The 263,235-nt window shown below is 39.9% G+C and overlaps 10 protein-coding genes across 20 annotated transcripts; 5 read left to right on the top strand and 5 right to left on the bottom strand.

Annotated features, from left to right (window-relative positions):
• Nucleotides 1-4,368: 4,368 nt before the first annotated feature.
• LOC121525338 (calcium-binding mitochondrial carrier protein SCaMC-2-B-like) lies at nt 4,369-43,664 on the top strand. 2 transcript variants are annotated; one of them, XM_041811272.1, is made up of 10 exons: nt 4,369-5,220; nt 32,928-33,054; nt 33,860-33,947; nt 34,572-34,683; nt 34,865-35,023; nt 35,126-35,278; nt 38,817-38,924; nt 39,256-39,423; nt 40,041-40,191; nt 40,523-43,664. In XM_041811272.1, the coding sequence occupies exons 1-10, from the start codon at nt 4,882-4,884 to the stop codon at nt 40,705-40,707; spliced, it is 1,590 nt and encodes a 529-aa protein (XP_041667206.1). In that variant the 5' UTR covers nt 4,369-4,881; the 3' UTR covers nt 40,708-43,664. The 2 variants fall into 2 exon arrangements, with proteins under 2 accessions (XP_041667206.1, XP_041667208.1); XM_041811274.1 differs by lacking the exon at nt 4,369-5,220 and adding an exon at nt 18,730-19,262.
• Nucleotides 43,665-49,513: 5,849 nt separating this feature from the next.
• On the top strand, nt 49,514-59,069 carry uap1l1 (UDP-N-acetylglucosamine pyrophosphorylase 1, like 1). 2 transcript variants are annotated; one of them, XM_041810253.1, is made up of 10 exons: nt 49,514-49,577; nt 49,950-50,286; nt 53,581-53,785; nt 55,415-55,590; nt 55,671-55,843; nt 56,064-56,257; nt 56,457-56,597; nt 57,757-57,942; nt 58,312-58,378; nt 58,537-59,069. In XM_041810253.1, exons 2-10 carry the CDS (start codon nt 50,007-50,009, stop codon nt 58,621-58,623), a joined length of 1,509 nt encoding a protein of 502 aa, XP_041666187.1. In that variant the 5' UTR covers nt 49,514-49,577; nt 49,950-50,006; the 3' UTR covers nt 58,624-59,069. The 2 variants fall into 2 exon arrangements, with proteins under 2 accessions (XP_041666187.1, XP_041666186.1); XM_041810252.1 differs by having other exon boundaries at nt 49,525-50,286.
• Nucleotides 59,070-60,793: 1,724 nt separating this feature from the next.
• On the top strand, nt 60,794-73,030 carry zdhhc12b (zinc finger DHHC-type palmitoyltransferase 12b). Its single transcript, XM_041811686.1, has 5 exons — nt 60,794-61,398; nt 63,348-63,487; nt 64,383-64,475; nt 68,627-68,793; nt 68,878-73,030. The coding sequence occupies exons 1-5, from the start codon at nt 61,302-61,304 to the stop codon at nt 69,191-69,193; spliced, it is 813 nt and encodes a 270-aa protein (XP_041667620.1). The 5' UTR covers nt 60,794-61,301; the 3' UTR covers nt 69,194-73,030.
• Nucleotides 73,031-74,237: 1,207 nt separating this feature from the next.
• Nucleotides 74,238-105,782, bottom strand: pkn3 (protein kinase N3). Its single transcript, XM_041811653.1, has 22 exons — nt 105,492-105,782; nt 97,538-97,814; nt 94,008-94,177; nt 93,679-93,802; nt 92,166-92,317; nt 91,547-91,769; nt 91,262-91,438; nt 90,942-91,051; nt 86,629-86,772; nt 83,982-84,057; nt 83,673-83,835; nt 82,962-83,046; nt 82,759-82,814; nt 82,016-82,085; nt 79,921-80,012; nt 78,823-78,999; nt 78,678-78,740; nt 78,521-78,597; nt 78,069-78,211; nt 76,468-76,575; nt 75,129-75,209; nt 74,238-75,007 (listed from the first exon to the last, which is right to left on the bottom strand). The coding sequence occupies exons 1-22, from the start codon at nt 105,510-105,512 to the stop codon at nt 74,807-74,809; spliced, it is 2,790 nt and encodes a 929-aa protein (XP_041667587.1). The 5' UTR covers nt 105,513-105,782; the 3' UTR covers nt 74,238-74,806.
• A 902-nt stretch (nt 105,783-106,684) lies between these two features.
• Nucleotides 106,685-114,606, top strand: LOC121525598 (protein SET-like). The gene is made up of 8 exons (XM_041811659.1): nt 106,685-106,905; nt 109,106-109,163; nt 109,245-109,387; nt 109,474-109,577; nt 109,755-109,868; nt 109,954-110,124; nt 111,028-111,162; nt 113,293-114,606. Exons 1-8 carry the CDS (start codon nt 106,836-106,838, stop codon nt 113,311-113,313), a joined length of 816 nt encoding a protein of 271 aa, XP_041667593.1. The 5' UTR covers nt 106,685-106,835; the 3' UTR covers nt 113,314-114,606.
• A 3,128-nt stretch (nt 114,607-117,734) lies between these two features.
• On the top strand, nt 117,735-127,971 carry dync2i2 (dynein 2 intermediate chain 2). Of its 3 annotated transcripts, none has more exons than XM_041810486.1 (9): nt 117,735-118,758; nt 120,144-120,407; nt 120,485-120,594; nt 121,133-121,290; nt 122,656-122,765; nt 122,889-123,053; nt 123,907-124,145; nt 124,213-124,370; nt 127,684-127,971. In XM_041810486.1, exons 1-9 carry the CDS (start codon nt 118,681-118,683, stop codon nt 127,920-127,922), a joined length of 1,521 nt encoding a protein of 506 aa, XP_041666420.1. In that variant the 5' UTR covers nt 117,735-118,680; the 3' UTR covers nt 127,923-127,971. The 3 variants fall into 3 exon arrangements, with proteins under 3 accessions (XP_041666420.1, XP_041666421.1, XP_041666422.1); XM_041810487.1 differs by having other exon boundaries at nt 123,910-124,145; XM_041810488.1 differs by lacking the exon at nt 127,684-127,971 and adding an exon at nt 127,328-127,439.
• A 7-nt stretch (nt 127,972-127,978) lies between these two features.
• Nucleotides 127,979-180,535, bottom strand: sptan1 (spectrin alpha, non-erythrocytic 1). 6 transcript variants are annotated; one of them, XM_041810483.1, is made up of 54 exons: nt 180,423-180,535; nt 163,858-164,097; nt 163,619-163,744; nt 163,026-163,166; nt 162,494-162,774; nt 162,254-162,398; nt 161,892-162,046; nt 161,589-161,724; nt 161,370-161,471; nt 161,030-161,167; nt 160,823-160,933; nt 160,643-160,720; nt 160,375-160,530; nt 159,859-160,063; nt 159,559-159,740; nt 159,226-159,469; nt 158,617-158,739; nt 158,315-158,532; nt 158,138-158,230; nt 156,445-156,579; nt 155,917-156,065; nt 153,110-153,308; nt 152,910-153,014; nt 152,790-152,822; nt 152,647-152,682; nt 149,171-149,218; nt 147,045-147,136; nt 146,802-146,946; nt 146,486-146,667; nt 146,304-146,403; nt 146,017-146,214; nt 145,686-145,936; nt 145,207-145,369; nt 144,660-144,674; nt 141,107-141,238; nt 140,577-140,714; nt 140,392-140,496; nt 138,832-139,040; nt 138,627-138,747; nt 137,892-138,013; nt 137,684-137,816; nt 137,505-137,603; nt 137,256-137,415; nt 136,799-136,875; nt 136,503-136,712; nt 136,120-136,416; nt 135,621-135,733; nt 135,221-135,238; nt 133,990-134,044; nt 132,111-132,307; nt 131,973-132,026; nt 128,724-128,870; nt 128,501-128,648; nt 127,979-128,410 (listed from the first exon to the last, which is right to left on the bottom strand). In XM_041810483.1, the coding sequence occupies exons 2-54, from the start codon at nt 164,092-164,094 to the stop codon at nt 128,285-128,287; spliced, it is 7,383 nt and encodes a 2,460-aa protein (XP_041666417.1). In that variant the 5' UTR covers nt 164,095-164,097; nt 180,423-180,535; the 3' UTR covers nt 127,979-128,284. The 6 variants fall into 6 exon arrangements, with proteins under 6 accessions (XP_041666417.1, XP_041666418.1, XP_041666414.1 ...); XM_041810484.1 differs by lacking the exon at nt 180,423-180,535 and adding an exon at nt 173,718-173,867; XM_041810480.1 differs by lacking the exon at nt 180,423-180,535 and adding an exon at nt 173,615-173,659.
• A 4,327-nt stretch (nt 180,536-184,862) lies between these two features.
• Nucleotides 184,863-203,711, bottom strand: odf2a (outer dense fiber of sperm tails 2a). 2 transcript variants are annotated; one of them, XM_041810193.1, is made up of 19 exons: nt 203,569-203,711; nt 201,756-201,872; nt 201,000-201,113; nt 200,678-200,860; nt 200,407-200,594; nt 200,048-200,189; nt 198,885-199,013; nt 198,433-198,507; nt 198,194-198,265; nt 197,466-197,582; nt 197,180-197,365; nt 196,872-196,981; nt 195,868-196,003; nt 192,849-192,959; nt 190,971-191,234; nt 189,381-189,481; nt 188,939-189,101; nt 187,537-187,662; nt 184,863-187,172 (listed from the first exon to the last, which is right to left on the bottom strand). In XM_041810193.1, exons 1-19 carry the CDS (start codon nt 203,662-203,664, stop codon nt 187,002-187,004), a joined length of 2,601 nt encoding a protein of 866 aa, XP_041666127.1. In that variant the 5' UTR covers nt 203,665-203,711; the 3' UTR covers nt 184,863-187,001. The 2 variants fall into 2 exon arrangements, with proteins under 2 accessions (XP_041666127.1, XP_041666126.1); XM_041810192.1 differs by having other exon boundaries at nt 198,885-199,016.
• A 12,280-nt stretch (nt 203,712-215,991) lies between these two features.
• On the bottom strand, nt 215,992-245,965 carry scai (suppressor of cancer cell invasion). The gene is made up of 17 exons (XM_041810199.1): nt 245,695-245,965; nt 239,366-239,490; nt 231,020-231,115; nt 230,667-230,753; nt 229,672-229,770; nt 226,445-226,541; nt 226,268-226,366; nt 226,037-226,189; nt 224,702-224,803; nt 223,024-223,125; nt 222,147-222,225; nt 221,518-221,617; nt 221,106-221,187; nt 219,893-219,965; nt 219,601-219,774; nt 218,083-218,183; nt 215,992-216,453 (listed from the first exon to the last, which is right to left on the bottom strand). The coding sequence occupies exons 2-17, from the start codon at nt 239,470-239,472 to the stop codon at nt 216,307-216,309; spliced, it is 1,698 nt and encodes a 565-aa protein (XP_041666133.1). The 5' UTR covers nt 239,473-239,490; nt 245,695-245,965; the 3' UTR covers nt 215,992-216,306.
• Nucleotides 245,966-248,216: 2,251 nt separating this feature from the next.
• Nucleotides 248,217-257,470, bottom strand: ppp6c (protein phosphatase 6, catalytic subunit). The gene is made up of 7 exons (XM_041811607.1): nt 257,332-257,470; nt 254,094-254,189; nt 251,124-251,189; nt 250,828-250,969; nt 250,651-250,730; nt 250,299-250,508; nt 248,217-249,168 (listed from the first exon to the last, which is right to left on the bottom strand). Exons 1-7 carry the CDS (start codon nt 257,404-257,406, stop codon nt 248,920-248,922), a joined length of 918 nt encoding a protein of 305 aa, XP_041667541.1. The 5' UTR covers nt 257,407-257,470; the 3' UTR covers nt 248,217-248,919.
• Between the last annotated feature and the right edge of the window lie 5,765 nt (nt 257,471-263,235).

Consider the following 263,235-nt stretch of genomic DNA (forward strand, 5'->3'; position numbering starts at 1 on the left):
AAAAGATAGTCTTAAAACCACAACATCTTCTTTTCCTGCTTTTCTGAATTTTATGATCTTCTGGGGGGCAGATAGGAAGCTTCAGGCCCCCAGTTGATGATCAGTGGTCTAGTGAATAGTACCCAGGCCCTCATACTACCCCCACAGACTCTCACTGAACCCCAGACCCAGCTGACAGAGTCATGCATGTTTATACAGACTTATGTGTTACATGAATGCACACTGCACTTTCTGTCTTCTGTTTATTTACACACACAGTGTGTGCTACAGTCCTTTAGAAAACTGCACTAGAACCTAATCACCAGTAAACCTGCACATCTGTACAGTTTCTCTTTTTTGCACCTTTGTACTCACATCTGTGATGTTTATATTTTATTTTATTTTGCTGCTATATATTTCTATAAAAACTTATTTAGGTTTCTTGCCTCTTCATATTTCATTAGCTTCTTATTTTTTATTCTGCTTTTAGTTATCTGTTTAGCCAGAGAGCTTACTTTCAAAGATATGTTTTAGAAGTTGTTGTTTCTTTAGATCGTATTTGATGTGAACAGGGGAATTATTTTTTATATGTTAAAATTGTTTTTGTATTTGGTAACTGTTCACTTTATTATGTAAGCTTTTATATCTATTCGTTGAATGTTATTATTAAATCTAAATGTTTTAATGTAGAAAGGAAGTTTCACAGGAGTCAAACTCTTTAAATGCTTGGACATATCTGCTCAGTAAAGTTAATTTCAATTTCATACATGTAAAGCTGGCAGGAGAAATCCTGGCTGATGTACTGAAACATTTCTTATTACAGAGAGATCTGCATTTTTTTGCCTTTTCTTCAAAAATGTCAAATAAAAAATGTGTAAAAAAAAATCAGCCACTGACTGTTTTTGAATAATAAATACTGACAGCGCTTAAATCATTTTAGTGACTAGGTTTATAAATGAAAAAATAATCTTGAAATTCATGCACTTGCCACTGGAAAAAGTCTAGTTTGTATTGATTTATCTGCCGTCACGTTTCATAGAGGCTCATTCATTTGAATGGATTGCAGTTCTGACTTCAAGCACGTGATGGCGTTTGTGTGCTGAGCAAACTCAATCTAAGGCGGCACCGCCAGACTGAACAGGCCAATGAGAGCAGGGATTCAGAGACAGGGACCCACTCTCCCTAGAAGTGGTTAAAGCATAAATGTGCATCAAATTTACATTTAAAGGATTTTTGACACATTACTCACATTTCAGTAAATTTTACGCAGTGACTATGGCGTTATCCTGCAACCCCCACTTTGGGAACCACTAAACCTGAGACACTGGTCAGAGTTGGTGATGGAAGTGGTAAAATCAGATTCAGAGGGATTTCACATAATATAAATGTTTTAAAATAGAAAAATGGTCTACAGATCAGTATGAACTGAACGCTGATTTGATTCTATTTGACTTGAAAGTTTTAATCACAACTGTGAAACAAAAACAGAAATATAAATACAACTAAAACAGTGTTTCTCAACTGGTTTGGGTTTCAGGGTCAGGGGACTAAAGTAGAATCCATTTTTCTGTCAGAACCAATAAACGAGGGGCACAGGTGGCCGAGTGGTTAAGGCGCGCCCCATGTACGCGGACGGCCCGGGCTCGAATCCGGCCCAAGGCTCTTCACCGCAAGTCTTTCCCCGCTCTCGTCCCTGTTTCTGACTCTATCCACTGTCCTCCTCTGTCAAATAAAGGCACAAAAACACCCAAAATACACCTTTAAAAATGAAAAATGGTGCCCTTTATCCTTTTTTCGTTTTCAACCAAAAATGAAAAACATTTTTTTTTCTTTCTCAACAAAAAACGAACAAACCAAAATCAAATAATGGCTTGACATTGTTTTTTGGACTTTCCCTTTTTCGTTTTGCCGTTTTAGGTCTGGAAACGAAGAAACAGAAGCACGTGACCGTGAGGTAAACGGACTCCCTACCAAAATAAAATCCAGACTTATAAATTAATAATAATAAAAAGATAAGTTACGTTAAATAGTGCTTTTATTTTTGAACAATGTTACAGTGTTTATATACACCATTAGGCTCATTATGACAATTTCAGGAAATAGAAATGAAAAAATATTTATTGAAAAAATAATATTGCGTGGCCACGAGATATTTAATGTGTGGACAAGAGATAATTAATGCGTGGCTACGAGTTAATTCAACTTTGCGATCAGGGTGGTGTGGCACTCCACCACACTGATCGCAAAGGTGAATTAGATGAATTAACTCGTAGCCACGCATTAATTATCTCTTGTCCACACATTAAATATCTCGTGGCCATGCAATTTTTTTTTAAAGATTTATTTTTGGGCCTTTCGTGTCTTTATTAGATAGAGGAGGACAGTGGAGAGATTCAGAAACAGGGAGGAGAGCAGGGAGAGAAATGTGGGAAATGGTGCCACAGGCCAGACTTGAACCTGGACTGCCTGCGTGGATGGTGCACGCCTTAACCACCCGACTACCAGCGCGCCCCATAAAAGCGCTATTTATTTATTTTTAAGAGACAGGGGCAAAACAACATGTTTAAAAGCACATTAATCCTGAAGAATGTACATGCAAAAGTCTTATTCACTCAGTTTTCCTGAGACAGCATAGAAATGTGGCACTTTTTCAAGGACTGACCTATTAACCTAGAAAAACCAGCTTTGTTAGAGTAGAAATATTGAGACGAATACAGAAATCTACTTGTCAGCTTAGGAAACCTTAAAAAATGTATTAATGCACTTTAAAACCTTCCACAGAGACTTTTTTGACACATTTTATTTCCTGTCACTCATTTGTGATCCACTGGAAGAGCTTCATGACCCACTTTTGGGTCCTGACCCATCAGTTGAGAACCACCGGTGAAGATACTGTCAGACACTGGCCTAAATTTGGTTATTGTGTCTGAAAAAGTATTTATTCACATTTATTAATGTTAACGTAAATGCACAATTGTTAATATTTAAAGCACAGGTGTCAAACTCAAGGCCCAGGGGCCAAATCTGGCCCATGGAACCATTATATCCAGCCCACAAGATCTTATCATATTTGTATTATTACTGGTCCACCAGTATGAGGTCTGCAGATTTCCTCCAGTATAATAATGTAAATTTTACCTTGATTATTTAAAATATCCTTGGAGATAATATTAGAGAAATATTTCATAAAAAGTCAAGAATGGGGGGGGGGGGGGTAATTTGTGTTTTATTTCATATTTTCAAATTTGCATCTCAAGATTACGACTCAAACTTAGGAATTTGACTTTTCATTTCATACTTTGACCTTTTCATCTCATAATTTGGACTTTATATGTCACATTTTTACCTTTTAGATTCCCAATTTTAAATTTTAAGTCATATTGTCATGTTTTCAACTCCTTGCTTTGGCTTTTTTCCCATATTTTGACTTTTAAACGTATGATTTCAATTTTTCTCATAATTTGACATTTAAATGAATAATTTTTACTTTTTATGTCATATTTTGACCTTTTACACTCCCAATTTTGAATTCAAGAAATATCTTTAACTTTTTAAGTCATCATTTTGAATTCTAGCTCATACTTTGACATTTTTAACTCCTAATTTTGGCTTTTTTTTTTTCATCCCATATTTGGACCTATCAGACTCGAAATTTAAAATTCTAAGTCATATTTTGACTTTTAAACTCATGATTTCAAATTTGATCTCATATTTTGACCTTTCAAACTTAAGATTTAAACTTTCTCCTAGCATATTTGCTCTTTAAAAACATTATTTTTCTGTTTTTAATATCGTGTTCGGATCTCTTGAACTAATAAATTATAATTTTTATCTCAGATTTGAGCCTTTAAACTTATCATTTTTACTTTTTGAATTTCAAACTGATTTACCATCAGTGCTGTTTTATTTTTTTCATGTTTTATTCCTGGTCAAAATGAGGTTGACAGTTCTGGTTAAATGTTGACCCTGTTAGGCTCTCAGGTTAGACCTGAATCCAGAATCCAGCCCCTGCTGTGACTGAGTTTGACACCCCTGAGTTAAAGGGGTGTTGTTAATTAAATTCTACTCTGCTATTAGTCATAGAGATTACGTTTTTTGGAAGGTTTTTATGAAGTTGCGGTATGCATTGTTATGAGCTGCTCTGTATTAGAATCAAAACTTAAAAATGTCAAAATTCTAATTTTGTTTTTCCTTCATGGTGTTTTAGTAATGAGGACCTACCTACGTTTTGTTTGCTAAATTTCCCTTTTATTCACTTCCATTCATAGCCTACTAAATCCCTGATACTAATGAATTCTACATGCGTCAAAGAAGCTCGGGTTAAATACCACAGCATGATGAGTTCACGCTGCAATCTCGCGAGGTAAAGCGAGACTTTCGACTCACCCGGGTCCGGTGACAAATACCTTTCTCTTGTCAACGGTCGGCGAGTTAACGGCGCTTAAATGCCGAAAGAGAAACCTTAAAAAAATTGGCGGTCTTTTATTCGGCGACCTTTGTTCGTGTGGTACGGTACATTACCGCCGTTTTGAGGCTTCCGTCGGAGCTGTGGAGGTATTTTAACGGACGGTGGAGCGGCTGACAGCTCAGGATACACATCCTAGCACCACGTCTCCTTTTACCGGCATCTCGCTCTAACATCAATTTACCGCTGTGAATGCTAGCTAACGGGACCGGGCCGGGGTTACATCGCCGCTAAGTGGATTTACCGAGAAGAATTTGGTTGGTCTGGTGAGAACTCGAGGAGAAAGGGAGGTTTGTGCTTTAACCGGCAGCCGGCTGAAATAGAGGGGCATGTGACGTGGTAACGTCCGTCAGAGCTCGAGAGGTTAACGGTGGCCTCGAGCGCTCTGTGACGTCTTTTCCTACCAGGTGGACCGTCCGTAGGTAACCGGGACCCCCATGATGCATCAGCAGGGCTCGTTGATGCCTCCCCTGCTCGGTGGCGTGTTCTGCCAGTGTCGCTCCGCAGAGACCCACCCCGGCGTGGACCCGGGCGGTGGAGGCGGAGGCGGGCATCCACCAGCCGGGGACCCCTCCTCACCTTCCCCTCCATTTGAAGCAGCCTCCCCCGGACAGACGGAGCATCCGTGCGACATCTGCGGAGGACCGGAGCAGGAGCACCGGCTGAAGGTGCTGTTCCAAGTCCTGGATGTGAACGGGGATGGAGGGATCTGTGTCAACGATCTGACCATCGGGCTGAAGAAGTTAGGAGTCCACCGGACGGAGCACGAGCTCATGGTAAGAGGACAGAACCACAGGTCTATGAGCTGAACACCCTAACAGACAGGTCTGAGGGTCCTGAGGAGGAGGCTGATTTAGGGGGATAGGGGTGGGAATCATGAGTCAAAACAATACGTGATAAATGACCAACAACAGGTTAATACAGGGGTTCTCAGCCCAGGACCCCAAAAATAAAGGTTCCAGAGACCGGGGACCCCCACTGGACCTGAAGGTGGTTGAACACAGCCATGAACATACTAGAATCACGTGCAGACAAGGCCGTCCATAAGGGGGGGTTAGGGGAGAGCTTTACCAGGAAAAATAACCACTCTTACCAAAGAACCAAGTATATTTTTAATTCATTTGTGTGGTAGATAGCCTTCTTTAAAATGGGTTCAAATCCTTTTTGTTAAAAACAGAAATAAAATCGTTAAAAAATGGCTAAAACAGGGTTAGAATGGCAAAAATGGTGGAAAAGGTGGTGAAATTGGATTTTAGAAGTAGCAGAAATTGGTTAGAAGTGGCAAAAAATAAGCAAAAAGTGGCAAAAAATGGTCAACGTGGCAAAAACGGGTATAGTTAGGGGTAAGGGGAAAAACAAAGTGGCTGAAATGACTTTAAATTGGCAACAATTGGAGGAAAATGTGGTGAAATGGGATGAAAAATTGAAATAAACTGACAAAAAAGGCTAACTAAGAAAATGGGAGAAGTGGGTTAAACTGACAAAAATGAGCATATCAAATAGTGAAATGTTGTTGAAATGGGCGTTAAAGATGGTAAAAAGTGGTTTAAAGAGACAGTAATGGCAACAATAGGTGTTAAGTGGCAAGACTTGGTTTAGAAGTGGTGAAAACCAGCAGACGTGTTTCAATCTTTATATGTATTTAGATGGTACTCCTTTATTTATTGTTATAAAGACCCAGCGTAAATCTCCATCAGCTCAGCAGTGTTAATTTCGTTGACAAAAATCTGACTAAAAATGTTTGTTGACAGCCTTTTATTCCATGACTAAAACTAGACTAGGACTGACAAAAATAGATCTGTGATGACTAAAACTAGACTAGGACTAACAAAAATAGATCTGCAATGACTAAAACTAGACTAGGACTAACAAAAATAGATCTGTAATGACTAAAACTAGACTAGGACTAACAAAAATAGATCTGCAATGACTAAAACTAGACTAGGACTAACAAAAATAGATCTGTAATGACTAAAACTAGACTAGGACTGACAAAAATAGATCTGTGATGACTAAAACTAGACTAGGACTAACAAAAATAGATCTGTGATGACTAAAACTAGACTAGGACTAACAAAAATAGATCAGTGACGACTAAAACTAGAGTAAGACTAACAAAAATAGATCTGTGATGACTAAAACTAGACTAGGACTAACAAAAATAGATCTGTGATGACTAAAACTAGACTAGACTAACAAAAATAGATCTGTGATGACTAAAACTAGACTGAGACTAACAAAAATAGATCTGTGATGACTAAAACTAGAGTGAGACTAACAAAAATAGATCTGTGATGACTAAAACTAGACTAACAAAAATAGATCTGTGATGACTAAAACTAGACTAACAAAAAATAGATCTGTGATGACTAAAACTAGACTGAGACTAACAAAAATAGATCTGTGATGACTAAAACTAGACTGAGACTAACAAAAATAGATCTGTGATGACTAAAACTAGAGTAAGACTAACAAAAATAGATCTGTGATGACTAAAACTAGAGTAAGACTAACAAAACTAGATCTGTGATGACTAAAACTAGAGTAAGACTAACAAAAATAGATCTGTGATGACTAAAACTAGACTAAGACTAACAAAAATAGATCTGTTATGACTAAAACTAGACTAACAAAAATAGATCTGTGATGACTAAAACTAGACTGAGACTAACAAAAATAGATCTGTGATGACTAAAACTAGACTGAGACTAACAAAAATAGATCTGTGATGACTAAAACTAGAGTAAGACTAACAAAACTAGATCTGTGATGACTAAAACTAGAGTAAGACTAACAAAACTAGATCTGTGATGACTAAAACTAGAGTAAGACTAACAAAAATAGATCTGTGATGACTAAAACTAGAGTAAGACTAACAAAACTAGATCTGTGATGACTAAAACTAGACTAGGACTAACAAAAATAGATCTGTGATGACTAAAACTAGACTAGGACTAACAAAAATAGATCTGTGATGACTAAAACTAGAGTAAGACTAACAAAAATAGATCTGTGATGACTAAAACTAGACTAGGACTAACAAAAATAGATCTGTGATGACTAAAACTAGACTAGGACTAACAAAAATAGATCAGTGACGACTAAAACAAGAGTAAGACTAACAAAACTAGATCTGTGATGACTAAAACTAGAGTAAGACTAACAAAACTAGATCTGTGATGACTAAAACTAGAGTAAGACTAACAAAAATAGATCTGTGATGACTAAAACTAGAGTAAGACTAACAAAACTAGATCTGTGATGACTAAAACTAGAGTAAGACTAACAAAAATAGATCTGTGATGACTAAAACTAGACTAGGACTAACAAAAATAGATCTGTGATGACTAAAACTAGACTAACAAAAATAGATCTGTGATGACTAAAACTAGACTAACAAAAATAGATCTGTGATGACTAAAACTAGAGTAAGACTAACAAAACTAGATCTGTGATGACTAAAACTAGAGTAAGACTAACAAAAATAGATCTGTGATGACTAAAACTAGAGTAAGACTAACAAAACTAGATCTGTGATGACTAAAACTAGAGTAAGACTAACAAAACTAGATCTGTGATGACTAAAACTAGACTAGGACTAACAAAAATAGATCTGTGATGACTAAAACTAGACTAGGACTAACAAAAATAGATCAGTGACGACTAAAACTAGAGTAAGACTAACAAAAATAGATCTGTGATGACTAAAACTAGAGTAAGACTAACAAAACTAGATCTGTGATGACTAAAACTAGACTGAGACTAACAAAAATAGATCTGTGATGACTAAAACTAGACTGAGACTAACAAAACTAGATCTGTGATGACTAAAACTAGACTAGGACTAACAAAAATAGATCAGTGACGACTAAAACTAGAGTAAGACTAACAAAAATAGATCTGTGATGACTAAAACTAGAGTAAGACTAACAAAACTAGATCTGTGATGACTAAAACTAGAGTAAGACTAACAAAAATAGATCTGTGATGACTAAAACTAGAGTAAGACTAACAAAACTAGATCTGTGATGACTAAAACTAGAGTAAGACTAACAAAAATAGATCTGTGATGACTAAAACTAGAGTAAGACTAACAAAACTAGATCTGTGATGACTAAAACTAGACTAGGACTAACAAAAATAGATCTGTGATGACTAAAACTAGACTAGGACTAACAAAAATAGATCAGTGACGACTAAAACTAGAGTAAGACTAACAAAACTAGATCTGTGATGACTAAAACTAGAGTAAGACTAACAAAACTAGATCTGTGATGACTAAAACTAGAGTAAGACTAACAAAACTAGATCTGTGATGACTAAAACTAGACTGAGACTAACAAAAATAGATCTGTGATGACTAAAACTAGACTGAGACTAACAAAACTAGATCTGTGATGACTAAAACTAGACTAGGACTAACAAAAATAGATCTGTGATGACTAAAACTAGACTGAGACTAACAAAAATAGATCTGTGATGACTAAAACTAGACTAGGACTAACAAAAATAGATCTGTGATGACTAAAACTAGACTGAGACTAACAAAACTAGATCTGTGATGACTAAAACTAGACTAGGACTAACAAAAATAGATCTGTGATGACTAAAACTAGACTGAGACTAACAAAAATAGATCTGTGATGACTAAAAGTGACAAAAAATAAGTCTAGTATTTGTCAAGATGACTAAAACTAGACTAAAACTAAAAAGGGTAAAAATGACTAAAATGTGACCAAAACTCAAAGACATTTCTTTTAAAGACAAAGACTAAGACTACAATTAAAAATAGCTGCCAAAATTAACACTGAAGCTTAGCACTAGCAGTATGTAGCTTTTTTACAGTGGCGAGGAAAACCTTCCCTCTAACGGACAGGAACCTGAGAAGGAGTAATGTTAGTTCTGTGACCTCTGTAAAAAATTGCTACTCAGTTTGTCTCACTCATCACATATGAGTGAATGGTTAGATTGGAGAAATGTTAGAATGAAAACTTTAATGAATCAAATAATTGGTCAACTAGTGGTATATTCTTAAATATAAGTGAACTTTTTTAGTTGATATATTCTGATGTCCACAGGCTACCACTGGAGATAAAACTCAGACTTATGGGAAACTCTGATCTGGTATATCTCTAACTTCTGGATCAAATAAGAGAGTTTTTACAGGGCAGAAGAAGTGACCAGTAAGAAAAACTCTGATCTGTTTTTATGGTCAAACATGACAGAATATACGGAAGTCTTACACTAAAAGAGGTGATGATAAAAACATCAGATTGTGATGTTATTAACGGTTTCACAGTGAGTGTGCATCTTTAGTACTGGGTATGAGGCGTGGTATCAGCACCAGTAATGATTATGAAATCAGCATCATTACATACCTTTATACAGATCGCAGCTTGTAAAGTTAAATACTGTATCTACAGTCATGAAAATGTCTACTGATATATATCTACATTCTGATAAAATAACATTATGATGCAAATTTGTAAAGAACCAAGGTTATAATAGTTTTAGGATTTTTCATTAGTTATTCTGTTTTCACTTTCTGTGTTCAATTTCAGTTTAGTTTTTGTTGGTTTTGACTGCTGGTTTGTTAGTTTAGTTTTTATGTTGCAAAAACGCTTTGTTTTATTTAGTTTTTGTTAGTTTTTCTTAGTTTTAGTTTTTTACAGATAGATGTTGGGGCTGAGTAAGTGTGACACATTTTTAAAAACATATTCTAACAGGCTACTCTTCACTTATCATTTATTTATTTAATGATGGTATACAACCCCAGAAATAAAACTACCACTGTGTGAAGTCTTAACCAATCAGATCAGGCCATTTTACTCCCCAGTCTGGTTGTGTCAAAGACTAAAACTAAGGAGATTTTCCTTTCCATTTTTGTTTTATTTTAGTTATCTCCGCCTAGGAGGTTGTGTGATCGGGTGGGTTTGTTAGTTTGTTAGTTAGTTTGTTTGTTAGCAACATAACTCAAAAAGTCATGGATGGATTTTGATGAAATTTTTAGGAAATGTCAGAAATGGCATAAGGAAGAACTGATTAGATTTTGGGACTGATCTGGATCACCGTCTGGATCCAGGAATTTTTTAAAAGGATGCTGTACTATTGGGAGATAGGACTAATGGCGGAGGTCTGCGCTGTTACCACTTTACACCAGGAGATGGCGGACATGAGTAACTTCAATTCCAGCAGCATTTTTTGGGGTGTTTCTATTCAAAGTTTTGGAGTTTATAGAGTTTGAAAGACGCACGCCCGGTCGAGGAGACGAGTCGGAGCGTAACAGAGAAAGACAGCGAACTGTAGTGAGAACACTCACAATGCTGGGAGGAACAGAGGAACATTCACCCTCTGCCATGACTTCCAGTCGTCCAGTGAGACCATGGGTGAGACTGTCAGTGCATCTGTGGACACCGGCAGGCAATGCTTCCACAATGACAGTCCACCCGTAGTGAAGCCAATGCTTTGCCTCACTGTGTTTCCACCCCACCAGGGAAGGAGTAATTGGCGAATGCTGTGGTGGGGGCACATGGGGACAGATCCAGGAATTTTTTAAATGATTCTTCACTATTGGGAGTTAGGGCTAATGGCAGAGGTCTGTGCTCTCTGAGTGCTTTTCTAGTTCTTTTTGTAAGTGCACTATCCAGTTTTAGTTAGTTTTTGTTTTTTGGTAAGCTTGTTTTTTTTTATTTCATTTCATTTCTTTTTTTTTTTAGTCTGACTAAAACTGGATTTATAGTACATGTCAACCTGTAAATCCAGCTGAAATCATACTCAGTAGAATTTCTCAAAGTCAGGGGGCACAGGAAGCAGGACGAGGCTTTTAGAGACAGAGAGACCTGGAAGTGACACATGAAACAACAGAGCCTTCTGTAGATCCTATCATGAGAGTATTTGCCTTTTTTAGCTGCTGCATGTAGTTTGACATGTTCACAGGATGAATAATGTGATGAAGAAAATCTCATGAAGTAGTTTTACTGTAATAACAATAATATTAACTTTATTTGTGTAGCACTTTTAAAATGAAGGGTTTACAAAGTGCTCTGAAATGTGCAGAAGCAAACAGAAGAACAAATGAAAACCCAACAACATGAGCAGAACCCAAGCAGTTAAATAACCTAAGCAAAACCTGATCAAGATTATCCAACAGCATAAGACATCAAGAACCTTGATGTGATGATATGCCATGCGAACAAAGACGGCATAGATATCATGAAAGCGCAGGCATCACGTTGACATCATAGGTACCATAAGAACCACTAAACTAAAAGAGAAGCACAGAAATAGAAACTACAAGAGAGATAAAAACAATAAAAAGAAGTAAAAATGTGCCAAGAGAAGTAGAACCAGAGCCAGTAAAAACAGTACAATTTAAAGGGGAAGAAATCAAGATGAAATAAGCTCTATGAAGATAAAGCAGTAAAATTAATAAGTATAACAGCAAAGGTATAGAGAAGAAAAGCAATTAAAGAAACAAGCATTAAAGAGAGGATGGGAACAATGATTAAAAATAGCAAAAAGGGTGAGGTTGATAGGGAATAAAGGGGAGCAAAACATTAGGAGGAACTGGAATGTGAAAAATAACCAAACAGTTGGTAAAAATTTGTGATTTTAAAGAGCCGACTGATTGTGCATGCCTTATTTTCTCAGACAGGTCATTCCAAAGTTGAGGGGCTCTCATGTAGACTGCTCAGTCACCTTTGGATTTAAGCCTCGACTTTGGAATGAACAGGAGGCCCCGCCTAAGGATCTGAGTCTCGGGTTCATAATTCTGATATATAGCCTGGAACAAGACCCTGAAGTGCTTTAAAGGTGAATAAAATCTTTAGATCAGTTCTATAATCAACAGGAAGCTACAAATTTTAGCTTCACTACATCGATATAATCTTAATCTTTTACCACAACAGTATAATGGATCAAATAGGCAAATGAAGAATCCGAACAACGTTAAAGGAGCCACTATTGTAATGTTTTTATTTCATATTTATTTACCAGATTCTGGTTTTATTTAGCTACCACTTTAATAGGGGTGGGTAAAAATATCGATTAATCAATGCATTGCAATATTTCCTCCCCCAGTTCAATATCGATTCAGCAAATCCTCTGAATCGATTCACCTCCTGGCCAGTGGGTGTCGCTGTACGTGTGATTCGCGTTGTATGGAGGGAGGCCGCACTCGACGAAACAACAACTAACCATAACCATGTTATGTGAGGTTTATCACAATTTCCAAGAGGACAGAATTATTATTTAAGTCGACATGTACTTTACTTTTCATGTTTTTTACTTTTGTACTCCATATGCACAAATAACTTATTATTGTGCAAATTTTTATTTTCAGATGTTTTATTGCTCAAAAATGTGAGGTGACTTACCAAATATGTTCACATGGGCATGAAAATTATTTTAAAATTGTCAACAGGTTATTTGTGTATTTCTACTTCTTACTGAATCGACATTGAAGCATTTAAATCATTATCGAATCAAATCGATATCGAATCGAATCACAACCTAAAGAATCGAAATCAAATTGAATCGTGAGGTTCTTAACAATACCCAGCCCTACACTTTAAGGGGCTTTCTCTGTCTCGACACAGGACTGACTTCAAACACATCAGAATGAAGAAGTTGTAGTTATCTAAGAGAAAATGAAACCACGTTCGGGAGTCTCCTTGACCTCATTTGACAGTCTGGACTGGAAGCAGATCAGAGCTGTGGAAATCCCAGCTCCCCTGGAAATGTCTCTTTGTTTGTTGAGGGTATTCTCATAATCCAGGATAATGGTCCTTTCCATGCTGTTTAACATTGTGGCAATCATCCAGGACGGCAGCGGTCACAGGATTAAGCCTTGATAACTGTTTATTATTCAAACTGGTGAAAACAGAGAGGCTCACAATAATCATTTTTCCCATCATCTGGCTGTTAAATTAAGTGTTAAGACACATTTCACCAATACTTTTCACTTCCTTTCAAACTTCCTCTAAGTCTTACTGGGTCTGGTCTGGGTACTGGAGTCTTATCTAATGTGTTAAATGTGATGCTAAGGCAGACATGGTGTCACTTTCCAACCTGGTGTTTAACAGAGAGTAATGCTAGAGTACAGACAGGTAGAAATGAGCAGCTTTCTGGAGCCGTAGTGAAGAAGTAAACCTTCAAAAGCAAACACACATTTAAAACTCAAAGTAGAGTTGTGTACAAAAACATCAAACTTTGATATGACACTCGCAATACCAGTGTTGTTTGGTTCCTTATTAAATAGATCAATTATTTAGTTGTGATACTTCTGAGTATCTTTAATTGAAATGAAGATTGTATCATTCTAAAAAGCATGGTTTTGAACCATTAGAAATAGGGCTGGGCGATATGGCTTAAAATTGATATCCCAATATATTTTTGCTATATCCTGATACACGATATATATCACGATATTTTGAAATGGCCTCTCAGCAGCTGTCTTTAATTCAGCCCCAAATGACACTAGTTTGGTGATAAAAAGCAACTGTTCTATTGGATTTTTAATAAAATTGTTTGCAGAAAGTAAAAATCAATATAAAGTCAAATTTAGCAGTTTTACCTGTAAAGGACTTCATTCAATCTTTTACTAATAAATCCAAAATACATAAATCTTTAAATACTCTGTCTTTTACAGTGTATGGAAAGTCCTGAAGTGTTTTCTTGGTTATGTTTACTATTGCTGATTATTAAATGATTATTTTCCTCATTAAGGGTGAGGCAAACCTACACAGAACTCACCAATCATGGATGCAGTAAATGGCCAAAACCCTGCAGTCTAGTCCTCCATTCAGGCTCACAGCTGTGATTATATTAGTCCGTTAGCCGTGCTGATGAACGCTGGACCAGTTTCTGACAAGTTTGCAACATGAGAGCGTCTTTAGACCTTATTCAATAAACTCTCCTGTGTGGTCATGGTCGAAAAAGCTTGTCTGGAGGCAGGAACATTTAAACTATTCGTTGTCTGTGTTTTGAACTGTTAGGCTGAGGAGGCTCCGTAGTTGAGGAGAAATGGATCACATTTGTCCGTTGCTGAGCCATTTTCTCTCTAACATGTACGACTCTGGCAGGGAGTTTTCCGCAAAATGCTCACGCCCAGGCAAATCTCATATTCTGGGTCAAGTGTCTTTTCAACAACACCGGGCTCATGTCTTTAGCGACGTGTTGTGTTACTGCCACCGTTATCTCGGAGACATCTTGCGTCGTATTTTAATGAATACCTCTTCCTTGTCAAAGTTGAACGGCTGCTCAACGCTCCAGCATTGTTTCTTGCTGTCTCAAAAGTCAGCTAACTCCTCGCTAAATAGCCACGCTGCTGTGTTTACCTTCCTCTTTCCTTGCTTCTCGCCGCTGATGCGCATGTGCGGAGGAGTTTTCTGGATGGGCGAAGGAGAGAGAGTGAGCGCTCTGCTGTGAGAGATGCGTTCAGGGACAACAGGAGAAGTGAAACTCCAGCGAGAAATGCATGCTGACAGCTCAAAACTTCCACATAATTTATACTCGGATATTCGCGATATAGTAATTTTATACATCGTGGGTGGCAAAAGCCGGGATACATCGAGTATACTCGATATATCGCCCAGCCCTAATTTGAAATGTCTCGACAGCCTTTACAGATACAGAAGGGTTTTTCTATCCTGGTCTTTGTCAAAAGTTTAACAGGGTATATGTGCATTTGAGACAGTCACATACAGTTAGAAGTAGTAGATTTATTGTGCAAGTTAGACTAAAACTAGACTTCTAAAATGAATGTACACATGTGAAGTGTTATTATCACATGCTATTTAAGTCAAAACAAGCAGAATTGTTGGTTGCATGTTGAGTTTTGTATTGTTTGTGAGAGCAGTGAGACTGTTGTTGACTTGTAATGTGGATGCAGGGTTGGGTGTATCCCCAGGCTGTGTAACAAAGGTTTACTGTGAGTTAAAGTATAAACTGGTCTGTTCTGCTTACACATGTGCATGTATACACACATGCTTCATTAACATGCACCGCCAAAGGAGGCCCACGGATGGCTGACAGCTGACTGATTGTGTATCAGACTTCTTCTGCAGGTCACAGTCCAAGGTCACGGCTGTTCATTCACACACAGGTGAATCCAGCAGGTTAGAACCATACAGTCCTACTATGGTGCAACCAGAGGATCCTACATGAGGAATTCTACCTTACTGTCCTGATAAAATGCAGATAAATTAACCTCAGCAGTCTTTAAACAAGAATTTAAAATGAATGATGGTTGACCCTCTTAATCTCTGACATTATGACTGCTAATAAAGAGGTTTTAAGTCCAGATGTCAGCAGTAGCTTTATCAAGGCACCATAATGACCCAAGAAGAGATTAGGATTTATAAGCCATTTATTTCCATTTAATAAGCCTTATAATTAATCATTAGGGCGCCATATTGGATTTTTGTCCATTTCTGATACGAGGATATTCCTAAATTAACTTTAGCAAATGGTTACTGATATATAAATCTAGTTTAGACCTAAAACTTTAGTCCTGAAAACACTCTAGATTTTAAGGATGGACAAAGTAACAAACTTAAGTCCATAAAAACTTTTTAAGCTTAAAGAATAAGAATGAAGAAAGGAAATGACTTCAGCTGCTGTAGGTCTGTTGGTCCTTCCTAACACTTCACTAACATGAGTACATTCTACTGATATTTACAGACCACAGGCTGATAAATGCAGCAGATATATGGTGATAAAAAGATACCAATAATGAATTTTTTCAGCTAATATCTGCTGATACTTGAATGTTGTGTTTGTTGCAGCTGTACTCTCAGATATACCAGGCTGCGTTTTATCCCCGTATAACCCCGTTACCTTGTTTACCCCTCGGCTCTTTCCCATATGCTTTAACTCTTCAGCTGGCCTTTTTTTTGCATATAACCTTAGATGAAGCTATTCTGTTGAACTTATCTAATATTTAGTGCACATGGACCATGGCTGACCTTTTTCACTCTCTTGATTTCATGTTGTTGATGGCTCGTTGCAGCCACTTCATGCTGTCTCTGGCTGTTCACACAAAGCTGCTCTTTCATTAAAAACGAACACTGTCTAACAGGGCTAGTCTGATTCTACTGCAGAGATTAGTGCATAAACATAACAGCACATACCTCAACATTTAAAGCTTTTATCTGCAGAGGCACAAACACACTTAGACCTTTTCAAACCTTACAGAGCTTTAGTCTGTCTGCTTTTAACTATAAGATTGGTATTTTTATTCATGTGGATCCTTTTCTTTTGGAACAGGCTTCTTTATAACTAATAAAGACATTTTTTTATAAATAAATTACCTAACCGTCATGTTAAATAGCAGTCCTGCCAATGGAAATGACAGGATTGCCTACATGAATCTATCAACTGTCACTCAAGGTCATGAACTTCTGGTTGTGACTGATAGAATGAGCTCTGGGCTCAGATATGAAGGGAAGAGTTTGGCAAAGAAGAGCTGCTGCTCCTTTGCACCGAAAGTAGGGCTGAACGATTTGCCAAAATAATCTAATTGCAATTCAATATGCAGTTATTCTTGGGTTAATCTTATGTATTATTTTTTACAAAATCAAGCATTAAATAATTCCATAGATAAGACCATGTGTATAGAAAACAATGAAATTATTTCAAAAGCACTTAACCCATAGTAGCATGAATCTGAATATGGGCATGCAACTAGCTCTAAGCTATAGAGGCTGGGGTGGAGGAGGTGAAGCATTAGTCTATAAAGGAGGAGGCTGGGGTGGAGGAGGTGAAGCATTAGTCTATAAAGGAGGAGGCTGGGGTGGAGGAGGTGAAGCTTTAGTCCATAAAGGAGGAGGAGGCTGGGGTGGAGGAGGTGAAGCTTTAGTCTGTAAAGGAGGAGGCTGGGGTGGAGGAGGTGAAGCTGTAAGCTATAAAGGAGGAGGCTGGGGTGGAGGAGGTGAAGCTGTAAGCTATAAAGGAGGAGGCTGGGGTGGAGGAGGTGAAGCTTGGTGCTATAAAGGAGGGGGCTGGGGTGGAGGGAAAAAAAAGATTTATTAAACTGGTATTTTGAAACATTTCACGTTAAAGAAATATTTCATCTTCTGCAGTGTGTAAATTGCAGCAGGCCATATCAGGATTCCATCTAATTTGTGAGTAATTGCCCAGCCATAATAGAAAGGAAGATGTGAGGTGGTTCAGGGATCAGCTTCAGATCCTCATAGCGGTCTTCTTTCGGAGGTCTACCCTGCATGGATGCACAGACAGACGGACAGTCAATGTGGCCACGAAAGCAATACAACTACCACGTTAAAATAACATTGAACATTTTTAAGGCACAGCTGCAGTTGAACTGCACAATTAGGGTTAAAATGATCTGGACAATAGTGCCATTAGAAATTGTGATTATGGAATAATCCATACTAGGGCTGGGAAATGAATCTAAAATTAAATAAATTTTCAAATTGCGGAAAGTGCAATATTTCTTTGACCTGAAATTTGAGTCAATTCACTAATTTTAAAGGTTTTTTTTGCAGCAGAGATATTATGCGTGACATGTCATGCAATCATTTTTTCAGAATAGTCTACAAAAAATCCTATCTTCTTCATTGTTGTACTTTTTTCTTATTAAAACCTCTTAAAGCCTGTTGTATCATTTTTGATAAATACTTTTATGATACCTCTATCTAATCAATATGATCATAAATTATTAACACAGCATATGTTATGTGTTTTATCGCTCTGATTTGCCTGTAATGTGACAGACACAACATTCAGCCATAGACTGATAATGTCCTGAGAGGTTGTGCCCTTCCCAAACATCGTCTATGGGGTGTTGTCCAGATGGATGCTGAATAGATCCTGTCATGAATGTGTGGTAAAGCAGCGTTGTTAATGTAGAGATATTTTGCTGCGTCACAGTGAAGCGGGAGGAACCCCGTACATGTTGAGAATGAAAATGAAGTGTAGCTCAGTTGTTGGGTGGGTGAGTTCACCTGCTGTTTGCTGACTGCGTGCTGGCTCTGACTGAGAGAGAGAGAGGAGGGAGGAGGCATCACTCAGCAGATTTTCTGCCAGGAGGGAGGTGCATCTGAAGGGAAACCCTGTGTTTTACCCTCCCCCCTCCTTCTACGATGAACTCATAAATTAATTTCAACATTGCAATCCTGTCCTCGATTGGCTGAGGGGCTCGTTCCACAGCCCCATGTGCCAATAAGGGCTGTTGTGATTGGTCGTAGCTCGGCTGCAGTGAGGATGCAGGTTTCTAGAGACTCTCTTTGCTGCATTTCTCCGGCTGCTCTTACTGAAGCAAGCTAAGAGCAAACCCATCTCTGTGTAGCTGGCATCGAATTTATCATGAGATGAAAAAGCTGTGCTGTGAGAGTCAACTTGAGTAATTTCATGTCTTTTTGATGCGTATGGACATGAGCCTGGATGTCTATCAGTGGAGTCTTTAATGAGATAAAGATCCCATAGAAAAGATGAGTTTCTGAGCCGGAGCAGCAGATGAGAGTGGAGGAGCACTTCTCTGCAGTCCCATCTTGTCCTCGTTTGACCTTTCCTCATTTGTTCAACTCTTTGTGTTTATCCTGGACCGGACTCAGCGGGACCCTGCTTAAGGATGCTGCAGGACATGCTGAGTTCACTGTGGCGGAGACTTTTTGGCAGGACACAGTGCGATCCTGCGGAGGAAAAAGAGACTGCTGAGGAGTGCAGCAAGCAGAAAACTGGTCTGAATGAAAAGGCTGCGAACTCCTGTGATAGTCAGGAAAACAGCCGGAGTGATGCTACTCCTAAGAAGACCACCGTACTAATCATGGTGGCTCCACCCGCTGATTTTCAACAGGTAGGATAGAGCTAGTGGTTGAACAAACTTTGAATCCAGGCCTGGTGTCTGGATTTGTGTGAAGGGCGACAACTATCTCTCAGCCTCTTCATCTCATATGCAAGAATCCCTCTGTGGTTTGATTTACTTTCTAAACAGGATGTCAGCACTCTTCTCCAGGATAATTTAAGGTGTTATGATGCACTACTACATCTGTTTCATAAGAGGGGTGCTTTGGAGAAGAAATGAACCATAGGAAACTGCATGTGAACTTCTCTGCACTGTCTAAATCACACAGACACGTCTCTGTAAATAGTTCTGATATGATTTAATCTACTTTTATCTTTTACTGGTGTCACGGAAATCTTATGCTCCATTAAGTCTGTATGAGTTAACTGAGTACTAGCATCATGTTATAATAATATAATAATAACTTTATTGTATGGCACCAGGAGTTGTTTATATGTGCTTTGGCAGACATTGCAAAGGCAGAAGATCATGAAAATAACAGAAACGCATCAACAGGCGGGTCAAACAGAGCTTACTCTATAACAGTGATGCTCTTTGGTGGTGATTTGTGGCTCTTTATGACTTAATTTCAAATAAAACTCCCACAGAAAACCTAAAAAAGTGAAACTTTGACCTCAGAAATGATCCATCCCAAGTCACATTAATCAGTTTGCCCTTATTTGCAGTTTTTTGGCTGTTTTCCATTGTTTTGCCACTTTTATCCATTTTTGCTGCTTTTAGGAGGTTTTTGTTTCTTCTTTTTGGCACTTTTTGGTACTTTTATCCTGTTTTTGTCCTTTTCCACCAGCCCTGAGTCTTTTATATTTTTATTTTTTGCTATTCCCAGTTTTCCCCCTTCTTTTTAATTGTTTTGCCATTAAATGTAAGTTTTTCCCCATTTTTGTCACTCTTTGCTACTTTTTGCACCTTTCCCACCTTTTTGCTGCTTTTTGCTCATGTTAGTCACTTTTCAGACTTTTTTTGCCACTTTTTTAGCAATCTGTAACTCATTTTTTTTTTTATTTCTCACCCATTTTGGTCACTTTTCACCAGTTACTGTCTCTTTCATTCTGCTTTTTGCCATTTTTCCCCTTTTTTGCCCATTTTGCTGTTTTTTTGCCATTAAATGCCACTTTTTCCCATTTTTGTCACTTTTTGCTGCTTTTTGCCCATGTTAGTCACTTTTCACACGTTTTTTTGCCACCTTTTTACCATTTTTCCACTCATAACTCATTTTGTTGTCACTTCTCACCTATTTTTGTTATTTTATGCCTATTTACCCATTTTGCCGCTTTCACTTATTTTCATTGCCACTTTAGCATAGGGCTGGGCGATTATGGCAAAAATCAAAATTACGATTAGGCTAATTGAACTTTTTACCTTGATTACGATTAATGAACGATTATTTCACCCCCAACTTCTGACTCTGTTTGTTCTGTAAGTATTTGTATAATTTAAAACAAACAACTGAAAGGAACAGGCACAGATTATCAATTTATGGTTATTTATTGAAACATTTGAAAACAAAACACACATGAAAATGGTTTTTCATGAAAAGTTGACATGGCAGGTTTACGTAGGTTAGTGGCTCTAAATGTCGATTTCAATTATTTTTTGATGAATTGCCCAGCTCTACTTTAGCACCATTTTTTTCACCACTTTTTCCCAACTTAGATTGTGGCTCATGCAAAGGTATTTTCATGAACTTGGCTCTTTGGTTGAGTAAAACTGCTCTATAAGGTTCAACAGAAAGGTAAGAAAAAGCACCAGTGCAGAAGTTCTTCATAACAAACCTCACATTTAGACTGCATGCTAGCCTAAGAAGGATTTCAAATCAGACATTTCACACAAACTATCTGTGCTCTGATTGCATTTGTCACGCAGATCCCAGTCTCTCTGCAGTAGGAACAACAGTTTCATTAATTGTGGAAACTAGTGGCCCAACTTTTCAATCAGCCTATTCCTTTGTCAGTTGCTGTCTGATAAATTATGTAAAAAAAAAAACCAAACATTTTATTTTAGTTTTTAAACCAAAATAAAGCATTCATTCATTCATTTATTCATTCAAATGTCAAACGGAAACAGCAAAATAATCCCGTGGTCAAACCTCAACACTGCACTTAAGCACAGGGCTGTGCTGTGTTGTCCTTCCTGTGGCTCTGCTAGCAGCGAAGACACGGCTCAGCTCTTCTGCAGCTGTCTGGTAAATCTACCTGCTGCACTGGTATCATGCTCTGAGAGTCCCAGGACTCCTAAGAATACAGAATCAGAGGGGCTGAACAGTACATCATTTCACAATATCCATTGTGATGGTCTAGTTAACTTAAGTCACATTACAGGATGTGTGATGTTAGTCACATGACCTGAAGCAGGCTATGCTCACACTTCTGTGTTGGTTGATGCAATACAAAACTGGAAAATAAAGGCTTCACTCATTTTAAATACATTTTCTAGACTGTAATTTTAAAATGAAAGCGTGAATCTTTGTTGTCCAAACTTTCCCCACATATATATTTATATATGCCTGTATGTATATTCCTCGCCTTAAAGACCCAATCTAAGTTAATGCCTGCCTAGTGATTGAATTCACCTAAATGACTAGTTAAAGGCTGACAAGGCAAACAGTCATTTTCAGGATTTTGGAGAGCCAATCAGGTTTCAGGGGGCCCTGTTTGGACCTGGCTCCACCCCTGAAATGTAAATGGTACTGAGATATTCAGTCAGGATGTTATATAATCAAGGTTTCTTCTTCTGTTTACAGAATTAACATGGTAGCACTGCCTAGGGCTAAAAACTAAATACAGTAGAGATGAGCACAAGCTTCATGATGTAATGTGGGACATATGTGACCAAAGCCGGTAAAAACTCCTGCAAGTCGTCCGAGGTCATTTTTGAGTTATTAACACATTATGAAAGTGTAGATTCCAAGCTTTCTAACGGTGTATCATACACCTTAATCTGAGCATATTTTACAAAGATATGCTCATTTGAATGTTAACTTCTAGTTCCTGCTTCTTCTGAGAAAACCAGGCTCAAAGTTTCAGGACTTCTCCTACCTTCAGGCAGGCCAGGTAATTGGTGTGAACAACAGGGCCACATTTACATAAAGTCCACCCAAACCAAGCTTCTGAATCAGACTGGTGACGCTCATCAAAATATTCCCACAGGAAATCCGCCTTCATCAAACTTTCACTGTCGAGTGATCTTGAAGTTGTCCGAAGTCTGTTGATAATTCTTGCTGCTTCCTCATCATCTCTTCTACTTTTCCTCGCTGCAGGGTGCATCTTGAGTCTTGTTGTTAAAGGTGATAACTAGAAACAGCTGTATACGTGCCGAGAGGGGTGGCGTTTGAGCCATGCAGTGCTTGTTATTGTCCATCTCAATGGGCCAAACTGGGAACAATGGCAGACTGAGCGGCCGATTATCACCCCGCAGTTTCGCTTTCCCCTCCCCTCAATATCCTTGCAGCAACTGCGAGAATAGGGCATTTTTAAACACAAAATTAGTGCTTTTAAATATCACATTTGTGTTACTTTTTCATCGAATGAGTAGTTTAAATGTTGGACTTGCATAAAATGAGAAAAAACGAAAAATGATCATTTTGAAGAAAACGACTTTGTATCAATTTTTCTCCACCGCCGGAATGCCGACTTGCAGGAACTTTATCTGGCTTCGGTCACATATTTTATTGAATTTTTAGAATTTGCTGCAGGTCTATCAAAAATGGACCACATTTGGCCCCTAAGCCGTAGTTTGGGCACTCCTGCTTTAGATGAATTTTCAATATAAAAACCCTACAACCAACAGTTCAAATAAGTTAAATTTGCCCGTAGGAGCAGAACTGTTGTTAAAGAACCTGCCTCCCTGTGGAGCTTGTTCACATCCAGTAACCAGGAGGAGTCAGGCACCAGGAAGTGTTCTAGTTTACTGTGAATTAGTCTGGCAGTCAGACAACTGAGGCCCTGCATGCAGTTTGTGTGTCCCTGTGTGTATGACTCTGCTGCCATCACAGACACACACTGGCATGACAACCAAAGTAGATGCTATGTAAAGTAAGGCCAGTCTTTAGTGAGTGTATTCCTGCTGTCAGCAGCACCTTCTCCAATGCTCATTGAAGCTGTTTTCACATGCACAGTCCTTTAACCGCATGGATGTGCATGCTACAGCTGCAGTGAAATAATCACAGCGGGCAGTGATGAATTAGAAGTTAAACTCATGATCAATCCATCGAAACAGAACTTTTTACCCTTTTAGAAATGGCTGATGATGCTGAAGTGATAGAAACACAAGCAACATCTTTATTTTTTAGGTTCTGTTCCTGCCGGAGGGCAGGACCACGTGTGATGGAAACGCGAGAAGCCCAAAAATGACTTAAAGACCTAAATTAAAAAAATACAATTGTTTAGAAATGAATTAATGTCCACCAGATCTATCTGCTGTTTTTTATTTTGTAGGGAGGATGGAGAGACCATTGCCCTGTCCACATGGAGATGAATTCAGGCATACACACAAAAGTTTTTAGTCGTATTGGCGTTTCATCCACACGGAAATGGCGTTTTGGGTGACTGTAAACGATACTTTTTGAAAACGGGTCCCAGAGTGCATAAATCCGTCGTCCTACCGTTTCGTCTCCGTGTGGATGGCTAGCCGCATCTTTCTTAAAACGTCTTTACGGAAAACTTTTTCAAAACGAAATGGCAATATATCGTTTTGGTCTCCGTGTGGACAGGGCCTGTGGCTCAGTAGAGTTGGTCTTTTTTAACTGGTCAGGGGTTCGATCCCCAGCTCCTGCAGTCACATGTCATTGTGTCCTTGGGTCAGACATTTAACCCCACTTTGCTCCACAGCTGCATATGGATGCATAATAATAGAATGAGCCATTACTGATGGTCACTCTCAGAGCAGACCACACATTAGTGTGTGTATGGGTGTGAATGTGTGTGAATGGGTGTGAATGGGTGTGAATGGGTAGGTGTGACCTGCAGTGTAAAAGCATTCTGAGTAGTCAGACAACTAGAAAAGTAGTTTACAAGCTCAAGTCCTTTTTAATTGAAGTTTTGCAAGATATATAACAAAAGAAAAGAATCTCAGTGTCAGTTTTTTTCTGTTGGTGCTTTATTGTCCCTGAAGGGAAATCTGTCTCCGTCTTTGTTCTGCAGGTAAAATGTTAACGCTGTTGTTTCTGAAGCATGTTTCAGTCTTTTCTTTTCTTTCGGTTTTTTGCATTTGCTTTTGAATTTGCATTGTGTGCTGACATTGCTGCATATTTTTCCTTATGTAAATCGCTTCAGCTGCAGCTGATTGGCTGCCCTTGTCAGACATCGCACTACTTCTTGGCTCCAATGATGTGAAACTTTTATAGGTGAAGGTCACCTCAGAAAGTCTCTGTTTGGGTGTCATGGCTGCATGTTAACCTCTGTACTGATAGAGATTTCCCTCAGGTACAGAAGGAAAACTTGGTGCATGTGAGGAAGGTAAAAATGTCTCATCTCTAACAATCCGTGACAGAGCTACTTGTTTCCTGTATGATGTATTTAAATGATAACAGCTGCGGATGCACAGTGGATAAAGTGCTCTTTATTTCCTGTTAATGATGACAGACAGGAGGTGCTTTAGCGGGCAGGTGTGCAGCTCTTTATGTGGTTATAATTTGGGTTTCAATGCCACTGTTCTGCAGAGATAATTCACACAAACCTGCCTTTCAGAGTCTAATTACTTCCTGGAACTTTTAAACAGTCGAGGAAACCTGATCCTTCCCAAAGTCCAAAGTAGACCAGCAGGAATATGACTTTGGATCTGATGCATTACTCTGTGATAAAATCAGTGCTTCTGTTATAGCTCCAGTCACAGGATTTTTGCATATTTTCTTTGAAAACATACAAACTAAAGCATGCTTCGGTCTCATTTTCAGATGCTTGTAGGATCACTGTCAGATAGTGAACTTCATGTTCATGCTGTGTGGAATATTTGTCTCAGTCCAGTAATGTTGTGGCCTGACTTTACCAATAACCCTGGTTAAATTATAAACATGCTCTTGCTTTAATGCCTCAGTAGAAGTTAATTTGAATGCCTTCATACAGTAAATTTGCATAAAATACTCTGCTCAAAGGTTTTAAAGATCTGGGGCTGCATTCATTAAGCTTCATCAATCCAAAGAGTTGCTCCTGGTCATGAAACTCTTGGAAAACTGAGGGAAATTCTGAGAAAACTTCATAATTTTTTCCAAAGTTAAGGTCCATGTTAAGACTGAAGTTATTCAGAAAGCACCGTAGTCTTTTGGAGAGTTTTAAAGGTAAAAACAGTAAAGATGAGAATCTGGAAAGTTAAACAGAGAAGAGAACTGAATGTTCTCCAAACTCTAAATGAACATTATTCTTTATTGAGCTCAACAGTGAATTGCAAATTGGATGCTTAATAAAATACAGTGTTTTCCACAGAGTGAGGCAGTAGAGTGGCTGAGGGGTTCATCCCACCCACCACATTAGAGGGATCCTTTAGACGCTCTTCATCAGCAGAACCCTGTAAAAGACAGTCTTCACATCACTCTCCTTTAAAATGTTTGACTTGATATTACATAATAACAGCAGATGTGCTGCATGCATGAAGGCTCATTGTATAGAGCAGTGGTTCTCAACCTGCGGGTCAGGACCCATTGGGGGTCGCGAAACATAAAGACAGGGTCGCCAGATGCCTGAAAGAAATGGACGATACTTTTGAAATGATTTGTTCTCACCCAATTTTTTTTACTATTATTTGCTACTTTTCATTAATTTTGCACAATTTGGACCCATTTTTGCCACTTTAGCCATTTTTTTCCAAGTCTTAACCCATTTTCATCCCTTTCTCCAATAATTTTTGCCGCTTTAAATCATTTTTTTTATCAATTTCAAACCCTTTACACCACTTTCTACTGCCTGTTTTGCCACTTCTAAGCCAATTCTTGCCACTTTTCATATATTGTTGCCTCTGTTGACCCATTATTGCCACTATCAACCCCTTCTTGTTGCATTTTTTGCCCATTTTTGCCCATTTCAACCACATTTCATTGTTTGATATTCCCATTTTGACCAGTTACTCCTTTCTGCCAATTTCAACCTATTTATGTGCCCCAGTTAACCCATTTTTGCCAGTTTAATGAATGTTTTCCCACTTAAAATCCCATTTCACCATTTTTATTTTTTTTCCACTTTAAACTTATTTCTGCCACTTTTCAATCCCCTTTTACCACTTTCTGTTCCTGTTTTTGACACTTCAACCCTTTTTTGCTCCTTTTGTCACTGTTATCAAATTTATTTATTTATTTACTTCTAAAATCTCATTTAACCACCTGTCCCACCACCTTTTTTGGACTTTTTAAAAAAATATTTTAATTCTTTTTTTTTTTTTTTTTTTTTTTTAAGAAAAATGGATTTACATTTTTAAGATGACTATCCACTAGCCTCCTTAAATAAGAGGCATTAAGGCTGAGCCATTGTGATATTTTTCCCCAACATTGCAATTGCAATTTAATATGCAATTATATTTAGGTTCCTCGTCTTATATATTTTTCAATAAAGACAAGATATACATTAAACTTTAGTATAACCTAAACAACATCTGATAGAATACACATAAAATGACTTAAAACTAAAATCCCATTGCAATTATTTTGCTCGGATTGCAAATTTGATATCAGTTGCTGTATTGAAGAGGATGATCAAGTTTATGTTAGTCTCGTTTTAAATAAGAAAAACATATTCATTAGTAAAAACTTTAACGTTTGCATGATGTGCATAAAATCTCTGCTGCAAAAAAAAGTATGAAACCAGAATCACAGCACATTTCAAAATGTTGCAACTATTCTGATTCGTAAATTGCAGCAGGTCATATTGCAATTTAATCTAATTTGCGATTAATTTCCCAGCCCTAAGAGGCACAGAAAACCCAAATATAAGTCTTACATTAAAATGTAGCAGCTTTCTCTGCAGACTCTTGACTGTTTGTGAATGCAGGCCCTGATGCTCTGCTGCTGACTATGAATAATGCAATCATTGTGTTAATAAATAACAAAGAGTAAGAGGAAGCTAGATCATTGAGAAACACTACAGTTATTTATAAGGGAGTGGTCTTTAACCTGTTTTTATCTTGGCCTAATTCAAGAGGTTATTTATTTTTACTTCATTTTATTGGTTAGTTTTCAGTGTCTTTATGTTTTGATCATTTTTATCACTCTTGGTGGGGTAAATTCATGTTTTAGTACATTATAAATAGCTTTCTTTCTCTCTGGTGTGTTATTTTCATGTTCAGCTCTGTAAATTTTGTGCTATAATAGAAGTTAGAGTTTCACTGGCAGCAAAACAAATCTACCTACAGGTAAAAAAAGGTAAACTGAACCTGATGCTAGTGATGCAGGACTGGGCTTTAAAGGCTCTATAAAATGGACTTAATGGTTTTGTGTTGTGCTAAAATTCTTCACATTATTAGTTATTAATCTACAGTAGAAACCTTTAGGAGCTAAGTTCCTTTAGTCCTCCTGCTGGACTTTGAACTCTGAGAAACCAAACGATCGCTGTTTTGATTATTGATTAATCTGCAGATTAGTCAGTTTCCTGAATGAAATCCAAACCCAAATATATTCAGTTCTGCATTTTAAAACCCATCCAGTCCAACCAAAAAGTAGTTTATTCTGTTTATGTTTCAACCTACAGATATTTGCTCCTGTAGATATGTCAGCCAAAGCAAACATCATCTTTAGGATCCTGACATTCTTATAGGAGCTCACAGCTCTTTCAGTTTCCTTCTCCATGATCAATAACCGAGTCAGGATGGGATTTCCTTCTCCAGACACGTGTTTGTTCAAGTTTCCTGCTAAAACCTGCATCTTTATTCACTTGATGCCATATTTGAACATTTTAGTACCTGTGCCTTACTGTCGATCGTTCTGTTGACCCAGCCTTACAGACATTATAATACTGCCTTATTTATAATTGATGTTAAATGTGCTAATTAGCTGTATCCTGCCAGTGTTAATGCAGATTTCATCAGGTGTTACACTTTTACTAGAAGGATCTGCTAGACACTGAAGGAGCAGCTTTAAAGAGCTGCTATTAGCATCAAGGTGATACCAGGTCAGTGAACGTCCCTCAGATGTTTTTAGTGCTCCAGGTCAGTGAACGTCCCTCAGATGTTTTTAGTGCTCCAGGTCAGTGAACGTCCCTCAGATGTTTTTAGTGCTCCAGGTCAGTGAACGTCCCACAGATGTTTTTAGTGCTCCAGGTCAGTGAACGTCCCTCAGATGTTTTTAGTGCTCCAGGTCAGTGAATGTCCCACAGATGTTTTTGAGTGCACCAGGTCAGTGAACGTCCCTCAGATGTTTTTAGTGCTCCAGGTCAGTGAACGTCCCACAGATGTTTTTAGTGCTCCAGGTCAGTGAACGTCCCTCAGATGTTTTTGAGTGTACCAGGTCAGTGAACGTCCCTCAGATGTTTTTAGTGCTCCAGGTCAGTGAACGTCCCTCAGATGTTTTTAGTGCTCCAGGTCAGTGAACGTCCCACAGATGTTTTTAGTGCTCCAGGTCAGTGAACGTCCCTCAGATGTTTTTGAGTGCACCAGGTCAGGGAACGTCCCTCAGATGTTTTTGAGTGTACCAGGTCAGGGAACGTCCCTCAGATGTTTTTAGTGCACCAGGTCAGTGAACGTCCCTCAGATGTTTTTAGTGCTCCAGGTCAGTGAACGTCCCTCAGATGTTTTTAGTGCTCCAGGTCAGTGAACGTCCCTCAGATGTTTTTAGTGCTCCAGGTCAGTGAACGTCCCTCAGATGTTTTTGAGTGCACCAGGTCAGGGAACGTCCCTCAGATGTTTTTGAGTGTACCAGGTCAGGGAACGTCCCTCAGATGTTTTTAGTGCACCAGGTCAGTGAACGTCCCACAGATGTTTTTAGTGTACCAGGTCAGGGAACGTCCCTCAGATGTTTTTTAGTGTACCAGGTCAGTGAACGTCCCTCAGATGTTTTTAGTGCACCAGGTCAGTGAACGTCCCTCAGATGTTTTTAGTGCACCAGGTCAGGGAACGTCCCTCAGATGTTTTTAGTGCTCCAGGTCAGTGAACGTCCGGCTGAGGTTTTTAGTGCTCAAGGTAAGTGAAGCGTCCCTCAGATGTTTTTAGTGCTCCAGGTCAGTGAACGTCCCACAGATGTTTTTAGTGCTCCAGGTCAGTGAACGTCCCTCAGATGTTTTTAGTGCTCCAGGTCAGTGAACGTCCCTCAGATGTTTTTAGTGCACCAGGTCAGTGAACGTCCCTCAGATGTTTTTAGTGCTCCAGGTCAGTGAACGTCCCTCAGATGTTTTTAGTGCACCAGGTCAGTGAACGTCCCTCAGATGTTTTTAGTGCTCCAGGTCAGTGAACGTCCCTCAGATGTTTTTAGTGCTCCAGGTCAGTGAACGTCCCTCAGATGTTTTTAGTGCACCAGGTCAGTGAACGTCCCACAGATGTTTTTAGTGTACCAGGTCAGTGAACGTCCCTTAGATGTTTTTAGTGTACCAGGTCAGGGAACGTCCCTCAGATGTTTTTAGTGCACCAGGTCAGTGAACGTCCATCAGATGTTTTTAGTGCACCAGGTCAGTGAACGTCCATCAGATGTTTTTAGTGTACCAGGTCAGGGAACGTCCCTCAGATGTTTTTGAGTGTACCAGGTCAGTGAATGTCCCTCAGATGTTTTTAGTGCTCCAGGCCAGTGAACGTCCCACAGATGTTTTTAGTGTACCAGGTCAGGGAACGTCCCTCAGATGTTTTTGAGTGTACCAGGTCAGTGAACGTCCCTCAGATGTTTTTGAGTGTACCAGGTCAGTGAATGTCCCTTAGATGTTTTTAGTGCACCAGGTCAGTGAACGTCCCTCAGATGTTTTTAGTGCTCCAGGTCAGGGAACGTCCCTCAGATGTTTTTAGTGCTCCAGGTCAGTGAACGTCCCTCAGATGTTTTTAGTGCTCCAGGTCAGTGAACGTCCCACAGATGTTTTTAGTGCTCCAGGTCAGTGAACGTCCCACAGATGTTTTTAGTGCTCCAGGTCAGTGAACGTCCCTCAGATGTTTTTAGTGTACCAGGTCAGTGAACGTCCCTCAGATGTTTTTAGTGCTCCAGGTCAGTGAACGTCCCACAGATGTTTTTAGTGTACCAGGTCAGTGAACGTCCCACAGATGTTTTTAGTGCTCCAGGTCAGTGAACGTCCCACAGATGTTTTTTAGTGTACCAGGTCAGTGAACGTCCCTCAGATGTTTTTAGTGTACCAGGTCAGTGAACGTCCCTCAGATGTTTTTAGTGCACCAGGTCAGTGAACGTCCCACAGATGTTTTTAGTGTACCAGGTCAGTGAACGTCCCTTAGATGTTTTTAGTGTACCAGGTCAGGGAACGTCCCTCAGATGTTTTTGAGTGTACCAGGTCAGTGAACGTCCCTCAGATGTTTTTGAGTGTACCAGGTCAGTGAACGTCCCTCAGATGTTTTTGAGTGTACCAGGTCAGTGAACGTCCCTCAGATGTTTTTGAGTGTACCAGGTCAGTGAATGTCCCTTAGATGTTTTTAGTGCACCAGGTCAGTGAACGTCCCTCAGATGTTTTTAGTGCTCCAGGTCAGTGAACGTCCCTCAGATGTTTTTAGTGCACCAGGTCAGTGAACGTCCCTCAGATGTTTTTAGTGCTCCAGGTCAGTGAACGTCCCACAGATGTTTTTAGTGCTCCAGGTCAGTGAACGTCCCTCAGATGTTTTTAGTGCTCCAGGTCAGTGAACGTCCCACAGATGTTTTTAGTGCTCCAGGTCAGTGAACGTCCCTCAGATGTTTTTAGTGCTCCAGGTCAGTGAACGTCCCTCAGATGTTTTTAGTGTACCAGGTCAGTGAACGTCCCTCAGATGTTTTTAGTGCTCCAGGTCAGTGAACGTCCCACAGATGTTTTTAGTGTACCAGGTCAGTGAACGTCCCACAGATGTTTTTAGTGCTCCAGGTCAGTGAACGTCCCACAGATGTTTTTTAGTGTACCAGGTCAGTGAACGTCCCTCAGATGTTTTTGAGTGTACCAGGTCAGTGAACGTCCCTCAGATGTTTTTAGTGTACCAGGTCAGTGAACGTCCCTCAGATGTTTTTAGTGCTCCAGGTCAGTGAACGTCCCTCAGATGTTTTTAGTGCTACCAGGTCAGTGAACGTCCCTCAGATGTTTTTAGTGCTCCAGGTCAGTGAACGTCCACAGATGTTTTTAGTGCTCCAGGTCAGTGAACGTCCCTCAGATGTTTTTGTGTACCAGGTCAGTGAACGTCCCTCAGATGTTTTTAGTGCATACCAGGTCAGTGAACGTCCCTCAGATGTTTTTAGTGCTCCAGGTCAGTGAACGCGTCCCTCAGATGTTTTTAGTGATCCAGGTCAGTGAACGTCCCTCAGATGTTTTTAGTGCTCCAGGTCAGTGAACGTCCCTCAGATGTTTTTAGTGCTCCAGGTCAGTGAACGTCCCTCAGATGTTTTTAGTGCTCCAGGTCAGTGAACGTCCCTCAGATGTTTTTTAGTGCACCAGGTCAGTGAACGTCCCTCAGATGTTTTTTAGTGCACCAGGTCAGTGAACGTCCCTCAGATGTTTTTAGTGCTCCAGGTCAGTGAACGTCCCTCAGATGTTTTTAGTGCTCCAGGTCAGTGAACGTCCCTCAGATGTTTTTAGTGCTCCAGGTCAGTGAACGTTCCTCAGATGTTTTTAGTGCTCCAGGTCAGTGAACGTCCCACAGATGTTTTTTAGTGCACCAGGTCAGTGAACGTCCCTCAGATGTTTTTAGTGCTCCAGGTCAGTGAACGTCCCACAGATGTTTTTTAGTGCACCAGGTCAGTGAACGTCCCTCAGATGTTTTTGAGTGTACCAGGTCAGTGAACGTCCCTCAGATGTTTTTGAGTGTACCAGGTCAGTGAACGTCCCTCAGATGTTTTTAGTGCACCAGGTCAGTGAACGTCCCACAGATGTTTTTTAGTGCACCAGGTCAGTGAACGTCCCTCAGATGTTTTTAGTGCACCAGGTCAGTGAACGTCCCTCAGATGTTTTTAGTGCACCAGGTCAGTGAACGTCCCACAGATGTTTTTTAGTGCATCAGGTCAGTGAACGTCCCTCAGATGTTTTTGAGTGTACCAGGTCAGTGAACGTCCCTCAGATGTTTTTAGTGCACCAGGTCAGTGAACTTTTAGTGCATCAGGTCAGTGAACGTCCTCAGATGTTTTTAGTGCACCAGGTCAGTGAACGCCCTCAGATGTTTAGTGCACCAGGTCAGTGAACGTCACTGGTCTCTAGTAGCACAAATAATTTGGCCAGCTATTACTCAGCTAGGAACCCAATTTAAAGGTTTCCACTCTCTCCTGCTGCTGACCCCCATTTCCTACCTGCTGGTGCGTTCATGTTTCAGCTAACTGTGATTCCTTGTAGGAGTCCTTCCAGGTGACCTGTCAGGCCTGTTGTATGTTTCAGGATGGCTACTACCATGGCTGTAAAGTGTTTAAACTGCAGGCTGAGTCAACAGAGCACAGATGGTGAAAACCTTTCCCTCTCTGACCTCTGCTGCTGTTTGTCACTGAACAGCATCAGTAACAGCTGTGAATGAGTTCACTATAATGTCACTGTAAATACAGCTAATGCAGCATGCTAACTCACTCAGACACATGTTGGTTTTTATCTTCAACAGAAAATAGTGAAAGCTGGAGACAAGGACCTGGACGGGCAGCTGGACTTTGAGGAGTTTGTTCACTATCTCAGAGACCACGAAAAGAAACTACGGCTGGTTTTCAAGAGTCTGGACAAGAAGAATGATGGTGAGGAATCTGGCATACTCAAACTTAATTTTTTTCAAGGATCACACTCAAGGATCATATTCAAGGTTCATGGCCTCTTTATAAGAGAAAGAGGTAAATACATTTTTCAGGCAGGAGCTTAGTGTTAAAAACAACAAACAACAGCAAAACTACCACACAGTTAAAAGCACATCTAGACAAAATACATGCAAAACAGGAGGTACAGCCGGATTGTTTTATGCCCCGGTGTATGTAAGTATATAAAGGTAATAAGCAAGGGCTGACCATAAGGCACAATTTATTTGACCTCCAACCTCCATTTGGACATTTGTGCAAAGTTTGAAGAAACCCCATAATACATAGTTCTCCAGTCCATCATCATCTTGTTGATCTGCAATAAAATAATTTGTTTTCTTAATTCAAGTTAAATCTAGCTCTTGAAACAAGATCATTCATATTTTAGAAATTACATAGCAGCTTCAAAACCTCATGCAATGTCAAAAAAAGCTTATTTCATTTGAGATATGACTGAAAACAAGATATTTTCAAGACAATTTCACCTACCAAGATACTCAAGATGTACTGTCTAAAAACAAGTTCATATAGCTTACTGAAATGTACTATTTAGGTGTTTATTTCTTATTTTATGTGGAATAAGATATTTTGACTAAAATTTAAAAACATAGACTTGTTAAGATTTTGGATTTTTGCAGTGCAGTGTGTCAGACTTCCCTAAACTTTCCCACAGATCCTCACAGAGGACATTATGCAGTGAAAGCTGGGGGTTCAATATTTGATTTGAAATGGATTTATTTATGTGTTGCAGGTCGGATCGACTCACAGGAAATCATGCAGTCTCTGAGAGACCTGGGCGTGAACATCTCTGAGGAGCAGGCAGATAAAATCCTCAGGAGGTGAGAGGGATTCTGTGATTATTTTAGTCACATTTTCATGGATGTGTTCAGAGGAGATGAGGTGAAACTCCTCACTGAAAAGTAAACTGCAGATGTCATCTGTCTGTTAGTGAAAGTTTTATTTAGACTCTCAGTATCAGTAGTATGTAATATTTTAGTACTAAATCAGATATGCCACACTTCTGAACACTTGATGTTTCATCATGTTCCTGCCCAGCTGTGGCGTCCATCAGAGCTCATCTTTAAACTACTTGTTGTTTTGTCCCATGTTGTTTTGGCCCTGTGTGTCTCTTGTCTACTTCTTCTAACCTCCCGTCTGTCCGTCTGTGTCCCTCTCTCTCTGGCTGGTCTCAGAATAAGGAGGGGTCATATCTGGGCCCCTATCCTGTAGTAAGTAGCAGCTTCTATCGTCTGCTTTCTGCTGCACAGTCCGTCTGCTTCACGTACCCGCTGCTCTTTTATTTGCACCGATTTTAAAAACACATATCACCACATACATGCTGTGATAATGTGTTGATGCAGTTTGTGTTCAGTTAAAGCACTTTGCACCTGAACCAACCAGTGCATGTGAGCTGATAGAGTGCTGATTTTATTGTCTAAAGCATTTGTTATTCTCATCTACAGCATGGATAAAAACGGCACGATGACGATCGACTGGAACGAGTGGAGAGATTATCACCTCCTGCATCCAGCAGACAACATTCCTGAGATCATCCTCCACTGGAGACACTCCACGGTACACACTTCTCTGCTTTTACACATATTGATCATAACTTGTCTAGTTTTTCTATTAAATAAAGTTATGAAGGTAAAGAAAATAAGAATAGATTGTGGTGACTGCAAACTCAGTTTCCCCCTACATCTTCTGTGTCTAACTGTAAAAAATCCGATTGAAAGAAAATGCTCCGCTTCCTCAGATTCTAGATGTTGGAGAGAGTTTGTTGGTGCCTGATGAGTTCACAGCAGAGGAGAAGAAAACAGGAATGTGGTGGCGACACCTGGTGGCTGGAGGAGGAGCTGGCGCCGTGTCTCGAACCTGCACGGCTCCTCTGGACAGACTCAAAGTGCTCATGCAGGTAAAAATTAAAGATCAGCGGGTTAGAGAGGTGAAAATTAACATTTCAGATCCACTCTAACATGCATCCAGTTGAATTCATCCTGCATGTTTGTCCTTTTAGGTTCATGCCTCCAAGAGTAACAGCATGCGGATCACTGGAGGGTTCATCCAGATGATCAGAGAGGGCGGCGTCAGGTCGCTGTGGCGAGGAAACGGCATCAACGTCATCAAAATCGCTCCAGAATCTGCGATTAAGTTCATGGCTTATGAACAGGTAGGCTCCAGCAGGAGTGTCTCAGCTATTTCCACATTCCTCACATAGAAATTAGTGTCATTTTTACACTTATTCACCCACTAAGTTTTAATATCTAAATGACACATTTGAGTAAAGCATGCTGCTCCTTTGGCATGAAATATTAGGCTATGGATGGTGTGATGATCAATTTATTGACCATAAAATCTGTGTTTTTTGTTATTCCTATTAAAGTCCAATCTTTAGATGGATTCATATATATATATATATATTTTTTTTTTCTTAATTCTTTATTTTTCAGTTCTGAAAGGCAGACATCAGAGCACAACACATACATGCTGGAGTAACTGAGTTTCCTCTGCAAATCAGTCTTTTCTTTTTCTTGTTTCAATATAAGGAACTAAGTGCAACTTGGGAGAGGTAAAGTGTGTACATAAGATCAACCAAAAAACACCATAAATAGTCTCAAGAGGTAGGAAGTAAAAGAAAAACAAAGTTGTAGTTTGTCAAGATTACATAGCGCCACAGATACCTTAAATCGTCACCTCCACAAAGTCTCTCTGAATGGGTTTGACATATTTGACCCAGTTGGTCCATAGTTTAACAAAAATATCTTTTTGTAGACATAAACAAAAAGTAATTATTTCCATAGCATAAATAACATTTACAATATTAATCCACTCTTGTATTGTGGGGGGTTCAGGAAGCAACCACCGTCTAGTAATAGCCTTTTTACAGGCAGAAGTCAATATGCCAAAGAGATACTTATCACTGCTCCTGATCTGGAAATCAACATTTCCTAAAAATAGGGTAGCAAAATGTAGAGGTATGTCTGTTTCAGTAATGGATTTTAATGTTTTATGAAACTCCAACCAAAATGATTTTATCCCTGGACAATCCCAGAAAATGTGCCAGTGGTTGGCCTCCTGAGACCCGCACTGCCTCCAACATTTGGTGTCCCCTCCTGCAAAATGTGCTTCCTGCTTTGGAGTCACAAAAAAACGAATACAACACTTCCAATTAAATTCACGCCACATATGGGAGTTTGTACATTTCCATACAGAATTCCAAATATTTGACCAGCTTTCACCTGTTATTGAAATATTACCTTCTCTCTCCCATTTCTGTTTGACATATTCTGTTGTATGTAATTTCTTTTTCATAAGGATCTTGTAGAGTTTAGAAATGATTCCCCTGTTTGAACAGTTTTGGTAAGCCCCAATACATAATTTCAGTATTGGATCCTCAAAGTCTGATTCATTTCTTATATTATGGTCGAAATAATTTCTTACCTGAAGATATCTGTAAAAATCCACTTTTTCAAGACAGTGTTCTCTCTTTAAATACTCAAAGTCTCTAAATTGGCCTTTTTCTGTCAAAGACAGAAACGTTGTTATTCCCTTTGTGATCCATGACTTAAATCCATGGTCCATTTTGTTAGGTTTAAAACCTGGATCATAAGCACACCACTGAATTATTTATATTTTGTCATCTAGTTTGAACTCGTCTCTAATTATTCTCCAAATATTTAACTGGGATTTAATCAAGGGATTTTGCACAGTATCTAAAACTCTTCCTAGATTTTTATAAGCCAGCATTGCATGTATTGGAGGATTATTCATATGGGAGAGTTCAATGTCTTTCCACCTAGTTTGAAATGTTGGAGTACAGATATTTATCAGAGGCCTAATCTGCGTTGCATAGAAATAGGATTTAAAATTGGGGGAGGGCCATCCTTCCTTCTTCCTTTTGGAGTTGTAGCGTTTGAATTTTGGCCCTTGGTTTTTTCCCTTGCCAAATAAATCTAGAAATTACTTTATTCAATTCTAGGAGATGTTTTGGGGAATCTCTACAGGAAGTGCTTGAAATAGAAAAAAATAATGAGGAAGGACATTCATTTTTACAGAGTCAATTCTATGACTAAAGCTAAGAAAAGAAACGGGGTTCCACCTTTGTATGTCATCCTTAATTTTTGTTAGGAGGGGGTCATAATTTATCTCAGCAAGTAAGTGAACAGATCTTGTTAGGTTTACTCCCAGATATTTTAGTGAGGTCTGATCCCATTTAAGACAGAACATCTCTTTGATGTTTTTCGAGGGTGAGGAGTTAAAAAGTAAGATTTGTGTTTTCTGTATGTTTAATTTGTATCCAGCATATCTACCAAATGTCTCTAGAAGGTTCATCAGTTGAGGGAAAGAGGTAGAGGGTTGTCTTAAATAAACCAGAATGTCATCAGCATACAACGCCACCTTGTGCTCGTCCCCATTTATGCAGATTCCTTGAATATCTTCCGTCCGTCTTATTAATTGTGCGAGGGGCTCTATATACAGGGCAAAAAGCCGCGGTGACAGAGGACACCCTTGGCGTGTTCCGCGCTCTAATATAATGGAGTCCGAGAGCGAACCATTTATTTTAATACGGGCTGATGGCTTACCGTACAATGCACGGATGATTGTAACAAACTTGTCATTCATACCAAATTTTTTAAGTACATTGTATAGGAAAGGCCAGCTCACTGAGTCAAAGGCTTTCTCAGCGTCTAGGCTGATGAGGAAAGCTTCAGTGTTGTTTTGTTGTATGTGATTTTTTTATGTGAAGTGCCCGTCTTATATTATCATGAGTTTGTCTTTTTGAGATAAACCCAGTTTGGTCATTATGTATGATTTCTGGTAGAATGGTTTCTAGTCTTCTGGCAATAATGGCCGCAAATAATTTATAATCCGTGTTCAACACTGAAATTGGACGATATGATCCGCATTCTAAATGGTTTTTGCCTTCTTTAGGAATGACCGAGATCACTGCCTCATTCCATGACAAGGGCGTTATACCTTTTTCTAGAGTGCTGTTACAAGCTCTAAGCAGGACTGGTATTAACTCACCTCATAAAGATTTGTGCCACTCTGATGGCAGACCGTCAGGTCCAGGGGATTTGTTTGCTTTAAGCCTTGAGATGGCGCTATTTAGCTCTGAGCCCGTCACTGTATCTGTTAGTAATTTTTTCTGCTCCTCTCAGAGTGTTGGAAGTTTAAGAGTACTTAAGACTTTGTTTATTTGATGTTCATCTTCTAATTGTGGTTGTGTGTATAAGAGCTTGTCATAGTTTTTGAAAGTCTGTTGTATTTCTTTCTGCCTGTATTGTATGGTTTTAGAAATAGATTCCTTATTTTGTATATTGTGTTATCAGCTTGTTGTTTTTGCAGCCTTCTTGCCAAAAGCCTAGCTGACTTTGAACTACATTCATAGTATTTCTGTTTTGTGAACATATTTTTCTCAATTTCCTGTAGATGGATTCATATTTAAAGCAGAAGGAGGACCTTTTAGTGACTGTCTCCGTGACCTCTGCTAATGAGAGTAAAGTAGCGTACCTGCATTCCTGGAGTAGGGTTTAACCTCAGATTTTTATGCGTGGTTTATACCATCATGCATCAGTTTTTGTTTACAATTGGAATCAGCTCCTCTGGCATTTCTACATCTCTCTCTCTAAATGAGACTTTTACTTATCTCATGTTTTATTCTGTTGTAAAAAAAACAAAACAAAAACAAATGCCCTCTTTTCCAGATCAAACGATTAATTGGGAGTAACCAGGAGACGCTGGGCATTGCTGAGCGGTTTGTGTCAGGCTCACTGGCAGGAGCGATCGCTCAGAGCAGCATCTACCCCATGGAGGTGAGTTCAACCAACGAAACCCTCAGCTCTAAATCCATCACATTCAGATTTATTTAGCCTGCTGACATATCCTGGGTGCTTCTCTCTGTGCTGTGACTGACCTCCATTTTAACTTTTAGCCTTGAACGCATCATTGACTCTGTTCTGTGACCTCTACGGAGGAAACAGACGCTCGCAGACTCACAGACCTTCACTAGTGCACTCCTGTGAGCAAGTTATTCATGTCCAAGAGGTTTTTACTGTGAAACTTAATGCACGGCATGAAGTGAACAACACAGCGGAGGTTCCTTTCCTCTCTGTAAAGCTCTGACATCACTTCCTGTCTGTCCAGGTCCTGAAGACGCGGTTAGCCCTGAGGAAGACGGGTCAGTTCTCCGGCATCGTGGATTGTGCCAAACATATCTTTAAGAAGGAAGGAGCGGCAGCTTTCTATAAAGGCTACGTACCAAACATGCTGGGCATCATCCCATACGCCGGCATCGACCTCGCCGTCTACGAGGTGTGTGCACGCTTATTACTCCTCTTTGTGTTTTTGTTTTTTAGTTCAGTCTGACTCTCCTCTCCTCTCCTCTCTTCTTCTTTTCCTCTCTCCCCTCCTCTTTTCCTCTCCACTCCTCTCCTCTCCTTCCCTACCCTCCTCTCCTCTCTTCCCCTCTTCTCCTCCTCTCCTGTCCTCTCTTCCTCTCTCCTCTCCTCTCCTCTCCTCTCTTCCTCTCCTTCCCCTCTTCTCCTCCTCTCCTCCTCTCCTCTTCTCTCCTCTTTTCTTCTTTTCCTCTCTCCTCTCCTCTTTCCCTCTCCACTCCTCTCCTCTCCTTCCCCTCTTCTCCTCCTCTCCTGTCCTCTCTTCCTCTCTCCTCTCCTCTCCTCTCCTCTCTTCCTCTCTCCTCTGCTCTCCTCTCCTCCCCTCTCCTCTCCTCTCCTTTCCTTTCTCCTGTCTTCCTCTCTCCTCTCCTCTCCTCTCCTCCCCTCTCCTCTCCTCTCCTTTCCTTTCTCCTGTCTTCCTCTCTCCTCTTCTCTCCTCTCCTCTCCTCTCCTCTCCTCTCTTCCTGTCTCCTCTCCTCTCCTCTCCTCCTCTCTCCTTTTCTCTCCTCTCCTCTCCTTCCTCTCCTCCATCAGACCCTGAAGAACTCATGGCTGCAGCGCTTCGCCACAGACAGCGCTGACCCCGGTGTGTTTGTGCTCTTGGCGTGTGGTACGACCTCGAGCACGTGTGGCCAGCTGGCCAGCTACCCGCTGGCCCTGGTCAGGACACGGATGCAGGCACAAGGTCAGTCTCTGCAGAACCCATATACAAAGGCCAGAGTCCTCAACGCACTAGTTTCAGGATCAATCCCAGCGTTGTTTGGTGCATTTGTTAGGCAGTCTTTATCTGGATTGCATTGGCTGTGTGGATGCAATACATCCTGGCATGCATTAAAGACCAACCCCAGCTACTGAGGGGTTCTGCTAGTAAACAAACAGCCTGGCTTTATTTATATCATCCAGCTTTGCTCAGAGCGATGGGGATCAGCCTCTTTTTACAAATCTGGTTAGTTTAGCTGTTTTATTATTTCCAACCTCTACGTTTGATGGACCTGTCCTCTTCCTGCTCTCCTCAGCGACCCTTGAAAGCGGCCCACAGATGAGCATGACGAGTCTGTTCAAACACATCGTCAGGACCGAGGGGCCGATGGGACTCTACCGGGGCCTCGCTCCAAACTTCATGAAGGTGATTCCCTCCGTTAGCATCAGCTACGTCGTCTACGAGCACCTGAAGATCACGCTGGGCGTCCAGTCAAAGTGAGGAATCAGCGCTCCAAAGGTTCATGTGTTTGCTAAAGTGAAGGCTCACTTTGTTCATCGGAGGAACATGCAGCTGACATTCAACATATTTCAATCAAAAACTTCATTTTTAAGGGTATAGAGGAAAATGTGAATAAGACAAATTTAAAACATCATTTGAAAGAGAGGTCTGCCAATCCTGCAGTGCTTTTCACGCCATTAGAGTCCTTTCAGGGAGACGGACGTTTACGATGAAGCAGTTTACTGATGCATCAGGAAATAAAACTGCTAGTTTAGGGCGCTACAGACCAGATCAGCTGGTCTCTGTGGAGAAGAATCTTTGTCTCAAAGGGCTTTGCTGAGGCACATCATGGAGCATTTCCACACAGACTGGTGGAAACTTTGCACACTTCATAAAGCCCCTTTGTTCATGTTAGCTGCCCTTTCTGTTGATCTGATCAGGATCGATCGCTTAGATCCCTGAAACAAAGAGAGACTAAAGGAGATCATGCCATTTGGTATAAGATAGATTCACGTGCAGCTGTAGGCTTTCCACAATCTTTCCTAGTTCCTCGCTTTATCATTGCACAAAGATTCTGGCAGCATCCCAGGACTGAAAAATAGAAAAACAATCACAACTCAACCATCAGAAATGTTATTGTCTAACATTTTGCACAGATGTGTGCAGATTTACACTCCAGCATCTGGTAGACCAACTTTTCTGATAACATGCATGTTTCTAGAAGAAAAAATCCTTTAAGATGTTATTCAAGCACTGCAGATTATTACAGTTCTTCTTACGCTGTTTATTTACTGTCTGTGATACAGTAAGGAGCATTAATTATGTTTTAAATCAGAGCGTTTATGTTCAGTGGTGCTTCTAAACGCTTCATTTGACATGTGAAGGGTTTTCAAGGGTTTTCAAAATGCACTTTCAAACATGCAGAGCAATCTAAAATTAGTTCAGACTTTGCATTTTTATTACGCTCATCTCTTGGCATTTGCAGGACCATGGGTGGTTCATTTCCCAAACTCAACTTTCATTTATGTTCAGTTTTTAATCAGAAACAGAAAATCAAGACAAAGTCAGAAAAACACTCACCTAAATTTTGTTCCAAATTTTATAAATATGTGAAAACCTTAAAACAGGAAGATGCATTTTTATTCTGTATTTGGGTCAAAGAAAAGACAGAATCACCCTTTTTCACATATTGACCTGGTTTCTGTTGTATTTTCACTTCCATCAGTGGAACTTTTTGAGTTTTGCCTCCTCTTTAATCCTGATTTATGTTTCTGAGTTGAATCATGGCTGTAACATACTCCTGAGGTCTGCATGGCCCTGAAACCTGCACAGGGAGCCGGTGTGAACCTCCTCAAAAATATTAATACACGTCAAAACACCACAGGTGTGAGATAAACGGCTGCAGACAGCGCTAAAACCAGTCGAATCTACCCAGAAATATCAGACGTGCATTTTCTCTGCCTTGGCCGTATTTTTCATCTCTTTTTTAGCAACAATAACTGCACTATAATCAGCTGATGATCAATATTCATCAGCTGCAACTCCAGCAGAGTACGCTCGCTTTCAGTCACCATGGTTTCCACTAACATGCAGGAATGTGACAGCAGGACCAGGAACTGGCGTAAGAATTCCTCTCCTGGACAGCAGTGCAGACGCACCAGTGCTCACATCTGTGCTCCGGTCTCTTCTGGTCTAGACTCGACTCAGACGCATAAATCAGACTTTAACGTGCACAGAAGCTGCAGAGTCTCCTTTGTGTGACCCCAGCGTTGGTCCTCAGTTCATCAGTTCTTACTTTAAGACCGCTTCTCTTTCGCTGGTTTGGCATGATTAGAAAAAAAAACACTGTTGGTCAGATGTCTGCTGAATGTTGTCAGCTGAATATATTTTCTATTCGATGTTAAAAACACTCGCTAAGGTGGGGAAGGCCAATCAGAGGCAGCTCCCTCCTCCTCCTCCTCCTTGTGTCAAATGTCAAACAGTCCCAGATTCCCCCAGAGTGCCTTCGGTGCTGAGCCCGTGGTGTTAAAAACGCAGCTGAACACTAAGAGTCTGTGGGACGTTGAATGCACTTTAAGGTACTCCGCTTTAACTCCTTTTTTATTTATTGTTGTATTTATTTATTTATTTATACTAAAAAAGGATTAAAGACTGACTTAGAAGAAGAAGTTTAGACGGCTTTTTGAGTTCATGTTGGCGGTCTCTGTTGGCCTGAGGGTTTGTGTTTGATGTGTTTTAAAGAGTTAAAAATGTGGAGCTCCAGCGTGTTCAGTACTAAATAAACATATTTAAAGGATTCAGGAATAAAACCTAGATTAAATAAAGGGCTGTCAGCTTTACTACATTAACTACATTAGGGGTGTTTTGAACGCATCTACTTTCACTTTATTCTGCTCTCTCACATAAATGCTCTGTCTGGTACAGTAGATGGTGGAATACACTCAGAATATATTCTATAACAGAATATAGGCTTCTCTTCGCTCCTGTTTATTCTAATTCAATGTTTGAATGCAGCTAAAGGCCTTAAATGTCCAGTATGTGAAGTTTTCTCCCGTTAAATCGGAACTTGCTGCTGCCAAACACTCAACCTAAGGAGAATTTCTACCTGATTTTATTTTATTTTAGTTGGTTTTATGAGCTCAGAATACAGTTTTTAAAGCCTTATTTTTATTCAGTTTGAGTTAATTTAAATGATTTTTACATTTTAGTTTTAGTGATTTAGTTAGCTTTGGTTAACTTTGTTAACTTTGACACAGATAACGCAGTGATGGAAAACTAGAGATGCACGATAATTATTAGTACGGAGAAATGAACGGCCTGTATTACAAATATCAGACATATTTTTATTATTCTAACTAGAAGAGCACACACAGAGTGCAGACCTCCACCATTAGCCCTATCTCCCAATAGTCCAGAATCCTCTAAAAAATTCCTGGATCCAGACGGTGATCCGGATCAGTCCCAAAATCTAATCAGTTCTTCCTTATGCCATTTCTGACATTTCCTGAAAATTTCATCAAAATCTGTCCATAACTTTCTGAGTGATGTTGCTAACAAACTAACAAACAAACTAACTAACCCTCCTGTTCACATAACCTCCTTGGTGGAGGTAATAATACAATATTAACCGTTAAAATCCGCAGATAAGTAAAGGCGTTTGTTTCCTGAATCAGTAGGGGGCGTTGTGGTACTTGATTCGCTCTTAAACTCTATAGAAGAAGAAGACGCAGCACTGGTGGAGTTTTCAGAGAACACAGAAGTGTTTGTGACAAAAACTTCATAACTAACTATTGGATATTGATAAATGTCACTGCCTACATACTGACCTCTCTAACCCCCACATGTGCAGAAATACATCAGATTAACTTTTTTTTTTTTAACCAACAATTGGAAAAATAATCGGTTATCATATCAGTAAAAATACTCTGTACCGTGCATCACTATTAAAACCATAACAGGTGAATTGTCTGACAGCCCGAGTTTGAGTTAAATAAACAAAAGAATAAACAAGTCAAGAAAACTTTTTCTTGGTCTTAAATGTTTCAAAATAAAACAAGAGACAAAGAACTGTTAGTGTTTGCCCAAATGATTTTATTTTGTTAAGTTTGACATCACTTAGAGCTGAAACCGCCTAAACTGCAGAAACTTTTTTATGTAAATGTTTAGATTTTACTTTTTATTCCATATAAATGTGTTTATTTCTCATTGAACACTTTGGGGCTCCTCAGATATTCCTCTGATGAAGGCAGCAGGTTTTTATGGTGATTGGTGGAAACGCTGAGAACTGACCCTTTGTGAAGCCCCGCCTCCTTTGGTTCAGACTCATCCTCAGTGGAAGAATAAAGATGAAGCTGCTGTAGGTCTTATAAACGTGATGTCTGATGTGTTTGATAATCTGACTGGAGCAGCATTAAGCTGTGAGTTCATCTTACAGAACAGAGACGTTCTGCTGACATTAAGAGTTCTAAAGATGATCAGAGCATCATCACTGTTCTAGTGTTTTCTCTCTGAGCAGGCATCAGGATTCTCTGTGACTGTAGAACAGTGAAATCATCAGTGTGGTCGTCCACAGTCAAGTCCAGAGGTGCATTTTTCCGTAATTATTCTTCTGTTAACGTTTTCCAACCCGGCTGAGAGGGTGCTCTCTGATTGGCGGGTCAGTGGACCAATCAGAGAGCCAACAAAGGGTCGGTGCTCAGCTCCATGCACATCTGAGTATCATTAAAAGTAATAGAAGGTCGGATAGAAGAGCGTCATTCTTGGACCGTGTGACCTTCAGGTGACCTTCAGGCTGCCTTAAAGCTGATGGTCTGGCTTTTCCTCACGCTGTGTCTTCTCCTTAAACGCAGCCGCTCCATCTTTGGTATCAGCGCTGTTTCATGTCTGAGTGTCGTACTTGAATTGTACAGATAGACTTTCCTACAGTAAATAAAGTCAGCTGTATATTGGTAAACGGTGGCATAGTTTACAAAGTGTATTCAGCACATATCTATATTTCTATTTTATTTTATTATGCCAGCTGTTTGTGACTGAGATGCAGGAATGAGTCTGTGAGTTCTTGTTTGTGTAAATGCATCCACTGAAAGAATGTTCTGGACTAAATCTAAATATGTATGCTTGTAAATCTGAGATGTTAAATAAAGTAGTTCAACAGTGACGATGTTTGGGTTATTTATGACCACATGATTGTGGAAATCTCCTCCATATTCAGACTCTCTGAGGGCTGCAGGATTCTACCTTCAGCTGACTTCAGGATGTGTTTGATCACAGCGTTGTCAGGATTCTCTACATCAGGGGCGTCAAACCCAAGGCCCGGGGGCCAAATCCGGCCCGTGGTACAGTTACACCTGGCCCACAGGATCATGTGAGTTTTTCATCATAACTGGCCCACCAGATTCACTCCAGTAAAAAAATGAAACATTTTAACCTTGATAGTTTAAAAACATCCTTGTTAAGTCACAAAAAATGAAAAAGTATAAATAATGAGATAAAAAGTCAGGAATGAAGAAAAAAACTTGTGTTTAATTTTGCATCTCACTATTAAGATTCATAATTTTCAATTTTACCTTATATTTTGACCTTTTAAACTCATTATTTTACATTTTATTTCATGTTTTGACCTCATCAACCCCCAACTCTGACTTTTAATCCCATGTTTAGTCACAATTTAAAATTCAAACTCACGATTTAGAATTTTATCTCATATTTCGACCTTCAAAACTCATAATTTCCCTTTTGTTTCTCATATTTTTTGCCTTTTGGACTCATGGTTTCCATTTTATATGCCATATTTTCAACTGTTAAACTCAAAATTTAGACTTTTAATGACTTTTAATCCCATGTTTAGAATTTTAAGAGTCACAATTTTAAATTTATACTCATATTTTTCCCTTTTAAACTCATGATTTTGATTTTTTTCTTATAGTTTGACCTTTAATACTTATTATGTAGAATTTTATCTCGTGACCTTTAACACTCATGATTTCCAATTTCACCTCATTTTTTGACATTTTAAATTCATAATTCTGAATTTTATCTTGTATTTCAACCTTTAAAACTCATAATTTCCTTTTTTTCTTATATTTTTGCCTTTTAGACTCATTTCCAATTTTCTGTCATGTTTTCACCTAATCAACCCACATTTTTGGCTTTCTTTCTTATATTTTGGCCTTTTAAAAACATTATTTTGACTTTTAATTTCATATTTTTCCCTTTTAAACTAATATTTTTGACTTTTTAACGCAGATTTTGAGCCTCTAAACATATCAATTTGACTTTTTGAAAAATCTTGATATCATTTATCATCAGTGTTAGGTTTTTCTTCATCCCTGGTGAAAATGAGGATAATAGTTTATGGGTAAATGTTGACCCTGTTGGGCTCTCAGGTTAGACCTTAGTCCTGATGCTGTGACTGAGTCTGACCGCCCTGCTCTACAGCGTTAGCTGGTATCTGTAGATGTTCACGGAAACATCAGAGGCTGTGTTCGATTTTTAAAGAGCCGTTTTCATTCTTACTCTAACGTCTAAGAGCTCAGATGAGCACAGCCACTGTCTCTGGTGAAACCACCAGATCAGCTGACTAGAACGCCATCCTGCCTGCTGAACGCAAAGGTTAAAAATCACCACATCAGTGATCAGTCACATGCTGGTACGCTTCATCAGAGCAGCAAAACCCGACTGTGATGTGGAAGTGAAAGTAGAGAAGTTTTTAATGCATGAAAAAGAGAGAAGCATCCTTCAGTAGCTGTGGCCGCGTAGACGTTCTGTAATTCTACCAATCAGACGAGGACAATTCCTCATGTTCTTCCTGTTTTACAGACGCTTTCTAATAACGGTGAAACTAAAGTGTCCAGGCTCCATCACCACTCCTCATTTACATCCATGCAGAGCTGCAGTCATTAGTTCTCCTCAGTTCAGGCCATCCTGGAGGGAAGATGATCCAGATTCACTCAGGTCACCCTGTGGAAACTTTCTGACTACAGTCTGCAGCAGGAGGAGAGGTTTTCTTTATCCAGCGTACTGGAACCCTAACAGGGTTGAGCCTGTATGCAGGTAAAAACCTTAAAAGAACCCCACATATCTGGCTTTTCAGAAAAAGAATCTTAAAAAAATTCACCCATCCGTCCAGTTTCAGACAAGTGAGACTTTTCTTTGTTTTGCAAGGAACCAGATTTCTACGTTTCGAAAAATAAAACACCGTCACGTAGGCCAGTGGTTCTCAAACAGTGTGGCGAGGCCCGCTGGTGCGTCTGAGCTGAGTCTTAACAGTTGGTAGAACTACACATTAACCTGAATTCAGTCTGGACCACTTTGTCAGAAACACATGATTCCCAGTCATAACTGGTTTTCCTTTACTGGCAGTTGTAAATCTGCTGTTACTCATATGTGGCTGTTCTGGGAAGGAGGAGCTGGGGTGGAGGAGGGTTGTAAAAGTGGCTGCAGAGGGAGCAGCAGCACAGCCAGGTTAGAGCGGTTTAACTACCGCAGCATGAGTGAGATTAGCCAGTAGCATGATTAAAAGCCAATCAGCTGATCTCAGTTAAACAGCAGGTAAATGCTATACACTCCATTTACTGTCACGTTTGTAGAGGTGTGGGTTTGCTGTGCCTTTACACTGGTGCACTTTTACTAGAAAAAGAACAATCACAGACTGTAGAAAAGCCGTGTGGCTACTGAAGGGGGCTTTTGAGTCCAATTCATGGTGGCTTCCGTTTGAAAACGCTCTCAGACCAACTTTAGACGAGTGGTTTCAGTGGTCAACGGCCGCTGGAGATAAAGCCAGAGCCTCCAGTCACACCAGCATCATATTCAGACAAAAAGCCTCTTTAAAGCACGTTACAGTAACTAGACTTGGTTTGTATAGAAATGTTGTCTCTCACCACACCAGTGGAGAAACTCAGATTTAAATCAGGATAGAAATAGTCAGAGAGGCTCTTATCCTGCTGACAAACATCTACAAACACGCTGTCCCATCAGACCTGACCCTCAGTACTCAGAACTGGTGGCCTTCTTTAGAACTCACAAATAAGATCATTTCTAAATTAGAAAATTATAAATAATACAATTAAATATCAAATAAATTATGAATTACAACCTCAAAATTATTGATAATAATTAATATAAAAAATGATAATAATAAAAACAATGCAATTTTAAAAATAAGAAAAATTATACTAGTATGATAATAATAATATATAATAATAATTTGTGATAACATTAATTATTAATAATTATTGATTCTAAAAAATGATAACATAATAATAATAATACAATTATAAAAAGAAAAAAATTGAAATAGTATAACAATATATAATAATAATTAAAAATAATGTAGAAATTATCAGTAATGATTAATTGAAAAATAGCTAATGAAAATAATAGTAATGGTAAAACTTTAAAAAGAAGAAAAAATATAATAATTATATATAATAATAATAATAACTTAGAAATTGTTAATATGATTTATTGAAAAATAGAAAATAATAATAATATTGATAAAACTTTAAAAAGAAGAAAAATTCAAATAGTATAATAATAATAATAAATTAATTAATTAATAATTAATGACTTATAAATTATTAATAATGATTGAAAAATAGAAAATAATGATAATTATAAAATAAAACTTTAAAACAAAGAAAATTTATAAAAGTATAATAATATTAATAATATATAATATAATAAACAATAATAACTTATAAATTATTAATAATGTTTAATTGGAAAATAATAAGAATAACACAATTTTAAAAAGAAGAAAGATTATAATAGTCTAATAATAATTACATATAATGATAATTAATAATAATTTGTACATTAGAATCTACCAACACAAATATGGTTCCCTCATGCTGACTGCCCTCTGTTTGCAACTTCTGCAAGAAAAAAAAAAAAGGTCCAAAAGTTGCCAACTATTTCCTCTTTCAGAAATGGAGGGAAACAGCCTTGCTTTTAAAGATGACGTCATCCTTTAAAACCTATGAAACAGTGATCATCAACTGGTGGCCCAGGGGCCAAATAAGGCCGCCCAAAGCTCCCAACATGGCCCCAAAAGATGATTGATGAAATGATGTTTTTGGTTTTTACTGGTTATTTATCAAATCAATCCTAACATGATCAATATCGCAACAGTTTTACAGGAAATGACTTCATGCCTGAAGTGTTGTTTCTAAAAAATATATATATTTTTTTCTTCATTAAAATCCTCCTGTTATTCATCAGTTATTGAACGTTTTTACTCCACTTTGAAGAAGTGTGAATTTGTAGACGGTCCCTGGGGGAATGAGTGACCCTGCTGCTGTAACCGTAGAAGAAGAATCCTCGGAAATCTCCGCTGGAGAGGAGTGGAGGCAGACAGACGTTCTGCTGAGGTGAACTTTCTGTTAAAGTCATGATTTTTAGTAGTTTTGCTGGTTGTTACTTTGCGCAGACTTTCTGCGGTGCAGTCAGCTGATTGGAGGAGCTGACTCAGCGCTATTTTTCCCTGAAGTTTGTCTGCAGGCTCAGCGCTGAGCTGCTGACAGGAAGCCCTTCATGTGGCGGCTACCCTGGGTTATTTTTAAGAGTTTTTTCTGACATGTTTGCGCTCCAGTGTAAACCTGCAGCTCCATAAAGACTCCTTTCATTGCTCTGTGGTAGTTTATCCTGTTAGTTTGACTTCTCCACCGCAGGATCAGGATCAGGATCCTGTTTGAGCTGCAGTCACGAGGTTCTTCTTTCACACTTCCTGTAAACACTCTCAGTCCTCCTGCAGCTCTCAGAGACAGCAGAAGAAGAATCTGGATTAAGTCTGGTCCATCATGCTCTCTTATGAAGAAGTCCAGCAGAGTCTGGAGGCTGCAGGCCAGACCCACGTCCTTCACTTCTGGTCAGAGCTCAGCGAAGAGGAGAGGCAGACCTTTCTGCAGGATCTGTCTCAGCTGGACCTGAAGGGGCTGAAGGATCACTGTGAGGGGGCTCAGAGGGCTGCACAGACCCCAGTGGAGAGCCTGGACCAGAACATAGAGCCTGTTCCTGCTGAGAGCATCGGCAGTGTGAGGAAGAGTGGCAGACAGAGGCTGGAGGAGTGGGAGCATGAAGGTCAGTGTGGGATCAGACTTTCAGCTTCAGGAAAAGTTGAAAACAGTGCATGAGTGAGTCGTTTGAGATCTGTGGAAATAGTCTCTGAGCTAACGTGGGGATGAATATTCTGAAATGGTTAAAGTTCCTGACAAACGTTGACCAGACGTGCGTAGAAAAACCACAAGAGACAGGACAGCCTGGAAATAATGAGTTAAAGTCAGGATGCTTGCTGTCATCTGCATAATATCCACTGCTGTCCACTCATAGATGATACTCAGGTCACTTTGGCAGGTTTAAAAAACTTTAAACCATCATGTGCTCACAGAGAGAATCCACTAATCCAGGAGTGTCAGACCCAGTCACAGCAGGGGCCGGATCCTGAACTAAGGCCAAACCTGAGAGTCCAACAGGGTCAACATTTAACCATAAACTATTATCCTCATTTTCACCAGGAATGAAAAAAACCCAACACTGATGATAAATGATGTCGAGATTTTTAAAAAAGTCAAATTGATGTTTAGAGGCTCAAATCTGTGTTCAAGAGTAAAAAATATTAGTTCAAAAGCTCAAAACATGAAATTAGAATTTAAAATAATGTTTTTAAACAGTCAAAATAAGAGAAAAAAAGCCAAAATTGTGAGTTTAGCAGATGAAAATATGACAGAAAATTGGAAACTGTGAGTGTAAAAGGCAAAAATATGAGAAAAAAATAGGAAATTATGAGTTTTAAAGGTTGAAATATGAGATGAAATTCAAAATTATGACTTTAAAATGTCAAAAAATGAGGTGAAACTGGAAACTTTGAGTTTTAAAGGTCAAACTATGAGAAAAAGTCAAAATAACGTGTTTAAAAGGGAAAAAATATGAGATAAAATTAGATGTCATGAGTTTAAAATGTCAAAATATGAGGTAAAATTGAAAATTGTGACTCTTAATTGTGAGATGCAAAATTAAGCACAAGTTTTTTCTTCATTCCTGACTTTTTATTTGATTATTTTTACTCTTTTTTCAATTTTTTGTGTCTTAACAAGGATGTTTTTAAACTATCATAGTTATAATGATTTATTTTTCTACTGGAGTGAATCTGGTGCGCATTTATGATGAAAAACTCAAATGATCTTTTGGGCCAGGTATAACTGTACCACTGGCCGGATTTGGCCCCCGGGCCTTGAGTTTGACACCCCTGCACTAATCCATCCCTCCTCTAAGGTCACAGAATTAGGTGAAGTCCCATGTTAGACTCTGAGCTTCACATGCTGCTGTGTCAGCATTTTCCTGCAGCTTCTCACTGCTGATGTCATCCTGTACTCCTCCATGTCAGGGTGATGGTTGCATGGTGCTGCCTCATCAACAGACTAGGGATGCACAATACAATCTGCATGAATTATCAGTATCTGCACATATTTACAACAGTGTATCAGCTGTTTATATTGGCTGTAGGTACAAATATGTTTTAGACAGGATAGTCTGGCTGCAGACCACCGCTGTCAGGATGCAAAACGTTCAAAATAACTTATCTGAGCATCTTTATACATCCTACTGTTGATGAATGGAAAAAAATTAGCTTCATTACACTGGCTCCCACTGTAGAATCCAGACAACCCTTACAGTGCTTTATGCTATAAAGGAGGAGGCTGGGTGGAGGAGGTGAACATTTAGTCTATAAAGGAGGAGGCTGGGGTGGAGGAGGTGAAGCTTTAGTCTATAAAGGAGGAGGCTGGGGTGGAAGAGGTGAAGCTTTAGTCTATAAAGGAGGAGGCTGGGGTGGAGGAGGTGGAGCTTTAGTCTATAAAGGAGGAGGCTGGGGTGGAGGAGGTGAAGTTTTAGTCTATAAAGGAGGAGGCTGGGTGGAGGAGGTGAAGCTTTAGTCTATAAAGGAGGAGGCTGGGGTGGAAGAGGTGAAGTTTTAGTCTATAAAGGAGGAGGCTGGGTGGAGGAGGTGAAGCTTTAGTCCATAAAGGAGGAGGCTGGGGTGGAGGAGGTGAAGCTTCAGTCTGTAAAGGAGGAGGCTGGGGTGGAGGAGGTGGAGCTTTAGTCTATAAAGGAGGAGGCTGGGGTGGAGGAGGTGGAGCTTTAGTCTATAAAGGAGGAGGCTGGGGTGGAGGAGGTGAACATTTAGTCTATAAAGGAGGAGGCTGGGGTGGAGGAGGTGAAGCTTCAGTCTATAAAGGAGGAGGCTGGGGTGGAGGAGGTCAAGCTTTAGTCTATAAAGGAGGAGGCTGGGGTGGAGGAGGTGAAGCTTTAGTCTATAAAGGAGGAGGCTGGGGTGGAGGAGGTGGAGCTTTACCAGCAGTAGCAGTGTGATGCATCAGCATTAATGAAGCAGGGATTAGTGAGTCATACGTCATGTTTAGATTGACTTCTGTGTTTAGGGAAAGAGCTGTGATTGGCTGTGGGAGCTTGGAGGCACTAATTAGGATCAGCTGAATGTATGACTACCGTGTCCTTCATAATCTAACGCCAGGCTTCATTTTATGCCCGTGTTTCTAGAGATCCGTCCAGCAGCATAAACAGCCTGTGTTAGACTTAGCCCTTCTGTGTTTGTACTTTGACTTCACATAGTCGATAACCCCGTGATCCACCTGACTCTGCCTCTGACTGGCTTACCTTGATGTTCCTGCCAGACCAGCTTACTGTAAAAGCATAGAGGCAAACCAACAGGAGCTGAGGGATGATGGAGGACTGACACCAAAGAGGAAGTCAGGGAAGAATTCAGGACTCAAACCCTGGATGTTTTTTCAAAAGCTCCTCATGATTTGTGTTGAAAAAGTATGAAAACATTGAGATTTTAAAGATGATGTTGACTGTAAAGGATAAAGTTTTGTTATTTTAGATGGAGCAGCATCATTTTTGTTCAAATGATGTGTTGTTTCTGAATTTCAAATCTAAATTTAAATTTAAAATAGCTTGAAAAAAGTGCACATTACTGCCTGATGAGCAAATAATGATGTGAAAGCATGCATGTGGGCATAGCTCCAGATATTTAACTCTTCTGGTTCCACCCTGTACATATTTGTAATGAAGCCAAAATTACAAGTCCATGCAGTTTTTAATGTCTGGTGCAAAGAGTGAATAAAGCAGAGAAACTGAAGGCTTCTTGCTTCTCATACATATATTATATTTGTTTGTGGGATTTCGAACATCAGCTGATCACTAAAACATGCCAGCTGTGAGACTCACATGTTAAAGAAATCAAACATGCAGGCATTTTGTCAGTAATTGCATAAGAATGAATAAAAATAGATATTCATGCAGCCCTTTAATTCCGGTATTTATTTCCTGCTGCTGATGTCTTCACTCTCCCTCCTCCAGGCCTCCTGCAGATCTCGCAGAATAAAGTCGGAGTCCTGCTCCTCGCCGGCGGTCAGGGGACTCGTCTGGGAGTTCAGTACCCCAAAGGGATGTACAACGTTGGACTACCGAGCGGGAAGACCCTGTACCAGATCCAAGCAGAGAGGATTCAGAAAATCCAGCAGCTGGCAGAGAAAAAACACGGCTCCAAGTGTACCGTCCCATGGTGAGAGTGTTTAAAGTACTACTGCCGTCATTCCTCAGCTGTTTAGTAGAGTTTCTGCTGTCAAGGATGTTTTTTATGGAGGACCAAACCTGCCAACATTAAAATAGATTAAAAAAATAAATGAATAAATATAAAAATATATATATATAAAAGGAAATAAATGCAAAAGTAGAAAAATATATGCATAAATAAATAAATAAAAGTAAAGTAGAAGTAGATTAATAACCAGTTACAGAAGAGAATCAACTGTTCTAAGGCTTTTTATTCACAAAACTTCAGCATTAAATTAATTTCTCATCCATCGGGGATAGACCAGGCTCATGTGAGCCTTCAGGCTCTGCTTTGTGTTCTTAAAATCAGGTCCAGATAAACGTCAGGAAACTTGATTTGTGGCCAAATATCCTCACATAGCAGACTCCCGTGAATCATGACAAGTCGATCTTGAAGCTCACATGTCGATCAACCAATAGGCACACAGTTCAACCCAAAACACACTTAGGACCGCCCCCTCATTTAAATAACATTTCCTTCTGCATTTCATGCTAACAGTGTCTGCAGCATGAAATAGATAAATGTGAGAGCAGAACAATTTTATTTATTGATATTTAATTTTTGAGTCTTATTTTTTTATTTTTGTATTTATTTTTACATTTATTTATTTATTTATTTATTTTTCTATTTTTGTATTTATTTCCATTTATATTTGTTTTTGTATTTAGTTTTTGAATTTAGTTTTTGAATTTTTTGTTTTTGTTTTTATTTTTACTTTTATTTATTTATTTATTTTTAATTTTGGCAGGTTTGGTCCTCCGTAGTTTTTCACCTCTTTGAGCAGCAGAAAACGTGGTTTTACATTTACAATGAAAGAAGAACAGAAGATTCATCTATCCAGGAGAGGAGCATTCCCTTTATTTCCTGCAGATTTCAAGCCCAGTATTTCTTTCTTTCTCTGTGTGTAAGATTAAATTTGTGCTCTCTTAACTGCTTTGAGCTAAGATGAGAAATAACAAATGCAAAACTTTTGTGTGCACACAAGAAGCTATCTGAACCATGAGAAGGTTTTGCACCTGCACCAGAAACAAACTATTTCTGCCTCTGTCTTCAGGGGCCCTCATAGAAATGACTGACAGTTGAACAATGATACCATGTGTTGTTCAGGATTTTAGAAATGCTGCAAAAATAATGCAAATGCACCATAGTTCTAAAAGCATCTTTACCAGTATTACCGATAAAAGCATGATGCTTACTGGCTCTGACTGTAAGTCTGGAGAAGCTGAAGAAGAATATGAACATAGATTGCAGGTAAAATATGTTTACATCATTTTTTTAAGTTGAAAAAGAGAGAAATATTCCAGCGCTCAGTGAAAATGGCTTTACATCTTTAGCTTCTTCAGGTTCACCAGCATAACCAGCAGAATCCCGGCTGGGTGAACCTGGAGAAGCTGCAGGTAAATGCATTGTTCTCTCATCATGAAGTCTGAGTAAAGTCATTTTCAGTGTGCAGCAGATTATTTCTCTTTTGTTGACTTTTCTCCTGCAGCCGGCCGGCCCCTGACAACCTGGGCTGTGCACCAGGATCTGTTTAAGATTAATCGTGTTAAATTTGTTTGTTGTGTTAAATCTTTTCAGGTACATCATGACGAGCGAGTTCACTCTGGCTCCTACGGAACAGTTCTTCAAAGAGAACGCCTACTTCGGTCTGAAGCCGTCAGACATCGTCATGTTTGAGCAGAGGATGATTCCCGCCGTCACCTTTGAGGGGAAAGTCATCCTGCAGGACAAAGGGAAGATCGCCATGGCTCCAGGTACGCCCACCTCATCAGGGGTCTAGACAGTAGCGTCTCTTTGGTTTAAGAGTTAGTCCGACTTTTCTCTACTCTATCAGACGGAAACGGCGGTCTGTACCAGGCTCTGGTGGACAACGCCATTCTGGAGGACATGAAGAGGAGGCGGGTGGAGTATCTGCACGTCTACTGTGTGGACAACATCCTGGTCAAGATGGCCGACCCCGTCTTTATCGGCTTCTGTGTGAGCAGAGGAGCCGACTGTGGAGCAAAGGTGAGGAACGTCATCCTGAATACGATTAAAAAAGACCTGATCTGGGACACGAGGACAACAGGAAACTGGAAATAGGATGGAATTATATTTAGAAATCTGACATCATCTTCATCAGGTTCTTATTCATCATTCACCTTCTTTTTGTCCTCTTGTCTTCTCCCTCTTTTCTCTTCCTTTCCTTTCATCTTTTAGTTATTCATTGTTTTTGTTCAATTATCAGGTGGTGGAGAAGGCGTGTCCTGCAGAGCCAGTGGGCGTGGTCTGTAGGGTTCAGGGTGTCACCCAGGTAGTGGAGTACAGCGAGATCCGACCAGAAACATCTGAGCTGAGAGGACCCGGAGGAGAGCTGGTGTTCAGCGCCGGAAACATCTGCAACCACTTCTTCACCAGAGCATTCCTGCAGGACGTGGCAGAGTGAGGACGTCTGATGATTCTAGAAAAATCTAACAACCAGCTTATTTTTATAGCTTAGATAAATTCACCAGTTCAGATCTGCTGTAAGTTTAAGATTTTGGTTAGGTACTTCAGGGGGGAGAGAGGGAGGTTATGAAGTCCTGAAAACTCAGATAAACATGAATGCTTACTGATCAGTGCTTTTATTGACATTTAACAGGAAGTTTAAAGACCAGCTGAAGCAGCACGTCGCCCTGAAGAAGGTTCCCTTCGTGGACTCGTGTGGGAATCACGTCAAACCCGCCAAACCAAATGGCATCAAGATGGAGAAATTTGTCTTTGACGTCTTTCCGTTCTCCAGGTGTTTATTTTTAAGTCTCCAGTATTTCTCAGGTTGCCAGTTCCTTTGTAAAATTTCTGCAAAATGTTGGATTGAACCGATTAGAGCAGTGATACTCAGCGTGTGGCTGTTTTATGTCTGAATTGTAATATTAATCTCCCAGAAAACCTTAAAAAAAGGGGAACTTTTTGCCATTTTCACAATTTTTTCCCACTTTTCATCCATTTAAGCTTCCTTTTGCCATGAAATACCCCTATTTTCCTATTTTTTGACCAGATTTTTGCCTCTTCTTTTTGACACCTTTTCCACATTTTTGCCACTTTTATCCCATTTTTCCCTCATTTTTAACCATTTTTTGCCCCTTTTCTCCAAATAAGCTACCTTTTGCCTTTAAATACCACTTGTGTCCTTGTTCCAAAATTTTTCCTGTTCTTTTTTGCCACTGTTTTAGCCCATTTTTGCCCTTTTTTCTACCATTTTTTGCCACCTTTCATCCAATTAAGCTACCTTTTGCCATTACATACCACTTGTTTATTTTTTGCCAGTCTTGACTGCTTTCTGCCAATTTTAGTCACTTTTCACTCATTTTTTTGTCACTTCTCACCCATTTTTGCTACTTTCTGACCATTTTTCACTTTTTCTCCCCATTTTCAACCATTTTTGCTGCATTTTGACAATTTTTTCCACCTTTGACTTAATTTTATTGCTACTTCAAGCTGTTTTTGCCACTTTTCACCACTTAGATTGTGGCTCTTGCAAATGTATTTTTCAATAATTTGGCTCTTTGGTTGAGCAGGGTTGAGTAACACTGGATTGGAGCATGCAGCAGGAAAACTTCACTGGTGGCAGGTGGAAGAGGGGTAGCATGTGTGATCATCATGCACTTTATCCTCTTCTCAGCTCACATTTTTCTTTTCCAGTTGTTTGTTAGCTCTTTGACTCCATTCAGTTACACGCAGCGTTAAAGCCAAAAACCTTATTCAGTCATGTCAGTCTTTGTCCATCGCATTTCCACCCTCTCTGACAGTCTGGCAGCAAAAACTTCCCGCTTTGAGGCACAAATAAAAAACAAGAAAATCATGACGATTTCAGTGAAATATCACTGAAATTTTCAGGAGTGCATGTGTGGAAACAGTTCACGTCTGAAGCTGACAAAATGATATTGTGATGTCTCTCAAAGGAACTTTGTGGCGTTTGAGGTCGTGAGGGAGGAGGAGTTCTCCCCGCTGAAGAACGCAGACGGAGCGCCATCTGACAGCCCGACCACGGCCAGAAACTCTCTGCTGAAGCAGCACTGTCGCTGGGCGGCGGCTGCAGGAGCCACGCTGACGGATGGACACGAGAATAACGTCTCTACGGCGGACAGGTCAGAGAGAAATGTCATACATGAACGCTGCTGCAGCAGATAAAATCAATTCTAACTGTGATTTGTTCTCCTTAAGAATCAAAATCCAAAATCTGACTGACTGCAGCAGAATGTGGATCAAACATGTCGATGTCCAGGAGAAAATGGAGTGGAGGAACTGAAACACTCTAGCTTACCTTTACCTAGTCTGAACATAATTACTAATGTAGTACAGGTTGACTTTTTACTAACATTTAACCAGCCGTGATAGTTCCAGCATTGGCAGAAGTTCCACCTTAAATCTTACCCTTAGTTTCTCCTGAGTGAGTAGAAAATAAGCAAATGAATAAAAGCTGAAAGGCTAAAATACTTGGTTGTTTTTTCTTCCAGCGTATCTGCCGGTGATGTTCCTCCAGCTCCATGTGAGATTTCCCCGCTGGTCTCTTACTTTGGCGAGGTGAGGACGTGGATTTGATCAAGGATGCTTTTAGACATTCGATAATTTGAGAATCTCTGCTGTATTGTGAGGTTGTTTTAGTTATCAGCCACTGAAATTCACATTACAGAAAACTGGTTCATATTTTAACCCATGGCTCTCCTTTTTTTCTCCTGCAGGGTTTGGAGCCACTGCTGAACGGTAGAACTCTGCAGACTCCATTTATTCTGGATGAAAAGAAGGCCAAAGAGCTGCAGACGCCATGACATTTCTCTGATAAACACTAGAGAAGATTCTGCAGGGTGGAGATCAGGACCAAGACTCAGACTGATGTGTTTGGGGACTCTAAGTCCTGAAACAACTTGTTTACTCGATTTTTTAATCTTAATGGAAACTGTTTACTGTCATTTTACTCATTTCATATTACCAGAGATATTAGTAATGTGAAATACTCCAAAATAAAAAAGGGACTGTACATGAGTTGGGGAATTTATAAAATTCTTTTTTTCTACAAGTGACAAAAAAAATAAACAAATACCTCACCTTGTTTCCTCTCTTGTTATTTTTTAATAAATGCACCTTACTCTTCAGGTTTTTATTTTGAGCGTTAGAAGCCAGGAGTAATTTTACAACAATCTCAGGAGAAGTTTCAAAAATCTTTGTGATGTTTTTGGGTTTTTGGTTTCTGTTAAAGAGCATTTAATTTAAATAAACATGAAATACATTTAAAGAATAGAATTTATTGAAACAAATGTTTTATGTAGATGTTTTTTTCCATATCATTGATCAGATTTTGTTTGCAAGGCATAATGTACAACGAAATAAATGTAAAGAATCAAAACCAAGCTTGAATGTACAAATTAATTATTTAAACCAGTGAAACTCAACGTGTGGCTCTTTTATGTTCTTATTTGGAATATTAATACCCCAGAAAAACTTAAGAAAGAAAATATGACCTCAGAAATTATACGTTGCAAGTAACATTAATGAGTTTGTTTCCCACACTTAAACAGTCGTCTTTTATTGTCAAACTTAGCTGTCAGCCTCTAGCTTTTATCTGTTTTTCCATTGCCCTTATTTGAAATTTTTTGCTACTTAAATTCCATTTTTGCTGCTTTTAGCCCATTTTTGTCACTTCTTTTTGACACTTTTTCTGCTTTTTGCAATTTGTTGCCTCTTCTTTTGCCTTTTTTTGCCACTTTTTTGCCCATTTAAGCTGCCTTTTGCAATAAATGCCATTCCCATTTTACCACTCTTTGATACTTTTGCCCATTTTTCCACCTTTTTGCTGATTTTTGCCCATTTAAGTCAATTTTCACTCATTTTTGCCATGGATTTGCCACCTTATGCCCTTTTTTGCTTCTTTTTCCTCCCTGTTTTTGCCACTTTTCTCTCAGTGTTTGCTGCTTTTAGCCTATTTTTGCCACTTCTTTTTGTCACTTTTCACCAATTTTTGACACATATTCTGCTTTTTGCAGGTAAATGGCACTTTTTGCCAATTTTTCCCACCCTTTATTCTGATTTTTGCCCATTTTAGTCACTTTTCACTCATTTTTTGGCACATTTTTGACCATTTTTCTCTCCTGGAGCTCAATTTTATTGCCACTTCTCATCCTTTTTTGCTACTTTCTGTCCCTTTAATGCCACTTTTTTTCCCCATTTTGCCACTTTTCTTCTAATTTTGCCCCCTTTTTGCCTATTCTTGCCACTTCACACCCAATTAAGCTGCCTTTTGCAACTGAATGCAACTTTTTGCCCATTTTTCCACCTTTTTCTCTGATTTTTGCCCATTTCAGTCACTTTTCACTCTTTTTGGCCATTTTTTGATCATTTGTGCCACCTTTAACTCATTTTTTTTGGCCACTTCTCACCTATTTTTTTTCACTTTCTGCCCTTTTTGCCACTTTTTCTTCCCATTTTTGTCACTTTTGTCCTAGTGTTTGCATTTTTTGCCATGTTTTTAACCATTTTTGCCACTTTCTGCCCTTTTATGCCACTTTTTCTCCTCATTTTTCTCCTAGTGTTTGCTACTTTCTGACTATTTGTGCCACCTTTAACTCATTTTTGGTCACTTCCCACCATCTTTGCCACTTTTCTTCCAGCGTTTGCCGCTTTTAGCCCATTTGTGCTACCTGTAACTTATTTCAATTGTCACTTTTCACCACGTTTCTCAACAATTTGGCTGTTTGGTTGAGCAGGGTTGTGTAACGCTGATTTAGATATATCACAAGTATTTTATTTTATTTTATTTTATTTATTTATTTTGCTATGTAGACTTATTTTTTTACAATTTGTAAAGCTGTTTTTGTTCATGTAGATTGAATGAAGCTTTTTTTTTTAAAGCCCACTCGCTGTAAAAAAAAATGTCATCCAATCCTGTGCCGTCACGTGACTGATACAGACCAATCACGGTTGAGCTTGTTAAAGGGACGACAACAAAACACGAATGCACCGAAGCGAAGAGGACCGTCTGGACCGCGTAGCACCCATCACCGTTACTCAGTCCAGTTACTGAAAATTTGTTTTCACTGCTAAATCAAGATATTAATTTTTGTGTCTATATTTAATTCAATGTTTGGCTCCGTGACGTGAATGAAGAAGCGTAACGCCGCAGGCTAGCGTTAGCTCTGTAACCGTTACTTCTCCGACGTTAGCTTGTTTTCTTCCCTCCCGTCTGGATGTAGGCGTTCATTAGTTAGCTCGATGCTAACACCACAGACAGGCTGTGTAGAGAGTGTGGAGCCTCGGGTCTGACTGGGATGGATGCTCTAAGACTGGGATGGATGCTCTAAGACTGGGATGGATGCTCTAAGACTGGGTTGGATGCTCTAAGACTGGGATGGATGCTCTAAGACTGGGATGGATGCTCTAAGACTGGGATGGAGGCTCTAAGACTGGGTTGGATGCTCTAAGCCTGGGTTGGATGCTCTAACATGCTAGGACCATGTTTAAAAATGTGTTCGGATCAGGCTTCCTGGTGAGAACAGCTCATGTTATTCTGACATGGGTCATCACGCTCATTCTCTTCCTGCATGATACAGGTGAGACTCAGATTCTTATACAGGTAAACACTACCGTGTGTGCAGCTGCAGCCTTTTCCTAAAATTGAATTTTCTGTCGTTTTAAGCTCCTTCTAGTGATGCATCCTGTTAAAACTGCATGTACTCTTATATTTATTCATCTCATGTATTTAAAGCGAGCTGGAGCAGTGTTTGCATAATCATGCTTATCTCTGCTCCATTTGCATTATCATCTCACTTCCAATCAATGTAAAGTTTCATGCTTTGTTCATATTCAAGTTCCTGTTTACTGAATGAATGAGTATTTAAAAAACGAAAAAACATAGTTTTGCACAGGACTTGTAGGTTAATTTCCATCTAAGGTCTCCAGGCTTTTAAACAGTCAGAAAAGTCTTTAATTTCTACCATAAATGGCCAAACAAATAGACACTCATGCAGCCACAAATGCACACATACTTATTAAGACCATCTTCATTTTGATTTTTAGTCTTTGTCAAACACTGCCTCACTTCCTCTGCAGCTTTTATTTTTCTGCAGATAATCAGCACTTAGTTTAACTTGTGGGACTTAAAGCGAGTGTGAAAGAGTATAAAACATACCAGGAAAAGCTTCAGGAGGAGATAAAGGTTGATAAAGCTGCATAATATGGGTTTATTGGGAGAAAATGAACTAAATATTACTTAAAATATTTACTTTTGTATGAACCTATAACAAAGCATCAAGATTTTGACTGCCATGTAGTACAACCCTTTATATCCTGGAGTCAAGTTGGGATTTTAGGTTCAGTTCCTGGTTGGACTAACTCTGGAAACTTGTCTTGATGCTGCCAAGGTGTCGGTTCACTTCCTAAGTACTGTTGAGACACCCTTTAGTAGGACACCAAACCCCAAACCATAATGAGAGGCTCTTTTGTGGGCAGCAGCCCCTCACTGACATCTCTCTGTTAGTGAATGTCCACAGGATTGTGTTTGTGTGTTTCAGCCTGTATCTGTGCATTTTTTAAAATTTATTTATTTAACCTTTATTTAACCAGGTTGGTCCCACTGAGATTAAAAACCTCTTTTTTAAGGGAGACCTGGCCAAGACAGGCAGCAGCAAAAAACATAGTTACAGACAAAAATACAAAGAGAGACAAAGTACAATTTACAAAGCTCAACGTTTTGGATTAAAACCATCTCTGAGTTATATCCGAGAATCAATTGTTCAAACAGCCGAGCTAAAACATCGACATCCTGTAGAATCTGCTTCCATGTCTTTCATTTTAGATTTAAAAATATTTAAGGACACCAGTTCCTTGAGCTTTATCCTACAACTGATTCCAGGCTGAGGGTGCAGAGTACCCAAAAGCCCTTCTCCCAATTTCTGTCTGAGCGTTTGGGACGGAGAGCATCAAAAGGTCCTGAGAACGCAAAGAATACTGTCCGATACTTCTCTGCATGATAAAAACGCATAGACAGAGGGGAGGCAGACCAAGAATCGCCTTATAAATAAAGGTGTACCAGTGAATGAGCCTCCGGGTCGCCAAAGTGGGCCATCCAACCCGAGAGTACAACTCACAATGGGGAGTCAGAGCTTTACAGTTTGTAATGAACCTCAAGGATGCAAGCATGTTCAATAACTGAACTTTAAAATTCTATTTCCCCTCAAAGGGGAATAATTAAGAATATTTCCATCAAAATAAGAACATTTAATGTTCATTCATCATCAAACATCCCAAATAATCTGATTAGTTTGCAGATGTACCATGACAAAATGTGCACAAGGCAAAGCAGCTGACTGGTGGACGTACTCCTGCAGGGTTCTGTTTATGAACACCAAGAAAGCAGCTAAAATGAACTTGATGCTGGTTGTCGTCAGAAGATCTGTATCCACTTTTCATTAAAAGGCCTCAGACTTGGATGAAATGGAGCCTTGTAGCCTCTGGTTGTTGTGTTTCAGACTTAATCCTGTGCCTGTGGTTTTGTTCTTAGAGCTGAGGAAGCAGGAGGAGACGGGTCAGCTGGTCCAGCCCGTGCTCTTTGTCCTGCTGGTGCTCGTGTCCGTGTTGCTTTACTTCGCTGTCTCTCTGATGGATCCAGGATTCATCCTGTCTGATGATAGTGACCTACAGGTGAGTTATGATCACAATCTTTATGGGAATGGTTGATCAGAGGTAATTTATGACGCTGTAGGATCTTTATGTGGTTTAAAAGTTCAGTGATAGCTGGGACATTTATATTTTGGGTAATGGAGTGATAGTGATGTCTTTACTCAGACTGAAGATGCCTGCTAGAACTTGTTTGAAGCATCTTCTTCTCATTTATATTTCAAAGCTCTGACTTGCTGACCTGAGGAATATTTCCTGATTTCAGCTGACTCAGTACTTCTCATCGTTTCACCTTGACCTTGCAGAGATATTTTGTTGCACTGCAGGTGTTTTGAATTCAGTATCAGGGAGGGGACTTTGGGGCGTTTGAAGTTTGTGCTGAGGTTTAATTTCAGTGATGTCATTTATTCACAGCTTAGCTAATACTGAACACACATGTATGATAGCATACATACCATTAAGATTGTCATGATCGCAGAAATGTAAACTGGGGGATGATTTTAGTAAAAATCAAGCCTGTCTGACACTACTGTAACAAAACTAGAAGTCCTTGACGGCCAATATTTGGGAACTTTTGGTTTTCACCGATCTAAAAGTGCAGACAGACTCCTGAATGTAATTGTTTTGTGCAGTTTGGATGGCATGCAGAAGTTTTCCTGCAGTTTCTGATGGATTCATTCCTCTCGTATGCTCTCGCTATGAATTAGATGCAGTTTTTTAACGTTTCAGTGCTTTTCAATACTATCAGCTACATAAACAACATTGCTGTTGTCATTTTTGAAACGTCTTGAAAAGAAAAAGTATTAAAGTATTTGAAATTTGACAGCTTTATGTACCATACACCAGTTTGAATATTAAAAAGAGGAGCAGCAGTATGAGTTGATTGTAAAATCCACATTTTGTCCTGTATCTGTTTCAGTTCACGCTGGGAGTGACAGAGGAGCAGCAGGACATGATACCCCCCACCACCAAGTCTCTACGACAGAGACGCTGTGGCCACTGTCTGCTGCAGGTACACTGCCTACATGTTTTCATGCTTGTGTGAAAGCGTGTCTGAACTGAGCGAGTATTAATGAAAAAAATCAGCTTCATTACACTGGCTCCCACTGTAGAATCCAAACAGCCCTTACAGTGCTTTAGTCTATAAAGGAGGAGGCTGGGGTGGAGGAGGTGAAGCTTTATGCTATAAAGGAGGAGGCTGGGGCGGAGGAGGTGAAGCTTTAGTCTATAAAGGAGGAGGCTGGGGTGGAGGAGGTGAAGCTTTATGCTATAAAGGAGGAGGCTGGGGTGGAGGAGGTGAAGCTTTATGCTATAAAGGAGGAGGCTGGGGCGGAGGAGGTGAAGCTTTAGTCTATAAAGGAGGAGGCTGGGGTGGAGGAGGTGAAGCTTTAGTCTATAAAGGAGGAGGCTGGGGTGGAGGAGGTGAAGCTTTATGCTATAAAGGAGGAGGCTGAGGTGGAGGAGGTGAAGCTTTAGTCTATAAAGGAGGAGGCTGGGGTGGAGGAGGTGAAGCTTTATGCTATAAAGGAGGAGGCTGAGGTGGAGGAGGTGAAGCTTTATGCTATAAAGGAGGAGGCTGGGGTGGAGGAGGTGAAGCTTTATGCTATAAAGGAGGAGGCTGGGGTGGAGGAGGTGAAGCTTTAGTCTATAAAGGAGGAGGCTGGGGTGGAGGAGGTGAAGCTTTATGCTATAAAGGAGGAGGCTGGGGCGGAGGAGGTGAAGCTTTAGTCTATAAAGGAGGAGGCTGGGGTGGAGGAGGTGAAGTTTTATGCTATAAAGGAGGAGGCTGGGGTGGAGGAGGGGCTTTGCCACCAGCAGTGTGGTGCATCAGCACTAATGCAGGCAGGATTAGTGAGACGTATGTCATGCTTAGATAGACTTCTGTGTTTAGGGAAAGAGCTGTGATTGGCTGTGGGAGCTGGGAGACGCTAATTAGGATCAGCATAGTTTTCTCACCTGAGTTGAGCTATGAACGTAAAGTAAACCAGTAATAGATTGTTGAATGTGACTGAGTCCAGTGTCATTAACTTTAGGAGAATGGTCTAGGACAATTCTAGAAATGTTTAAAGATGAGAAATGGAGTTGTTGTTTGAGGATGCAGAAGAGGGAAACATGAAAAAGGTTTGTGTATCTCTGTCAAACTTTTCATGCTAAGGTTAGATATTAATTGATTGATTGGTGATTGATGGGCTCTCTGTTAACATGTTGTGTAGCCCTCAGGCTGAAATGTGACTCTTGAGCTGGTACAGTACATGTAGGATCATTCACAGGTATAGAATAACACATGTGCTGTCAGGTAACCCACTTCTATGTTACACAGCAGCCTGACCTCCTTTCAGCACCAAACATGATTTTTACAGCAGGAAACAGAGTGTGTTAAATGAATGTAGTTAATATCTTTATGATTAAAAAATGGAAATGCCTGTGAGGACTGAAGCAATAGCATCATACTAACCTAATAGTAATCTTTAAGCCGACCTAATACTGCCCTACCTTTCCTGCACCGACTCTGCTGCCCAGGTAAAGCTCACTTCTGTTAGAAACACTCTATGATATCAATGATAGTGCAGCTTTCCCCCCTAAAATAGAACTAAGTACAGATGTTGGTATATTTTTGGTATTTTCCCTGTGGAGCTGTAAATAGAGTAGCAGGCGTCTGCAGCTCCCTGGATGTTTCTCTGTCTCTCTGCGATCAAACACATGCTTCATGTGTTTTTATTCCCAGGATGTGATCCGTGTTTCACTGAGCCTCACACATCTCATTGAAATTCAGTTTTCCAGGCTGATGAGCAACAGCAGCTCTTTTTTTCACACCACTGATCAAAATCAGCTTCACAGAACAGCAAGCAGGACGAGTGTAGCTGTGATCCAGCCCGCATGCTAACCTGGGTCAGGACACGTTTAGTACCGATGCTCACAAAGAATGAAAATATGTTAAAAAGTCAAATCAGCAGCAACATACACATCTAACATTTTCATTCAAATACTTTATCATTCCTATGTTAGTGAGGCTGGACATACATGTAGTTAATTCAAAAAGAGCAGGATGACAAAGACCACAACTCGAAGCTTCCTGCTACAGACGACCAGCTAATGTAGTCTACAATAGTAACTATTAACTGTCAGCCAGACAGTGCTTATCTCACCGTATGCTTAACCCAATTTAGCTGTTTCTGGTTTAAGAGAGCAGAAGAAAACAGTAGCCCAGCTAGGGACCAACAATAGCCCAGCTAATGGCTAACATAGCCCAGCTAATGGCTTACAGTGGCTCAGGTATTGGCTAACAATAGCCCAGCTAAAAGCTAACAATAGCCAGCTAATGGCCAACAATATCCCAGCTAGGGACCAACAAAAGCCAAGCTAATGGCTAACAATTGCCCAGCTAATGGCTAACATTAGCCCAGCTAGGGACCAACAATAGCCCAGCTAATGGCTAACAGTAGCCCAGCTAATGGCTTACAGTGGATCAGGTATTGGCCAACAATATTCCAGCTAGGGACCAACAATAGCCCAGCTAATGGCTAACATAGCCCAGCTAATGGCTAACAGTAGCTCAGGTATTGGCTAACAATAGCCCAGCTAATAGCTAACAATAGCCAGCTAATGGCCAACAATATCCCAGCTAGGGACCAACAATAGCCAGCTAATGGCTAACAATAGCCCAGCTAATGGCTAACAATAGCCCAGCTAATGGCTTACAGTGGCTCAGGTATTGGCCAACAATATCCCAGCTAGGGACCAACAATAGCCCAGCTAATGGCTAACAATAGCCCAGCTAATGGCTAACAGTAGCTCAGGTATTGGCTAACAATAGCCCAGCTAATAGCTAACAATAGCCAGCTAATGGCCAACAATATCCCAGCTAGGGACCAACAATAGCCAGCTAATGGCTAACAATAGCCCAGCTAATGGTTAACATTAGCCCAGCTAGGGACCAACAATAGCCCAGCTAATGGTTAACAATAGCCCAGCTAATGGCTTACAGTAGCTCAGGTATTTGCTAACAATAGTCCAGCTAATGGCTAACAATAGCTAGCTAATGGCTAACATTAGCCCAGCTAGGGACCAACAACAGCCCAGCTAATGGCTAACAGTAGCCCAGCTAGTGGCTTACAATAGCTCAGGTATTGGCTAACAACAGCCCAGCTAATGGCTAACAATAGCCCAGATAATGGCTTACATTAGCCCAGCTAATGGCTAACAGTAGCCTAGGTAGTGGCTAACAATAGCCCAGCTAATTACCAACAATAGCCCAGCTAATGGCTAACAATAGCCCAGCTAATTACCAACAATAGCCCAGCTTATGGCTAACAATATCCCAGCTAGGGACCAACAATAGCCAAGCTAATGGCTAACAATAGCCAAGCTAATGGCTAACAATAGCCCAGCTAATGGCTAACAATAGCCCAGCTAATTACCAACAATAGCCCAGCTAATGGCTAACAGAGTTTCACTCTGGCATCAACTTCTGGTCTAAAAAAGCCAACAAACGATTCATTAGATTTTCACATTGGCCAGCTCTATATATGTTGAACCCTTGTGTTCAGTGTTTGTTTATTTTCAGGAGCCAGAGGCGGCCATGTTTGGATTAGAAGTCTGGATATATGAATAAATCAGTAGTTAGTGTTAGAGAGAGGGTTTGTTTCAAAGTTGGAGATTTCATCATGAGGCTTACTGGAGACTGACTCACTTTTGGAATCAGCCTCAAGTGGACACCTTAGGAACTGCATTTTTTTGCACTTCAGGCCTTTTTCTTGATAGCCCTGGAAGTTTGCTCTTGATCCAGATATTTGAGATGGTTTCACTTTGGGGACCTGGGTTGGATCCTAGCCCTTCAGCCCAAATTCTGGTTCCTTTTGGTCAGTGAGAACGCCGGTCGGCCGTGCAGCACGGGCCGAAACGATCACTGATACAGTTGATAATCAGAAAGTCTACTCTGGCTCCGCTGTGAAGTCTGTCTTCCTCTGTTTTTACTCTCCATGGTCTTATCATATGTCCCGCACATAACAGCCTGATTGGGTACAGGTCACAGGAGCATCAGCCAATCAGCACTCAAGCCTGGGAGCCACTGACACAATGGTCATGATTTCCTGTTTTCCTGCTGTTGCTGTGTTTCTCTGTGCTGTTTCTCATGCACATTTTAATTTGCCTTCTTTTGAGCAGCAGCCAATGAGATCCAAGCACTGTCAGACGTGTCAGCATTGTGTGCGGCGGTACGACCATCACTGCCCGTGGATCGAGAACTGTGTTGGCGAGAAGAACCACCGCTGGTTCGTTCTCTATCTCGCCGTCCAGCTGCTGGTGCTGCTGTGGGGTCTGCACATCGCCTGGTGAGGAAACGCAGCTCTATAAACCTGCTTTAAATCTTGATCCCAGTGTGATGACATCTCTTTGTAATCTCCGTGCCTCCTCAGGACGGGGTTCAGCTTCGCGCCCACCTGGCAGCTGTGGCTGCGGACTAACGGGGTGCTGCTGACGGTGGCCGTCCTGGTGGCTCTGCTCTCACTGATCGTGCTGCTCCTCCTCGGCTCTCACCTGTACCTGGTCTCTCTCAACACCACCACCTGGGAGTTCATGTCTCGCCACCGCATCTCCTACCTCAAACACTGCGGCGCCGACGAGAACCCGTTTGACCGCGGCACCTTCCATAACCTGTGGGGCTTCTTCTGCGTGTGGGGCACAGTGGTGTGGGAGCAGGTGTACTTCAGGGAGGGCAGCGACCAGGTTTAAGAACTAGAGGAGCGTCAGTGGACTGGAACAGAGACGAGTTTATCTCAGGAAGGACTCTGGATGACGGGATCGGCACATTCTTGACCACAACGTTTGGAGAGGAACTTTCTGTGTGTGAGTTTACCTTTAAAAGACGAGAGTTTTAATGAATAACTGAATTATTAACCTCTTTAAAATGAAGATGAGTCAGTCTGGACCAAAATCAACTCTGAACCACAGATAGAATCACTGGTTTTATCATCCACTACTAAAGGAGTCTCACAACCACTATAAACTACTGAAATATTCCTTTATTGTACAGATTTGTATTTATTTAATCAGTATTTAAACTCTTTTCAGAAGTATTTGTGTATAAAGAGATGAAGAGGAGTGCACAGATCAGGATCAAATGAAGGTGTAAGAAAAGTCTGGCACGCTTAAATCTCGTTGTTTTGTAAAGTAAATTTCACTTTTATAGAATATTAACCAGAACAAAAGTATGAAGCACAAATGGCCAGCATATAAAACCAGCAGATCCATAAAGAGTGCAGTAGAGGCCTTGTTAGCAGCATAAAAACAGCCCAGTGTACGCCGTTAGACTCTCTGAGGCTTCAGCAGCGCTGAGTTTTCAACCTCTGTGTCTACAGAAGTTTGAGTCTGACTTTTTTAACATGTCAATTAAAATGACTCTCAAATCTCATCATCAACACCTTTAGTACGGATTATACATCTCAGATGTTTGCTGCATCCTATAAATGTGGGAACTCGTGCACAGGCAGAATAATTGATCATAATTTAGCTAAAGTAGGAATTTTCAGATTGCAGCAGATGCAATATTTAAGACGTGTCAAAATCTGGTTTTATTGCAGAATAAATGTTCTTACCTACACATCACAGATAGAGTCCACTCTCAGGTATCTTTAGTTGTTATAGAACTTAGAAACTTAAATTTTTTGGTACATTTTTCTAAATTAAAATGAGAAAAATGATCATTTTCTCCATTTTAAAAACTAATGTCCATTTCTAAACTATTCAGCCCGAGTGTCTCCAGCAGTGATACTCAACATGTGGCTCTTTTATGTCTTAGTTTAAAAAAATGATTCCCCCAGAAAACCTTAAAAAAGGAAAACTTTGACCTCAGAAATGATCCGCTGCAAGTCACATTAATCAGTTTGTTACAGTAGGCTGTCAACCTTCATTATTTCCATTGCCCTTATTTGCAATTTGTCGCCCCTTTTTCCATTTTTTTGCCACTTTTAATCCATTTTTACTACTTTAAAGACCCTATAAAGTGAAAATAAATCTGTATTTAGGTTTGTTGTATGACAGGTCACTGTGTTATGAACTCCTAAATCAAATTTCAGTCACATAAAACATCTTTAAGTTTATAAAATTAAATTTCAAAATCATGAAAATGAGGCAGTAGAATCCAGGTAGCCCTGACTGCAGTGTGCAGATCGAGGCGGAGCACAATGCCACTTAACGTCGGCATTCCATTGGCTGAGTTGAGTTTGGGGGGTGGAGCTCAACGCCATTCCATTGGCTGAGCTGGAGCTCAATGTCTTTTGCGGTATTTAGAAAGGTATTTACTGATTTGGAGTTCATGTAGATGAGTGGGAGAGAAATTTAGGCATTTTTTTAGCAGACAGGCAGAGGATGGCGACACTTTTTAACTGCTTTTCTCCCTCCAGTCATGACTCTGCTTTTAAAGAAAACAAGGAGTAAACTGCCAAGTTAACAAAAGGCTTATGGAGTTCTGGTTTTACTCTGTCATTAAGAAATGTCCAAAGATAGAAAAACCTTGCAGCTGTTGCAGGCGTACTAACCCTAACATAGAGTGAGGTTTATTTCTAAGAGCATTATCAGGCTGAGGCTGCAGCTCTGAGACGTCTCAGTCAAATATAAGCTCGTCTTTCTTCATGATAACAAATACTGCAGCTGAATTTAGTCCCTGATTGTTCACAACCATCGAAGGATATACAGTCAGACTATTATCCGCCGTGTCTTCAGGCTCTTTTCTGTCCCACTTTGAGGCTCTGAGTGGAGCCGGTCATGACCCTCATTCCTGCGTCCTGCTCTGAATCATTCATGTAGGCGGTCGTTCCACGTGTCACTGTCCTGCAGGACTTCTGCTCTTACAGGAGAATGAAGGCCTGATACTTTATCACCTGGGCCCTGTTTTAGTCCCAGTGAGGGAGGAAAGCCGGAGTATTTATCTCCCTTCCCGCTGCAGGTTGTCGGTTTAAACCTTGAAAGAAGCGGGACTTCCTCACAGGTGGAGTGTTTCTGCTCACACATGAGGAACCATCCCGCCCTGAAACCACCTTCCCAACAAAGCCAGGTCCGAGAGAGCATCACACAGCTTTAACTAGAAGGTCTCTTCCTGTACATTTGCTGTTTTTGTGGCTGCTGGCTGGATTTTTTATCATCATCGATTAGTTTTTAGGATCATTTAGACCCTGAATAAAAACCTGCTGTTGAACTTTTCTATTTAAAGAGACTCTGAGCCCGTTAGCAGACTGTTATAACCCCTGATGTTTACTCTGAATATTATCAGTGCAGTTTAAAATGCTCTACTCGTTTCGGTGCATGCTCTGACTCTGTGGTTTTTAGGATTTTCTATCAGATTTTGACTTTTTCAGCGTAGGAAGGTTTTTATTTTTGTTCTGTGTGTGAATGTTCTGTTAGAGAGGTTGTACAGGGTCCATTTTCTTTATTATTTTATATTCAAGGACATTTTTATTTGAAGTGAACGATGAATTCTTCATGCACCAATTGTGTTTTTGCAGGTATTGAAATTTATAAATCTAATGTTGTATTTATTGTTCCAGCATTTAATCCAATCATGATGTACAGGATGTTTGAACAAACAGCATTTCAAGCTATTTTATATCTCTGTAAATAATTTAATCTGTTTCAAACCAGGAATCGTCTTTAGATTTATTTATATGACTGTTTGATTCAATAACAAAGGATTTAACAAAGTGAGGAAAAAGAGATTTGTACGGTGGCCCTGAAGGTCAGCTGCAAAACCATTTTACTAAACGCGAAAAACTTTTCACCACGTTCAAAAAATGTAGAAACGTTGTACAAATAGTTTAAGTGCAAAAAGAATCCAAGGAAAAGCATTAAAAACACAAAATGCATAAATATTTAATACAGTGCATGAAAACGTCTCCTAATGTGAAAATTATTTTAATACAAAGTGCATAAAATTTCACTGAACTCAAAAATATTTACTACAAGGTGCAGAACATTTCACTGCAGTGTTTATTAAAATGCAAAATTAAACTAAATGAAAAAATATTTCAAACAATGACCAGTACATTTTACAAAACACAAAATGATTCATGCAACACAATCTTTTATGAAATGCAAAATTATTTGCCAAATTGCAAAAATATAGAATATATTTTTCTTGAAATGATTTCTTTTTCTTTTAAATATTTTTTTGTTCAGTGAAATTCTTTTTTTTTCTTTATTTCAAATAACTCTGCATTTTGTTTAATATTTCAGAGATTCGTTTAACATTTCAGCTTTTTATTCATTCCAAATGTTTGCAATTGAACTTTTGGGCCACCGTAGCTCTGAGTGCAATACATTGTTTAGTAATTTTATTCCCCTGGTGCAATAGTAACCCAGCAATAAATGTGGTGATCAAATTAATGTTCGCTCTGTTCCAATGAAGTCATCTTTGATTCATGTTTGTGTGGTTTTGAATTTTATGCAATGCTGTCATGAAATGTTTTTTACTTCTCTGAACTAACTGTAAACACCCATCAATAAAATAGCACCACAAGTGGCTATCTGAGGCCTCCAGTGCTTTAAGTAATCCTCACAGGGTAGAAAACATGGAGCTATTATTGCTGCAAAATCTGCCACAGATCTGAAAATGCATGCAAAGTTTTGCAAATCTGTAAAAGTCTTTCAAAATGATATGAAAACCAAAACAGACTAAGTCCACGATTACAAATTGGTCTATACATCTGCAGGTTTGTGCACACAGGATCTTTTTAACCTGACAGGCCAGATGGATTTGTTTCACACATTCAGCTGGAAAACCTTTGATAGACAGCGTTTGAGAAAGGCCAGAGCATTTTAAAAAAACCTGGAGGGTGATTTTATGAACGTTCCGTCTGTCTCATCTTTACGGGCCAATCAGAGCAACAAAACACGTGACGTTGTCGCTGCTACAGCAAGCCATGGCGACTGTAGACATGTCAGTACACGACTTTTGTGGTTTTTGAAAAGAAAACAACTCACTGCTGTTCTTTGTTCTTCTTTTAACGAAGAAATGTCAAGTTCTGATAAAACTGGCGCTTTAGCAGCATCCACGCTAATCTCTTCCACCATAATTGCACCAGCCTCTCGTTGCTGCTTGCCTACATCATGACTCTGCCATGCCTGAAAGTACTGCCCCTCATCACCGATTGGTCCTGTCATTTTCTAACCAGGCCCAAACTGTTCAGACGGGAGCTTTGAAGATGGATTCACCAGTGAAAAACGAGGAAATGGGCGTATCCATCTGCTTTGCGAGGTTAGGATCTTTCTAGAGTTGCAAAACTTTGCACGCATTTGCACATTTGTGCACACATTTACGGATTTGTGTACAGATCTTTATACGTATTTGCAAATAGTTTTGCAACAATAATAGCTCCATAGAAAAACTTCATTTTCTTTTGATTTAGTTCTGTTTAAAGACTGGGAACAATTAAACATTCACATCATCATCACAGAGCCTGCAGTATTTTAAGTTGTGCTGTTTTTCCTTTCATCAGATCTGAAAAATGTGGCGTACATGTAAAGAAGACGTCTTCAACACTCAGACCGGGTGGTTTTAATAACGCTGTTAATGTTAAATCAGGGCTCTCAGACTTCCTGTGTGAGCGAATCTAGAAGAATCAAGGCTAGCCTATTTCTTCCTCAGGCCATGACCATCTCAGCCAAAATAAACAGCAAACAAGAAGACCGCCATGTTTCTCTCGTTTAAGGAGAACTGAAATGTTTCTGTATTTTTATGCCCTACTCATCAAGGTTTCATGGAGACTCTGGAGGTCACTGAAGGTCCAGCAGATTCATAAATTTATTCATTTTTCCTTCATGTAGTTTACACTTTCCATCCAGACTGGTTGGTCCCATACAAGCATAATCTTCATGGTAGTGTTTTTATGAATTATATTAGAAAACATACAAAAGATCATCAACAGACGGACATACGAAGCTTTTAGTAAACAGATCAATTCTTTTTCTAGATCAGAAATATTTACACTTTGGATCAGGAGGGCAGTGCTGATGTCTCACTAGAAAAATGTACATCTCCTAAAAAACAAGGAAGCAAAAATGCATTATTGCACAAGTATTAACAGTACATTTAGAGCTGTCTGATCTGAGGAGGAATACAGGTTTTTGAATGCACTTGTTTTCAGAACTTTGGCAGACAAAAATATAAAACGATTCAATCAGACGAGGTTTGTGTTGAAAGTGCAGGTAGAGTGTCTGACGGACTCGGCAGTGTTTCCAGTAAACGAGCTGCACACATGAAAAAGGCAGGACTGGTGTTTCATAGGCACTTAATAGGTGATAAAAATGTAGACAGCGGTGATTTGGCGGCAGCGGTGAGGCTGAATCCTCCGGTCATCTCATGTAAGAGAAGTCAAAGTCAGCAAAGATCTCCTGTTGCTCCGCCGTGAGGACGCAGGCGGTGCGGGGGAGGGTCAGGACGGGTTTGAGGCGGGTAAACTCCTCGTCGAAGTTGCTCACGTCTTTAGGCGCTCTTATGACGGGCAGGAACGGAGGCTTCACCTTTTTAGCCAGCAGGGCGTTCCAGTCCATGGCCTGAGAGTGAAAGAACACGAGAGCTGAATACTGAAACTGAAACACAGACAAACGCTGTCAGAAACTCAACCATGTGATCAGAAGCTCCTTCAAAGCCAGCAGGGTGCCGACTGAACCTGACCTGGAAGAATTTGTGCCTTTTGATCTCAGCGGCGTCCTCTTCTCCCGCTCCGAGTCTCATCTCCGGATTCTTCTGCAGCAGCTGAAACAGAGAGAGGAGCAGAAAATAAAACTCTGACCAATCAGAGCAGTCGGACTCATTCACTTCAGATTTTTCTTTAATTTTCTCTCGGCTCATCAGATTCATGAAACCGTCCTGAGTCTGCTGAATTGTTCTCTCCTGTGTAATGAAACTAATGAATCCAGGTGCTTGGAAGCAGGAAGCTCATGCACATTTTTCCAAATAAGAGACACGCCCTTTTATGCCCATATAAGGACATGGGCCTGTTAGAACCTCCTGAGACCCTGCAGGACATTTTTACATTTAACTCTCCTACAACACAGCAATGACTTCTGCTGGTAGAATTTTAGATTAAATTGTTCAGAATTTCCATAAAATTTTAAGCAATTGGCTTGGAATGTCTGGAGAATTTGCTTTGAAATTTTCAGGAAATTTCTTGAATATCAGAATAGTTCGTTTGTTTTTGATTTGTTTTTTTTCTGCAGTGGGTGTTGTGCCTGACACTTGTTTGGTACTTTTTAATGGGAATTTCAAGAACTACCTTGTATATCTTTGGAGATTTGATTGAAATTTTTGAGTGAGGACTTTGGATTTTTTAGGGGGAATGTTTGGAAATTTCCCCTAATTTTCCATTGCATTTGGGGGTATACATATATATATATATATATATATATATTTTTTCCATTCTCTTTTTTTGAAGTTCTTAAGTTCTTACAACAATGGTACATTGTTCACAAAGAATAAACAGAACCCTTTCTTACAATTAGAAAATTAACTAACAGAACATGAGCAGAGCAGGTATGACATGTACTTTACTTCAAAAATAGAATAAAATAATAATAATTATAAAATAAAATAAAAAAACTCCCACAACACCACACTCATTCCTTTATGTTCCAGTGTTACTGGGGGTATATTGTTGTGAATTTCATTACAAATTTCGGGGAGTTTGCTTGAAAATTTTCAGGAATTTTCATGGATTTTTTGGGGAACGTTTAATGTGAATCTTTCGACTTTTTCAGAAAAGCTAACAGATTTTTTTTTGTGTAATTTAAGGGGTATATTTTTATGTTTGGGGAATCTCTTTATTTATTTATTTAAAGGGAATTTTCCAGAATCTCATACCAGAACTTAAATGTTAATCAGTCGTCTCTGGAGGGTTTTTAGATTTTGTTCCAATCAGATCAGAAACTCTGATGTCAGACTCTTCTTAAAAACTTTGAACCTTTATTTTAGGACATTTCCTCAGCTGTCATCCATGTTGAATGAAGAGACCAACCTTCTGGATGAGAGACACCGACTGAGGAGAGAGGAAGCGAGGGTATCGGACGTCATCGTTGACGATGCTGTCGAACACTTCCTCCTCATCATCACCAGGAAAGGGAGACTGAGACGAATGAAGGAGAGAAGAAGAAAGTTAGCACGCCTTAAAGTCGGATATTTAGTAGATGAACTGCAGGCTTTTTAGTTCCTGGATGCTGTTAACAGATGAGGAACTTTAAGAACAACAGTTAGATCAGGTAGAGTGAAGCCTCTGGTTGCAGTCCTACCTCTTTTTTGTCTTTATGACCCTAAAAACATCCCTCTCTTGCTGCAGTTCCTCTTAAAGCTCAGACATCCTACATTCACTCGGTTTCTCTCCCTGACATCTCTCATTGAGCCGTTTGCTCTCGACCAGACTGAGCTGGCTTTAGGGCTTCATTTGAGGCAAGTTGATTCCTGATTAGCATAATAAGAGCAGAAGTATTCAAATGTATTATAATCAGTGGTTTTACAAAGGGAAAAGCCATGAGATGAGGCGCCAATGTGACAGTAGAATATAAAAAAACACCGCCATGATGTGAAAGGAGTCTCTGGTAGTGATAAACCTGCAGATGAAAAGATTCTCCTGTTTAACAGAGAGATGAAGATCAGCATTCAACAGTTTTACCAACAACTTCTCTGTTCCGGCTCATCTGGAGGCAGACTGGTAGATGTCTGACTTTAACTACAGCTGATTTATCCTGTGTATACATCAGCAGAATGGTTATGCAAGGTCTGCAGCGCTCAGCCTGGTCAGGGTTCAGGGTCTGAGGAGGGGTTCTCCCTGCACTGATCAGTCAATCGCAGGGCTGACATACAAAAAACACACAACACACACTCAAACTCACCTACGGCCAATTAAGACCAATTAATCTAACAAGCATGTTTTTGGTGGTGGGAGGAAGCTGGGGTGCCCAGACAGAGGCCATGCATGCATGGGGAGAACATGCAAACTCTGCAGAGAAAGGCCCTGACCAGGCAGACCAGGAACCTTCTAACTGTGAACAACAGCTCTAAAACCTGCACCCCCTGACCCTGAAGATGATAAGCTATATAGAAGATGAACGGTTGTCTTCGTCCTCACCAGTAGATGCTTCATGCAATAAGACTAGTTGCATGAAAAGGTTTTTATTTTCCTCCGATAACTGCGTAATGGCTCAGCCTCTCTGCACGCCCATGCATGTCTGCATGGACTGACAAACACCACAATAACAGCAGCATTAAAGCTGAGCCTTTGACTGTTTCTGTGCATGCATTATTGTGGAGCTTTGATAAAAACATCACATGGTTCAGCTCCACGGAAACAAACACATGTTCAAACACGTTTACGCAGCGCTTTGGCAGAGTGGGCGAGTGTTATACGGGGGAGTGACAATGGAGGCCAGGAGGGGGGGCAAAGGTGCAACCATTTTAGATTTTAAAGAAAATCTGTTCATTTTTATGATTTTCAAAAGCACCAGTTTCAAAGCAGTACAACCAAGAAGTGTTCTGAACGTCAGCATGGACAACTGGAGCAGCGGTGTGGCGTGCAAATCCACACAGACACAGTAGTAAGGCATGGATGATGTTCATACTGACCTCTCCCACCAGCATCTCATAGATGAGCACTCCCAGACCCCACCAGTCCACACAGCGGGTGTAGTTGTTGTCTGTTAGAACCTCTGGGGCCAAAAACTCAGGAGTACCACAGAATGTGGAGGTTCGGTCTCCATGACCCATACCTGCAGACGAAACAGAGTCACTAAGTCATCACTACAAGTTTAATGTTGGGATAAAACCAGAAATAGACACAGGGTGTTAAAGACTCTGAATACTGAGGTACACAGAAACAGGCTTAGTTACAGCATGAATGAGTACAGTGGTGTGCAGGAGTCCGTCTACAATTAATGATCATTAAACAGATTTACTCACTATTGTCTGACTCTGGCTAAATATTCTTGTGCCCATTGCATTACACTTTTTCTAACCTTATATCAAAGTTAAAGTTCAGTTTGTTTTGACAACACTATTATATAAAAGACACAGCTGACCTTCTTTGCAGAGACCAAAGTCGGCGATCCGAACGTATCCGTCAGCATCCATCAGCAGATTATCGAGCTTCAGATCCCTGACAGACAGAAACAAACAAATATCTACACACTGCTCAGACAAAGAGAGAGAGAGGGTGAAGTGAGACTGCTGGATCACCTGTAGACGATTTTGTTCTGGTGGAGGAACTCGAGGCCGAGCAGCACGCAGGAAGAATAAAACCTGAGAAACAAACAGAAACAAACACTAGAATGATAACCCGCTCGGTGTCTGTGTGATGGGTTAGAACGTGCCGTGTCCTCACAGCGTCTGCTTCTCAGTGAAGATGCTCGTGTGGATGTGCGTCATCAGGTCTCCTCCAGGTGAGTACGCCATCACGAAGCAGACGTGGTCGGCGGTCTGGAAGCAGCCGTACAGATTGACCAGGAACGGGTGGCGGGAGGTGTTGATGACCTCGAAGATCCGCTTCTCACACACCAGGCTGAACACACACAACAACACACACGTTTGTTTCTACTCTGTGAGTGCTTTACAACAGCCCATAAACGCTTCATTCAGGAGATCAGCCATCTTTATTTCATAAAAACACCTTCAGCTGTTCAAAGATGAACATTTATTGGTCTAATGGCAGGAAGAAGTCAGCAAATTAAATAAAAGAAGTCAAACAAGTAAAGAATAGAAAGTGTTTTGAATAGTAAGAGCAGCTGATAAAATGAGAATGCTGTGAATTCTTATTTGCTAGCACAACCTAAATAATATGGAAAATAATAATAATAAAAAAATCAATATAATAACAAATAATAATAATAACAATAACAATATTGATAATAAAAAATAATAACAATAAAATAATAATAACAAAATATAAAAAAATAATAAAAAATAACAACATTATAATAATAATAATGCAATAATATAATAATAAAAACATTGATAATAAAGTAATAATAATTACAAAAATATTATTATTAATAATATTAATAATAACAATATTGATAATAAAACAATAATAACAAGAATATAATAATAAAATAATAACAAGATATAAAATTTATGAAATAATAATAATAGTAATATAATAATAAAATAATACCATTTATAACAAAGTAATAATTACAAAAACATAAATTACAATAATAATAATAATAACAACAAAATAATAATTATAAAAATATAATTATAATGATGCTAATAGTAATAACAATATAATAATAATAAAATAATGATAATAGCAATATCATAATTATAAAATAATAATTATAACAATATAATTACTTTATAGCTGACATTTGTACCACACACAGACATGTCCAGTGGTTCAAGGTTAACCTTATTCATGTTTAAGAACCTTTTTTCATCAAAAAATTCTACTTAAAAAATTTAAAACATCGATATTTCTCACCTGTCGACTTCGTCTCGTGTCACAATGTCTCCCTTCTTCAGAGCTTTGATGGCATAAAGTTTTCCAGACTTTTTATACTCTGCTAGCAGCACCTGAACTCAGAAACAAGGTACACCAGGATAAATCCATTCTTATTCTTAAATACTTCATTTTATCCTCAAACACAGATAGGAGGAGACAAGAGACAGAAAAGGAAGCAGAACACCAGAAAACAAGGACAACTTTTCCCTCTTTTTCCCACTAACTTTAGATCTGAGCCTTAGATGAGTTGATCATCCATCCTCAGCTGACATCAGTTACAGCCCAACCCTACTCAGGCTGTTTAAACCTGACAGTTACAGCCCAACCCTACTCAGGCTGTTTAAACCTGACAGTTACAGCCCAACCCTACTCAGGCTGTTAAAACACAATAGTTACAGCCCAACCCTACTCAGGCTGTTTAAACCTGACAGTTACAGCCCAACCCTACTCAGGCTGTTAAAACACAATAGTTACAGCCCAACCCTACTCAGGCTGTTTAAACCTGAGAGTTACAGCCCAACCCTACTCAGGCTGTTTAAACCTGACAGTTACAGCCCAACCCCACTCAGGCTGTTTAAACCTGAGAGTTACAGCCCAACCCTTCTCAGGCTGTTTAAACCTGAGAGTTACAGCCCAACCCTTCTCAGGCTGTTTAAACCTGACAGTTACAGCCCAACCCCACTCAGGCTGTTTAAACCTGACAGTTACAGCCCAACCCCACTCAGGCTGTTAAAATGCAATAGTTACAGCCCAACCCTACTCAGGCTGTTTAAACCTGACAGTTACAGCCCAACCCTACTCAGGCTGTTAAAATGCAATAGTTACAGCCCAACCCTACTCAGGCTGTTTAAACCTGACAGTTACAGCCCAACCCTACTCAGGCTGTTAAAATGCAATAGTTATAGCCCAACCCTACTCAGGCTGTTTAAACCTGACAGTTACAGCCCAACCCCACTCAGGCTGCTGAAACCTGATAGCTGGCAGAAAAACTAAAGATTAAACTACTGCCTAGAGGGTTCTTTTCATTGATAAAAAAGATAAATGTGACAGCAAGAACTAGAAAATCTATGCTGCTTGGTCCCCTCATGACCAACCCATCCTGGTCATGAGGGACAGGGAGGGGGTCCAGTCTCAGTCATGGATCACGTCAGGCTGGTCTCAAGCTTGGACAGAGAATCTATCCTCTAATCCTGCATTTCCCAGACTTTTTACAAAGCAGGAGCCTTTGACCTAACAACAGTGTTCTCTGTACGTTATCACTTCTCAAGCCTGAACCGCCCACAGCTGGTTGGTTGAGCTGATGGCTGGTGCTCAGCCTGGTGCTCAGGTAGACTCAGCCTCGTCCTGAGCGGGTGTTTTCTGCTTTACAAGCCTGGAAGAAGCCACTTAAACTCCATCACATCAGCATAGGAAGCATCAATAACATGACTTTATCTCTTTGGCATGCAGAGCCTTGTTGTGTTTTCAGAGAGGAAGAGTGTTTTAGGGTGGAGGTGGCTATAATGTGTACTGCTGACATATGTTAAGTGTCCCATTAAATACGGTAGAAGAGAAATATTTTAAATTCATTTAGCAACCAAAAAGGAATCTCCAGCCATCCAACGTGGATACCAACTGGACTTAAAGGTCACATATTTGACCCTTTAAGACAAGTTTATATTGGTCTCAGAGGTCCCCAAATCATGCCTGTGAAGTTTGTTGCTGTAAAAACACTCCAGTATTGGATTTCCGCATGTCTAAAAACCCCTCTGTTTCAGCCCTGCTCAGAACAAGCTGTTTCTGTGTCTGACTCCGCCCCTTCAGGAAATGGATGTAGCTTAATGGATGTGGCCATTTCCTGATCCTCTTCTCAGCTGATCAGGAGAGGAGGATGGAACTTTCTTCCAAGTGGGGAGGGCCAACTGAACCTGGGGGCGGGGCTAACTCCCTACATGACATCATGAGAGGAAAATCTGAGAACGGCTTGTTTCAGTACACATTTTCTGAAATATGGGGGGGTTTCTGATTGTTGGGGGGATTGTGAACAGCGGTCTAGTCCAGAGAGCAGTCTGAGCAGGTAGGATCAGGTCTGTACCTTTCCAAAGTGACCCCGTCCCAGCACTGAGATACAGTTAAAGTCATCCATCTGTAGTCCTCCGTCTTTTCTGCAGGAGAACAAAAGAGCAGAAACAATCATCAGACGGTTAAAGGTGAAGGTCTGCACTCAGAGGTTTTTCTTTCATATCCATCAGGGTGGAAAATAGAGGCAAAATCATAAAAATAGGCATAAAGACATATATTTCACTTTCACTGTTCTAAACGTGAACTAGGAGGCAGAAATAAGCATTTTTAAAGAGAGGAAGACGGTCTAACCAGTTCATCCAGGATTACAGCCTCTGCTGCAGCTAAACCAGCGCCTACATCAGGATTAGTCACGAAACAAAAGGGCTGATTTAGATTTTTTTAGCTACAGAGAACAGATGAGGGTGAGGACAGTATGTGTTTGTAGCAATCCCAGTTTTCCCAGTATTCCTCTCCACAGTCCTTTTAAAGCTGCAGTGTTAAAACTAATTTCTCCATGCTGGGAACAGAGTCGGTAATATTTATAAAAAGTTTCATGGAGGGAGGATTTGGTGCTCCTTTTTTTACCTGCACCATGACTATCTTCTTCAATCTAGTTTCAGGTTCTGGGTCACAAAACTATATCTGATTCTTCATGCAAGAAAAAGACGATATACTTATTGTTCTAGCCTCTTGTGTGGTAAATATACTGGATAGATGGATCATGACACCTTGAAAAGTAAAAACCCGACCGTCTTTGCTTGAAGTCTGACTCACCGTGGCGTCGACTGAATTGAAGGTTGTCTCTTTGGGCTCTTGTTCTCAGGAGGAGACTGAATTTAAACACAAAGACATGAGCTAGATCACTCAAATAATGCAGGAAATATTGTCTAACACTAACCCAGGTGCCAAACAAACCCCTGCATTATTTTAATCATCATTAAAGCATTTATGACTGGAGATATCAGCGTCTGACTCACTGGAGAGTCTTTGTTCTTCCTCGATCTCTGAGGAGATCTGCTGGGCTGTTCCTCAGTGAAGTTTAGATTCACTACAGCAGGCTCCCTGAAACAGTGGACATTCAAGCTCAGGATTTCAGCAGCGATTCTTCCAAACAGACAGATATTTTGAGCAAGATTCCATAAGAAAAAACGAGATTAACTGTCTAAATATCATTCAAATATGGCAACAGTTTCAAACACAACTCATAGTTTTCTCTTTCACTGCTCATGTCTGGATCTTTGACTCTGATCATTTTGATGGTTTTATAAAGACTTAAACAAGGACGGAGAAATGGAGGAAAAAAGCTGGAGTTTCCAGCTGCACTTTAATGCTTGGGCGAGTATTTAGGACAAGGATGGTGTGGATGTGAGTTTGGTTCATTGATCAGAGTTTTGGACCATAATGGAGCTCCATGGCACAGAGGAAGAAGTATATAAAGATGGGGATTCTTGACGGTGAGAAAAATACAAATAATCACCAGATTTATCATTTATAACGCTCCTCTCTATCACTGCTGTTACCACGCGGCTGTGTCAGCGTGCAGGTCACATCTCTGCAGTCTCACATTTCATGACTGAACAGAGAAATCGCCCGGAGTCACAGCGAGCCATGGAGCGAACATCTCTCCTCTCTTATATTCAACGTGACACGGAGAACTTTCTGGGTCAAACACAGAGAATCTTCGTTACCTCGGAGGAGATGTGATGGAGGACGCGGAGCCAGAGTTGGTCACGGCTAACGGAGGGCTCATGGGCTCCAGAGAGCTGCAGGGAGGAGGAAGGATGCTCATCATCAGACGGCCCCAAGTCGCAAAATTCATGTTCATCTGAGCGGCGCGCAGGAAGTCCTTCCCTGAGGGAGAAACATCAAATCTTAACTTTGACCTTCCAAGGGAAACTGTTGGGTGGTCCTTTAACTTGCCCCTGCTTTTAAAACAACCATTTAAAAGGTGTTATTAAATATAAAATATCTCAGTGATGCATTATGGAAGCTGTTACCTTTCTCTTTGGGGAAGATTCTCCTCTGTCTCTGGAGTTTAGAGGGACGCTCAATGACAGGATTGATGAACGTCACCTAAAAACAAACATGACTGACTATTATCCATGCAAAGGACCAGGGCACAGCGTTGGCAGTTTTACCTGTGATTTTGTCTCTATTTAACATGATGAGATATAAAAAAGTCATAGAGAGAAAATTCTGTTAGAAACATATCAGCAGGGTTGCCAGGTCTGCAATTTTCCTGCAAGATTGGGCTACTTTTTACGCACTGCTGCAGGTAAATTTTTTTGTGTTCATTTAATATCAAAAGCAGAATAAAGAACTTTATCTACCTCAAACACAACAAAGCCACCCAGCAGAGAAGCAGGAAAACAGAGAGCATGGCATCTTAATGGCTGATGATGAATTTTATGAATTTTGATTTGTCACCCGACCTGGCAAACCTGCTGATAAGACGCTCGTCTTCACATCTGTGAGACGTACATAAAGTTACAAAAGCCAAATATTAGCAAATCGTTTTCCACTTTCATTCAACTGAACGCAGCACAAAGACAAGCTGCTCAAATTCATAACTTGTATTTTTTTATTTAAAACATTTTGAACTTGCATAGCCTGCATAGTATTTCAAAAAGTTGGGACAGGAGCACATTTCCAGCTGTGTTCCATCCCCTTTTCTTCTGGCAACACTCTACCGGTTTAAGTTTTGAAAGCAGGATTCTGTCCCATTCTTGTTGATTTACATTTCAAGTTGCTCAACAATCTGGGTATCTATTGTCCCTTTTTGTTTTTCATACAAAAAACACGATTAAAAACCAGAGGTGATCAAGCCTTCTCTGCGGTGGCTCCCAGAATGTGGAACGAATTGCAACTAGAACCCCCCCCCCAATTTTTAAATCGCGTCCTAAAACTCATTTTTATTCTTTGGCTTTTAATTCAGCTTAAGAGTTGTGTAATCTCTGTATTTTTATGTCTTTATAGGTCCTAATCCCTGTGTTTTTTATGGCTTTTTTATGTTTTAATGTGTTTTTATTTCATTTTAAATGTTTTTATGGTGATCTTGTCTGCTTTTATTTCTTTTATTTCTTACTTATTTATTTATTTCTTATTTCTCCTCTTAATGTTTTTTACTTCTGCAGTGTTTGTGATTCATTTTTAAACCTATTTTGTAATTCTTTTATTTATTTTTTTGTGATTTTACTGTGCAGCACTTTGGTAAACTTGAATGTTTTTAAAATGTGCTATATAAATAAAGTGGATTGGACTGGATACATTTTAATGGTAGACTTCATGTAGACTTCATGGAGGCCAGTGTTGACCCCGCCCTCTTTCACTGTGAAGCCATGCCGTTGTGACTCGTCAGCATATGTGTTGGCGTTGTCTCGCTGAAATGAACAAGGACATTCCTGAAGAAGATGTTTGGATGGAAGCAGACGGTGATCCAAACCTGAGTGTACCTCTCGGTGTTAAAGGAGCCTCACAGATGTGCTAGTGACCCACAGGCACCAATACACCCACACACCCACACACACCATTACTGAGGCTGGCTCAGTGATAACAACATGGATGGTCCTGTTTCTCTTCAGTCCAGAGAACTCGACGCTCAAAAACAATCTGATATATGGACTGGGAGGTCAGGTGAGAAGTGGGCGGGGCTTCAGGATTTTGATATGTGTCATTGTCTTCCCATGGTAGAGTCTTGATTCAGTTTTCTGAACAGAATGATGACAGTTTTTGATGCAGTGCTGTCTGAGGGGTCAGAGGTCATGGGGATTCAGTGTTCAGCCTTGCCCCTTACATTCAGATTCTCTGAATCTGTTGATGATATTCTGGACTGTAGACGGTCAAATCTCTAAACTCTCTGCAGTTGTACGTTGAGGAACATTGGTCACTAAGTGTTTAAATGTTTGCTGACAGTATAGAACCGTGCTCCATCATTGGCTGTGACTGACTGACCCTTGAACTATCACCTGATGCTAATTAGCCTACTTACCTGTGGAATGTTTCTGAGCGTTCCACAACTTTTCCAGTGTTTGCATGCTTTGCCCCAGCTTTTTTGGAATGTGTTGCAGGGATCAGATTAAGTATTTGTGCATATTAAAAAAAAAAATCAATAAATCTAATCAGTTTTAACATCAAATATCTTTGGCTATGTTCAGCTGAATGCAGAATGAAAAGGATTTTAAATCACTGTTTTAAGAAATTCACATTTTACACAGTGTCCAAACTTTTTTGAAATTTGGGTTTGCATTTGAGTGCAGAAAAAAAACCTTAAAGGAGGAAAGAGACACTAAGGTCTGCCCATCGGTCTCTTAAAGTGGACATTCCTGCTCTACATTATGTTTTTATTTTGTCAGATTAAAATGACAGCGATGACACAGACTGATTGATATAATGTGCTTTTTAAATTCAGAATAACTCTCCTATATTTGACTGAAATTTGCTAAAAATGCTGTATAAAATTAAGATGAAGCCTAGGATTGCTGTTGTGACATTTATTCTCCTTTTTCTGATAAGTTATTGAGATAGAAACTTTTTTTTTTTTTTTACCGTAAAATGAAATGAAATAATCCAAAGTTGATTATTAGATCATAAATCCATGGAGCTTCCCAGCAGTAAATAAACTTTCCCCAGATTAAAGGTGATCACCTCAATGAAGAGGACGCCCTGAGGCTCCAGCTGCAGACACATCCCGTGCCGACGATTATCCAGGAAATCCTCCAGACGCAGAAACTTCACTCCACCCAGTGCTCGCCAGTCCCTCCAGTAGGCGGCGATCTCCAGCTCCCTGGACTAGATCATCACAAACAGGACAAATATTTATAATATTTATGATGTAGAATCTTATTTATTACCTATGCTAGACATGAATGGCTTCATCTGTGTGACTCGGAAAAACAAACATGACAGGAACTTCACTGTAAGGGTGTCTGAGACAAGCACTATTCATGTTGTTTTATTCTAAATTCCTTAGATTGCATTTGGTTTTGTTTTGCATAATAGTTAAAAAAGAAAATTCATAAGTGGTAAAGATAAAAATCTTAGTTCTGATGAAAGTGTTACTTTAGTTACTGTCGCTTTAAGTAGGGCTGGGTATTGTTAAGAACCTCACGATTCAATTCGATTTCGATTCTTTAGGTTGTGATTCGATTCTTTATCAATTCGATTCAATATTGATTTGAATGCTTCAATGTTGATTCAGTAAGGAGTAGAAATACACAAATAACCTGTTGACAATTTTTTTATAATTATTTTCATGCCCATGTGAACATATTTGGTAGGTCACCTCACATTTTTTAGCAAAAAATTATCTGAAAATAAAAATTTGCACAATAATAACTTATTTGTGCATATGGAGTACAAAAGTAAAAAACATGGCAGTTTTGTATAAACACTGAAAAAGTAAAGTGCATGTAAACTTAAATAATATTTCTGTCCTCTTGGAAATTGTGATAAACCTCACATAACATGGTTATGGTTGGTTGTTTGGTCGAGTGAGGCCTCCGTCCATACAATACGAATCACACGTACAGCGACCCCCACTGGCCAGGAGGTGAATCAATTCAGAGAATTTGCTGAATCAATATTGAATTGGGGGAGGAAATATTGCGATGCATGGATTAATCGATATTTTTACCCACCCCTAGCTTTAAGAGAGGACACTGAGGTGCATGTGGCTAACTGCTGCAGTGAGGCTTGATTAGCTGTGGAGTCACACGGTTTTCATACTGTGTCCTTGTCCATGTCTGTACTAATGTATACCAGTTGAGTGAAGTTTTTGGGACACTTTTGGAATTTCTGTGTTTTTTTAAACCTTCAACAACCTTGCTAAGACTTCCAGCCAGCTCAAAGTTTGGCACTTACAAAGGGAAAGATGAAGCCTGGGAGACCAGAGCCGATGGATTGGTCAGACTCCATGTCTGCCAACCAGCATCATTTGGGGAGAAAAAAGGCTTTTTTGCTCTGGCTGTCCCATAATGAAGAGACAGAATGTTCATCTAATCACCCTCATAGCTTTATTGTGAAACACCGTCTACGGCAGGGGCGTCCAAACTTTTTCCTCTGACACATACAGAAATATACAAGCATGTTGGGGCCACTTTAATATCCACAAGGCGAGATGTATGATGTTAAATAGGTCAGAAACAGAATAAAGGAGGAGCTGGGGTGGAGGAGGGTACCAAGAACAGCTTGTAGCATTACAGAGCATGGCCAGGCAAGAGCAGCTTAAAATGAGAGTGATGGGCAAACAGAGTGCATATAGCAAATCAGCTGGCCATCAGTTGATGAGGACTTGTGTTAGATCGGCTGATCTGGGAAGACCTTGACCCCGTGGCCTGCCTGAACTAACACTAAATGCTTGATTTAATGACTGACAAGGAAAACAGACAATCAGATTCAAGTTTTTGGGATGCCAGTTAGATTTCAGGGCGCCCTGTTTGGCCTTAGCTGCCACTGGTTCCACCCCGGAATATTATTGGTACTGGTATTATTTCATCTAGGAGTTAAAAACAAGACATAATTTTGATTGCCAATATTTTTACCATGCACAGAGTTATCCCAGCTCAGTCACAACAACATTTTTAAAAATTCTGAGATGTTTGGTTCTAGAATTTGCTGCGAGCCAATCAAAATTGGCCCCCAGGCCATAGTTTGGACACCCCTGGTCTATGGGGTGTTGCTCAGATGGTTGTGAAATATAGCCCCATGGATGTGAATGTCTATGTGGCATGCCAGGTTAAAGCCTACAGGGTCAAAAGCGTCCATATGTGAAGTGATGTCACGTCCACACCATGGAGAGAGCGTTATTACGATTAAGCTTTAAACTGATTTACTGTTAAAGGGAACGAGAATATAAAATCTCTGAAACCTTTCCTGGTTGTGATTCTGCATCACCTCGTGTTCATGCAGCAAGCTTGACGGCGGATTAACTCTACACCGCCTGTTAATGTCGGCTTTATGTTAAATGTATAATCTCCTGACATGATATGTCCCTGATGACATCATCGTGGTCATCCTCTCTGACTAGATGAACATCTGCTGGAGCTGCAGAGAAAAATACTCCACTTTATCCAGGCTGTGAAACTTCCTGTTCAACCTTCCCTCACAAATAAAGAGAAGAAGAGCCAGCCGGTTAAATGTGACAGCAGAAGTCTCGAGCAGAGATGCTTCTGAGAGTTTTCTGTGTTTAAAACCAGATTAGAGCAAATGTCAGAGGATTAGCAGCAGGATTAGACCAGCCGGACCAGAGTATCAGAGACGGACCTCCATGAGGGACAGCGGTCTGCTTTATTGATCTAAAGCTGTTAGCAGATGTTCTGAATCAGACGCCATTTAGACAGAAAGTAGACACAAAAGAGTGAGAGTGACACCAGAAGAAGCTGTGTGTGGGGGTTAAAGGTCATCATGAAGAGGGAGGAAGTCACTGCAGCTGATTAACTGTCATAATAAGGCTTAAAGAGACATGCTGCTCGGCTTTGACCAACTCCACTGTTTAAAAAACTTCACTCTGTAAGCAATCACCTGAACAGGAAATAAAGTATTAAACCTCAAAATCCTCTGGGAGAGGGCCCCCAACCCCCTCCCAAACCTCCCGTATTTAAAAACTTTAAAGGTTCCAAGTATGCATAAAATAATAACACATGGTCACCTTACAAGGCAAAGTTAAAACCAGCACATTTTAAAAGGAATAAGGTGTATTTACTGAATCAGTAAACTCACGGTTTGGTTTCATGGATGAATTTTCACACAATGAGGGAGAAAAGCTGTTAAAAGTGAGTCAATCCACTGTCCTCCGCTATCTAATAAAGGCACAAAAAGCCTAAAAATAAATCTTTTAAAAAAAGTTTTAAAAGTACTCAAAGGATTCTGGGATTGCTCAGAATGTTAAACAGGAAAGGCCCTTTTCACAGCTTTTCACTCTCATAAGAAATTCATCCATGAAACCAAAACATTAGTTAACTGTTCTGTAAATACTTCTGGGGTGCATTTTACTGAACAGAGTCTTCCATTCAAAATGAAACGTGATGGTTTTTCAGTCTCATGTGTTTTAATACAATAGTTTTTATTTTACTGGTCAGTGGTATAAAAAAGGTGCCAAAACTTTTAACTCATAACTGGAACAAGTGGAAGACAAACAGCCGCTGTGGTTCAATCAGACTTTAAAGGTCACATATTTGACCCCTGTAAGACAAGTTTATATCGGTCTCAGAGGTCCCCAAAACATGCCTGTGAAGTTTGTTGCTGTAAAAACACTCCGGTATTGATTTCTGCATGTCTACAAACTCCTCTGTTTCAGCCCTGCTCAGAACCAGCTGTTTCTGTGTCTGTGGCTTTAAATGTTAATGAGCTGTCTGACTCCGCCCTCCCAGGAAAGGGATGTGGCTCTCCTGATTGGGCAAGTAGGGTGGGACTTTCTTCCAAGTGGGGAGGGCCAACCAAACCAGGGGGTGGGGCTAACTCCACATGACATCATGAGGGGAAAATCTGAGAACGGCTTGTTTCAGCATGTTTTCTGAAAGGTGGTGGTGGTGGTGGTGGTGGTGGTGGTGGTGGTGGGGGGGGGGGGGGGGGGTCTGATTCTTGAGGGGATTGTGGACAGTAAAATATACTTGAAAAAGTGCACTTTGCATAATATGTGACCTTAAAAAAATCCCCCAAATTCTCTTTACATCTCATAAAGATGCAGTGTTCATGTCTCTGACTGACAGACAGCAGAGGAGGGGATCAGAATTTAATTTCACCAATAAACGGGCAATGTTGCAGAGCCCAAACACTGAAATGTATTTGTACAATCTCAGCAACGTGATTGCTCATCTGAAGATGAAACTACCCAAATATTGGGTGCCTTGGACTTAAATGATAGTTGCTGTGATAACGACATGAGTTCCAATATTGTTTTTAATTATTTTAATCAAATACACAGACTGTAGTGCACCTATGACTGGCTGAGAATGACTGACCCGTTCCAGTTCGATGCTGAAGCTCTGATCCCAGGCTTCGTTTCCCAGCGGCCTCCAGTGTGTCCGACCAACAACCCGGTTGTCAACCTTCAACACCACGCTCACCTCGGCTGAAGCACAAATACACACAGATACATCTGATCAATCCTGATCCTCTTCTCCTCATTTTTCATTTTTAAACACTGGGTTATGCTCCCATCAGGCTTCACACTAAACACACATTAACAACAATAAAAGATTAAATAATGAGATATACAGGCGGAGTCGCTGAATGATTCCTGAGCATGGAAATTAAAGGGTTAACTGCAGGGTCGACTTACAGGAGAGCTCGTCAGACTTTGCAGACTTCCCATTGACGCTGCGTCCTGATAGGCCGGATCTCACCTTTAGAGATTTTTCTGAGACGCTCTGAGAGGAGGAGGCGCTCGTCACACGACTGCGGCCTGGAACGGACTCTAACAGGTCCTGACATCCTTTTAGACACACCTCCAATCGACCTGAGGGAGAGCATTTCCTATATCACGTCTCAGGTTTAATGAGAAACATGAATGTGCCTGAAATGCACATTAAAATGAGTTTATTTTCCAGGACCTGAGAGTAGAGACCTGTTATACTGGCTGGTTTGAAGAAGGACGATGAAGAAGAGCACGAAGATGGAGTGCCGGATTGTTTCTTTGGTGTTCCAAACAATGGTGGCGTTCCTGAAGCGAGCTCCTCTTCAATCTCGGCGTGTTTGGGATGGTTCTGAGGAAGTTCATTCAAACGTCTCTCCAGAGAAAGACGCAGCAAATCCACCTTCTGAGAGGACTCCTCCATACGGGCCTGAGCCTGACGGGCAGAGAGTTAAGTTAATTTTTTAGAGCTGCTATCGCAGCACAGCTGAAAGGCTGGGTTTGTACTGTAATCTAAGAATAACATTTTAGCACTTTCAATGTACCGACACCTTAAATATCCAGATTCAGTTACTATTTTTATCATCATTTTTGCAAGATGCAATTAATGCAGCTGCAAAAACAGCTCTTAAATAATTCTGATATGGCATCAACAATCAATGCATATTATCAGTCTGGTATTAAAAAAGCTGCACATCTTCCTTCCTGTGGCTCATCTCCTAACAGAGCTATAACTGTGTATTTATTCAGTCATCATTAACGTGAGTGAGAGGTTCTTCCTTCACTGAATCGTCCCAGGCTAATACCTGGAGTAGAAGGTGCCTGCACCCACCTCTGCCAGGATCCTGCGGTCCTGGATCTTCCTGCTGCTCAGCTGCTTCACCACATTTTTGGCTCCTTCAGCGACGGCCGATTCAATCTTCATGTGATGCATGAGTTCAGCCACACGCAGCTCCAGAGAGCTGACCGTGTCGTCAGGCTGACCTGTGCACACACAGCCAGAAGAAACCTTCATAAATACCCTCTGTGATTTACATGTTCATACTAGGGCTGGGCAATTAATCGCATATTAGATTAAATTGCAATATGGCATGCCGCAATTTTTAAATCACAGACAGTGCAATATTTATTTAACTGGAAATGTTAAAAAATTACAGTTTTATACTCTCTTTTCTTTGTTTATGCTCTAGACATTATGCAAACTTCCAAGTGTAATTTTTATCTTTTTTTTTTTTTTTTACAAAAATCCTACTTTTCTTGCTCATGTTTGTTTTTCATCATCAAAATAAGAATATGAAAGATGATCATCCCTTCAATATAGCAATTAATATCAAATTTGCTATATTAGCCAAAAACGCAATAAGATATTTTTTTTCCCTAAATTGTTTATCTCTAGCTTATTTTATCAAATAATGTGTTTGTTATCATATAAAATGATTTCTTGCTTGTGATTATTGGACAAATAAGATGAGGAACCTAAAAATAATTGCAAATCAAATCGCAATATTGGAAAAAGATCACAATTAGAGTATTTTAGAAAATCGTTTAGCCCTAGTTCATACTAGACTTTTAAAAGTTTGACTGGATACTGGTAAAAATCTAACATTATGCATACCTGTTGAGGCATTAAAACTGAAGTTCTAGACACCCAACGATCGATCATTTTCTTGTTCTTATTACAAAAACTGCAGACAAACTGCACTCAAACTTTATCATGTTTTAGTTGCTGTAAATAATGTTCTTTCTCCCTATTGTGTTACATCTATTTAGGATTTATGTGTAATAACAGATAGCTCTATCTCACTGGTGCCAAAGCGGAGCTACCAACAGGAACAAGGAAGGAATATTAACTTAAATTCTATAAATGCAGTGAACATTGTGGCAGTGAAACGCTGCAAACATATTCATGCAGTTTTCAGCAGTGCTCTCTCTCCTTCTCTTGCAGCAGACTTGTGTTAATAATACGACAAACGATGTGAACTTTTCCAGTTTTTGTACATCGTCAGTCATTGAAATGACCGAGATTGGATCAGTTTTCCAGCAGGGTGTTAATTCAGAGTGCATAGTTCTGTGCAGCTTTCCCTTCACTGGCTTCCTGTCTGTTGCATGATTGATTACATCTGATTGAATATTGAAGCTTTATAGATGAAAACAAGACCAGGATAAGTCTACGGCTGAGGCAGTCATAAAAGTCTGCTTCTCTGTTAGTTTGTCCCTCCTTCTGCACCTCTCTACACCCTCACAGCCCCAGGACGTTCATCGCTTCAGGTTTCTGCCTGTTCAACAGGATATGGAGATGATAAAGGCTGGCTAGGAGCTGTGCATGCATGAGAGGTAGCATTTACCCATTGAGCTGTCCCGCTCTCCTTCTCGGACCTGACTGACTTTGATGATCTGCATTCGCAGCAGCTCGATCTTTGTGCGGCTGTCCTGGAGCATCTGCTGGGCTGTGGACAGCATTTTTCTGTCCTGGAAGATAAAACCAACAGCTTCAGACCTCCACATGCCTCTGACTGTCAATAAGAAACTTCAATCAGCAGGAGAAAGTAATTTGGGGGAGATTTGGGGGAATTCTCTGTGTAGAATAGTACTGCAGCATAACATGAACCCGCTGAGAGATGCCGTCAGCAGATTTGACGGCCAGCCTGGTGCGATACCTGAGCAGGAACCTTACTTTGATGGATCCGTTGGTGTAGGTCTGGATGATGTTCTCTGCTCCCTGTTTGACTTTAGTCTCCATGGTCAGCTGTTTCTTTAAAGTCCGGACTCGATGGGCCAGAGGTGACGTGACTTCTTCCCACTGACACGACTCTGACGACTGATTGTCGACTTCGTCTGATGAACCTGAATAAAAAAATCTACAATCAAGCGTCTGAGCAAAGAGCTGCTGCAGATTAATAACAGTGCATGTTAAGTTTGTTGAACCTGTGGATCAGTCCCACTTTGCGAGGGAAGAGTTTACCTCTACTCCTTGTAACTCTGTCTCAGGGGTACGGAGGCACTCGCCATTTTAACCTCGCTCAGGTCACTTTATTTGTGACTCACCAACTTTGTTTAAAAGTGGTTTACTGAGATGAAGTCAGACTATTTCCTCTCCTGCAACAATCATACAGGAGATGTTTGGATACATTTCCACCACTAAGTAGCAGTTACCTAAACACATACTGCATAGGTCCATATTTTGCATAGTTTCTTTGTTGATAAAGACAGAAGATCAAGACTGAAACATGCAGGGAATTCTCCTCTAAATATTCAAAGCCTGACCACGAACATAAATCTTTAACTGGCATATTTTCATCAGCAGGAGAGAGCCCAGAGAGCCTCCAGAAATTCAATGATGCATTGTCTAGTTCAGTGGTTCTCAAATGGTGTGGCAAGGCACACTAGTGTGCCTTAAGGCATGTCTGGGTGTGCCGTGGAATTTGTACAATACATTAGTACTCAATATTACCCAAGCTGGGATTTACTGATGATATCAGTGTATGATATCATTGATGAGATTCATATTGATGGGATCAGTAGCATTGGTGCTAGCATCCTGGCTAAGAGTTACCTCATTAAGAGCTAAAAAGCATGGTAAGCTATTATTGGGTTAAAATTGGTGTTTAAATTATAAATCCATGCTATTTTTAACTAAGTAAACCTATTTTTCTACCCATTTTTGCCACTTCTTTTGACAACTTAAACCATTTTGCTGCCTTTTTCAGCATCTTATTACTACTTTTGACCCATTTTTGCCACTTTTTAGAACCTTTTTGCCACATTTAACCAATTTTTGCCACTTTTTGCCCAATTTTCTATTGCTTGGCCATGTTTGCCATTTTTCCCCGTCACTTTTAACCCCTTTTTACCACCTTTTAGCAACTTTAACCCTTTTTTGCCACTTTTCTGCCACATGTGATCTATGTCGCCACCTTTTTGACACTTTCAAGCCATTTTTGCCACCTTTTTACCAATTTTTGGCCACTTTGGCCTTTGTTTTACCACTTTTTTGCCCAGTTTTGCCCTTTTTTATCACTTAACCCATTTTAACCACCTTTTTTTAAAAAACATTTAACCCTTGCAGACCACTTGTAACCCAATTTTGCCAATCGTTTGACACTCTCAACAAGTTTTTGCCACTTTCACCCCCTTGTTTGACCACTTTTTTTTTTTTTTACCCATTTTCGCCCATTTCTGACTTTGTTTTGACACCTTTTGCCCACTTTCACCATTTCCATGATCCTCCATTTGGCTGGGCCCAAGAAAGCTCTCCCCTTTATCTCTCCTTATAGTCCACCTTGACTGTAACATTATTTAAAAAGTCTATTTTCTATCGATTTAAATATGGCATGCCTTGAGATTTTGGCTGAACCTTAGGTGTGCCTTGGTCAAAAAAAGTTTGAAAACTACTGGTCCAGTTCAATGAAGGATTTATCCTCTTAATTCCTTGAATATCCACCATATTTTTCATAGCAATAACTGCACATTGCAAAAGCTTCAGTTAAGGGGAGTTGTCATGAAACCAGACTTTAAAATGTATGATTCTAGCAACATTTAAATAAAATTAAAATCTTTTTTTATGCCAGGACGGGAACAGTACTTGTCCTGGGCACCCAATATTTGGTTAATTTTTGTTTTAAAATCAACAAATACAGCAACTGGTTTACTGACTTTGATACAAGAGACTGTGGGTTTGATTCCCAGTCTGGGCACCACTGGAATCCAGTATTGACCCTTGGGCGAGGCCACCATGAACACACGTCTATGTCACTGATGTACGTCTCTTTGGATTAAAGCGTATGCTAAAAAATTTCTTTATAACATTGTGACTAAATACTACAGGTAAATTTTGAATGCACAGAGGTACCAGCGATCTTTCTGCACTCAAATGCTGCAAACATATTTGTGCATTGTTGAAGGTGTGCAGGAGGTTACCTGCAACTTTCATGGAGTCATTCCCCTCTAGATCAGGGGTGTCAAACTCAAGGCCCTGGGCCCAAATCCGGCCTGTGGTACAGTTGTACCCGGCCTGCCAGATCCTGTCATATTTTACTTATAACTGGTCCACTGATCTGCAGATTTCCTCCAGTTTAAACATGTAAACCTAACCCTGATGATTTAAAATACCCTTGTTCTGTCATAAAAATAAGAATAAGTTCAAATAATTTGATAGAAAGTCAGGAATGTGGGAAAATAAACGTCTGTTTTCATTTCATATTCTTGATTTTGTATCTCACAGTTATCACGCAAAGTTATGGTTTAGACTTTTTATTTCATATTTTAACCCTTTCAATTCATATTTTTAACCTTTTTAGCTCCTTACTCTGACTTTTATCTCATAATTTGGCCTTTGTATTCTCAATTTTAAATTTTAAGTAATATTTTGACCTGTGAAACTCAAAATTTATCTATTTTTCTCAGGCTTTGACATTTTTAACCAATGATTTTGAAATTTATCTAATTTTTGACCTTTAAAACTCATGATTTTAAATTTATATCTCATGTTTTGACCCTTTAAATCATGATTTAAACTTTCTTTCTTATATATTTGCCTTTTAAAAACATGATCTTGACTTTAAATGCCTTTTGAGTTAATAAGTTTGAATTCTCATTTCAGGTTTTAAGCCTTTAAACTCACCATTTTTACTTTTTTAAAATCTCAAAATCCTTTAACATCAGTGCTAAGTTTTTCCCCCCAATAATTCATTGCTGGTGAAAATGAGGTTGACAGTTCATGGTTAAATGTTGACCTTGTTTGGCCCTCAATTGGATCCAAATTCAGAATTCAGCCCCCGCTGTGATTCAGTTTGACATCCCTGCTTTAGATCATTAAAATTATTTAAATTGTTCTACTTTGGCATTGATAAATATCAAAATTTCCAATCAGTTTAATTTCATGATCCCTGTGAGTTAACTCCCTCAGGACGATAAATCAGATTCTACACTGATACTTCTCTCAATATGCTGCTTCTGATTTGACCAAACGAGAAGCTCTTGTAGTTTCTAATTTAAAATATTAACTGAAAATACTCCTTTGTCTTGGGGTGATAAAGTGAGGAAGTTTTCTGTAAATACTTAAAGTAAATTTGCTTATATTTGTGACGAGACTATGCAGATGCTTTCATTCCCATGTGATGGAGGCTGCTCTGTTTCTGTCTGCTTCTGCTTCATGTTAATCTCCAGCTGAGCGCTGGCTGCAGTTAGTAAAACACTTTTATCTACCTGTGGTGCTGTCCTTCTCTGTAGCCATGGACCGAGCATTGAGCTCCTGCAGCTCCCAGTGTAACTTCTCCAGCTTGCGGCTTGAGGCCTTCAGCTGACCCTCCACGTTGGCTGCGCTCTTGCGGTTGGTGACGGCTCTACGCAGCCTCTCTGCCGCCTCCTTGATCTTCAGCTCCCTCTGGATTTCCTGCCTGATGAGAGTACGGGCGTCCTCCAGGCGCTGCTGAAACTCTGGATCGAGAATGTCCCCCTCATCCAGCCCCTGCAGGTTCCCGCTCTGCAGAGGAAACACCAAATGAGTCGATCTGTCATCACTGGGGCTGTTTGCTTTTTATTTCATTCATGCATTTTATTCTACTGTGAATTATGTCCACATTAAAATGGGTTTGCACAATTACATGCAAGCTGATATCCCATTAAACTAGGCACAGTAGGCAACAAGACATTATAAAACAAATGCAGATGATGTATTGCAGGGGTCATCAAGTACATCTGCACAAGGGCCAGATTACTCTGGGGGCCAGACTTTCAAATACATAAAAATTAAATAAATATTTTTGTCTGATTGAAATATTATTGTAGCAGTATTTCTAATTTCTTTCAAAACACAGAACAGTTTTAGTCATTACCAGTGAGATCTATCCCTGTTATCTATGGAGACAGGCCTGACAACAGAATCAGCAAGACCCCTGAATTGAACATTTTTGCCACTTTTAAACCCCTTTTCATTGCATTTTTTTCCAACAATTTTTGCAACTTTAAAACCAATTTTTGCCACGTTTAACTCATTGTTGATACTTTTTGCCCCTTTTTGCCCCACTTTTATCAAATTACAGATAATTTCTGCGCCTTTTTGCCTCTTTAACCCAACTTTTGAAAGATTTTAACTCCCTTTAAACCACTTGTCCTGCATGCTTGATCCCCTTTGTCACACTCTTCTATCAATTTTTGCCACATTTCTATTTTTGCCACTTTTTAACTCATCTTCATTACATTTTTTTCATGAATTTTTGCAACTTCAAAACCAATTTTGACACTTTTATCAAATTGCTGATAATTTCTGCGCCTTTTTGCCTCTTTAACCCAACTTTTGAAAGATTTTAACCCCCTTTAAACCATTTCTCCTGCATGTTTTATTCCCTTTGTGCCACTTTTCATCTATTTTTGCCACTTTTTAACCCCTTTTCATTACTTTTCCCACTATTTTTTGTCATTTGTAAACAATTTTTGATACATTTTGGGCCTTTTTTCTGTTTTACCATTTTTGGCCACATTTTAATCTATTTTCCACACTTTATCTGGTCATTTTTGCAGCACTTCTACCAACCTTGTCCCTTTTTTAAATATCGACAAATTATGAAAGTAAATTTCAGTGAAAACAGATCAAATGTTGAGTCTAAAACTATTTCAATATCAATTTTTTGTGAGTTGGATTTAACAGTTGCAGACATTTAAAGCCAAAAGATGCTCTTAAAATCTTCTTTCCCTCTTTTCTCAATTTAATGATCTTTCGGGGCCAGAAAGGAAACTTTAGGGGGCCTGATGTGGCCCTGGGCCGCCAGTTGAGTAACACTGATACATTGTATTAATCATGTATTCAGTGTAACAATAAAAGAAGGGGAAGCACTTTATCAAACAGTTGCTACAGAGGAAGTAAAACCATCACGTCAGCTGATGAGCAGTAATACTCAGCACAAGACTGCCCTCTAGTGGATCAATAAATAAATCCACACTCAGCTCTGACAAAGCACAAGCTACAAAATAAAGCAGTCCAACTTGTGGATATAAACCTTCTAAATATCACGGGTTACAAAATATTAAATCTTCCTTATTTTAATGACTGATGGAATCAAACAGTACTGGAAAAAATATTTTTTAATAAGAGGGGAGTGTAGGAGAGGAATTAGTGGAAAAAATTCTTCACTTCTGCAATAAATTGCACAATAAATATTTGCAATATGTGATTGCATGACTTAATACTGCAATAATGATATGAACACCATAATTTAAATGTTATTTCTATCTCATTTTCTCTCTTTCTGCTGGTTGCCATGCCTAAAGTACCTAAATGTTCTTCCTAAATATTAAATAAATCCAAAACCACCTTCAGGTCCAGAGGGGCCCCCAGGCTCAGACACCTTTATTTGGGGGCCGTCTTAGAGCACTGATATCTGCACTCCATACAGTGATAATAATGCTCAGTCAGAAGTGTTGCAGATTACATAATCCAGCTATTGTTTGACTGTAAGGCACATTCTGTTAAACACCTCCACCCTGACGTAACTTTTTCAGAGTGTAATCTCCCCAGTCTGAGTATGAAAAGACTACGTTCCCTCAGATCTACAGATCTATTTTTAGCATGTCTAAAGTCTAGAAGTCTAAAAGGTAGTCGAGTAATTTTTAAATCAGTCAATGACATTAATGCTGACGTACGCTAAAGCCCTAAAAATGTTTGAGACTTCCACACGTCAAGAACATATGCATTATTTCAACGATGACTACTATCAACAGGAACAACAGGAAGTTTTAGAGGGAACATCTAGGTCCTAACTGCTGTCTGAATCTTTGGTTCTCAACAGGTGGGTTGGCACCCATAAGTGGGACACAAAGCCATTTTCAGTAGTTCACAGATGTGTTTATTTTGAAGGAGATGCTTCAATCCAGTGATCATTTCATCGACTAAAACTATGACTAACAAAAATAGATCTGTGATGACTAGAACTAGACTGAGACTAACAAAAATAGATCTGTGATGACTAGAACTAGACTGAGACTAACAAAAATAGATCTGTGATGTCTAGAACTAGACTGAGACTAACAAAAATAGATCTGTGATGACTAGAACTAGACTGAGACTAACAAAAATAGATCTGTGATGACTAGAACTAGACTGAGACTAACAAAAATAGATCTGTGATGACTAGAACTAGACTGAGACTAACAAAAATAGATCTGTGATGACTAGAACTAGACTGAGACTAACAAAAATAGATCTGTGATGACTAGAACTAGACTGAGACTAACAAAAATAGATCTGTGATGACTAGAACTAGACTGAGACTAACAAAAATAGATCTGTGATGACTAGAACTAGACTGAGACTAACAAAAATAGATCTGTGATGACTAGAACTAGACTGAGACTAACAAAAATAGATCTGTGATGACTAGAACTAGACTGAGACTAACAAAAATAGATCTGTGATGACTAGAACTAGACTGAGACTAACAAAAATAGATCTGTGATGACTAGAACTAGACTGAGACTAACAAAAATAGATCTGTGATGACTAGAACTAGACTGAGACTAACAAAAATAGATCTGTGATGACTAGAACTAGACTGAGACTAACAAAAATAGATCTGTGATGACTAGAACTAGACTGAGACTAACAAAAATAGATCTGTGATGACTAGAACTAGACTGAGACTAACAAAAATAGATCTGTGATGACTAGAACTAGACTGAGACTAACAAAAATAGATCTGTGATGACTAGAACTAGACTAAACTGTAATGTAGTTTTTGTCAGACATTCTAAATCTGTGATATTTCTCCACTGTGGGTAAATCTGTCAAAACCAACACATCTGTATCTGTTCTGCCTCTCAGCTATAGAAAGCAGGGACCCCAGGTTTAGCAGAGAACACACTACCATGATCTGGTACCAGATTCAGGCAAGAGAATAAATGCTTGGACTAAAAGTTCAGACTAAAATATGAAGACTTTTATGGACTAAAGCTAAACTAAAACTCTAACATTTTGTCTAAAGACTAAAATTAAAAATAGCTGCCAAAATTAACACTGCTTCAGTCTCTTTGTTTTATCACATCTTTTATTCCCTCTCAAGCTTTTTGCCTAATTTTTCATTAGAAACTATGACAGTGAATAAGGGACACTGTAAAAAATAAGGAAATAAGGAGGATCTGTCCATTAAAAAAAAACTTTAAATATTTGAGATTATAAACTCAGATAAGGTCATAAATTTTGACGTTATAAACTTGAAAGTGTCAAGCTTATAAAGTTATATTTCTGACATTCTAAAGCCCTAAACTGATGAGAAACCAAACTAAACAACGCTTAGTCTAATCAGCTGCTCAGTTTAAATGCTGATGAATGAGTGGCTCCTTATTGATCAGTCTTAGACAAAAGTGTTATTGGTTGTTTCTAAACTGTAAGAAAACAATGGAATGACTTTCTACCATCTAATCAGCTACTTTCAGCTTTATAATATCAAAAATGTAAGTTATGGTTCTCTTTAATTTATGTTTTACATTCAAATACTTCCTGGAAATTAACCTATTTTCTTTCTATATATTTTTTAGAGAAACCCGAGAACACCGTGGTGAGACACCCCTGGTTATGATGGAAACGCATGAGGATATTTGGGCTGTGAGTCTTAGCTAAGGAGTCAGTAGTGGGTCCTGAGTCTGGATCAGGTGAGAACCATAGGTGTAAATAGTCTCAAATGCGGCCCCCATGTCTGGGACTAACTGAAGAGAACGCTGGTAAACAGGCGTTCTTTTTTCAATTTGAAAATTGCAGCAGGTTTATTGCGATTTAATCTGATTTGTTATTAACTGCTCAGCCCTAAGTGAGATCAGGTTCTGTTTTCTATAAGGGGACTATTAAAAATGTTAGCTCCATATTTCTGGGGTAGTGGTGTCGTCTGGATTTTAGGCTCGTTTGCTGCATCTTCATTCATAATAAACAAGAGCAAGAAGAGGATCTTCTGTTTGGATTCTCAGGGAGGGAAAACTCAAAGATCCTGGAGTGGAAAGTTGACACAGAAAAGTGTAGATTTAATCCGGACTGGACTGATAAGTACGTGTTTCTCATGCATCATATTCATCAATACTGGCTGACGTGGATTTGCATAAAAAATGGATTAAACATTAAGTCATTCCAGATAAAACCGTTTCAGTGTTGATCATTTTGGGGTTGATTTTATAACTTTACTTTATCTTCTGCACATTTTCAGAGTTGAATAATCTTTAAGGGGCCTGATGGGGAGCTTTGGGGGGCCTGATGTGGCCCCTGGGCCTCCGGTTGATGATCACAGGTCTGCTGGCTTGGTTATCAATAAAAATACAGGGAATAATGATAGTCTAGAAGTTTGTATATCTCAGCTGAAAACACAGAAATATTAAGAACCATCAGCATTTTTATATTGCTGCTTTTGTACGTTGGTGAACATACTAGACTACTTTAATACCTTTATGCTATTTGTACATAGTAGGACTTATTTATGGTCCTCTATAATGATCATAATGTATTTTTTGTACTTTGTCTTGTCAGCTGTGGTCTTGTCAGGGGTCTGCCCTTGTTTTTGGGACTTGTATTTGTGTTTTGTGTCAGTTTTATGTGGGACAACAGATGGAAATTAGCCACTTGCTAAATCTGGTGCAACCATGTTTTCATCTGCATGACCATCATTGCACACTGTCCCTTGATAAATAAATAAACCTGGCTAAACTAAACTAAAAAAAAAAACAACCCTGAAGTTTTACAGTACTGCTTTTTAAAATAACAAAAAATAACATTTTCCTTCTGCAGTAGTGGCACTATTGTAATCTTAAAGGCCTTTCTGCAGGCATTCATGCAAACCTGAATACTTCAATATTAAGTCTTTTCTGTGATTATTCAATTTAATTCAAGTATTAACATCAGGATTATGACTGTGTTTAAATTATTCATGCTGCACTAATATTTATCATTTTTTCCTGTTGAGAAATAACAGAATTAGGTCACCTGTATTTGAACAAGTGAAACTGAGGCATCTTTCCTGTGCAATTTACATTTCAATATTAAAAACACAGCAAACTACAGCACGAGCTTTTACAGCGGAATTATGGACAATAAACACTCAAATCTTACAGTTGTAATGCAACTATTTTGGACTTTAAACTTCATTTAAAGTAGCCCTGCACTATAAGGGATTCACCAGTGAGAACCACAGAAACGGGCGGATCCATCTGCTTTGCAAGGTTAGTATCACACAATATTATTTTCCAGTATTGTCATGCTGTTATCCTTTTAATATTCTTACACTATTGTAAACCTAAAGGCCTTTCTGCATGCATTTTTGCAAACCTTTCACTGCAGTCTAAAGTCACTGCAGCCTTTGTGTAATTATTTAACTGCACAGCCTAAAATCATGACTGCAGCTAGATTAAGTGTGCAGCATTTATCACTTTGGTCCAGATATTTTTGTTCCATATCACCCAGCCCTAAATCAGAGCTATGAAGTAATCTACCAGTTAAGAGAAAAAATTGATATATATACATATTTTCAGTTGTAATTCCTGCTGTGAGGCAGTTTTCCACCTTAAACACCAAACGAGTTCCAGTTTCCCTGTTTCAGCTTGAAGTTTTCTTCTATAAATTATATATATGGGCTTTTGGCTTTCAAAACAAACAATTCAAAAGAATGTCAAGCAGCTCTGTATTTAGTTTTTACCACAATACCAAACTAGCAGTCCGCACTTAACTTAAAACCAATCAAATGAAAGAAACAAGGAACACACTCCTGTTCATGGCATGATTCCTGACATGGTAGGTTTGTGGAGCTTTCAGGTCTTAACTAAGACTTAAACACCTTTCCTAACTTACAGTTTCATCATTAATCTTTTCTATTAGTGAGTGGCTTAATTACAGTCTAGGGCAGCGTTACTCATTTAAGTTACAGGTGGCAAATAATGGTCAAACAGTGGCAAAAAAATGGCAAAGTAGACATAAAACGGCAGAAAGTGGGTGAAAAGTGTAAAAAACAAGGAGAAAAAGTGCCAAAAATGGGTGAGAAGTTACCAAAAAATGAGTTACAAGTGGCAAAAAATGGCCAAAAAACAGCAAAAACATGGCAAAAAAGAGTATAAAGGCTACTTAAATGAGCAAAAACGTGGGAAAAATGGTCAAAAAGCACCAAAGAGCAGCAATAAAGCTGAAAACAGTGGCATTTACTGGCAAAATGCAGCTTAAATGGGTGAAAAGTGGCCAAAAAAATGCAAAAAAGGGAAAAAATTTGCAAAAACAGGATAAAAGAGGCAAAAAAAAAAAACCTGGTGGCAACAATGGGATAGGAGTAGTAAAAATGAGCAAAAAGTGGCAAAAAGCAATGGCAAAGGTGGGCTTAAAGCAGTGAAAATAGATTAAAAGTGGCAATAAAATTGCAAATAAGGGCGATGGAAATACACAGACAAAAAACAAAGGTTGACAGTTAAAGCCAAGCCTGTAAATGTGGGGATTCAAACTGATTGTGACTTGTAATGGATGATTTCTACGGTCATAGTTTATCATTTTTGAAGGTTTTCGGGGGGAATAATATTTCAAATGAAGACATAAATGAGTATCACTGGTCTAGGGTGTCTCTGTGTGGGAATCTGTCTTGAAGCAGAGGACACACCTCCTGCCAATCACAACAACAGCACCACCTATAAAACTATTTCACTCCAAACTTTATTTATCTGACTAAACTGTTAAAAATGAACACTTCTGGATAGATGATGATAAATCCTGTGAATCCTGAAATGACTCGGCTAAGGTGAAACGGAACATTGTAGGCCAGAGAACACCAGTGTGTGTTCAGGATTTACATGGCTGCTGAAACAAACTACAGTCAAATTTGATCTAACTTTGATTTGAATAAACCCTTAAAAACACAGACTGGGTGTTCCCAGCTCCTCGCTGCTTGTTCTAGGCTAACTGAGTCATTTTCAGCTACAGTTGTTAAAGGTTTTTGTCTGACCAGCACAAAGACAGAGGAACTATGAGAGGAAGCAAACCTGACGAACAGGAAAATCCAGTGCACCTGTCTGCCAGTGTGACAACTGGAAAGCGTCATTTAACTCCACTAAAATGACACAAACCAGTATAACATGAGCTGGGCAAAACATGGGAACCATTAAAACCAAAGAAATCTTCTAATTTTGACGGATAAGACACCAGCATTAGCCTTACCTGTAGAGCTAAACCTGACATGGTGGCTGTCAGTGTCCGTGAGCGTCAACGTCCGCTCCCCTGGCAGCTCCCAGCGGTCTTCTTCAGTCTCAGGAGTCGGTATAAAAAACAAAAAAAAGAAAACCTCCAAGCTCGGCACGGCTCGGCACGGCTCGGTTAAAAGTAAACTGACAGCTTCATGTGAAATTCAACGTCTGCTAAAGCCGCTCAGAGGCGCGCCACTCGGCAGCACGGCTGTTTTTACACGGGGAGCAAATCTGAAGCTAAACTTTGAGTCGACTTTGGTTTAACTCTGCGTTTGCACGGTGGTGACGTCACGTGACGGCGGCTGGATTGGTTGGCCGACGGTGATGATAAGCCGCTAAAGGGGCCAATCACATTCGAGTTTGCGATGCACCTGTCGAGATAGCGGCTTTGATTAAAAAATAACTTTAAAAAGGGTGAAATTTGGCAAATTAGGCTCCACCGGAAAATAAATGATTTAACGTATTATTATTATTATTATTATTATTACTTGTATTATTATTATTACTGTTACTTATATTATTTGTATTACTATTATTATAATTATTACTTTTTATTATTATTACTTTTTATTATTATTACTGTCATTATTATTATTACTGTTATTATTATTATTATCTTAATTTTAAAAACTTTGCTCAGGATTAATCACTTTGATGCTTCACTAAAAGATGCATTTGCAAAAGTTTGTTCATGGCGGATTCGGTTTTTTTATTCTTCGTCAAAAAGTCTAACAAAAAAGTATGGTTAGGTTGAATAACTAATTAATAATAATTATTATTAAATATAATATATAGTTAAATATATATGAATTAGTATTATTTATTACTCAATTATATAATTAAATAATAATTAATATTCTACTATAAACAGATGAGACTCCAGACAAATGAATTTCCCTTCGGGGATTATTTAAGTTATTATTGTATTGTAAAATATTAAAAGGCCGTTGGGTTTCCTACCTCACCAGCACAATTCTCACTTTACTATTTCCCTGTCCTTTTAATAATAATAATAACAAACAAACAAACAAAAACAGCAGAAACTCCCAAGTAAAGCCAGAAAAGCCCCTTCGTTTCTATTGTTTGTGTTTGTGTTTTGTTACTCCGGCCAGCGGGGGGCGGTAGAGTACAATAAATACATTGACCGACAGAGCGCCACAGATAGAAACAAGCGTGCAAAGCTGCGCTCATTCCTCCTTCTCGTGTGGTTGAAGACACGCACTCTGTGAAAGGTGGAACTAACTTTTACCTCCCAGAGAAGAGTTTAACAACAGCCGGGATATAATTCTGGTCTAAAGAGTCACGAAGATCGATAACCATGTCTGCCTCATCGGCGAAAGTCAGCAGGAAGGAGAATTCAAATCACGACGGAGCGGACGAGACCTCTGGTAGGAATGGCGGTTATTCTCACCAACGCCATTTTCATTTGTTTATCGTCGTTTTGTTAGCTTAAGGCGAGTTTGACTTTTTCCATTAAAGTCAATCAGACAGTGTGTTACTATGGAGACATCTTAATTAGCCTGTACAGCATATAAACACACGAGCTGAGTGCTTGATTGTTTTAGCATGCTAGGCTAACAGTTTAGCCAGCGTGAGCTAGCGATTAGCTTTCTTTAGCTCCTCGTTCACGTGAAGGAGATCGGTATTTACATGGAACAAGCTGCAGTTAGCGTGATAATGTGCAGATATTCTTCATGCTGGTATTTAAGAAAGTTTGTTGTGTTGATAATATCGCGATATTTTCCCCATGCACGAACGCCTGGTGTGTTTGCACACATTATTAGCGACAGTCGCGTTTCCATTAGCCTAAAGAGGGCGAGCACCGTGGATGTTAGCCGCTCTGTTTACCACAGCCACGCGTGTCAGCTTTTGTGTGAGGGTACGATCGGAACAGATGTAAACAAGCCGTTTTAATGCAGCGTAACGGCCAAAATGTGTTAAGTACGTGGAGTTAGAAGTGTTAGTGGGTGTTTCTGTGGCGCAAAGAGGCTTTTTGGAGCGCTTGGTCCGTAAATCTGATCGTGAAGCGGATAGCATGTCCCGTGAAAACGGCGTTAAGCCTCTCATTCAAACCAGGCCGCCTTTAGCTGCAACAGGAAGCTCCGAGCTGCAGGAGGCAGAGGGTCGGTGAGCCGCCGAGACACAGACACACAATGGGGGTGACATTACGGTGCTTCATCCACACCACGTGTTTTTAACCTGCTGGATACCGCATGTTTTAGCGACTGGCAGCATCGAAAATAACGCCAGGCAAGATTTAGAAATATTTAGTGAGAAAGTTGTACGGGAGAGGATTAAATCCATCAATAATGCAGGGAAACTTCCGCACGCTGTAAAACGAGACTGCTCGTTGGCGAATGTGTTTGGGATTTTTCTTGAAATTTTTGATGATGGAAAACTAGGGCTGGGCAGTTAATGGAAAACTAGATAAATCACAATCAGGCTGCTGCAATTTTCAAATCGGAAAAGGTTCAGTATTTCTTTGACCTGAAATTTGTGTTGGAATACCAGATTAAAACGGGTTTTTTGCAGCAGAGATGTGACATATGCAATCATTCAGGTGTCTTTTTTATAGAGTAGTCAACAAAAAGCCTACCTTCTTCAGTTTTGTGCTTATTTTCATATTAAATGTAAGAATGATAAAAAACTTTCAATGCAATAATTCACATCCAATTTACAATACGAGTCACAATCATCAGAATTAGACACTCTCAAAGAATTTTTCAGCCCTTATTGAGGAATAAAATAATGTTAAGGGATAATCAAATATCAAATCACAATTGCAATATTGGGGAAAAAAAACACAATTAGATTATTTTTCAAAATTGTTCAGCCCTAGTCTACATTTTTTTCTAGGGCTGAAGGATTTCGGAAAATAATCGAATTGCATTTTTCCCACAATATTGCAATTGTGGTTTCATATGCGATTGCCTATTCCTTAACTTTCTTTTATATCTAAACAAGGGCTGAACAATTCTTCAGAAGTGTCTAATTCTGATGATTTTGAATTGTATTGCAACTTAGATATGAACTATTTTATTGAAGGTTTTTTGGTCATTCTTATATTTAATAAAAAAAAAAGTACAAAAATGAAGAAGGTAGGATTTTTGTAGACTATTCTAAAAAAATGGCATCTGAATGATTGCATGATATGTCATGCATAACATCTGCTGCTAAAAAAATTAGAATAAGACTGCTATTTTGACAAATTTCAGGTAAAAAAAAATTGCACCTTTTGCGATTTGAAAATTGCAGCAGGCCATATTGCAATTTAATCAATTTCTTAATTAATTGCCCAGCCCTGTTTTTAGTGTATTAAAAAGACACTATAAGTTAAAAGTATTTTGTGTTTTGTCTCCTTTTTATTTTAGGCCTGGACTTTTTTTTTATAATTGAGATTTTATTTGCTTTTATTATAGTAAACAAATACAAAGAATAAACAAAAAAAACAAATCGCAGAAGGTGCAATACTTCAATCTAAAATGTGACTTCTAGTTCATTGAGAGGAGTCGTCTCTGTGGTGGTGGTTAGCAGGGGTAACGTCCGTTCTCCCTAAACGCTGTTAACCGAAGTTTCCTTTGTTTTCAGAAAAAGAGCAACAGGAAGCAATCGAACACATCGATGAAGTACAGAATGAAATTGACAGGTGGGTTTGAGATTCTTTGTGAGCCACGAGATTTTTCTTCATGTAGAGTCTTTTTTAATTTCCTTTTCTTTTCTCCCTCAGACTGAACGAACAGGCAAGTGAAGAAATTTTAAAAGTAGAGCAGAAGTACAACAAATTACGCCAGCCATTCTTTCAGAAGAGATCAGAACTCATCGCCAAAATCCCCAACTTCTGGGTCACAACATTCGTCAACCATCCACAAGGTAAACTGGTGGTTTCACTTTAATGAGTCTAAGAGGGGAATCCAAACATTTATTACAACCCAGTTGTGCTTTTGTTTGACTTCTAGTTTCAGCACTTCTGGGGGAGGAGGATGAAGAAGCTCTTCATTACTTGTCAAGGGTGGAGGTCACTGAGTTTGAGGACATAAAGTCTGGATACAGAATAGATTTTGTGAGTATTTATGTTCTTTTACTTTTGCAATTTAAGTCAACTTAATTCAATTCAAGAAACTCCCTGAATGCCTTAAGGGGCCATCAGTGAACGATTAGGGGGTCGGTTTTTGCAAAGAAAATTGAAAGTTCGTTAAATTTTGCGGTTTTCTGACTCCAGCGTTTGTCTCTTCATTAGTATTTTGACGAGAACCCGTACTTTGAGAACAAAGCCCTCTCCAAAGAGTTCAACGTAAACGAGAGCGGGGATCCTGTCTCCAAATCTTCTGAAATCAAATGGAAAGCCGGAAAGGTTGGTTTGCATTAGTTTTGCGCAATGTGATTGTGATTATTTTAATCCTTAATGCTTTAAAAGCTCATCACACGTATCTACCCAGGACCTGACAAAGCGTACGGGCCAGACGCCGAACAAAGCTGGAAAGAAGCGGCAGCACGAGGAGCCCGAGAGCTTCTTCACCTGGTTCACCGATCACTCTGACGCAGGAGCCGACGAGCTGGGGGAAGTTATCAAAGACGACATCTGGCCCAACCCGCTGCAGTACTACCTGGTAGGCATGACCACGGGCTGGTTCGCACTCCTGTTTATGTCCCAGTGATGTTTCAGCTTCAGTATGGATGTAGCAGAGGCATGGCCATGTTTTGGGATAGTAGTAATGTTAAGGTGGGATCAGCAGATCCATTGGGAGTGTAGGCTGGAGCCATCACTGGGTGAGAGACCGGGTACACCCTGGACTGGTCGCCAGTCAATCACAGGACTGACATGCAGAGACAGACAACCAGTCATGCGCACATTCAAACCTACGGCCAATTTAGAGTCACCAATCAACCTTAAATGCATGTTTGTGGTGGTGTGAGGAAGCCAGAGTACCTGGAAAGAACATTCATGCACGGGGGAGGGTCCTGACCAGGAAGAGAACCAGGAACCTTCTTGCTGTGAGGCAACGGCGCTAACCCCTGCGCCGCTGTTCAAACATTTTTTGTTCTTTTTCTTTGTTCTGTCCCATATTTTCGACAGTCCAACTGCACCGTTTTTTTACTTCTTGAATGTGATTGGTTGAAAAGTATTAGACATTAGAGTCACATTTTCTCACTAAGAAGTTGTTGGTGGCTCCTGAGGTTTGACCAGATGAGATCTGCTATCCTAATGTAAGAAGAAGCATGTAAGAAGCAGTTATAAATGCATCATGGGACACAGCACCATCTGGATAAGATGACCGGGTCTCAGAATTTAATATAAATCTTATTACAAGAGAAATACAGCATTTATTTATTATTTAATTTACACACAGATGATGAACCAGATATGGTTTACGTGGAAAAGTCACAACACAGCTGCAGTGATACTTACCATCAGAGTTCTACCACATGGGTCCTGATGATGGCGGGGTTAAAGCTCTCTGCTCTCATCTCTGGTGCTAACACTGTTACTAACAGATATAACTGCCCCCCAGGTCCCTGACATGGAAGATGAGGAAGGAGATGGCGATGATGATGATGATGAAGAGGAGGGTCTGGAAGACATCGATGAGGGAGAAGAAGAGGAAGGTGAAGATGAAGATGAGGATGGAGACGGAGAAGATGGAGAGGTATGGATGCACATGCATTTTTATCTGTCGCTGCAGCGGGGTGTTTCTGGATAAAACATCACACTTTGTTCCAGTATACAAGCACCAGGGAAAATCAGTTTATCGATGGACATCTGTCAGACTCCACCATGTTAGACGTGGTTGTTGCTGTTACTGTTAGACCTAGACATGAGCAACTGGTGGAATAATGGACAGTGAAAAACAAGAACATCTCTGCACATTTCCACTGCACTACACTTCACTTTTGGTGTTAGACTACAGCACTTCTGCTAAATTAACTATTTATGCCGTTAACCTTCCAGGTCAAAGCATGACGTGGAGGCTATGGAGCATGCTCAGAAAGCCTAGTCTGGGTTAAATAGGGATAGAGATTAAGACTTGGATCTGTACCCACCTCTATGCTTTTCAAAAGCCAAGAATGAAACACATTCCAGCTGATCAATACTGCTAACAGGGTTCTGTGATGTGACGTCATTGCATGCATGACATCACAAGCTCTCAGTGTTAAAATCAGCTGATCAAAAGTTAATTACCAGTCTTAACGAGCTCTCAGTGTTAAAATCAGTTGATCAAAAGTTAATTACCATTCTTAACGAGCTCTTAGTGTTAAAATCAGTTGATCAAAAGTTAATTACCTGTCTTAATGAGATCACATTACGGTGTGTTCAAGGTCAGCTCAGTAGAATGACTATTTGGTGAATGTAAATTAAATCATGAAGTGTTTAAATGTCACATTAAGAAAAAGAAAATTGCGTTTTTGAGGGAAGATTCGAAGCTGTAAAGATGAGATTTTTCTCGTTAATATTAATTAGATAAAATGATGCAATCATAACCTTTAAATATTTTAACTAAAGCTCTACTCTGCTTACTTGTGTCATTATTGATGAAAATTAGGGATGTCCAATATTATCGGCCTGGTATGTCGGTGTTAGTAGTTATTGGCTTAAAGAGGCAATTATGGATATCTCAGATACTAAAATTTCTGCAGATATTTAAGCCCAGTATGTTAGCTGTGAATATGAGCATGAAGTTACGGTAAATTTTGGTCATATGTAAAAATAAATCAGTGGTGATTCAGGCTGGACCAGCAGGCCTGCATCATTTCAGGACTTTTTCCTGTGTCCATTCTAACTCTGAACTTTTAAATCTCTTTAAAAACTAAAGTTTGCTTATTTGTTCATCCTCAATCATTAAAGTTTGTTCAAAGGACTGTAATTTAAGCTCTGAAATACAAGTTTATATATCAATAACTGTATCAGCTAGACGACAGTTAAATATTGATTATATGACATCTTAACAGGCAAGGATGGAATGTGTATAAGCTGCAGAGGATTACAACTTTATATGAAAGGCTGGAACATTTTCTAAGCTTCAAAAGATGACATCTTTATGAGCAAAGCTGGAACATTTTTTAAGCTTTAGAGGATGACATCTTTATAGGCAAGGATGGAATGTTAATACGCTTCAAAAGATGACATCTTTATAGGCAAGGCTGGAACATTTTTTAAGTTTCAGAGGATGACATCTTTATAGGCAAGGATAGAATGTTTGTAGGCTTCAAAGAATGGCATCTGTATAGGAAAGGATGGAATGTTTATAGCTTGAAAGGATTACATCTTTATAGGCAAGGCTGGAACGTTTTATAAGCTCCAAGGATGCCATCTTTGTGGGCAAGGGTGGAATGTTTATACGCTTCAGAGGATGACGTCTTTATAGGCAAGGTTAGAATGTTTATAAGATTCAGAGGATGACTTCTTTATAGGCAAGGGTGGAATGTTTTATAAGCTTTAAAAGAGTACATCTTTATAGGCAAGGGTGGAGTGTTTTATTAGGATGACATCTTTATAGGTAAGGATAGAATGTTTATAAGATTCAGAGGATGACGTCTTTATAGGCAAGGATGGAATGTTTTCTGAGGTTCAGAGGATGACATCCTTATAGGTGTTAGTGGAGAGCTTCTCTAATCCATCCCAGCTCAAAGCTGCCTGTAAACCTGTGGCAGGTGTGTAGGTGTGCTCGGCAGGGACAAAAAGGGGTTTAATTTTTGCGGTCTACGGTAACTAAATCATCGTTAGATCAGCCTGTTTTTATTTGCCTGTCTATAAATGTCTTCCCTTCTCTCTTCTCCAGGATGACGGCGAGGACGACTGATCGTCTCGGCTCACACCCTTTCCCCGTTCTCCCTCCGTGATCATCCTACAAAAAACCTCGGGAGCAAAATATTTTGTTTGTTTTTTTGGGGAGGGGTGGGATTTGTAAAAAACTATTTCCTGTGTGTCGTCAGCATGTCCACCCTTGTCCTCTGCGGCCCCGGCGTCTCCATGACGACCGGCTACAAACACAGCGGGTCACCATCAGGAGCGGCGGGGTCCCAGGATGGCGGGGGTGGCCCTCCGAGTCTCACCTGTCATTGTTTCCCTACATCTCCCAAAGACATGCAAAAGAATAAAAAAAATTTGTAGCATTCTGCACGTCATCCTACGTAGATTTAAAATACGTACAATAGCAATTTCTATGTAAAATATGAATTCTGTTGAAGTTGTGAGTTCAATAAATAAGCCATGGTGCAGTGATAACTTAATCATAGCATCCTTAGCCACTTTTCTATATATAAATGTATATTATATTCTATCAGTGGTGGGGAGACGGCTTATTCTTAGAAGTTGCATTTTCCTTTGTGACTTATTGTACTAATGGAACTGATTGAAAGCACCAGCTCGTTCCTTTCAACCATTGTAAATGTTTTTGGGATTTTCATGTATCTTTGGTGGGACGGTTGTTATTGTACACAGTTTAACGGGGAGGTGCGGCGCAGCGGCGAAGGCGGGGCTTCAACGACAACAACAACTCTGGGCGTCTTGTTTAAGAATTTTTCGTTTTTCAAGCACCCACAACAAACATTTGAATTGTACATTTTTTTATATAAACAACCTAAAATTTTGAGCTTGGCTTAACATTTTGAAGATGATAAGGTTTCTGTGGAGTCCCTCTCCGTGGAGTCTGCAGCGTTTTCTCCTGTTCTGCTGGAAACCTGTTCACATTAAATTAAGTGTACCAGTTGCTTTGTTACAATAAATAAATGTAAACATGATTTTTGGAGTAGTTTGATCACATTTGGGCATTTTACTACGCTGTGTTTTTTCCAAATTCTTAAAGAAGTCAGGCAACGATAATGCACAGTCAGCAATCATGGAGGTTTGAGGTCAAAATGTAAAAATCTGACTCCAAGGTCCCGTTAGGACAGCTGGATGCTGATTGGTCCATGCTCCCTCTAACACCAGCTGCCGTGGGGTCAAATGATCACACTAAGGTTTGTTGTAAAGCGTTTTCTCAGCACTACTGGTTCTCCGATGTGACCGTTGTTCATTCTTACAGTTCCGATTTGTCATGTTAATACTCCAGACTTTGTTGCCAGTGAGTTTTAAAATAAACAGTTTGGGCTTACTCAGGTTTTAAAGGAATACTGTATTGTTTTTATTTATTTGATTTTGGTAAATCTGCAAAAGAAATGAGGGGAATAATGATGGATTATTATTGGTGTTAAACAAATATGGCCGCTTTTTAACTTTTAAACTACAGTGTAAGGTAGAGTTTGTCCATTTAGCATATTTGGCTTTTATTAAAGCTAAAGATAAAAGATAAAATAATGTAGACAAGGAGTGTTAAACTCAAGGCCGGGGGGGCCAAATCGGCCCGTGGTACAGTTATACCTGACCCGCAAGATCATGTATTTTTATTATAACTGGCCCTAAAATATGAGGTCTGCAGATTTCCTTCAGTATGAATATGTAAACTTAACCTTAATGATATCAAATATCCTTAAACATAAAATGTAATTAAATATATATATGACCTTTTACATTTATTATTTGGACTTTTATCTCATATTTTGACATTTTAGGTTCACAATTTTAAATTTCAATTCATATTTTGACCTTAAAAACGTTACTGTGACTTTTTATATATATATATATATTTGCCTTTTAAAAGCATTATCTTATTTTTTGAACCTTTTTCATTCATAACTTTGACTTTTTATCCCAGATTTTGAGCCTTTAACTTATTTTGACTCTTTAAATCTCAAATCATTTATAATCAGTGCTTATTTTTCCCATAATATATTACTGATGAAAATGAGGTTAAAAGTTTGGTTTAATGTTGACCCTGGTAGGCCCTCAGGTTAGACCCAAGTTCAGAATCCGGCCCCTTCTGTGATTGAAGGGAATCAGCTCTGATGGATTAAATTAAACCATTCTTATAATACATGCATATCTGAACCTGTTTAACTGGTCTTTCAAACCTTAAATACACCACAGCTGAAGAATATCTAATCAGCTCTGTCAGCCTGGTGTTCTTCACAATGTGGCCCTCAAAAAAAGCTGTGGACACCCCTGAATTACAACGAAAAACCCTCAAAGTATTCTTATAATCGATTATTGGCAGCCTGGGTGCTTCATTCTTTATAAGAAATCAATAAATAAAAATTTCTGTGAAACTCTTATGAAGAAAAAACGATTGCATCTGAACAGATGCTTAATATTTATGTGAGTTAATTTCTGTTAAACTAGCTTTAATGATGATTTTGTATGAATGTAATCCAGTCCTATTTATTTCTATCGAACATTTTTAAACCACTGATGTTTACCACAGAGCTGCACGCTGACTAAAACTACAACAAAAACCTAAAACCATGGAAGGAGCTGGAAGAGTCAGGCAGTTATGCACAACATTTTCAAGCAATTTAAAAAAGGTTTAGATTTAATAGACCAACAAATCTCTTCATCTGGGCTTAAATGAGGCAGCTTTATCTTTGATGATCAGTACTTTTTACTTCTGCCTCCTAAAAATGGCAGAAACTGAGATTTCTTTTATAGACTTACATGAGTGGGGTAGAAATGTAGTTTTTAGCTACATGTAGAGGTCCAGACAGATTTATTTATGAAAGTCCAAAAAATGTTAAAACTAAGGAAGGTGTCAAAAGCATTTCTAATTCTGCAGTGTAAACTCTGAAAAAAAATAGTAAAATAAAAATGATTCTTTTTCTATTTAGCCACAAGAATAAAAGGTCCATGCTGTGATCAACAGGGTCTGTTTGTCTGTTAGAACAGATTTCTCTTATTTGTTGACCAGAACAGCCAGCAGCATCAGGATTTACCGTCCTAAAAGATCTGGGGCTTTAGAGAAAACATTCAAAATTCAAGATATTATTATTATTATTATTAAAACATTCAGGGTTTGAGCTTTCCTTGATCAACCTACATACAAAGCTCAGCATGAGAAAAATAAAATACTTAAAAGTGAATAAAAACATTTAAAATGTATAATAAAAACAAATATCAAACATAGCATTTAAATATGTAGCTTATCTGTGTACTTATGGTGTAATTATCACTGATTGTATTAAATTAACTAAGATTGATTTTAGTCTCTACAATCTGTGAGAACAGTTTACTAAGCTGAGTATCGAGTTAAAGGAAAAGAAACTGTAATCCACATTTACAGTGAACATTAATGTTGTGAAATCAAATTAACTGCTAACAGGAGAAGGTTAGGGCCTCCGACTTTTTTAATTTTATTTTTTAGATGCATTTTTTTCCTTTCTGAAAAAAAAAAAAAAAAAAAGCGAGTTCTGAGATTAAAATTCTGACTGATCTCAGAATTTAGTTTTTTTTCTTTTTTTTTTAGCTGGAGAAAAGAAATTAGCATTTTATTAATTTATTTATTTTTATTATAATTTTTTTTTTTTTTTTTTTTTGCCAGTGGCCCTAATCCTCTTCTGTAGCAGTGTTAAAATACAGCACAGTAAATCTGATTCCATTTATAGATAGACTGTTGCATTTGCTATGTTAACAAAGACTAAAGAGGTCTAAAGAGCTCAGATTAAAAACATTAATAAATAACTATAAAAACATTAATAAATAACTATAAAAACATTAATAAATAACTATATGAACAATAAATAACCATATAAACATCAAAACATAAGCTAAAAGAATCATGTAGTAAAGTGCACGGTCAGATGCAGAGGTGTTGCACTCAGGTTGTAAAGGTTAAAGTCTGTCTGAGTTCCAGAGTCTTTTAGTGAGGAATAAAACTCTTATTAAACAGAACAGAGCTGTTCTGAACTCAGAGGGAACAGTCCATGATGAGAGTTTGATCAGGATAAAGCAGAACAAAAACTGTTTTAAACATCGTTCTACTTTTTAAAAAACTGTTTCTCTGATACAGACACTGGTACTTGACTTAAACGTGCATTATAATGCATTCTTTATTTCATTTTGTAATCAAAAATAAAATTAAACCTTAAATATTGGCACTTTGACCAGCATAAAAGTGTCTTCGTTAAGGTAGATAATCTTTAATTTCATCAAAACAGGACTGTTGACTTACAGGAGTACAATGGAGAGGGTTTTTAACAATAAATAAATTATTTCGTATATAAACTGGTGTGTCACTTACTCTCCAAATCAATACTTTTAACCTTATTGATCATTTCATGCCCATCTATAGAAACGTATGTATGCTGTATGTCATGCTGTCCTCTTACCAGCAGGTGGCAGACTGACCACGTCTACATATCATAGCACCGCAGAACTATGGAAGCCTGTGACCTTTTCTGAACGTTATGTTTGATTTAAAGGGTAGAAATAATTTAAAGTTCAACTAATGGGTCCGGGGACACAACCCAGGGCTCAAACTTGCTTCAAGTCCCGTTATTTTACCGCTAAGTGCCCGCTTTGGGCCTGTAATTCAACGGAACAGCCGCAGTTTTGTTTCAAACCGAAATTAGGAAATATGGCGACGACGTGTCTTTGCTAAGACCCTGTATTCTGTTTACCATAATTAGTGTCATTGCTGTTGTAGTTATTTTAATCTTATTTGCTCTAGATACGCTAGAGACGAACGTTTGCGTGTTTGGCAGTCAGGACTCGCGGTATCAAAGCTTTATCGTCGTTTTCATGGTTGTAAAGCAGCCATGTTGACAACATGATCGACGATAATCTTTTAAATATTTTCTGAATATTTGTATTTCATGTAATATGTCATTGTGCAGGGAAACTTGGTTTTATTAACAAAAAGATAAATGGGCGGCAAGCGAGAGGCCTAACCGGAAGTGCGCATATATGCTACCTTTTTTAAATGCATCATTTTAACACTGATTCGTTTAGTACTTATACTTTAGTACATAAAAGAAATGTTAATCAAGCGGTCCAGATGATTTAGACAGCGAGAAGTCCTCATAAAATCTCAAAAATAGCATATTTTTCAAATATAGATGGCGGAAGTGACGGCGGGTGAGCTATCTTGACTCGACAGACTCTTCGTAACCAAGGTAACGTCAGCCAGCTTTGAGTGCAGCTAGGAAAACTGCTAGATGTTAGCGCTAGCTAGCTGTTTATGTAGTTTTTATGCGGTTTACAGGCTGATAAACAGGTCTGGGTGTTGTTTTCACATTTTAAGATAGGCATTATTAATTATCTGATGTAAATTTAGCGCCGAGAAACCAAATAAATCAGCATGTTTGCAGACGAAACGCTGGATCCAGTGAATATCGAGTCTCAGTGGAGGAAATCTCATCAGTCTGCTCAGGAGTCTGTAAGTTTGACAAACTTCTCTCAAACAGTGATCGTTAGCATTTACTAAAGTAAACTTATAGCCTGTAGCTGATGGGTATGTAATGTTTTAGTGAAAGGAACGGCGAAGTCTGAGAGGAGGCTATCAGCTAGCTGACAAATGGGATGTTCAAGTGTTGCTCGGAAATCTTAAAATCATGCTGCGCGAAAAAATACAAGATATTGTTTTTTTTCCCCAAAACTTTGAGACTTAAGTCAGAATGTGAATAAAGAATTCTGTTTCCCCTCAGAATTTCCGGGTTCAGCGATTATATTAGCGATTATATATTATTTCCTCTAAATCTGGAACTGATGTTATTCTAATTCTAAGCATTCTAACTTTGGGGGAAAAAATGAGTAAGGAAGTTGTATCTAAAAAAATGCTTTTCCACATAAACGTATGTGGATATGGTTTAATGTATTTACTTTGATCATATCTGCTACAAAAACAGATGTCCTAGGACAGCGTTACTCCACCACAGAGCCAAAGTGTCGAAAAATGCCTTTGCAAGAGCCACAATCCAAATAGTGAAAAGTGACAAAATGGGTTAAAGTTGCAGTAAAAATAACTAAGAGGTGGCAAAATGGTTTAAAAAAAGCAACAAAACAAAACAAAACAAACAAAAAAAAAAAACGGCATAAAAGGGTGAAAAGTGACAAAAACGGGTAGAAAATGTGACCAAAAAAGAGCAAAATTTGGGTGAGAAGTAACAAAAAACAGTTAAAGGTGGCAAAAATGGTCAAAAAGTGCCAAAAACATGACAAAGAAAAGTGAAAAGTGACTTAAATAAGCAAAAGTCAGCAAAAGGTGGCATTAAATGGCAAAAAGCAGCTTCTATGGGTGAAAAGTGGCAAAAAGTTGCAAAAAGAACAATAAAAGAGTAAAAAACTGGGGGAAATGCGGCAAAAGCTGGACAATAGTGGCAAAAAAATGGTCAAAAAATGGCAAAAGGGTAAAATGTAGGCATAAAATGAGAAAAACTGGGTGAAAAGTGACAAAAATGGGGAGAAAATGTGGCAAAAAGGGCAGAGGGCCACGTGTTGAATGTCATTGTCCTAGGATCTCTACACAATTTTTGTTTTCAGTGACCAAAAAGATGCAGACGAACTCCTGTACGTTGTAAAAATGGCATAAAATTGCATAAATGCATCTGTGCAAATTCAGCAGCTTTGTCTCTGGAAATTTTGGTTATAAATAAAACTGAAGATCAACATTTTCTTCAGAGCTTTAGTGGTTTTTGAATCAGTCAGTCATATCTTTAACCAGTCAAACATTTTGATCATTTCTCTTTCCATGCCTCACTACTTTTCAGAACTCAGACTTGCACCAGCAGTCACTAAATGCTTCGTTTTCTTTCCTTTGTTCAGAGAGGATGTCAGACCAGAGCGCTGCACAGCTCTGAAGCTGAGGTACAGACGCTGTCGACCTCTGTTGGCTGGTCTCAGACTGAAGAGCCACAGCAGAAGGACTCAGAGGAACTCCTCCAACAACTCCAGGGCGAAGCAGAGCCACCTGGGCTGAGGGACTTTCTGCAGCGGGTGGAGGAGTCGGTCATTGCAGAGCTGGTCAGAAACGCCCGCAGTCACGCCTTCGACGGCTTCCAGGTGAACTGGGAAGAGCACAACAATCTAGTAAGTGGGACCGATGAAATGTAACTATCTGTGAGCAGGAAAGAGACTGGTTGACGAGCGGTATCTTCCTTTTTTAGGTGTCCTGTCTCCACCGTCTCTACTATCCCAGAGCTCAGGAGGGCGGCCTTCATGTGACCAGCGTCTCCTGGAGCTGTACTGGATCAGTCATCGCCTGTGCTTATGGACGGTAGGGCTGGTACCATATCGTCGCTTTAAACTTTGATGCAAAACCAGTGAAAATCACATAAAATGAAGACAATTTCAGCAATGAAAAAGAAGTCCTAGGTATCCAGTGTTTGGTAGTTCCTTGTTTTTAAGAATAGCAGAAAAACTCCTGAAGCACAGAGGCAGAGGAGTGTGAAGGGCTTGAAAGAACTCCACTCACAGCAAAAGGTCAGACATTTTATCAGAATTAATTTGGCAGTCCTGATGGATGGTTTCTTTGTGTTATGCATGCATACACAGATTGTAATGTACAAACTGGCAGAAAAGGTAAAGGTCTGCTCTCCAGGAGGCTCCCGCTGAAGGATTAAGCAGTGATGTTCTGAGCCAACATGTCTGAGGAAGAGTACAGACATCACCTGTTGCTATAAAAACATTTAATAGAGGCTTCCTGGTGTGTTGACCTTTTTGCTTTTTTACATTCAAGCAAAGCTAAAGCTCCACTAAAGATGCCCCCAGTGTTCCTCGCCTCATTGTTGTGTCGTCTCTTTTTTCATTTTAAGGATTGATGAAGGAGACTGGAGCACTGAGAAGTCCTACGTTTGTACCTGGAACCTGAACCGACAGAGTCTCAACCCAAAGCAGGCTGATCATGTGATCGACGTTCCAACCGTGGTCACCGCTCTGAGCTGTCATCCCGAGCAGCCCGCCCTCATTGCAGGTACACTGATGGATGGATGGATGGATGGATGGATGGATGGATGGATGGATGGATGGATGGGTGGATGGATGGGTGGGTGGATGCATGTATAAATGGATGGATGCATGTATAAATGGATGGATGCATGTATAGATGGATGGATGGATGCATGTATAGATGGATGGATGCATGGTTGGATGGTAGGAGAGGAGTGAATCCATCACAAATGGCACAATCTCAGTCCTCATCATCTAAACCACACAAAGACAACATTTTAAAACCTTTCCATGCTATCAGAACCAAAACATTCCAGCTCGTCAGTTTTAAGGTTTAGTTATGGGGAACTTTTTGGGGACTTGACATGTTGGAAGGAGCCACAGGTCAGGTCTGATCATGGACCAGAGGTTAGGTCTGATCCTGGACCACAGGTCAGGTCTGATCTTGGACCACAGGTCAGGTCTGATCTTGGACCACAGGTCAGGTCTGATCTTGGAGCACAGGTCAGGTCTGATCTTGGAGCACAGGTCAGGTCTGATCTTGGACCGCAGGTTAGGTCTGATCTTGGAGCACAGGTCAGGTCTGATCTTGGAGCACAGGTCAGGTCTGATCTTGGACCACAGGTCAGGTCTGATCTTGGACCACAGGTCAGGTCTGATCTTGGACCGCAGGTCAGGTCTGATCATGGACCACGGGTCAGGTCTGATCTTGGAGCACAGGTCAGGTCTGATCTTGGACCACAGGTTAGGTCTGATCTTGGAGCACAGGTCAGGTCTGATCTTGGACCACAGGTTAGGTCTGATCTTGGAGCACAGGTCAGGTCTGATCTTGGACCACAGGTTAGGTCTGATCTTGGACCACAGGTCAGGTCTGATCATGGACCACAGGTCAGGTCTGATCTTGGACCACAGGTCAGGTCTGATCTTGGAGCACAGGTCAGGCCTGATCCTGGACCACAGGTCAGGTCTGATCCTGGACCACAGGTCAGGTCTGATCTTGGAGCACAAGTCAGGTCTGATCTTGGACCACAGGTCAGGTCTGATCTTGGAGCACAGGTCAGGCCTGATCCTGGACCACCTGCCTTGAGAGCTCTGGTCCTAACATTTGGTGTCTCACTAAAGCTAAATTATCAGTGCCTCATTTTGCCAATGGTGTGTGTGATAAGAAGAGCTTACAGGAGTTTTTCTGCAACTTCTGGTCATTTGAAACAATAAAGCGTCCCATATTTAGAGTCTAGGACTGATTTTTTTGCTGCGGTCTCTAACGTGAATCAGTATAGTTTGATTTAACTTTAATGTTATCATAGTTTAAAATCCTGGTGTCACTGCCTTAAAGAGGCTCTGTGTCTGTCTGTCGTAGAGTAAAAACAGTAAATGTTTGTGTCTGCAGGAGGTCTGTACACTGGAGAGGTGGTGGTCTGGGACACCAGTCAGCCTCAGGATCCTGTACTGGTTCAGACTGGGATGTCAGCAGACAGCCACAGAGAGCCCGTTTACCAGGTACAAACAGTACGACCTCCTGTTTAGAATTAGAGACAGGAAGGAGATGATGACGTTCCCTCATAAAAGACAGAGAGGTCTGTACTACTGCTCCCATCATGCCCTCTGTGTTTGTGCGTGCAGGTTTCCTGGGTGCCGCTGCAGAAGAAAGGAGAGTTTGGCGTCCTGAGTGCGAGCTCCAGAGGTCAGGTTTTTCTATGGACGGTGGACTCTGATCGGAGCAGATTGATCCTGAACGCAGCGTACGCCTTTGTCAGACAGCAGCTTCCTCACAGCAGCAGCTACAAGGTGAGACTGAGGGACGGAGCAGGACGCTGAAAACAAACTCAACGGAAAATTGAAGGATGGGAACGGGTGCAGGAATGACCCAGCATGCAGAAAACAGTCAAGTAATCATCAGTTGTTATTTTTACCTCTTTTAATTAGCAGTCTTATTTCTTATTAGACAATAAAGAGTCAGCTGTCATCATGAAAATCATCACGATTATGTCAGCACAGCCTCTAGAAGTTTCTCTTAATCTTTTTCACCTTCTTCTAGTTACACAAACAGTTTTCCAGATATTTGGTTGACAGATAAATATCTAAAAACTCCACATACTCCATCATTTTCTCTAGGGGTGCACGATCGATCGTCCAAAATTGGAATCGGCGCCGATTTCCTTAATTTTGGGGGATCGGTGATCGGCCAATACTTAGATAAGATCAGTGGATAAGATCGGTTTCATATGTACCTCTACCTACTAAAATGTGAAAAATGAAAGACTAAAGGAACTGCAATAATTTAGTAGTTTGGACAGCAATGCTCTAAACTTTTCATTTATATTTGAGAGAACTACCTCATGTGCAGTTAAAACAACAAGTTTGTATTGTTTCAGGGGTATTGTTCAATGTTTTTCAATAAGGTGTATGCTGTCAGTTATAAAAAAAATCGGTATTGGCCAAAATCGGAATCGGCAGGTCAGGCTTTTTAAAGATCGGCCAGAAAATCGCAATTGGTGCACCCCCAATTTTCTCCTGTAAGACTGACAGAATAAATACATCAGTATTCTTAGAGTGAGTCCCAGTCTGCTCCGACATGCTGCTGTGTGTCTGCAGAAAGGGAAACTTGTATATATTTAATATTTGTGTTTTAAATCTCCAGCAGGCCCGGGGCAGCAGCAGCGCGGTCGGCGTCACGTCTCTTGCTCTGTCTCCGTGGGACTCGGACACGTTCCTGGTCGGCTCGGAGGGCGGCCTGCTGCTCCGCTGCTCCTTCTCCTCTCAGACTCCGGCTGCTGTCCCGTCAGAAGGTCAGAGCGTGGCGCCAAGAGCCCCCGCCTTGTTCTCATTCAGACCTCAGAGCGGACCGGTCCACTCCATACACTACTCACCTTTCCACAGGTGAGCACTGAGCAAACATTTAACCCTTTACTGACGTCCGTTTGTAACTGAAGGATCTCTTCTGCAGGAATCTGTTCATCAGCACGGGGACGGACGGTCTGGCTCACCTCCACTCTCTGCTGCAGGTCGACCCGCTGCTCTCGCTCAGAGTCTCAGACTCGTACGTCTTCCAGGTTCAGTGGTCTCCGACCAGACCGCTGGTGTTCGCTGCAGCCACGGGACAAGGTACGCCACAAGACATCCAATAAGATCTTTGTTTATTTAAAGGTGGCGTATCAGACCCTGACGTCTAAGAACATGGCCTATGATGAGGTTTTAAGGGAAAAAAGCCACGTATATTTGGCACTATTAGGATCTCCATAACCCTTTATTCTGATTTTACAGCATTGATGTGTTGATGATCATTTTACTGTCACAGCTGATCAGACATACCCAACACTGATTTAAGGTGAATTAATTTCAATAATTTGTCTCCATAAGTCTGGGGAGAATTCAGGTCCGATCTGGAACAGTTCCAAAAATCTCTGTGAATAAATCTGAATATAAAAACTAGTCTGCACTCTCTTTAGAGGAATAGACGACAAAAACGACAACATTTAAGACTTTTGGATACTTTTTAAATACCTTCATCTTAACTGAATTTATCTACTTTAATTCTTTTTAAACTCTGTGGACATCCTGTTTCAGTCACATCAGTGCTCCACTCCAGTTTTCTTTAAAACCATGATTGTGACCTAATGAGGGAGAAAAGCGGTTAAAATGCCTGTCTGTGTTATTATATATTCCAGCAAATTCTGAGCAGTGAAGCCTGCAGTACGCGGTAACAGGAACGCTGAATTTTCCAGAGGGACCTGGAAATGACGGAGGACCTCCACGTCACACCGGAGGTCGGACGAGCGCCGCCACATCTCGTCTTACCGGAAGTCATTTGAACTGACTGTCTTCTTTGTTGTTTTCTTCGTGCATCGCCGCCGTGTTCGCCACATAAGGAAATATAAGCAGACGAAAAATATGTGACTTTTCAGCTCAACAAGCACAGCGATTACATAACATTCATTTTAATGAATCGATTGATCCAAATTCAAGTATCACTGGATGTTAATGGATCATTTAATAAATAATCTATATTAAATATTAACTGATAGTGAAATATAAGTATACATTAATAAGTCGTACATCGTTTTTTGTGCAAACGGTCCATTTTGGCCTAAGTGGTCTGGCACAATAAACGCTGAACCAGAAGTACTTAATATACACGTGAAAAAGGCCTTGCTGTGCAAGTTATCAGAATAAAAAGCTCAAATGATCAGATTAACATATAAATAAATAAATATTTATATATATATGTATGTATATATATGTATATACAAATATATATATATATACGTATATATATATATATAGATTAAAAATAAAAAAATCTATACATAGATGAAACTATTATATATAAAATTATTTAATTTTAAATCATGGAGTACATTTTTTCATTTAACTGAGAAAATACAAGAAAGCAGATTCTGCTTTCATGTTTCACTATCAGTTATTGTTTTAATATGGATCATTTGTGAAATGATTCATTAAAATCCATGGAATCTGGTCATTTGAGCTTTTTACTCTGTAAACGTGCACAGTCCTTGTCTACTGAATTGAATGATGTGAATTGTTGCCTCTGACAACATGGCGGTGACGCCGACGTCCGGCCAGCCAGTCGTCCATCACATATTATGTCTGTGCTCAGTGATACGTGAATTAGGATCACAAATCGATTCATTAAAATAAATGCAACGTTATTGCTGTGCTTGTTAACCCGAAAACTCGATAATTTTTCGTCTACTTGTATTTCTTTATGTGGCGGACCTGCCTCTATTAACATGGCGGCAACACACAGAGAAAACAACAAAGAAGACGTTCAGTTCAAGTGAGTTTCTGTATCGGAAGACGAGATATGGCGTTGGTGTCCGACTTCTGGTGTGAAGTGAAGGTCCTCTGATGCATTCAGGTACTCTTGAATTTCACCGCTGCAGCTGCATGCCCCCGCAGTAATGGCGGCACACGTCTGATTTTATTCTGGTATAAAATCAGCCCCTTTTATAAGATTGCAAACACCTTTAAATGAAAAATTAAGTATTGAAAGTGCAACCTGCTCGCCAGAATTACAGAAATATCTGTAAAAATACTAGTTTAATTTTCACGATTTGTCCCCTTTTATATGTCAGATTTGTATCTTTTAGATTTCAAATTTTAAATTTTGAGTCATATTTTGACCTTTTCAACTCCTTAATTTGGATTTTTAAACCCATATTTTGACTTTTAACTCACGATTTCAATTTTTCTTCTCATATTTTGACACTTTAAATTAATATACAGAGCTTAACAAATGTATTAGACCACATTTACCCTAACCAAAGTCAGGTTTATTCCACAGCTGGCCTAAATTAACAGCATTGGTAATTACCAAAATCATTTTTGATGTTTCTGCAATGGTTAATACACCAATATGTAGAAGCTCTTTAATCCAAATGATATTTTTAATGCTAAAATAGAATTATTACTGTTATCCATGAATTTTCAAATTTACTGATTTACAAAAAAACTGAAAAAAATAGTAAAGCACATTAATATTTCTAGATTAATATGTCAGATTATAGTTATTTACTGTCATTCCTGAAGAGAAAAATGAGTTTTAGTGGTTGAATGCTAGGCTTGATTCATTTCTGACTTCTCAGAGAAGCCCAGTGAGCCGGCTCAAATTTGGGTGAATTCAGTTTGAAATTCCTCCTTCCTGTTCAAAATGGTAAAACGTGGAGAGCTGACTGAAAATGAAAGAGTCTGCATTAAAGCACTTCATGATGATGGATGGTTTCTGAGACAGCTATGACAGGTGGTCTAATACATTTGTTAAGCACTGTTTTTTACCTTTTGTCATATTTTGCCCTTTTAAACTCCCAATTTGTCATATTTTTAACTTTTTAAGTCATCATATTGAATTCTAGCTCATATTTTGACATTTTCAACTCCTTATTTTGGCTTTTAATGCCATGTTTTGACCTATCAGACTCACAATTTAAAACATTAAGTCATATTTTGACTTATAGACTCCTGAATTCAAATTTGATCTCATATTTTGACATTTTTAACGTTTGATTTCAAATTTCTCCTTCTCCTTGTCTCTCCTTTTTTAGCAGTGTACTACTACTACAACTACAACGTGCTTTAGATCACTCAGAGTGCTGTGAATCTGTGCTGGCTTGATGCATGAAGTAGTGCCACTTAGATGTGTTGGTAATGGAGGAAGTTTTGTAAAAAAGACAGAAAAGTCTGCAGGCTGATTTCTGGCACTGATTGATGTTGTGAACTGGTGCAATAAGAATAAAGATTTGAACTTCTACTATTTGTAGGATTTTTTAAAAACTCTTGAGTAGAACCACATCCTCGTCCCGGTCCCTCTGCTCGGTATAAACAGCGCTGTGCTCTGTCGTGTTCGTGAAGCCACAACATTTCGGTGTTGTAATCAGGTGTGTTTGTGTTTCTCTCCCAGGTGAGGTTCAGATATTCGACCTGGGCCGCAGGTCTCTGAGACCGGCCGCCACCATCGAGGAGGGACGAGCGGGACACGCTGCCACGTGTCTGTCCTTCAACCATCAGAGCCCTCGCCTGCTGGCGGTGGGAAGGACAGACGGGACGGTCGCCGTGTGGCAGCTGAGCAGCGAGTTGACAGAGCAGGACCCCAGAGAGAGCGGCCAGCTGGAGCAGATAGCCAATCAGGTGGCAGAATGAGAGTACTCATCTGGTTTAAGTGAAGGTGAAATAAAACCACAGAGAGAGAGAGCGGCGATGGTTCCAGTTCTAACCAGTAGCGTTTATTAAAGCACACTCAGCTGTTCAGGTGTTGGTACATGTTTGTTAATAGGGTTGTTAAATTCATCAAAGCACAACTAAACACGCTAAAACGATCACATTCAGATGCAGACACATCCACTATGCTAGGATGAAGCACACAGATTAGGGCGGAGTTAGCGAGATAAATACTACACAGAGTTGTCATAGTGACTAGTGCCACGATCATGCAGTTTCAGCCATGTTTGTGTCCAAGTGTGTGAGGGAAAACGCGTCCCGATTGGTCACTGGGGGGGCGGGGATCAGTTGACAAACAGCGAGCGGGTGAACTCGACAAAGTCGAAGGCCGACGGCAGCTCGCGGCCCTTACTGTCAAGGTACGGCTTCATGTGTGACAGGCAGTAGTCGGCCTGCTCCTTGGTCAGGTTCTGGAACAGAGAGAGAGAGAGAGAGGGGGGCGAGTTAGACCGTGAAGACTCGGCAGACAGAGTCACAGAGCGAGCGTGAACACGTCTGACCTGGTAGAGCTCCTCTTTAGTGACGTAGGGTTTGTTCTCGGTGCTCAGGGCTCTGAAGGCGCTCTCGATCTCCTCGCTCGACTTCACGTTCTCCGTCTCACGGCTGATCATGAACGCCATGTACTCCTGCAGCGACACGTTCCCATCCCTGCGCACAGAGCTCAGTTAGATCCATAATAACCAGCATTTACCACATCCCTACCTGAGGATCTCCTTAACGTACCTGTTGGGATCCACGGTGTCGAGTATGGCCTCAAACTCCGGATCAGGCTCTCCCTCCTCCACCATGGGAAGGTCGTAGCCCAGCGAGCGTAAACACGACTTGAACTCCTGGTGGTTCAGTCGGCCTGACTTCTCCTTGTCAAAGTGCCTGAAAAAGAAGCGAGACTTATGAAGGACTAAAGGATTCCTGATCCTATCGTAGTTCTGGATCATTTAAACCAAAGTCTGAACACGTGAAAATAAAAAAACACACCACATTAAGACGCTCTATCCTGGGTCTCTGTTTACACTTCCTGATGGATTTTTCTCTCACTGAACTAGCTCAGAGTCTGGACTCAGATCAGTCCATCTACTGTAGAAACAGGATGATGGGAATCAGAGCTGTTGAGTCTTAGATTCTCAGAACCGATGATGATAATTCTGGATTGAGGAAGGGATGGAAGATCATGTGCCGTAGAGGGAGAGGAAAAAGACAAACCTCTTTGGGTCTCTGTCCAGATTTAACTCAGTCTACCTTTCACAGGTGTAAAACAACCCTTCAACTATAAATCACTTCCTGCACTCCTGACACCAGTCTTTTTTTTTGACTTGTAGGCATTTTGATAAAGCAGGGGTGTCAAATAGGGGTGTAACGATCCATCGATGTATATCGATTGGATGATTGATGATCCAATCACATCGATGGAAAGTCAAAACATTGATCTAATGGATGCTTCAAGCTACGCTTTTATTTTGAAATTCCCTTGCATGCCTGTTGACAGTTTCCACCCCAGGCAGTGTCCTTATCAAGTTAGCCGCAAGTTAACTAAATAGCAGCAGTGGCCTAAAGTTTGGCGGCTGAGGGAAAGAGGATATCCTCTCCTCTCTCTGCTGTGTGGATATATTTCAGACAGACGCTACTGCAGGACAGATCTCTCCCCTTAGTTTTCCGACTGCATCTACATCTTTATCCACTGTATAACCGCCGTATGAGATCTTTCACGGATAAAAACACTACGGCTTATGGCTGAGGAAGCGAGAGCTGTCTGCAGCAGACCGCAGATACACAGAGAGGGAAAAGTCTGCTGCTGCATGTCTCCTTCATACTTATTTTACATCGCCGTCTCATGTTAGATTTATAATGAAAATATAAGCTGTCCTAACTTAACGTGGTTCAAGCAGGACAGCTGTTCTCTGTATCCCCCCACCCCCTCACTCACTATAAAGCTGCACATCACAGGAACGTCTTTTGTAACAAAACTTTGCTCTAGTATTCTAACCTTGCCATTTATTAAAATCAAGGTTGCAATAAATAAAAAATGATAAAGAATCCTTATACACCATCATATGCCACATATTTTAATTCATCTAAATCTCATAAGGTGAATAAACTACAAAAATGAACTATCTGCCAAATTAACAGGCCCCTGTGTAAAGTATGAAGGGCTGATATAGAGCAGAAATATCTGTTGAAGTCAACATGTGTGTAAATAAGTTTAAGAAAAAAATCTAAAATGGGAACACAGGTCAAACATTTTGATCATTATTATAAAGGTTGCAGAAAAAGTCCATGTTGGTGCTTTAGAGGGATCTGAGGATGTGAGGAAATAAACTGTTTGGTACTGAAAATGTTTGCTGTTTTAAATCAACATGTTTTAACACAAATGTGCATAGTTGTGTTCCTAATTAAAGGTAATCAGAGGTAATCGGGTCTTTGTTGTTTTTGTTAAAGACGTATTTTTATTAAATACAGAAACCTGTCAATAATTTAATTGCAGAAACTGTTTTTTTTTTTTTTTTACTGCAACTGTGTGAAATTTTTGCACAAAATCACCTGACATTGATCCTGGGACCCGTATCGAATCGAATCATAATCGTATCGTGGCAGATTTTGTGATATCAGTAAATATCGTATCGTTGTCCAAAATAACGATATCGTATCAGGATGAAACTGGTGATTTACAACCCTAGAGTCAAACTCAATCACAGCAGGGGCCGAAATCCAAATTTAGGTCTAACCTGAGGGCCTAACAGGGTCAAGATTTAACCAAAAACTGTCAACCGTGTTGTCTCAGGTAATGAATCACAGGGGAAATTAAACAGTGATGATAAATGATTTTAAGATTTCTCCAGTCAAAATGATTAAATATCACAGCATCAATGTTACTGTGTGTCCGTGTCAGATAAATGCTTAATAAATAAATAAATGAGTTTAAAGGCTCAAAATCTGAGATAAAAAGTCAACTTTGTAAGTCCTAAAGGTCAAAATACAGAATTAAAAGTCAAAATGAAGTTTTCAAAAGGCAATAATATGAGATAGAGAGTTAAAACCATGAGTTTAAAGGTCAAAATAGAAGATAAAATTCAAAATTGTGACTCTAAAAGGTCAAAATATGAGATAAAATTCTCGATCAGGAGTTTAAAAAGTGAAAATATGGAATTAAAAGTCAAAGTTAAGCGTTTAAAAAGTCACAATATGAAGAAAAGGTCAAAATTATGAATTTTAAAGGTCAAAATATGACATAAAAGGTCAAAATCCTCAGTTTCAGTCATAATCTTGGGGTGCAAAATAAAAATATGAAATGAAAAATTAATTTCTTTCCCTCATTCTTGACTTTATCTGGTTATTTCTACTTTTTCAGATTTTTATAATTTAACCCCATAAAGGCTGTTGTTTCATATTTGATCAAAACTTCTATGATACTTCTATCTAATCGATATGATCAATAAACTAATAAAAAACATCTGAATACAATCTTATAAATGATAAAAATGCCCTCAAGTGGATTATCAGTTACCAAAAAACACCTCATGAATCAAATGTGATACAAAAAAATGTATACGTTAAATTTTATGGAAATTTGGATTTTTTGGAATTCAGTAGAAAGTGAAATAAATATTTCAGTTCCAAAAAATGAGAATTTTCTGGCTATTATTTGTGTTTTCAGGCTTTAAAGGGTTAACAAAGATTTTTTTGAATCTTCAAGGTTAAATTTACATTTCTATACTGGAGGAAATCTGCAGACCTCATCCAGGGGGCCAGCTCTAATTATTAAGATATTATATGATCTTGTGGGCCAGATAAACTGCACCATGGGCCGCATTTGGCCCCCGGGCCTTGAGTTTGACATCTGTGTGTTAAAGGATTGAATAAACGCCTGTACAGGCTCATTCTCTGCTCGCTGAGTGTGATGTGGTTTTGAACTCCTGGCAGTAATAGTATTCTAAACTAAATACTGGCCAGTCCTCCTGCAGAGCTCCCTGCACTTACTTGAACATCATGCTGAACTCCTTCAGAGCCTCCTCCGTCACTCCGGTGGTGTTCCTGAAAGAGCGAGTGAAGAACATGAGAACCAGCCCAGATTTGTGCAGAGATCAGACCAGACTGATGTGTTGTGATGCCATCTACCTGGCCTGTATCTGCTGCTCCAGGTTGTGCTGCATCCTCATTCCCAGCTGGTCCAGTTGGTCCCACTGCTGGGCCAGGCCCACCGTGCTGTGTTCTGTGTATTTATTGTCAAGAATCAACGCCTCCTCCATCGCCGCTCCCAGGTCTTCAATCTTCTTCAGCTGGCTGCGCATGGCTCGGATCTCTTGGTGTTTACGCTGCAAACAAGACGCACAAAAAATACATCAGGAAAAGCTGGCACGCCGTGGCTGACCTCGACGCAGGACACACGTCTTTGACTGCCTGCCTACATTTAAATCCTCCTAAGATAAACGTGCAGAAATAAAGAGACATTCTGGTGTTTCTGTAGATTCATTGCAAGATTAAAGGCATGAATGAACACTTGATTTTAGAAAGAGCTCCTGCAGGTAACTTCAGCTTGCAGAGGTAAAACCAAAGGCCAGGTAAGACATCATGATCATGATGATATTAGGACAAAATGATATCAATGCTGTGTGTAAATTTATTAGAAACACTCTCTCAGACCTCCAGAAAACACTACAGCAGTGTTACTCAACCCTGTTCAACCAAAGTTGAAAAATACATTTGCAAGAGCCACAATCTAAGTGGTGAAAAGTGGCAAAAACAGCTTGAAGTAGCAATAAAAATAAGTTATAAAGGTGGCAAAATGGTCAAAAAGCAACAAAAATGGGTGGAAATGGGCAAAATGGGGAGGAAAAGGGTCAGAAAGTAGCAAAAGTGGGTAAAAAGTGAAAAAATTTTGAGTTACATGTAGCTAAAAATGGCCCAAAAGTGGCAAAAACGTGGGAAAAGAAGAGTGAAAAGTGACTAAAATAGGCATAAAGCAGTTGAGATTGACAAAATGGGCAAAAACTAGGAAACAAGTGGTATTTAATGGCAAAAGGCAGCTTAAATGGGTTTAAAGTGGTAAATATATGGTGATAAAAGGCAAAAAAATGGGATAAAAATTGGTAAAAAGTTGTACAAAAGTGTCAAAAATGAGAGAAAGTAGGGAAAAAGTGGTATTTAATGGCAAACTGTAGCTTAAGTGGGCAAAAAAATGGGATAGAAGTGGCAAAATTGGAAAAACAATGTTAAAAATTAGGGAAAAAAGTTTTGTTTAATGACAAAAGGTAGCTTAAATGGCAAAAATTGGATAAGTGGCAAAAACTGGGAAAAAGAGTCTTAAAAATGGGCAAAAAAGTAGGAAAAACTGGCATTTAATGGCAAACGGTAGCTTAAATTGGCAAAAATGGAAAAAAGTGTCAAAAATTAGGGCAAAGGGTTTTATTTAATGGCAAAAGGTAGCTAAAATTGGCAAAAATCTAATAAAAGTGGCAACATTTGGGAAAAAAAAAGTGGTAAAAATGGGCAAAAAAGTAGGAAACTAGAAAAGCACTTGGAGAGTGCAGACCTCCACCATTAGCCCTATCTCCCAATAGTGGAGAATCCTTTAAAAAATTCCTAGATCCAGATCACTCCCAAAATCTAATCAGTTCCCCCTTATGCCATTTCTGACATTTCCTGAAAATTTCATCAAAATCTGTCCACAACTTTTTGAGTTATGTTGCTAACAAAGGAGGCAAAAAATGGTGAAAAAGGCAAAAAGTTGTCCTTTTTTTAAGGTTTTCTGGGGGAATAATATTTACGATTAAGACATAAAAGAGCCACAAATAATCACAAAAGGGCCCCATGTGGCTCCAGAGCCACACTTTGAGTATCACTACACTAGAGCTACATGTAGCCAAGTCAAAGAAGGGTAAAAACTCCAAACCTGTGAGGAAATCCCTCAAAATCAGAAGGTTAAAAAGCTACATGACAGAGAGACATGCCTAACTGCATCCTAGCACAGTATCTTGTAAAAGTGGCTCATATTTACCTTTGTGGCCTCCAGCTGGGACTCCAGGGTTCCAGATTCTTCCACCATACATGACCTGACACCGGCACAGAGATGTTAGACAGGAGGAAGTACAGCTGCGTCTACTCAGACACGCTCACATTCTCACAGAAACTTTAACCCTGAATTAAATCATGTTTACAGGTGGACTGGAGTTCATTCCCCCCATTAAAGCCCTCTTTCCCACCACATTCACATCAAAATCCTACTGTAACCCAAACCATGCGAGGTCAGGGCTTCTGCACACAGGCCTGGAAACTGCAGAGCAGCATTAGTGCTTCGTGAAAATGGAGGTTTGTTACTGAGTATGGAGAGTCACTGCACACATTAAGTTTAATATAATGGCACCAAATGGCTTTAAATATTACTGTTGGACTGTTTGTGGAGTTACAGATCTCAGTGTTTTGCAGTTTCCATCCCTGAGGTGAACTATGACCCCATTTAGACCTGCCGTTAACATCCATGCTGGTCATTCAGATACCACGTAGTAATCCTTAAACCTTTATGTGGATGCACACCCAGAAACAGTTTGATAACTGATAGCTCTGCCTGCAAACAGAGGGGGTCTGAGACGCCTTCATCTGGTGGTGAAAGACCACCCTATCAGCTGATGGAGAACACTGAGATGTTTGGAAAAGAGAGCTCTGATTGCAGGTCGTCACAGAAGATGAACTGTTAATGCAAAGTGTGAATGCATGAACTGAACTGCAGTCATCCTGGTATCTGAGTGCACAAGAAGGATGCAAATGTAAGGTATAAACGGGGTCACATCCAGCCCCTTCGTCCCGTGTTTGAGGACGAGAGTGAGAGTTAGTTCTACAGGAGGGTCTACTGTGCACACCACAGCCCAACATGGTGGTTTTAGCCCCAAGTGCATGAAGTCACAAAGCTCTGATGGCTCTGTGAGGGTCAGAGGAAGCAAAAACAGAGCAAGGCTTAAAGAGGTAGACCTTCCAGAAAGATCGTCAGCAACCTGGTACTGATAGACATAGATAACCCGACGATACGCTATGCTATTCAGAGAGGAGGAGGAGAGATTAAACAGACAAGAAAACAAAGAATGAACACAAAGAAATCACCACAGGAAGTCAAGGAGGAAGGACGAGAACATAAAGATCACAGAAGGCAAAAAAGATCAACCAATAATCCAAACATCTCACAAATCCAAACACTCCAATCACTCAGATATCAAAGAGAAAAATGTGATATTAACCCATCCAGCAGATACGTCCTGATTAGCAGATTGATCCAAAGCACCAGCGAGGAAGCAGCAAAGAGAGGGAGAGAGACAAATACACGTTAAGATGGCGACACTGGAATCATAACACACTAGACACACAGTACTGAATGTGTTTGATTCTCTGGCTCATGTGTGGAAAAGAGCAAACACTAGACGTGTGAGCATGCTGAGCTGATGTGGAAGAGAAGCTCCTGCACAGATCCAGCGTCTCTGTTTCTACAGAGACGTACACAGCGGCGTGTTAAATGTGTGAACCTTATCATGCATCAGAGACGTTTTCATCTTTAAAATGTCCACGCTGAGTTTACACTTTTTATTAATGTGAAAGAATCTCCGACGTCTGTGTCGGGCCGTTGAAAGTCTCGCCCTGTACCTGGTCTCCTGCAGCCACTGGTGGAAAGCGTTGGCGTGTTGAGCGAACTCCTGACGCAGCTTGTCGTTCTCCTCCTGCCTCCTCTGCTCCTTCTGCAGCTCCAGCTCTCTCTCCTGAGGTCAGACAGTGACGCAGAAGGAAACGTCAGGAAGGTTAAAGCACCGGCAAACAATCTCCAGCCACTCATAAAATATCCAATATAACCGAGAGATAAAAAAGGACATTTCTGCATTTTACTAACACTGACAGCAGAGTCTCGTTAAAGAAGGATTGATTTAAATATTTTCAACCAAATTCTGGAGTAAAATCCAGACAATGTGAATTCTGTTTTTTTGTTCCTGAAGAAAACAAAGAATAAAACAGACCCAGACACTAAAAACACCTCCGTAAAGAGGTGAAGACTACACTGAGCCTTTTCTTTGCTGTTTTAGTTCAAAGTCGGAAGAATGCATGCAGCTGAGCGGAGAAAGAGAAAGCAGGGCATATGAGAAGATGAGACCTTGATGATCTTCTGCAGGTTCCTCCAGGTCTCCTCCAGGGCCTCCATGGTGAACCAGGTGTACGGGTTAGAAACCACCTGGTAGCTCTTGATCTGCTGGTCCAGCTCGGCCAGCTGGTTGAAGTCGGCCTGAGCCGAGCTCAGTGAGGAGCGGAACGCCTCGTGGGCCTCACGCAGCGCCCGGATCTCCTCCAGAGAGTTACACCTGACCGGGTCTGTGAGATCCTCCTCGGCGTTCTCAAACCAGCTGTTAAAGGCCGACGCCTTCTTAGCGAACGTCAGGAACAAGTCCTCGACCTGGAGAAATGTGATGGTTAAATCATGTACTGGCAGAGGCTTTAAGATGAATTATGTTTAGAGCGTAAGGGTTATTTTATATCGACCTTTCTGAAGTGCTCCTGAGCTTCCAGAAGCTTCTTCTTACGAGCAGCAGAGTTGGACAGCAGCTGGTTCCAGCGCTTCATCAGTGCAGCGTGACGAGCTTCGATGGCCTTTGATTGGACGTGTTTGGCGGCCAGGAGCTGATCTTTGAGAGCGGTGATGTTGGTGATTCCCTCCTGCTGGAAAGCCTGCAGACCGGCATCGAATGTTTCCTGCAGACAGAGAAAAGCAAGAGTGACGAAAGGAAAGGCAAAGGTAGAGAAGTGTAATCAGAGAGCTGACAGAGAGGATGTCATACCTGCTTGGTGAGGAGAGTCTGCACGGAGGAAAGATCTCGGCCGTAATCGTCGGTCTTCAGGCTGTTCTCCTTCTCACCTGAACACAAAAAGCAAAGAGGGGAAAAATCTGAAAATTCAGCTCAAGAACAATCTCAGAGTTTTACTCTAGGGTTAAAACTGAAGCCTATAAACATCTCTAGTTTACAGCTACAGACAGTCAAAGGTTCCACATTTGGCTTTAACTGGCTGCTCAGTGCTGATTTGCTTTGAGCTTTTGTTTCCTCTTAGAAGAACTGATGGATGTTTTTGCACCAGCAATGAGATAAAATCATGTTGCATCATAAAACCCACCAGACTCACTAACAGCATCAATGAGCTAAAACGTTAGTTATTTTACAGGTTTGAAAAATGCAGAACCAGGTTCTGGTCTCCATCCTGCTTCAGTTAAATAACACAGAAGTCTGCATGGTTCCGTACCGATCCAGGACTCGACCACGTCAGCCTTCCAGTTAAACTGCAGGAAGGCGGAGTTCTCATCCAGCTTGGCCTTCCTCTGAGCCGCCGCTCTCTCCAGCTCTGACACTTTTCCTCGCAGAGCCGCCATCTTGGCGCTGATGTTGTCCACATGATGGTTGTTCTGTTGAGAAATACAAACTAACTTCAGAAACTCTTACTTGTGTATTAATAAATCAAAAATCTGCGTTCTTTACGCCATGGTTGGAGCACCTTCTTGATGAGCTCCTCTCCGTTTGCGCACACGTCGTTCACTCGGTCTCTGTGCACGGTGAAGTCCGTCTCAAACGCTTCGTGCTTCTTCAGCAGGCCCTGTTTGACAAAAATGTTCAGTTTGACTCATCCTCACGTATTAAAAGACACTCCTTAAATACCACGGAGTGCTGTCTGACCTGCACAGCAGCCAGTGTGTCTCCGTAATCCTCGCTTCCAACCAGATTCAACTTCTCATTAATCCAAGCTTCTTCTTCTTCCACGTTCGCCACAAACTGCTGGTACTCCAGCGACTCTTCCAGTCTCTTTCCCCTGAGAGCAGACACATCACACTTAGACACTAATTTCAGTCTTCCTCTGTCTGTCCTGACACAGAGATCATCTTACCTCGCTCCAGATAAGTCTTTGAGTTCCTTCCAGTGGTCGACAAACTGGGCGAGCCTCTGCTGGATCTCCTCCTGACCAATGGTGTTGTCATCAGACAGCTTCTTCCCGGTGTCCAGCACCGACTGAAAACACGGCACCAGTGAATTTTTACCCGGCAACCAAGGACAGAAGACTAGATGTAACCTAGCATGCTAATGTAGCTTCGTTTGGTTTAAAGTTGGCTTTAAGATACATTTTTACAATTAATTTACTTTCTGCAAAACGCCGCAGTATGCATTCTCTACTGCAACTCGTTCTTACAATTGCAATTCCTGCAAAAGTCTGCAAACAAGTAGATGCATGGAAAGCTTGGAATTCTCTGTTAGAAAGTCTGCATGACAGCCCTTAGAAACCTGACAGTCCGTCTTTGTCCAGATTTCAGAAATATCACAATCCAACCCAAAGCTGGACTTGAATGTGTCACATCACTTGTTTGAATTCTGCACAATAACATTACAGTTTATTTTGAGCTGTACAATGTATATAAGATGCTGCAGAAGTTCTGCTTTAAATCTGAAAGGAGTAAACATGTTTGCCCTTAAAATTCTATTTATGCTCCATCATTTCAGAGCCAATAGGCGTCAGATTTGTCCTCCAATCAGCAATCGAGGCCTACTTTACGTAACCTCTGTCCCCGTGTAAACCAGCTCAACAATCTCCTCTAATAACTGTGATATAAAAAACTACCACTCTCACCTGGATGGCCGGTTCGTGTGCTCCCAGCTCGGCCTCCAGCCTCTTGTGTTTTTTCCTCAGATTCTGTACTCCTGTCAAATCACGTCCGTAGTCCTCCGAACTCACGAGCAGCTTCTTCTCTCTGTGTCCAACATAAAATGTAAAAAGTCATACATCACTTTCTATAACCATGTGCTATCCTCAACTACACGATCAGATCTCTTACTTGATCCATGACTCTTCATCGTCCAGGTCCCTGAAGAACTGGTGCAGACGGTGCGACTCATTGAGTTTCGCTCGGCGTCCTGCAGCCATGCTCTTGATCTTGGTGAAGCGTCCGTTGACGGCATCACGTTTGTCCTTCACCTGAGAGGTGTCGAAGGCGTTGCTGGCCATCAGGCTGTCGGCCTGACCGTTCAGATCCTTTAGACGGTCCTGAGGAGAAGAGAGAGGCGGTAGGAAGATCTCTTCACGACTCTGGGTTTGTAAGTTTACATGCTTTCCCAGGTCTTCAACGTTTGTCTCAAAACCAGCCCCACTGAAGTATCTGTGATGGACAGCAGCTATTTTTAAATTTGTTGGTCTGATATTAACCAAAGTGTTCACCGGCCTACAGCTAACCCACATGCAAACATATTTGTAATGAAAGTTACTGAAGTCTAAACCTGAAAATGAAAATGCTAATTAGTCACAAACTTTCGTATTAATTCTCAATTTAAAGCATTTTTATCAACGGGTGCACAAAATACTTCTGCAACAGCCAATCAGAGTAAAACATGCACAGTAACAGAGCAGTGTTACTCAACCCTGCTCAACCAAAGAGACAAATTGTTGTGACGGGCGCAGGTGGCAGAGTGGTTAAGGCGCGCCCCATGTACATGGACGGCCCGGGTTTGAATTTGGCCTGAGGCCCTTTACCGCATGTCTCTCCCCTGCTCTTGCCCCTGTTTCCTACTCTATCCACTCTCCTTCTCCAAAAAAAAGTGACAAAAATGGGCTGAAAGTGGCAAAAATTAGGAAAAAAAAGAAGTTTCAAAAATGGGCAAAAAATAAAATTGGACAAAAAAAATATGAAAAAAGGGGTATTTAATGGCAAAACCTGGCTTAAGTGGGCAAAAGTGGCAAAAATATGGTGAAAAAGGGCAAAAATTGGATGAAAATGGAATAAATGGGGAAAAAGTGGCAAGAGAAGTTGCAAAATGGCCCAAAAAAGGTCGTATTTCTGGGGGAATAATATTTAAAATCAAGACATAAAAGGGACACAAATAATCACAAAAGAGCCACATGTGGCTCTGGAGCCACAAGTTGAATATCACTGAGTTAGATTATTAATCCATTTATATGCATGAATTTTCAGTTTAAAGGCAAATTTGCACAGCACTAGTAAAACCAAGTCATTCCAGTCATTCTGCAGAAATCATAATCCTGCATAAATCTGCCCATCTCTGCAAATGAGAAACGAGAGTTTTTTCCTTATTTCATTTTTAATACAAATACATTTCTTTGTGACTTTTTTCTTTTCCTGGTCTCAATAATAAAGGTTGTGCAGGAAATCATAAATAAAAGTTCCTGCAGCTTTTTGGGAACACATGTAGAGGCTTATAAACTTCATAAATCTGAGAAAGTTTCACAGAAGAAGCTCATATTCTGTCAGAGGATCTTGTCCTAACAGGATGCAGGAAACTGCATTACTGAAAACTTGAAGTGAAGATGCTAAATGTTGGGAGAAGTTGTGAACCAGGCTGGACAGAGATGTGGAGCAGCTCTGATTGAGTCGTCTGCTAACCTCGTGTGCAGAGATGTCGGCCTCCAGCAGCTGGTGTTTCTTCAGCAGGTTGTTGACTGAGGCCAGATCTTTGCCATAATCCTCAGAGGCTAGAAGAGCTTCAACCTGGGAAAGATAAAACATGCATCAGATAGAAGATCATCTCTGAGCTTTCACACAGATTTCTGTGTTCTGCAGATTCTCACCTCAGAGAGCCAGAAGTCAAAGTCCTTGATGCCCGTGTTGAAGTTCTGCTGCTTGTTGGCCTCTTTCAGTTTCTGGCTCTTCTCTGCAGATTTGTTGACGAGGAACTGCCACTGTTCGTCCAGAGCGTTCAGACGGGCCTGAGGGAAACAGAACATGCTTGAGAGAGTTTTCATTTCTTTATGTTACTGCTGCAAACATTTAACTGTGCAAGACTGAGTCTACCTGTACGAAATCTACAGACATACTATTTTATTAGTTTGGATTTTTCTTTCTGTTAACATTTTTGGATCTTTTTGTCATCTTAACTGAAGCAAGCCAACAGCTGCTGTTTGGTGATACTTCCTGAAAACGTCAACATCAAACTCAGTTCATAATGTTAAAAATGCAGCAGAACGTATAGACATTTAATCTAAACCTTTGCAGTTTTTACCTTCAGACACATTTTAAATTTCAGACTCGATGAAAAACAGGTAAAATCTGTTAAATAATAAACTTGTCCTTTTTTTAATCGAGCATGAGGATTTCATACCTTGACAGCGTCCTCACTGCCGGCGCAGGCTCCTCTCTGGATCAGGGCGTTGCCGGTATCGATGACGCCTCGGATTCGGTCGGCGTTGGCATGCAGCTCGGCCTCAAATGCCTGATGTTTCTGATGTTTACTCTGAAGCAGGAAGGATGGATGAAGAATGAGAACCACATGGTGGAAATTCACATTTCATGATGAAAAGTGTCCTTTAAATCTAGCCTTTATTCATACTTACAGTCCAAGCAAGAGCTGAAAATAAGTAAGTTTGACCAATAATGTAGGATGTAAAAACTGGAGGGGAATTAAAATATGAACAAAGAATAAAAAGATGACAGAGAGTGTGTCCGACATGGACAAACAAGCAGGACGACACACGGAGAACAAAACATGGCGGTGTGGAGGACAACGTCCTGAACAAACCTGAGGGGAGAATCGCTCCGAAGTTGCTTTGGGATTTCAGATCTTTCTAGAGATTTCCATTAGTGAAGCTGACCTACAGATACTCGACAGTCTTTAAACATCCTGGACTGAGAAAGGTTGTCAACATTTTAGTGCTTTTATACATTTTCAATACCACAAGCTTCTATTATTACTATGACTAGTGACCTGATATAGTCGATTATTAGGAGATTCATCAGAAAGAGCCTCATTTGTTAATGAAACAAGGATCATTCAGTGTTAAAGGTCCAATTCTACATTTATAGGTTTCCTCCAAATAAATAACATAAATCATAGATGATCTGTATAAATATACACTTGCATTTTTAATGCAAGTTTTTAAATGGTTTGCAATATTAGAACCATGCAGGGCTTTGGTTTGAGTTTTCAGCATCCTCATCACATAAATTCTCTAAATGTCAGCTGGTTTTTGTTGCTGTGCTCGCATCGCTCTCAGTAGAGAGGAGCTGGACTTATAAAAGGGACTTCTGATACTGGCTTTGTCTACAGCAGCGTTACTCAACCAGAGGGCCAAACTGTTTAAAAATACCTTTGCAAGTACCACAATCTAAGTGGTGAGAAGTGGCAAAAATGAGTTAAAGTGGCAATGAAAATAAGTTAAAGGGGACAAAATGGTCAAAAATTGGTAAAAACATGACAACGAAATGAGTGGAAAGCAAGGTTATTATAGTTAACTAACACTAACTAAAACTAAAATTCAAAAATCATTTTAGTTAACTGAAACTAAATCAAAACTAAGTTTTACCAAAAAAAAAAAAGAAAACTAACTAAAACTGTATTGTGCGCTTACAAAACTAACTAAAATAAAATAAAAATGGAGACAAAATCTCCTTAGTTTTAGTCTTTGACACAACCAGACTGACTGGCACCTGGGGTGAGTAAAATGACCTGATCTGATTGGTTAAGACTTCACACAGTGGTAGTTTTATGTCTGGAGTTGTATTCAAACATCATTAAATAAATGAATGATAAGTGAAGAGTAGCCTGTTTAATATGTTTTTAAAAATGTATGATGCTCACTCAGCCCTGACATCTATCTGTAAAAAACTAAAACTAACAAAAAAACAAGAAGCAGCAAAGAGTGGCAAAAAATTTGGAAAAAAGTGGCATTTAATGGCAAAAGGCAGCTTAAATGGGTGAAAAGTGAAAAGAATTATAAAAGAGCAAAAAAGTGTCAAAAAGAAGTAACAAAAGTGGGCTTAAAGCAGTAAAAATGGATTAAAGGTGGCAAAAATTTGCAAACAAGGGCAAAGAAAATATACAGACAAATTTAAAAACTGAGAATTGAAGCCTACTGTGTAAGCGTGGGAAACAAACAGATTAATGTGACCTGCAATTAATAATTTCTGAGGTCAAAGTTTCCCTTTATTTAAGGTTTTCTGGGGTAATAATGTTTCAAGTAAGACATAAAAGAGCCCCACGTTGAGTATCACTGGTCTACAGCAATGGCAGAGGAGAAATTTATCTGACTAGTCTTTTCATGGGGAAAATTTCCAGGACAGCAATCCTTCAGTGTTAATTCTGTGGACTAAATTATAGCTAAAAATGTTCGTCAACAGCCTTTTTTCCATGACAAAAACTAGACTAAGACAAATAGATCTGTGATGACTAAAACTAGACTGAAATGTAATGTAGTTTTTGTCAGTCATTCAAAATCTGTGATATTTCTCCATTGTGGGTAAATCTGTCAGAAAACAACACATCTGTATCTGTTCTGCCTCTCAGCTGTAGAAAGCAGGGACCCCAGGTTTGACAGAGAACACACTACCATGATTTGGTACCAGATTTAGGAAGAGAATAAATGCTTGCACTAAAAGTAAAGACTAAAATATGAGGACTTTTATGGACTAAAACTAGACTGAAACTAAAAAGGATAGAAATGATTAAAATGTGACTAAAACGGAAAGACAGTTCTTTTAAAGACAAAGACTAAAATTAAAAATCGCTGCCAAAATTAACACTGCAATCCTTAATAGCATTTTCAGGTTTTTTTTTTAGGTGATATCTCCACAAACAAAGGAAAATATAAAAGCACAGGGAGCCATTTAAAAACATTTCTATGGATAATACTGGTAAAGGGACTTGAGTGTGTATAGCGCTTTTCTAGTCGTCAGACTAATCAAGGTGCGACTGAGGAAAGCAGAAGCTAACTGATGAAACCTAGCTACAGTAGTTCTGGCGAGAAGCGTTCTAAAACCAAGGCTGTGGACCGCGGCCGCCGTCTACGGCGCTAATGAGTAAGAAAAAAGCAGGAACAGAGTCCTCACAGAGAATAAACGGTTATTCCAAGTCTGCAGGACTAACAGTTTGATTACATGGTTTATTTATAATACAGTCAGATTTGACTATGTGAATCTGACCAATCAGATTTGACTATGTAAATCCTTAGTAGAGGACACCCCTATGATGGACCGAAGCAAAAAGCACCCAAACTTTAAAGCATTTCATCTACTTCATGGTGACAGGAGAGGAATGACAGCATCAAAAATGGCAGCAAACTGGTGCATGCTGGTGAAAAGCTTTCATTTTAGAGGGTGTAAGAGTTTGCTCACCATTTTTCACATGAAATTAAAAAAAATATCGAATGAGTAAGCCTTCTATTATTGTTGTTGTGGTATCAAAAAAATGAATGTGACTTTTTCTTCTTTTATGTAAAAATTCATGTATTGTGACAACCTAGACAGGCAGGAAACAAAGACTGCATTTACAGTTTTTATACTAGTCTGGGTTACTTTTAGTTTAATTTAAAGGTTTACTTTTAAAGTTAGAATTCTAAAATCTGAAGCAACTTTAAAGCAAACTTTCCTCAGGAGCTGGACATAAAAATGGAAGCCACAACCAACAACTAATAGCCTTTGATGGAAAAACAAACCTGGAATAAAATAGATAAACATGAACAAAGAAATTAGCCAAATGATTTAAATTAACAAAATTAAACCCAGATGGAAAGAAGCGGACTCTGAATGGTGCTAATGAGGTGACAAACTGGAGATGGAGCGCTTGTTCTACGTCGTGTCTAAACACACAGCACAGACGTGGACACAAACCAGGATAACCTGCTCGGTTGTTAGTGAGCTGACACACTACGCAAACTTACCAGCAGCTTGGACAGCTAAAATCAAAAATAAGACAGTGGGAGAAAAAAATTCAGTCTGGCTTCAGACAGGACAAAGGGAGGGATGTGACACAGTTAAAGAACAGCATCGTCAATAAAACAGGACAAGATTAGACTTTTATTTAGCCAGAGACACTGTACACTTTTAGTCCAACAGCCTGCAGTAGAATCAGAGATAAAGGCTCTAATTTAGTGGTTGAGTTTAAAAATTAAGTTTCTACAGCAGAAGCTTTAATGATGTTTCATGAGTTTGTACAGTCTCCTTTAATAACTTTAGTTTTTTCTATAAAATATCGATAAACCTGAGGAGTCAGGCTTGCAGCAAAGACGGAACTAGACAAGGAAATTAAAAACCAAAGAAGCTGGAATAAAAAAATTCAGATTTGTGTTCTCTAATAAAACTTTATCAAGTATAAAAAAGGTAAACAAACGTCATAGCCTTTAATGATTCCATTAACCCTTTCAACTCTGTCCCCCCTTATATGTGACGTTTCCTTTCCCACTACTTCATTAAAACCAGAATGTGTACCTGGATGTTGGTCGGATCCTTGTAGGATTCGTCGGTTGCGGTCTGCAGTTTCTCGCTGATCCAGGCCTCGATCTCGTCAACGTCTCTGCTGAACTGCTGCAGAGTCTGAGACTCTCCCAGCTTGGAGCGCTTCTCGATCATCTTAGCCTTCAGACGGAGCCATCTAAAAGACACATTTGAAGTGTAGTGATCTTCATTTTTTTTAAAAGGGATGTATTTTGATTTCTAAACAGTTATAACAATGAACATGATGTTCAAATTACTGTTTAGATATTTTCTTCGTTTAAAGCTTAATTTTAACTGTCATTCATTCATTCAACACAAAATCGCTGGATCTCACTCTATGATTATTGCAAAAATCTCTCTTCTCTCCTGATTGGCTAGAAGATTAAGAGCAGGAGCTCGCTCTACCAATCTGGCACAGAGCCAGACTACTTTAAGCCCTGGGCATAAATCTATAACAGTCAGATGTTTCCTACCTGTCCAGGACTTCTTGGCGGCGGTTGAGGATCTCCGGTTTGGCGTAATGATCAGCTCCAATCAGCTGGTCAGCGAAGGACTGCAGAGCAGCGATCTTCTCCTCCTGCACGTTGATAGCCTTGTCGAAGTCTTCGTGTTTCTTGATGAGGGCCTCCACGCTGTCCAGGGAGTCGCCTTTGTCGTCGCTGGCGAGGAAAGCCTCACGAGCCGCCATCCAGTTCTCGGCCTGCTCACAGTCCCTGTTAAAGAGCTGAAGAGGAAGAAAGAGTCGGTGGTGGGTCACAGCGGGATGATTCTGACTGGTGACTCCATGGATGAACTTTTCAGTACCTGCAGCTCGAGGCACTGGTCCAGCATCATACGGCGCTGCACCCAGGCCTTCTCAAGGTCCGCACGCTCACGGTCCAGAGCTTCAAGTTTCTGCTGGATCTCAGGACTGGCATAGTGGCCACGAACCAGGAGCTGCTGACCGAACTGTTCGAAGGCTTGGAAGGTTCCAGCACGAGCGTCAATCTCTGTGCGGTGCTCCTGGACAAGTAGGGAAAGAAAAAGTTTAGATGTGTTGGGAAAGATAGAGAAAGTCTGAAATTTTGAGGGGAAAAGGAGGAGATCAGTACCTGGTGTCTCTCCAGGAGGGCCTCGGCTCCGGTGACGTCTTTGGCCAGCTCCTCCGAGGACACCAGCCCACGGATGCCGTTAATCCAGGACATCAGATCTCTGTGGACACAAGAAGGGATCTTTAACGTTTCTCTTCAGCTGACATCTCTCTTTCTCACACCAACATTTTCACTCTTCTTACCTGAAGTCAGAGAGGAAGCGCTGCAGGTCATGGGAGTTGCCCAGCTTGTCTTTGCGTTGGTCGGCCCGTCCCACCAGGCTGCTCCATGCTGTGTTCAGCTCAGTGCATTTCTCCTGGATGTCGTCCACAGCCTCGGGGTGAGACTGGATCAGACGCTCTGCTGTCTCACCCAGAGAGTTCACCTAGACGGGGAAAATTTCAAGCTCCTTCTTTTAAACTGCATAAGATCCAACAAAATGCTTAAAACTCTAGCGTTCCAGCACAAGTTTGGATGTAGAGAAGCTAGAATCTCTGCATTACTAAAAGCTGATCTGACCTTATCACCAAGGGCAGCCAGGTCTCTCTCGAAGCCTTCGTGTTTGCGCTGCAGAGCCTGAACGCTGGCCAAGTCATGTCCGTAGTTATCGGTGTTAAGAGCCTGGTTCTTCTCCTCGATCCACTCTTTGGTTTCATCAGCATCCCTGAGAAGAAAACGTTCAGTTTTCTTATCATTATAGAATAAAGCACATGTATTGTTGACATTAATAGTTGTTGAGATTTTAAAATGCTTGTACTGTACCTGTGGAATCGCTGCACCTCGTGGGCACTTCCCAGCATGTTGCTTCTCTCCTCAGCGAGCTGCTGCAGAGACCTCCAGCGATTGTTCAGCTCCTATAAATGAAGAAATAAATACTATAAACTATTCTACTCTTCTCAGAGCTGTCCCAGTCCTTCTGCAGCTTGTTTCTGATCTTTTTGGTGTCAGAATTTTCAGTGTGTGAACTAGTCACAGCCTAAATATGAGGTGTAATTAAAACTGTGAGGTCAGATTAAGGTGCATTTCAACCAAGAGTACCAGGAACTTTTAGCTAAAGGAACTTTTAATTCAAGGAGTTAAATTGTCTGCTAGGCTACTGTGGGCTAAAGGCCCTAACCAGACATGGCAGATAGCCTGTTTCACATCTCTATGGCAGTGTTACTCAACCTGCTCAACCAAAGAGCCAAATTGTTGAAAAATACCTTTGCAAGGGCCAGACTCTAAGTGGTGAAAAGTGGCGAAAAAACAGGTTAAAGTAGCAATAAAAATAAGTTAAAGGTGGCAAAAATGGTCCAAAAGTGGCAAAAAAGAGAAAAAAGTGACTAAAATGGGCAAAAAGCAGTCAAGAGTGGCAAAAAATAGGAAACAAGTGGTATTTAATGGCAAAAGGTTGCTTAAATGGGCAAAAAATGGGGAAAAAGGGTTAAAATGGTCAAAAAGTGACAAAAAAGTAAAAGAAAAGTGACTGAAATGGGCAAAAGCAGTCAAGAGTGGCAAAACAGGGCAAAAAAAAAGGAAACAAGTGGTATTTAATGGCAAGTAATGCTTAAATGGGCAAAGATGGTGAAAAGAGGCAAAAATTAGATAAAAGTGGCTATAAGAAGTTACAAAAATGGGCAAAAAAGAGGAAACAAATGGTATTTAATGGCAAAGGTTAGCTTAAAATGGTGAAAAGGGGCAAAATGGTCCAAAAGTGGCAAAAACGTGACAAAAAAAAAAGAGAAAAGTGACTGAAATGGGCAAAAAGCAGTCAAGAGTGGCAAAACAGGGCAAAAAAATAGGAAACGTGTGGTATTTAATTGCAACAGGTATTTTAAATTGGTGAAAAGTGTTGAAAAAATGGTGAAAAGGGGGAAAAGAGGGATAAAAGTGGCAAAAATGGGAAAAAGTGTGAAAAAAGGAGTGGCAAAAGTGGGCAAAGAGATAGGAAAAAAAGGGGTATTTAATGGCAAAAGGCAGCTTAAATGGGCGAAAAATGTAAAAAAAAAAAAAGGTGAAAAGAGCAAAATGGGATAAAAGTGGCAGAAATGGTGAAAAAGTAGTCAAAAGTAGCAAAATAAGGCAAAAACGTTGGAAAAAATCAGTATTTAATGGCAAAGATAGCTTCATTGGGTGATAAGAGGCAAAAAAATTGTGAAAAGGGCAACAATGGGATAAATGTGGCAAAAATGGGTTTGACAGTTAAAGCCTTCTGTATCAGCCTGGGGAACAAACCGATTAAGGAGATTAATTTCTGAGGTCAATGTTCCCTTTTTAAGGTTTTCTGGGGGAATAATTTTTCTAATGAAGACATAAACGAGCCACACGTTGAGTATCACTGCTCTGTGGTATCAGATATATGTCATATCCATAGAGGGTATTTAGAAAGGGTGTAACCTTAAAACACAGCCCCTCACAAGGTTCCTAGGGTAAGTTCCTGTTGTGGAAAAGCACCTTTATAGATCATGATTTTAAGTGTGCTAAGGATTGTTCAGATACAGATATTTAGCTCATAAAATGTGTGATAATTTGTGTGATTGGCGTGCACAGATAGTGATGGACAAACAGATGCAGGTAAATCAATGGGGTGAGATGCACGGGTAGAACAGAACACAGTATGAGGACAAATAAAACAACAGCTACAAGGGGAGGTGGTACATAAAGATGCTGTGGACGTCACTTTGTAGTATGAAAACAATCCGTCATACTACAGCCAACAAAAAGGCTGACAACATGGTGGACAGGACCAAACAACACCACTCCTGGAGGTTAAACTCAGGCTACTGAGGACGGCAGACACGGATCATGTCACATCAAAAAAAAAGAACCACGATGATGGGGTTAGTTTTCTGATCACGATGCAAGACAGGAGAGAGAGGGGGGGGTCGGGGTGGACTAGTTCATCTTACCTTGATAGTATTAAAGTTAGCCGTTGTTTGTACAGCCAAGCGTACATTCTATACACAAAGTGAACAAACATGGCAGACAGAAGGGAGGAGGACAAAAAGAGAGAAACACCACACCAGTCAAGAGTGTTATGGAGACTCCCAGGGCTCGTCTTGGTCCTTAATCCAAGACTCAAAAGATGTAGTAAGCACTGCAACCATTACTAGAGCAGACTCAGAAACTGGATTATGATGAACCAATGACATTTCAGTAAATGATTGAGACACCTGGAGACGTAAATAAAGATGCCAGACTTCCCAGTTGTCTCGGTAATGTCTAATCATGTTCCATTAAACCTCAAAGCTGCATTCAGACCAAAAGGAAAGTTCTGCTCTTCTATTTCATAAGACGGGCATGTCTGAGAGGAAAACATCTAAAACTGAGAGTCAATTCATGCATGCTATGTGTGGCCTGGTGTACAGTCTGCTGCTTTAAACATCACATTTATCGCGGGCTAACAGACTTCCTAACAGAGCTGCGTTTCATCTTTTCTTTCCTCCTGTTCACAGAAATGTTCACATTTGTTTGTGTGCTGCTGTTTTGAATGCTTTAATTCAGGGGTGTCAAACTAAAGGCCCGGGGGCCAAATCCGGCCCTTGGTACAGTTATACCTGGCCTGTAAGATCATGTCATAGTCTTATTAGAACAGGTACGAGGTCTGCAGATTTCCTCCAATATAAAAGTAAATTTATCCATGATGCTTTAAAATAGCCTTGTTAAATCATAAAAAACTGAAAGAGTAAAAATAATTAGATAAAAAGTCAAGAATGTGGAAAAATGAATGTATTTGTGTTTTCATTTGATATTTTCAGATTTGCATTTCAAAGTTATGACTTAAAACTTTTGATTTTTGACTTTCTATTTAACATTTTGACCTTTTCAGTTCATAATTATGACTTTTAAGCTTATATTTTGAAGTTTTAGATTCACAATTTTAAATCTTGAGTCATATTTTGACCTTTTAAACTCATTATATGAATTTTAACTCATATTTCAACCTTTAGGAGACATAATTATGACTTTAGTCTCATATTTTGATCTTTAAAACTCATGATTTTGACTTTTTATCTCATTTCTTTGCCTTTGAAAACATTACTTTGACTTTTAATTTGGGTTTTGACCCTTTAAACTAATAAGTCTGACATTTTATCTCAGATTTTTGCCTTTAAAATGATCATTTTTCCTTATTGAATCCCAAAATCATTTATCATCAGTGCCAAGTTTTTTCCCTCTGTAATTCATTGACCCTGTTAAACTCTCAGGTTAGACCTTAATTCTAAGTTTGACACCCCTGCTTTAACTGATTCCATCAGCGATGCACCGGCTGAATTATGTCCGCACTGATTCTGTCCTGTCCTGGTTTTTGTCCACTGCTGCATTTCACTGGGAAACAAAGTACTCTCAAACAGCAGACGTTTCAGGTGAGTATTTTTTTTTTTTTGCTGCTCCATGTTTGTTTCAAACACGTCCGTACCGTCCTGAGAGGCCAGCACAGAATCAGAATGGTATGAATAGTCATACCTTTACACCCCTAGTCTAAACGACACAAAAACTTCAGAAACATTTGGTAATTTAATTTAGAAATGCTTGAGTTTCCAAATTAAGTTTTGCTTAAACAACATAGCATCAGGCAACTAGAGAAAAATCTAGAACAGGAGTATCAAACTTTGTCACAGCAGGGGCCGGATTCTGAATTAAGGTCTAACCTGAGAGCTTGACAGGGTCAACATTTAACTTTAAAACTCTTCTTTTTTTTGTTTTTAAAGATTTATTTTTGGCCTTTTTGCCTTTATTTGATAGGACTGTGGATAGAGTTGGTAACAGGGAAGAGAGCGGGGAGAGACATGCAGGAAATAGTGCCACGGGCCGGATTCAAACCCCGGTCGCCTGCGTACATGGTGTGTGCCTTAACCACTCGACTACCGGCGCGCCCCAAAGATTTATTTTTTGGGCATTTTTGTGTCTTTATTAGATAGAGGAGGAAAGTGGATAGAGTTGGAAACAGGGTCAAGAGTGGGGGGAGAGACATGCGGTAAGGGGCCTCAGGCCGGGTTTGAACCCTGGCCGCCTGCGTACTTGGGGAGCACCTTTAACCACTAGGCCACCTGCTCCCCCTTAAAACTCATTTTTACCAGGAATGAATTACAGAGGGAAAAAGTTTTTGATAAATGATTTTGGGATACAACAAGGCAAAATGATAAGTTTGAATATGAGGTAAAAAGTCAAACATACTAGTTCAAAGGGTTAAAACCAAAAAATAAAAAGTCAAAATAATGTTTTTAAAAGGCAACATATGAGATAGAAAGTTAAAATCATGAGTTTTAAAGGTCAAAATATGAGATAAAATTCATATAATGAGTTAAAAAGGTCAAAATATGACTTAAAATGTAAAATTGTGACTATTAAAGGTCAAAATGTTAAATAGAAAGTCGAAATCATAAGTTTAAGTCGTAATTTTGAAATGCAATACTAAAAATATCAAATAAAAACAAATACATTTATTTTTCCACATTCTTGACTTTCTAATTATTTTTACTCTTTACTTTTTCACATTTTTATGAATTAAAAAAGTATATTTTAAATCATAATGGATAAATTTGCATTTTTATATTATATACCTGTTCTAGTAAGAATATGACATGACCTCGCGGGCCAGATTTGGCCCCCGGGCCTTGAGTTTGACACCCCTGATCTAGAAAATAAGACTCCATGGCATCTGTTCTTGCAGACTCCTGAAGGCTCCAGTTACCTGCTGTAATACGGTCGTCGACCTAAGCCTGTGGTGATAACAGACAAACTTACAGCCTGCAGGTTACGCTACCCTATGCTTGTCGCTCGTCATGAATTAAGGAGTTTTTTCAATCGTTGGTTACCCTCCACAAGCTTTGTTTACACAGCAGCATAGCCTTTGTTTTTTTACACGCAGGATTAGGACCTAATGAGGGAGAAACAACGTTAAAAAGCGGTGCTAAAACCCACTGGTCTGGTCTGCATCAGCAGGATGTGAGCTGTGAGGTGGACAGTGGAGTTTTCAGTCATGTTAGGATGCATGCAGCTACACTTATGCTCGTGGCGGTGCATGTCTCTGCATTTATACGGCTATATTCTTCTAAAAGTGTGACTTATTTCACAGAAACTCTGTCAGCTGTCTTGACTTTAGTAACGACAGCTTTGCATTGATATTTCATGTAACAACAATGAGCCAAATGTCTCTTTACTTCAGGTCTGAACACACCTTCACCTTCATGATTGCAGTTTATTCCTGAGGTGACAAACCAGTTTCAAACATCAACCCAATGCTGAACAGTCATGCAGAGTTACAGGATCAGATCAAGATCGACATGTTGTCAAATCTTTTCAGTTGATGCATTTTGTTTTAAAATACATAAACAGATGAATGAATGCATTTTCTACAGACAGACTGTGTGATGGAGCTTACCTTCCAGGGAGAAGCCGTCTTGGAATCAGCTTCATCCTGTTAGAGGAAACAAGGAGTGATGCCAGTAAGTTTACTTTTAAATATGTAAATAATAGACTTTAAATATGAAGAAAACGTATTTAAATGATAGAAATGTTTACAACCTTGCCAGGAGCAGCACCCAGCAGCTCTTGTTGCTGCAAATAAGAACAAGATCCTCATTAAGGCCAAGTTAAATCATTAAAGGTTGACTGGTGCAGTAAAGTCAGGGAGGAAAGGCTAACCTGAGCCTGAACCATGGGAGCTTCTTCAGCCATGAGACCTTCAGACTCCAGCTCAGACGCCACCTTGTTGATGTCCCTCAGACGAGACTCGTTGGCCTTCAAGTCCTGGAGAAAAACAAGAGAACTTATCACATTTCTATGATGCACAATAAATGCTGATGTTCTCTCTATGTTTTTAGTCTAGTTCAGGATAACTTTACCTTCTGGAAGTCGTCGAACTTCTTCTGCAGGACCTCGACCTGCTCCAGATCTGATCCGACCTCCTCGTTGGTGAGAGCGCCCTCCTTCTCGTTGATCCACTGCTGCAGCTCGTTGGCCTCGCGGAACAACATGAACTTCTTGCAGCTCTTCTCCAACATGTCTTTGCGTTTCTCTCCCAGCTCCAGCAGAGTGCCGTACCTTTAAAATGAAAATAAAACCTCAGAATATGACCAGATCATTCCTGTTCACTACAGACTTACCATTTCTGTCAGACAGAGGCTCATTTTTAAAGACTTAAAAATGACTGTTGATGATAATGATGATGCGATGGAGAACCATGCACCCTTATAATAAATCTGTTTATACTGATGGCTATTTCTGGTGTCTGCTGGTTGTCACATACTTCACATTTTGTTGATGCTTTCTGCCCCTTCCTTCTCCTGTGCATTAAATAACTAGTTTGTTTTAGAAGTGTGCCTGCAGTTTGACTTGACTTCTTCAAACCCTCTAAATGCTTCGTACAACAAAGAAAAACAAGCCGAGCAACCTCTGTGAGGCACTTCATTCTAGCAGCCTTCTTATTTAGAAAAAAAGGCAGAATAAAGTCTTGAATTTCTACACCTGTGCTGTCTGTCTGTCTGTCCAAACAGAAATGATTTCTAGTACGGAATGAGAAAGAACAGGACTTCAAGGCCTTGTAAAGAGGTGGAGGTCTTTTTCACACTCTGACATTTAAATGTGTGTCATAAATTAACAAGGGTTTGGATTTTTGACTGTGCTGTAAAAGTGAACACCTCTGCCAAAGCCATGTCAGTTTTTAACAGAAAACACCACTTAAGCTAAGAAAAAAACACTTTTTAGGTCTTTACAATTAAACTACAGGTAGTCTACATCAGGAGCCACAAAAAGAATGAGACTATCACAAAAGAATGAAGAATATCAGCTGATTTCTCTTTGGTGCTGCAGAATATTCTGACTGCAATTGCATTAGTGATAACAAACAAACATAAAACAATTATATTTTGAGTCTACTTGCTTGGTTTGGATGAATGTAGAGAATAATGATGAAAACTTTGCAAAAACCAGAAGTCTTTACAGTACTGCTTTGGAAATAACTTATTTTCCAGAATAATAAAAGTTTTTCCTTTTTGAAAATAATGCTTTTATAGGATAACTGCACAGCCTGACATTGCAATTAAAACAGCAACTAGATTAACTGTGCAGCTCTAACACAAAAACAGCACTGAAAACACACAGCATTTGGACAACTCCTTCCAGAGTGCAGATGTTTAGAAATCAGAGTTTTGGGCTTGTAAGTCCACACCGAGTCTTGCTTTGTAAATCCTTCTTATTTTTTCAGGGTTCCTATGTTCTTTTAAAAATCAAATCTAAGACTTTTAAAGACCTGAACTGAGAAAATTAATAATTTTTTTGCACAGTAAACGGCATGAGATTGCTCAGCACACCAGCTGAGTGCTGAATTTTCTGATTTGATGAACTGTTCATGAAATGTCAAAAGGTAGGGGCAAAGGCATTTTTTGGTCATAAAGACCCAAATTAGATGACTTCTTGGCACATCTAATATCTGTATTGATCTTTATGCATTATGGTGATATTCATCATAACTCATTTAGCATGTGTGTTAAGCTGACTCTTAACAATTCAGCTATTAAAAAGCAGAATAATGCTTTAACAGGGAACACTTGTTAAAATAAGGTGGGCTGCACAGATTTTTAAGTGGGTAACCTGGAGGCCCAGATGTTAGAGAAGTAGACTAGTGTTTCTCTACAGTAAAGAGTATATTTAATCACAGATCAGAGAGAGTCTGGCATCCTACCCCAGGACATTTGAAACATCTATAATCTATAATTCTGGAGAATAATTCTGCAACAATTTGTAGAAGAAGATGGAGATTGGAGAACCTGACTTAGTGAAGTTCCTTCTAAAATTCAAGACTTTTCACTGGTAAAAACGAGACTTTTTAAGACCTTCTAAGGCTTCAATCTCTAATGTCTGATTAAAGCCTATCTAAGACTTTTCAATGATCTGCAGGACTCCTATTTTTTGTCTTTATACTAATCTTTGCTGTACTCTTTGTACCAACTTTGAACAAAGAGTTAAATGGACCTGCAGAAGTCTATCATGAATCTTTGAGCCAGTTACATCAGCAGAATTGCCCTCAAATTAGAATATTTCCTTTACCTTGTTTTTTTTTTTTTGACAAGTAGAGCCTTTGACAATGAGATGCAAAAATTAATAAAACAATACTTTGCAGAACAGAAGAGCTAAAACATGACATAAAATCAGACATTATCATCCAAAGGCAGGCTGGGAATGAGGAGGATGTTTGAGGTTTGGGCTGAAGGTGCTTCTATCCCCGTACTGAATAGAAGACGCGGGTGAAGAACACGACATGAAGGGTTTTGGGGGTTTGGAGGGATGATAAGTCGAGGGTGGTATCACGATCACAACACGCAGAGTCGCTGGTTCCTACTCACAGCTCTTCCACCTGCTTCATGCGCACTGAAACGCTGCAGGCCTCCTTGGTGACAAGCCTGCTCAGAGGCAGGGCGAGGCGAGCGCACAGCGACACAAGATTAAGTCGTTACACACAGCGAGACGACAGCAGAGGGTACAAGAGACAGAGGCCAGGGGCGAGACCGTTAGTGAGCAGAAACATGATTAGAGGGAAGTGAAAGAGAAGAGGAGAGACTCCACAATGAAGAGGAGAAGTTACAGCAGGAAGAGGAGGAAATGGTTAGAATATTTCAATCTGATTACAGACGGAATGACGAGGGTTTCTTACTGATTCTCGATCTGGTCTTGGCGCAGACCGATGCTGCCGTGCTCATCCAGCAGGTTCTCCCTGGAGGACGACTGGGTGGGGTCCAGCTTCTTCACGTACGCAGCAGGAACGAAGCCCTGACGGTCGTTCACCTCCACCTTCCACCAGTCCTGCAGCACAAAGGCAAGGGTGCAAAATCAGCGAGTGATATGGGCACCATGAACCAGAATTTCTGCTTAAAATCACTATTCAACAGCATATTTAGATGATCCATGTCCCAAATTACAGGCCATTTCTCTTTCTATTACTGACTCCACAGAGATCCATGCTGTCTAAAGACACAGCGGGCTGTTGGCACTGATATGTGGTCATAGGTCAAGTGTTCTGACATTATGTGGACCTGATCAGCCTGATTTCTCGTTTTGAATTAATCAGGCATTTTCCTTCCCAGCAGACCCATCAGAGGGCTTGCAGAGGATCAGGAGCAGTGCGGACTTGCTGCCAGTTTTAGCCAGCATCTATCTGGCTGAAGCTGGTTTACAGATTTACCTTGTTGGTGCTGTTGAGCAGAGTGAGGATGTCTCCCTTCTTCATGGTGACTTCACGAGGACTCTTCTCCTGGTAGTCATACAAAGCCAGGACCAGCTCCTTCCCGGTCTCGTCGTCAGTGGGCGCCACTTGTTGCTGTTAAAACAATATTATTAGCTACCAATCTGTTTGAATTTAAGAAAGGCTGGTTATCTGACTAAGCAAGCAGAGGGTTTATTAAGCATTTAAAGATATTTAATAGACCCAAGCTATTTTTGTTTAACCTCAAAAATATGCCAGATCTCAGAGACTGGATTTTGAGAGAATAATAAATCTGCTCTTTGGTTTTCAATTATTTATTTATTTATTGCTTGTTTGTCTCTTCTTGTACATGCATTTATTCTATGTCAAGGGCACTGAAAGGATATTTGTTGAATGGTTGGAAAAAAGCAGAAGCCATGTTTTTTAAATCATTTTCACCAATGAGCTTCAAGTTTCTGTAACTGTGTAAAGCCAAACTGCTGCATGCATTTTTGAAAAGCTTTATCCTTTCAATCAGGGGTTCTCAACGTTGGGGTTGGGACCCTGTTGGGGGTCGCCAGAGATTGAGAGGGGGTCTCAAGATGCCTTAAAAAACTAAGAAAATTTTTGAAGTACACTGTTGCCACTAAGACCAATTTTGCCCAATTTCTACCCGTTTCCATCATTTCCCCCACTAATTTTACCAATTTTAACACATTTTTTGCAACTTGAAACCCATTTTTGTCCATTTTTAACCCTTTCCACCACTTTGTTTCTGCCCATTTTTGCCACTTCTAAACCAAATCTTGCCATTCTCTGTCTATTGTTGGCTCTGCTGACACATTATTACCAATATTAACCCCTATTAACCCCATTTTTTGCAGATTTTCATCCCATCCCAACAAATTTGCACCTATTTTTGCCACTTTATGGCCATGTCAGCCTCTTTTGAATCCCCTTTAACAACTTAATATGCCCATTTTTGCCAGTTTAAACCATTTTGGGCTTTTTTTGGTTATTTTTTGCCACTTTTATCTAATTTTTGGCATTTCTTACCCCTTGCTACTACTTTTACAGTATAATTTCACCACCTTTCCCACCATTTTTTTGCCATTATTCACCCATTTTAGCAATTTTTAACATATTTTAATTCTGTTTTTTTTTTTTTTTTTAATAACTTTAATTTTAATTCTGTTTTTAACAAATGGATCGCTTTTAAGAGGACTATTTACTACAAAAAAGAATAAAAATGTGTTTCTTTGACAAGAGTGGTTATTACTCAGGTTAAATATAAAATACCACAGCTTAACTTTACAGTGGACCATGATTTTGCTGAGTCCCAGAAAGCTCTCCCATTTTCCCCCTAATGGTCTCCACATGGCTATTCTTGAATGTTCATGGCTGTGTTCAGCCACCTTCAGGTACAGTTGGGGTCCCCGGTCTCAGGCACCTTTATTTTGGGGGTCGCAGACTGAAAAGGTTGAGAACCACTGCTTTAAATTATCTGTCCCTCAGTTTAATCGTTCACTCTATAGGTACAGTTTGTAGTGGGTTTTTTTTTTTTTTTTTTTTTAACAAAATAGCCTTTGCAAATCCAACAAAAAATTTACATCTGTTTGTGTGGAAGAAAACAAAAAAATTAAGTAAAAATTAAATTTAAACCATAAGAACAAGGAAACCGATTTGTCATTACCCTGCAGGACTGGGCCTGCTCCTTCAGGGCCTGGATGCTGCTGCCGTAGGCGCTCAGGTCAGACATCAGGGCTTCGTGTTTCTTCAGCAGAGCCTGCAGAGGACAGAACATTCAGCTACACTGCATCCACAACACCAGATTCAAACATGAGGCACGTAGAATAAATGTAGCATGAACCTCGGCAGAGTCCTCGTCTTTGCCATAGTCCGTGCTCCCCACGATGGGCTCCTTCTCCCTCATCCAGGACTCAGCCTCGTTGGCGTCAGCAAAGTACTGCTGAGCCTGCAGCGAGTCCTCCAGGTCCTGTCTCCTCTGAGATGCCTTCGACTTCAGCGAATCCCAACGGCCGTGCAGCTCAGCCAACTTTGCCTTCACGTCCTCTCCAGCAAAATGTCCTGAGAACGAAGACAATTTTCAGCAACCTGTTTGGAAAATGATTCAAATTAATCCCAAACATGACGGAGAATTGAGATAAGTACCTTCATCCACCATGGCCTCTCCTTTCTGGGTGACAGCCTTGATGCGAGGCTCATGTCCGGTGATTTCAGCCTGCAGGGCCTGGTGCTTCTTCAGCAGGTTCTGGACACCGATCAGGTCTTTGCCTGAGGGAAAAACAGCAAGAGCCTTGAGAAGAAACCCACCCATCTGAAATATTTAATGTAGAAACCCTTAAGACTGCAGAAGGATGAGTTCTTCATTTACACAGCCTTCATTGGCCACTCTAACCTGCGCATCTTAAGACTTATTTCTTAATCTCTTCAGTCACATCCTTTACTTTCCCTGATACAGGCTACTCTGCACACCAAGCCCATGCTGCTCTACTTTTCTGAGTAATCCATTGCATTTAGGTGAAGCTGTGTTTAAAACTTCAAATTTTACTTAAAAGGCATTAACTCCAGACTGCCGTCACCTAATTTTACTGGATCTTCCTCCTCTCTGAAAGAGGATATCCACGAGTGAGCTAAGATCTTAGAGGTGCCTCTCTGAACAAACTTTGATGCTGAAACTGGGCTGACAGTTTAAAGGAAGAGGCTCATGTCCTTTCATCTTATCATTACAGCCTGGATGCTGAATTTTCTCAGTTGTACCTCTGTTAGTGGAGGCAGCGATGGGCTCTTTCTCTCTGATCCACGTCTCCTCGTCCTCCACGTCTCTGAACAGCTGCTGCAGCCTCAGAGAGTCTGACAGCTTCTGTTTGCGTGCAGCCATCGGCTCGCGGAGAGCTTCATATCTCACCACCAGAGCCTCCTGTTTCTTACGGATGTTGTCGGCGTCAAAGTGTCCGGCATCTTGGAACTGATGTGCCTGGATGGTGATGCCATCAATGCGATCCTGAAGACAAGAGTTCAAAGACAGGTTATTTCACTGTTTATGCAAAGGAAAAACACTCATCCTGTCCACCTTCACGATGCATTTCTTACCTGGTGAGCAGCCACGTCCGCCTCAAGCAGAGCATGCTTCTTCTGCAGGTTCTGGACACTTGTCAGGTCTTTTCCATAGTCGTCTGAAGCGAGGTGACCCTCGACTTCGTACAGCCACAGCTCGATGTCTTCAACATTCCTGTTGAACTGCTGCTGCTGGTTTGCCTCACGCAGCTTGATACCTAAAGTACGACATTATCTGCTTAGGCCTTGAACTTTCTCAAATGTTTTTTTTTTTTTTAAATCCCATATAACTTAGTAGTTCGGGTATTTTTCTAGTTCTAGTTTCTGCAGCAGTACCTTTGAGCTCAGTGGCCTCCAGCAGTTTCTTCCACTGAGAGCTGACCTCCTCCATGCGACCGGCCACCTCAGTGGAGGCGTAATGTTTCCCATCCAGCAGCTCCTGGCCGGACTTCTGCAAAGCGTCAATACGGCTCTGATTGGCTGACAGCTCAGCTTCGAAGGCCTGGTGTTTCTGCACCTTACCTTGCAGGTTAGAGGGATCCTGAAACAAGGAGAGCACAGGCAGAGAGGTTAAAGGATAGGAAGATAGTAAAACTAGAAGATTTCTCAAACTTTATAATGACATGCATGCTACAAAAAAGACTAATCTCTGTTTTTGCAAAGGCAATGTTTTCTAAGCCTAGTAAAAGGCTTAAGTGGTCGAACTAAGTTACATTTTTTTTATCATTTTGCCACCACAATAGAAGACATTCAGTAACTGAGTCTTCGCCATCATGCTTTTTAAGTTCCTCGATCGTTGTTCAATTTGCAGACTACTTTGACGACTTGTTTTCGCTGCTTCTGATGATCTACCTTGTATGCTTCATCTGTGGCGGTCTTCATCTTCTCGTTGATCCAGCTCTTAAGCTCATCAGAGTCCCTGAAGAACTGCTGCAGGTGGAAAGAGTCCTCCAGGGCAGCACGACGGGATTGAGCACGCTCGTGCAGGGCGTTGCGACGGCTGAGAAGCTACAAGAGGAGAGGATATGATTTTTGAGATAAACGACAAATTAAAGCCTCTTTCCTCCGCATTCACATTTCACACTCTGGGTGGATTTGAGGATAGGGTGATTGTTCTTACAGCATCCCTGCGGGTTGCCACGTCCTCTTTGGCATAGTGGTTGTTCTGGATTAGTTTGGTGGCGAACTCATCCAGGGCCTGGAGATGACAAAGAGTCAGAGTGAATGACATGTGATTGTACCACAAAAGAGAAAGAGAGTATTCTAATCTTCAGAATGGAGTTAAGGAAAAGTAACTTACAGTAATCTTCTCCTCCTGGGCACTCAAGGACTTCTCAAAGTCCTCATGCTTCTTCAGCAGCGCCTCCACACTGTCCAGGGAATCACCGAGGTCTTCATTCAGAAGGAAAGCCTACACAAAAAAACATTTAAAGGAGGATGCATTTGTTAAACATTACACAGCAGAGGTATTTCTCTCCTAATGAAAGGAACTGAAGTGTTAAGGTACCTCCTGTTTGCTCATCCAGTTGTCGACCTGCTCGGTGTCTCTGTAGAAGAGCTGCAGGTCCATGCACTGCTCGTACTGCTGCCTGCGAACCTCCCAAAGCTCCAACAGAGACTCCTTCTCTTCAGCCAGGATGCCCAGCTGCACACAACACGATACAGTTTAGTTAGGTGCATAGTGGTGAATTATGACACCATTCAAAAACATCCACAGCCATATCAAATCTTCTTGAGGTTATGTTTCATTTTTATCCTTGCCTTTAAAATGTGTGGTTTTTGTTCTCCATACCTCCTTTATGAAACTTAAATGAGCAAGCCTATATCATAGAAAAGTACGATCTTACCTTTTCCTTGACCTCATCAGAGGCGTAGTGTCCTGTATTGAGCAGAGCCTGACCGGCTTCATCGGTAGCTCTGAAACTGTCCTCATGGGCATCGATCTCTCCCTGCAAGATAAGAAAAACAACCTTGTTGAGCGTCTTTCACATGCAAAATAAATGATCCAATCTCCTCACTCATTGTGATCAAATGCAATGACTGAATCACCAAATGTGATGTTTCACCTTGTGCTCCTGGTGGCGGTCTAGCAGAGCCTCGGCTCCGGCCACGTCATTGGCCAGCTCGTCAGCGTTAATGAGAGCTTTCATCTCGGTCACCCAGCTGGTCAAATCTCTGAAGTCGGCAGTGAAACGCTGCAGTCTGAAGAGAGACACAAGAGGGCAGGAGTGAGCAGACATGCTTCTCTAGTAAACTGTGAGTGCTTGAATTTAATAAAAGAATCATGAGGAGCATATTTAGTGCATCATTAACATGCATCTGGCTCAGCAGATGCTGCATTAACAGGCCGTCACTGTCTGATGTTTGACCTGTAGGAGTCGTTGAGGCGGGCGTGGCGCTCAGCAGCGAGGGTGCGGATCTGTTCCCAGTTGGTGATGAGTTCGTCCTTCTTCAGGTGGATCTGGGAGGCGTTTTGAGGATGTGTCTGCTGCAGGCGCTCTGCATCACCACCCAGAGTGTTGACCTTATTGAAAGAGGAAAAAATAGACTGTAAGAATCCAGGCTGTACAGTTCCTGCCTATGACAGGGAAGGTTTACCTTGCCACTGCAACAATGCTAAATGTTCCTAGATACAGTCCAGACCGCCCTCTTTGTACTATTTCATGTTATGTTGAACTTTTGGCTGTTCTGTATAGCCTGTTTGGTAAAATTAAGTAAAAGCCCTCCTTGCCTTATCTTCCAGAGCAGCCAAGTCTCTCTCCAGACCCTCGTGTTTACGGAGCAGCGCCTGCACGCTGGCCAAGTCCCGACCAAAGTCATCAGACGCCATCAGCTGCTCCTTCTCCTTAATCCAGCTGATGGTCTCATCCACATCCCTGTAGACATGATCATAAACAAAGGAGTCAAAAACGGTTTCCTACTAGAGGCTGCTGACTTAAATCAACACCCACAACGATAAAAGTGTGCTTACCTGTTGAAGCGTTGCACCTCAGCAGCTCCAAATAGCTTGCCCTGCCTCTGCTGGGCGAGTCCCTTCAGGCGCTGCCAGGCTGTGTTCACCTCGTCCTGTTTACGTACGATAAGCTCGTTCTCAGGATGGGCCTCCTGAATCAGTTTGGCTGCCAGCTGATTCACCTCGTTCACGCGCTCCTCGTGAGCTGCCAGGTCTGTCTGAAACTCCTCAAACTTCTTCTGTAGGAGTTCCACATGCTCCAGGTCCTGTCCCAGCTCCTCTGAGGTCACAATGGCCTCCTACGGACAGAGATGCCAACACTTAAGTCACATTTCATCGCTTAAGTTTCAAACAGCTGGTGGGATTGTAGCCCCTGTTAATAATACTCTAGGGATGCTGAGATATAGTTTCGGAGTCCTTCAGCACAGCTAAAAAAGGTCCAAAATCACCAATGCTTCATTTGTAATACAATATATTTGAAAAAGTGTCCACATTATTTTCCACATGAGCATTTTCTCTTGTTGCAAAAGTTTGCTGATGTGAGTCTGACCTTGTCGCTGATCCAGTCGAGGGCGTCCTCACACTCACGGAGGTATTGCACCAGTTTTTGGGCCTGCAGGAGACGCATGCCCTTCTCCTTGGTCTTCTGAAGCAGGAGGTCCCATAGACGATGCAGCTCCTCCAGACGAGTCTGAGGCACAGATGGGAAAAGTGTTACAACACAAATATACACAAGGAGGCCAGGGAAGTACAAGAGATAGGAGAGGTGGTGAAGAAAAGAAGGCAGACATTGGTGCTCTCATTGTAGACATTGTATGGTTTAGTGTTCTCCTCTAGATAGAGCCAAAAATAACACTGTGAAACAAACAGAAATGCCCATTTGTGAGCTCAAAGAATGTATTTCCAAACATCAGAATTCAAGAAGTTAAGCTTATGAGGAGGAAGATTCACAGCACTCAAGAGTCACATGTCGTCCACAGCAGCCCAGCACCTACTTTTATATACTCAGCCATATTGAAACTTGTAACTATGGGTCTTTGTTGTGTCCGGTAAGGCGTGAAAGACTGAATCACATGGAGCAGGTTAATGTTGGCATGTATGAGAATATTCAGGTGACCACGTGTTAATCATTGTTTCTCTTACTCGAATGGTCTCGGAGGCAAAGTGTCCCTCGGTGATCATCAGGTTTCCAGTCTCGTCCAGTTTGACAATGGCCCCGGAGTTGGCCTGAACCTCAGCTTCAAAGGCCTGATGTTTCTGCAGCTTACCCTGTGCACAACACATGAAACAAAGAAATGCATTTATAAAGAAAACCATGATAAAGCTGAGTAAATAAAGATCTTAAAAACTGTCAGCAGAGAAGCTTAAAGCCACTAACGTACCTGCAGATTGGAGGGGTCCTTGTAGTTCTCATCTGATGCGATCTGCAGCTTCTCCTGGATCCACTTCTCCAACTCTTCGGCGTCACGGCGGAAAAACTGAAAGCGGTAAGAGTCCTCCAGCTTCTGCCGGCGCATCATTGACAGCTCCTTGAAGCGCCGGTAGCGGTCGAGGACCTGCTGCCGGCGCTCCTGGATGTCTTCAGCTGTCTCCAGCACTTTTGCCCCTGCTGTGTCCATTCTCTGGAAAACATGCAGAAGAATCATGAGTGAATTTGTCGCAGCTTTAGTAAATAGATTTAAAATGCATCGATGAGAGGGGAGGTCTGTGCAAACAGCAGCTGCACAGAGGAGCTTTAAAGTATGAATTCATTTGGATGCTCGAGTCACAAACATTTTCCTAACAGTAAGAAGGAAGATTAAGACAAGCTGTCTTCTCTGCACAGCTCCGTTTGCTGCATCCATTTGAAGGTGTGTACATTATTCATGACATCCAAGAAGCCTGCGTCTGCAGTGTGAGCTCTTCCTACTGTTACACTCTCATTTGGCCGCATGATAAAGTGCAGTTACATTGCTCAAGGGGTTCTAAACCTTATTAGCAACATGAGGCTTGAAAAATAACCAAATAGTTTATGTCTTTTTGCTGCTCTTGTTGTTGTATGTCTTTTTATTACTCCAAAAATAATTCAAAAAAATTTTTTCCATCCTTAAATTAGCACCAGTTAACCTGATGGTAGCTGATGGCTGGTGTTTGGTTCATCTGGCTGTTATAAAGGCATCAGCTTTAAAACCAGGCTAAAATTTAAGAGGACAATGTAAACATTCTCAACGAGAAAGCATTGCTTATTTATGTAAAATATTTAATTTTCAGGTTCACTGGGAATGCTTATACTGCAAAAACCATGAAATTGCAATTAACTATGCAGCCCATACCCTCACAACTTTAATTCTCTTTTAAAAAACCCTTTTTAAGGGAGGAAACTACACAACACCAGTCTTCAGTGACTGCAAGGTTTGGGCAATCGATATGCTGTCCTATTACAACATTTCCTTTAGTCAGTTTACATCAAAAGTCAACTTCAGGGACTCCTGATGTTCCTGCATATGCTCACACTAGCTGCTGTTCTGTGGGTTCTTCTTGAATGTGAAGAAGGGAAGCTACTGATCAAATAATCCCATGCAAAGTTGCTTTATCAGTGCATTTGCCTGAGGAAAATTTGTGCTATACAATTTTAGACTTGTTTTAAATACATTTATAATGGTCTTCTATCAGCCTCTATTTATATAAAGAAAATAGGCTTATACATGCATTGTTTTAGAAATGACTTTGCAACCTCAAAATATAAAGAGATTACTCATAAAGACAAATGAGAAAAAAATAAATATTTTGCGTTCTCTGTAAGCCGACAGTAAAAGTCGCATTCTATCAAACACTGACTAATCTTGGGTTGACAAAAACAGAAAATATGGGTTAAAGAAGGCGATACAATACCGCATGTCTCTATATATACTGTATAGGGACTTGAATTTAACTGTTAATGTATTATCAGGTCAGAAATCTAAAAAAATACTGCTGTTAAACCCAACTTTGATGTTTCTTTGTTTCCTGAAAATTTCATTTATGATAATGAAGAGCTTCTTTAATGCAAATGTGACTGTTTCCAATGAAACCAGAGGAGAAAATACAGCAGACAGAGGGCGTCTCCAGGTCCTCAGTCTTCTCTCTGAGCACAAACTTGGCTTGAAACTTAGACTCAGGACATAAAGAACAAGACTGTTTGTCTAAACAACACCCCTCCTCCCTCTCTCATCCTGTCTCTAACTGAGCGACCAAAGAGGCCGGCAGCTGAAATAGTAAAATGCCAAAGGGGGGTGGGGGGGTGGGGCGGAAATTCCACATGCATGCGAACAGTAACCAGGCTTCACTTTACAATGGGATCGCTGCAGTCAGCTACTCTGCACAGGGAAGCCTCGAGCTGTGAGTAATGTCTGGCTACCAAACTCTGCGATCTGCATTCACATCAGATCCACTAAACTCAAAAATCAAAACAGTTATCACTGAAACTGAGCTATAACCCTGAAACAGGAAGACTGAAATGTTCCAAGGTAGAGGACAGCTGAGGAAAAATGATGTTAGTTATTGATCTGTCTGACTTAACCAAGGTCAACCAAACCAGAGATGAGTACAGGGTGGGGGCAGGCATCTGTGCAGGCTCGGCCGGGCCTAAACGCAGATGTTAAAGCCGATGTTTTTGTCGATGCTGCAGACAGTGGGACACAAAGCGATATATAAGAGAGAGAGCGCTGGTCCATGTCTGCCATCAATGGGAGGATTAGTGGAGTCAGCAGTGCAGAGCCTTTTACCCAGAGCCACAGGGCAGAGATGCTTTGGTCCCCAGAGACGACGTTAGCCTTTTCCAGACAACCAGGCATCCCATGAGTTTGCACATGCACCCAATACACAGAAGCATTGCTCCAGCAATGCAGATTATAGGCTGCCTGCTGAAGTGAGCGTCCAGGATGTGATCCAGCTCCCCTCCCCCATTTCCTACCATGTCCCAGTTCACAGAAAGCTTAAATCATCTCTGGGATTAAACTGACCTCAGCCTCGTTCTGATGGGAGCTAAACAGGACAGACGTTCTAACTTTAACATTATCAGGGTTATTTTATTATTCACATCAGGAGCAATCTTTCCATCATGTCCTATTAACCCTTTCACATGTACTGATTAGACACTAATCAGTACATTAGACACTCACTTCTTAGCTATAAGGAGGCGTAACTTCAGACAATCTCTCAGTAAAGTCAAGATTCATTCTGACCGCTAGATTTTAATTGAAAATACTGAAATAATATCACATTTAAAATAAATATAAATGGGATTTAGATGCAGAACTTTGGAGAAGAAAGCCAAATGGTGCCGCATTACCCAATCTCCAACCAACCATGAGCCAGGCTTGTTTGCAAATCTTATGACAAACAGACAGCCAAGATGAATAGCTTTCAAAAGAGCTCTTATTTGGTTGCAGTGGTCAGATAATACAGAATAGTTAGCATTTACTGTTGAAGAGGGGCGTTTCTTGGACGTGGGAATATTGGGGGCTGAGCCCACACCCTTGTAGGGGAATCTGGGGATCCTACCCGCAAAAAAAAAACACTTTATATTTATGCTTGGCACCTTGCATAAACATAATGCATAAATATAGGCACCTTGTCTATAGCCAAATACTGCAACATGTACTTCAAAATGTATTTATTTTCAAAATTAATCTTGAATAATATAAACAAGGTCTCTACAATCAGTATTAATATTGAGTAGAAACAGGATGATAAATTTAGTCAATAAGGTTTGAAAATTTGTTAAAAGTGTTAGAAATGTTGCATGAAGTAATGAAAAGGGGCAAAAAATATTTAAAAAATTGGATAAGAGTGGCAAAAATAGCCTGGCAAAGTAGTGAAAAGGGGTTTAAGAGTGGCAAAAGGGATGAAAAGTGTCAAACATTGGATTAAAAGGGGCAAAATGACCAAAAATGTGTTAAGAGTGGCAAAAAATGTTGAAGAAATGGCCAAATGAATTAGTGAAAATGGGTTAAAGAGGGTAAAATGGGTCAATCTTGGTGCTAAATCACAATTGGGGAGGAACAATTCTCTGGGATTTTCAGGGCCCAGCCAATTCTGTGGGCTGTAGGTGTTTCTGATTCTACCTACTGCCAATAAAGAAACAAGAAGCTCCCCAAAAATATGCCTTTAAAACATCTGAAGACCACCTGCAACACAAGGCCATAGATTTCTCCATGGGTAAAATGGAGCATGAGACTGACAGGTGTCAGTACCTTTGGTCTTAAACTAATGACCAAAAGAATGAGACAGAGGATACAAGAATACCAGCAGCTGTTCTGTGCAGCGCTGTTGCCCTTTCATATCAAAAGGATCCTGCTGAGGTGATCTGATCAGGATGCTTCCTGGTCGCCTCTGTTAGGAAGTCCTAACACCCTGGGGTAGACCCTGAACCCCCTTCTGGCCTGGGATGGCCAGAAATGGAAAAACATCACTAAGAAGAGCTGCATCTGGGTCAACTTGCTTAGTCTAGTGCCATCACAGGCTGACCAAGGATGAGTGGATGGCAAAAGATGGATACAGATGACTTTTTGCTAACAGTTTGAAGTCAGGCCAGTATTTTGTAGCTGCTATTTAGACACATGAAGATCTTCTGTTACCACCAGATGTCTGGATATAAGGATGGACAGGGAACAAGCTGAGCTGAAGTTTGCTGCTTGGCTTGAAGCCTCTGAAACCTTGCAGGAAAGAGTCCCAGAAACACTGAATAAAATCTCTAAAGAGGAGCTGACTACAGTGGGTATTTTGCTTCTGTAAGATCCTTGAGAATAATTAACACTGACGGATCAGTTTGAGATCCTGTAAAGATTACAGCCCACCATGCCTTATTCCTTCTCTGCCATGGCGCTGCTAAAAAGCACAGGGGAGGAGATTTTACAGACGAATGCGAGTTCACTCAGGGTCCTCGTGACTGCTGACTCCATCATAGACTTTAAGGGGGCAGCCCTGCATGATAAAGCAACCCATGAATGCAGCAGGGTAACATGCAGCACTATGACGCCTCTAAAAGCAGACCTGCTGCTGCAGATAGCACTCTCGCTACCATCTTGTATCAGCAGATAACAGCTTCCCTCTCTCAAACTCGCTGCTGCCTTGGAGGGTTTTCTGCCCTCTGCAGTAAACACCCACACACTGATATCAGCCAGCTGTACTGTCACTTTCTATTCAACAGAAAGATGCAGTTATACAACCAGCACTCCTATTCTTTCAGGCTTTTTTAAAACGTAATGTTGGGTGGGAACGCTGAGCTATTCCAGCTTCATGTGACTGTCACAGCCATCATCATCCAAAGTCCAAGTTTCCATTTTACAGCTGCAGACACCAAACACAGGGATCATTTCACTGTTCTCTGTTTGGAAATTATGCAGAAAATACTGGAAAAGCCGAGGCAAGAAAGGTCTGTTTAATAAGCAAGATCCTTTAGTTCCTTTAGTCTTTCATTTTTCACATTTCAGGAGGTAGAGGTAGATAAGATGGGTGGATCGGTCTCATATGTAAGTATGGGCCGATCACCGATCCCCCAAAACTAAGGAAATCGGCCTCTAAATGTAATTACCTGTAAATGGTACCAAGACCACACAGAAACTGTTGACGCCGTTTAGAGAAGCTCTGGAAATGCTTAGAATCCTCTCAGGTTGTAATTTTATGAAGGCTGTGTTGCTGTTAACAGTTAAAGATGTTCGTTCCCATACATTCATCCCAGTGTTCTGACCTAAAGATTTATTTAACAAAAATATTTTCTTAGAAATGTTGATATATTGTGGGAAAACTTCATAAAGGATGGAAATAATGGGTGTCTTTATGAAAACACATTGGAAAAAAGATGTTCACATTACTGAATGCTGTCATGCTTGATATTATGGTAATTCATGTTTTATTGGAAAGATTACTTCTACAGCTGTATATTTTATTTAGCTTGATAACAACGACGCATTTGTAGTTTTCTTTAGCAAACAAGTTACTCTGATTGGCCTGTAATGAATGATGAATGTTGGTCCAATCACCCTCTAAGTCTTATTTTGAAAGGCTCTGCCCTTCCCATAAACTTTCTGCAAGGTGCTGGATGTGAAATATATCCCATTCCTCAGAGACATGACATCTCTGTAGCACTTGTGCACATTAATGCATTTCATACATCTCTGTAACAATCCGTTATCATCATTTAGAGTCTTAATGTCTAATGGGGGTCAAAGAGACCTCGAGAGCTGATAAGGCATTAAGATTTAATTCAAAGAATTTACAGTGACTTTAGATGAGCAACATTTCTTAAAATCCCCATCCCTTATCTAAACACCCTTTGTCACATTTTACCTTTATTAATCTGCATCTTTCAGTATTCCATGTTTCCATTCACTATGCAGCCCTGGAATCCATTTTAACATTTAGTGAGCAACAAATGAGGTATTCTCTAAGAGGCCCTGTACTGATAGATATTTTTAGAGACACTGTTACTATAGATCCTGCTCTACCACTAAGTGCTGAGAGAAATCTACCAGGAGATAAGAAACATGAGTGTGTAGGTGGATGAACGAGGCTAATGGTTATTGATAGAAGCCATTAAAATGAGTGCGCATACTGCAGGAACATGGAATAATCTTCAAATTAGTTCTATCTAGAGTAACGCAGTCTTCTTGTTAGAGAGAAAATTTAAACCTCTGCACAGAAATGCAAAACTCCCCTCAACTGCACTGACCTTCCAAATTCTCTTGTTATCATTACACATTCACATAGAAGTGGATGAAGTCATTCACTCGGCGACTCCCAGCTACGATGGAAACCATCTGTAAATACGAACGGGGGTTCATGCTGAATGACGCCATAGTGGGAGGATGGAAGCTGAAGGAATGTGCAGGAAATGGGAGAGTCTCATGACACAAGGCGAGAAAATTTCCCTGCTGAGGAACAGAGGATGACGTCGATTATGTAACTGCAATAATCCGGCTTTTATTTTTCCTAAAACTCAACTTTATACGACCTTCAGGTGGCTGAGGAGAGAGTTTATCAAAGTCGACTTGTCCAAAGAGTTCTGGATGAGTATGTGAGGATTGCTTCACATACTTAAATCTGGCGTCCATAATGAACAGCCGTCCTCTACAAATTACTGGCTGCTAATCATGCCAGGGATTTCCTCTGCTTTTAGAAAACGTGATAAAGAAAGCCCCCTTTTTGTTATAAATATTTTAGAGCATAAAGACAGATGCAAAACAGGCCGTTTTTGCTGCAGCTTGCTCCTGTGGGACAAACATGTCTCATTAAAAACTTCCATTAAAAACTCTTGTTTTTGTTGCCAACCGACTCAGATTGTAATTAGAATTGTGTGACAACTCTACAGAAAGGATCCCTACGGATGCAGAGCCTTTTAATTGTCTGCTAAATTATAATTGAGCAATTAGAAAACCAAAATAATACAACTGCACTCAACGACTGACCCATTATGGCAGCAACAGGCAACTCCTTTTTTTCTGCAAGCTACATTACTGTCTTTGTGTTTGATAAAGGAGTCTGGTGTCTTTGAAGAGAGTGACATAACAACTTTTTCAAGTTCAGTAAAAGCTCTAAATCTGTAAGGATCCTTCCCTTAATGCTGTCATCGACTCAAGCCTGGATCATCCTTCTTTGATTAAGCTATGCTGAGGGTCCACAAAGCTGGGTCACCTCTTTAGAGAGCCAACATGCACCTCCTCAATAAAGCAACCACCTGTCCAATGACGCAGTCAGCTAGCTCTGTGATTGGTTCTCTAGGTAGCATAGTGTCTGAGTAATGTCTACAGACCACGGTCCAAAACTAACACTCGCCACTGTGGAGAGTTATTTTTTTACCAGCGAAAAATGTATTTCTCTGTTACTGGAGAACGATGCTTGTATTGGCTGGTTTCCTGGCAGAGTAATGTGTATTTCAGGCCGAGTCGATCTTTGGTCATGTAAGTGCGTCAGTCATGACGTCATTCACAGCACGCCGAGGTGGGTAGCTGATTGTTACTGTACCTGCACCTCCTTGCAGTGTTGCCAACTTAGCGACATTGTCGCTATACTTAGCGAGTTTTCAGACCCCTCCAGCGACTCTTTTTCAAAAAAGCGAACCAAAGCACAAAGCACTGACAGGTAGCCAACTCCTCGCTCAGTAGTCCCTCTCGGCTGCGGTCAGAACAGGAGATGCTCACGCCTCCATGTCCAGACTACAGATTAACCGCGCTGTGAAGGCACCTTGACAGTTTTTTTCTATTGTCTCTTTCTGGTCCATTTAGATTGTTAATGAAGACTGTATATATATAAAAAAAATAAAAGATTGATTTGTTGTAGGCTCTTAAGTGAACCATAAGGTTTAAAACTAAACCAAACATAAGAAAACAAAACTTCTAAGAAAAATAGAATAATAAAGAAATGATAAACCAAAAATAAAATTTAAAGTAACTCTGCCAGAGTTTCTCTTGAGTCATTTTGCCTAGCCCAGATATAGGAGGGTTGGAATTGTGACGTTATAAAAACAAGAATTGACAGAAGCAAGTTCATTTGTTGTCCTACACATAAAAAGGGTCTTTTTACTCTCTTTTTGTCTCTTTTAGCATACATTATTGCTCCTATTAGTGCATACTATTAAAATATTGACTGAGAATCGCATACAAGACCCACTTACCAGCCAGCCTGGCTGGTAAGTGAGAAAGTTAGTTTTGGACCCTGCTACAGGCATACTGCGTGTACTCTGCTGGGAGATAAATGACAGCAGAGAGATACAACTAAAGGCCGGCTCAGACTACACGAATTTAGCCAGATTTAAGCCTGACTGCAACGTCGCAGCTCATCGTCAAAACTCGGGCCTGATTTTGAACGTTGGGAATGACAAACGGTCTTGTAGCGTGGTCATGGGGCGTCGAATTTTCTTACACCGTCGTCTAGTTTGACACCCTGACCTGATGTCAACGACGTGAATCCTGATGTCTACCAACAGGAGTGTTTGCTCCTTTGCATCGTCATTTACAAGATTTACCACTTTTATCCCCTTTAATTTCCTAAAACCATGTGAATTTTATCTTATTCACATCATCACATGTATACCTTCAGTTCTATCTGAAGGAGAGCCAGTCCATGTTGTTCTCCTCTTGATAACTCCATACTTATTATCCATAATCACATCCATAATTATTTCTTATTTTCATTTTTTGAGCAAAAGACCGCTAAACAATAATCACACAGAGCGCCTCTGCTGTAGACTGACTGACACTCTTTGGCCCGCCCCCTGGCAACCTGTGAACTCGCACTCAGTCGCAGAGACGGTGGTGACGTCAGCATACGGTGAGCGTTCAGGATCACTCTTGTAGTGTGGCTGGGCTGTCGGCCAAGACGGGACAAGATTTTGGTCACATAGTCTGACATGGTGCCATCATCAACGACCAAAAAAACCATGTAGTCTGAGCCGGCCTTAAGTCAAACCTCCTTGACGACATCTGAAAACGTCAGATGTGCATTTCTTCGTCCATTTCTCTCGGTGGAGGAGCACCAAGAGTTCCCCTCTGCCTTAGCTGATTCAGCAGCTCCACTTTTCATCTCCTGTCTAATTTGGCCTCAAATCCTCTCATATGTAGGCAGCCTTAAAAGATTCACCAGAGTTTTTTAATAAGGGGTTCACTGCAGCTTTAGAAGCATGTTGTACTGCTACAGTCTTCAGAAACCTTTCGATCAATAAATCCCAAATATAAACATGGGTTGAACCCACCATCATCTTCTCCTTATAATAAAAATAACATGATACCTTTCATTGAATACAAGGCAAGAAAATGACTTTGCAAGGGTGAGACATAATCAGTTAACATTTGCCCAGTCTTTCCTGTGTTGGCCGACAGTAATTCCTGTCCAATCCATTTAACATCCCTTTCACTCTCTCCTCCTTTTAGCCTGACAACTAGCAGGAGGTACACAGGCTCGGCTGAATGTTTCTTCAAGGACATAATGCTGCCAGGCTTTGAAATGCATGATGCAGGGTCATCATTACATTGTATTTTCACTGCAAGAATATCACAGCAACTGGAGGCATGCATAACATCAACTAACATACTCACTGGTTTTATAGGAATAGAGTTATTCAGAAAAACCAGGATAGGACACACACAAAGGCATGCACTGTTTGAATCACGAGCAGCAGCTTACCCAATCCTGTAATGTCATCAAACAATCCATTTTCAAACAGACAGATCAGAGATGATAGTTTAAAAGGATGGAAATAAAAGTGCAAAACCAAAACAATACACACGTCAGATTTTCTTCCGGACTCTATCCCCAGAAATTCTGGTCTGGTTAACTCTGAAGAGAAGTCATGATGTCCAGAAGCATCCCTACGTCTGCCCTTAACTGTTCAAAAGTGACTGAAGAAGAAGTCGGATCTACTACGCAGCTCCGACAGACGCATTGCACCTGCAGTGACTCGGCTGTACAAAGGAGCAAGCCAAGATGTAGCCCAGCCCATGCGTCTGTCTCTGCTGTGAACCTCCTACCCCTCCCTCCAGCTTTCTCCCATCACCCTTTACTCAGCAAAACGATCCCCACTGCCCTGCAACACCCTCCAATCTTCCTCTCTACACAAGCATGAGGACACGCAGGAGCACACAGAGAGACACACACGGATGTTACCTTGAGTTTGGGTTTAGTAAAAGTCGACATGCTGCGTAGGCTAGTCTGTGTAAAGGCATGACATAATTCACTCAGTCAAAAGAGTGAGAGACAGATAAAACACACAGAGCTCCAGAGTGTGGTTCTGGATGTAGAAATCCCATTAATTTCATTATAGTGGGTTACATTATTAGCCAAGATGCAGCAACCATCCATGGGAGACTAAATACGTACTACCAGAGTGTTGGTACTAGGGCTGGGCAATTAATCCAAATGTAGATCAAATCACAGTGTGATCGCAATTTTTAAATTGCAAAGGGTGCAATATTTCTTTGACCTGAAATGTGTTTTTAATGTGGGGATTTTTGCTTTGAAAATTTTAGATTTTTTTGGGTGGAAATTTGAGAAATTTATTTGACATTTTTAGGAATTTGATTTGAATTTTGGGGGGGAAATTTGCTTTGAAAATTTAAAGTATCTTCATGAAAATTTGATAAATTTATTTGTAGATTTTTGGGAATTTGATTCAAATTTCTTGGGGAATTTAAAACTGTAGGTAATTTCATGAAAATTTGAGAAATTTATTTGTAAAGTTTTAAGAAGTTGATTTTGTTTTGTACTTCTTATGAAAATTTGAGGAATTTATTTGATGGGGGGGTTATTTTATTTTTATTTTTGTATTTTTATGAAATTTTGAGGAGTGTATCTGAAATTTTGGGGGGAATCTGATTTGATTTTTTTTTTGGGTGGTAGGCAGGTTTTTAATTTTTAGTTATTTTCTTAGAATTTTTGAACATTTATTTGTAGATTTTGGGAGACTGGATATAAATTTCTGGGGAAATAGCTTTGTGTGTTATAATTTAGAATGATTTATAAGATGAGGAACCTGAAGAATAACCACGTTAAATTGCAATCGTAATGTTGGGTGAAAAAAAATCTCAATCAGATTATTCTCCCAAATCGTTCAGCCCTAGTTGGCACCATATATCAACCTTGGTGTAAGAAAAACAGAGGTTATTCGGAGAAAGGAACACGTATCTCTTGAATAAAAGGAATTGCAGTGGATTGTCGGTTGCATAGTTGCCATGCTCCAAAGAAAAATGACATACACAGCTGTGTGACTTTGCCTTTTTCTCTGTTTCCAATCACCTTCTGCACCGAATGTTTTAAAGTCAAGACTATTCAGCCAGCAGGTTGGCTCACTTCCAGGATTAGAAATAAGGATTTTCTGAAATGTCTGCAGAGGATCTGCATGAAGAAATTTACTTCCAGCATTGGAGCTGCTAAAAAAAGTGGGCACTCAGTGTTGAGCTGCAACAAGAGAGGAAATCAGCTGAGTCTTCTCTACAAATTCAAGCTTCAAAAAGCCTTGAAAATCGTTTGCACCAGCAGCAGAATGACAATGACTTAGCAGGCTGTTCTGTATCTGCAGGCCTGACACCAAAACTAACAGCCCTGGAGATGTGCAGGCCTACTGTCTATTCAGGCCATGGATTTGTAGGCTGCAGAGGTTAACAGGGAGTTTGGAGAACAGAAATATGTAGGTCTTTGTTCAGCAAAGCGGCATTAAATGCTCTAAGTTATTCATATAACTCAACAAAGAGGCTGGTGATAAATGGCTGCAGAGCTGACTATGCAGAAACGACCCAGCCCCACCCTCCTTGAAATGCTTTCTAAACGCCATTATCACACATGTACTGCAAAATGCATCAAGCAAAAACACTGACTGGACTCATAACAACTTCAGCTTTAATACTGTAGCCCAAGTCCAGCAAATTAACCACATAGCTTAGCAGTATTTGGATGGTCAGCAGCCTCCTCTACTGCGTACACATCCTCCAGTTATTGTCATTTACTCTTTACTTTAGAGTTGATGTAAAGTTTACTTTTCCCCCTCGATAATCAGCCTGAAACAGAACGTACACGGCAAAAATTAAAGCCATGACTGCATTAAAATCAAATTAACCCGAGGCAGCAGTGAAGAACGTTTGGGAATAGCCAACCTGACGAGTATTTTAGGAACTGCAGTTCAAAGACCTGCCCCCATTTTGCTTCGATGCCTCTGCTACGCTGAGACATTAAGACAGGCTGCCTACTTGGACACTTCTAAAAGTCCATCAAAGGTTTGTATTTCTGGTCATTACCAACAACTCTCCTGCTTGAGTAAATTTCACACGGGGAAACACCCATCATCACCCGGGATTTCACTTCATCTACTGCCAGAAACCCTGCGGTTACAGGCACAGTTTTTAAAGAAACATGCAGCCAGGAGGTACAAATACTAAATCATTAACAGTTTCTCATTTTATTATATCATAAAAGGTTAATACTAGGGATGAACACTTGCATCAGCAATATTTGCCCTGCTGACAGAGACTGGCACATCAGCACATATGTGACATGAACCAATGTCAGTGCAGATTTGATATTTTCTGTGGTATTAATTTCATACTGGTACATTCAACTGCTGCTTTAGAGAATGTTTTAACCAGGAATAAGAAGTGGCCTGTAAGGCAAACACCTATCTGTCTTTGTGGTCAAAAGTAAGTGAAATTGTTGATAATTTGGGATTCATATACTGACAGAAGTAGGGCTGGGAAATCAATCACAAATGAGATTAAGGGCACTTTCACATTAGGCCCAGTTGTTTTGAACTGCGCCGCAGCGCAACTCCTGTGCTGCACCCCGGCTTGCTTTCACACTAGCAACATAGAACCTGCCAGGGCGCACTTGCATATTTACTCGGTGGTGGTATGCACGTAGCTGGTTTACAACCCCACAAAGGAGGAGAGAGAAGAAGAAGCTACCATGGCAACCACTGGGGTCATGACCTGAGCGAAGATTATTTTTGTTTTGACCCATCAAAAAGTCCATCCTGCAGCCATGGATGATTAAAATCACTTTGTAAGATGCCAACATTGCTTTTCATATCTGCACATCTACTACAGCTCAGAGGATTAAATGGGCTCGCGCTGCGCAGATACAGCGGTTTTTGAGGTGACAGGAGACTTTTATTGCCTTTGCACCTCCTCTCACTGACTCCAACTTGTGTTCATCTGTAAGGTGAGTCACAACAGACCGTTTATTGGCTGGATTCTGATGATTTCCGCCCTTTATGAGGAAAAAATGTGAACAAACTGCCATGCTGTGGAAAGAAGTTTAGTTTTTATGATGACGTCATAAAGCTGATACAGCACTCTGTCCCGTATCTGGGCGCGGTAGCATTCACATCTCATCCAAACTGAGCCAGAGTCCACTTGAATCGCGCCTGAGACCACCTCCCCAAGTTGGCCCGGGCCTGGGCCCGGTGCCCGGGCGCAGTTCCTTTGCATTCACACTACCCAAACGAACCGGACTTTGGGCTCAAGTGCACTCAGATCAGGGACCCCAGTGTAAGCACCCTTAATCACAATATGGCCTGGTGCAATTTTCAAATCGCAGACATTAAAATATTTCCTTAACCTGAAATGTGCCAAAATACCAGTTCAATACATTTTTTTTGCAGCAGAGATTTTATGCTCTACACTTTATGCATACATTCAAATGACTGTTTTTGGAATTGTTTACAAAAAGCCTACCTTTCCTGTTCATGTATATTATTTTCATAATCAAAATTAGAATAACATAAATAAATACCATCCTCTTCAGTATTGCAGTTGATGTCAAATTTGCTATATAAGCTAAATGTGCTGGTTATAATATAAAATGGTTTACTGTTTGCTGAACAATCCATAAGATGAGGAACCAAAAAACAATCACTTATTAAATCGTGATTGCAATATTGGGGGGAAAAATTGCATTTGATTATTTTTACAAATTGTTCAGCCCAAGACAGAAGTGAGTAAAAAACCCATCAGCATCTGTGCTTAACTGAAATAATTATATATCGAGCATTTTGAATTCCATTTGCCATTTTAAAGAATTGTAAGGGCAAAGTTAATGTTTGCAAAATTTTGTATTTCATCTCATCAAATCAATCACAACTGATGTTTCACATTCCGACAAAACAACACTTTTAGGCCTGACAACATTACAGTAACCATCTTCATAATTTGCTGAACCTAAGGGGATCTTAACTGATTTAAAAGAAAAATTGAAAGTGATAACACTCCTCAATCATGTTGCTACAATATGCATTTAAAAGGGCTAACATCAGCTAAGATAGTTATGACAAGCCAACCAATAAACTAACCAGGAATGCAAACTGAATGGATGCACGTGTCTGAATATATAATCACATCTTGAAGCAGCTCTTTCTGCAAACCAAGAGGCAGAACCGGTTCAAAACAATTTCTTAACAGCATACTCCACATCTAAAGATTTTACACAACACACAGTGGAAACATTTATATACACTTCAAACTTCAACTTAAATCCTGACTAAGGCTAGGGACTAGGGCTGGGCAATTAATCGCAAATTAGATTAAATCGCAATATGGCCTGCTGCAATTTTCAAATCGCAAAGGGTGCAGTATTTCTTCAACCTGAAATTTGTGTCAAAATACTTTTTTTGGCAGCAGAGATGTTTTGCATTGCATATCATGCAATCATTCTAGTGGCATATACTTTTAGAATAGTGTACCAAAAAAATCAGATTTTCTTCATTATTGTATGCTTTTCTCATCAAATATTAGAATTATATTAAAATTATCATTCATTTAATACAACACTTCATATCCAATTTGCAAAATGAGTCAAAATCATCACAGTTAGATATTTTTTTCAAAAATTTCCAGCCCTAGTTTTATAGTATAGAATGAGTTTTTGCTTGTTTTTGTTGGAAAAAGGATGAGATTAAGAACTTAAGCTATAATTGCATATTAAATCACAATATTGGGTAAAAAAAAAAATCGCAATTAGATTATTTTCCCAAATGGTTCAGCCCTACTAGGCACACACGATTAATCACAATTTAATCATTGTCACTATGAGCATTTGCAATAACCCCATTAGTATAGCCAAATTTATCACCATAACTAGGACAAATGATTTAATCTACATTTGTGCTTGTGCAGTTAATTTTAAAAGTGATTTATTTGTGCTATTTTATTTTCATTGTTCTATTTTATCTTATTCTATTTGGTCCCTATTTGTTATCCTTCTTAACCTAAATTTAGTTCTTAGGTGCCACATGTGGTGAAATGACAGCAAAGACTGATGAGGCTTTCAAGTACAGATTCACATCTCCAGGGAATGACATTTATCTCTAAAGCCATGACCTTGGATCTCACATGGTTTAAACACACTCATGATTAAACTCTTAGAAGTTACACCCTTTTAGTTTAACCGTACTATCGAGTAGGCTGTATCCTGTAGCTTTCTATTTAAATTGCTCTGAGGAGTGGGGGTCCGCTGGTTGGTATGTGAAGAACTTAGCACCACTCTGACAACAGCCACATGCTGGACAGGCAGTAAGAGAAGCGTGAGATAATGCATTTGTATTATAAGAGCTGTATCTGCTTTTACTGCTGTGGGTTATTTTAATACGAACTACATGATATTATCTTCATGTAAATTATACTCTGCCCTGTGTAGTGAAACCAACAGAGTCCTTATCCTGTCCTGGGAACGTGTAAGAAAAGATCTAACCTCCAGATAAGACGTGTAAATGATTAACCATGGGTTAGGGTTAATAAATGCAGTGTAACAGGAGGTGTGACAGCTGAGGCCAAATGTCCCAGAGCTGTTTGACTGAACTGGGCGGCTCCCTTCAGCCATGGCCGACAAACGGAGCTGTTCACCACCATTAACACCCGTAAAACAGGGGAGCTTCATTCATGTTTTAAAATCATACACTGTCCAAGCGATAAAGGGAGACCTGTATCAATTAAATATCTGAATTAACATATCTGCTTTAGGTTGTAAGAAAACCTTATCGGACAAGCTAGTAGACAGCACCGCAAAACAGAGCTCTTGGTAGCATGGCATTTAAATAAACAAGCTAAAGCACACCGCTAACTGCTCATAATGACACAATATTAGCTTATTCTGTGAATGCAGACGTTTACGTTAATGCAAACAATACTTAAAATACAACGCAGGTCAAAGTAGCCTACTGCCTTTTACTAAAGACCAATGATCGTAGTAAGATAGTATATACATTTCAGAAACCTTTAATACAACCTGACAGCCCCCTGTGTCGTTATTCTTCCTTCTGTAAGGTAAAAATCATTCAATAAAAAGGACGTCTGCAGCTAGCTTCGCTAACATTAGCCACGATGCTAACGAATACGGGGCAGTCAGAGAGCGATCATTGAATTAACAGAACGCCGAGAAAACCGTTAAAATGATGGTGAAACTAATCTCTTTAAAACAGGAGACGTCTATAGACTGCATGTGTTTTTCATACCTCGGTTTGTTGTAAAAAAGAACCTTAAAAACTGGTGCTTTTCCAGGCGGATCGACGACGAAGGACGAGCGGCTGCTCTGGGATGGGTGACTGTTTTTTTTTGCTACCAAGTGTGACGTAATTTTCTGCACTGTGCGGAAAGAGCCGATTATCACCGGAAATACCCGAAACACACCCACCATAATAATAGCGATGCAAATGGTTTATGACAGGGCTCATCAAGTACATCTGCACCAGGGCCAGATTTAGTCTCATCAGAAACTCTGGGGGCCGGACTTTCAAATACACAGAAATTAAATCAACATTTTCGCCAGGTTAAAATATTATTATAGTAGTATCTGTGTTTTCTTTCAAACTGCAGGACATTTTAAGGAATTAACAGTGAGATCTATCCCTATTATCTATCATGCAGCAGGCCTGACAACAGAACTGGCTGGGCCCCTGAATCCCAGAGAATTGGCCCTCCACAACTGTGATTTAGCTCCAGTATTACCCCATTTTTGATGCTTTTAACCTGTTTTGATACTTTTTGCCTCTTTTGCATCTGTAACACAATTTTCTGCAAGAATTTAACCCCTCATAAACCACTTCACCTACATGTTTTTTCCCCCTTTGTGCCCCTTTTTACCACTTCTCTTGTATTGTTGCCATTTTTAACCCAACTTCATTACTTTTTTCAACCTTTTTTTCAACTTTAAAACCAATTTTTGCCACTTTTAACCAATTTTTGATACTTCTGCTTCCCCTAACCCATTTTAACCATTTTTCCTGCACATTTTTATCCCCTTTGTGCCACTCTTTTATCCGTTTTTGCCACTTTTCTCCCTTTTTTTAACCACTTTTAACCCCTTATTACTTTTTTGCACTATTTTTTGTCATATGTACCCAATTTTTTTAACTTTTTGCCCCTTTTTTTTCCTCTTACATTTTTTTTTTTTTTGCCACATTTCAACCTCTTTTCACCACTTTATCTGGTCATTTTTGCAGGAGTCCTGCCAACCTTAACCCTTTTTAAACATCTACTAATTATGACAGTAAGTTCCTGTAAAACAGATCAAATGCTGAGTCATTCTAAAACCATTTCAATGTTAACTGTTTGTTTGGATTTATCAGCTGCAGACATTTAAAGCCAAAAGATACTCTTAAAACCACAACATCTTCTTTTCCTCCTTTTCTGAATCTAATGATCTTCTGGGGGCCAGACAGGAAGCTTTGGGGGGCCTGATATGGCCCCCAGGCCGCCAGTTGATGACCTCTGGTTTATGAGATCATTCTGCCATGATTTAGTGCTCTACTCCCTTTAACAATAAAAATGTGATCATTTCTAGAGTGATTTCAGGACTTTACTAAATCATCTGACCAATTCAATGTCTAATAACTGACTAGTTTTTTTTCTTCTATATATCAAAAGGGATATGCAGCTAAAACAGTGGCTGAGTTAGGGAAAAACATGCTCAGATAGACTGAAAATTTTGTCTAATTTGTGTCATAAAAACATATTACTGATGATCATATAATGTAATAGTTAGCAATCATTTAACTTTAACACTGGGTTGGAGAAAATGTGTTGAATTATTATTATTTTGTTTAATAAGAAATATATTTACAAGATAGAATATTTATGCAAAAATATATGGCTGTTATATATAAGACAAAAACATACATATATTATATGCATTTAGTTTTCTTATAGGAGCCAAACTGGAATTTTTTTTAATCAGAATTTCATATCACTGTGTTTCATTGCTTTTATGTGTTGAACTCATGTCTTTATATCCATGGTTTAACTGTGAAAAAGGTCATTCCTTTCTATAATTCTTCACACAATAACTTCAATGTCTGAGAATTTATTCAGTAGACAATCAGCTGACTACAAGAAAGTTCATATTTCAGTGTTCATGTGCCTACACATTGGTTTTGCTTTGACTGTAAGCTTTGCAAAGTGAAATACTCCTCAATCCAAAAATAATTCCAACCAGAAGAGACTTGAATAAGACTGAAAATTTTTTATTTTCAAGTTAGGACAACAGAAAACTGTGCATTAATGTTTACCCTCCATTGTGAAGTCTCCATGTAGTCCCTGGGGGTAGTGATGATAATAACAGGATAGGACACCCCCTGGGGGCAGAGTCCACCAGTGTATGCTTAAAAAATACATTTATATGTATTGATATCATGGAGACAGAAATAGCAGTCCTAGAGACCCCCAGTTGGGGGATTTATTAGTTTGAATTAACAAAAATTGTATGAAATCTCCTTCTGAACTTCAAATAGAGTGTTTGAAACCAACCTCTCAAAGCAGATGGACTGCCTAGATTCCATGTCTGCCTTCAGGCAAATACAGAGGAGATATGAAACAGTCATCTGGTGTGTCAGGCTGGATTATCTTTTTTGTGCAATGTAGAAAATGTGAAGGACTGTTTAGATTGTTTGTTGGATTTATTCTTCTTTGCACCTGTCCTGTGAAAAGGTTAAAATCTTTAGAGTGTGTACTTATTTCCATGCTGTGCATCATTAAAATAACAAAGATTATATTGATTTTAAAGGCTGTGTGGAAAAGATGTTGAAAATTTGACAACCTAAACACACTGGACTTTATTATGGCTTTTTCAAGGTCTATGGAGACAACCAGGTGAAAACTATGAAAGAAATTGGTGCAAACACAGAACAGTATTCCAGTGAGACAGGGGATTTTATAGACCTGTAAAGACTTGGACCTGAACACTGATGAGATGACTTGCAGGGTCCAGTGAATGGGATGATGGATCATCACAAACTAGGATGATTGGCTGAAAGAGGTCAGACTCTGTTTGGTTTAGGGCTTAAACAGCTAATCAGCTGAGAGGGAGACATGAATGAGTGATGACTTATGAATGAAGCAGTCTTCTGGCTTAAAAGCCTCCTAACGTGGGGGGAGAAATCATCTTCCAGACCCATGTAAATGCTTGGTTTATATCCATGATAGAAGCTAATACTGCTCAGAGCAAGGTTCTAATAGTTTTGGATTTTTCATTAGTTTTTATTTTTATTTGGTTTTCACTTTCTGTGTTCAATTTCAGTTTAGTTTTTATTAGTTTTGACTGCTGGTTTGTTACTTTAGTTTTTGCTAAAATGCTTCGTTTAAGTTTAGTTTTTATTAGTTTTAGTTTTTTACAGATAGATGTTGGGGCTGAGTGAGCGTCATACATTTTTAAAAACATATCCAAACAGGCTACTCTTCACTTATCATTCATTTATTTAATGATGATGTTTGACTACAACTCCAGACATAAAACGACCACTGTGTGAAGTCTTAACCAATCAGATCAGGTCATTTTACTCTCCCCAGACTCTGGTGTAGGTGCCAGTCAGCCTGGTTGTGTCAAAGACTAAAACTAAGGAGATTTTGTCTCCATTTTCATTTTATTTTAGTTTTGTAAGCGCACAATACAGTTTTAGTTAGTTTTCGTTTTTTGGAAAAGGTTAGTTTTGATTTAGTTTCAGTTAACTAAAAGGATTTTTGAATTTTAGTTTTAGTTGGTTTTAGTTCACTATAATAACCTTGGCTCAGGGCATGTATGACAGGTTTGAACCTTGAACCCATGACTGCAAACAAGACAGACTTAGTGAGTAAAGATGGAGACACTGGGTCGCTCTAAATAAACTTTCATGTCAATGCAACATTGAATTCAAGGAGATAACTCCACAAATCTTTAATAAGCTTTGTTATAAGTGAAAAAAAATGTTTTATTGCTGCTTTACATCATCCCGGTTGGATCTAGTTACTCAGTCTTTAAATTCATCCTACTAAACAGGTAAACATCTGTAACAGCGTTGAGATCAAGTGCTGAAGTCTGTGAAACAAAAATGACTGTTTTGACACGTACTTTGTGATAGCACCGTAGTTTCTGCCTCAGACAGAGAAGTTACATTCAAGCACCTTGTTATGGATGGCTTTGACAACAGAGATGTTCATAAGTTAAAAAAAATACAGAATATTGCATGTAAATTCAGATATAAAAACATTTGCTGTATGAATGAATCAGGTTGATAAAACAAAGAGACATAAGACTCTTTTATAACATGTAAAATAAAAACAGACTGTAAAATGCCTGTCGTAGATTTTAAGATATCACTGAATATGAACGCTCACAAGGCACAGTCACACAGAGGCGTGTTTTAACAACAATGTTTTGGTGTTTTTGGTTTGAGGATCTATTCAAGATGAATGCTGATGTTCTCTAAAACAGTGTTACTCAACCCTGCTCAACCAAAGAGCTAAACTGTTGAAAAATACCTTTAAAAGAGCCCAATCTAAGTGGTGAAAAATGTCAATAAAAATAAGTTAAAGTAGAAAAATGTTCAAAAAGCAGCAGAAGTGGCAAAACATGGGTGAAAAGGGACAAACTAGGCATACAATTCCAAAAATGTGGTATATAATGGCAAAAATGGGAAGAAAAATGAGTTACAGCCGGCAAAAATGGTAAAAAAAAAGACAGTGGTAAAAATGTTGCAAAAAATGAGAGAAAAGTGACTAAAAAAGGGAAAAAGCAGCAAGGGTGGAAACAATGGGGAAAATAAGTAGCATTCAATGGCATAAGGCAGCTTAAATGGGCAAGAAGTGGCAAAAAAGGGAGACAAAATTAGTGCATAAAAAATCAGGATAAAAGAGGCAACAAGTTGTCTAAAAAGGGCCAAAATAGGACAATAGTGGCAAAAACAAGTGGCAAATAGGCTTCAAAAGCAGAAAAATTGATTAACAGTGGCAAAAAAAGGAAAAATAAGGTGTGTGTGTGTGTGTGTGCGTGCAAATAATGGCGTAGAAATATACAGACCCAAAAAATAAAGGTTGACAATTAAAGCTATAGCTGCACAAGAGTGTGGCTTGCAATGGTATAGTTTCTGAGGTCAAAGTTTCCCTTTTTTTTAAGGTTTTCTGGGTGGAAAATATTTCAAATGAAGACATAGAAGAGCCACAAATCATCACAAAAGAGCCACGCGTTGAGTATCACTGCTCTAAAAGTGCTTAGCAGTAGCATCATAAATAAAATTCCTCAAACTCACTCTGTCTTTGCAGCTTTTAAAGGGATTCCTGCATATAGATGTGCACATGGGCGTAGCGGGGGGGTGGTGGTGGTACTGATTCCTGGGGCCCACAGTGGGGGGACGGGCCCTTGGGAAGCCTGCACTGAAAAGTGTGTCTTTATTTATTTTTTCTTAGTAATTAGTGTTGTTGAATCAAAAGCAGCTAAATGAATCAGTCAACAGACTGAAATTTATATCAAATAGAGTGACATAAATCCTGGGGGCCCCTGCTCCTCCCTTAAAAATGTCCAAATGGTGCAGTCCAGCGCTACGAAATACTGCAAGTAAATTGAATTTAACCACAGTGAAAATATTGCTCATACACTGGGAAATTATGGTTCAGAAATACATTTAAATGCTTGTATATTTGTAAAACTGATGCAACATCTGTCACTTGGCTAGCCGGTTAAGGGGGGGCCTTGTGTAATATTCTTTCTGGGGGCCCAGAATCCCTAGCTACGCCCCTGGCTGTGAAGAAGGCCTAGTGGTGAGGTTGCACCCCTGCATTGCTCATATTAACGTTCCTTATGTGTATTTCTGTAGGCTGCCATTTTTGTGCAATGAATTCTGGGTAGTGATGCCATAAGGCTTCATTGTTTTTCTCCCTTTCTGACTGTACTGTCCTCTTCACTAGGGCTGCACTCAGGTTTAAATTAAAAAGGTTTAAAGGATGATGCTCCACAGGAGGAAGAACAGTGTTGTTGTTTTTATACTTTGCATATTACCGATAATTGAAATTAAAGAGAACACTCGGTATCGAAATTTTCTAAAAGTCTGACAACCTTAGTAGTTTTGATGGTATCTGTAGGAGATGCATTTTAAATTCTTAAATTAAGAGTTTCTTTTATTAAAAGGGATCCTCAGTTAAGATAAATGTTTTAGATTTAAAGGGATATGTTCTAAAAAATCTTTTCTAAATTAATTTTTACAAAAAGAACAAATTCTTACATTCTAGCAGCCCGCTACAGTAACCTGCAGCCTGCTGTCAAACATTGTAAAAGCGATATCTGGGAATGTGTGCATGCAATAATAATAATGCAATAATACAGTCTTAGGGTGCACTCACACTTCCTTACGAAGGCCCTGCATGTTTGACCCCCAAAGTCCAGTCTTGTGTGAGTTCCCTGTTCCATGCTTCTGTGGGCCTAGCATGGATGGAAGATGGGAGATTCTGCATAGTTGGTCGCTTATGCATGAGCACAAGCACGGGTATGCAATGTGAATGTGACGTATAATATAAGCAAAGGGACTCAAGAAATCTTGGAGTACTGCAGAGCTGTATTGGATGCAAAATAATTCACAAAGAGTAAAGCTGCAGTCATGTTCTCTGTGTTGTTCTCCACTGTGGTGACACTGATCTGACAGTGTTTCTTTAAACAAAGCCATGAACGTGTCCCAGTACAACCTGATGACGTGTACACGAGGTAACCGTGCTCAGACCTGTTTGGTCCTGGAGCAATGAGAGTACAGGCCAGCAGGAGACCGGGGAGAGGGGGCAGTTGTGGTCTCTGACCCTCAGATGGGCGAGGGCGCTCGCAGTGAGCTGCTCACAGCGATGTCTCCAAACACATTAGCATACGAGGCTTTGAGGAACTGGACATAGTTTTGCAGGCTGCGGTTGGTGCTGTCTGACTGCTCCAGACGATCCTTCACGTCTTGTAGTCTGCTCTGATAGCGCCGCTCCACCTAAGAGTCAAAAACAGAGAATTTACTCACTCTGAGACTGAGCTTTCACCGTCAGACAGACGATACAGACGCCTTAAATGTGAACGGAACTGGTTTGTTCCCACATCATCAAACCCGTTTGCTTCAGAACAGTCTGGAACAGTAAACCCTGATATTGTTCATGTTCCTGCAGACAGCCCTTACTTGGTAAGCTGGATGAGTGTAGCTCCACCTTTTATGGATAAGGTAAGAAGTAGTGATCAGATATTTTGGGAGCTTTTCAACTTTTGACAGTGGAAACAGAAGTAAATTCGCTCCGTGCTGCAGGGAACTGAATCTTACTGCTCAGTGGAAACGTATCATTAGGAAACTGTTGGACCTCTACCTCCTCTTTGCTGCGCTGCAGCTGGTTGATCTCTGAGGTCATCCGGCTCAGTTTAGTCTCCAGCTCCAGGATCTTAGACTGGGTGGAGCGCTCTTTGGTGACAGCTCGCTCTCTGGTCTCTGACATCTGCAGAAATATATGACAAACAGAATTAATGCAAGCATAACAGGGAGGGGAAATAGCAAACCTTTTGTCCCAAACCACATGCACTTAAAGACAAGCTATTTTTTCACACTCAGACCCACCCAAGCTGCAGAAATGGCTGGGTGTGACGGTTACATGAAACACTTGATTAGCTCTGACAGGAAGACAGCTTTATGCCTCCATCCCTCTCTCTAAATCCCTCTCTTTCTTCTAGCCTCTGCAATCAGCTGATCATGAAGTTCACCCATTCAGTTTGCCAAAGGGATTTCCTTTAACTAACAGTGTTGCAGCTGTTAAACTTTACATCAGGGATATGCCCCATGTGAAAGAAGCACGTACCACTGGGTTTCTTAGTTGAATAATATTTTCCTGGTATGATAGATCAGATACCTGCAGGCCTGATTCAAAACAATAGGTTCTCCCATAGCACCGAAACCTTTGCTTCTGTCTTTATTCTCCTTTTTGCATAGCAAGCACTTACTTTTGAGCCACTCGTGTCAGCTATAGAGACAACTTCTGCATTTATCTCAGCCTGTGCACCTTTTTTGTGTTTATAGCCTCATTGAATTGACGTGCCGGTATCTCCTCTGCCATTTACAAACATTTCCTCCAGTACAGACACACCTGAGAGTCCGTTTTTTGATGCTACAAGTGGGTGCAGTTTCATGGCATCCCATTGTCTCTAATGTAATATCAAAGATAGATACCTGCTTCATTAAAAGGTTTTTCACTTAAATAGCAAGAACACACTAAAACATGTTCAATGCACCATATAAAATCGTTGAAAATTAATGATTTGTTGATTTTACGCTGCTTGCATCTCATTTGTGTCTGGGTTCATCTCCTAAAAGTCAACTTCTCACCACTTTTCTTTCCCCTTTTTACCATAATCTCTGTCTACCTTCTACAGTTAGTCTGTACTCTTCCTAGCTTCACCTTCAGCTTAAAAGTGTGCTGATATGATATGTTGTTAATCATTTCCCCATCTTTGTCATGCATATGCCAATGACATAAATATCCACTAAAAATGAAGTCTTACATGATTTAAGCGCTAAGACCAACCTAAATTAAAGCAGACCTCAGCTGAAATCTCATGCAGAAGAATCTGCATCTTTCTGCAAAACAACCTTGTCTGCATCTTCACCCTTAATAAATGCAGAAGACTCTTCAACCTTTTCATGATGCAGAAGCAAAACCACTAAAATCTGCAGTACTCTTCATATTTCTGATGTTTATCAGTGGTTGTCAGTTTGCACACCTGTTGTCGAGCATCCTCCAGAGCCTCCTCCAGCTTTCGGCTCAGCAGCGAACACTCCCGGGATTTTTCCTCCAGGCGGAGCTGGTTGCCATGGATGGTCTCTTCGCGTTTGGAGACGACTGCCAGCAGGTCGCTGTTCTGACTGCCAGCCTCCTCCAGCCTCCTGCAAAACCACAACAACAACACACAGTCAGAACAGACAGTAAACTAGTGAAATGGCCCTTATTATTAGGGAGATTACACTTATGATGCTCATCTGTGAGCAGAATAATGAGGCTAAGAATCTGAAATTCATGTATTACATCAATCATCATCAATATGATCTCATAAATCCATAAAATGTGAAGGCTTGAAAAAACACAACACAGTTTGGAGCTGTTGCAAACTCCCTGACTCCACGTCCCCGTTATTTACTCTGGGTAAACTAGTAGACGTGTTAAACCTTTCTAAGCTGTCGACTTTCTGCTGGAGCTTCCTGTTCTCCTCCATCAACAGCTTGTTCTTCTGTCTGAGGATCTCCATCTGACCGCTCTGAGTCTCCACCTAAAACACACAACATCAGACGGCTGAGACGAGTCCTTCATCAGACGGAGTATTTGGCTTTCAACTCAATGGAAAACTACACATGCAATAGCTTCATGCATTTTCTGAAAGATACACACAGTCCAGGCAGAATTATAATGAACCAAAATGTCAAAAAAGTTGGGACACTATGTAAAAGGTCAACAGAATCAGAATGCAGTGATTAAATCCTTTCAACCTTTATTTATCTGAATACGGCACAAAGACAAGATGTTTAATGTTCAAACTGATTACATTTATTGTTTTTTGGATATATAAACACAACCCGAGTTTGATGACTGCAGCAGGTTCCAAAGAAGCTGGGACAGGAGCATGTTTACCACCGTGTTTTCATCTTTCCCTCTAACAACACTCTGTAAGCATCTGGAGACAGAAGAAACAGATTAAAGTAGAATTCTTCTCCATTCCTTCCTGATTTTGACCTTTGGTTGTTAAACAGAGCTGGGTTTCTATTGTCCTATTTTGTGCTTTAAAATGCACCGTACCTGTTTAGTAGGAGACTGCTCTGGACTCCATGTAGACCAGTCCAGGCCCTGCTGTCTTTCACTGTGAAGCCATGCTGTTGTAACTCCTGCTGAATGTGTCTTGGTATCGTCTTGGTGAAATAAGCAGAGACGTCCCTGAAAAAGGTGTCATCTGCTGCCCCTGGGTACACTTACATACCCACACCATCAAAGATGTGCTAGTGACCCATGCCTGGGCACTAACACCCCCCCACACCATCACAGATGTGCTAGTGACCCATGCCTGGGCACTAATACACCCTCACACCATCACAGACGTGCTAGTGACCCATGCCTGGGCACTAATACACCCCCATACCATCACAGATTTGTTAGTGACCCATGCCTGGGCACTAATACACCCTCACACCATCACAGACGTGCTAGTGACCCATGTGTGGGCACTAATACACCCCCATACCATCACAGATTTGTTAGTGACCCATGCGTGGGCACTAATACACCCTCACACCTTCACAGATTTGTTAGTGACCCATGCCTGGGCACTAATAAACCCTCACACCATCACAGACGTGCTAGTGACCCATGCCTGGAACTAATACACCCCCACACCATCACAGATGTGCTAGTGACCCATGCCCCAGTCTTTTCTTGACTCTTACCCAATTTTTTCTGGACTACGCTGCAGGCATCAAATCCAGAATGCCTATATACCTTCAAAAAGTGAATCAGCTTGAACACTAAATATCCTGTCTTGTTCTGTTTTCAGTTGAATGAAAGTTTTAAATGAAGTTTAAATTACTGGTTTTATTCACACTTTAAGCACGTCCCAGCTTCTTTGGGTATTGGTGTTTGTGGATTAGGCCAGGGAGAGTCAGGCCAGAGTTAATACTTTATGACTGTATTCTGTGAATAAATGTGCTATTATCTAATAATCAGTTGTAATGTAATGAGTGTGACGTTTATGTGAGCGTGGTGGTAACGACCTTCATGTGTAGCTCCGTCAGCGTCGTGCTCAGCTCCTTGTTGCGCCTCTCCTGGCTGCGCTCTCTCTCCTGCGCCTCCTGCAGCTGAGCTTTAGACCGTCTCAGAGCTTCAGGAAGAGGCTCCAGCTCCGTGAGCCGGCCCAGCAGCTCGCTGCGCACCTCCTCGATCTCCTGCTCCAGCTCTGCCCTCGCTGCCTGAGCCTCCCGCTCTGCCTGAGCCAGTCGAGAACAGTACTCGTCTGCCTCTGCACGGGTCTTCCCAACCTGGGATGCATTGTCATGATAAAATTAAGTTATTCCATCTTTCAATCAGGACCCTGGATTACATAGGACATAGTTTATAAATGAGCAGGAGGCTCCAGCAGCAGTGGGACACGCTGTAATGGCTGCAACACAATGAAATGCTGCATCTAAAGGGGCTATACCTCAATAAATCAAAATTCAACATCAAACCTGTGCCCAGTGAGAGGTATTTTAGGGTCTTTCTAACTAAAACCTGACAGACAGCAGTACTACAGTGAACTATGTTATCCTGTGGTTGTGAAAAAGCCAGCATAGTTCCTGATGGATTGTAACAGGGACTTTAAAGTTGCTGTTTTTGTCACAGGCAGGCTCAGATTGTCATTCTTACTAGTGTGGCACCACCTCTAAACATTAGCAGTGCAGTCGTGATGCCAGAGTTTTACACTTAAAATATTTCAGATAAAGACGTGCTAGGCATGCTTCTACGTACTCCTAGTCCACTTTAAAGCCGTGTTACTCAACCGTGTTCAACCAAAGAGTCAAATTGTTGAAAAATACCTTTGCAAGAGCCAAAATCTAAGTGGTGACAAGTGGCAAAAACAGTTTGAAGTAGCAAAAAAAAAAAAAAACAAGTTAAAGATGGCAAAAATGGTCAAAAAGCAGCAAAAGTAGATGAAAAGGGCCGAAAATGGGGAGAAAAAATGGAAAAGAGCCAGAAAGTAGCAAAAATGGGTGAGAAGTGACAAAAAAATGAGTTACAGGTGGCAAAAGTTGTCCAGATGTGACAAAAAAATGAATGAAAAGTGACCAAAACGGGCAAAAGGCAGTCAAGAGTGGCAAAAATGGCCAAAAAACAGGAAACAAGTGGTATTTAACGGCGAAAGGTAGCTAATTTGGGCGAAAATAAAGTGGCAAGAAACGTAGCAAAGGGGCAAAAATGGGTTAAAAGTTGCAAAAATTGGAAAAAGGTGGCAAAAAAAAGGTCAAAAAATGGGAAAAAGGGGGTATTTAATAGCAACAGGTATTTTAAATGGGTGAAAAGAGGCAAAAAAGGCGAAAAGGGGCAAAAATGGGAAAAAAGCAGCAAAAAGAAGAGGCAAAAATTGAGAAAAAGGAAACAAGTGGTATTTAATGGCAAAAGGTAGCATAAATGGCAAAAGTGGCAAAAAGTTGTGTGAAAGTGGCAAAAATGGGCAAAAAGTAGGAAAAAAGTGGTATTTAATAAAAAAGGTAGCTTTAACAGGGAAAAAGTGCCAAAAAAGGTAAAAAGGGGCAAAAAGTTTGCCTTTTTAAAGGTTTTCTGGGGGAATAATATTTCAAATTAAGACATAAAAGAGCCACATGTTGAGTATCACTGCTTTAAATGATCAGAAATTCAGACAAAGTGACAGAAACAAAACCTTAAAGCGGATATTTTTTAATTTCAGAGTGATTTTGCAGACATTTTTATAGCTGATGGTTGCCAAGGAGAATTGACTTAAGCAGGTTGAATGACGTTTATACCATTAAAGAATGTAAAACTTGTGCTATGTGTATAATTATCCCTTTCCAGATTATAGTCCTATCCATAGGACTATAATCTGCTGTTACACAGTCTCACGGGTTATTCTTGGTGATGCAGAGGTTTTATCGTACCTGGATCTTGTAGCTGTCCACCAGGCTCTCGTACTGCTGGATTGAAGCTCTGACCTGCTGCAGCTCAGACTGAGACAAGGCCAGCTTCTCCTCCACTGCAGACGCCGTAGCCTGAAACATGATTTCATTGGTTATTAAATGACCACAACAGTCCATCCTCCTAATGCAATAGCAGCCAGGGTAAGTGTATTATAACAGGGAGGACACGAGCAAAGAAACAAAGCAGAACTGACAATTAGAAGCTGCAAATTAACGCAGGACGTCCTCACCAGAACCTTTACAGCAGTGTTACTCGACCAAAGAGCCAAATTAGTGACAAATACATTTGCATGAGCCCCAATCTAAGTGGTGAAAAGTGGCAGTTAGTTAAATAAGTTAAAGGTGGAAAAAAATGGTAAAAAAAAAACCAGCAAACAATGGGAAAAAAATTGCAAAAAAGGGCAGAGAGTGGAAAAAATAAGTGGGAAGTGACCAAAAAAAGAGTTAAAAGTGGCAAAAAATGAATGAAAGGTGACTAAAATGGGCAAATTAAGAAAAAAGGAGGGCAAAAAGTGGCAATTAATTGGAGAAGACACCCTAAATGGGTAAGAAGTGTCTAACAAGGGCAAAAAAATTCAAAAAGCTGGATAAAAGTGTCAAAAAGGGGAGAAAATTGACAAAAATAAGTGGTGGAAATTAGCTTAAAGCAGTAAACACTGGGAGGAAAGTGGCAAAAAAAGGGCAGAATAGGCAAATGATCCAAAAGTGGCAAAAACGTGGAGAAAAATGAGTGAAAAGTGACTAAAATGGGCAAAAATTTAGAAAAAAGGTGGGAAAAATTAGTGGTAAAATGAGAAATTAGTGGCATTTAATCGCAAAAGGCAGCTTAAATGGGAGAAAAGTGGCAAAAAAGTCGCAAAAAAATTGCAAAAAGCTGGATAAAAGTGTCGAAAATTTGCTAAAAGCAGTAAAAAGGGAATTAAAGTAGCAAAAAATTGCAAATAAGGACAATGGAAATATGCAGACAAAAATAGAGGTTGACAAGCTTGACAATTAAAGCCTGAAACAAACTGATTAATCATCACAAATGAGCCACAGGTTGAGTATCACTGGTTTAGAGATACCAGTTCAACAGGAAGAAGTCCTGGGCACCAATATCTGGTAAATTCTTGCTTCTAATTACAGATAAAAGTGCAGACAGACTCTTACATGTGGTCTAAATAACAGAAAAAGGTTTGCAGTGTCCCAGTACTGAGTGTTTATGTTGAAGGTGTGGGAGTCTGACTTCATCTTTTTCTACATTTTAAACAAAGCCAGTATTGGGTACTATGACTTATATTTCTTTGTTGAAAAAAATCAAGACATGTAACTAAACTAGGGCTGGGTGATAGACCTACAGCCTCCGTGTACAGACCCCTGCTCTACCAGCTGAGCTAAACTGGCGTCCAGCTCTCCTGCGCTGTTTTTAAAAGCCTCTGCACGTGAAGGAGAGGGTCAAAGACATATTGCACTGACTATTTTGTGTACTTCTTTTTTGTAAGACCATTTGCTATTTGTATTATTCTTTGCATTTTGCCACAAAATCAGAATTACAAACTTTCATATCATTTTCGTAAAAATCAATACGGAAAGCTGTTAGACACCGCAGGAAAACAAACAAAAAGAGAATTCCTAGACTCCCAGTGTTGGACGATTTTCCATTTTTGACGATAGAAATTTCTGTGCATCCAAAGGCCTTTGACATTTTTAAAACCACCCTAAGAGCCCGGACCAGGATCGTCTATACACATTTTTCCAATTGTTGCAAACGGATTTGTGCACTTCAGACAAACTTCAAAATATTACTGCAATTTAATTAGGGCTGGGCAATTGATTGCAATTTGGATTTAATCGCATTATGGCCTGCTGCAATTTTCAAATCACAGAAGGTGAAATATTTATTTAACCTGAAATTTGTGACAAAATACCAATTTTAAAAGTTTTTTTGCAGCAGAGATGTTATATATTACATACCATGAAACCATTCTAGTGGCATATTTTTACAATAGTGTACAAAAAATCCAACTTTCTTCATTTTTGTATGTTTTTTCTTTTTAAACATGAGAATTATATTAAAATGATCATTCCCTTTAATACAACAGTTCATCTCCAATTTGCAAAATGAGTCGAAATCATCACAATTAGATATTTGATCATAATTGTCCAGCCCTAGTTTAGTCTAATATTGTGTTGCATATGCATAGAATGAATTATTGTTTTCTTTTTTGTTGGAAAATACTTGAGATGAGGAACTTAAGATATAATTGCATATTCAGTTGCAATATAAGGTAAAAAAAATTGCAATTACATTTTTTTTCCATACCGTTCAGCCCTAAATTTAATAAATAAAATTGATAAGTTGCTAAATGCTGGGTGTCTAGAACTTCTTATTTTCCGGCTGTAGTTTTTACATTAGTTAAAAAAGTATATGTGCTCTTGTAAAGCGTCCTTGGGTTTCTTGAAAGGTACTATATAAATTCAAGATAATATTATTAATATATGGGCAGACAGCATCCTCATCTTAAATTATAGGGTATAAAAATGACAGGTGAGTATTCTTAATTTAGGATAACCAAAGAAGACAAATCTCAGGCAGCTGCAGCAGACTCTTCACATTCTCACTAATGCTAACGTGGTTTTAAAGAAGAAAGCACTCCTAAGACCTCAGAATTTTCTCTGTCATTGATTCTAACTAACATATTATAATCATGCATTACCATCTTGCATGCATGATGCATGCAGGTTCATGTTCTGTATGATCTAACTAGCAGGTGTTGCTCCATAGGTGCAGTTTAAACAGTTTTCTCTCTTTGGTTGAGGCAGTTTTTGGTTCAAATATGACCGAAGTTCTTACGTTTTTTTATAAAGCTCATTAGAATAAAAGGGTTTACATTATTCTAGAGCACATGCAGTCATAAAGGATTGTAGCACTGAAGATTTCAGCAGCTTTATTCCCTTTAGTAAATAATCAGAGCTCTCTGAGGACCGCCCGGTGACTCACCTTGAGCGTCTGGTTCTCCAGTTTGGCGGCGGTGCTCTCCGTGGTCAGAGCGTGGAGGTGATCCAGCAGCGCTTCTCTCTCTGCTCGACTCTTCTCCTCGGAGCTCTGCAGCTGCTCCGTCAGCTCTGCTACCCGGCTGAAACACACAACAGCTGTTTGGTCTTTATTCATTTCAGTATGTTCTTATTAACAACCAGGACTGGAATACTGAGTTCACTAGAGGCTAGCATACAGAGCTGTCTGCAGGTTCTGGTCTGTCTGTAATCCTCCTACACCACTGATCATCAACTGGCGGCCCAGGGGCCACATCAGGCCCCCCAAACCTTCCTGTCCGGCCCCCGAAAGATCATTAAATTCAGAAAATGTGGTTAAAATCCTTTAAAATTGGGTTAAAGAGGCAAAAAGTATCAACAATTAGTTAAAAGATAGAAAAATTGGTTTTAAAGTTGCAAAAATTTTAAAAATAAATGTAATGAAAAGGGGTTAAAAAGTGGCAAAAATAGAAAAGTGGCAAAAATTGATAAGAGTGGCACAAGGGGGATAAAACATGCAGGAAAAGTGGTTCAAAAGGGGTTAAAATCTTGCTAAAATTGGGTTAAAGAGGCAAGAGGGGGCAAAAAGTATCAAAAAGGGGTTAAAAGTGTCAAAAATGTGTTAATATTGGTGCTAAATGACAATTGTGGAGGGCCCATTCTCTGGGATTTTCAGGGGTCTGGCTGATTCTGTTGTCAGGCCTGTCTCCTTGTGGCCTGCTGGGTTATAGATAACAGGGATAGAGCTCACTGGTAATGACTAAAAATGTTTCGTGTTTTGAAAGAAAATACAAATACTACTACAGTATTATTTCAATCAGACTAAAATATTTATTTAATTTTTTATTTAACTATTATCTTATAACTGAGCTTCCTCCTGCAGGCTTGAACTGGTGCCAAATCTTCATGTTCACAGCGTCTATTTCTGATGCTTTTATTTGCTTGTAGCTGATTTAGTAAACCTGCAGTCACCTTTTTGACAGCGAGACTTCGATCTCCAGTTTACTCCTCTCTTTCACTTCCTGTGCGTGTCGACTCTGCCAGCTCTCTGCTGCTGTCAGCGCCTCGTTCACCTGCTTCTCCTGGAAGAATTCATGCATCAGTGAAAGGATTCAGCTTATTCTGGTGCAGAGGAGCATGCTTCTGCATGTTCTGAAAGGCTTAACAAACGTCCACAGAGAGAAGCAAATTAACTCCTCCCTTTAATAAAAGCCCTATCCTTGATTAGAATGTGAACCTAACATGTCTGTGAGTCTGTGGCTGATCCATCCAGGCCGTACCATCTCCAGGAGCTGGACGCTGAGCTGGCCCGCCGTGCCCTCGCTGCGCTCAGCTCGATGTTTCTGCGCTCTGGTTGCTCGTTTCAGAGCCTCTCGGTCTGAGACCGCCTCCTGCTTCATCCTCGCCAGCTGGTCCTTCAGACGGTCCATCTCTGCCTTCTGCTGATTGGCTGCTCGCTCCAGATTCTGAACAGATTCAAACATCAGAATCACTGAAGGCTTCTTCACTGTGCTGTGTGATTGTAGAGAGGTTTATCAGCTGTTAAAGACAGCGTGCACGCCAAACCTTTATCTGCACTGTTAGACGGTTGTTTTCAGCCTCTTTACTCCGCAGCTGACCTTGAAGGTGAGCTCTCGTCGACTCCAAACTCTTTGACAGTTCACCTGTGCTCCTGGCATTTTCCTGCAGAAAAAGTTGAAATAAAAACGCAGGGTTTGTTTTCTGCAGAAGTTGACTATAATCAGGATCTAAGTAGATGAAATATTGGACAGTTAGACAAAAGACAGATTCATATTTCACCTTTCCTAATGTTGCATTTGACCCTATGATTTGGGCTACTCTGCAGGTACAGAGCCTTATTTTATTATCAATGCCACAGCGCCCCTTATTACAGTGGTTCCCAGAATTTTTCCTTTGAGCCCACACACACACACACACACACACACACACACACATATATATATATACACACACATACATATATATTTGCTTTAAAGGGATATTTCAGTGTTTTTGAAGCTGAATTGTGTGATGTACCTAGCAGTAGTAGCCTCCAGTGATTTTAGTGAGCATTGCTCCTTTAGGGAGGACTCTCTGGTTTTACCGGCCAGGAAGTTAGGCTATACAGCGGTACAGATGGGTTACAGGTTCTCAATTGAATTTAGCGAGTGTTTTTGTCACTATTTTGCAATGTAAGAGCACGTAACCGGTAGAGGGCCTTAAAAAACACTGAAATATCCCTTTAATGACTGTATCTTGGAGTTTGAGGCACCAGGCATCACCTGTGGTCATACCTTCTCAGAGTCTAGAAGTTTAGAGAGTCGGTTGATCTCTCTTTCTTTCTCCTGAAGTTTCACCACAAGATGCTGCAAAGAGGAGAGACAGGAGGAAGAGGAGGCATGTTTTTCATGACATTAGAGGGACTGACTTCATGGTAAAATCAACAATCTGCAGGAAATGCACAGAGCTAACAGAAATATGCAGACATGTGGCCTGATGAGAATGAAATAAAGATTTGAGTGGTTAAACTCACGGCGTTTTCTGCCTCTGTTTCGGCCAGCGTCTTCAGTAAAGCTTCTTTGTGCTCCGACAGACGCGCCGCCTCCATCTGCTCAGAAACAAACACACTGCTCAACACACAGTTAGTGTCTAATTCTGCATGAAATCACACCGTTACAGGATGTGACCAAGTCTGTATACTTTTAGATTGAGTGAACTTAAAGATAGAAGATTCAGCAATAGTACAGATAACCTCCTCGGTTATAGAGCAGAAGCTCTTTCACTCTGTACTGATGTTTCTTCTTTTATAGATTATTCCGACATCGTGGAGGTTTCTCCAGGATCTGTAAAGCTAGTCTTTTACAGAAATGTTTTCCTGGCGGCTAACAGAGAATAACCGAAGCCTTGACAGGACAAACAGCGGGTAATCTGACCCCCTGGTGTGTGTTTACAGTATTATGAGGATATATTTCACACTGGCGGTACCTGTGAGCCATGCTGCTCTCTCAGAAGGTGTCTCAGCGTCCGGTTTGTCGCCTCGAACGTCTCCAGTTTCTGCAGCAGCAGATCTTTCTGACGAGCCAAGATGGATGACTCGGAGCCCGAGAGTTTCTTCTGCTGAGATCAAGAGAGACAAGATCTCAGCTGATCTACGGCCTAAAGCAGTGATACTCAACATGTGGCTCTTCCATGTCTTCATTTGAATCATTATTCCCCCAGAAAACTTTAAAAGGAAATTTTGACCTCAGATATTTTACATTGCAAATGACATTCATCAGCTTGTTTCCCACACTCATACAGTAGGCTTTAATTGTCATCCTCTAGTTTTGTTGGTATATTTCCATTACCTTTATTTGCAATTTGTTGATACTTTTATTCAAATTTGACTGCTTTTAGCCCATTTTTGCCACTTCTTTTTGTCAATTTTCACCAATTTTTGACACTTTTATCCTGCTTTTTGCAGGTAAATGCCACTTTTTGCCAATTTTTCCCAACTTTTTTCTAAAATGTGCCCATTTCAGTCACTTCACTCATCTTTTGTCACGTTTTTGACCATTATTGCCTCCTGTAACTCATTTTTATTGTCACTTCTCACCCATTTTTGCCACTTTCTGCCCTTTTATGCCACTTTTTCTCCCCATTTTGCCACTTTTCTCTGAGTTTTTGCCCCTTTTTGCCTATTCTTGCCACCCATTTAAGCTGCATTCTGCAAATGAATGCAACTTTTTGCCCATTTTACCACCTTTATTTCTGATTTTTGCCCATGTTAGTCACTTTTTACTTATTTTTTGCAATGTTTTTGACACTTTTAACTCATTATTTGGTCACTTCCCACCCATTTTTGCCACTTTTCTCCCAGTGTTTGCCCCTTTTTGATCATTATTGCCACTTTTAACCACTTAGATTGTGGCTCATGCAAATGTATTTTTCAACAGTTTGGCTCTTTGGTTGAACAGGGTTGAGTCCCACTGCTCTAAAGGTTTTATGAAATATAACAACTGTTAATTCACATATGCAGAATTAATGTGTTGGAATCTTCTTCAGAAAAGTGTCTCAGTGAAAGAGAACACCTGTGAGCCTTCCTGATCCTTGCTGAAGATTCTAAATGTCCCTAAAAGAAGCTGAATAGTCACCGGGCTCGGACTCACTGTGCTGCTCCCCCTGCAGATTTTAGACACGGACTCTCTCAGCTCAGACACTTGTTTTGCAGCCGCCGCTCCGTCCACCTCGGCCTCCATCAGCTTCCTGAGCAGAGCCTCTTTGTCTTTGTGCAGATCTTCTCTGTCAAACCTGAGAGGACAAGAGTGCATTCAGTAATGCATTATCACACTGGTTCTTAACTGGTGGTTCAGGGCCTTTAGTGTGTCGTGGAGCTTTTTCAGTGGGTTGCAACTGTGTGATAAAAGACGCCCTCTGTAGGCATCCATCCCTTCCTCCTGTCAGAGGTTCTGGGACTAATGCATGAAATCTCAGCTAAAGCTCTGTGAAATGAGAGTAAAACTCTGACCTGCTGTAGTCGCTCTCCTGCAGCATCTTCTCCATGGACTGACGCAGTCGCGTGTTCTCCCGCTCTGACTCCTCCAGCTCCTTCGTCACCTCCACCAGCTCCTCCTCTTGCTGGGCGATCACTCGCTGGGAGGCGCTCAGCTGCTCCGACTGACGCTCCAGCAGCTGCTCCTTCTTCCTCAGCTCCACCTACAAAAACACAGATAAAGTCAGAGACGCTCAGACCTTAGAGCCTGAGGTTGAAGTCAGACGATCTGAGAGGACAGAGAGACCTCGTTCTTCAGGGAGCTGACTTCAGTCATCAAACTGTCGATCTTTTTCTCGTACTGGCTGATTCTCCCATGTAGACCTTCCTCTTCCTCTGAGGTGAGGTCAGCCAATCGTAGCGCAGACTGGGAATCTTCGGGTTCTGGTTCAGGTTTGGGCGGTGTGATTTCTAGGCGGTGCGTTGGTCCCTTTGTAAAGAACAAAATAAAAAAACAGTAAAAATCCCTGCTTGGGTTCATTTTTCACAACGCTAAGATAAAATCAGTTTAAAAGACACGATTCAGGTTTATTAGAAGAAGTTGGGGTGTGGATTTAAACTCCTGTTACCTCCCAGACATGTGTGGCGTCCCGTATGGAGGCCTTACCCGGTGGAATCCATGGCACTCGAGTTTTGACCTTGGCTGTGGGATGAAGGACTCCTCCATCGGCTTTGGCCTTGCTCTTTAATCACAGAAGCAACAATGAGAGGAATCATCATCCCAAGAATTTTAATCAGGAAAAATAGCACCAAATCAAGTCTTTTTTAAAAATGACTTTGTCCAGGGCTTCTGCACATTTTCAAAAATCTAATTTAAGACTTTTAAAGACCTTTAAAGTCCCAAACAAAGGCAAATTAATGAAACTTTTGCACCGTGTAGCATCGCTGCTTTTGGTGTTCCATGTGGGACTTAAAACTTGATTTTACAAAGTTAAAAAATGTGTTTGCGTATCGTTCAAGAAGACTCACATTTCTTTAAATCTTACAGCCAATTTTCCTCTAATTGGGATTTTTTCCATTTTCTTTCTGTATTTGCTGTTTGCAGATGTGCACATCAGTTAATGTAAATGCTGCAGGGACTGCTATATAAAACTAAGAAAACAGCAAAGATTAAAACCTTCAGCAAGTAGAGAAAAAGGCTTTTAACACTAGAACTGCCAATGGGTAAATTTACCCAAGGCTGTTCTTTAATTGTATCTTACTTGATGTGTTTACAGTTTTAAAGACTGTCAGTCTTTGACTTTTATATCTAGCCCATCCTAATCATCCTGATGTTTGTCGTGGAGCAGCCCTAGGAGTAACGGCTCAACAAGTCCGTATCAAACCTGAGGCGACCTGGTGGGACTGGTCCTCTTGCTCTTCACGTGCACGTGGACCGGTGTGGCATCATCAACATGCACGTGGATCGGAGGTGAACTTGATCGAATTCTCATTGCTTTCCTCTGCAAGACAGTGAATGGTGTTTACGTCACGATTTACCAAAATAAAAGAGACTAACTGATCGTTGTGAGGAAATAATCATTTCACCCATGCAGTAATTCATATTTTCTCTTCATGGAAGTGAAACTTTTCCGTAGTATATTTCTGTACATTTACCACAATAACGGGTGTTTTAAGGGGCTAATTTGGGTCTTTTCTGTCCTGTCAAACATGGAAAATATCTACAGCAGTGATACTCAACCTGTGGCTCTGGAGCCACCTGTGGCTCTTTTGTGATGATCTGTGGCTCTTATATGTCTTCATTTGAAATATTTTTCCCCCAGAAAACCTTAAAAAATGGAAACTTTTACCTCAGAAGTTAATCACATTAATCAGTTTGCTTCCAGGACGTATACAGAAGGCTTTAAATGCCACACTTAATCGTCCCATTATCCTATTTTTGCCCCTTTTCACCATTTTATTGCCACTTCGCCCATTTAAGCTGCCTTTTGCCAGTAAATACCACTTGTGTCCTGTTTTTGCCATCATTGACTGCTTTTTGCCCATTTTAGTCACTTTTTTGCCACCTGTAACTCATTTTTTTTTTTGCCACTTATTACCTTTTTTGCAACTTACTGACCCTTTTTCCACATTTTCCTCCCCAATTTTGTCACTTTTTTTTCAATTTTTTTGTCACTTTTATCCTATTTTGCCCATTTAAGCTACCTTTTGCCACTAACTACTACTTGTTTCCTAGTTTTTGCCCATTTTCCCACTCTTGCCCTTCTATTCACTTTTCACTCATTTTTGTTGCCACTTTTGACCCTTTTTCCACGTTGTCCTCCCCATTTTTGCCCCTTTTCACCCATTTCTCTCATTTAAGCTATCTTTTGCCAATTAACACCACTTTTTCCCCCTTTTTTTGCCAATTTTTGACACTTTTTTGGAAACTTTTTACCCTTTTTTTGTCACTCCTTTCCTATCTTGCCTTTTTTCACCATTTTCTCCCCATTTTCACCCATTAAATCTACGTTTTGTCATTAAATACCACTTTCTTCCTCGGTTTTTCCCATTTTAGTCAAGTTTCATCCACGTTTTTGCCACTTTTGGACAATTTTTTGCCATCTTAAACACATTTTTTGTCATTTCTCACCCATTTTTGCTACTTCCTGATCCCTTTTCCATGTTTTCCTCTCCATTTACGCCACTTATCACACATTTTTCTCTGCTTTTTGCCCATTTTAGCCTCATTTAACTTATTGTTATCGCTATTTCAAGCTTTTTGCCACTTTTCACCATTTAGATTGTGGCTCTTGCAACAATTTGGCTCTTTGGCTGAGTAAAACAAAAGAGTGGCTATAACGCCGCTGTGGCTTTTATGTTATCGTCCTGGACTGTAATATCTGCATATTTATCAAAACAATAAGGAGAAATAAAGACGAACGTATCTGGAGTTAGAGGGCTCTCCTGGCTGATCCCCTTCAAAATAAAATACTTTTTAATCAGATCATATCATAGTCACACTAATGAACCTGAAACACATAAACTAGTCCTGTTTTATGTTCGCAGAAACATTCGGCCATATTTCCTGATTACTGGAACATCCTCATTTTTAAACTGAGCTCAGAGATTTATGTTCTACATTCACTTTAACCTAGCCTAGCCTAGCTCTGACAGCTAGCCTCCTTCGGTTAAATTAACGTATTCTTAGAGTCTTACCATAAGGGAAACCCCTAAAACGCCGGTCAGGACATAAAAATATAATTCATTAGAGAAACAGCAGAGATTTAGGAGGGAAATCCAGCAGAAAATCATGAAAGTCTGGATGAGAGAAGCTTGGACAAACTTCAACAGATACTCATGCTTGCTCCTCTCCGGTTGGTCCGTTTATAGCACGTGACACGGATAGCAGACAGGGATTGGACAAGAGTCGAAATTCTAACGTTCCTTAGCAACACCCTCAACCCAACAAGCTTGGGTAGCATCAGAGAAGTCAGGGGGTCAAGATAGTTATCTCCTCTGTCCTCAAGTGTGTCTCCTCTCTTTAGTTATCTCTTGACACGTTGTAATATTAAACATAAGCGCCTAAATGACACATGTGCCGATGTACGGCTGTTCCTATTGACCTTATGTAGCTGTAACTTTCCAGGGAATACTAAAACACCTGCCATCAGCAGAAATCAGAAAAACGGAAGTCTCGTCTCCCAAGGGCGCCTGATTGTTTTTATTTAATTAAAGTGACACAAACTTTAACCACTAGAGGGCGACAAAGGACTGTTTATGTCCAACACCGCCACATCTGAGGCAGTAGAGCTGTGAAAGTGACAATAAAGATAAAAATAGAAAAAATACACACCAAGACAAAATTACAAGATATAACGAAGTAATTGTACATATACATATATATATATATATAAAAGGTTGTAATTTCAAAATGAAAAGCAAAAAATTAAGAAGATAATGTTATGGAAATGGAATAAATGTAATTTATAACTTCACAAGAGATCACAACTTTAAAATAAAAAAAATCTATAAAAGAGGAAAAAAACTCTATTATGAAATTAAAATCCAAACTTGAGATATTTCATTGTTATGACATAAAAACATAAAATGTAAGCTAAAACTCTCAATACAATTTATTAATGAGACAAAAATACAGTTATGCGACCAAAAAAAGTTAGAATAAAAAGCCTGATATTAATAGCCCAAGTTATTAAATTCAAAGCTAAAATTATGGAAATAGTCACAATAATAAATAAATATGCTAAAATTAAGCAATATAAAGCAAAAAGTTTGAATATAAACCAGAATAATGAAATCCCAGTTTTGGGGTCCAAGACAATAAAAAAGAGGATGCTATTGAGCCATTGTTGAAATCAGGAAGGAAAGGCTGATCTCTCATTGAGCTGAAGGTGTTTTTAAGCTGCTATTCAATAATCTAGACCCAGAAGTGAATTAGGGTTTGTTAGTGCAGTTCGACCCTGATAGATGAATGAACAGATCTGACCTCTAACTCTCATTCTTCTCCTTCTGTGACAGTGAGGGAACATTCATTCTAGTTTTTGTTTACATCATATTTTTATTTAACATCATTAAACACAATCTGAGTTCGCTTTTACAGACAGGACAGAAAATCTGCAATGAAATGAAATTAAAAACACTGATAGGAAGTAAAATATCAGTAAAGCTTAAAGAAGTTATCCATGTTTTTGTTTTTGATAAAGTTAAAGTATTGATGAGAAAGGTCATTCTAGGTCAAATAAAGAAAACAGAACTGCCAGTAGGGATTCCTGATATTTTTAGCATTTCAATGTTTCACAGTTTCTGCAATAATGGAACGTAAATTTACCAGTTAAAGGTTTTTTTTTTATTATTTACAAGAACAGAATAAATCCAGAACCATAAATGCACAGGGTTATTCATAAAGTCCATTTTCACCTCAGTAAATCTGTTCAAGCAAATATAAAACATTAAAAAAAGACGGTGAAATGTTTCTAAACCCATCCTTCCCAAATAAAGACACTGATCTGCTGTTTTCATGAAGCCAAGTTTTATTTTCGTAATTGGCTCCGTCTGTTCACACAGAAAATAAACATCAGATACAATAATCGCTGTCAATAATCGATGCTGATCACCGATGTCAACAATCGACGTCGACCACCGATGTCAACAATCGACGTCGACCACCGATGTCAACAATCGACGTCGACCACCGATGTCAACAATCGACGTCGACCACCGATGTCGATCACTGACGGCAATCACCGATGCCGATCACCAATGGCGATCATCGATGTCAATCATCGATGGCGATCATCGATGTCGATCACCGATGCAGATCATTGATGTTGTTCATTGATGTTGATTATCAAGGTCAATAATCAATCTCAATCTTCGACATCGATGTTGATCATTGACGTCAATAATCAGTGTTGATCACCGATGTCAATAATCGATGTTGGTCATTGACGTCGATCATCGATGTCGATCATCGATGTCAGTCACAGATGCCAATCACCTATGTCAATCACTGACATTGATCACCGACATTGATCACCTATGTCGATCACAGATGTCGATCATGTTGGTCACCTGTGTCGATCACCAACATTGATCACCTATGTCGATCACCGACATTGATCACCAACATTAATCACCGACATTGATCACCTATGTCGATCACAGATATCAATCATGTCGGTCACCGATGCTGATCACCTATGTCGATCACCAACATTGATCACCTATGTCGATCACAGATGTCGATCATGTTGGTCACCTGTGTCGATCACCAACATTGATCACCTATGTCGATCACCGACATTGATCACCAACATTAATCACCGACATTGATCACCTATGTCGATCACAGATATCAATCATGTCGGTCACCGATGCTGATCACCTATGTCGATCACCAACATTGATCACCTATGTCGATCACAGATATCAATCATGTCGGTCACCGATGCTGATCACCTATGTCGATCACCAACATTGATCACCTATGTCGATCACAGATGTTGATCATGTTGGTCACCTGTGTCGATCACCAACATTGATCACCAATGTCAATCATCGATGTCGATCACCAACATTGATCACCTATGTCGATCACCTATGTTGATCACCGACATTGATCACCAATGTCGATCATCGATGTCGATCACCGGTGGGATGAGAACGTGAGGGTACACCATCTTTGGCACTTCCTACTCTAAACAAACATGCTGCTTACAGAAAGGTTTGAGCATCTGTGCATCTTTTTTCAACTGAAACCCAGAAAATACAACAGACATTTGGACACTGACTGAAAATCACAACAAGCAAGTCACAGGTGTGGCTCTAAAGGAAGGCTGCACCCATGTTTGAGACGAGTATAAAAGGTAAAATGAGCCCGTAGGTGGGGGGGACTGAGGAACGATCAGACGGCAGTAATCGTCCACATGCTTCTCCATGAATGAAGGTCCTTCAGCGAGCACAGGCTTTGTGCTTGTGGTTCATGTTAAAACAAGGTTATTATTGTGCTCTGGTGGTTTAACACTGTTTCTACAGGGGGATGATTTGGTCTCTACAGATCACACCTTAATCCTCTAATCCTACCTCACTTCTTCCTCTTTTTCAGTCTAAACTTCGCTAAAGTGCAAAGTGACAGCTTCAGAAAATAACAACACAAATCAAGCGTCTAATATTTATGCTGCAGACATTTTAACTTCTAAGCACTTAAAGCATTGAAATCTTTATTGAGGAGAGGAATGCATCGAGGACAACACGCCTTAGTTTACCTGCATCAGGTCAGGAATGCTTCATGTTTAGATCTGACAGGCTAAACATTAAAAAAGGAGTCCAAACTTTCATTCTGGTAAAATAAATCAAGTCACAAAACTCTAATCTGTTTCAGCATTCAGCAGAATGTAAACGTTTCACTATGACTGAGGAACGCCTGAAGAAGGTACAGTTTTAGTTTTAGTCATCACTCATAATCTCGTCTCTGAGATCTGCATGAGGCGACAGATCCACCAGGAACTCTAAGAATGTAAAGAGATGAAAAATATGTTATCTTATAACAAATTATGTCCAGTTTTCACCAGTGTTTTTGGTCCCCACAGAAAATGTCTTGTGCACAGAGGTGTACACTTCCTTGCAGTTTTTGCATGGAAATTAATTTTCAAAAATAATTAATTAATTAAAAATATATTTTAAAAAATATAAGAATAAAAATGATAAATTAAATTGTGATGATTAATTTAATTTTAGTGCACACAAGCTTAAACTTCTGTGCAAATTTTTTGAAATTGAATATAATTTTCAGATAAATTGTATTAATTTATTAATAAATTAATTATGAAATAAAAATACAAAATAAAATGATATATAAAATTAAAAAATATCTAAAAATTAAAAATAAATAAATTAAAAATGAAATATAAACATGACAAAAAAGTAGAATAAAAACAAAAATATATAAATTAATTAAAACGGTTAATTTTTGATTTTTAACTAAATTTTTTAATTTTTAACTCTGTTTTTAATGGAATTTAATTTTCAGATTAATTTTTATCAATTAATTTATCAATGAATTGATTAAAAATAAAATATAAAAACAAAAAATGCCAATTAAATATTTAATTAATTGAATTAAATTAAATTATATTACATTTTTAGAGAACAATATTTCATGACCAAGGCGGTTTTTAAATGAATATTCTGCATGCACATTTACTAATTAAAAAAAAAAAAAAGAGATTATGTTAATCCAAACTCACAGCTCTCCTTTACGTTAATGTCTCGTTCATTTCAAAGCTATTTTGGGAATTTCAGGTTCAAACATTTTAGCAATGTCCGAATTCCACAGATAAATATCAAGTTTGCATTTTATGTTTCAGGTGCATCTCAAAAAAAATAGAATATCTTGAGAAAGTTTGTTTTTTTCCCATGATTTAATTCAAGAAGTGAAACGTCCTTATATTCTCGACAAAGTGAAATATTGAGAGAGAGAATAAAAGCTTCAGAAACCTTCCACATTATTCTCATATTTAGAGAAAGTGTTTTTTTATGAGCTGTAAGCCGTGATCATCCTGATTTAAATTAAAAAAGTCTTGAAATTTTTCACGTTGTCTGAGATAAATCTAGAGTAAATGGAAGTTTCACTTTCTGAAGTAAATCAGGAAAAAATAACTTTTTCATGATATTCTAATGACCTGAGAATCTCATGACTGGTCTTGTTTCACCATGGTATCTCTTTTGCAAAATGTATCTTGTTTTTATCCGTTTACATAAAAACTCACGCCTTTCTAGCAGCAGCTGCTCCTGGGAAATCGATGAGTACAGTCAAATTAAAACAAAGTGAATATTTCACTCACAAAGGTTAATATTTTGTTTGCATACATTCGTACTTTTCTTCATGCTTTGCTTGCAAAGGTAATGTACCTTAATATCCATGTTATACCATGTGTGCATTGATTATGTGTTCTGCACAGGCTCGTATTAACGATCACAGATCAATTCTTTGATTTATCTTGTTCATAAATCCGTGCATAAATGCTTGGAGCACCTATCCTGTTTGCAGAGGGGATCTTAAACGAAGAAAAGCTGTTAAAACACACAGAAACAATCACTATTGCACCATGCTGCAGAGAAATGTTCACAAAACAAACTAAATAAAAATAAAATACAGATATTCACACACTCGTACCAGCAGAATCGTGCTTTAGTGTTCATTTATGAGGGAAATGAAACATCACACTGTTAAAATAAGACCACAGATGCTACTAAATAAATTCCCCGATGGTGTTCACGGCCCTTTTTCTTAAATATAAAGCACAGAAGACATCACTGCACACGCTCAGAACAGAAGCTAAAGGTTATCTGGTTTATTATTTTAGATATTTTCATGATCAGAGTCACTGCCGGGGCTTTTTTGTGCCGTTATGCATCAGTCTTTTCATGGGTTGAGTTGAGGGAACACACCGCACAATAACATGATAGAAACATAGAAATATGAGATTTAACATACAAACTCATCAACATGCAATATTTGACAATTCAAATCAATACAGTTGTTCACTTTTTCTGTCCTGATCAATGTTGAAGTTTCTAGTTTTTGCAGGTTTTCTTTCACAGAGTAAAAAAAACATGATGGGACAGCAGCGTTTGGAGCGTTGCCGCTTCTAAAAGACAATAACTTTGAGATCTTTAACACGCTTTAATTCAGTTATTGCTGCCAAAATCAGCCCACATGTTTGTCACATTTCAGGCAGAATAGTTTTAAAAAAGTGAAAGCAGATGGAAAGTTCTGGTAGGAAAATGTCTGAAATCATGGAGTCGTCTGGTTTAAAAAGGAGTCAGCCACGAGGAGGGCTGGTCTGAACGATCACGGAGACGAAAGAAGATTTCTCTTTTTATCCCTAAATCACAACAAACAGGATCAGAACAATATCAAACTTCATAAAGTGCAAGCCTACGCTATCTGACTCTGTGGACAGATGGGAGCAGGAGGTCCATTTTACACTGAACAGACAGGCCCGTAGCCAGGGGGCACCGGAGGGTTCAAAACAGCACCCTCCACACTGCAAAGGTCCAGGAGTAAAGTTGTACAACATAAATAAGAGGAGCATAAAAGCCTCCCTGTGTGTGTGAGTCCTTCTGACTCGTTTCACAGACCGTACCGGCTTTAGTGAAACCCTGAGGGTTAGCTCTGACAGAGACCTGAACGGTGGGAAGCAGCAGAGCCAAAGGGCTCTGGAGTTCAACTCACCTCTAAATATCAAGAACATTTAAATTGGGTAGAACAGAGTATGTGTTTTGTCTCATTCCATACAAGTTCGGTTTTAGATCCGAACTTTTTAGTGCAAGAAAAAGCAAATTTGTTCACCAGGGTTCTCAGCTACTCGTTCACTTATAAATAACAAATCTGTCCAAATGTCAGACTTTCTTTGCATTGTTTTTGTGTCGACTAAACCAAGGGTTCTCAACATTGGGGTCGGGACCCCATTGAGGGTCATGAGAAAATGAGAGGGGGTCACCAGATGCCTTAAAAAAAATGAATAACATTTTTGAACTACACTGTTGCAACTTTACACCAATTTTGCCAAATTTTAACCCATTTTTTGCCACTTTTAAACCAAATCTTGCCACTCTCTGCCTATTGTTGGCTCTGTTGACACATTATTGCCACTATTAACCCCTTTTACCACTTTTTAAGCCACATTTCACAATTTGATTTGCCCATTTTTGCCAGTTTCTATTTCTGCCTCCACTAACCCCTTTATGCCAGTTTATATCAATTTTCACCTCATTTTACCAAATTTCCATTTCCATTCTATTTTTGCCATTTCAACGCCATTTCAGCTAGTTTTTAATCTATTGTACCACTTAATATGCCTTAATAAAGTTAATAATATACTAATTTCACCACCTTTCCCACATTTTTTTTGCCATTACTAACCCATTTTTAGTGTATTTTAATTCTCTTTTTGACAATTATTTAAGAAGGCTACTTACTACACAAATGAATTAAACTATGTTTCTTTGATAAGAGTGGTTATTATTCAGGTTAAATATAAAATACCACAGTTTAACTTTACAATGGACCATGATTTTGCTGGGCCCCAGAAAGCTCTTCCATTTCTCCCCCCTAATGTGCGGCCTTGTCTGCACGTGACTCTTCTTGATTGTGCATGTCTGTGTTCAGCCATCTCCAGGTACAGTGGGGGTCCCCAGTCAATGCCGCCTTTATTTTGGGGGTTGCGGGCTGAAAAGGTTGAGAACCCCTGGTCTAAACTAGCGCTGCCCCATCAATGAAACTGCAATCACAAGGTCAGGCTGTGCATTTACATCATCGCATAAAAGGCTGAACTTATTTTATTTCTCAGTAGTACTGCAAAGGTTTACAGAAATACCTGCAGAAAGGCCTTTAAGTTTACAACAGTGACACTACTGACCTTTGCAGATGCTTTCAAAAAAGGAAAACTTGTTTAAAAATGCTGTACTGTAAAAAATTCAGGTTTTGTATTTTTTATGCTGCTTAATATTTGCTATTTTGAGTTGAGAAATCTACATGTCTAAACTTTAGTTATTCTCTGTATCTTCAGTGATATCATTTATGGATTACATCACTGCTGCAACTGCAAAATCACTATATTTCCCAGTATAATTGTAATTGCACATTATGACCAGATCGTGCAGTAATAAGCCTAAACTAGGGCGGGGCAGTAAATCATAATTTAGATTAAATTGCAATACGGCCCACTGCAATTTTTAATTCACAGATGATGCAGCAAAGATGTTCTGCTCTGCACAGCAGGCAAACATTCAAGTTTCAGTCTTTACTTGATTTGTTATTTTTCTCAATCAAAATGAGAATTGCCTAAAAATTATCATTCTGTTTGAGTCAAGTCAGTCAGTATGGATAAAAATAATCCCAATTTAATATTTTTTAGCCCTAAATGATCTTATAATGTGTTGGTCATAACGTTTGAGGATTTATTGCTCTGAATGCAGAAAATAATCTCATATTGAATCTCAGTGTTAGAAAAAATAACTGCAGTTAGATTATTTTCCCAGCTCTCTCTGTTGAGTCTGCACTGCCTTCTACGATGAAGCTATAAAAATGTTTAAAGTGAGAGGAGAGACTGCAAAAAGGTCCAAAAAGAAGAACCCTCCCCCCTTACAGCGCTGGCTACGGGCCTGAGAGAGGACATGTAGAACCGTCTCACTGCCCCTCATTAATGGAGTTTTCCTCTCTTCAAGTCTTCGGACGGCTGGAATGTAACGCAGTCAGGAAAATGTCAGCAGAGCCAAACTCCTCCTGAACATTTCCTCTGACTTCAGAATCCATCACACATTTATAGACACACTAACTACTGAACACATCTGTGCCAAAACATTGCTTTACATCATCTGTACAAAAACAAAGTCAATAAATAGAAGCAACACTAAAAATAGTGTCGGATTTTCATCTCCAGCTCTGCTTGGTCTGCAGGGTTTGATCGGGGCAGTTTCTCAGTCAGCTGGTTTCATCTACGCTGCTCTGTGCTATCAGTCGTGCTGGTGTAGAAATGAATGAAAATCAAATATTTACATGAGGTGATGAAAGAGAGCGCGCGTCTCTGGAAGTGATCGCTACGAGAAAGATCTTCCAGAGAGAAGCTCAAAGCTCTGCAGGTTCGATCCACTGCTGCAGGACCATCTCCGAGGTTTGAGGGGAAAAGCTGCGACAGAGCTGCAGGAATCATGGCTCTAAATCTCCAAATGTGCCTGCTGGGTCAGTAACAAGGGCATTTTAGTGTTCAGGACTAAAAAAGCTGCATTACTGCGGATGGTAAAGAGCAGCTGTGGACATCGGCCCTTTATCGTCTGAAAGTTTCCTGCTTACAAGAAGAACCACCAGAGCATCATCATGGCGATATCAGGATCTATTCAGACAGTGGGTCCCAACCTTTCTTTTCTAAGGGTCCCTACTCACATCTAAGAAAAGCCACACCCCCCCAGGTCTCACTAGGAAAATTACACATGAATTTTAATTGTTTTCATTGACAAAATCCCAACATAACGGGCCTAGAGACGCTCGCTCTGGAATAAAGATCTAAGTATAAAATACGCATTTAGAACAGGGATCAAGAACATTTGCACAGGGACTCTGGGGGGCAGACTTTCAAACAAACAAAAATTAAATAAATATTTCAGGCTTATTAACATATTATTGTATTAGTATTTGTGTTTGCATTTTCTTTGAAATCCTGGGGAATGGGCCCTCCCCAGTTATGATTTAGCACCAAGTTTAACCCATTTTTGACACTTTTTAATGCCTTTTCACAGCATATTTCAGCCATTTCTGCAACATTTTTTGCCACTTCTAACTCTTTTTTGATCAGTTTTGCCACTTTTCGCCCATCTTGCCACTCTTTAACCCCTTTCAGCCACTTGCCTGCCAATTATTGCTGTGTGCCACTTTCACTACTTTGCCCAGCTATTTTTGCTATATTTCAGTTAGTTTTTTGATACTTTTTGCCTCTCTAAACTAATTTTTGCAATTCTTTAATCCCCTTTTTTCATTTTTGCCACTTTTCAACTATTTTGCCACTTTTTTAAACTGCTTTTCATTATTGTGTTTGTACCGTTTTTGCCACTTCTAACCTGTTTTTGATACTTTTTGCCCCTTTTTTCCATTTTTGCCACTTTGCACCACATTTAACCTGTTTTCACCACTTTCCAGCCAGTTTTCGTCCCTTAGTGCCATCCCACAGCCCATTTTGCTGCTGTTTAACTCCTTTTCACCTTTTTTTCTGGCCATTTTTGCAACATTTCCACCTGTCTTAACCTATTTTTTTAAAATATATTTTTTAAAAATTTACTTATAATGGCGGACAAGTGAATTTCTGTAAAAACAGATCAAATGTTTTGTGATTTTTCAATATTATATGTTATTATATTAATTTTGGGCTGGGTTTAACAGCTGCAGATGTTTAAAGACAAACTATCCCCTTAAAACCACAGCATATTCTTTCCTCCTTTTCTGAATTTAATGATCCTTTGGGGCCAGATAGGAAGCTTTGGGGGGCCTGATATGGCCCTCGGGCCACCAGTTGATGATCAGTGCTCTAGAATAAAAATAATAAAGATGATCTGCTCACTTTCAAGAAAAAAAAAAACAAGAAAATCCTCAAGTTTAAAGAGTTACTAATTTACAAGAAAAAATTGGGAATTTTTAACTTTAAAAGTTGTAAATGTACGTTAGCCAAACGTTACATTTTTAGATTAAAAGGCCGAAAATCCAACCGCTGTTTTCAGTTTGTGTACCATCAAAAATTGGGTAAATATTTGACATTTGTGGGGGTTTATTATGATTATGATTATGATTATGATTATTATGGTATACCTTGCGTACTTTCAATATACCTGTTGTTGTTTTGTTGTTTTTTTTAAATACTACTTAACAGACAGAGATAAATATTAAGGGGACATTTTCCTTTTCCTTTCTTTGTTTGGTTTTTCTTTCTATGAGACTTTATTTCATTAAGATAATTATTGGTATGACGTTACTGTTACTGTTTTACTGGAGCACGGTCTGAATCTGCCTTTTTATTTTGATAATGTAACATGACTCTGCTTAAGATGGAACGTTGTTGAGGCTTACAGCCAAGACTGATTGTTTTTATGGTGATGACCAGGGTTGGGCAATGGGGAAGGGTTCTGTATCTTTGGATTCACTGTTAATTGAAAGCCAGTAAAAATTGTTGATCTTAAAAAAAAAAAAAAATCTGAGTCTGTTTTCTTGTGATGGATTTTTAATTTCTTCTCTTTTTGCCCCAAAATAAAAGGATCCTCTATATATTTTTCATCTTTTAGGGTTGCCCTAATACACTGTCATTTTGTTTCTAATCCTGATCTTAAAAAATATGTATGTATAATATTAACAAGATCAGAGCAGAGCAGACAGGGTCCCACGCCCCCCTAGGGGCACCCGGACCTCAGGTTGGGAACCACTGCATTAAGAGACTGTAAGTATTTGGAGGCTTCTGATAATCCAGACTAAGGATGGAGATGAAGTCCTAGCTCTGCAGCAGTGGATCAGCAGCAGAAAGATGAAGAAAAAGCAGACCAGTAATCTTTTCTACCTTTAAACCCAAACGCTGCCATCTTTAAGGTAAAAAAGGTGTTTGGCAAATCATTGAAGCATAAAAGCACTGGTGCATGTTGGCGTTTCCTTTTCTTTCAGTCATCTGCACAGCCAAAGCTAAACCGATGCGGCGTGCACTGGCTTCGTTTCCACGCCTCTGTACTCTGTGAAGGTGGAGGCTGATTCGGCGTAAATTAAGAACCAAACGAACGCATCGTTTCTCATTTTTTGCATGCAGATACAGCACAGTGATATGGAGAAAGGAAACACTTAAAATACGCACAAGGCCGACGGTCAACGGTCAAAGATGGGCTGCTGGTTAATGGCGTGGAGGAGAGAGAGTCACAACAGAAAATGGCTTCATGCACCTCAGCCTGCTACAAGTTAAGCTGCTAACAGCCAGCACGGTTTGGCAAAAAAGAAATCAGAAACGGTAAGAAGAAATCTGGTGAAATCTCTCGTATTCCAACCATGTGTGCTAACATTAAACTTTAATAATCAAACATTTACTGATGCAGTGAAGGATTCTCTCAGCAGACATGCCGCTTTGCTTCTTTAAACTGTTCAGACCAAAAGCAAAGCAGATTTAAAGCTGCACAGATCTGCCAGCAAATCAAAGATAATCAAACCCAGATCAATAGTCCTGGTTTTGCATTTTTCAAAACCCCCAAAGTCAGAACATTAGAGCTCACAGAGGAAACAGATTTCTGCAAGATGACAGGAAAAACCCTCCTTCTAAAGCGTTTTTTAATGGAGTATTTCTGATGCAGCATCAGATCGCTGTCTGAAACTTCTCACTTGAACTGATAAAATTCCATTTGCACAAATGTTTGAGAATCTCATGCTTCTGTCATAGATTCATGTCAGTGTCGCTGCTTTGAGTTTAACCTGTTACGCTTAAGATCCCCTTAGCTTTTGGTCCAAACATTTTCTTCACTCTTTAAACAATGATAAATATTATTTAAAAAACACAAAAAGACTTCCAACTTCTTTACAATTATCTGACATGACAAGGCTGCAGCTTGGATCTCATATTTTAATGTGGAATGATGAGCTGTGTGGTTTTCTGCAGCCTCTCTTTTTTTCTTACATGATGCTAATATTCACGAGGAAAGCCACCGAGACTCAGAAATGGGGAAGTTACACGTTAGATTAACCTCTCCGGCTTATTTATGGGAACATTTTCACTACATTTTCTTCCACAAGTAAACGTTTAAATGCAGGTCATAATGGGGATGTGCTGAATTTGTTTACCTGTAAAAAACAGAGACAGTGAGGGCTCTGGCAGTTGAGTCTGTATGTACATGGATGCCATGCCGCCCTGCTGTGTGAACGTGTTAGTAGGCTTCCAGTGAATCATCCCAGAATAAACTCTGCACGTCCAGCATGGTGGCCAGCTCCAGGATGTGTTTCTGCAGAAGGCTGCTCTCCACCGTGTCCTGCTTGGGGAGCTCAGGGTACGACTCGGGGAAACTCCGAGACTCCTGAAAGAACAAAATCAAACAGCTGATTTTCACAAATGCTAAAACGAGCACAACTAGCAGAGGAGCTCAGGAGTTACTACGAGAAATATCTGATCGTTTAGTGCAGTGATCATCAACTGGCGGCCCGGGGGCCACATCAGGCCCCCCATATCTTCCCATCTGGCCCCCAGGACATGATCAAATTCAAAATATGTGCTGAGGAAAGAGTCTAGAGCAGTGTTACTCAACCCTGCTCAACCAAAGAGCCAAACTGTTGAATAATACCTTTGCAAGAGCCACAGTGGCTCTAAGTAGTAAAAAGTAGCAAAAAAATGGCTTAAGTAGCATTAAAATTCAATCAAACGTGGCAAAAATGGTCAAAAAGCAGCAAAAATGTGTAAAAAGGGGTGAAAATGGGGAAAAAAGGTGGAAAAGGGTAATAAAATAGAAAAAATGGGTGAGAAGAAACAAAAATGAGTTATAGGTGGCAAAAATGGTCCAAAAGTGGCAAAAACTTGGAAAAAATGGGTGGAAATTGATTAATATGGGCAAAAAGCAGTCAAGAGTGGCAAAAACAGGCAAAAAATAGAAAACTAGTGGTATATAATGGCAAAATGTAGCTTAAATGGGCAAGAAATGGTGAAAATGGCAAAAATTGTAAAAAAAAAAAAAAAAAGTGGCAAAAAGAAGTGGCAAAAATGTGCAAATAAAATAGGAAACAAGTAGTATGAAATGACATAAGGTAGGTCTAACAGGTGAAAAGTGTCCACCTGTCTCATCACCGTCTCTGCACGCCTCCTCCACCTGTCCCATCACTGTCTCTGCACGCCTCCTCCACCTGTCCTGTCACTGTCTCTGCATGCCTCCTCCACCTGTCCTGTCACTGTCTCTGCACGCCTCCTCCACCTGTCCCGTCACTGTCTCTGCACGCCTCCTCCACCTGTCCCATCACTGTCTCTGCATGCCTCCTCCACCTGTCCCGTCACTGTCTCTGCACGCCTCCTCCACCTGTCCCATCACTGTCTCTGCATGCCTCCTCCACCTGTCCCGTCACTGTCTCTGCACGCCTCCTCCACCTGTCCCGTCACTGTCTCGGCACACCTCCTCCACCTGCCTCCTCCCCCTGTCCTGTCACTGTCTCTGCACAGCACATGCAGCACATCCAGGATTTATACATATCAGAAGAGACTGACAGTTCATGTTTTTCTTTTCATCACTGAACATTTTTCTCTCTCATGTCATCTTTTTCTAGCTTTCCATGTACAGCCATAAATAATTCAAGCTAATGTTGCTGAAAAAACCTTTTGGTAGAGCTGTGCTGAAGCCAAAAACAGATTAAAACCATTTCTATTCCTTTTCTCTTGCACAGCCGTGTATGTGAGTGATGTTGGTGAATCACCATCAGCACCAGAGCAGCAGTCTGAATGTTTGAGCACTTTGCTTTAAATAGAAACACTCCAGTGGATTTTGGATGTTAAGAGCAGAAGCGTAGGGTGCATATTGTGTGTTGCACCCACTTTTCTCTGTGCCTGATGATGTGGGTGAAATGCTGCAGACCACAAGCTCGGGTAAAGGGACAGACACACCCCGACTTTATTTTTGGCTTCCAGGAAAAGAAAAATGTGAAAAAGTGAAGGAGCGGTGGCTCACCCGGAAGAGTTTGTGCAGCCGGAGTGCCGCTGAGCAGAAAACAAAACGGATCAGGAGCAGCCGCAGGAACTCGTCACCGAAGAACTGTAAGAAGGCTTGATCTGAGGAGAGGCCAGGACGAAACAAAAATGCCATTACTAGAGTTTATCATATCGTAATGCATGGATTTGAATCCAATTAACAGTCCCTGTCAGTGAACTGGCCAGATGGCTGAATACTTTTGTCCATAAATGTGTATTTCACTCTGGATTCACAGGGAAATGTTGTCATTTAACATGAGAAAAGAGGAGGAACAGTTTAAGTGGAATTTATTTAGAGACTGTTCAAGTGTGGGGTTTTTTTTCCATCCCTGCTCAGATAAACACAGACTGGATCTAGTGAGCATGAGGAGGGGGTTACTATACACCGCGCTCCACATTATTATGCAAATGACATTTTTCTCTGATTTTCCTAAATATTAATGCAAATGACAGTCAGAACATTTTTCAAGTCATCAGCCGTTAGAGCATAATTCAAATGTTTCTGAACAAACTTCATAATGATAACCACTTTTTTGTTTCAATAAAAACCTCAAAATACACTGTTCCACATTATTAAGCAGGCCACAGGTTTCAGCAATATGGGAAAGAAAAAGGATCTCTGCTGCTGAAAAGCCTCAAATAGTGTAATGCTTTGGACAAGGAATGAAAACATGAGATATTTCAGGAAAAATTAAGCATGATCATTGTACTGTGAAGTTATTTGTGTCTGATTCAGAGCACAGACGGGTTAGTATATAGAGTATATAGAGTTTCTGACTGACCATTTTCTTCCATGGTACAAAAAGAAGAACCGTGCCTTCTGTAGCAAAATGATCTTCATGCATGACAATGAACCAGCTCATGCTGCAGAGAATCCCTCTGTGTCATTGGCTGCTATGGGCATAAAAGGTGAGAAACTCATGGTGTGGCCCCCATCCTCCCCTGACCTTTAACCCTGTTGAGAACCTTTGGAGCATCCTCAAGCTAAAGATCTATGAGGGTGGGAGGCAGTTTACATCAAAACAGCAGCTCTGGGAGGATATTCTGACATCCTGCAAAGAAATTCAAGCAGAAACTCTCCAAAAACTCACAAGTTCAACGGATGAAGAATAGTGAAGGTGATATCAGAGAAGGGCTCCTATGTTAACATGAACTGGGCCTGTTAAGATGTTTTTGATTGAAATAGCTTTGATTTCACTAAATATGACCTCCTAATGCTGCAGATTCAATAATGAACATTTTCAGTTCTTTACAACAAATAAAATCTTTTGAAACTCTGTTGTGCTTAATAATGTGGAACAGTGCATTTTGAGTTTTTTATTTTTTAAAATAATGGTCATCATCATGAAGTTTGTTCAAAAACATTTGAATTATCCTTTAGCGGTTGATGACTTGAAAAATATTTTGACTGTCATTTGCATTAATATTTAGGAAAATAAGAGAAAAATGTCATTTGCATAATAATGTGGAAGGCGGTGTAGTGGAGCTAGTTCCGTACCTATGGTTCGTGATCGAGTTATCATCTGCCCAATGTCACGGTAAACTTTGCGGAGAAACTCCTGCGCCTGCTCCCACAGTCCTCGCCGCAAACTGTTCAGACCGCAGACGGAGGAGAAGGCCAGGAGCGGGCTGTAGAGGAAGAGCGTGAACAGGCTCCCCCGCTGAGACTGATCTGAAACACGGGGAGAGGCAACGGAGGACAGAATGATTCAATCATACTTCTATGGATGTAATAAAGTACATAGTCAGTGGAAAATCTCCTGTTTACAGTTTAATGAGGCGACACCCACCTTGAACACTCTTGGGATAAACCGTGGGCGACAGCAGGCAGACCATCGGCTGACCGAACAGGTTTGTGAAATTCTATCAGGATCAATAGAAGACAATAGAAGGTCACATATTTGACCCTTCTACACAAGTTTATATCGGTCTCAGAGGTCACCAAAACATGCCTGTGAGGTTTGTAGCTGTAAAAACACTCCAGTATTAATTTCAGCATGTCTATAAACCCCTCTGTTTCAGCCCTGCTCAGAACCAACTGTTTCTATGTCTGTGGCCTTAAATGTTACTGAGCTGTCTGACTCCGCCCCACTCTGGAAATGGATGTGGCTCTAGTGATCTTCCTCTCAACTGGCAGCTGAGAGGAGGATCAGGAAAAGAGGGCGGAGCCTTCTTTCAAGCAGGGGGGCCAGCCAAACCTGGGGGCGGGGCTAACTCCCCACATGACATCATGAGGGGAAATCTGTGGGTGGGGGTGTTCTGATTATTAAGGGGATTGTGGACAGGCTAAAAAAGCCTGACAAAGTGATTTTTGCATAATGTGTGGCCTTTAAAGATTTACCCGGCAACAAACGGCCTAAACTGGCTCTGTTATTCATCTCTCTTCTGTCCGTTTATTCTCCTGTTTATTTATTTTTCACTAACATCTTCATTACATTTGTTCCTGCTGTAAAGAAAGGATGAGCCACTCTGGTTATATTAATGTTGTTCTCAGTGTCAGGAAAAACTTCTTCAACTTGTTGGATACTCTCAATTTAACAATTACTTTTAATTGAACAAAAGGAGCAAATATGAAGCTTTTATCGTAATCTATTTTACCCCAAAATCTTTTTTACCCAACACAAACACAAATGCTTAGTTTAAAGAAGTCAACACATAATTCAAGACATTTAGGGTACTTTTTCAGGGCAATGAACCTCATATTTACAGGTTCTAAGTATTTTATTTCTTACTTTTCCAAATGCATTCATTAAGACTTGTACAAAAACAATCACAGCCTGTTATTTTTCTGTCAAAGAACTAAAGGGAGACGAGTAAACACTGATCAGAATGGATATATTTCTATTCTCAGACTTGAAGTCAACCTGCAGGCCGCATTCATTGACTGCTGGTTGTCTACCCCAGCTGTAAAAGTCAGCTCAGTCCCTGCACCCCCCCCCTCCTTTATCTCACACGTACAAGTTCTCATAACATATGCTAAAGGTAAGGTAGTGTGGTCCAAACCTTGTATGCCGTACTGTTTGTGGAATCCACGATGACAAAAAGTGGTTTTCTGGTAAAAGGGAACAAATCTCCAGGATGAAGGCTGCAGATTTACAAACAAGAAGAACATCAGGGATAGAACAGCGATGGATTTTTAGTTAAAAGAGTTAAAGACAACAGCTTTGAGTGCAGATTCTTTAACATTTTACTGCCATCCTTGGCTTTAGGAAATATTCTTGCACATTTTTCTGACATTTTCACTCATTTATGTATCAAACATGAAATAAGCCTGCTGTGATTAGACGGGGTCAGATGATCTGATTCCTCATTCTTCACAATGAGCTAGGAGCTGGTTCCACAGACTTTCCTCTCACATTATCTATTACTTCCTTTTTTCAAAATTGTAATAAGTAATATGTAATCCATGTCTGACCAGTGCATCTCCTTCTGAGCCTGGTTCCTCTTCTGCACCGTCTCTCCGTTCACCACGTCTCTGTTGGTGTTCGTCAGAACTCCTCCGAAATCATACGGACCTGCAGGAAGCGTGCAAAGATAACTGAGGAGTTAAGGAGGTTTCCATCTTCATCCCATCAGAGGACTGAACTTCACTAAAAACGCTTCAAAAATGCAACATGCACAACTGAACGTGTGCAATATCTAATGATTGCCAAGACAGCTGACAGATCTGTAAGCAGACAGCACTCATCGTTTAAATGTGACGATGTTTTCTGTGCTGCTTTTTAAATCTGTGTGAGCAGCATTTATAAAATTGTAAATGCATTTACATGGCTGTGCACAGACAACAGAGTCAGAGATTCTCTTAACTAGCCTGAAATTACTGCAGTTTGTGTGCTAAATCTCCAGGTCTTTCATATTGGTGCTTTTATTGGGTTTGTGCTCTGATTTTATTTTCATCTGCTGAATAACATTTAAAATGTGTTTTTATAGAGTATAGCAGCTGTAGCTGTGGATCTGTAGGCTGTTGGTACAAAGGGAAAATAAAATGTGTTTTTGGTCTTACATTCATTTAAAAATGTGTTTTTTTATCTAATATTTCTCTACCTTCATAATCTGTGTGACCCGTTGGAAAGACTCCAGTCGCTGACAGGTAGACGAGCAGGACGCTGTTGGCAGGTAACTCCTGGAAAACAAAGACAAAACTTTCATCAGTTTATCAAGAATTTATGACTACATTTAGCATTTTTTTAACTGTGTGTAATGTTGCTTTCTTTGTTTGTTTATTTGTTTCTAGGATGTTGTTTTGATCGTATTACTTTGCAGGAATTTATTTTATCTATTTATGTTTGCACAAGAAAAAAGAATTACAATTTGTGTACAGCTTTCACAAGGAAAGTACATATGTGAATTTGTGCAGGTGAGGTAAGGGGAACCTGAGAAGGGTTTTTAATCAGACCTCAACATGTTGAGGCCAGCATTACTAGCCAGTAGTGATGATGGTTAAAATTAAAACAAACAATGGAAAAAGAAGCAAGTAAGGCAGCAAAACAGTGCTATGTCCAAGGCATTATTTTCTGTGATGACAATTTGATGTTAATATTTCCTACTTAGAACAATACACACATCCTTGTACATAATATAAACATACACAGATGAATACATACCAGAGGAAAAAGAAGTGCTAGACTATTGCATTTATAAATAAATAAATAAATAAAAAATAAAATAAATAAAAAACTATACAGTGTCTTTCACTACCTAAAAGGTGCTTTATAAAAAATGTTATTTTTTTATATCACACTTGGAGTTTTGGATGCCAGTATCAATTTGCACAAAAATATTAAATAAAAGCTCTAAATCTGAAATAGAAAAAAATATCCTGAATGCACAGGAAACCCTACAAAAACCTGATTTATGTCTTTAAATATGTGAAACGATTAACCTCAGTGAGATCTGACCCCGTTAACATGAGAACACTGACCTTAAAAGAGGCGGACAGGAACGTAAAGAGCTGACTGAAGGTGGGTTTGTACAGCAGATACTTGTGAGGGTTTTCTCTCTTTGCTGGTTTCTCATTCGGCTCCTGCAGGAGAAAAATAAAATAACTGATCAGATTTTGGTTAAAGTCCATTTAGATGAGGATTACTGGTATGTGAAGCCCAGTTCAGACTGAGGGTCTGCAGCAGAATGAGTTCACTCTTGCAGCTTCTTGCAGGCAGATGCATCCTAGTTACAGCAGACGAGATGAATGAGGACAGTGATGGAGAGTTCCCGCTATGGTTGCAGTTGTTTCTGTGAAAAAAAGCAGCAAAGACAGAAAAACGAGAGGATCCAGACTTTGGAGCTGCCTGTGGGTGCCTCTGCAGAAAACCCAGGAGGGGTTTGCTGTTCATGCTGTGAGCTTGAGGCTGAAGATTTCCTGTCTTTTGTCCGTTTCTTCCTGGAGCAGTTTTGGCATTTATAGGTCATTTCAACCAAGCAGTCCGGTTTAGTTTGATGCATGACGACACGCATTTTTTTGGGTTTCTATAGAGCAAAAGTTCAAAAGGGTCCCAAAAAAACAACTACCGTCCCACTTTTCAGGACCCTTCCGTAGGGGTCCCAATCCTGCCTATCCGTACCAAAAGGGTGGAACTAGACACACAACAGGTGCACTGCAGTCCACTGACTGGCCGAAAGAATCGTCACTTCCTGTGCGACAGCGTTGCTTATAAACACAACACAGAACCCGCCCTGTTTAAATATCCTCTGATCTTCAGCTGCCATATCAGGAAGAATTTCATACGGACTAACCATCATGTCAGCACGTAACATCGGCCCATGGACCACCTCGGAGGTGCAGACCTTCCTGGGAATCATGGGTGATGGGGGGGGGGTGCAGAGGGACTTGGACGGTGCAGTGAGAAAGTGTTCCAGCTGGTGGCAGAGAGGATGGCTGCAGAGGACGTCTGACCAGTGTCGCACCAAATGTAAAAACTTTGCAGTGAATATAGAAAAAAACAAGGATCACAACAGCCGGAGCGGCATCAGTAGAAAGACCTGGAAGTGGTCTGAGCTGATAAACGCTGTTTACAGTCACAGACTGGTCAGCAAGGGATGAGAGGGGGGCTTAGACACAGCAGAGATGGTGCTGAATTCCATCATGGAGTCGCTTGGTATGTTTCTTTGCTTTTTTTTAAAGTTTAGGTTGTTGCTCTCTTGCTTCTGACTCTATGGTACTAAAAACGAGGAGCTAACCGCTGGGACTGGATTTCACCGTGGGACCAGTTGATGATAACAAAGGTGAACCACAACCATTGGTAAACATGTACTGTAGCCTCGATGAGCCTGCCACTTCCTCTCTGGGCTCTGAGGTGCTGACTGTAGAAACAGATGACGTTCTTTACCTTCTTAGCCCAGCTTTTGGTGAGTTGAAAAACCAAATCTCAGACACTGTCAGCCTTCCCCTGCAGTGTTCTAAAACAGGCTGGCTATGATGCAAATCTTTGGTCTGAAATAAGCTTCAGGATGCAGATTTTGGTTTCTTTCTTCACCTCTTCTCTAAATTTTCTGATGCAAATTTCCAGCATTTGAGTGATAAACTCAACTATAAGCTCTGAAGACTTAATTCTAGAAAATCACGGCCCTATAAGTTGGTTTTCTGTGGACGGGACTCTCACCAGTGTTCCTTGTTTGGACGTCTGCGTGGCGAGGTTCACCGGCTCTCTCTCCAGAGCTTGAAGCATACGGAACATATCGATGGTTAACTCGCTGAACTTCACCTGAAAAGAGGATGAAAATAAACCTGACGTCATCTTACTTTTAAAGATTAAGCAGAATTTATTTTCTCAATGTTGTGGTTAAAAGTATGGATGGTTTTAGTAGTTTACAGCTGAGAAAGGAAGGACATTCAAGGGAAAATCTGTCAGATATGAGCAAAGATCCTCATGAATCAGATTGACTGGGACTGTAGAATAAAGAGGAGGACATCCTCAACTTCTTCCAAAATCAGCAACAAGCTAGCACATCATTTATTATAGCGTTCACACAGATAAACAAATACAGTCTAGTAAAACCAGCATGCTTGTCTACAGCAGTGTTACTCAACACTGCTCAACCAAAGAGCCAAAATGTTGAAAAATACATTTGCAAGAGCCATAATCTAAGTGATGAAAAGTGGCAAAAACGGCTTGAAGTAGCAATAACAATAAGTTAAAAGTGGCAAAAAAGGTCAAAAAGCAGCAAAAATGGGTGAAGATGGAGATTAAAGGTGGAAAAGTGGTCACAAAGTGGCAAAAATAGGTGAGAAGTGACAAAAAAATGAGTTACAGGTAGCAGAAAATGGTCCAAAAGTCGCAAAAAATGAGTGAAAAGTGACTAAAATGGGCAGAAAGCAGTCAAGGTTGGCAACAATGGGCAAAAAATAGTAAACGAGTGGTATTTAATGGCAAAAGGTAACTTATTTAGAAGAAAAGTGACAAAAAGTGGAAGAAAGGGCAAAAATGGGCTAAAAGTGGTAAAAATTGGGGGGAAAAAAAGAAGTTGCAAAAATGGCAAAAAAAAGGAAAAAAGGGGTATTTAATGGCAAAAGGTAGCTGAAGTGGACAAAAACTGGCAAAAAATTGTAAAAAAAAAGGGTAAAAATGGGATGAAGGTGGAAAAAAAATGAAAAAAGTGGCAAAAGAAGTTACAAAATGGCAAAAAAATCGGAAAATATGGGTATTTAATGGCAAAAGATAGCCTAAATGGGTTAAAAGTGGCAAAAAGGTGAAAATGGCAAAAAAGTTTCCCTCATTTTAAGGTTTTCTGGGGAAATAATATTCAAAACTTAAGACATAAAAAAGCCACATGAGGTCCACATTGGTGCTGGTGATTGATGGAGTACTGCACACGTTTACGTCTCTATGATTGGCCAATCTGACACAGCGACCATCCACAGACACGACACAAAGACTGTGTGGTCTGACCCTCGGGGTTAGGTGTGAATGTCGGAATCAGAATTAGTGGGTTAAAACCTGGTTGTTACAGTTGCCGATGATTAGTGCATCTGCAAGGACGAGCTGTCCAACCACCATGCCTTGTTCCAGCGGCGGCACGCTGCCCTCCTGCAGACGGTTACTGGTGACCACCACCGAGTTGTTGTCGTTCAAAACCACCACTGGATCCGCCTGTCAGACAGGGAGAAAATATGGTGAGCTACAGCGGGGGAAATGCACGATGGTCAGTCATGTGAACTTTGATATCACCTCCACGAAGGCTGCGACCTCCTGCAGAACCAGGTTCCACTCCAGCTGGTCCTCCGTGTTAAATCTCTGCGTGTAATCTTCAATCTCCTCAGACAGCTCCTGCAGGAAACCCATTTTAGACCCTCACAATAAGACCATAAAATGTGATATGTAAGATAAAAAATCTCGCTTGTGTACCTTCACCAGAACTTTGACCAGGTCCATCTTATTCAGCAGTAAACAAACGACGATATATCGAGCGTAATACCGAAGCTTCTTCACCACCAACTCTGGCCTGAGGAGAGAGAAAGGGGACGACAAGCTCCTCTGAAATACAAGTACAGAGCTGTGAAAGAGTATCTCCCCCTTCCTGTTTTCTTCTTTTTTTAATATTTTTCACTTAAATGTCTACCTGAGTAAATACAAAAGTCAGTTTTTAAATGATGACTTCATTTATTAAACCCAAACCTGTCTGGCTCTATGTGAGAAAGTCAACCCTAACCCTGATACCTGGATGTTCCATCCTTGGCAGCAACAACTAAAGCAAGCATTTGTGAGAACTGTCAGTGAGTTTCTACATCACTGTGGAGGAATGTTGTCCCATTCCTCTTTGTTTGAATTCAGCCATTTATGAGGTTTGATGACATCATCTTTCTGAAGCCAGTTAAAGGTTCAAAGGATGATGTCATCAAAGGTTGAGGACGGTACGCCTGTGAGGCTTGGATTGTTGTGGACATTGCCCTTTATTTTTTCCCCAATAGTAGGCAACTTTTGGGAAAGTGGGTGGAGCTGATGCCGTTGTTGCCCAGTGTCTTTCTGATTGTTGAATCATGAACTCTGACCTTAACTGAGTCAGTGAGGCCTGCAGCTCTTTAGATGTGGTTCTGGGTTCTTCTGGGACCTCCTGGATGAGTCGTCCATGTTCTCTTGGAGTCATATTGGTAGGCCGGCCACTCCTGGGAAGGTTCACCGCTGTTCACAGTTTTCTCCATTTGTGGGCCATGGCTCTCACTGTGCCAAAGCCTTAGACATGTCTCTGTAACCCTTTCAGACTGATAGATGTCAGTGACTTTGTTTCTCATCTGTTCTTGAATTTCTTTAGATGGTTCCATGATGTGTTGTAGCCTACTTCACTGTCAGACAGGTTCTAGTTAAGGGGATTCTGGGTCCAGCAGGTCCGGACATAATCAGGTCTGGGTATGGATAGTCAGACTGGACTCAGCTTTATAAAAAATGAGGTTAATCACAGTTAATTCATGATTTAACAAGGGAGGCAATGACTTTTTAACACAGGGCCAGGTAGGTTTAGATGGCTTTGTTCCCGATGATGACATCATCATTTAACCCTTTATGACCGACCATAGAAGGCAAAAACAAAGATGAGTAAAATTGTGCTCAATTTGCAAAAGACAACATGTTTATAAAAAAATCAACTATTCACAGCAGTGCAATCAAATCTCTAAGTGTGCCAGACACTTTTGAGCATACATATGTTTGCTGAAGTCTCTGTAGAAACAAGAACAAGTGCGACTCATGACCTGCAAAAAAACAACGTGACAGATTTCATGCAGAAAAACGTCATCATACGTCATCACGTACACGTAAACTGGGAAGTGCTGTGAAAGGCAGCGGTCTTGTGATGGATTATGTTATATTGTTTTTGATGTGTGTGCTTTTTACTACATTTCTGCTAAAGAAGGAGGGAAACTTCTGGAAGGCAACAGCACTCTGGGATAGGGCTGAACAATATTGCGATCACAATTTAATATGCGATTATTTTAGTTCCTCATTTTATGTTTTGCTCAACAAACACAAGCAAAAATCATTATGACAAGAACAATATTAGATAAGTTAAACTACAGATTAACAATTTAGAAAATGATACCTCACTGTGATTTTGGTTTGTATAGCCAATTTGATATCAATTGCTATATTGAAGGGGATGATCATTTCTGACATCTTGATGAAGAAAAATAAATATGGTCGCAAGAAAAGATTTTGGTCAAAGAAATAAAAATAAAAAAGACACTTAAATGTTTGAATAATGTGTAAAGCATAAATAAAGAAAAAGATTGAATCAAACTGGTTATTTTGACACTTTTCAGGTTAAAGAAATAATGCACTGTCTGCAATTTGAAAATTACAGCATGCCAAAATGCGATTTAATCTAATTTGTGATCCGGTCCTACTCTGGGACTCATTGAATGTGTGATATGTTAGTGTTACTCCTCCGGGGTTATATGCAAACAGAATCTTTGCTCTATCTCATTTGGTTGTAATTTTACATGTGGTGAAAATTAGAAATGCATTGGGAGCGGCGGTGCTCCCGCAGGTCTTAAAGGGCTACACACTGATTTTTGTATTAACTCAGGTTATTTTTGTCTAATTTCAACATTAGTTTGATGATGTGACAAATATGCAAAAAATAAGAAAACACTTTTTTTATAAAACTGTCTCAACCTCTAAAGCAGCCTTTGACTGTTGTCTATACCAGGGGCTCTTAACATTGGGGTCGGGACCCCACTGGGGGTCGTAAGACGCTGAGATGGGGTCTCCAGATGCCTTAAAAAAACTAAGAATATTTTTTAAATTACACTGGTGCCACTTTACACCAACTTGACCAATTTTTAACCCTTTTCAACACTATTAAACATCGATGTTGCCAATTTTAACACAGTTTTGCCACTTAAAAACCCATTTGTGTAAATTTTAAACCCTTTCCACCACCTTTTTTCTGCCTGTTTTTGGCACTTCTAAACCAATTCTTGCCACTTTCTGCCTATTGTTACCTCATTATTGCCACTATTAACTACTTTTTACACCCTTTCTTTCCCATTTTAACCACAGTTAACCTATTTTTCCGGTTTATATCAGTATTTCATCCTCGTCCACCTAGTTTCCCTCAATTTTTTGCACTTTAAAGCCATTTAAGCCACTTTTAATCCACTTTAAGTACCCATTCTTGCCAATTTAATCAATTTTTGCCACTTCTAACCCATTCATGTTCTTTAAATATCCAATCCAATTTCAACACCTCTTCCACAATTTTTTTTGCCATTATTCACTAACTTAAGCAACATCTTTTACCCATTTTAAATATGTTTTTTAACAAAAGTTATTTCACTTTAAGCTTAACTTCCCAATGAACCATGATTTTGCTGGCCCCCAGTTTGGCTGGATCCCAAAAACCTTCCCCTTTATCCCCCTTATGGGCAGCCTTGTCTGCACATGACTATTCGAGAATGTGCATGGCTGTGGTCAGCCACCTTCAGGTACAGTGGGGGCCCCCGGTCTCTGGCACCTTTATTTTTGGGGTCCCAGGCTGAAAAGGTTTAGAACCCCTGGTCTATACATTAGTGTAACTGCAGCGAAACTCTTTTGAACTGAAGATCAGAGAACTTTCAGAGAACCTAGCGGCAGCTCACCTGTCCTCTTTGTTGACCTGGAAGTAGTAGGAGCGCTGACGGATGGCAGAGTAGAAGGAAAAGGCCTCGTTCAGGTAACTCGTTTCTGAGGTACGAAGGCTGAAGATCAAGATCAGAAAGACAAGGATTACCAGAATGTTCCAGAACACTTTAAAGCGTTTCAGTTGGAAACCAAAGCTTCTGCTGAAGGAAACATTCCTTCACAGTAAAAGGAACCAGTGGTTCAGATATCTACAGTAATCAGGGTTCCTCCTGGTTCTCTCCTTTGGAGGTCTACCAGGCAGGTCCAACTCTGAGGAGGCTTTCAGGAAAACACCAGTCCTCCCGCCTCAGAATGAGGAACGCCCAGACTGAGCTGGAAATGCCTGAGAGGAACGTCTGGGTTGACTCGCACCACGATGAGAGAAAGACTTTAATATGCTCGGCTGTTTATAAAGTCCATGAGAATATCTCTGACCTGCTCCCTCCTGACATCCTCAGCCCAGCCCTCGGGTCTTCTTGTCCCTTAGGTTTGAAAACTAAGGGTTATTTGGCTTTGTTTTTGTGGCGCTGACACTTTGGAGTCTCTTCCACTGCAGTTATACTCAGCAGCATCCACTGATGCATTTAAAAGGAGCTCCTCGTCTTTCCAAACTGGCCTCTGATGTTAATGTGTACATTTACAGTCCCTGAGTTTTGGTTAAAATCTGTGATCTGTCACTACTGTAATTATTGTGAAGCATTTTGTCACCTTTTCTGCCATACTAAACACATTTTAGTCACCTTCTTTCTTCCTGAAGGCCTGAAAGGGACAGAAATAGCTACAGGACAAGAGGAAGCTCTGCTCAATTGCTGTTTTATTTTTGGCTGCTGCAGCAGTTCAGACTCCCTCTCTGATTTTGGACGGAGTCGTAGCAGCGGACACTGGAGGGCTTTGTAAATGTGGATGACAGAGTGTAGGAGTAAAACTGTTAAGACAATGAAGGTGTGAGGTGATTCACTAGAGTCAGACTCACTAATAGTGGTAGTAAAGTTGTCCGATTTTGGATGCGACTTCCCCAATCTGCCATCTCTTCAGTCCGTAGCGGCTGTCCAGAACCTGCCTGTCAATAAAAACACACAAAACAGTGAGCACTAGACAATAAAAGCACGTGGGAGGGCTTCACTGTGACAGCCCTCATTTAAAACTTCTTAGAAATAAAGACGCACATTAGCATCAGGAGGAATTTTTAGCGCTCAGCACGTCCACATTCTTCTTGTGAATCAACTAAAAGCAACCCTAAAGCTTCTGAACATCTCTTCCTCCTCCTTCTTCAGCCTAAAACAAAGTCCCCCATCTGTAGGATGGAAAGAAAGGATGAGAACGAACCTGTGCTGCTGCTGGAACTTCCACAGCTTGGTGTAGACGTCGAACGTCCGTCCAAAGTAGGACTGCCACTGCTTGTGTCCATACTGAGGGAGGTCTCTGCAGGTGAAAACAGGCATTCAGAGGAGAGAGGCCACAGTTTCTTATATAACCTCTTCACTCTCATTTTAACATCACTTTTAGGGGGTTAAATTCCTGCTCTGTCAGACAAAGCAAGTAAAAGCATGCCGGTGACTTCATGAATCTGACTTTTCTGCTCCTTTTTGCCTGGTGATGCTGCCAGTACCCTAAAAACTGACCTAGACTGACCAATCACTGAACCAGCTGCTATGAAAACAAAAAACATTATAATGGTCAGGTATGGATGCACATTATTGGATTTTTGCAAATTAATGATATACCAGTAATTACTGATATAGGCCAATATTTACAGCCAATATAGGTCAACATTTACAGCTGATATAGGCCAACATTTACAGCTGAACTAAGCCAACGTTTACAGCTGATGTAGGTCAACATTTACAGCTGATATGGGCCAACATTTACAGCTGAACTAAGCCAACATTTACAGCTGAACTAAGCCAACATTTACAGCTGAACTAAGCCAACATTTACAGCTGATATAGGCCAACATTTACAGCTGATAAAAGCCAACATTTACAGCTGAACTAAGCCAACATTTACAGCTGAACTAAGCCAACATTTACAGCTGATATAGGCCAACATTTACAGCTGATAAAAGCCAACATTTATAGCTGAACTAAGCCAACATTTACAGCTGAACTAAGCCAACATTTACAGCTGATATAGGCCAACATTTACAGCTGATAAAAGCCAACATTTACAGCTGATATAGGCCAACATTTACAGCTGATATAGGCCAACATTTACAGCTGATATAGGCCAACATTTACAGCTGATATAGGCCAACATTTACAGCTGATATAGGCCAACATTTACAGCTGATATAGGCCAACATTTACAGCTGATAAAAGCCAACATTTACAGCTGAACTAAGCCAACATTTACAGCTGAACTAAGCCAACATTTACAGCTGAACTAAGCCAACATTTACAGCTGAACTAAGCCAACATTTACAGCTGATATAGGCCAACATTTACAGCTGATATAAGCCAACATTTACAGCTGAACTAAGCCAACATTTACAGCTGATATAGGTCAACATTTACAGCTGAACTAAGCCAACATTTACAGCTGAACTAAGCCAACATTTACAGCTGATATAGGCCAACATTTACAGCTGAACTAAGCCAACATTTACAGCTGATATAGGCCAACATTTACAGCTGATATAGGCCAACATTTACAGCTGATATAGGCCAACATTTACAGCTGATATAGGCCAACATTTACAGCTGATATAGGCCAACATTTACAGCTGATATAGGCCAACATTTACAGCTGATATAGGCCAACATTTACAGCTGATATAGGCCAACATTTACAGCTGATATAAGCCAACATTTACAGCTGATATAGGCCAACATTTACAGCTGATATAGGCCAACATTTACAGTCGATATAGGCCAACATTTACAGTCGATACAGGCCAACATTTACAGCTGATATAGGCCAACATTTACAGCTGATATAGGCCAACATTTACAGCTGATATAGGCCAACATTTACAGTCGATATAGGCCAACATTTACAGCTGATATAGGCCAACATTTACAGCTGATATAGGCCAACATTTACAGCTGATATAGGTTAATATTTACAGCTGATATAAATGACAATTTTCTGAGTCATCATCAAGGATGTCAAACTTGGAGCTCAGTTCTTCACCTAAGCTCCATAATTGTCAAATCTTTAGATGTTCTGAGAGTTGATGATAAATCAGTGGTTCAAACATGAGGATGCAGCATCAGATCTGACTAACACATGAATATCGCCAGTGATTCATCCTCTGCTCTGATACCAACGTCAGGGTGACGATTAAACACAAGGAGCAGTCTGTCTGTGTGCTCCATCCTTCAGTTCATGATCCTGGATCTGTGGCGCCTTGTTTGGCTCTGAATCACACGATGCGTTCACTGACTCCTGTTCCTCCAGATGGCCGCTCTGTCTGTTTGCTCTCACACTCTCCCTGAGCTTATGGACAAATCCACTCCATCAAAAACACGGATAGCGCTGAATTATTTAAAGGCCAAGTTATTTAAGAGACAGTCCGGGGTTCTAATCTCGTCTTGGTCTGTTAGATTCTGCAGCAAACGTCCTGGTAGCCTTAAAAACAGCGGTCCATAACAGCATCCCTCTGCAGGAGCCAGGTAGGCTTTAACTCTTCCCCGCTGAGCTGCAGGACGGGCTGTTTTCACATGCATTCACAAAAACCTTCTTAGTAAAACAGATCATTTAGAGAAATATAATGACAGAGATCATTATTCTGAAAGTTTTCTCTGGCAGTGTGTGCTGTAAAGAGCTTGATTTAGCAGAGAAGCGTTGATTCTCCCCTACAGTTAAATCCTCACACCTGCAGCTCCCAGCAGGACACCTGGCTCCTCCTACTCAGAAAAAGACTAGTACATCACACCTATGAGCAGGTGACTTCCAGGTAAATTGATGTTCATTTTGACCACAGCGTATTCAGGTTTTTACACATCAGTCCTGTGGGGGCAAAAAGTGTTTTTAGATACAAGTAGGTGGGGCTCAATGGAAAACAGCTGGGAACCACCGGTCTGACCCGCCAGGGCCGGGGTGTTTGGTCACTGTTTTGTCATTTTAAGCTACTTTAAAACAATTTTTGCTGTTTTTGCCAGTCTTGGCACATGGAACCCCATTTTTGCTGTCTTTTTTTGCCCTTATATGCCACTTTGCCACTGTTTTTGCCACTCTATGTACATTTTTAATACTTTTGCCCATTTTTGACCCATTTGATTCTTTTTGCCCATTTTTGACACCACTTTGCTTCTTTTAACCTTTCATTTTGCAGCTTTTAACCTATTTTGATGCTTTTTTGTCCATTTTAGCCACTTTTGACCCATTGTTGCTGCTGGTTTTTCAGCTATAACCCATTTTTGCCAATTTCCCCTCAATGATTCGACCTTTTACACAATTTTGTAAACACTCTCCATTAAAGTTGCGTCAGTTTTTTCTGCTTTATTTTTGGGTAGTTGTGCACATCATAGATTAGTTTTACTTTCCAAACAGTTCAGTTCAATATGGCCTCCATGTTTTTAACATTAGTAACTGACATATAATTCTGTTTGAAGGGAAACTGTGTACACTCTGACAAAGGCTATATTTGTACTCCAGCATAAAAAAATGAAACATCCTGTCAAAGGACGTTGACAGAATAAGGACTTCTCTGCTCCTTCTATCAGGTTATGCTGCCCCCTGTAGGAGGTCCCAGTGCACTACAAAGCTACGTAGACTGACCACTGACTAAACCAGCGGAGATGCCAGAACATTAAATATGATCAAATCAGTTCCAGCAGCAAGAAAATAAACACATTAGAGCAGTGATACTCAACGCCTGGCTCTGGAGCGACATGTGGCTCTATTACGTCTTCATTTGAAATGTTATTCCCCCAGAAAACCTTAAAAAGGAAAATTTTGACCTCAGAAATTATCCACTGCAAGTCACATGAATCAGTTTGTTCCCCACACTTACACAGTAGGCCTTAATTGTAAACCTCTATTTTTGTCTGCATATTTCCATCACCCTTATTTGCAATTTTTTGCTTCTGTAATTTCATTTTTACTGCTTTTAGCCCATTTTTGACACTTTAATGCAGCTTTTTGCAATTTTTTGCCCCTTTTGTCGCCTTTTTTGCAACTTTTCACCCATTTAAGCTGCCTTTTGCAATTAAATGCCACAAATTTCCCTTTTTGCCACTTATTCATATTTTATGCCCATTTTTCCCAGCTTTTTTTCTGATTTTTGCCCATTTGAGTCACTTTTTGCTCATTTTTCTCCAAGATTTTGCAACTTTTACTCATTTTTGCCACTTTCTGACTTTTTTGCCACTTCTCTGCCAGTGTTTGCCAGTTAAAAGCCCTTTTTGCCACTTTTCTGCCTGTTTTTGCTGCTTTAAGCCTATTTTTGCCATTTCTTTTTGTCACTTTTCTCTTCTTTTTGCAATTTTTTGCCCCTTTTTCGCCACTTCTTGCCCATATGTATATAATATGATATAAGCTGCCTTTTGCAATTAAATGCCACTTTTTCCCATTTTTCCCACCTTTTTTTGTTTTTTGCCCATTTAGTTATTTTTCACTCATTTTTTGCAATGTTTTTGCCACTTTTAACTCATTATTTGGTCACTTCCCGCCCATTTTTGCCACTTTTCTCCCAGTTTTTGCCGCTTTTCACCACTTAGATTGTGGCTCTTGCAAATATATTTTTTCAACAATTTGGCTCTTTGGTTGAATAACACTGAGTTAGAGGCTTCTTTAATCCTGATATTAGTTTAGATGGCAGCAGAAATGTCTGCAGTGTTTTCCTCACTACATATGGAGCTGAAATAAAGTGTGAAAATAGGACATTTCTACATTTGCAGTCATGCAGAATGTAAATTTTATCATCTATTTTCAAATTTCTTTTCCTAATAATAAAAAACCTCACTACTTTAGAACCTGATAGGCCATCTGTTAACACCATCTTTACTACATAACAGTAAATTTATTAGCACAGGATGTTTCAGGATGTCCTTTTTTCTAAGTCTCTTTAAATGTCGCCCAGATTTTTACACAACCCTCCCAGCAGATATGGTAGAAACAAATTATTTTAAAATATTGGCATAAATCATGGTGAGGAGTTTGGCAGAAAACAGTGATTGATGTTTAAAAATGTCTCTGCATGCTGCACGCTGTGATGCAGAGGAGCAGAGAGGAAGTGATATTTGTTTTTTTAATCGTCCCATAAACCCGTTCAGATATACCAGTGATGATGAGTTCAGCATCTACATGGAATCTTAGATTTTAGATGACTTACTCCAACATTCCTCTGGTAATAAAAACAAAAATAGCTCTGAAACCATCTCTGACCTGATCCAACTCTATTTTTACCTGTTTTTACAACGTTTGATCTAAAACAGAAAGAGTTTTTATTTCTCTTGTGGTTATGTAACTGAAGCAATTATCAGCAGAGCATCACTGACCTATTTACACCCTAGATGGGCTCGTTGTGATCAGCTGATTGGTGCTCCAGCACCTCCACCAGCCAACACTAACGCTACGATAGAACTGTCACCCTGAACTGTCTTTATTCATCTAAAAATGACTACTCCTATGTTATAGTTTTTACATTACAGTTCATAAAAACACAGAGACATTCTTAATTCTCATCATTGTAACAGGAGATGTTTGCTGTCATGGCAGAGTCGCCCTAACAGTCTGGACGTCTTTATCATTGTGGTGGAAATGCTGGATGTCACGTCAAAGACTGCTGAATAAGCAGACAGGAAGCTGCCGCCCTGTTGCTGTATCTCAGTCATGTTTAAAGAGAATCATGAGCATTCACTGACATCAGCTGAGAGTTCAGTCCCCAAGCATCCCCCATGAAAGTCCATCTAATGGGTCTTTTCATTAGACTGAGCAGTTTAGCTAGACTTGGTTTGACTCGGCGGGGGATTTGTTTCCCATCACAACAGAGCTACCTTTTTGAGGGCGGGCCTTGAGCTGACGACGCAACGTTTTGAGTCGATTAGTTCAGCCAGAAGAAGAAGATGCACCCATTGTTCCTACTCCAAAGTTTCTTCTTCTATTGTTAATCCAGCAGGGATGTCGAAGATTAGTGCAGCTGTTGCTACTTAAACACATCTGCGAGAGATTGCCGTAGGATTACGGACTGCTCTGACGTCACTGCGGCATGCTTGGAGGCGGGACAGGCACGCTTGGTCCCTGCTCTATGGGCAGGACCACTCAGGGCACGGCTCAGCGTAGCCCGGCGCGGCCAAACTGGTGATGGAGAAGTAAATCAGCATGGTTTGGTTTGGATCGGCGCGACTATCCACCTTGTCCAATGTCACAGCCGAGACCAGGAATCGATCCCACAACCAGCCTCTGCTTATGGGCGCCCGCTCCACCCACTGAGCCACACCAACGGCCAGAAGGACACTTTTAACGGCTTTTCTCCCTCAGTATGTGAAATATGCCATGAAAACTAGACAGTGGTTAACAGTTTAGTCCAGGGGTGTCAAACTCAGTCAGAGCAGGGCCCGGATTCTGGATTTAGGTCTAACCTGAGGGCCGAACAGGGTCAACCATAAACTGTGAACTCATTTTTTATCAGTGATAAATTATGGGCAAAAAACCTTTTGAAATTCAAAAAAGCCAAAATGACAAGTTTAAGAGCTCAAACTCTGAGATTAAAAAATTAAATGAAGGAGTTCAAAAGGTAAAAACACATTATTAAACATCAAAATAATGTTTTTATAAGTTAACATATGAGATAGAAAGTAAAAATAAATATAGATCACAGGTGCAAAGCTCAAGGCCCGGGGTCCAAATCCGGCCCCTGGAACAGTTAAATCCGGCCCCAAAGTTGATCTGATATTTCTGTTCTAACATCAGTCTGAGGTCTGCAGATTTACTCAAGTATAAAAATGTGAACTTATCCTGATGATTTAAGATTTCCTTGTTAAGTCACAAAATCTGAAAAAGTAAGGAGTAAAAATATTTAGAGAAGAAGTCAGGAATGTGGGAAAAGAAATTCATTTGTGTTTTAATTTCACATTTTCAACTTAGCATCTCACAATCAGGACTCAAACTTAGAATTCTGACTTTAATTTCATACTTTGAGCATTTACACTCATAATTTTGACTTCTCATAGAATATTTTGAGCTTTAAGATTCATAATTCTAATTCTTAAGTCATATTTTGACCTTTTTAACCAATTATTTTGTATTTTACCTCATATTTTCAACTCAAAACTTTGACTTCATAATCCCATAGTTTGACCTTTTAGACTCACAATTAAAAATTTGGAATCATATTTTGACTTTTAATTTCATGATTCTAAATTTTATTTCATATTTTGACCTTTTAAACTCATGATTTTGACTTTCTTTCTAATATATTTGCCTTTAAAAGACATTATTTTTCAATTTTAATTTCATGTTTTGATCTTTTTGAACTAATAAATTTACTTTTCTCAGATTGTGAGCCTTTAAACTTTTCTTATTAACTTTTTAAATGTCAGAATCATTTATCCTCAGTGCTAAGTTTTTTTTTCATATTTTATTACTGGTGAAATGAGGTTGACAGTTTATGGTTTAAAGGTGACCCTGCTAGGCCCTCAGGTTAGTCCTGAATCCAGAATCTGGCCCCTGCTGTGACTGAGTTTGTCACCTCTGGTACAAATCATAGATTTTAAGTCTAACAGGTAAAAATATGAGAGTAAAAGTGAAAGTTTGGAATTGGAAGGTCAAAACATGAGATGAAATTTTAAATATTTAGTTAAAAAGGCCAAAATTTTACTTAAACTTTAAAATTGTAAATCAAAAAGGTCAAAATGTGTGATAAAAGTTAAAATTATGAAATGAAAAGGTTAAAATATAAAATAAAAAGTCAAAATCATAGGTTTAAGTTGTGATTCTGAGATGCAATATCGAAAGGATGAAATGAAAACACTAAAGAATTTTTCCCCACATTCCTGACTTTTTATCTGATACATTTTTACTCTTTAGTTTTTCCATTTTTTATGGCTTAACAAGGATATTTTCAACCACTGAGGTTAAATTTACATTTTTATAGTGAAGGAAATCTGCAGACGTCATACTGGTGGGCTGGGTATAACTGCACCATGGGCCGGATTTGGCCCCCGGGCCTTGAGTTTGACACCCATGGTTTAGTCAATAGACCATTTGAAGAGCAGCTTTTAATGAACACAGTCCTCAGTTGTTCACGTGCTTCTATTTTTCCAAAACATTTAACGTACACCTCAAAACAGACAGACTTTTATCTGAGTTAGCAAATGAATCAGAAGCTTTAAGTGAATAAATGGCTTGTAAGGGTTTGTGTTCACATAATCCACTGAATAAGAGCAGAAATGTTGCCCAAACTAATCAGGAGTATAAATGTGGCTTATCTGTGATAGATAGGGATTGTTTTAGCTTTAACCTGAGACTGCCAACATGAAATCCTCTTCTACACACACCTGAGCTCTACACGCTTACATAAAAACAACACACTCATGTGCTGGCAGTGAGCGCTGGCTCTCGTACATCACGTCCTGCTCAAAGCTCCAACATGAACAAACCTCCCGCAGTCCTGTGAATATTTGGCTCCGTGTTTATCCGTCCTTCCTGTGCATCCACAGGTAGAGAGCATTTGTTTATGAAATGTCTCTCAGGTGAGAGGAAACACCAGTGTGAGTAAGAACTGACCTCAGCCCATTGAAGAGTTGTTTGGACTTGTCCAGAAGGTAGCAGAAATCTGTGACAGTCTTCCTTTCACTTAGCGGGATGTCATCTTCAGTCTCAGCTCCAGTCATGACACTCGCTTTTCACACCTGGAGACACAAAGAGGAAATACGGCGTTAAGACTGTCCCTCCTCACTGCAGGTTAGGGCTGAACGATTTGCAAAAATATTTTGATTGAAATTTTTTCCTGCAATATTGCGATTTAAAATGCGGTTATTTAGGTTCCTCATTTTTCTGTTGTTCAACAAACATCAGCAAGAAATCATTCTATATTCTAACAAGTACAATATTAGATAAGTTAAACTAGGGCTAAATTTAGAAAAAAAATATCTTACTGCCATTTTGACTCATATAGCAAATTTGATATCGATGCTTTATTGAAGGGGCTGATCATTTCTCATATTCTTCACATTTTGATGAGGAAAAATAAATGCATGAGCAAGAAAAGTAGGATTTTCATTAAAAAAATTAAAAGGATACTTGAAGGTTTGAAGGCTTTTTACCCATTTAGCCACTTTTATCCCATTTTTGCCCTTTTTCACCCTTTCTTCTCCCCACTTTCACCCATTTAAGCTACTTTTTGTCATTAAATACCACTTTTTCAAGGTTTTTTTGTCCATTTTTGCCACTCTTGACTGCATTTTGCCCATTTTAGTCACTTTTCACTCATTTATTTGCCACAGTTTTGCTACTTTTGGACCATTTTCTGCCAACTGTAACTCATTTTTTGGTCACTTCTCACCCATTTTTCGCTACTTTCTGACCCTTTTCCTCCCCATTTTTGCCCATTTTGTTGCTTTTTGAGCATTTTGCCACATTGTGGCTCTTGCAAAGATATTTTTCAACATTTTGGCTCTTTGGTTGAGCAGGGTTGAGTAACAGCGGTATAAAGCATTAAAAAAGAAAAAAGATTGTATCAAACTGATATTTTGACACTTTTTTAGTTAAAGAAATATTTCACTGTCTGTGATTTGAAAATTGCAGCATGCCATATTGCGATTTAATCTACTTTGCGAATAACTGCCCTGCCCTACTGCAGGTCTGCTTTCACATTGGTAAATCCTGCACATTTACATAACAGGGATATACAATTTTATCAGCATGATATCAGAAACAGACATGAGCTGACAACGTTATCTGTCGCATCGTCAGAGAGAAATATTTCAAATGGAACCAGACTTTGGGGTGAAGCGTACTCAGATCTGGGCCTGGGTCTCTAACATGAAACCAGCCTGAATATATTGGTACTGGTATCATCTCAGAGGAGAAACATGATCAGGCCTTCCCTGCTGGCACTGACGAAGCTGCATGTCTGAGCAGTATCAGTGATATTAACCATCAGAAGAGTCTGCAGCCCCACGCAGCCACACGTTTCATTTGGGTGAAACTAAAGTTAGACGCTGCTGGTTGCAGACATCACAGCGCTCCACAGATGGCCTACTTCAACGCCAACAGAAATAAGTATGTTCACTGTAACCGAGGAGGAAATGCGTCACATGGCCACCTTTTTTAGGTTGACCTGGGATGTCCCAGATTTCATTCTCACAGCGGCCCCAAACCCTCCATCTCAAAGACGCATGGCAATCAGGTCAAAGGAGGCGGCCTGTTCATGGTGTTAAGCTCCTGTAGAACCACCAGGAGGTAATGGAAAGTTGATTCTGACATGAATACAAACAACTAAGACCAAGGATCTGGGACTCGGAGTCTGTGAGGGATGGAGGGATGCTGCCAGCGTCCCTGTGCAGGACGGCATGAGCCGTTTGTTTTCAGTCAACAAAAATCACAAGAAAATGCCGGCATGTTGGAACAAATGTGCTAACATTTACAACATTTCATACCTCAGATGTATGGATTCCCTCTCCTCCTTTAAAGCTGTCTAATGAAACACAGCAGCTTTAAAAGCTTTTCAGCATTTCAACAACCATCAACCAAAGAGAGTCAGTCACTTTAAAACGTGTAAGAATGAATCTGAGGATCAGAAATGTGGTCAGCCTTAGATGGAAAGTCAGCTGCGATGCAAACTAGGTTAATTCTGACAGCGCTTAGCTGGTTAACATTAATCTAGCTAACGAGCATGCTACTAATGAGACCAGGCTTCATTTAGCTGTAAGCTATAACACACATGCTAGGGCTGGGCAGCACCGCAGATTTAAAGACGCACAGATAGATTTACATAAGGGATAAATGGTAGAGCAACATGGTTTGATTTTAAGTTAAAATAAATCATCAGACCAGTTAAAAGTTAGTTAATGGGAATGTTGTACTGGAAGACAACAAGTCTCAGACCCCGAGTGTTCATGTAAATTAACTTCACAGTGCAGGTCTACAGGTGTAAGGGAAATCCTCTTTAATTTAGTTAAATATTAGTGATAAAATTAGGGATGCACAACAACATCAGCGTGATATCAGTGTCAGAAGATAAGAACATTTCTGCTGGTATCTACAGCCTGTCTATCAGCCATATCAACCATAAATCCACCTTAAATACCAGCTGAGGATAGGGATGTACCGTCAGGTTTAGGTGTTGGTCTAGGGTGCTAGGGTACCAGACTGTCGACCTTCCCCTCCTCCCTCAGCTCTGATGGACTCTACCTCTCTTTTGCCCCGTTTATACGACAACGTTTTGCTTCGTTTTCCGTTTTCGTTTCCAAAAAGTTCCACGTTCAGACGGCAACATTTTCAAAACGATCTCTGTTCACGCGAGACTGCGGAAACACCAAAAACGATGTAGTATACATGCCAGGCCAGTAGATGGCGATGTGATTTTTGTGCCTGCACCAGATTCTGAGTCAGAATCTGGTGCAGGCACGAAGTACGTCTCCGCCAATCCAAGCGATGGTGAGGTAAATCAACACTTTGTTGGACAAGTACAGTTAAGTTCAAAAGAGTGAGGAGCACGAACAGTACACTGGTGTCAGCCATCTTTGTTTTGGTCTTCCCATCCGTGCATGCGTTATAAGCCTACTCGTGCATGGATATTTACTGCAGCTGCAGTGCGCATGTTCGTTTTCAGAAAGTGTCGTTCTCCCTGTTTACACGGAGACGGAGACGGGGGCATTTTGAAAAACTTCCACTCTGGAGCCCGTTTCCACGATGTTCCCTTTTCAGGCACCTGAACGCTGTTGCCGTGTAAACGGACAACCAAAACGCTACAAAGCTTTTGTGTTTTCACTCGAAAACGTTGTCGTTTTTGACAGAACACACCTGATGTTTTACTAGGGGTGGGAATCACTAGTGGCCCCACAATACCATATTATCACCATACAAGGGTCAGGATTCGATATGACTGCGGTTTTAAACATTTTGCTACACAGCGAGTATTGCAATACCATATACTGCGATCTACACCATTTTTCAACTGTTTAGCTGATTCAGCATTAGTCTTGCCCTCATGTTTGTCGTATTTCTGCAGTATTTTATTTTCATGCAGCACGTCTTGCTAACCTCGTGTGTCATGTCTCATTCATGCCCTGTCTACATTCCTAAAGTCCTTCCTCTGGTGCCGCCATGTTTGTTGTTCTAACTTTCTCCTGCGCTATGACCGTCACCTCTGCAGACCTCACTGGACAAACAATGGATTTTATTTTTCATTTATCATAGACTTCAGCTTATGTTAGCAGTAAATTTGAAAAAAAAATCCATACTTGGTGAACGAGACCATACGATAAATCACCAGATAAAATTTCATGATACTTTGATGAAGTGATTTTTTCTCCCAGTCCTTTGTTTTACTATAAAATGGCAAATATTTATCAATATCAGCTAAAATGAGTTTGGAAATATCAGCAAATCATCAAGAATGCAATATAAATATATTATAAACCACATCTGGTGTGTTTTTTTTTTTCAGGCTGTATTCCCCGGCTCTGTTCATCAGATAGCTCTAGGGCTGCTCGATTACTCTGATTGGTACTGGATCAGAATTACCAAACATAAATTACTGACTAGACTGAGGAACAGCAGCGACTGAATCTGGTGCAGCCATGTTTTCTTTCTCTGTGTATGAATGATCAAAAATGCAGACTGCCCCTTTAAAAATAAACTAAACTGATACCGTTTATGGATTCAACCATGAAACTAAATGGGTAAAAAACATTCGTATTTATGGTTATGATGAGTAAAGCTGTCGAGATTAATCACGTCCATCCCGGTTAACTATGATCCACAGTTAGTACACTAATATTTTTAATCTCGATTAATCGCGTGCCTTATTTTCTGCATCCCTGCAGCAGCAGCGATGTAAAACTCCAGCTCTGCTCCAGAGTGGACGAGTCAGACGTCACCTGACCCCGGCGTTATCAGTTTTTACTCTTCAGGTGTTTCCTTTTCAGTCCGGGTTCCTTTCCTCGAGGTTAAGTTCACGTTAAAATCTTCAATCTGTCTATGAAGGCTCTGGACTGAAACAGGAAGTCAGTCACCTTTTTGTTTAAGACGGTACAAAAACCCAAAATAACACAAACACCATTTAAAAAGCAAAGCAGTGAATTATAGGATGCGATTAAACAGTGCAATTAACCACGATTAACTACAGAAAGAGATTAATTATGATTCAAAATGTTGATCTTTTGACAGCCTTCATAATAAGTTTTTCAAAACGTTGAAAGGCCAGAATATCAAAAGTAGGGATGTGAATGGAGAACTGGTTCCAGTAGGTTCCATCAACATCATTTACATTTAGTCTTTATAATTCTCTTATCCACGCCTGACCTCTACGTGCCCTGAAGAACACAAGAGGCAGTCAGCGAACAAGAACAGTGACATCGAGGAAGTAAACGTTCACAAAAACAAAAACACAAAAACAGGCTGAAGCGGTCGAAAGTGTGGCTCAGTTCTGAGGAGCTGACCAGAACAGAGCGACATGCAACCTCTGTCCAACACGGACTTCATGCAAGTACGAGCCCCCGGCCCGTCCACAGTCCCCTCAAGTACCAGAGAATCCCAGAAAACGTGTGCTGAAACAAGCCGTTCTCAGATTTTCCCCTCATGATGTCATGTGGGGAGTTAGCCCCACCCCCAGGTTAAGTTGGCCCTCCCTGCCCAGAAGGAAGTTCCGCCCTCCTCCCCTGATTCCCCCTCAGCTGCCAGCTGAGAGGAGGATCAGGAGAGCCACACCCTTTAAGCCACATAAATTTCCTGAGAGGGGTGGAGTCAGGGGTGGAGTCAGACAGCTCATTAACATTTAAAGCCACAGACACAGAAACAGCTGGTTCTGAGCAGGGCTGGAACAGAGGAGTTTAGACAAGCAGACATCAATACTGGAGTGTTTTTACAGCTACAAACTTCACAGGCATGTTTCAGGACCTCTGAGACTGATATAAACCTGTCCTAAAAGGGTAAAATACGTGACCTTTAACTGCAATTAACTCGATTAATCTTGACAGCCCTCATTTATTTTAAGGTTTGACGTGTTAAAGAAAATGTGTTGTTTTCTAATTAAAGTTCAGGGAGTGAAGATCCAGAGAGCAGTTGGTTTTAACGGAGACGTTTATAACTAAAGAGTTTTTTTGTAGATTTTCGTACGTTCTCCTCTGTGACCCTGGATGTTTATCAGAGTTAGAGTTCTTGTCATCGACTCTCACTGAAGGTGGCAGACGTCTCTAGAGAAAGAGACTCAATAAAGTAGAGTTAACAGTGGTTTAAAATTCACAGGAAGGAATCGATATGGAAATCAATAACTGAATGCAGGATCAATAATGGCATGGATATCACTAAAAATGCATCTATTCCCATGGCATGTGGAAGAGCAACCACTGAATCCAGATGATCTGGCTTCATGATCATGTGAGGCCAGAATTAGGGGTTGAAATTTAAACTCCATTCATTTCCAGCACAGGTGGGTGAAGCAGATATGACCATTAAAGAGACTGGACAGCAGATAAACATCAGCTGGTTCCTGCTGTGTGAAACTAAACCAGAGGATCAGAGCAGACCCACGTTTAGACAATAAGCAGGACTGATCAGCTGATTATTATCATCACAAACAATCCTCCCTGACTCCAGGTACTATTGTCCTGTCAGACCGGTGAGAGTACAGTTTCATTCTCACTAGATTCACTCTAAGGTTCATCATTCTGGTGTAAAATGTTTTGGTGTCTCTCTAAATTACCTGAGCTCTCTCTAACGTAGCGGCATTCAGCTGGAGTACCCAGCAGAGATTTCGGTCCCTACCGCCCAGCCCTCTCCTCTCTCCCCACCGTGGGCTGACTCCACCGAGGACAGCTCCATCATTAAAGAGCCGTTAAGAAGGAGATCATGAACGCCACAGACAGCCTGTCGCCCCGGGTTTCTCTTACCTCTTTAGCCAGCCGGCTAACGTTAATGAACACGGACGCTTCTCAGAGTAAAACCCGCGACGAGCTGTGAAGGTGGAGCGGCTCCGATGGCATCTCCGACCGCGGATGAACGACCCAGAGCCGGGCAGAGAGCACCGAGAGCCCCGCGGAGAGGAGCGAGCGGCTGTCCGTGAGCTGGAGCTCCAATCCTCCTCTGGATGTGATGAAAGGCTGTTTGTCCTGTGACAGAAGAGGAGACAGCAGGAGGAGACCGCCGCTGGCTACCAGCCACTACAACTGGCTAGCTACTTCCGGGTTAACGCTTCAAAATAAAAGCCTCGTCATTCAGCGGATCCCACGGACCCCCATGTAGACTCAGCTAATGTAAAAATTAGTGCATAAAACTCTATTGACGTTTACTAAAATTCATTTTAATGAATGACCTCTTAAATTATACATTTATAAATGGTTTTATAATTTCTCTTAATCAACAGTTAACAAATATATGTTTTTGAGTTTCCTTTCTAAAAATGAATTTATTGTATTTAATATCTTGTTTAGAAAGTGTTATTACTTTAAAATGTAAATATCTAGCAGGGAAAATTAACACAAAGATTATAATATGCAGCGATTATTTAGAAAAATCTCAAATGTTCTTGTCACAGCTTTTTCTTCAACCCTCTCAGCCTCAGCATTAAATTACAGGACAAAACAAACAGCTGTGAAAACACATCAGTACAAACGTTTGGAAGCTCACTTAAAGCAGAAGAAAAAACTAGAATTAAAGAAGCTTTTAGTTGTTAGTCAAGTCAAAATGATGACATTAAAAGTCAAAAATATGGGGGAAAAATTCAGAACGACTTCATAAAAACCGTTCTTAGAAAAAAAGTCAAATATGAGAGAGAAGTAAAAATGTATTTATTTAACCTTTATTATACCAGGATAGTCCCACCAAGATCAAAAATCTCTTTTTAAAGAATGGCAGCCATAGTTTCAAAATCAAACACATTTAAACTCACACAGTTCATGATCAACAACAGGTAGAGTGATAATAAACCATCAGCTAAAACACAGATATACACACAGTTCATGATAAACAACAGGTAGAGTGATAATAAACCATCAGCTAAAACACAGATATACACACAGTTCATGATCAACAACAGGTAGAGTGATAATAAACCATCAGCTAAAACACAGATATACACACAGTTCGTGATCAACAACAGGTAGAGTGATAATAAACCATCAGCTAAAACAGAGACAGTTTGTTCCAAGAGTTTCCACTAAAGATTTAAAAACATCCAGAGACTTCAGGTTCTGCAGTTTAAACTCAGTCTGCAGATTATTCCATGCAAAAGGAGCAGAGAACCTAAAAGCCTTCTGTCCCAGCTCACAAAATCATGAAAAATACTCAAAAGTATGAGACTAAAAGTGATAATAATGGGGTAGAAAGTCATGATTACTTTACTAAAAGTCAAAATTATGAGAAATAAGTCAGGAGTATGAGACAAAAGTCATTATTATGAGGAAAAAGTCAAAAATATTAGATTAAAAGGCAAAATAATGGGTTAAAAAGTCATAATTACAGGACAAAATGATGGTAAATAAGTCAGGGGTATGAGACAAAAGTCAATATTATGTGCAAGAAGTTAAAATTATGACATTAAAAGTGATAATAATGGGTTAAAAGTCATGATTACTTTACTAAAAGTCAAAATGATGATAAATGAGTCAGGGGTATGAGACAAAACTCAATATTATGAGCAAAAAGTCAAAATTATGAGGAAAGTCATCAATACTTTATAAAAAAGTCAAAATATAAAAAATCTTTTAGATAAAATTATAAATATTAAATGAAAACACCAAATCACAAGATAAAGTCATAACAATGAGACTGAGTCAAAAATACAAGATAAGAAGTCAATAAAACAAAATAGTCATCAAAGGAAAAACCAAAAATCAGGAAATAAGTGAAAATAGTGGGACAAAAAATCAAAACTACAGTAAAAAGTCAATGAGATAAAAGTCAAGATTATTAGATTTAAAATTTTAAATTATAAGAAGTATTTTTTGAGATTTAAAGTCATATTTGATTTATCTTGTAGCTACCACTAAGTTTCTCATTTCAATTTGTGAGTAATCATAGAACTTTGTTTTCATCTTTTGCCTTTTAAGTGGCATAAATGGGCTTCCATACAAACAGAGATGCATGCTTACGTTTTCTTCAGCGTAGAAATGTGGGTCATTTCATGAAGAACTGCCTGGATATCTTCAGCAGCGCTGTTTTGTTGAGGAAGAGACAGATGGAAAACCTGTGAAGGTCTTCTGTTTATCATCCCCTCCTCTTCCAAGCACACTCATGACTTACTGGATGCTTTGGGACACTTTTGGGTCTCAACCCGCCAGTTGAAAACCACAGATTTAGGAGACAGGGGTGCTGAGGGTATGAGACCTTTAAATGTAGTCAGAGTCTCAGAGAATACAGGACGAAGCCTCGATGTCAGTCTTTGTGTCTGAACCTCAGTGACTACAGCTCAAAGAAGGATTCATGAATGTTTTATTGAAATTACAAAACAGAGGAACCTCAGATAGAACAATTCTCTGATACAAATACAACTGAGCCAAGTAATTCAAATAAAAATGCACTAATATTGTAAAAGTGTGTCTACAGTTCAGTGATATTGCTTCTTCAACAGCATCAGTTCATCACAATATGGAACCAGAGAAAGAAGCCAGTTTAAGACCGGCATCCGTCATAAAAATACATCATGTCAGCAGAAAAAGAAGACACTTTTAAAAACAATAAATTAGGAATGAGGTGTAAAAATCAATGAAACCAGCAGTTAAGGCAGAGAGCTGTAGGATGGCTCAGCAGCTGTTTGTCCCAGGAGAAGTCATCAAAAGGCAACCATGAGCTTTAACTGCTACCATAAAACTAAAGGAAATGTACATCAGTCTATCTTTGTGTGGATTATCGCCCAGCTACCACCAGAATTAAAGTTTTTCCCTCACGGGGATACATAACATCAAAATGCAACGTGTTCCTTTTGATAAAATATGAAGACAGATTTAAGAATCTTTTTCTTAACGGGGGAGGAAGAGCAGTTTTTAATCATGACAGAACAAATATAGTGGAGGAAACCGTTTGTCACCTGGATGGGACGTCCTCCCATAAATCTATTAAAATATGTTGCATATAAATAACTCTGAGACCTCCAGAGGAGAAAGAGAGCCGTCTGGTTCTTAGAGGAAGTAAGGCGTGGTCGTTCTCGGAGGTATGACGCGCTCAGAGTCAGGGACGGCTCGAAACAGCTTTGGCTCTCGTCTGTTGACGTCCTTGAAGACCATGATGGACGCGATGTTCCCGCAGCGGTAGCAGTAGTTTGGCGCCGACCACACGGTCACCAGCTTCTCGTCGAACATGAACTTGTAGCCTTCGTGGACGAGCTGGTGGGCGCGGCAGATGAGCTTCAGGTTGTTGATGTGGACGAACTGAAACACAGGAAGAGCGTTACTGACACCAAAGAGTCAGACGGGTAACCACAGATGGATGATGGTGCTTTCAGCAGTAAATACTGATCATCTATGAGAGAGATCAGCTGGTACCAACAAAGACCATATTCTGTTTTATTATAGCAGCTGGTCTAGGGCTGGGTATGAGACTCTGAGTGTTCCAGCTGTGATGTATAACATTTCATCACCTGTGCACTGCACATGTGCTGCTTTAGGCTGCAAAACTTGAAATGACTGTGAAATCCCATTTCTATCCAATACTTCCCATCTGTGAGTAAAACTGGCCAATAACCAGCATATTCTGAGTTCTGTTACGGCAGAAACTTCAGCTAAATTTACCTCCAAACAACAGAATTTAACTGAGTTTCTAATCAAAACTACATTTTCTTCCCATTTCACTACATCTTGATGATATTTTATTTAATGGCTGACCTGCACTGATTCACATCACTGATATGTTTATTATTTATGGACAGTTCAGTTAGCAGATATAATAACAGCCACAGACACCTGAGTATTAACTAGGGCTCAACCATTTGGGAAAATAATCTAATTGCGCTATTTTTCCCCAATGTTGCGATTTTATATGCGATTATTTCTTAAGTTCCTCATCTTATGTATTTTCCAACAAACACAAGCAATCATTTTTTCTATATTACTACCAAAACAATATTAGACTAAATTAGGCTAAAGTATTTTGAAAAAAATATGTAATCGTGTTGCAAATTGGATATGAATTGTTGCATTGAAGGGAATGAACATTTTTTATGTCATTCTCATATATAATAAGAAAAATGTACAAAAATAAAGCATGATATGTAATGCATAATATCTCTGCTGCAAAAAAGAAAGTTTTAAAGGTGGTATTTTGACACAAATTTCAGGTTTAAAAAATACTGCAACTTCTGCAATTTGAAAATTGCAGCAGGCCATATTGCGATGTAATTTTGGATTAATTGCCCGGCCCTAGTATTAACCACGGGTGATCAGTTTTGGTGACTAGACGCAGTAATTCAGATCAGCTGGTCACTGGTTATGAAAATCAGCCGATAATGACGGGTTCTAGGTCGACCATGGCATCTAGACGTAATTATCCAAGCTTCTCTTACCTCATTAGTAACCTTGGAGCCAAACAGCCATCCCGCTCCTCGGGGGCTGATGGCCCAGGTGTCTACATCCTCAGGATCAGACCAGACCAGATCACAGAAGGCCCCTTTGTGAGGAATCTCCTGGTTTCGCTCAATGGTGCGGATCTGATCCAAAGTCTTGATGTCGGGGGAAAGTCCACCATGAACACAAAGAACCTGCTCATCTATCAACTGAGACATGCAAAAAGAACGCATCTTTATCAGATCATTCATTTAAAAACTGTGAGTGTAAATGAACATTTTTAACTACTAGAGGTCAGAAGAACACTAAAACAGAGGTTCATAGTGTTAGGAATAAAGGCAGCAGACTTACAGCAGCCACAGTCAGCATGTCAAACACCTTGGTGCAGTATCGCCAGGCATTGGCGTTTCCATATTTTGTTTGGCACTCATCTGAAAAAAGCAGAACATGCGTAGCAGTCAGGTTTACAGCTGTAGAAAATTTAACATTTTCATTCATGAAGTAGTTCGGGAAACAACAAACACATACCATAAAAGCCGTACACCTGTGTTATCTGTCTGCTTTCGTGGTTTCCACGTAGAAGCGTGATACGATCGGGCCACTTTGCCTTTAAAGCGAGCAGGTGAGTAAAAGTCTCCAAACTATAATACCCCCGGTCTACAAAGTCTCCCTAAAAGGAGGGAAAGGATACGAGAACCCATTTAATCAACGTTAAAACCATTTAAAACAACAGGAGAAAGGAAAAGTGGCTCTTTATTTACAGGATTTAAGAGGAATCTCCTCATAGAAACAGCTCCAGATAAACACAAGATTCACTGACTTACCATGAAAATGTAATTTGTGTCTGGGACCTGACCTCCAGTCCTGAAGAGCTCACAAAGATCATAAAACTAGACAGGGACATCAGAAAGGAATGTTTTATTCAAAGCAGAAACAGATTGTTAAAAGTATTCACAGTCTAAGCTTTAACCCTTGTGCCCTCCTCGGGCATTTTTGGCCATTTATTGCAACCTTTTTTAAAAACTTGTGATCATTTTGTCAGTTTTACAGCTTGTGGCATGAATTTTTACAGGAAATTTTCTTTCTAGTTAAATTTTTGAAATCCAACATGTTTTACTCTTAAATGTCATTCATCCTCTCTCAATGATTTTACTACCCTCTGGACACCTTCGAGGCCAGAAATGTGCACATAAAAAAACACTGCCATTAAATCAACATACATCAATATTTTTCTCTACCTTTTTTTTATAAATCTCTTTAACAACTTCAGACCTGCTCAAAACTACCAAACATTCAATTATTTTCAAGATTTTAACCCTTTAAATGCATGTTTGATTATTTGAAATACATCATTTTTTTTCTGCAAAAAAACACAAAACGTGAATTATTTTCTATAAAATTAATAGTAGAACGATGGGGCTTTGGTGCTGGTGAGAGTCTTGGATGGGTCAAAGATTAGCAACAAAACTGATTTGATTGCACTTGGATTTTTTTAATGTTGTGCCAGAAATACCCTCTTTACACCTTTGAGGCAGTTTTGAGCAGACTCTCATCAGAAGGTGTAAAGAGGGTGCCTAAGTTACAGCTGGCTTAAAATCTTGAAAATAATTGAATGTTTGATAGTTTTGAGCAGGTCTGAAGTTGTTAAAGAGATTTATGGTTTTCCACTGACAGCGATCATTTTGTAGATGAAACCACTCATGTAGTCCAGAATTTTAGTGCACAAACGCCATCTTTATCTGCTCTCACAGCTCTCAGCTGAATGAAGGTACACTTCTGGAGCAGCACCATGCTCGCCGGTGTTGCTTCTCCATCACTGAACAATCAAAATGCAGAAGGAGCAGAACTTCTGATATCAGCTACGTAAAAAACAACTGTCACCTGATACATCAGACTGTTTCACCCCTGCATGAGACGGGATAAAGATCACATCAACCTGGACAACACCCCACAGACAGGCGATAGGACCACTGTTTGTCACACTCATTAACGGCCCAGAGATGTTGTCCAGTTCTGATCAAACGGAAGCATCAGTGCTGATCAGTCTCTTCAACTAACCCACACCTTTAGCTCCGCCTCTTTCTCCTGAGATTATGCTGATTGGTCCGGTCATTCTCTGACTAGGAGCACGCCAGAATCAGCTTGAAGCTCTTTTAAGGAGGATCTCCCTGATTAGACAATCCATCGACTTTGAGAGGTTACAACAGCGGCGGAGAGGCTGATCTGATGGGACTTTTTGAGGCTCTACAGCTGCTGCTAATGCCAGAACAAGATTCTTTTACACTGTTTTCATGTTAATTTTCCATGAATTAAAGAAAAAAATAGGCACTCAGAGCTTTAACCTAAAACTTGTAGCTCCTACAGGGAAGCAGATGTCTGTTTTCATAATTCAACGACAATAAGCACCAGTGGGACGTGCTCAGAGGTGGAGGTGGAGGACAACCTGCACAGAAGTACCGTCTAGGGACACAGGCCTAAAAACCCTGAACAAAAATCTCATTTGCATTTGAAATATACTGCTATGAATTTTTTAAAGCATTAAAACTTCATTGATCCATTGGCTGGTTACAACTGGCTCTGATTGGTTTAGGAAAATTAAAGACATACTACAGTAATTTATCATCTTTGCTCTGTCTTAATGAATCTACACTGCACATGCTCTTTAGGACAGGGGTGTCAAACTCAGTCCCAGCAGGGGCCGGATTCTGGATTTAGGTCTAACCTGAGGGCCGAACAGGGTCAACATTTAACCATAACTGTCAACCTCATTTTAACCTGTAATAAAATATGAAAAAAAAAAAGACTTAGCACTGATCATTAATCATTTTGAAATTCAAAAAAGCAAGAATGATAAGTTTAAAGGCTCAAATCTGAGATAAAAATTCAAATGTATTAGTTCAAAAGATCAGAACATGATATTAAAAAGAGAAAAATAATGTTTTTAAAGAGCAAATATATCAGGAGAAAGTTGAAATAACAAGTTTGAAAGGTCCAAATATGACTTAAAGTTTGAGTCTGTCTAAAAAGCCAAAATTAGGAGTTGAAAATGCCATAATATGGGCTAGAATTTAATATGATGACTTAAAAGTTGAAAAATATGGCTTGGATTTAAAATTGGGAGTTTAAAAAGGCAAAATATGATGAAAAAAGTACAAATTATTCATTCAAAATGTCAAAATATGAGAGAAAAAATTGAAATCATGTTTTAAAAAGTCAAAATATGGGATTAAAAAGCCAAAGTAAGGAGTTAAAAAGGTCAAAATATGACTTAAAATTTAGAACTGGGAATCTAAAAGATAAAAATGTGATATATATAAAGTTCAACTTATGAGCTGAAAAGGTCAAGATATGAAATGAAAAGTCAAAATCATAAGTTTGAGTCGTAATCTTCAGATGCAAAATTGTAAATATGTAATAAAAACACAAATTAATTCCATTCCCCACATTCTTGACTTTTTATTAAATTTTTCTTCCTCTACTTTTTCACATTTTTATGGCTGAACAAAGATATCTTAAATAATCAAGTTAAAGTTTACATTTTTTTACTGAGGAAATCTGAAAACCTCATACTGGTGGGCCAGTTAGAATATATGATAGGATCTTGCAGGCTGGATATAATCTTTCCACTGGCCGGATTTGGCCCCCGGGCCTCGAGTTTGACACCCCTACTTTAGGATAACACTGTCAGACACAGGTTTAACCCAAAAAGTTCCTGAAACAGTGTACAGTTCAAAAACTGCTCTAGGGAAAAGACCGATTATGGAAGAACATGAGGTAAGATTACTGAGACGTACCTGACCATGAATATCTCCACACACAGTAACAGGAGTTGAAACCGGTTGAACGTTTGATTCTTCCAGCAGTAAATCACAAACATAATCACACAGTCTCTGAAAAAGATTCACACATGATAACAGTTAGTTATCTCAGGTACAGCCATAAAAATCCACTATAAAAGACAAAAAGAAAAAAAATCACTGGTCAACCATTATAACAGTCTCTGTGTGAGCAGGGGGAAGTTCTGGTAAAGTTCTGGTTTGTGTTGCTGAAGTCAGTGAGTGACAAACAGAGCTTAAACTATTAGCCGGAGGGAATCCCAACAAAATCGGTTGCTTTTCTCTCTGTGGCTGATTTGTACATCCCTGGGGCATTTTTTAACCATGAAAGGACTTTTCACGGAAAAGGAAGTCATGACTGGCTTCCCTATATTTTGGAGTATCTATAGTACCTACAGTAGAGCCCGACCGATATGGGATTTTTGGGGAAGGTGCCGATACCGATACTGGGGGCTAAAAAAAGCAGATAACCTATATATCGGCCGTGGCTGTGTATGGGTCTTCCACACGCTACTGAGGCTCCTGTTCGTTAAATGAATAAATTGTTAAATTGTCAATATGTCTTGTTTCTTCAAACTTCAATCATCCAAACACCAAACAAGAGTCACTGGCAGAATCAGCTGTTTGGCACTGGCAGAGAAGACGTGGCACATTTTTCATGCGTGCAACCCACATACTCAGCTCTGCTGCTCATCCCACAAATGCATGATCCTTACAAATGTGGCATCATTTAAAAGGGTAATAAACAGGCTTTCCAACGGTATAAGATTTATTACCAAGAAGCATTGTTACAACAAAGAAATAATCTACCAAACACACATTTCCTTACTTTTTGTTTGAAGTTTATATGTACAGCACTTTGACTGAAAGCATTTCATTAAGTGCAAAATCTTAACTAATTTTTAACTTTTAATATATATATATATATTTGCACAGTGTTTATGTATCTTGGTATTGTATCTGCACTGCTTTGATCTGTACAGCACTTTGGTCAACCCCGGTTGTTTTAAACGTGCTTTATAAATAAAGTTTGAGTTGAGTTGATTAATAAATAGATTATTATCAATCTATTAATGCAATCAGAGGACTATATATTCTATAGCATGATAATCATGATTGCAATGGGTTCTGAGAGTTGGAAAAATTACATGAAAATGTGGATTTTTTTAATAAATACAAGGCAAATAAATGTGCATGTGATGGTCCAGATTAGGTATTAAAATCTTAAAGAACACTGACCATAAATCCCATATTAACCTTTAAAGGGTTCATAATTATTCAGAATTAAATAATGAGACAGCCACCTAAGATTTGTAGATCAAATTATCAAACTTTGCAGCTCAAGACAGGCTATTTTCATTCGATTTTACATGGAAAAATTCATTATTCTGGTGAATATGATCAGTAAATGTAAACAATCCAATAAAGTGCTACCAGCTCTGCTGTTGTTGGATAAATGTAGTTACCCTAACACTTCAGTAATGTGGCTCAAAGTCTAAATGTGCATATTCATATGAGATGCAGACTGCAGAACTGCATGCTTTATTTTAGATTCTCCTTTTCAACAAATATTTCTGCAGCGGCCGCTAACAGTAGAGGAAAACTTAATATTTATTCAGACAGATGAAAAATGAAGTATAGCAGTAAATTATAATTTTACAAAAATGTAAATATGACCCCTTGTTTGTTAGACTGGAGCTTGATTTCAACAATTTATTAACAGACTGCTTCCATCATTATGATTGAAGTTACTTTATCTAAATGTATGTGCGTTGATGAGCATACAGAACACTGATCATCAACTGGTGGCCCGAGGGCCATATCAGGCCCCCCAAAGCTTCCTATCTGGCCTAGAAGATCATTAAATTCAGAAAAGGATGAAAAGAAGATGCTGTGGCTTTATGGGGATTGTTTGGCTTTAAATGTCTGCAGCTGTTAAACCCAGCCCAAAATTAATATCATAACATTTAATATTGAAAAATCATGAAACATTTGATCTGTTTTTACAGAAATTCACTTGTCCGCTATTATAAGTAAATTTTCTAAAAATATATTTCAAAAGAACAGGTTAAGACTAGTAGAAATGTTTCAAAAATGGCCAGAAAAAGAGGTGAAAATGGGTTAAACAGCAGCAAAACGGGCTGTGGGATGGCACTAAGGGACAAGACCTGGCTGGAAAAGTGGCATAAATTAGTAAAAAGAGGTTAGAAGGGGCAAAATGGTGCAAACACAATAACGAAAAGCAGTTAAAAAGTGGCAAAATAGTTAAAAAGTGGCAAAAATGGATAATAAAGTGGCACAATAGGGGTAAAATGTGAAGGAAAAGTGGTAAAAAGGGATTGAAGGATTGTAAAAATTGGTTTAGACAGGCAAAAATGGGAAAAAAGTATCAAAAACTAACTAAAACAGAGCAAAAATAACTGAACAAAGTAGTGAAAAGTGGCACACAGGGAACTAACTGGCAGACAAGTAGCTTAAAGGTGTTAAAGAGTGGAAAATGGGCAAAAAGTGGCAAAACTGATCAAAACGGGTTAAAAGTGGCAAAAAATGTTGCAGAAATGGCTGAAATATGCTGTGAAAAGGCATCAAAAAGTGTCAAAAATGGGTTAAACTTGGTGCTAAATCACAGATGGCGAGGGCCCATTCCCCAGGATTTGAAAGAAAATACAAATTCTCAATATTATAAACACAATAATATGTTAATTAGCTCTAAATATTTATTTAATTTTTGTTTGTTTGAGAGTCCGGCCCCCAGAGTCCTCGTCAAAACTAAATCTGGCCTGTGCAAACGTACTTGATGATCCCTGATATAGAATAAAGATTTCTGTTTTATTTTATAATTATTCAGTGATTATTTCTGGCTACAGTCCCTGGAGACAGGGCGCTAATGAAACCTGCTAACTAGGTTAACAATGCTCGCTGTTTCCCTTTACTGACATTTAACCGTTAGGTAACTATTACCATCTAACACCACCGCTTCCTCCTGAGCTCCCCTGTCCAAACAGACATTTAATCCCAGCTTTTGTTCCCGCTAACATCGACGTAAACAAACCGCTATGCTCTAACGACGGAGCGATGAACGTGAGCTAACAACTTTAGCCACGCTCGGTGGAAAAACTTCGTAGAGAAGCTCAGTTAGCTTCTTACAAATGGAACTAATTTCAGCCTAAACGTGTCCTACAATCAGCTAACTCACCTTTAGGTCATTCTCCGGGAGATATTTGCAGTGTCTGGCTATTTCTACGTACTTATCAAGGTCTAAAGGCGCCATTATTACAAGACTACAGACAGCAGGAGGATGCTAACGGAGTTAGCAAGCAGGCTAGTTCTTTTACTTCCTTTTCCTCTTCTTCGTTCTCAATTTCTTTGAAGACATAAAATCACATCCGGTATGCACCTTCAAAATAAAACCATGTAAACAAAGTAATATTAGATTTAATTTTCTCCGCAAATGCGCCACGCTCTATCAGTTTAGTAGTGTTTTAAGCAAAAATTACAAAAACAAGATACAAAAAACCAGAATTTTACTTAGAATCCTCTCATCCCCCCTAACAGCAGCTTTTGTTGTTCTGTTTGCTGTTGAGTTCTCTGCTACAGTTATTTCTAAAGACTTCCTTTTTAGTTTAGTCGATTTTTCTTACTTTAATCATGTGAAAAGCATATCTAGATATCGCTGCTAAACTAAACGTATCTGTTCATGTATTGAAATATATTTGATGTTCTTGTTTTATGATTGACTTTTGATATAATCAGTTTGTTCTTAAAAACAACAACAACAACAAACTAATGTGCTGTTAAGGAAGCAGTGCAAAAATGATTATTGGCGGTATTGTTTAAAAAAATATTTCAGGAAATTTCGTCTCACTCCAACAGGCGTGATTCTACATTTATTTCAAGGTTGAAAATAATCTGCTCTATTTCTAGTCAACTTGACTTTCCAGTGGTGTTTGTAGTGCAGAGTAAATACGACAGCGCCCTCTGCTGACATGATGGCCTTACATGTCCAGGCGTTTACAGGCAAGGAGAGCAAATGCAGAGAAGAAGTCACCACAGCAGAAATTATTAACCCCCCCCCCCCCAGCAGGGATATGCTGTGTTGCCTGCATGCATGTGTGCATGCCTTTTCATCTTTAAAACAGCTCTCATAACTCAGCTCCACAACACCATCAGTGGCCAAAACCTGTACAGCAACATTATGGAATAATGTCTGATGTGCTTCGGGGCCCTCAGAAGGTCTTTTGGTGCACCTGCACTGCTGTGAAACATATAAACTTGCAACAAAGTCAAGTGGTTGAGGTGCACACCATATACGTAGGTGACCCGGGTTTGAATCCGGCCCGTGGCACTGTTTCCTGCATGTCTCTCCCCGCTCTCTTCCCTGTTTCCGACTCTATCCACTGTCCTATCAAATAAAGGCAAAAATGCCAAAAATAAATCTTTAAAAATAAAAAAAAAAAAGAGCAGAAGGTCTCACAACCTCTTTGTCGAAGCTGACTAAGACGCTGTGAGACTTAAGAAACCGTGTCAAGTGATGAAGTATGGTAATGATATCTGATTCTGTACGAATATGGCTCTGCTGGTGTCTACAGCCCGTTGTTTGCTAACTGTTACCATGTGCCTTATATGCATAGTACTCAGTAGTAACATAGCCACATGGGCATCAGACTAATAGCCTACTGTTTTACAAAGCTCTAGCCAAATGTAATAAAAGCTTGTCCAGTATTTTCTTTATTCTGGGATATTGTTTTCTCAGTCTCTCTTAAAAGAAGATCCACGCGGTGACACAACCAAGAGCTGAGGTGTTTAGCAGAGAGAGAAACCACAGTGTTATGCCCCTACAGACTCAAAACCACCATCCTTCACCCAGGAAGGTCCATCAGTTAGCCCTGCACCCATTGGCTCATGTCCACTGAAGGCAGCTGGCAGACATGAGCTGATGAAGACCAGAGACTCATCTTTCCAACCTGCAACAGGATCTGGTTCTCTGGTCCATTTCCTTCCGACGTGCCTTCCTGGTTGGGCTCGCTGTTCCTGTGGTAGAGGCCTTTAAGAGGAAAAAGCTGCCATACACAGACCTAGCAGAGGTGGGTTGCAGAGGCTTTGTTGGTATTTCCACCTCAAGGTTCCTGACGGCATCCTAGTCCTCGGGCAGGGCCACAGGTGTCGTAGTCGCTGGCTGTGGCTAAAGTGAAAAGATCCCATCTGGGCCCCCAAAGTAACCAGTTAACCAAGAGACACAAAATCAGGCCTGGTCAGCCTGCTGTGGGCCGTCTTGATGGAGGCTGAAATGCACAATAATGCTGAAGTGCACAACTGAAGATGTGTCAAACTGGTCGCAACATCTACTGGTCACACCTGGGGAAGTCTTCTGAGGAGGAGACCCCGGGTCACTCCCAGAACTCACTAGAAGGATAATATAACCCATCTGGCCTGGGGGCGCCTCAGAATCCCTCAGGAGGAACTGGAAAATGCAGCTGGGGAGAGGAACGTCTGGGTTGACCAACTTTGTCTGCTGCCATCGCAACCTGACCCCAGATTAGTGGAAGAAGATGGATTTATGGATTTGATGTCTTTTATTTTTCAGTGCTTTTGTGTAGTACTGTATGATCTTGTTTAAAAAATATTTTATAAATGGCAATCACAATTTTTCACCTATTTGCAGTGAAATTTGAACCTTAATAGCAGCCAGAGTCTTTAAAGTGTAAGTGCTGAATGTCTGCCATAAATCCATCTATGCATTTAATTTATAAAGCTCACACTTTGCCAAGTGGCGCTGTCATCATGCCCCATTAAACCTCGTTTATAAGAACATTTCTAAATCTATACGAGGAGAACTCAAGCTCAGACATCCAGCTGTCAGAGCGTGAAGCAATTCATGATGAATTGTTTCTCTTATCAAACATAAATCTGTGTCTTTCAGTCTCCTTCTGCTGTCAGTCTGAGGCTGTTTTATACTAAGAAGTGAGCGGCGATCCCCTGCAGACACATTAGCAGCTGGTTGGATTTTACTGCTTCGATACGTCAAAGGAAACACAGGACTGATTGTTCCAAGAAGACTGTGGTTAACCTGTGAGGAAGAAACACTCAGCTGATGATTGGTGCAGGAAGGAGTCTGTTTGATCAGCAGAAGGCGCCCTGGTCGATGAGCAAATATAACATGATCTTATTCTTTCAATAGAGAGTTTAACTGGAGGAAAGAGAACTCCAGCTGTGTGTCTAAAGGGTTGACTGGCCGGGGAAGTAGATATGAGTTCATGTTTGATCTGCTATGTCAGGAGTGGCTGATGTTCCTGTTTGACTAATTTGGTTGCATGGAAACCCCGACGGTTAGTCTGATACAGCCATGACTGACAGAAGCTAACAGGACCACCAGAGATGGCATGGATCAGAACTGTTCAACTTAAAATGCATCTGTGTTATCGCTCTTCTTCAAAAAGTTGCCATATTCATCTCCTCAAAACCAGATTGTGTACTATTATTTGTAAAATGTACACGTCTTTCTCTCTTTTTCCCATGCAAAGTTTCAAGAGGATCTGGCTGCAGACTTTGAGCAGACGTCTACGGTGGGGCGTTCGGCAGCAGACGTCTATGGTGGGGTGTTCGGCAGCAGACCTCTATGGTGGGGCGTTCGGCAGCAGACGTCTATGGTGGGGCGTTCGGCAGCAGACGTCTATGGTGGGGCGTTCGGCAGCAGACGTCTATGGTGGGGCGTTCGGCAGCAGACGTCTATGGTGGGGCGTTCGGCAGCAGACGTCTATGGTGGGGCGTTCGGCAGCAGACCTCTATGGTGGGGCGTCGCAGCAGACGCCTATGGTGGGGCGCTCGGCAGCAGACGTCTATGGTGGGGCGTTCGGCAGCAGACGTCTATGGTGGGGCGTTCGGCAGCAGACCTCTAGGGTGGGGCGTTCGGCAGCAGACGTCTATGGTGGGGCGTTCGGCAGCAGACGTCTATGGTGGGGCGTTCGGCAGCAGACCTCTATGGTGGGGCGTTCGGCAGCAGACCTCTATGGTGGGGCGTTCGGCAGCAGACCTCTATGGTGGGGCGTTCGGCAGCAGACCTCTATGGTGGGGCGTTCGGCAGCAGACCTCTATGGTGGGGCGTTCGGCAGCAGACCTCTATGGTGGGGCGTTCGGCAGCAGACCTCTATGGTGGGGCGTTCGGCAGCAGACCTCTATGGTGGGGCGTTCAGCAGCAGACGTCTATGGTGGGTCTTTAGCATATAACAGGAAACCCCATAGATGCTGGTAATGCTGGTAAAGTTGATACAGACATTCTTAACACAAATAAATCCCCAATAGAGAAAACAAAAGTTAAAAACTGACCTTTACTGGTTTGTTAGAATGTCAATGAAACCATACAAGGTTAACAAAAAGTAAAAGGAGCGCTGAAACGAGGTACAGCAGTCATAACATGCTGCTCATAACTTAAAGTAGCTTGCTAGGCTAATACTCATTAGCATCTTGCAACACGGAAATTACAATGAACAAAAATACTTGAACTGGCACCAAAACTACAGTCATGATGACAATTTTAAGTTTTTACAAACTCTAAAAGTTCTCTGACCTCGTGTGTGTTTTTATGATGTTAACTAACCTTTAAAAACAGGAAAAAGAGCGAGCTGGACAACAACTACTGTCTTCTTCTCTCGCCTCTGCTGGTCTAAACACTGCTGTCTCTTTGGGAGGTTGAGCCCCCTAGTGGTTTAAACTGGAACTACATCCAGAATAGGCTAGAAATTTTTTGCATAAAATTCAACACATTATAAAGAAACACAGAAAACAACATCTTTATAATTTCTATGTTAAGTGCATTTGTTTGTTATTTTATAATCCAGTCCCAGACTTCCTGACATCATTGCTGTGTGAAGACCAATACCCCCCCATACCTGAGTTCACCTTGGGCCCTAAAATTGCTCAGTCCGCCACTGTGGCTATGACCTCCTTTATGGTGGGAACATTAGGCCCAGTGACCTTGACCTCTGATGCATGACCTCCAAAACCGGTTCATCCTTGAATCACAGTGGACATTAGCGCTGACTTTAATGAGCATTCTTGGGATATCACAGGACTTAACCTTGACCTTTGACCTCTAAAATGTGATGACTATGATGCCTGAGCTTGATCCCCTAAATGTGACCTTCATCTTTGGGTCAGCGTCAGAGTCTGAGGAAAATCCATCAGAGCATCGCTGAAATATTCACAAAGTCTGAACATATGGACCAATAACCTTGACCTTTAACCTCTGACCTCCATAATACAGTCATTTCATCCTGGAGTCAAAGTGGACATCTGTGCAAGGCTTGAAGAAAATCAGTTAAAGCATGGGTGTCAAACTCGAGGCCCAGGGGCCAGATCCGGCCCGTAGAACGATTATATCCGGCTGCAAGATAATCTCATATTTGTATTCTAACTGGTCCACCAGTATGAGGTCTGCAGATTTCCTCCAGTATAAACATGTGAACTTCAGCTTGATTATTAAAATATCCTTGTTAAGCCATAAAAAAACCTGAAAAAGTAAAGAGAAAGAAAAATGTCATAAAAACTCAAAATGTGGGGAAAGAAATTAATTTGTGTTTTACTTCATATTTTAAATTTTGCATCTTAGGATTACAACTCAAACTAATGATTTTGACTTTTCATTTCATATTTTGACCTTTTCAACTCATAATTTGGACTTAATGTCACATTTTTATCTTTTAGATTCTCAATTTTAAATTTAAAGTCATATTTTGACCTTTTCAACTCCTTACTTTGGTTTTTTAATCCCATATTTTGACTTTTTTAAACATGATTTCAAAATTTTTTCTCATATTTTGACAATTTGAATGAATAATTTAATCCACTTTCTCCTCGTATTTTTGCTCTTTAAAAACATTTTCTATTTTTGATATCGTGTTCTGAGCTTTTGAACTAATAAGTTGGAATTTTTATCTCAGATTTGAGCCTTTAAACTTGTAATTTCTGCTTTTATGAATTTCCAAATCATTTATCATCAGTGCTGTTTGTTTCATATTGTATTACTGGTGAAAATAAGGTTGACAGTTATGGTTAGATGTTGACCCTGTTCGGCCCTCAGGTTAGACCTGAACCCAGAATCCGG

This window comes from Cheilinus undulatus, linkage group 17, assembly GCF_018320785.1.
Source record: "Cheilinus undulatus linkage group 17, ASM1832078v1, whole genome shotgun sequence".
NCBI classification, from domain to species: Eukaryota; Metazoa; Chordata; class Actinopteri; order Labriformes; family Labridae; genus Cheilinus; species Cheilinus undulatus.

Bases quoted from the DNA above. Each gene is read 5' to 3' on its own strand.
- pkn3 (XM_041811653.1), bottom strand. From the start codon at position 105,512: ATGTCAGGTTTAGCTCTACAG. The intron at 91,439-91,546 runs GTCTCTACTCTC...GCTCTCCCTCAG, and splicing joins CAAACCAGCCAGTATAACAG to GTCGATTGGAGGTGTGTCTA. The intron at 78,212-78,520 runs GTCAGCTGTGTC...TTTCGTCTGCAG, and splicing joins CTTTGGTCTCTGCAAAGAAG to GTATGGGTCATGGAGACCGA.
- ppp6c (XM_041811607.1), bottom strand. From the start codon at position 257,406: ATGGCGCCTTTAGACCTTGATAAGTACGTAGAAATAGCCAGACACTGC. The intron at 250,970-251,123 runs GTAAGTCAGTGA...CCCTCCTTTTAG, and splicing joins ACACAAATTACATTTTCATG to GGAGACTTTGTAGACCGGGG. The intron at 250,509-250,650 runs GTAAGTCTGCTG...TGCATGTCTCAG, and splicing joins ACATGCTGACTGTGGCTGCT to TTGATAGATGAGCAGGTTCT.
- sptan1 (XM_041810480.1), bottom strand. From the start codon at position 173,644: ATGGATTGTTTGATGACATTACAGGATTGG. The intron at 153,015-153,109 runs GTAAAGTTATCC...GTTTTTCTCCAG, and splicing joins AGTTCGACGACTTCCAGAAG to GACTTGAAGGCCAACGAGTC. The intron at 135,734-136,119 runs GTCTCATCTTCT...GTCTGACCTCAG, and splicing joins ACCTGCAGAAGATCATCAAG to GAGAGAGAGCTGGAGCTGCA.
- zdhhc12b (XM_041811686.1), top strand. From the start codon at position 61,302: ATGTTTAAAAATGTGTTCGGATCAGGCTTCCTGGTGAGAACAGCTCAT. The intron at 61,399-63,347 runs GTGAGACTCAGA...TTTTGTTCTTAG, and splicing joins TCTCTTCCTGCATGATACAG to AGCTGAGGAAGCAGGAGGAG. The intron at 63,488-64,382 runs GTGAGTTATGAT...TATCTGTTTCAG, and splicing joins CTGATGATAGTGACCTACAG to TTCACGCTGGGAGTGACAGA.
- odf2a (XM_041810192.1), bottom strand. From the start codon at position 203,664: ATGATTTTCTGCTGGATTTCCCTCCTAAATCTCTGCTGTTTCTCTAAT. The intron at 198,508-198,884 runs GTACCGCCAGTG...GTTTCTGAGCAG, and splicing joins GAGAGCAGCATGGCTCACAG to ATGGAGGCGGCGCGTCTGTC. The intron at 198,266-198,432 runs GTGAGTTTAACC...TCCTCTTTGCAG, and splicing joins AAACAGAGGCAGAAAACGCC to CATCTTGTGGTGAAACTTCA.
- LOC121525598 (XM_041811659.1), top strand. From the start codon at position 106,836: ATGTCTGCCTCATCGGCGAAAGTCAGCAGGAAGGAGAATTCAAATCAC. The intron at 106,906-109,105 runs GTAGGAATGGCG...CTTTGTTTTCAG, and splicing joins CGGAGCGGACGAGACCTCTG to AAAAAGAGCAACAGGAAGCA. The intron at 109,578-109,754 runs GTGAGTATTTAT...TCTCTTCATTAG, and splicing joins CTGGATACAGAATAGATTTT to TATTTTGACGAGAACCCGTA.
- LOC121525338 (XM_041811272.1), top strand. From the start codon at position 4,882: ATGATGCATCAGCAGGGCTCGTTGATGCCTCCCCTGCTCGGTGGCGTG. The intron at 34,684-34,864 runs GTACACACTTCT...CCGCTTCCTCAG, and splicing joins TCCACTGGAGACACTCCACG to ATTCTAGATGTTGGAGAGAG. The intron at 35,024-35,125 runs GTAAAAATTAAA...TTGTCCTTTTAG, and splicing joins GACTCAAAGTGCTCATGCAG to GTTCATGCCTCCAAGAGTAA.
- dync2i2 (XM_041810486.1), top strand. From the start codon at position 118,681: ATGTTTGCAGACGAAACGCTGGATCCAGTGAATATCGAGTCTCAGTGG. The intron at 124,146-124,212 runs GTGAGCACTGAG...TCTCTTCTGCAG, and splicing joins CACTACTCACCTTTCCACAG to GAATCTGTTCATCAGCACGG. The intron at 124,371-127,683 runs GTACGCCACAAG...TTTCTCTCCCAG, and splicing joins CGCTGCAGCCACGGGACAAG to GTGAGGTTCAGATATTCGAC.
- scai (XM_041810199.1), bottom strand. From the start codon at position 239,472: ATGACTGGAGCTGAGACTGAAGATGACATCCCGCTAAGTGAAAGGAAG. The intron at 226,190-226,267 runs GTGATATCAAAG...CCTGTCTGACAG, and splicing joins AGGTCGCAGCCTTCGTGGAG to GCGGATCCAGTGGTGGTTTT. The intron at 222,226-223,023 runs GTCAGTGTTCTC...TTTGTTTTCCAG, and splicing joins TCCTGTCCGCCTCTTTTAAG to GAGTTACCTGCCAACAGCGT.
- uap1l1 (XM_041810253.1), top strand. From the start codon at position 50,007: ATGCTCTCTTATGAAGAAGTCCAGCAGAGTCTGGAGGCTGCAGGCCAG. The intron at 55,591-55,670 runs GTACGCCCACCT...CTACTCTATCAG, and splicing joins GAAGATCGCCATGGCTCCAG to ACGGAAACGGCGGTCTGTAC. The intron at 55,844-56,063 runs GTGAGGAACGTC...TTCAATTATCAG, and splicing joins GAGCCGACTGTGGAGCAAAG to GTGGTGGAGAAGGCGTGTCC.